At 45.5% G+C, this 288,358-nt stretch overlaps 2 protein-coding genes across 7 annotated transcripts in view; both read right to left on the minus strand.

Moving 5' to 3' along the window:
- Nucleotides 1-325: 325 nt before the first annotated feature.
- Nucleotides 326-163,639, minus strand: ST8SIA6 (ST8 alpha-N-acetyl-neuraminide alpha-2,8-sialyltransferase 6). Of its 2 annotated transcripts, XM_068238576.1 has the most exons (8): nt 163,489-163,639; nt 71,636-71,689; nt 64,675-64,758; nt 41,577-41,663; nt 39,498-39,642; nt 16,126-16,238; nt 3,864-3,956; nt 326-1,932 (listed from the first exon to the last, which is right to left on the minus strand). In XM_068238576.1, exons 1-8 carry the CDS (start codon nt 163,578-163,580, stop codon nt 1,464-1,466), a joined length of 1,137 nt encoding a protein of 378 aa, XP_068094677.1. In that variant the 5' UTR covers nt 163,581-163,639; the 3' UTR covers nt 326-1,463. The 2 variants fall into 2 exon arrangements, with proteins under 2 accessions (XP_068094677.1, XP_068094678.1); XM_068238577.1 differs by lacking the exon at nt 64,675-64,758.
- A 76,486-nt stretch (nt 163,640-240,125) lies between these two features.
- HACD1 (3-hydroxyacyl-CoA dehydratase 1) overlaps nt 240,126-288,358 on the minus strand; it is a 147,931-nt gene continuing 99,698 nt past the window's right edge. For 4 of the 5 annotated variants that reach the window (XM_068235563.1, XM_068235564.1, XM_068235566.1 and 1 more), the window contains 6 exons: nt 281,337-281,454; nt 273,882-273,900; nt 270,394-270,482; nt 255,226-255,347; nt 243,538-243,716; nt 240,126-240,611 (listed from right to left, as the gene is read on the minus strand). In XM_068235563.1, the coding sequence (XP_068091664.1) occupies nt 240,529-240,611; nt 243,538-243,716; nt 255,226-255,347; nt 270,394-270,482; nt 273,882-273,900; nt 281,337-281,454 (610 nt within the window). In that variant the 3' untranslated portion in view covers nt 240,126-240,528. Of the gene's footprint in view, nt 240,612-243,537; nt 243,717-255,225; nt 255,348-270,393; nt 270,483-273,881; nt 273,901-281,336; nt 281,455-287,304; nt 287,389-288,358 lie in introns of those variants that run through there. The other variant, XM_068235565.1, reaches the window with a different exon arrangement.

Here is a 288,358-nt window from a genome sequence, read left to right on the forward strand (position 1 = left end):
TTCCATGAAAGCAGGAAGTAGACACACTGCAGATTTATTGCAGGATTTGTATCAGCTTTAAAGAAATGTTTTTCTTTAAAAGTTATGATGATGTTGCTTATCTTTTAGCGCACAGAGGAAGTTCTGAGTTCAGGTCCACTTTTAAGCGATCCAGTCAGCCATTTTACATCTTAGATTTAGACTGCATAGCACAGCACCCTCTAGTGGTGATACAGCCTGAATAATTAGATTCAGTGAACCCTGACATTACAGACCTGTTAAGTGACTGCATCTTGATGGAGTGTTAAACATTTTGAGCATAAGCAAACAATTTACAGAGAAAACATCACATAATCATAATACATTTAATAGTTATAAAACCAAGAGTTTGTCAACTTTTTCTCATTAGACCCCTCATTAATTTGGCTTTATTGACACAACATCCATTCACTAACAAAAATACCGCTTATTTTTTGTTTTTCTTTGAAAGCTTAAAAAAATGTAAACAATATCAAGTTGAATTTTCATCAACAGAGCTCCTGAGTTTGCTTGGCATGTGGATAAATAAATGTATCTAGAGTTTTTAAAACATAAAAAAGCACAAAAATGCTCTCCGTAAAAGAACGCCACGATGGGATCTTAACAATCACATACGTTGATAATAAAATCTTTTGAAATCTTTGTAAGTCCCCATTTTACTAGCGAGTGCCTCTCCATTTCCAGTCTTCTGTTATTTTCGTAAAATAAAAATAAAGAAAAAATTGCACAGACATTATGTTGCAGTTTATATCTGTACTTTTGGATCAGAGACAACGAGATTTATATTGCACAGTAAATAGCACAGGAGTGCTTATCACAAAATGTTCTTAAGACCGAGAACAAAAAAAAGAAAATGTTCTTAGTGAGGAGAGAAGCACAGCAGCCAAAAGTAGTCATTTCTTGATCAACTTGCAGAAACGTATAGAGTTTCCGTTGTTCAAAGTTTTCCAGGCAAATTTATGGTACCAGTCTGGTTATTTGGCGTGTCATGTCCAAGAAGGTTCTACAAGTGAAGTTATGGCAGCCTGTATGTGGCCAAAAATCTTGTAGAGGTCCCTCAGAGGTTCCTTGATGGCTTGATGAAGTCTACTGGCATGTAAAGTATTTCAAAAAGAAATCTATGGAAGCCTGTAAGGTCAAAATGATCCCCAAGTGATTAAAAAAATAGGCAGTTTTATATCTTCTGCTCATACGTCCCGTTATGGAACCTATGAAGGCCTGTCGAGTCAAAGCACTCTTGGGTAAGGCTCATCATAGGCAGCTTTGTTCCTTGCTTGTTCGTTTTCAGGATAATCCACGAAGGAACCGTGATAGTCATCCATATAGGAACTACGGTAGTCTGTGAGGTCCAAACTCATCCAGACAAAGTTCCTGATTGGCAAAAGCAGTTTAGTATTCTAGTTTAGTATTCTAGTAAGTCCAAAGAAAAGCTGACCCTTGGTCCCTCATCTCTTCACACACTCTCCAATTTGAAGTTTTAATACTCCTTTATGATGAAGCTGAAGGACTTGATAGAACTCTTTGGGCATGGCATGGAAGCCAGGCTTTGGTAGTTGGTTGTCATAGTAGTGATGGCTGATTGGTTTCCCATTAAGGTTTTTGGAGAAAGGCCAGAAACCGTAGAGGGTGACGTCCTGGCAGAGTTCAATGGCCGCACTGGTAATCATGAACCCGGTGGAGAGGCGGTAGGCCCGAACCCCCCTCCCTCTCCAAAACTGAGCAAGACTTTTAAGGTAATTAGGATGGAAAAATATAGCTCTCTGTTTCGCTTGGGACTTCTTCAGTAGGCGGTGGACCTCGAAAGAGATGGCCGTGTTACTGCTGTAGGAGAACGCCGGCAACAGCAGGAAGGAGTAACCATAATTAGTCAGGTTCCTCAAGAAGGCAGTTTTCATGTCATTAAGCTTTCCATATCTGTAATAAACAAGGAATGGCAACAAAAGCTGTATTACACATATTCTACTAATATAATACATTTTCACATCAGTTATTAGTAAATAACATTTGTACATAGTGATTTATTAAAGCATTCATTAAAGACACCTGAAGTAAAAAAACAAAACAAAAAAAAAAGAGAGCCTGTCACAGGCTCAACAGGCTCTGCCTAAAAGCTGCAGGATTGAAAGGGTCTTTGGTTTTAACTCAAGATTGAACTTCAACCCAATCAGTAGCTGATACTCCCTTTCCTATGAGAAATCTTAACCTTTTCTTGTATAGATCATCAGGGGGGTCTGTGTTGCTGGTATTGTAGTGAAACCCCTCCCAGAGTGTGATGTCATGACCAAGGTCCTGACAGTTTGCTGTCTGTGAACCTTGTTGCATCGTGGGAAATAACAGCTTTTTCAAACTGCCAAGCAAGCAATAACTCCCTCTACGCATAAAACTCTCAGTAAGGAACATTCCGTACAGATCATCAGGCAGAACAAAAGTGGTCACCACCTGTGCAGGGCCGGATTTAGGCCAAGGCCACCAAGGCCATGGCCTAGGGCACCACAGGAGCAAGGGCACCAAAGCAGCAGGCTAAATTGGTGCAGCATTTGCAAGCTTGCAGGCATCTCCCTGCTGCCAGCCACCTGTGCAGCGGCCACTTTGCTCTCTGTGCACATTGGCGTTGTGGAGCATTGGAGACAGAGGGGAAGAGGAAGCTTCTACACTGGAGATGAGCAGAGAAGTGAGTGACACTGATGGCTGCAGCAGTGTGGAGGCGAGCTGTACTGAAAGAGGGGAAATGGGAATAGGAGGGATTAAGGGAGTCATCAGGCTACCTATAGGGGAGGAAACTGGATAGGGGTCATCTTGCTAGCTATACTGAGGGAGGGGGGGGGGGGGCAACTGGTGACATTGGCCTTGGGCGGTAAAGAGTACAAATCCGGCCCTGCACCTGTGATAAATTTCAGAATGTAAATCAGGGAGAGGAAAAATGTTATGGGTAAACACTGACTATATAACCTATAAATGAAGATTGTAAAAAAAATTAAGCAATTGTATTAATTAGGTTATTTTCACCACCGTTCTTCTTTACCCGCCATGGCGGTATGATTATGTCCAGATGTTAGTGTCTAAAAACATTGCAATTTTTTCATCATCGTAGATACATCTGTGGCAGCCCTGCACATTACACACCTCCCATGGATCCCGCTCGGGGTTACCGCTCTGAGCAGCGGATTTCTGTCCCCAACCTGACGTGGGGTTACCGCTAAGGAGGTTAAATACTTACCTGATCTGGGTCACAGGTGATGCTCCGCCCCCTCTTTGGAAACCTCCTCTTGCATTGCCATGGCCCGCCTCCAGCTCGGCGGCCAGCAGTTAGGCGCTCAGGACTCCCGACACAGCCAACTCCTTTAAGGCACTTGAATTTGACCTGAAGAAGAGTTTTTTATCCGCGAAACGCGTTGTCTGATGTGCATAATAAAATCCGTCTATTTTAAAGAAAAATTCACACTTTTTGAAGTTTGACCTCAATAAGGTAAGAATGTCTTACCTATATATAGCTAGATTACCTATACCTTGGGTGCCTCCTTCCTTCCCCTAGTACTAACAGTGGTCTCCCATAGAGGAGCCTACTTAGTCTTGAACCTCACTTGAGCTAAAGACTGTTTTTTATTTTGGAGCTGCGACCGCCACACCAACTTCGAGAAAAGGCCGAGTGAGGACGGCACTTCCTCACATGCGCATAACAGTGGTTGCTTGACTCGCAACCCACACTTGTGAGTATACCTACTCTGCTTTATGTAATTTCCTAACTTAACCAGACGATACTGCACGATATTGGGCTCCCGGTGTCCCTGTGCCTTTTTTTTCTCGCACCCAAAGATTGACACAATGTTCGCGAAGAGGAAACTTACTTCAAAGCAATGATGCTGGGATTCACGGTGACCAGATCTGTCTTGTTTCCAACGTCAACACTGACGTTACCGGAGATAGGAGGGAGGTTACACCTGGCAAAGGCAAGACAAGAGTGTTATGACTTCTCACACTTAGCCACATTTTTTTAAAAAAAATAGGACTTGTAGTTTTTGAGAAAACCGATTTTAAAAAATTCAAAGAAAAATGGCTTGTATAAGCAGGCACAGAGGGCAGAGGTGACACAGAGGGGACACTGAAGGCACAGGGGGACACAGAGGCGGTACAGAAGACAGAGATTGCACATTGTTCCGACTTAAGAACATATTCAGGTTAAGGACGAACCTACAGTCCCTATCTCGTTCGTTAACCGGGGACTACCTGTATAGCTTTTTATTTATTTATTTATTTTATTTTTTTTATGACATTGCATCATTCTATTATATTTTCAGTTTACAAACCACACTTGGTATTTTAAACTAATGACCCTTTAACTTTCCTACAGTAAAACCTTATCTTAAAGGACATCCGAGTGGAAAATAAACTGTTGAGAAAAACAACTGTATCTATCCTCAGTCTCCTAAAAATCACTTTTTTTAGATTTAAATCTAGTTTTTAAGTTTTTACTGTTTCATTGTCTCTGCTCAATGATACCTTCATTGAAGAATGTCAGAACTCAAATAATTGAATTATTGACCCTTTTTATCTCTTTCCTGCTCTCAGAAGCCATTTACGGACAGGAAAGTGTTTTATGGCGGTAATTACTTATCAGTGAGGGTTATGCTATAGTCTGACACAGTCTGACCCGGTCCGAGCCCGGACAGAAACTGTCACTTGCATACCAGGTGTTTAACTTTTTCAGGCAGAGTAATGAAAAAAAGGAACACAGCCTAGTTATTTGGGTGCTAGGCACTGTACATACACATGTCTATCTCATCATGTCACCTCGTGTGTCCTTTAAGTTGTCTCTCATTGTTTCTTGGCTGTTTAATGCTGGTAATACACCATGAGATTTTTTGGCAGATAGATGGTTCGATCGGAAATCAGATCGGACCTGTCAGAAATTTTCTATCATTTTTCTGATCGATTTCTCATAGAAGTGAATGGAAATTGATCAGAAAACCGATCGGAAAATCGATCAGAAAAACGATCGGACAGTAAATCTGCTGAAAAATCTCATTGTGTATTCCCAGCATAAGTGCTTCAGAAAACAGTACTTTATTTGACTCCAGTGGGTGAATAGCTCAGAGAAGCTCTTTTGCATAGAGAACAACTGAAGTTTCTTAACTCTTCCTGCACTGGAAACAACATGAGACTCATATCTGTGCTACTAATCTTGTATTTCTTGCTGTACTACACATACAATTCATTATCTCAAAAGTTTATTTTGCAGGTTTGCTTTTAAGGAGTTCTGTGTTCATTTTTAAAAACAAAAACTGACACTTACCTGGGGTATCTACCGACCCCCTGTCATGTCCCGCGCCGTCCTCCTACGATCCTCGGTTCCCCGCCGCCGGTCACCGTGTAATTATTTGTCTAACTAGATGAATGCAACTGCGCGGCCAAATTCGTCCGAGTTCCCGCCACCAACTCCGGGAGCTTACTGCGCCGGCGCAGTACGGGAAAACTTCGTACTGCGTCTGTGCAGGAAGCTCCCAGAGACACGAGCGGGAGCTAGGACGCATTCGGCCACGCAGGCGCAGATGCATTCATCTAGCCCCAGGTAAGTGTCTGTTTTTGTTTTTAAAAAGGAACACAGAACCCCATTAAATATTTATTGGATTGCTTTTTTTTTCAGACAATAAGATAAAAATGTAGGGCGTTAAAAGGGAAAAAAGCAAAATAAAAATACTAATTTGCAAACAAAGATTCTCTATTCACCCCATGTAGAGCCATGACAGCTGAAAACAGTTCTTGTTCCCATATAGCAGCCAGCACGATAAAAGCACTGAAATCCAGCAAAAGGCGTCTTATTTACACATTGTCCTGACGATTTCCTTTAAAGTAACTGTCAGGCATAAAATAAAAAATCAATTCTTTATTTTTATCCGGTAAACAAGTAATGAGGATGCTAACCAGGCAATCCAAACATTAACATCTCTATTACTTTTCTTGCTCATAAATGATCATTCCCCAGTTTACCTGATTTTTATTTGGTACGTTGCCGCAAAAAGGAAGTTGCAGGGCATGCTGGGTTGTCCTTTTCTGCTTCTGTACATTAGCTTAGTCTGAGGGGAAATAAAGAAGCAAAAAAACCCAGCATGCCCTTCAACTTCCTTTTTGTGGCAACGTACCAAGTAAGAGTCAGGTAAACTGGGTAATGATCATTTATAAACAAGAAAAGTAATAGTGATTTTAACTTTTGGATTGCATGGTTAGCATCCTTATTACTTGTTCACCAGATAAAAATAAAGAATTGATTTTATGCCCGACAGTTACACTTTAAAGCGGACCTGAACTCACAACTTCCTATCTGTTCTAAAAGATATGCAACAGCTTAATAAGCTTTAAAGAAAAACAAACATATCTTTGTTACAGCTGATCAGCTTTTATGGAAGCAGACGAAGGTTTAACATCCTTTATAAACAAATTAGCTGCTGTGCTGAGGCAGCCAGCTGACACCACTGAGGGATCAAATGAAACTTGTGATTGGTCACAGATGAGGGGGAATTAGCCAGGCTAAATTCTCTAAATACATACAGGGTGCATGTCTCTGTTTTCCTTCTGTCCTGTGCAAGAGTTCAGCTCCACTTTAAATATTTACTTTATTGTTTGTTTGTTTTTTGAATAAGAGATAAAAATGTAGGGAGTTGAAAAGGAAAAAGCAAAAAAAAAAAAAAAAATTAATTTACAATTATTAACTATTTACCCCCATGTAGAGCCATGACAACTGAAAACAAGTTTTTGGTCCCCGTTTAGCAGCCAGCAAGATAAAAGTGCCTTATTTACCCCTTGTCCTGACAATTTCCTTTCAGTGTGAGCAGAGTCCTTCTCATCATGAGAATTATCTCTGGGGAAAAGTCAGCCTCATCTTCAGCTAATATGTCATAAAGCGCTTGAGTCATGGAGATAGATGGAGTCGTCGTTGGAGAACAAAGCAGAGGACAATGGCTTAATGTACTCTGGATCCCTCGCGTTCTTTCATCTAACAGATCATTACAATTTTCACAATTTACAGCCGCAGAATTGCCTTCCATCAGAAACTAATCATATTATTTCATTCGGCTAAACTGTCTCCTAACGACTCGGGTTACGGAGAGATGAGGCCGTTAAGAAAAATTAATATCGCTCATAAATAGCCCTGCTTACACAGCAGCTTATTGAAAAATAACGAAGGGACTTTAACGGTGTTCATTTATTACAGATCATAAAGAGATCAGGATAATGCATCTCCTTTTATTTAAAGGAGAAGAAAGTATTCCAACAATCTAACATCACGAATAATAGACACCCCTTCATTCCTCCAGCGTGAAGACACAACTATATTGATATTTTACTGGCAGTATAAGATAGGCAGTGCAACATTTGTCCATTTTGGCTTATTTCACAAAACTTATCTCCTTATCTGTTGTAACTTAAAGTCTACCAAAGACGAGACGCATCTAAGGTTCCATGATTACCTGGGGCCTCCTTAAGGATACGTCCAGGCACAAAAAAAATTAAAATGCACTTACCTGGGGCTTCCTCCAGCCTCTGGCAGCCATCCTGTGCCCTCGCCGCAGCTCCGGTGGCTCCCTGTCTTCACCGCTGCAGAAGCGACCTCGCCAGGTCTGCTTCCTCTGCGTTCCACCGCTACACCGCTGACGTCATCAGTGCTGCACTGCGCATGCGCAGAACTACTGTGCCTGTGCAGTGCAGCGCTGATGACGTCAGCGGTGTAGCGGTGGAACGCAGAAGAAGCCGACCCTATGAGGCTGGCTATTGCAGCGAAGAAGACCGGGAGCCACTGGAGGATGGAGCTTCGTCGAGGGCACAGGATGGCTGCCAGGGGCTGGAGGAAGCCCCAGTTAAGTGGATTTTACATTTTTTTGTGTGTGTCTGGACGTATCCTTTAAGCCCCCTTAGGGCCGCTCGTCCCTTGCCGTCTCCCCAGGTGGCTCTGGTCCCCGGCAATTAAGCAAAAAAGCCTGGCCGAGTTGTGCTTTGTCGTGCATGCGCAGCCCGGGCCAGGCATGCTCCCCCCTTGCGCTCCCATCCCTGGGAGCTATCTGCACCTGTGCTTCTCGTCTCAGGTTCCCTTTAACTATTTATCTCTCCATGGGTTCTATGGAATTCCTGGTGATAAGAAGCTCACTGCCTGGGAGTTATCACTCTTCTGACGTCCAACTCTACAGTGCTGGGCACCCCAACATTTCCCTGTCTACCTCTGCAGTGCTGGGCACCCCAACACTCCCCTGATGTCTACCTCTGCAGTGCCGGGCAACCCAACACTCCCCTGATGTCTACCTCTGCAGTGCCGGGCACCCCAACATTTTCCTGAAGTCTACCTCTGCAGCGTCGGGCACCCCAACACTCCCCTGATGTCCACCTCTACAGTGTCGGGCACCCCAACACTCCCCTGATGTCCACCTCTGCAGTGCCAGGCACCCCAACACTCCCCTGACATCCACCTCTACAGTGCCAGGCACCCCAACACTCTCCTGATGTCTACCTCTGCAGTGCCGGGCACCCCAACACTCCCCTGATGTCTACCTCTGCAGTGCCGGGCACCCCAACACTCCCCTGACATCCACCTCTACAGTGCCAGGCACCCCAACACTCTCACTACGTCTTTTGCTCTGCTGCTACAGTGCCAGGCACCCCAACACTCTCCTGACGTCATATTTTTATTTTCAGTTATATAGCTTTTTTTTTTTCTCATAACATTGCATAATTTCTGTGTGTTGCATGAGCTCACTGGCTCCTGCCTGCTGATCACCTGACATCTAACTGCTAAACAGTAACCAGCACAACTGCCATCTACGTGTTTACTATTTACCTGCATCAGTGTTTTACTTCAGCTTACATCTGGAAATATGCCTGAAGAAGGGGACTAGATCCCAGAAAGCTTGCATTATTTAACTTTATCAGTTAGCCATTAAAAGGTATTACTTTTACAAGACTTTGTTTTTTTTCTACCTACATTATTCTGTCAAATTTGAAGTTCAGAAACCACACGCTGGCCCATATGCAATTCACTTTCTCTCCTGAGTTTTCTCCAAGGTGATATTTTTAAACTTGGCAATAAAATGCCTTTTGAGCCACCAGCAATCAAGAAAATACTCAATATAATTTTGTTAGAACTTTTTCAACTACTTTTTGGTACTTTTTTAGTTGAAAAGTGCTGGAAAGATATTTAACATAAAAGATGAAAAATTATCTCCTGGGAGAAAACGCAAGTGAAAAAGAGAATTGCATATGGCCCACTGTCTTTTAAAACAAAACAGAAATAATGACCCTTTCCTGCAGTAAGACCTTATCTCAAACTGTCTCTCACTGTTTCTCGGCTTTTCTCGATTTCTCATAGAAGTGAATGGAAATTGATCAGAAAAACGATCGGACAGTAAATCTGCTGAAAAATCTCATTGTGTATTCCCAGCATAAGTGCTTCAAAAAACAGGACTGTATTCCACCCAGTGCGTGGAAGAGCTCAGAGAAGCTCTTTTTCATACATAACAACCGAAATTTTTTTTAACTCTTCCTGTACTGGAAAACAATATGAGACTCTTTACTTTGCTATTAATGTTCTTTTTCTTAGCTGTGCTACACAAACAATTAATTATCTCATAAGTTTATTTCCATTTCAGATTTGCTTGAAGGGAAAAAGTCTTGGTTCAAGTCAGGCTCTGGGGCCCCAGGCAACTGCCCAGTTTGTCCATATGGAAGTGCTGACCCTGGCCTGATAGCCTTTTCAAAAATGTCCCTTCCATCATCACAAAGATGTGGGCTCGTACCAAAGCCAATTAAACAGACAGACACAGAACATTTATATCACGCTTTTCTCCTAGCGGACTCAAAGCGCCAGAGCTGCAGCCACTAGGATGCGCTCTATAGCAGTGTTAGGGAGACTTGCCCAAGGTCTCCTACTGAATAGGTGCTGGCTTACTGAACAGGCAGAGCCGAGATTCAAACCCAGATCGCTTGTGTCAGAGGCAGAGCCCTTAACCATTACACTATCCAGCCACCTACTTGTGCTCTACTTCCCTCAATTAGAAGTAGAGCACAAGATAATAAACTTAACACAGAGTAGGGACACCAAGAGCCAAATATAGTGTAGTATGTACTGGTAGTTGACATGAAGTATGATGGAGTAATAAGCTATACTCACAAAGCAGGGTTACCTCAAAGGCAACCACTGTATAGGCAGGTGGGGAGATTAGACCTGTCCCTACTCAGGATTAAGAAGTCACTCTCCGTAGATGAGGAAAAAGGGGGTAACACCCCTCCATCCGGGGTGAACTTAATATAGCATAGTATGGATACAGAGGCGCCAAAAAGATAAAAGAATCGAAAAAATTTAAAACATGAGGAGGCAGTGGTGGACTTACCTCCTCCAAGCAGACACAAAATTTGCCAATGTGTTTGCCAAATACAACAAGTTTATTTACATACTCCGGGGGACAATGCATCGCCTTTCGCAGGTTTGATCCCGCTTCATCAGGCAATAACAATGGAGCAATAGCATATGTGGTCAGTAGAAGAGCTAGGCACCACTTTTATCCCTTTGGCGCCTCTGTATCTATACTAAGCGAATAAACTTGTTTACTTGAAAACAAACGTACTGACAGCCTAGCGTAGGCAGCAGAGCATCCAGCCCGCCACTTGCAGATGATAACAGTTTACTGCAGGTCAGGCGGGACAGAACGCAGAAGAATGGGCAATAGCGGCTGTTCTCTTTACTACCATGCTTGACCTGCAGTAAACCACGCTTGTTCACAACAACAGGCGGCATGCTGGGAATTCTGCTGCTGTCAGCTGGGAGGTTTCCAGCCACGAGCTGTGCATTCCATAACAAGAAGTGTGTGTGGGTTGGTTTCTGGACTTCTGCCCTTAATGTTGCTAATTTTTTGGCGTGAGTACAGCATATGGGGGTTCCGTAGTAATATTTTTCCCTAGGAACATTTCAACAATAACATTCTCTCTCCTTTCTCTGCGAATATGGGTGGGCGTGGCACTGCACAGTGCACAGAGAGACGTATTACCCAGAGCACCCCACAGGCCCTCTTTTGGAGGGACAGCCCCTCTTTGAGGTCCCAGTTCCTCTGTCCCTCTTTCTCCCTCATTTGTCCCTCTCAGGACTCATGTACAGATTTGCATTTTTCTACTGGAAAATGTGTTTAATTGGCTCCAAGCATTATTTCCATCCTATAAATTGATATATTTCTTAATTTCAAATGTTAATACAGCAGAAACCCCAACTAACCCGCATGCCTGATGGACAATGGGGACCTTTTTGTGGGGGTGTTCTGGGGGGTTTGCCCGGCTACAAAATACTCACCGATCCTCCAGCGATGCCCTGCATTACCTCACAGGCTTCTAGTCAGTGGCGGCTCCAGGGATTTTTTTTTAGGGGGTGCTATGCAAGTGCTGGACCAATTTCCGGGGGGAGCTGACGACCGCTTTGCGCGGCGCGGCAAAAACTGTGTGTGGCTACGACCTGCGGCATGCTTAGCGCCGCGGTGAAAAAGCAGGCGTGGTCATGACCGGATGAGGGCGGGGCTAACTGTAATTTAAAGTGAACCCAGGGTGAGAGTGATATGGTGGCTGCCATATTTATTTCCTTTTAAACAATTCTAGTTGCCTGGCAGCCCTGCTGATCTATTGGCTGCAGTAGTGAACTGAATTACACCGGAAACAAGCATGCAGCTAATCTTGTCAGTTCTGACAATATTGTCAGAAACCCCTGACCTGCTGCATGCTTGTTCAGGGTCTATGGTTGAAAGAATTAGAGGCAGAGGACCAACACGGCAGCCAGGCAGCTGGTATTACTTAAAAGGAGATAAATATGGCAGCCTTAATATTATTCTCACCTCGGGTTCCCTTTAAAAGTGCAACGCAAAGACAGAGGGCCCAAGTTTTGGTGACCCTTTCCCCAGAAAATTCACATAATTGTGCAGGTTTTCTCAAGAAAATACACGTAATGTGAGCAGATTTGAACAAAAAACACGTTCAATGACCCCAATATGCACAATCGTTATCAGATATGACCCCAATATGCACAATCGTTATCAGATATGACCCCAATATGCACAATCATTATCAGATATGACCCCAATATGCACAATCGTTATCAGATATGACCCCAATATGCACAATCGTTATCAGATATGACCCCAATATGCACAATCGTTATCAGATATGACCCCAATATGCACAATCGTTATCAGATATGACCCCAATATGCACATTCGTTATCAGATATGACTCCAATATGCACAATCGTTATCAGATATGACCCCAATATGCACAACCGTTATCAGATATGACCCCAATATGCACAACCGTTATCAGATATGACCCCAATATGCACAATCGTTATCAGATATGACCCCAATATGCACAACCGTTATCAAATATGACCCCAATATGCACAATGCTCAGCAGTTCTGACCACAATCAGCAGCACCACCTGAAAAAGAAAAGAAAAACCCATTTACTCACCTAGTCAGAAGACCTCCTGTTCCGACCTCCTCCTCTTCCGACCTCCTTGTGGCGCGCAGCTCAGCTCCCACGATCCTCTTCCTTCCTGAAGCAGCCTGCATTACCCAGCGAGCAGGGCTACGGGAAAATGGCCGCCCGAAGCCCTGCACTGCAGACTCCAAGTCTGCAGAGCAGGGCTTCGGGCGGCCATCTTACCGTAGCTCTGCCTGCTGCTTCGAGCTGCCGCTGTGAACTGACTCGGCGTCTCTTAGTGGGAAGCCGGTAAGCTGCTAGGAGCCCGTGAGGTGATGCAGGATGTCGCTGGAGGATGGGTGGAGGCTTGTGAGTGTTTTGCCTGCACCTGGGGGGAGATTTGTGCTTTTTTGGGCAGTTGCAAAAGCAACCAGCAAGCATAGGTACCCGGCATTAGGGCTATAGAAACTGCCATATTTATTTTCTTTTAACCACTTTAGGACCCACCCTTTACCCCCCCTTAAGGACCAGCGCTGTTATTTGTGATCTGTGCTGGGTGGGCTCTACAGCCCCCAGCACAGATCAGGGTGCATCCAGAGCGATCAGATCGCCCCCCTTTTTCCCCCACTATGGGGATGATGTGCTGGGGGGGTCTGATCGCTCCTGCCTGCCGGTGTTGCGGGGGGGGGCACCTCAAAGCCCCCCTCCGCGGCGAAATCCCCCCCCCCCTCCCTCTCCTACCTGGCCCCCCTGGTGTTCCGGGCTGCACAGGACGCTATCCGTCCTGTGCAGCCAGTGACAGGACGTCCCTTGTCACATGGCGGCGATCCCCGGCCGCTGATTGGCCGGGGATCGCCGATCTGCCTTACGGCGCTGCTGCGCAGCAGCGCCGTACAATGTAAACAAAGCGGATTATTTCCGCTTGTGTTTACATTTAGCCTGCGAGCCGCCATCGGCGGCCCGCAGGCTATTCACGGAGCCCCCCGCCGTGAATTGACAGGAAGCAGCCTCTCGCGCGAGCGGCTGCTTCCTGATTAATCAGCCTGCAGCTGGCGACGCAATACTGCGTCGCTGGTCCTGCAGCTGCCACTTTGCCGACGCGCGGTATGAGTGCGCGGTCGGCAAGTGGTTAAACAATACTAGCTGCCTGGCAGCCCTGCTGATCTTTCATGAATCAGTAGTGTGTGAATTGCACACCTAAAACAAGCATGCAGCAAATCCAGTCAGACTTCAGTCAATAGCATCTACAGTGGGTTGCAAAAGTATTCGGCCCCTTTGAAGTTTTCCACATTTTGGGCTTGATTCACAAAGCGGTGCTAACCTAGTTAACACGTCTAAAGTCTTTAGACGCGCTAACCAGGGTGCTAAGTAGGTTAGCACCGGATTTCTCAATCAGATCGCGCGCTAACTTTGCGCGCGCAAAGTTTTACACGCGCTAAGTCCCATAGGCTTTAATGGGCACTTCGCGCGGAGCGCCCTGTGCAGTACGCGCGTAAAGTTTTATGCGCGAAAAACTTGTTTAGACGTGCTAAGGGGGTTTTCACAGGCGTGCTAACAGTTAGCACCGCTTTGTGAATCAAGCCCTTTGTCATATTACTGCCACAAACATGAATCAATTTTATTTGAATTCCACGTGAAAGACCAACACAAGGTGGTGTACACATGAGAAGTGGAACGAAAATCATACATGATTCCAAACATTTTTTACAAATCAATAACTGCAAAGTGGTGTGTGCATAATTATTCAGCCCCCTTTGATGTGAGTGCAGTCAGTTGCCTATAGACATTGCCTGATGAGTGCTAATGACTAAATAGAGTGCACCTGTGTGTAATCTAATGTCAGTACAAATACAGCTGCTCTGTGAGGGCCTCAGAGGTTGTCTAAGAGAATATTGGGAGCAACAACACCGTGAAGTCCAAAGAACACACAAGACAGGTCAGGGATAAAGTTATTGAGAAATTTAAAGCAGGCTTAGGCTACAAAAAGATTTCCAAAGCCTTGAACATCCCACTGAGCACTGTTCAAGCGATCATTTAAAAATGGAAGGAGTATGGCACAACTGTAAACCTACCAAGACAAGGCCATCCACCTAAACTCACAGGCCGAACAAGGAGAGCACTTAGCAGAAATGCAGTCAAGAGGCCCATGGTGACTCTGGACGAGCTGCAGAGATCTACAGCTCAGGTGGGAGACTCTGTCCATAGGACAACTATTAGTCACGCACTGTACAAAGTTGGCCTTTATGGAAGAGTGGCAAGAAGAAAGTCATTGTTAACAGAAAGCATAAGAAGTCCCGTTTGCAGTTTGCCACAAGCCATGTTGGGGACACAGCAACCATGTGGAAGAAGGTGCTCTAGTCAGATGAGATCAAAATGGAACGTTTTGGCCAAAATGCAAAACGCTATGTGTGGCGGAAAACTAACATTGCACATCACTCTGAACACACCATCCCCACTGTCAAATATGGTGGTGGCAGCATCATGCTCGGGGGGTGCATCTCTTCAGCAGGGACAGGGAAGCTGGTCAGAGTTGATGGGAAGATGGATGGAGCCAAATACAGGGCAATCTTGGAAGAAAACCTCTTGGAGACTGCAAAAGACTTGAGACTGGGGCGGAGGTTCACCTTACAGCAGGACAATGACCCTAAACATAAAGCCAGGGCAACAATGGAATGGTTTAAAACAAAACATATCTATGTGTTAGAATGGCCCAGTCAAAGTCCAGATCTAAATCCAATCGAGAATCTGTGGCAAGATCTGAAAACTGCTGTTCACAAACGCTGTCCATCTAATCTGACTGAGCTGGAGCTGTTTTGCAAAGAAGAATGGGCAAGGATTTCAGTCTCCAGATGTGCAAAGCTGGTAGAGACATACCCTAAAAGACTGGCAGCTGTAATTGCAGCAAAAGGTGGTTCTACAAAGTATTGACTCTGGGGGCTGAATAATTACGTACACCCCACTTTGCAGTTATTTATTTGAAAAAAATGTTTGGAAATCATGTATGATTTTCATTCCACTTCTCATGTGTACACCACTTTGTATTGGTCTTTCACGTGGAATGCCAATAAAATTGATTCATGTTTGTGGCAGTAATGTGACAAAATGTGTAAAACTTCAAGAGGGGCGAATACTTTTGCAACCCACTGTACATCCTTGTTCAGAGTCTATGGGCTAAAAGTATAATGCTGAATACACATGATGTAATTTCCCGTCCGATCAACGGGTAATCTGACAGGAAGTTGCATCGTGTCTGCATGTCCAAACTGCTTCTAATCGATAACGGGGTTAATTTTCCTGTGATAATTTCCGAAAATCGATCCCATTAATGAACGGGAGCAGAGTGGACATGTTGAAAATGATCATCCGATTCCCGTCAATCAGATGGGAAATAGCATCATGTGTACCTAGCATTAGAGGCAAAGGATCAGCAGGATAGCCAGGCAACTGGCATTGTTTAAAAGGAAACTAATATGGCAGCCTCCGCATATCTCTCACTTCAGTTGTATTTTAAATGCTTCTCAATGTGCATAAAAAGGACACCTAAAGGGAGAGAGATATGGAGGCTGCCATATTGGTTTTCTTTTAAACAATGCTGTATTCTTATTGGAAAACTGCAGCCTGAGTTGTTTCTAGAGGTGAAATCCCTTCTATATGCAGACAGAAATCACTCACCTAAAGACAAAATCTGACTGGTCGATTTCAGATCCACAGCTGCTGTTCTTCAATATCCCACCATTTCCAACGACGGCACATTGCTTGAAGGGAATTCCATCAAAGGGTTGGGACTGAAACATAAAAACATGGATTATGAAAAGATCTCGTTAAAGAGGAACTGTAACATAAAAAGATCCCCTGGGGGGTACTCACCTCGGGTGGGGGAAGCCTCCGGATCCTAATGAGGCTTCCCACGCCGTCCTCCATCCGTCAGGGGTCTCGCTGCAGCCCTCCGTGGAGTCCGGGCAGCGGTGACGTCAATATTTACCTTCCTGGCTCCTGCGCAGGCGCTCTGACGGCTGTCGGCTCCGAACTACACGGAAATACCCGATCGCCGTCGGGTCCGCTCTACTGCGCAGGCGCAAGTTTCCTGCGCCTGCGCAGTAGAGCGGACCCGAATGAGATCGGGTATTTCCGTGTAGTTCGGAATGGAAAGCCGCCACAGCGCCCCCGCTGGAGCCAGCAAAGGTAAATATTGAAATGACAGTCGGCACAGTCGCCGGCTGTTCGGAGGGCTGCGGAGAGACCCCCGTGGGACAGAGGACGGCGTGGGAAGCCTCATTAGGATCCGGAGGCTTCCCCCACCCGAGGTGAGTACCCCCCAGGGGATCTTTTGAATGTTACAGAGTCTCTTTAATGACTTAATTCTGTACGTGACAATTCCACAAGTTACTTTGAGTTATTTTATTGATTCAGGCTCAAAATGGAAAACAAAGCCAGTTTTCAAGACCTCACAAGGTCTCTTCATCAAGGCACAAAGGTAAAGAAACTAAATAGAGTGGGTTCTCTCAGTCCAGGGAGGTAGAGTTCCAGCAGCTACGGCACAATGAGGAAACCCTGTGAGCAGGTCTTGGTTTCTGCAAAGGCCACAAAGGCCCGGGTCTTGGGCGGCAGTCAGCTGAGGGGCGGCTGGACATGGAGGAGGGATTGCTGCAAATGTAATACAGAGGTTGCAAATAAGGAGCAACAGATAGAAATAGGGAGTTGCAGCCCAAGGGATCTGTATATAGTAAATGGAGGCTGCTGTGCATCTGCACAAGGAATAGGAGGGGGGCGTACATCAAAAAAGGGCGTCGGGAAAAAAGGGTGCGTGGTGTAAACGATAAGCAGTATTATCGTTTATAAAAATATTGTGTAGAATTTTGTTTACAAATAGTGTTTTAAGAATTTATAAATCATTAAATAATGTGTATGAGATCTGCAATTCTTAAAACGTTTATCTTCCCTGTTTCTAAACTGAAACTTATATTTACGTTTGTTAAAAACCCTCCCTGTACCTATCCCTAACCCCTAGACCCCCTGGTGGTGCCTAAACCTAAGACCCCCCTGGTTGTGCCTAAACCTAAGACCCCCCTGGTGGTGCCTAAACCTAAGACCCCCCTGGTGGTGCATAAAACTAACCACCCCAAAGCCCTCCCTGTACCTATCCCTAACCCCTAGACCCCCTGGTGGTGCCTAACCCTAAGACCCCCCTGTTGGTGCCTAACCCTAAGACCCCCCTGGTGGTGCCTAAACCTAAGACCCCCCTGTTGATGCCTAAACCTAAGACCCCCCTGGTGGTGCCTAAACCTAAGACCCCCTATGGATAATAATGTTTTACAAACATTAATAAATAAAACATTTAAATAAAAAAATGTAAATAATTTTTTTGGGTGGATAATAATGTTTTAGAAATGTTTTAGAAATAGTGATTTAGTATCTTTATAAACGTTATTCGTCACGGGCTCATTTTGTAAAGTTAAATCACCACAAGCACAGTTATAAAACCTTAAAAATCTCCGGGCGCCGTTTGTAAAACGTTAATAATCTCCGGCGCCTTTTTTTCCCTGTTCGGCGCCCATTAAACGATATTTATAATGGGAGTGAATGGGGCGCCCTTTTTGTCCACTTGGCTCATGCGCCCAAATCTCCTGCTTCCAGGAGGGGGTGCTGTACATGGAAGTGGAGCTGCCAGAAAGTATAAATCCAGCCTTGCCTGTGAGGACTTAACATGTTTGCTTTTTTAACGGCTGAGTTTAAATTGATAAAACAATTTCCTCTGTTATGCTGATTACTGACTGCTTGCATTGTACTATCATCATTCGTGTTACATGCAGAGTTGACTTTGAGCAATGGTTATCCATGTATTGGCTCTATACCATACAGTGTGCAGGGTATGTTTTTTCAAATCACTACCTTTAGTGGTGAACTCACATCATGACCCTGTGGCCCTATCAGCTTCATGCATTAATCAGCGGTAAATGTACCGCTGACACATAGGGTTACTATAAGCACGCGCACACAGTCCGGTGTGTGTAGCGCGTGCTCCTAAACGCCGCACGATGCACTCGTAGCGCAATTGCTGTATTCCACTAGCGCGGCCGCTACTATGGTAATTGGGTGCTGTTGAAGTGAGGATTATAAAATTACTCCATACAGATGTCCACCCATCGCATTATTTGTGAGGCTCCAGAACTTCTCAAGAGCAGCCCCCTACACTATGGAACTCCCCCACCAAGTTTTCCACCACCTTTAACTCATACAAGCAGGCCTTAAAGTGAACCTGAAGCCTAATTAAAATAAAAAAAACAAATAACTAAGGAGGGGAAAGCTCTGGGTTCTATAGAGACTTCCCGTTCCTCCTACAGTCCCCTCATTCTAGCTTTTCCTCCCTGTTAGCAGTCTCCGACTGGGTCATAGACTGCTCACTTCTGCCGCGGAAGGCTTCGTAAGCCAAGTGCTCCCGAAGATGGGCGGCTCTGTAGTGTGCATACCTGGGTGCGCTCTCTCGCGCATGCACAGTTCAAAGCCCCCTGTTTTTTACATTTTAATTGGGCTTCAGTTTCCCTTTAACCACTTAAGTACCAGCGGTCTCTGCCCCCTTAAGGACCAGAGATTGCTGGTACCAGAAACGGCGGAACAATGACGAATTGCCGCACATACCTGCTGCACCGCCACACTTTGGGAATCTGGCCGCCCACTCTGCCGTCTCTATGATGACAGAGTTCCCCTGTGAGCCGATCAGGAGCCACTTTCATTGGCTCCTGTCCCTGCCTATCAATGTAAGCTAATGGGAGCTGCTTACGTTGATAGACAGGGCCAGGAACTAATGAAATCGGCTCCTGACCCGCTCACAGGGCTCTGCTGTCATAGAGACGGCAGAGCGAGTGAGCTGCGGCGAGATCGTCGGGAGCGTAGACAACAGGCGGCGGCGGTGGATTGAAATCTACGCCCTGGCAGCCAGGCAGCCATCAAAACAGGGCATAGATTTCAATCATTAAGGTCCTAAAGTAGTTAAAGACCCATATATTCACTATTGCTTACCCACCATCTTCCTAGCTCCATCATCTTCCCCCGCTTGGACTTCCATCCCCCCCCCCCCCATGCGTCTATCTACCCCTCCCCTTAGATTGTAAGACTATTTGGCAGGGCCCTACTCCCAGTTTGCTCTTCTCCACCACCATATGGACTCAGTGATTTGTCTGCTGTATTTATCTGTACATCGTTGCATCATTATTTTGTATACCGCTGTTGAACGCTGTAATGTGCCTGTGTGACATTGTGAATGCTGTAATGCCTCCCCTCTCTATTGTACAACGCTGTGTAATATGTTATCTCTTTCTAAATAAAGTTTCAGAAAACAAACCCTCACTTGAGCGATAATGAGATTTATTTTGCCGTGTAGTGATTACCAATGTGTGCAGCCACAGACAAGCTAGAGGAGTAATCCAGAACATCTTCTACAGATTAAATACATCATAAATAATGAAAACACCAGGAGCTCCCCCTGTCATCCTAATGAGACTCCATAACAAATCCAATTACCTATTCGCTAATAGACCTGCATGCAAGTGAATATTAACAGATGAATAGCTGTGACGGTTCCTGTTCTCACTCTGCTTACAAAACAGACCGGACACCTGGGATGTGGTTCCCCCTCGATATTGTACAGAATGTATAACCACTTAACCACACGGTAGCCTCCTAAATTAATACTCTAAATTCAAGAAGCTCTAGAATAGATCATACATGTCAAACTCCGGCCAAATCTGTCCATCAGAGCCATAAAATGTGGCGCCCTAGTGGTTTCCCCACTTTGCATTATGTCTGGCCCACTTTAGATCATGAGGGATGCTATATTGGAGGTGAAGCCCTAGATAACCAGGGAAACCATATGGGGGAGGGAGGGGAAAAGCACTAAACACTAGGGAACTGTATAGGGGAGGGTGGGGGACACTAGGCACCAGGGAACTGTATAGGGGAAGGCGGGGGACACTAGGCACCAGGGAACTGTATAGGGGAGGGCGGGGTCCTCTAGGCACCAGGGAACTATATAGGGAAGGATGGGTGGTCACTAGTGTTCAATTTCCGTCCACTTTGCATTTCAGTTTGACACCCCTGCTCTAGATGGAATAAGTAGACAATACCCTTACTTAAAGCGGATCCAAGATGAAAAACTAACTATAACAAGTAACTTGTCTATATATCTTATATAAATTTTAGATTTACACAGCAAATCTAGCTGCAAACAGCTTTAATATAATATGATTATTTCTTCCTGTGATACAATGACAGCAGCCATGTTGTTTGTAAACATTACACAGAGGCAGGCTTATCTGTATCTTGATCACTATGCCTGTGAAAAAAACCTAATCCCCCCTCCTCCCCTCTGCCTTTGAAATCAATGGCTAGTAACACCTCCTCCTCCTCCTGCCCAGACTGAGCTCCCATGAGCCCTTGCTACTGCCAAGGCTCTCTGAAAACCTGTGGGTGTGATTTATTTAGTTTATAGGGAATTAGAGTAGTAAAACAAAAACAAAAAAGTATTTGGCTTGAGGAATGCCTTATAAACTATAGGAAAGGAACACAATTATGCAATGAGTAAAGGTTCACCTCGGGTCCACTTTAACCACTTAACATCTCAGTCGTTTTCAGCTTATGCATCCGAGCAATGTTCACCTCCCATTCATTAGCCTATAACTTTATCACTACTTATCACAATGAACTGATCTATATCTTGTTTTTTCCGCCACCAATTAGGCTTTCTTTGGGGGGTACATTTTGCTAAGAGCCACTTTACTGTAAATGCATTTTAACAGGAAGAATAAGAAAAAAAATGAAAAAATTCATTATATGTCAGTTTTCGGCCATTATAGTTTTAAAATAATACATGCCTCCATAATTTAAACCCACGTATTGTTATTGCCCATTTGTCACGGTTATTTCACCATTTAAATTATGTCCCTATCACAATGTATCGCGACAATATTTTATTTGGAAATAAAAGAGCATTTTTTCCGTTTTGCATACATCACTATTTACAAGCTTATAAAAAAAAAATAGAGAGAAATATTTCATCTTTACATAGATATTTAAAAAGTTTAGACCCTTAGGTAAATATTTATGTTTGGTTTTTTTTATAGTAATGTTTTTTTTGTTTTTTTTTATTAAACATTTTATGTGGGCATTTTTGGGAGGGTGGGATATAAAAGTGTTTTATTTGGGGAAATATTGGTGTATTGTAATGTTTTTTGGCATTTACTTGTAGTTTTACTTTTTGGCCACAAGATGGCAATCTCGAGTTTGTTTACATGACATCACTCTAAGCGTACAATGTACGCTTAGAGGGACACAGCTTCAGAAAGAGCGAAGCTTCCGAGAGAAGCTGTCGCTTTTTCAGCGAGGGAGAGGAATCAGTGATCGGGCTCCATAGCCCGATACATTGATTCCGTGGCTACCGACTCCGCGGCCGGGAGTGCGCGTGCACGCGCGCGATCGGCCGCGGGAGCGCGCCTGTCCTCCTTGACGTTTTTATACGTCAAGGAGGACAAAGTGGTTAAAGAGGAACTGTAGTGAAAATAACATAATGAATACAATTGCCTATTTTTTACAATATTCATTCATAGACTACTTAGTCGGTGTTTGCCCATTGTAAAATCTTTTCTCTCCCGGATTTACATTCTGAAATGTATCATTGGTGGTGACATCTTTAGTTCTGTTAGGTGATCTGATGTTTGTTACTGACAGTGCTATGCAAGAAGGAGATGATGTTTGCTTGGCAGTTGGAAAAAGACTTTATTTCCCACAATGCAACGAGGTTCACTGTCAGGACCATGGTCATGACTTCACACTGTGGCAGTGGCGTAGCTAAATATGGGGCCCCATAGCAAAACTTTCATATGTAGGCACACTAAAGCAATACAACTTGCCCTTACCCTATGGATAGGAGTTAATGGGGCAATTTACAGTCTCATGCACTTAACACTGCCCATTATTTATTTAATGATTGTATTTATAAAGCACCAACATATTACGCAGCGCTGGACATTAGTTACGGTGACAGACAATATTTAGGGGTGACATACAGCAATATGACAATACAGGAATACAAGAAAGACCAGATCATGCAGCACAGTATGAGTACCAGGTAATGCTGAGTCAGTCACTGGATGGAGCATGGAGTTAGGCAAGTTAGGTTCACTCAGATGCCTAGAATGGGTTCACAGTAATGGAGGTGCATGATCAGGTAGGACACAAAAGGAGGAGGACCCTGCCCAAAGGCTTACAATCTAGAGGGAGAGGTAGGGACACGAAAGGTAGGGGACCAGAGTTCAGCTGCGGGTTTAGAGCACTAGTGAGGGGTGGTAGGCCAGAGTGAAAAGGTGAGTTTTGAGGGCCTTCTTGAAGATGTTGAAGGAGGGGGCTGGCCTAATGGGTGGAGGTAGGGAGTTCCATAGTGTTGGAGCAGCTTTAGAGAAGTCCTGGAGGCGTGCATGGGACTGGGTGATGCGGGGGGGGGGGGGGGGCATAATTCAAGGGCAATGAGACAAAGTCAGGGGGTGGAGAAACACAAGAAAGTTAATGATGAATAGTACTTTAAAGGAGTACTGTAAACCCTTAAAAAAAAAAAAGAGTTGAACTTGCCTGGAGCTTCTACCGCCACCCTGTAGATGTCCGGTGCTTTCGCCGTTACAAATCGATGCTCCGGTCCCCCGCCGCAGCTCACTTCCGGTATTTGAGACTTTAATGTTGCAAGCCATCCCGCCTGCGCAGTAGAAGCCCCAGGTAGGTTCAACTCTTTTTTTAAGGGGTTACGGTACTCCTTTAAGTACCACCTGGGCCCCCTATGCACCAGGGCCTCATGGCTATTGCTACGCCCCTGGGTGGGGTTTCACCAAAATATCAGCCATACAGACGTCCCTGATGATCCGTTATAGACAATTAAGTTCAATCCTTGGTTAAAGTTCCTCTCTAAATTATTTTTTTTTTACATCTGTGAAGCCAGGTATGTTTGAATAAATGTACAACTAGAGATATAAGCTAAAGCCTGCTACACCTCCAACTTTGACAGGTCAATGACTGCCCAATTTTACCACCTCCAAGTAGTATGAGGGCCAACAGGTATTGCATACTATCAACAGACTTTTGTATGTAAGCTCTCATACTATGGGAAAGTGGCAAAATTGGCCAATCAAAATTGGATGTGTACACCAGGCTTTAGTGATTACTCCACGCAGTAAAGCCTGGTATGCGCCAAAATTAGTTCCGGGTACAACCCCCATTGTACTGGTGATTAAATTAGATACTGATTCTAATTGTGATTGGCCAATGACTGGCCAAATTTACCACTTCCATCTAGCATGAGGGCCAACAAGTTTTGAATACTATAAACAGACAGTGGGCTTGATTCACAAAAGCGCGCTAAGCGTTAGCATGCCAGTGAAAAGCCGCTTAGCACGTGCAAACTGGCTCTTCAAGCGTTAATATGCATGTAAGAGTTTACGCGCGTAAAGTTTTGCCTGCAGCTCTTCACGTGCAAAATCAGCCGCTTCATATGCTAAGTATCGTGATAAGCAATGACTTCACGTGCTAAGGAGACTTAGCATGCGAAGTCCAGGCTTATCACGAGAACAGAGCGTAGCGCACAGAGCCGTACGCACGCTAAAATAGCGCACAAACAGCAACAGCTTTGTCCGTGCAAACTACTTAGCACCCTAGTTTGCAAGTGCAAAGCCTTAACATGTGCTGAGTTAGCACTGGTTAGTGAATCAAGCGCAATGTAGGTAAGCTTTCATTTCACATCCCATTAAAGCTATAGGCTGATGCTTGCTTGGCTTACCAAGGGCGAAAAGGGATAATTTGCATATTCAGTAGTGGTGCATTGTGGGTAACCACAAATGTTCACTTATAGCTGAATTATTGCAGATTTCCTTCTGTTTTAAGAAGGCAAATACACCAAGCTTTGCTGTTTTTAGTAGGAGGGCTTTTTGGTCTCTTTTATCCCACTATACATTCCTAGTAGTTTGGGTCACCCTGAGCTGCTTGGTCACTCTGTTGGACTGGTCCAAGCCCTATCTCATACAGCCTTATCAATCCCTGCCATGTACTGGTGAGGACCAAAAGTCCAAAACAGGCTGTCTACATGTGGGTTTGATATGGCTGTGTAAAATGTAAAGCTACAGGCTTGTTATACACCAGCGATTCTGGATGCTCGCTTGGCTTACCAAGCGCGTAAAGGGATAATTTGCATATTCAGTGGTGGTGCATTGTGTTCTGTTTTAAGTAGGCAAATACACCAAACATCCCAAAAGGATACTGAAAAGGTAATTGGTTTCCCTCTAAATTGGCCCTAGACTATGATACATACATTACACATTAATACATACACAAATGACTGTAGCAGGGATTAGATTGTGAGCCCCTCTGAGGGACAGCTAAGTGACAAGACAATACACTCTGTACAGCGCTGTAGAAGATGTCAGCAATATATAAATTAGGGTGACCATATTTTGATTTCCAAAAAAAGAGGGCGATCACAACAGCATGTGGGCGTGGTCATGGGTGGGGCCAAATATACAAGACCTTAGCAGTGTGCTGTCCAACTTCGCGGGCATGGAGGGCCGTTTTTTTTTCCAGACCACATGGTGGTGGAGGGCCGGCCGACCACAAAATGTAATCAGATTCGCAGAAGATTTCCCCACAAAATGCAATAAAATCACACAGGCAGGTGACAAATGACAATCATGGTGAGAACTTCAGAGAAGACTGTAAAAACCATGCGAGTTAAGCACAATGATTTAGTATTCTGGCTGAACTGGATGGCTGTATGTCTTCTGTTCAACCTAAAACCTTAACTGCTGAGAAAAGTTAAACATGCTGTACTGAACGTTTTGCCATTCATTTGCCCATACTGACAGCTGGATATCTCAGTGATTTAACTGAACACTTGGGGGTTAATTTAAGCTAACAAAGGTCAGTTTGTGATGAAGTGCAGGAAAACAGGAGGCCCTGCCAGTCTCTCACACAAGTCAGAAAGCAGCCCTCCTGGAGTCTAGGGACTGTCAAAAACTTTTCAACTTTTTTAACCAGCCCTAAATCACTGAATGAAAGGACGGCCTGGGGGGAGATTGCCCACCTTCCCCCTTGGCCAGTCCTGAAGCTGCAGTTCCTGTTTCTTCCAGACATCCACTGTGAACTGAAATGTTCATTGTAATGATCCGGATGATTCGACTCACAAAAAAGATCCGGATCAAAGATCCGAATCGTTCATGATCCGGATCAAAGATCCGAATCGTTCATGATTCGGACAACACGGCTGTGTTCGGCTCTCAAGCGGCTCTTCTGCAGCTCGGCTCGCTCTGTATTCGGCTCTTTTCACCCGGACATTTCAAAAACCCGGGAGGACGGCCCAGACAGGTCGGAAAAAGTGGACCTGTCCGGGCAAAAGAGGACGCCTGGTCAGCCTAATATAAATACTAAATAATAATTTCAAATGGAAGCAGGAAAATCATCCAATTACCCTCACAATGTATTGTTTCAGGCGGCAAAAAGTCTAGAACCAGCCCTGATTGTAATACTACTTGCATTGGGGACCAGGCAACAGTTTTAAAGCTTTTTGTGAAAAAACAAATGACAGTTTTTCTTTTATAACTGCAGAGGCAGTTGTATCAGCGGTTGTGGTCAGTATCCTCAGTAGTGTAACTTTTCAGTGTAATGTTATCAGCAGTTGTGCTGTCTTCCCCTGCAGACACTCCTGGGAGCTTTGTCTACCTGACATACAGCTGTGCAGGGAGCTGTAGGAGTGAATTGCTGAACCAGTACATGAGCTCTTATTTCTTCCTAAAAAGCCTTATCTCTCCCTTTCCTCCCCCTACCTGTGTAATGTGACTGGTTTATGGCACTCTTATCTCCTGCAAAGCCAGAACTGGCCATCAAAATCACTGTTCTGAGATCTGTAATACTATGTACACACTGCAAGATAAGTGACCTATGAACAACCACTCCACTATCAAATTCTGATGGCATATGCTAGGTACACAACATACAATTTCAATGATTCCAACAAGTCGGATCTGAATTTCGATCGATTTTTCGATCGTTTTTTCGATTCTATGAAAAAATCGTTCGAAATTCAGATCGGACATGTGGAAAAGAATCGATTTTGCAGGTAAATCTGTAATTGTATGGTGTGTACCTAGCATTAACCCTTAAGGTGCCCATACACCTACCGATCTGGCGGCCAATCGACCATAAGCTAAAATAATAATTATTGAATCGGATGAAAATCGATGCCGCCAAAAGCATGCCCGATCGGCGATGCAACATCTATCGATTGGAGAAATCTTTGATATAAAATGCAGCTACGATGATCACGCCAAAAACCGGCTATTAACTTTAAGAATTGCCGCTACAACAATCTCACTGAATGCCATGTTTAAGGTTAGGCCCCTGGGGGAGGGGAGGTTTAAAGGTTAGGCACCACCATGGGGGGTTAAGGTTAGGCATCACCATGGGGGTTAGGGTTAGGCATCACCATGGGGGTTAGGCATCACCATGGGGGTTAGGGTTAGGCATCACCATGGGAGTTAGGGTTAGGCATCACCATGGGGGGTTAAGGTTAGGCATCCGCATGGGGGGTTAAGGTTAAGCATCAGCATGGGGGGGGGGGTTAAGGTTAGGAGCCTCCATGGGGGGGTTAAGGTTAGGAGCCTCCATGGGGGGGTTAAGGTTAGGAACCTCCATGGGAGGTTAGGGTTAGGAACCTCCATGGAGGGTTAGGAACCTCCATGGAGGGTTAAGATTAGGAACCTCCATGGGGGGTTAAGGTTAGGAACCTCCATGGGGGGTTAAGGTTAGGAACCTCCATGGGGGGTTAGGTTTAGGAACCTCCATGGGGGGTTAGGAATCTCCATGGAGGGTTAGGAACCTCCATGGAGGGTTAAGGTTAGGAACCTCCATGGAGGGTTAAGGTTAGAAACCTCCATGGGGGTTAGGGTTAGGAACCTCCATGGAGGGTTAGGAACCTCCATAGAGGGTTAAGGTTCGGAACCTGCATGGGGGGTTAAGGTTAGGAACCTCCATGGGGGGTTAAGGTTAGGAACCTCCATGGGGGGTTAGGGTTAGGAACCTCAATGGGGGGTTAGGAACCTTCATGGGGGGTTAGGGTTAGGAACCTCCATGGAGGGTTAGGAACCTCCATGGGGGGGGGGGGGGTTAAGGTTAGGAACCTCCATGCGGGGGGGCCGGGGTTAAGGTTAGGAACCTCCATGGGGGGGGGGGGTTAAGGTTAGGCAACACCATGGAGGGTTAAGGGTAAGGCACCACCATGGGAGGTTAAGGTTAGGCGCCAGGGCTAACGTTAGGGTTGTATTCTAATAGAGGCTACATCCAGTGTAGTTTTAAACAGAATCATCCTCATTGGCTACATTAGCTTCTAAGGGTACAATGGTTAATTTGCATATATTCAGCAGTGTTGCCCTGGGAGACATCAAGCTCACTCCAACCTGAATTATCGCAAATTCTTTCTGTTTTAAGAAAGCAAACTTTTGTTTTTCTTGGCTACAAACAGGTGCCCTATTATAACCGAAATCATGTTTATTGGCTACTTCTAATGCCCTTTTTCCCAGAAGCCCTTATAACATGTACGCTCTGTAGTAGTACACGATTTCTGTTGCCAGTCAGGGAGGTTTCTGCCCCTGCAGCTTTTATGTCCTCTGGATTGATGTTCAGAGAGCCTCAAGAAGTTGAGCTTGTTAAACACAATTTTTTTTTAACCTAGATAACTGTGACTATCTAATAAACGTGGGCAGTCTAGTCATTCGATGTATTTTACCAGATCTTACCAGACTGCAGTAGACAGTTACCGTTATTGTCTTATTATGTTCTGTTTTCAAGATTTGCAGAAGGAAACAGATGGCAGCGGTAGGCTTTTGATAAGGAATGGTTATTATTCTGCCTGCCGAGTGTCATTAAATCTGAAGCCAATCTAAAAAAACCCAAAACAGATACTCACCTATGGAAAGGAAGGCTCTGGATCCTATAGAGCCTTCCTGTTCCTCTCATGGTCCCCGTGTTCCAACGCTGGCTCATCCATTCAAATCTCCTGCAGTGGGAGGCTTCAGAACTCTTCAGAAGCCCAAGTGCTCCTAAAGACAGGCTGCTCTGTACTGAGCATGCGTGTGCGCGAGAGTTTGGATAAGCCTGTCTTTGGGAGTACTCGGACTCCCGAAGACTCTCTAGGACCCAGAGCCTTACTTCTCCTTAGGTAAGTATCTGTTCTTTTTTTTTCTAGATTTGCTTCAGACTCTTAATAGACTGAGCCTTGCAGTGCAGATGGAGGGGATGGCGGGCTGGAGGCTACGGAAGTCAGGCTGCTGTGCAGCCAGCTGATACAGCTCTGTGTTGTTATTAGCTGATACATGAGATGTGCCAACCCTCTTCCATCTCAGGTGAGGTGAGGAAAGAATTCTGACAGCTGTGGACAGTTTACAGCCTTAAAGGGATATCCCTCACCCACACAATCAGGGCTGTGCGTATTTACCAAATAGGCATCTGCCTTGAGGCACCCACCCTAAGGGGGCAGCCCAAACATTACTGCAGGATTTAGCCAATATTCTTTTTCTTGAGATTTTCTTTCGTCTTTTGGTGACTCATTTCATGTCCGCCCGTTAGTGATCATCGTAATCTGCTAATTACGAGTACGCAAGAAATTTTGTGTAAGATTTCCGCAAGTGTGGTCACATGTAATTACGATTTCTAAATGCAACTTAATTTTGCGTAATCTATTTGTAGTTTTATGTTATCACCTGTCAATTTGCACCAACTTTAGCGGTTAATAGCAAAGGGAAAAGATAGCAAAGACAGAGAGGGACCCGGACAACTACAGATGGCTGGAAAAAGCCCCGGGTAAGTTAAAGAGGAACTCAAGTGAAAATAATGCAATAAAAAAAGTGCTTCATTTTTACAATAATGATGTATAAATGATTTAGTCAGTGTTTGCTCATTGTAAAATCTTTCCTCTCCCCGATTTACATTCTGACATTTATTACATGGTGACATTTTTACTGTGGGCAGGTTATGTAGCTGCTGCTAGCTGTTTTGGCTGTTAGAGACAGCTGTAAACAGCTAATTCCTGTCTGTGAACCTTGTTACATTGTAACAAACTGCCTAAAGTACTGCGGTCCCAGAGCTTCTTGTGGGAGGGGTTTCAGCACAAAATCAGTCATACAGCGCCCCCTGATGGTCTGTTTGTGAAAAGCATTATATTTCTCATGTAAAAGGGGGTATCAGCTACTGATTGGGATAAAGTTCAATTCTTTGCTGGAGTTTCTCTTTAAATTGGTGTCCTTAATGTCCCTTTAAAGTGTACCACAGCAATATGACATTTTAACGAGTTTAAAAAACGTTTTCCTTTTAACTATTAACCTCCTGAGCGATAATCCCGAGCTGAGCTCGGGGTATATCGCGCAGGAGGATTTCTCAGGCCCTGGTGGGCCGATTTGCATAATTTTTTTTTGTTACACGCAGCTAGCACTTTGCTAGCTGCGTGTAACTTCCGATCGCCGCCGCTCGCCGCTGATCCGCCGCCGCTCGCCGTGCCGTGCAGCCCCCCCCCCCGACCCCTTGCGCAGCCTGGCCAATCAGTGCCAGGCAGCGCTGAGGGGTGGATCGGGACTCCCTCTGACGTCACGACGTCGGTGACGTCATCCCGCCCCGTCGCCATGGCGACCGGGGAAGCCCAGAAGGAAATCCCGTTCTGAACGGGATTTCCTGCTTACTCTGATCGCCGAAGGATTTAAAAAATTTAAAAAATTTAAAAAATTTAAAAAAATAGTGCTGCGCCACCTCCTGGGCGATATAACTGTATCGCCCAGAGGGTTAAAAACTGATTTTCTTAAAAAACTACAGGGTCGTTTTAATTTTTTTTTGCCTTGTCTCACTATTCCCCTTCACATATGTAGCAATTTTGGTGATGATAGCATGTATGCAGCGGCGTAGCAATAGGGAGTGCAGAGGTTGCGACCGCATCGCATCGGGGCCCCTCAACCACAGTATTAGCTCTCTATTGGTCCTGTGCTGGTAATATTTACTTTTATAGATACTTTAAATAATTCTAATCATTAACAAACTGTTCCCCATTCCCTTCTTACACTTCTGACACTGTGATTGTCCTTAGCAGGCTTTGGTGCATCGTATCAATTGTTATGTATTGAGTGCTTGAGGGGGGCCCCATGTAAAACTTGCACCGGGGACCATAGCTCCTTAGCTACGCCACCGTATGTATGGGGCTTCGTAATTGATACAGGGATACGAGCGCTGATGCAAACAAGAGTCAGCTGCCAAAGGATTCCAATCCACAATGGAAAATCGTCCTGCAAGTAAATTCCTTACTGCTGTCAAGCCAATTCCCACACTGTTCAACCTGCAGACACCCAGTGCCCAGAATGGGGACAAGGGAGCATGGTACTGCGTCTGCGCTAGATCCTTAAAGGACACCCGAAGCGAAAATAAACAAATGAAATAAACGATTGTATCTATCTTCCTTCTCCTAAAAATGACTTATTAACCTATTTTGGTTCCTGGACGTAGAAACTACGTCCAGGAACCATGCGCGCTACCGCGCGCTCCCGCAGCCGATCGCGCGCGTGCACGCGCACTCCCGGCCACGGATCCGGTAGCCACGGAATCAATGTATCGGGCTATGGTGCCCGATCACTGATTCCTCTCCCCCGCTGAAAAAGCGACAGCTTCTCTCGGAAGCTGTGCTTTTTCTGGCCGTTGCCTCCCCTCTGCGTCACTCTAAGCGTGTGTTACGCTTAGAGTGACGTCATGTAAACAAACTCATGGCCGCCATCTTGTGGCCAAAAAGTAAAACTACAACTAAAAGTAAAAAAAATTTAAAACAACACACAATTACATTATAAAACTATAGTTTACATCCCACCCTCCCAAAAATACCCAAATAAAATGTTTAATATAAAAAAAAACAAAAACATTACAATAAAAAAACAACAACATGTAAATATTTACCTAAGGGTCTAAACTTTTTAAATATCAATGTAAAGATGAAATATTTCTATATATTTTTTTATTTTAAACTTGTAAATAGTGATAGATGCAAAACGGAAAAAATGCACCTTTATTTCCAAATAAAATATTGTCGCCATACATTGTGATAGGGACATAATTTTAATGGTGTAATAACCGGGACATATGGGCAAATACAAAACGTGAGTTTTAATTATGGAGGCATGTATTATTTTAAAACTATAATGGCTGAAAACTGAGAAATAATGATTTTTTCTGTTTTTTTCTTATTCTTCCTGTTAAAATGCATTTACAGTAAAGTGGCTCTTAGCAAAATGTACCCCCCAAAGAAAGCCTAATTGGTGGCGGAAAAAACAAGATATAGATCAGTTCATTGTGATAAGTAGTGATAAAGTTATAGGCTAATGAATGGGAGGTGAACATTTCTCAAGTGAAAACGACGGAACGCGAATGTGTTAAGATATTCCACGCTTTTATTTGATGTTTGAATCTACTTTTTAGGTTTTAACTGTTTTATTGTTTTTGCTCAATGACACATTCAATGAAGTATGCCAGAGCTAAAAATCTATGAACTATTGACCCTTTTTATCTCTTTCCTGCTCACAGAATCCATTTTCTGCTAGGAAAGTGTTTTATAGTTGGAATTTCTTATCAGTGAGGGTCACACTGTAGTCACTTCCTGTCTGAGTCAGGACTGAGTCAGCCACTTACATACCTGATATTTAACTCTTTCAGGCAGATAAAGAAAAAAAGGAACACAGCATAGTTATTAGTGTGCTTGGTACTGTACATACACATATCTATCTCATCATGTCACATGTCACTTTGGGTATCCTTGGAGGTAAAAATCGCCGCCGCAAGAGGGTAATAGTTCTACACTGAGGGCTGCACATAGAAAATTACATGGAGATCAGCAACAGGAAAGGGTAATTACTCTATATAGAGGGCATATGGGGGTTGGAGGGAGAAAGCTCCAAGACAGATGCTTAGGGAAGAAAAAAGTAAAAGCCGTGACTGTATGTAAACTGCATGTATTTGTTATTATTGTTTAACTGTGCAGCATCAGGGAAGATGATTTCTCTGCAGAAATCAATACAAATAGTAATAAAAAAATTCCCCCCCATATCTCCTTCTGGATGCAAAAATCAATAATGCAAATGATTTTTTTTTTTTTTAGTTTTAAAGCCTTTCATTCTGAATTCACAGCTTTAACCTCCTCATACTTCAGTGTGCATAACATTTCTTACATGGGTTCCCTGATCAATAATGCAATATACTTGCATTGCTGATTTTATCTCCGTTTTACAATACTGCCATGTCACATCCAGTATTCCCAGTTTTGGCTATCACTTCCTGTTTGCATAAAATGATCTGCAGTGTGTGCTGATCACCTGATCGGTCATCTTCCCCACTGCTTCTACAGTGTTTCGTCCCTTCCCTCTTTCTGAGCTGCACCCCATTGGTGAATCATCTGGCTGCAAAGAAATTGCCAACTGCGCAAAAAAAATGCTGCGATTGCAATTTCACAAACCGAAATCGCTCCTGTGGAATCACCGCCATAAGCTTACATTGGCAAAGCAGTTTTGTAAATCTTCGACGAATCAGAGAAAGCACAAATCCCTCCTGTATTTGATCTAGTTGGCCATAGGCCTAAGGTACATAAAAGAGCATTTGAAAGCATTCCTTATGTGTAAAAACTTTTACTTTTAATGCAGAGCAGGTAAAATTTATGCTAATCGACAAATGTAATCATTGCCGGCCAGGTATGCTCTCTGCTTGTTCCCCTCACTCTGCTCCTCCTCCTTCCTCAGCTAAACAGACACATCGCCCTGACTACGGCTAAGTCACTTCAGCAGAAAAGGAGGGAGGAGCAGAATGAAGAGACCAGGCAGAGAGCTGCTAGCTGGCAATGATTACATTTGCCAATTAGCAGAGCATTACAAACTTGTACTGCTCTCTGCATTGAAAGTAAGTCATTTTTATACACAGGGAATGCTTTCAAATGTTTTTTCCACTGCAGCCATTGGCTATGATGGAACATCTTCAGCTGATAGCTGTTCATTTTCCGCAGATCTTTGTCTCTTTTTCCCCCATCCTTTCTCTATAAAAGTCAATTGACCCTCTGCACACTCACATGCAAATGCTCATGCAAATTCTTTCATAAATCAATCACGCAGCCAATACTATCCTTACAGCTAACTAAAAGCCAGTGAATCTTATATAGTAAATAAAGAGAAAACTGTTCTAGGCACTTTCCATCTTTACTGTCTCTGACTGACTGAAGCTGATCCTCATGTCATTTGCTCCTTTAGGGCTCAGACACACTACCTATAAGCGCTTTTCTGAGCACTTTTTGGCCTCCAGAGATTCCTGAGAGCTTTTAAAATCGTGGTAGAATTGAGCGATTCTACCATGATCACGATTTTACTGCAATTTTAATGTAAGTCAATGTGAGTTTTTTTTAAAAAGCTCTCAGAAAGCTCTGGATGCAAAAAAGCACTCAGAAGCCTATGCTCTTTTTCTCCTAGAAACTGCACTGTCATATCTTGCTTGCTTTGTAAACACATGTGAGCACAGCAGCTTCTGCAGAGGGGTGAGGTGTATTTCTCTTCTCAGCCTCAGCCTGTCACACTAAAACTGCCCTCAGCCAATCAGTGAGGAGCAGGAATCTGGAATATTGGAATGCCTGCATAATAAACACAGAGCATTGGGTAAATGGGTTTTAGACAATTTCGCTTTAATCTGCGCTTCCGTGTTTTCAGCTATGCCAGAGAATCTGACCACCTGGTAAAAATACATGAAGAGAGCCCTCAAACTGCATGGTGGGCTGTGAGCCCAGGACAGCAGAGCTGCGTAATCACACACCACTATCTCTACTGAGCCTCTTGGCAAAACAGAAGGGAGAGAGGCTCTTTCTAATTCTTCCTCATCTTAATTTAAGCTGTTCTTTAAGCCAGCCAAAAAGTGGCTAAGTGCAGCAATAATCAGGTAAGATGTAATTTCACACCAGAGGATAACAAGATTTAAGGATAACATATATTTGTTCATTTCCTTCGCAGATAACGGCTCTTTTTTGTTAACTGTCCTTGAAATCTAGTGAGTAAATTAGATCAGTAGAGAAAGCAGACTGTAAAATGCTTTTCTTCCTTTTGCCTGTGTGTCTTTTTTAGGCTTGTTTATTGGTAAAGAACACATTTCTGGCCTGTACACAACTAATACATAAAGAGGCCCTGTAGTGACACAAAGTAGAATGCGGTAAATTATTCAGGATACCCACTTTTATGGTCATTGGCCTGGTTTCCGCATCAGAATCACTTTCTGCATCTATATAGATTGCTGTATATTGCTATGTAGCCCCGCCCTGCTTAGTCTAGGCTGTTTAGAATTCTGAATCATTCTGGGAGATCAGGTATGTTTTGTACTGGGTTTGGAACTCTCAGTAAACGAACATTCCACAGAGCTGCACCTGACAGGACTAAAAATGTTGCCGCCTGAAATAAATTTCATAATGTAAGTGAGGGTAAGGAAAGATTTTACAATGGGCAAACACTGACTAAATAAAGTTCAGTGGCACCTGATTCAACCACAATCGAGTTAAGAAATGAATCTAAACAGTTTCTAAAAGTGGTAAATATATATATATAATGGATAAAATGAGTTTCAACATGCAGTAAATTTAGCTTCCTCTCTTCTCTGGATTCAGCTACTGGGAAGGTAAATCAGATGTGTCTGTGTGGCACCCAAAGCAGGAATTGCAATAGGTGGATATTTATTTCCTTTTGAGCAATACCAGTTGACTGTCCCACGGCTGTGGAGTCGGTACAAAAATCATCCGACTCCAACTCCGACTCCTCAGTTTATGAAACCACCAACTCCAGGTTTCCAAAATGGCTCCGACTCCTCGACTCCTTAGTCTAAAACTTACCAGGGCTATGTATTTGATACAAAAATCAGAGTGCGCCGGCAGCGTCATATGCATAGTGCCGCAGTCCTGCTTGCCTCTTGCACGTTCCCGACACTCCCTCCACCGCCCCCACGCACGGTGATGTACTTCCTGCTGGACAGGATGTAAGTCACTGGGATTACCGTCTTGCCTTGTTCCGCGCGTATGCTGCTGCCACCAACAATTTTAGAATGACGGAGATCCGCATTGACCTCAATGCATTCTGCCACTGCTGCATTGCAGTGGAAGTCGCACAGTAACGACCTGTTGACATTGCGGCAAGTCGGAGGCAAATCAGATACTTCAGTCGAGAAGCAATGTGAAAAGTGTGCTGGACCCCATACAATTTCTTTGCTGTTGCTTAACCCTGTGTGCAGAAACAAGAACATAATGCAAAAAAGTGTATAGGTGTAAAAGGGGCCTCAGCCAAATAGACCAGCAGGGCTGCCAGGTAACTGGTATTGCTTAAATGGAAATACATATGGCAGCCTCCATATTCGACTCAGGGCTGGAGCCCACTAAGGCAATTATTTGAGCGTTTAGGGAGGTTTTCAAAATGCTAGCGATTTCCCTAAACGCTCAGCTAATGTTAATGAATGAGCCAAATTCCACTGGAGCGGTTGCAATTACCAAAATCACAAACGCAAGACATGCAGCATTTTTGAACGTTAGTGCTTTGCGTTACCGTTTCTGCAGTGTACAGTACACTGTCATAATCGCTCGTCAAAACCTTCACAGAGCGATTTGCTAGCGTTTTTTTTTAATTACAGCACTGTAAAAAATAAAAATTAATTGAAAGGACCAATCAAAATTTAAAAACGCGACAAAATTGCGGCAAAAAGCGTACACTTTTTAAAATCGTTACCAAAATCACCAGAAAACGCTCATGAAATTGCTTACAGAACGCTCATTAAGAACGCTAGCGATTCGTAGTGAGTTCCAGGCTTCACTTCAGTTGTCCTTTACTCCACAGACCCTGAACAAGCATATGCAGATCAGATGTTTCTAAAGATGGCCATACACTGGTCGATTTGCCATCAGATCGACCAACAGATAGATCCCTCTCTGATCGAATCTGATCAGAGAGGGATCGTATGGCTGCCTTTACTGCAAACAGATTGTGATTCGATTTCAGCATGAAACCGATTCACCATCTGTGAAGCTGCCGCCCCCCCCGCATACATTACCTGATCCAGCCTGCGCGAGTCCCCCGGTCTCCGCTGTCTTCTTCTCCGCACTCGGCTCCAGCTTCACTTCCTGTCCGGGGAAGTTTTAACAGTAGAGGGCGCTCTACTGTTTAAACTTCCTGTCAGGACAGGAAGAAGTGAAGCCTGCTGGAACCCAGCAGAGAAGGAGCAGCGGTGACAGCGGGGAAACGTGCCGGCAGAGTAAGTAATGTATTGCTGCTAGCGTCAGTCGTCGGACATTCGAACGCCGCTATCGACACATTCCCGACCTGCCGGCGATCAAGCGAAATCTTCCGCACGGAAGGATCGACGGGAACAATCGATTTCAGATGAAATCGATTGTTCGGTCAGCATTTGCGCAATGATTTCACAGCAGATTCGATCACAGTGATGGAATCTGCTGTATATCGGCGGGAAAATCGTTAGGTGTATGGGCCCCTTAACATCTTTGTCAAATCTGACAAGAGAGCCACGTGCTTGTACCAGTTGTGTGATTTAGACCCTACTGACCAGAAAGATCAACAGGACCGCCAGGCAGGGGAGGACTGGCCCAGGGGGACGGGGGGCAATTGCCCCCCGTGCCGCCCGAATCTTGAGTAATTAGGGCCGGCCGCTGCTATACGCAGCGGCCGCAGACATACCACAGGTGACAGGTTCGCAGTGGGGATCGCAACCTCGCGCGATATTTCCCGGCAAGTTGAAGTATCCAATCAGAGAAGGGGCTGAGGCGGCCGGCCGGGGTGTGCCCTTGTGCGTGGCTGCGCCTGCGGTGGATGTGAGCGGCACAAGGACACAAATAGCTTAGGTCCTCTCCGGCCCGGTGGGTTGACCCTGCTTGATTCCGCCCCCCGCCTGGAGCCATTGCCGCCAGCGCAACGTGCTGCGGTGTCATCGGAGTGAGCTGTCTAACTCTTCAGCTTTCTGGGCTGGGGGGGCTGGGGGCCTGGAGCTGCGGCTACGTGTGGCTACGAGTGCCTGGCTGGAGGAGCCTGACACAGTCCTCCCCTGTGCTGCTGTGCCTGAGGTGTCGTGGGAGTGAGCTGTCTCACTCTTCAGCTTTCTGTGCTGGGGGGGCTGGGGGCCTGGAGCTGCGGCTGGCTGGCTGTCCTGGCTGGAGGAGTCGGACACTCTGGGGGCTGGGAGTCGGAGATGCCACCTATAGCTGCTTGCTGCTGTGGGGGAGGAGGTGTAGGACTGAGGAGACAGGAGGATAGAGGAGGTCGGGTCCAGGTCGCCAAAGGAGAAGGTGGTTTTTATAAATTTTGTTTCTGTACTTCTTCTCCCTTCTTGTCACTGAGTTACTCACACTTTGCTGCCTGCCTGCCTGCTACTGCTGTCAAATTCAATTCTCTGCCCAGGCCAGTGCCCTCTGAGTTTTTTTTTGTGTGATAATCATCCCCATTCTGACCCTGGCCTGAGGGGGAACATTTTTTCTTCTTGTGGTTCAGTGTTCTCCCCAGGCTCTTTTAGCCGGGTGCTCCACCCGGCTAGTTTTGGTGAGCACCCGGCTGTCATCTCTTCTGAGTTGTGCAGAGAAGCGCCGGCCCAGTATTCCCTCATCTTGCCCCACCCGGCTACTTTTCCATGCCACCCGGCTGGAAAACATTTCTGGGGAGAACACTGTGGTGTGATTGGTGGCAGGGGAGGGGGGAGGTAGGCAGTTTGGCACTGTCAAAAAGGTAGTTGGAGGGGGGGGGGGGGGGGGTAGGTGTCAGACAAGTAGTTTGTATGGTGGGTAGGCAGGAGTGGGGTTAGGCATCACCAGGTAGGTAGGTTTGTGTGTGTGTGTGTGTGTGTGTGGGGGGTTGTTTAAAGGAGTTATCAGGCATTTTTAATGAAATAAGTGCTACTTACCCGGGGCTTCCTCCAGCCCCACGCTCCCAGCATGTCCCTCGCCGCAGCTCTGCAGTCAGCCATTCGCTGCCGCTGCCTCCCAGTCCCCGGCGATGGCACCAGACCTGGATGTCGGCCTGCACTGCGCCTGTGCGAGCAGCACTGTCAATCACCGCCACGTGGACCGGAGTGTACTGCGCAGGCGCAGTAGTTCTGCATCTGCACAGTACGCTCTGGTCCATGTGGCGGTGATTGACAGCGCGCTCGCACAGGCGCAGTCGGCCTGACGTCATCGCCGGGGGCTGGGAGGCAGTGGCAGCAAACAGCTGGCTGCAGAGCTGCAGCAAGGGACATGCTGGGAGCTTGGTGCTGGACGAGCCCTGGGTAAGTAGCACTTATTTTCATTAAAAAAAAAAAGCCTGATAACTCCTTTAAGGTTAGGCATCAGACACAGACAGGTAGATTGTGCAGAGAAATGGGGTTAGGCATCAGGTACATAGTGTGTGTGTGTGTGTGTGTGGCTGGGGATGTTAGTCATCACAATTTGAAGATTTGCACACAAGAAAGATATGGCTTTGGGCTGGGGATGCCGTGAAACGGGCCTCTAGTTTGTGTTGTCCCCCCAGGCCAAAAGGTCCCAGTCCTCCCCTGCCGCCAGGCAACTATTATTATTTTAACAGGAAATAAATAATGACAGCTTCCATAGGTCTCACACCTCTGGTTCCCTTTAAGCCAGAAGATACAGTTTATAGCATGGCAACTGCCATTTTATAAACACGAATAAAAAAAAGACATCCTGAAAATATTCCCTTCCGTTCAGCTACTGCTGAGCGTCTGCTGAGCAACAGGTGGGGGTGCAGAGAATAATCAGGTCTCATTTGCCCAGAGCCCGCTTTCAGCGAATAAATGGAATGTAACCAAAACAGGCACTATCAATGGGACTTCTTCAGCGAAAACGCCAGCGCTGCCTCTCAGCGGCGCCCGACTTAATTTATAGTGCCGGCGATAAGCCTCTAATTAATTTCCTGCCACCAGCGCTAATCGCATTCCGGAAGCCTTACCTTCGGCAGCATTCTGTAGATGTCGTCTGCAATTAAAATGTTTTTTTTACTTTCCACTTCATACGTGATGTTGCTTCCCAGAGAGGTATTGTTCTGCGAGACGATGAAGTTATTAACTGCATTGCAGCACGAAGACAGGTACAGCCTGCAAACAACAAAAAATATAAAAATACAATAAAAACACCGGCGTTAATTTGGGCTGATCCAGCGCCTCTTCTTACGCTGTAATAATACAGAGCTGTTAAGATTCACAATTGGGATCTGCGTGTGTGTGGGGGGGAGCAGCTTGCTGGAGAATGGCAGGAGAAAGCCACTTGTCTTTAGCATATGGCAGGAGGGGGCGGCTGTCTTTGCAAGTAAATTGGGGGGTTTATTTATAAAGCTTTGAATCATTAGGAAGCTTTTATCCCAATTTATCCAGAGACACGAGAAGTATTTTATAAGAGCGCAGAGAGTGCCCGGCACACACAAAGGCGAATCTGCGGCTTTAGGGGTGGTTCAGACGGACGTCTCAAGCAACCGCCTGCGACAGCCCGACGTCTCGTTTCAAATATTTAGAGAAAAAATCGCACACCTTTAAAGAGACACTGAAGCGAAAAAAAATTATAATATAAATGATTGGTATGTGTAGTACAGCTAAGAAATAAAACATTAGCAGAAGATATATGAGGCTCATATTGTTTCCAGTACAGGAAGAGTTAAGAAACTCCAGTTGTTATTTATGCAAAAGAGCCATTGAGATACGTGACTTTCAGAGTCACAGAGAGCTCTGTCGTCTGAAGCTTGTTATCTCAACTGTCAGGAATTGTATTGTTTTATTCTTCCCCAGAGGACAGGTCAAAAGTTAACTAGCCTGCTCTGTAAAATCATTTAGAATGTTGAGTAGTGTGTAAACTGCAAATATTAGAGAATGATGCAATGTTATAAAAAAAACACTATATAACTGCAAATAAAAATTTGAGAATATTTTCTTTGCTTCTAATGTTCTACCAATTATCCGTACAACACAATCAATTCATTATATCAGAAATTTTTTTTCGCTTCAGTGTCTCTTTAAGAGTGGTAGTTGGTGCTGCGACCCTATGGCTCTGATAATCCACAATATAAAAGGAGGCATCCGCACACAGACTTCAACTTGAGCACTGCAAATTTATTGGCCCATCATACATGAACAAGACCGTACACCGACAATTGTTTTGGGGACAATCTGGTCCCCTTTGTATGTCCTGGCCTAATAAACATGGTCCCATTCTTACACAGATCTAGCCTGTATTCCTTTTTTCACACTGGAAGGGTTAAAAATTCAGGGATGCAAATGAAACTTTCTCAATAGTGAAAGGTCAGTAGTTCAATCCTATAGCTGTAGTGCATTAAAAGACTGTCGGGCCTAGTGCAAACCGGAGCGTTTCCGCTGCGGTTTGCAATCTGCTTGCGGGTGCGGATCCGCTAGTGTAATGTATTTCAATGGGCTGGTGCACACCAGAGCGGGAGGCGTTTTGCAGAAACGCATACTCCCGGGCTGCTGCAGATTTGGGAGTATGCCATTGGATTGCGGAGGCGTTTCTGCCTCAATGTTAAGTATAGCATATATTTTTGTTACAGTAGCTGTTCAGTAACAGCTTTACTGTAACAATACATGAAATCTACTACACCAAAACCGCTACACAAAACCGCAAAACGCTAGCTGAAACGCTGCAGAAAAAGAAGAAAAAGCGTTTCAAAATCTGCTAGCATTTTGCGGATCTGCTAGCGGTTTTTGGTGTGCACCAGGCCTCATTCAGCTTCCACAGCCATAAAAACATTAAATTCACATTTTTAGCTTTTCATTACAAAATAAAACTGTGGCATTCTAGGAAAGTCATATTTAGAAGTAGGACTATACAGTATATAAAATTGTTTACAGTGTCAGTTTATTTTCAGTTTAGTGTGCTTTAAGGAACTTTATCGGCTTTACTAACAACAAAAATAATATTTGCTGACATCACGATCGCTCGGTACCAAGACAGACTGGCCTATAGCATGGGACTGGTCTCTGTGTCAGGGCTGCTACTGTTCTGATATCAAGCCTCCCTCCGTTACCTGAATCGGCTGTATTCCTGTGGCTTCTTTTTCCAAGTGCAGTTCTGGACGTCAATCACAGCCTGGATATAATAATCTTCTGAGTAGCTGCAAAACATGGCGGAGGTTCAAATGTTAGAATTTAAAGAAATCCCTGTGTCTGAGATTATTCTTAAAGGACAACTATAGCGAGAGGTATGTGGAGGCTGCCATATTTATTTGATTCTAAACAATGCCAGTTGCCTAGCAGCCCTGCTGGTGTATTTGGCTGCAGTAGTGTCTGACTAACACCAGAAACACGGCCAGCATCTTTGTGTAGATCCTTTTCAGCGAGTGCCTTTGTAAAGAATAAATGAAATACTGAGAATCCCCCATGAGAAGATGGACTGCAGTTCCCATTCATTGATCTAAGTCCCTGTATGAAAGCCCGACACCGTCAGCGAGACGGCTCTGTCTTTCATAAATCTCCTTCTGCCCCATCTACGCTTTACTTCCGCTTGCGTAGTAATACTACGCGTGCAGAAGTAAGCTCCGAGGGCATCTTGTGGCCAAATAGTAAAATTACATATGGAAACAAAAATTTCCAGATAATGACATTTTTTTTTACTATTAAAATTAGTCCCATACCTCCCACACTCCCCAATAGCTAGTTTTTTATTGTAAAAAAAAAAAAAAAAAAAACAATACAAAAAAAAAACAAAAAAACAAATAGTTACCTCAGGGACTAAACTTATCTAATATGTATGTAGTAAATTATATTACTGTTATTTTTTAAACTTTTAAATTATGGGCTTGTAATAAGTGATGGACGCAAAACTGAAAAAATGCACCTTTATTTCCAAATAAAATATCGGCGCCACACATTGTGATAGGGACATAATTTAAACGGTGTAATAACTGTGACAAATGGGCACATATAATACATGGGTTTTAATTACGTTAGCATGTATTAATTTCAAACTATAATGACCAAAATCTGAGAAATAATGATTTTTTCCATTTGTTTCTTAGTCTTCCTGTTAAAATGGATTTAGAATAAAATAATTCTTAGCAAAATGTACCACACAAAGAAAGCTTAAATGGGGGCGGAAAAAAACAAGATATATATCATTTCAGTGTGATAAGTAGTGATAAAGTTATTGGCGAATGAATGGGAGGTGAAAGTTGCTTGGATGCATAAGGTGAAAAAACACTGTAGGCTGAAGTGGTTAAGTAGAGATTACCTTTAGCATGTATCAGCAATAACTGAATGTCATCAGTACACAAGGCACGCAAGTCTATGGAAAATAACTTCCAAGCACTGCGTTCTTCCATTGCAGGGTCCGGTGGGGAATTAGAGGGAATGTGTATGAAGATTAATCGCACATTGCATTATGAATGTCACTAATGAACCTGACTAATCAATCTGGCATGGAACTGGGCTAATCAATAACAATATATAGAAGCGGACAAGTGAAAGGCTTGATATAAGATTAGCGGCAATGCGATGCCATAAGGAAATTCCCATGTGTGGCTCAATGAGATCACAGCAGGCAATGTCATCGCTGCAATGCTAATTGTGTCTTTTCTCTTCCATTTATTTATTATATCACTGGGAATTTCTACAGTTTCTTTTCCCAGCTGGAATTTAAAACTGATTATAAGTAAAAATTGTATGAGCTAACAGTATACATGCCTGTCCACAATCACCTGCTCCAGTTACACAAAACACAGGGAGTTTTCTCTTCAAGGACCACTATCGTGAAAATCGTAAAATATAAAATGCCTGTAAAGGCATTGAAATAAGAAGTGCATTTATTCCAGAGTAAAATGAGCCATAAATTACTTTACTCCTATGTTGCTGTCACTTACAGTAGGAAGTAGAAATCTGACAGAACCGATAGGTTTTGGACTAGCCCATTTCCTCACGGGGGATTCTCAGGAGTTTCTTTATCTTTAAAAGCAGTTAGCAAATAGCAGTTGCTCTGTCCAACTGCCAGAAAAGTGTGAAGCGAGCAGAGAGGCTACCCTGCATCTCTGTATAAATCCATTTCAGGTAGAGTCTTTATGCTGAGAATCCCCTATGGAGAGATGGACTTGCCCAAAACCTGTAGGTTCTGACAGATTTCTACTACCTACTACAAGTGACAGCGACATAGGAGAAAAATAATTTATGGCTCATTTTACTGTGGAAGAAATGTACTTTTTATTTGTATGTTATCACGTGTTTTAAATTTTAAATTTTTTCGCAATAGTGGTCCTTTAGGGAGCCCGAGGTGACACATGGAGGCCAACATATTTATTTATTTTTAATAATATTTTGCAGATAAGAAAAAAAAAAATCATCTTTCGTGGGAAGACTCCAGGAGAGACTTCACTGAATCACAGACCCAGAGATTTATTACCCTAAAATATTTATGGACCTAAAGTATATTACCTTATTTCAAGTGTTCCTGTGGGGGGTGCCATGAATATATACTTACCTTAGTAAGAGAAAGCCTCTGGATAAGCTTCTCTATCCCCCACTCCCCCTCACGGTTCCAGCCCTGGGACCCTACGAAACTATCTGATAAGCGCTTGTCAAAAAGATTTCTGCGCGTGCGCTCCTGTCTGTTTACAAGTGCGGCTGCACTGCACAGACACAAGAGAACTTGTGCCTACCAAATAGCACAAATCCGCTTGTGCATGTCGTTTTCCGCCATGCACGAGTGGCTCGATGCTGCTGCGCTGTCCGTCCGTGCCTTTGCACAGTGTGGCCCTGCTTGCTGACAGACGGGCATAGCCACAAACTTTCAGGGGGCTCCCGGGAAGCAGCAGTTGTCTGGTGAAGGACGTGGGAGGCTTCTTGATGTTCAGAAGGCTTCCCTCTACTGAGGTAAGTATCTAACTTTTGTATTTCCTGTTCTCACAGGTTTGCTTAAAGGAACACTATCAAACCAAGTGTTCTAAAATGACAATGTACAAATAATGTCTAAGTAGCTGTAAAAGCATTTTCCTACTTTTCATGTTAAATATCAGAGGCAAAAGCTGTAATTCATTGTGTGTAGGATTTAGCTCTATTGGAAAAAATCATTCTCAATAAGTGTGTCTGCTTCAATGCACAGTCAGTGTTGTTTTTTTGCATCAGACTACAGAGTATTTTTCTCTGAAAGCAAAAAAAAAAAAGGATGAAAAACTGTGGTGTCACAGACAATTACAAATGTTTATAACAAGTTACATTTCATCTGCTCTCTTCAGACACTTCAGTCAGAAGCACAGGACACAGGCAGCTGCAGCAAGCTTTCTCTCACACACGGGGTTAACAGATGCACTGCGAGGGAATTGCCCTCCCCTTATGGTTCACTTTGCTGTCAGATTTGAGCAGACTTGCCGTCAGTTAAGGGCCCGTTGCCATTTGCGAATGGGAGCCGATGTGGCTACGCATCACTTCCACAGCGCTCCCATTCGCATCACTTCCGCATTGGAGGAGACGGCAGGTGATTGCGGCCATGGGAGAATCTGCAGTATGCTGCAGATACTCTGATCGCTCCGCCCTGCTCCGCAAAGCCAGCATGCAATGGAAACTGTTCCATTGCCATGCATTGGTTACAGTGCAGAGCAGCTATGTAGCCGCATTGCACCGCATACAGTGGAACAGGCCCTAGGAGTGAATGGAATTTGATACAGTATATAACAGAGATAAGCAAGTGAATTGTATACATCATTATTTACCAGCACTTCAGGATCTCTCTTAATCCCAGGTTAAAAAAAAACATGTTAATCAACAGTGTTCCGTTAAAGAGGAGCTGTCAGCCATACTATCTCAGAAAAAAAACAAACACATATATAAGTAGATACATAGTTGCTCTACTTACATAACAGATGTATTGCAATGTCCATGTTTTGAATTTAGTGATTTTTCCACAGTAAAAAAAAAAGAGAAAATCCTGTGCACCAAATTGCAAGTATAAGAGTCAACCAAAATAAACTGCCGATGAGTAACTAAACTTTCATATTACTTTTTCATCCCTTCTACAGTCATTTTATACATACTAGGTATTAAAAAAAAGTTATGAAACAGATGGTGAGAAAATATCACGGAGAGAGAGAGCTCGGAAGAAAAGCAAAGTGTCCCGAGCTTCTGCCAGCAGCTGTGCTCAGAAAAAGAGTCACTAAGTATAGCGTCACTAAAATATTTTAGTAACGTAGTTACATTTCTTATCCTGGATTTTACAGCTCTTTTAGTAGAAGGCTTTTAGGTTCCTTTCAGTATTTTACAGTACATAAAATCCCGTTATGGATCGCCATAACATAAGGTCGGGGCCAGGCCGAGGCAAAAGAGGCTTCAGCCTCAGGGCGCAGTGTAGGAGGGGGAGCACAACTCACTTAGCTACATTCCCAATTGTGTTTGAAGCAGAAAGAAATAAGAAAAAGGGATACATGGCAGAGACTGCAAGCCAGATAAGTAGTGATTAAAGGGATACTTAAGCCAGGAATGAAAAAATCATTTTTACTTGCCTGGGGCTTCTACCAGCCCCCTGCAGCCGTCCCGTGCCCTCGCAGAGGCACAGGTTTCCCACTGGAGAGGTGGGGGTGTTCTATAAAAACCTGATTACGCTATGAGCCCTCCTTTGTTGTATTCTGTTTTACATGATTCATGTGATAATCTGAAGTGGACAAGTGATATGTACTGTCTGGAGTATCATCTGTATGACCCATGATCGCCGCCTCAGGAGTTTGCAGCGGAGCAGCTGGTGACAATTAATTCATACTACTTCACTTTTTAGACATTTGAGCACGGTCAAAACAAACATCAACAGCAAGTCTACTACCTTGCCTAGGGCCCTATTACATTTCAATCCATCTCTGGGTGTATGGGAGGCAGCGTGGAGAAGGAGTCCGCGGCGGACACTGACAGGTAAAGTATAACAGGTAAAGTATAATTGCACGGGGAATCGGGAGGGGGGAAACGTTTTACATTAAGGGGGACAGCGCCAGGTGGTGAATGCGGTGTCACAAGGCCGATTCCTGACAGATTTCATGCTAAAATCGATTGGAATATTGGCCTGTGGTGTATGGGCAACCGATAGATCTCTATCCGATCAGATTCCATAAGAGAGGGATCTGTCTTTACATTGTCTAATGTATGGACTCTTTAAAGGTACCAATACATCTAGCGACTTGGCGGGCAATACGATTTGATAATTATTATTGAATTAGATGAAAATCTGTGCCGCCAATTGCATGTCCCATCAGAGAGGCAACCAATTTTACATACCTGATATTTAACTCTTTCAGGCAGAGAAAGAAAAAAAGGAACACAGCAGTTATTTGTGTGCTAGGCACTGTACATGCACATGTCTATCTAACCATGCCACATGTCACTTCGGGTATCCTTTAACTGTGCATGTGTACGGACCTTGCATCTTTCCAACAGACAAAGATAAGAGATGGTGGAGTGGATTTAATAAAACTAGCACAAACAAAATTGTATGAAGGGCGGAGCAGCTGCTCAGACAGACCAATCAGAATTCTAGATCTGTGCATCTATTTCACTTCCCCACCAGTTGTTCTCTACTTTTCCTTGCACTTGTTGTTTTGCTTTCCATAGTTTACCGACATCCTTACCATGTAAATAATTACTCAGGAACAAAATGTGTTTGCTTTTTTTTTTGTTTTTTACCCACAATTCAGTTAAGGTTTCACTTTCTATTTTGACTATACTGTACCTTAAAAACAAACCTGGGTTCCGGTTCCGGCGCCTTGATGGTAGGAGGCGAGTGAGAGAGCTCCGCCAGACCGCCCGATGAACAGCGGCGAAAAAGCAGCCAAAGTGCCCCCAGGTTGCGGAGATATCTAAGGGGAAGCCTCCCCGACGTCATACCTCACCAGAGGGACCCGGATGGATCGCTATTTAACGCGCTCCGAGAGGAAGAAGACCACCACCGGAGCGCGGACAAAGATGGCGCCGAAGGAGAAGCCTCGTAAGGCAGACTCACAGCACACTCTCACACAGCAAGAGGAGACAGCTTTTCCGGAAGGGGAAGCATTTGACAGCCAGAATCGCGATTGGGACAGCGAGTCTGAGGATCCGGGTGAAGGAGAAGAACTGACAGCACGCAGCTCCAGAATAGCCAGGGAGGTAGTGGCGCAGCTGAAACCCGACCTCGAGGCCATGATCCAAGCGGCAGTGACGCAGTCACTAAAGAAAGTACAGAGGGATATCCAGGCACACACCAAAAGGATCCAACAGGTGGAAAATCGCGTATCTAAAATGGAAGACGAGCACAGCATCTCAAAAGGTACTGTAGATAAGATACTAAAGGAAAACAAAGATATGCGCAGTAAACTGGAGGACTTAGAGAACCGCTCAAGGAGAAGCAATTTAAGGCTGGTAGGCCTGCCTGAGAGCTATTTACCTAATACTCTCCAAGAGCTATGCGCAGAAACAATACCCCAACTGCTAGGGCTCCCAAACATATGTAAAGTAGAAAGGGCACACAGAGTGGGACCCCCGCTATCAGAGTCTGGCAAAACGAGACCAAGAATCATAATGATCAAGTATCTGGACTTTTCTGACAAAGTAGCTATCATGCGGGCATATAGGAAGCTGAACCAGAAGCTTGAACATGAAGGACACCAGCTGAGACTCTTCAATGACTTCTCGATTGAAGTATCTAAGCAAAGGCAGAAATTCAATAAAGCATGTGCGGAATGCATCAAAAGAAAATGGAAATTCGCGCTATTCTATCCGGCCATCCTGCGAGTCACGGACACAGAGAACGAAACACATGTGTTTACGACGGCGGAGAAAGCAGAGGGTTTTCTAGCGGAGCAAAAGAGGGCGAATTCAAGCAGACCATCAACTTCAAATGAAGCTGAAGGAGAGGACTGAACGTTCGCAGTAAATAAACCTAACTGCATATGGGGGCACTGCCATACAGTTGATTACATGCACTCAGCATATAAGGACTTTGTAATCTGAATCACTTAGCGTGAGTAAAACATAGTCGGGTGAGATGAAAACGACGGGGTTAAAACCTCACCACTCCTACGTTGAAAGGGAAGAGGTGAAGTCATGTTGCAGAATGTAAGATGGGGAGATCAACCTCAGGTTGAAAAGGATAACATGTTTGCCAATTATATGTTTACTCAAAATTTGTGGGGAAATAGGGGGGAGGGACGTCGTCAGCACCTACATAGGGGATTACAGCATAGCATAAAGATGAGAAGCAAAACTCGAGTGCTCAACAAATTTCCGACCAAACGATACAATAAATGGTGATAAGGGTGGGCACCTGGAATGTGAAAGGCCTCAGATCCCAAGGGAAAAGATCTATGGTTTTGAGACATCTTAAAAAACTCAAAATAGACATTGCGCTCCTACAGGAGACGCATTTAACAACTAATCAATTCCCATTTATGAAAAAAAATTGGGTGGGACATGTATTGGGCTCCCCAGCCATAGGAAACAAAGCAGGGGTTTTGGTAATAATTGGAAGACAATTGGGCTGCAAAATTCTATTAACACAACATGATGACGCAGGAAGATGGCTGAGGACTCGAGTAGAGCTTGCTGGGGATGTACTAGAGATTTTGTGTGTGTATGCTCCAAATGAAGATAATTTGACCTTCCTCAGGGAGGTCAGCAAGATTATTCTGTCAAGTGGGACTTCAAATTGGGTGGTGGGCGGGGATTTCAACTCAGTGATAGACATAACAGAGGATAAAACAGGACGCCCGACCCCTATATATCAAAAAAAAGCGGCACAATTAAAAAGTTTCACGGAAGACCTGGGGCTCCAGGACGTCTGGAGAGGGTTGCACCCATACGACAAGACCTATACATTTTACTCACACCCCCATGATCTATGGACTCGTATAGACCTCTTCTTAGTACCCCCCCCAAATGGTACAACGAACGGTTAATGCGGAAATTATGGACATGGTCATATCGGATCATAGCCCAGTCACCCTAGATATTACAGAGGTCAAACCCAGAGGGTCGGATATAATCTGGCGCTTCCCCACTCAACTTTATGGGGATGAGGGCTTCGCTGAGTTGCTCAAGACATGGTGGTGTGAATATCAGGAAGATAACAGAGAGCACAAAAATGACCCTATATTATTTTGGGAAGCTGCAAAGCCGGTACTGAGGGGCAGGATTATCTCCTATATGTCAGGGGAAAAAAAGGAGGCCCGGATTAGATATGATCAAGCAGTTAGGGAAGTAAGAGAAGCCAATAAAAAATACATCATAGACCCTAACGGGGAGAATAGGATATGCTGGATAAAGAAAAAGCAGGAAACTGACAAATGGCTAAAATGTAAAGAGAATCTAAATAAATCATACCAAGACCTTAAATACCGCAGATATGGCAACAAAATGGGACGTATGCTCAGCAACTTGCTTAGAGAGGAAAGAACCAACACAAACATATTATCATTGAGATCGTCATCAGGCCAAACTTTGACAGATCCGAAACAAATAAATGAAGCCTTAGCTTTGTATTATGAGAAACTGTACTCCTGCAACACAGGGGCAGTAAATAGAGAAGCTAGGGACCACATTCTTGATGCAGCGAAACTCCCAACCTTGGGGGAAGAGGGTCTCAGCCTTTTAAACGCAGAAATAACAACAGGGGAGGTGACAGAAGTCATAAAATCCCTGGCGAACCACAAGGCACCAGGACCTGATGGTCTATCATCAGAATTTTTTAAACTATTAAAAGGGGAGATATCAGAGCCCCTGAGTCAAGTATATAACCATATACTGCAAAAAAATATTATGCCTCAATCATCAAACAACGCCTATATTAAACTATTACTGAAAATAGGTAGAGATCCTCTCCTCCCGGAGGCATATAGACCGGTTTCACTGATGAACCTAGATATTAAAATAATGAGCAAGATATTGTCAGATAGACTGGCCACAGTCATGCACAAATTAGTCAGCCCGTGCCAGGCAGGCTTTATACGCCAACGCTCAGCCACGATGAATCTGAGGAAGGTCCTAACAGTATTAGACTGGGCAAAGGCTTACCCCACAACGTGTCGGGGGGCGGCATTGCTGCTCCTCGATGCGGAAAAAGCTTTCGACAACGTTAGTTGGGATTGGCTAAAAGCAGTGCTCCAAAGAATGAACATAACGGGCCCTTTTGCAAATTATGTAGAAACAACACAGATAAATCCAACAGCTCAAATACACACTCCAGGGTTTCTCTCATGCAAATTTAAACTACAAAAGGGAACACGTCAAGGGTGCCCCTTGTCGCCCTTGCTCTTCAATCTGGCATTAGAGCCTATGCTGAGAATTCTACAGGAACAAATCACGGGGTTGGAGGTAGGTAAGGAAACAGTCACATTAGCAGCATTCGCAGACGATGTAATGGTATTTTTAGCACAGCCAAAAAGCGACCTGTCTAAGGTGTTTCACATAGTACAAGAATTGGGGATATATAGTGGCTTCAAAATAAATCAAGAAAAAAGCGATTTATTATACCTAACACCACGTCCACAAAGCACAGGGAAGGGACAAGAGCCTAAAGTTCAGATAAAAACAGTAGGTAAATATCTAGGCATCAAAATCAGCAAGGATCCGTGCTCATTGTATAGCTTGAACTACAACCCCCTGATCAAAGAAATAGAACAGAAACTAAATAGATGGGAAAAGCTACCTATTAACATAATGGGAAGGGCAGCGGTGATCAAGGCCGTGTGTTTTGGCAAACTGCTATATCCTTTGTAAACGATACCGTTACTACTTAAATATGCAGACATAAAGGTGCTGGAAAGGGCATTTTCAAAATTTCTATGGGCAGGACGCAAAATCAGAATAGCCTTGAACAAACTAAAACTACCAAAACAGTGGGGAGGACTAGGTATACCTGATATAAGATTATATAACTTGGCGTGCTTATTTAGACATATAAGAGACTGGGTATGTGAGACTAATAAATTCTCTAACCTGGGGCAGGAAAAATCATTTAGTGAACCATGGCTACCCCTGGCACTATTACATACCAAATGGAAAGACCTACCGGTGAGGATGAAGAATAGCAGAATGATAAAGGATACATGGGCCACATGGAAGGAAGTGAGGAAGAAATATGGGCTACCATCACACATATCAAAATACATGCCACTATGGGGACACCCGGGATTTCCACCGAGTATCTCTCACAAGGGGTTTTTACAATGGGAGGCACAAGGAATAACCAAATTGGGTAATGTCTGGTCCCTGCAACAGGGGAGATGGCTTACGTTTAATGAAATTCGCAACACTTACGGCCTAAATAAAAATCACTTCTTATACTATGCACAACTTTGTGACCTCATCAGTCAAGAATCAATCTCCAATGATGACGGTTACGGAATTTGATAAATTTTTACAACCGCACAATACAAAAAAGTCATTATCTGAAATCCAAGCCTCTCTGTTGAGCCGAGAAGTGGAAAAAAGGGCCAGACATAACCTAAATGGATGGATCAAGGAAATTGGTATAGAAAACGTGGGAGAACATATATTAGAGGGGAACGAGAGGATCAGAAAGCTGGTTATAAGCGAGGTGGGCAGGGAATCACATTTTAAGATGATCCATAAGGCCAAATATGGTTTTAACATAAAATATAAATCCCCCCCACTCCACTACAAGCCAGAATGTCCCAAATGCAAACATCTCAATGCGACAATGTTCCACTGTCTATGGGAATGTCCTATAATTAGGCGATTCTGGAAACAGGTGCAGGACTATGTGAAGCAAGTGTGCAAGTGTAACTTGCCTAATGAGGTTCAATTACTACTCTTCAACTATCATAAAGCAGCAGAAAATGAAGAACCCCAAGAAAGAGAGATTTCCTCAACTCCCCCCATGCTAGCACATCTTATGTTGATAGCGGCCAGGAAGACCATATATAATAGGTGGATATACCCAACCCCTCCTTCGGTGGCCGATGTCCAGGAGGAATTACTCCATATGTTTTACCTAGATAAAATAGAGACCCTTATGCATAAAGATAAAATGACTAAGAAATTATTCAAAATATGGGAAAAATTCATCTTACATACATTTTCTCCACAGGAAATTATTGGCATTATGGAACCTTTTAAGTACACAGAGTGGTATGCCATTAGAGATTTGGAGGGCAATTTGGGGAAACTTAAAGTATGAGAAAAGGAGAGATATGATTATATTCAGGACCCAAGAAGAACAGTCGAAACCTATATTGTCAATTTTTAGACACTTTAGAGAGCTTCTCAGAAGTGGGGGCTGACGACGGGGGAGGAAATCTTTAGGGAGGGGGGTGGGAAGGGGTACAAGGGTAGACAAGCTGTTTACAGCAAAAGTCATGCTTTTCAAAAAATATATGTGGATTGTCATACGCTTAGTAACAGGACGAATACGCTGCATGACAGAAAAATGTAACAAATGTTATAACATGTCTCCCTTGAGGAGGGTTGTATTTTCTTTAAAAACTCAATAAAATATATTTAAAAAACAAAAAAAACAAACCTGAACGGAAAATTTAAAGTCAAAATAACCATACACAGGTCATACTTACCTCCAGTGTAGTCTACTCATCAATCTCTTTCTCCTCTACCGCGTCCTGTTTGTCCACTGTGACCAATGGAATTCTCTGTCCTCCATTTTGAAAATGGCGATTTTGTAACAGCTTCCTGGTCAGCATACTAGTAACCTGTAATATCGCCCATTTGAGCCATAGGGAAACATGGGCATTACCTTACTCATCAGTTGTCCTTTCAGTTATAACTGACAGCAACTGACATATTTCAGTTCTGACAAAAATATTGTCAGAACTGAAAGGAATCGTTGTTAGAAGAAATTGGTGAGCTTCTGAGAGGAATTGATGGCAAGGTAAGTAGGTAATATTCATTTGCAGGTACATGATGTGTTTACTTATTTAAATTATTTTACTCGGTGCAGGTTCCCTTTAAGGCCAGTTAGCGTTAGCGTCACCATATCCGGAGTATTAATCTAAGCTGAGCGGATGACATTTGATACATTACAGATATCGCTTAAGTGGATTATAAGCCGCCTACATCAGCTAGCGTGAAAGGTGGTTTCTAGGCAATATGGATCCCTGGTGTGCAGCTTGCGGCTTCATATTTTTAGTAATGGCATATCTATTAATCACGACATAACGACAACTGCGTAAGGATGCGGGGATGTGACAGGCCGCCCATAACGCCAAGTCTTACCAGAGACGGCAGGGGCAGCATCCGAGGAAGCCTCACAGGTCCTCAGGGATGCTTTACAACAAACTAGACCCCAATTAAGGCTCTTTATAGAGGAAATGAGGCCTGCTAAACGATCCTGGAAGTGAAAAGAGCTATTGTGCCAGAGGACAGGCAATAAAGTGATTCTGTGGAATATCTTCCTGTCCTGCTTACACATCTGTTCTCCAAGTCATTACATGCAGCTGACAAGTACAGGGATGTCCTACCTGCTTCTCACAGCTGTACATAAAATGCATGGAGATCCTTCTCTGGGTTGCTCCTCTATACAAAGAAAGACATTTACTACATACAGCAGAGTCTCGGTTATCCAGTACTGACAGGGATCAGTTGATAAATGTGCTTTGCAGTTGCTTGAAACTCAATGTTAAAGAGACACTGAAGCAAAAAAAAAAAATTATGATATAATGAATCGTATGTGTAGTACAGCTAAGAGATAAAACATTAGGCGCAGAGACATAAGTCTAATTTTGTTTCCAGTACAGGAAGAGTTAAGAAACTCCAGTTGCTATCTATGCAAAAGAGCCACTGAGCTCCACAACTTTCAAGCTTTCTGAAGCTTGTTGTCTCAAGTGTAGTTTTTTTTTCTCTGCAAAGGACAGTTCAAAAGTTCACTACCGTGCTCTGTAAAATCATTTAGAATTCTGAGTAATGTGTAAACTGAAAATATTAGAGAATGATGCAATGTTAAAAAAAAACACCATATAACTGAAAATAAAAATATGGCCTGAAACACACCAGAGGAGTTTTTCTGAGCGTTTTGAGTTTTTAAATCTGCTGCTAATGTTATCCTATGTGTCTGTGCACACTGGAGCAATGAGGTTTTGTAAAAACCCCATAGCATTACAGGCCCAGTGCACACCAAAACCGCTAGCAGATCCGCAATATGCTAGCGGTTTTGGGAGCTGATTTCAGAGCGATTCTAGGTATGTTTAGAGAGGTTTTCTAAACATTCCTAGCGGTTTTGCGTGCGTTTTGGTGTAGCAGATTACACATATTGTTACAGTAAAAGCTGTTACAGAACAGCTACTGTAACAAAAATGCCTGGCAAACCGCTCTGAACTAGCGTTTTTCAGAGCGGTTTGCGGTTTTCCTATACTTTACATTGAGGACGAAACCCTTTCCTAAAACCGCAAACGCGCAGCAGGAGGCGCGTTTGCGGCTTGGCAAAAAACGCAAACCGCCGGTGTGCACCATCCCATTGCAATACATTAGACAAGCGTTTTTAGAGGCGGATGCGGCCGGCGGATCGCTCCAAAAACCGCTCGGTGTGCACTGGGCCACATTGGGAAGAGCTTTTAGAGGTTTTAAAACCTCTTCCCAATGTAATGCTATGGTTTTTTTTTACAAAACCTCATTGCTCCAGTGTGCACAGACACATAGGATAACATTAGCAGCAGATTTAAAAACTCAAAACGCTCAGAAAAAACTCTTCTGGTGTGTTTCAGGCCTATAAGAGTATTTTCTTTGCTACTAATGTTCTAGTACTTATCCGTACTACACAACCAATTCATTATATCATAATTTTTTTTCGCTTCAGTGTCTCTTTAAAAATAAGCTCAGCTAATAAAGCAGTATACCGCACCCTATATACATGAAGCAGGCAATTTGGGTGCCACCATAGGCACTTATTGAAATATCGGCATTGAGTCGTAACTTCGACACTGCAGTGTCTGATAAATGGGGGGTGATTGGCGGCTGGAAGTTAAGGTTAGGCGTGGTGGGGTGGTCAGGCGTCAGGTATGAAGTTTTTGTGTGTGTGTGTGTGGGTTGGGGTGTGGGGGGGAAGTGGGAGGTGAGCAGCAAATTTGGGTGCATGCGGAAAAATGGAACGGAAATTTGGGTGCCTGGTAAATAGCGGACGCTATCGGGCACTGTGGGCGCCCAAATGCTGATATTTTTAGGGGCTTGTAGCAACGCACTAGAATTAGCAAGTTTTCTTTTTTTTTGCAGGTGCGTGCGATGCGATGACTGCATTGCACTGCGGCTAGTGGAAACGGGCCCCTTAGCTAGCTAGTGTGTGGAAGGGGGGGGGGGGGACGTGTTTAGACAGTAGGAAGGTAACGTGTGTGTGTGTGTGTGGGGGGGGGGGGGCGGTTAAGAGTCAGATGTTAGGTAGGTATTTTGTGCAGGGTGGGTTTTAGGGTCAGCTGAGAAGGCCGATAATGATTGCCTCAGCCTATAATCCTGTGTGTGTACAGTGGCCCCCGACCCTCCATTGCCGCCCTGCATACGATCCACCAGGTGGATCAACTTGGCCGAGTGATGGATGATTCTTTTGTTTACGCCGCTCTCCCACCCGCCGTGTGATGTCACGTAATCTCCATTGCCCCTCCACCTTCCTGCATAGCCACAGAGCGCATCGTCAGCATTACAGCTGACTTTGTAGGTTCTGGTGTATCCCCTCTTTATGTACTGCAGCCCCTCCATGCAGACACTGCACCAGCATCATTGTACCTCCTCCCTTTGACAGCCAGCCAGTAGCGGCCTTCATAGCTTCCAGTGTCTGGTGCGTGAGACTGCAGACAGTTGAGTCAGTCTGGTGAGTTGCTAGTAATTAGGCTGGAGCTTTTATGAGCATCTCAGAAGCCACAGAGACCTGTACTGGCTGCAGGAGGAGGTCACTGTCATTATGCAGACAGTGTGGTCATTGGGATGCACAAATAATAAAGAAAAAAAAATTCACAAACCGAAAAAAAACACAAAAATAGCATAAGAACTGCAAAAAAAAAAAAAAAAAAAAGCAACAGAAAGTTCATTGAAAAAAATCCTCGAAAGATCGGAAACGCAAATTCATGCGTGCGGGAATAGCCCCTTACAGTCTGTAAGTAAAAAGGAAAATAACAATAGTAATAGCAGAAATACACGTGAACTGGTACTGGTCTCAAAAGACCCCTTTACCAGGTCACCGAACAGATGGGATTTGGAGAGAACCAGTATCCATAGCAGACAAAGCAAGCCATACTCACACGATTTCACATTCGATTCCTGGCAAATTCGCTCTCTCTGATTGAATCTGGCCGGAATCTGTTGCACTATTATGTCCTAAATTCGATCAGAAGTATCGATCAGACAGGATGGAATTTATTTCGAATGGAGGCGGGGATGGAGCGGTGGTCGATCGCAAGGCCATATGGTTGCACTCAGGCCCAGATTTACATCACAGGTGCCTATAGGCACTTCATCCTCCATTGATCTACAAACCCCCCCAAATTGCATGTGTGTTATCTGGTCCAGCTGCCACTTCTACCCTACATCCCCTGCTCGGTGTAGGTAGGCACAGGTGTCCCTTAGTATTAGGTAGTCAGAGTTGCCCTCAGTATTAAGTAGCAAAAAGGGCCCCCCCACTGAATGGACCTCTCATCAGCGGAATCCTGAGAACTGGGTGAGTAACCTCTCAGTTACACTCTCATCTGGACTCTGCACAGGGAAGGAGGCACTAGGGGAGAGGAGTGAGCCACCTTTCTACCATCAGGCGCCTGTAGGCAGGTGCCTACAGTGCTTTACTGCAAATCTGGCCCTGGTTGCACTGCCTTCCATAGTGCACTGCACTGCAATTCAACCATTTTTCAATAGATTTCCTTTTCAAAGATTGATGCGCTGTATGTGGTAGAAAACATTCACAATCCAATCAGATTCTGATTAGAGGGTGATCGATCGAACTACCACATCAGGGAAAGGGGATGCAGGGTAACTGATGTGTGTATGAGCCAGAGCTGGATAATCCACATGGTCAACCTAAATTGCTTTATATCAGATGACTAGGAGGACTCACTCAGGGACAGGGAGGGAGTGATATGTTTAGCTTGAGGGGAGTAGCTGAGACACACTAGATAGGGTTGAAGAGTTAAGTGGCCCATACACTCAGCCGAATTTTGGCCGATCGATCGATCAAAATCAATCGATAGGTCGATTGAAAATCGATTGACCAATTGACCGATTGGCGGCCGATTTCGATCGATCTGGCAGGCTGGAAAATCTAGGTCGATCTGTTGAGATTGCATATCATTTTAAATTGGCCCTAATGGAAATCTGATGGCAAAAAAAATACCATCAGATCGATTTTCAATAGATTTCAAACTGAATCTATTGGAAATCTGTTCCTAGTAAAAAATGTTCGTAAACACATCAGATAGCTCAGAAATCTATCTGATGATCTATCTGCTGCTAATCTAACGAGTGTATGGCCACCTTAAAGAGAAACTCAGACCAAAAATTTAACTTCATCCCAATCAGTAGCCGATACCCCCTTTTACATGAGACATCTATTCCTTTTCACAAACAGACCATCAGGGGGCGCTGTATGACTGCTATTGTGGTGAAACCCCTCCCACAAGATACTCTGAGGACCGTGGTACTCCTGGCAGTTTCCTGTCTGTGAACCCTGCTGCATTGTGGGTAATAGCTGTTTACAGCTGTTTCCAACTGCCAAAAACCATGCAGCAGCTACATCACCTGCCAACAGTAAAATGTTCACTGGAGTTCCTCTTTAAGTGGGTATGAGGATTAGTTAGACACATTGGAGAGGCATGACAATGTTATAGGGATTTGATATTGTAAAATAGCACTTTATGTAAGGACATGTAACATATGTCTATGCCTGTAATTTCGATTGGCGTCACTATAAGGTGGGAGGTATATGTAATAGGATTAGCACATAATGTTATGACACATTGGGCAATACTTTTGCACAAATTGATGGCACTGACATATGACACATGCTCAATGACAGTAATTGTATTGACTGTGGTAAGAAATGATGCAACACGGACCACCGATTTGCCTACTTCATGGGTAATTCAAGTGGTGACATATATGGGGGGATAAGCACTTTGGGGGCTGATATTAATCTGTGGGATGCAATTCACCTATTATTATGGTACGGTGTCGCATTATCTGCACAGACAGATATATGGGAAATGACAAGATGAAATGTGAGGGGACACAGATGCGCGAAGCACCACCTTTATTATTATTATTTCAAATTAATTTTTTATTTTATATTATGTATATTATTATCTATTTAATTGTACTATTTGGAATAGTTCTATTACTGTATAAGTGGATGTGGGATGCTGCGTTCGGTTGGAGACTGGCAATGTAGAGTTCTCCCTTAAGTTTTGATATGAGTATAGGGCAGTACTCATTGCAACCAATGTTGTATATTTCTCAACACAATATCTAGTATGTAGTGCTGCGCTTACCCTTAACTAAGACCACCACCACATGCATAAAAAAGCACAACAAAGTCCTTCTATGGTGGATCGCTCTACTTTCAGATAACCAATCTGTGCAAAGTCCACACGTTTCTACAGTAGTGCGATCACTCCCTCCAGAATCACAGTACCGTCCCCGGTCTGTGCTGCAAGAAAACACCTTAAAGAGAATCTGTATTGTTAAAATCACACAAAAGTAAACATACCAGTGCACTAGGGGACATCTCCTATTACCCTCTGTAACAATTTCGCCGCTCCTCGCCGCATTAAAAGTGGTTAAATACAGTTTTAAAAAGTTTGTTTATAAACAAACAAAATGGCCACCAAAACAGGAAGTAGGTTGATGTACAGTATGTCCACACATAGAAAATACATCCATACACAAGCAGGCTGTATACACCCTTCCTTTTGAATCTAAAGAGATCATTTGTGTGCTTCTTTTCCCTTGCAGTTCTCATGCACTGAAGTTCCAGGCTGCTCGTTTCTTCCTGCAAACAGCTTTGCCTTTGTCTGTAATTCCTCAGTATGTGAAAGCCCAGCCAGCTCAGAGGACAATTTATCCAGCTTGTAAAAGATAAGAGAGAAGAGAGAAGCTGCCCTAATCTAAATAATACACAGGCAGTGTGCATAGAGGGGCCTGGAAGGGGGAGTTCATAGCAGAACCACAACACTGAAGAACTTGGCAGCCTTCCAGACACAGGCCGACAAGTCTGACAGGGGAAAGATACATTGATTTATTACAGAGACTGTGATAGTAGAAAGTGCTGCAGTAAGCCAGAACACATTAGAATAGCTTTTGGAACTTGTAGAATGATAAAAAACAGGATGCAATTTTTGTTACGGAGTCTCTTTAAAAGACAAAGAAATAGCATATGGTGTAGCCTGTTTAAACACTATTATATCACCCTGAAGTGACAGCTTCCGTGTCCTGTAGCGTGTGTCCTGTAGCTCCGCCCTACTGGTTTCGTCATATCACGAGTCATGTGATATGACGAAACCGGTAGGGCGGAGCTACAGGACACAGAAGCTGAGTCTATGAGGCGGTCTAGAGGTGTAGGAGACGTGAGACGCTGGAATCCTGCCTGACCAGAGGGATGGTGATATACAATGCTGTGTTTTATTTTTTTAACATGTACGGGCATTATTTGTCTTTAATCTAAGTATTAAAGTTGGTTTTACACATAGTCCGCTTCTCTAAGTTTGTTTACAGATATATCCATGTGGAAGTGCCCTGGTGGCAGACTTTAATCGCTGGTTCAAAGTGTGGATTTGGTGAGCAGGGACATAAAGGGGGGGAGGGGAGCGCCTGAGCCCGCAGGTGGTGGACCCCTTCTGTGTTGTCACACCTTGTCCGTTGATGAATGCCTGTCACTTCAGGGTGATATAATAGTGTTTAAACAGGCTACACCATATGCTATTTCTTTGTCTTTTAAGGTGTTTTCTTGCAGCACAGACTGGGGATGGTACTGTGATTCTGGAGAGAGTGATCGCACTACTGTAGAAACGTGTGTAACCAATGTTGTATGCTACGTCAGAACAGACAGCATACACGGGAAGCAGGAAATTTGGGCGCATGAGGCAGGTGGACAAAAAGGGCGCCGCCATTCACTCCCATAATAAATATCGTTTAAATCGGCGCCCAACAGGAAAAAAGGGCGCCGGAGAAAAATAACGTTTTAAAAGCGGCGCCCGGAGACTTTTAATGTTTTATAACTGTTTCTCATGATTACACATTATTTAATGATTTATAATTTTTAAAACATTATTTTTAAACGAAAAACAGTACAATATTTTTTAAAACATTACTTTTAAACGAAAAACCGTACAAATTTTTTTTTATTTTTTTTTTGCATTTTTTAACGAAAAACCGCACCATATTTTTTTAAAACGTTATTAATGCTTATCACAGGGGGGTCTTAGGTTTAGGCACCAACAGGGGGGTCTTAGGTTTAGGCACCAACAGGGGGGTCTTAGGTTTAGGCACCAACAGGGGGGTCTTAGGGTTAGGCACCAACAGGGGGGTCTTAGGGTTAGGCACCAACAGGGGGGTCTTAGGGTTAGGCACCAACAGGGGGGTCTTAGGGTTAGGCACCAACAGGGGGGTCTTAGGGTTAGGCACCAACAGGGGGGTCTTAGGTTTAGGCACCACCAGGGGGGTCTTAGGGTTAGGCACCAACAGGGGGGTCTTAGGGTTAGGCACCAACAGGGGGGTCTAGGGGTTAGGGATAGGTACAGGGAGGGTTCTGTGTGAGAGTAGGGTTAGGTATAGCTTTAGTAAAATTCTTATTAATGTTTTATAAAACGTTATTATAAATTTCAATTTTTAAACAGGGAAGATTAACGTTTTTTAAATTGCCGATTTTATACACATTATTTAATGATTTATACCTTTATAAAACATTATTTTTAAACGAAATATAACACAATTTTTTTTAAACGTTATTCATGATTATCTTTTAAAACCCTGCGCCCTTTTTTCCCGGCGCCCTTTTTTAACGTACGCGCATACACGCCCTTATTACCTTTTCATTCCAGGAAGGCCTGTTGCTAATTCTATCCTTTTATTATTGTTTTTATTATTTTAAATATGTACATGAATGTATATCTTATATTAGGTAAACACTAGAGGATATAGAGTAAGTAAAGATCATGGAATTTTAGAGCCGCTAGTCCAGTTCGCCACAACTATGAAGAGATTTGCATAATCCAGTAGCTATACCGTCCCTCTGCCAGCGCTGCAGGCAAGCCCCTGATGAGTCATTCGTGACGAAACCGGTAGGGCGTGGCCTCGGGTGCGGCAGCAGCAGAGACGCACAATCCAGCGGCGAGTGAGGAAGTCCTATGATTTTATATGCACATATTAACTTTTTACACGTGAGTGCAATGTTATGAACTTTTTTTTATGAGCAATAAACGGAGTTACGCTGTGGAAGCCCTGTTTAAAGTTCTTTTAAAGAAAATCTGTAACGAAAAAAACTCCCCTGGGGGGTACTCACCTCGGGTGGGGGAAGCCTCCGGATCCTATTGAGGCTTCCCCCGTCCTCCACAGTCCCACGGTGGCGGCGAAAATCCTCTCGGAGCGGCGGCGATGTAAATATTTACCTTTTGGCTCCAACGCAGGCGCAGTATCCACTCCTTCCCACGGAGATAGGCGGTAATAGCCGATTTCTGTCAGGCCGCTCTACTCCTGCGCCTGCGCAGTAGAGCGGACCTGACGGAGATCGGCTATTTTCGCCTATCTCCGTCAGAAGAGCCGCAACAGCTCCCCCGCTGGAGCCTGGAAAGGTAAATATTGAACAGGCTGTCGGATCTGTCGGGCCGGATTTCAAGGGCTGCAGCGAGACCCCCGTGGGACACAGGAGGAAGGGGGATGCCTTGATAGGGTCCAGAGGCTTCCCCCTCCCGAGGTGAGTACCCCCCAGGGGACGTTTTTCTTGTTACAGTGTCTCTTTAAGGTGGAGTGTATATGTGAAGAGGGACTCTATCAGTCAGTGCTACCAAGCGAGGTCAGCTGGACTGTACTGGCTCAGTCCGGCTATCTGGTGAGCGCCCATTTGAACCATTTACATCTGGGTGTACTGACACTGTGTGGGAGATCACAGTATGGTGGTGAATACGTTTGGTGAAGGAATTGTGACGCCTGCGTCAAAACTAGATTACCCTATGTGTGCTTCAATCTTCCTCTGAGTAACATACAGGGAGACAGTATGGAATACTGGAGCCAGCCTGTTGATCTGAACGAGCTCTGCTGATATATAAAGCTATCAGCCACTAAACGCTGGTGGGAGTATAATTTACTTTTCTGAGAGCCTGTTACTGTTATTCAGTGTAGATATGAGGACCGCTGAGGAACGTGGAATTGGACTTTCCTTCATGTTGATCTAGGCATGGGCAAACTCGGCTCCTCCAGCTGTGACGGAACTACAAGCCCCACAATGCATTTGCCTTTATGAGTCATGACTGTGGCTGTCAGACTCCTGCAATGCATTGTGGGACTTGTAGTTCAGTAACAGCTGGAGGGCCAAGTTTGCCCATGCCTGATCTAGAGACTGTATTACTGTGCTAGAACTGTATTATTTATTACTGTGCTATATGGTGTGAGCGCTGTACAGATAACCATTTCCACTAATATAGGGAGGTGATACCCCCCATTCTTGTATAGCGATCCACTGGGATCAGTGAGTAGCAGACACCTTTATCACATAACCCATTAGGGTAGTGGGAACTAGGTGGTTATATTTTTATATTTTTTGAGGAGCGCCCATACCACTATTGTGCAAAACTAGGCAGCTACCTAGGGTCTGGAGAGTCTACAGGCCTGGTGGATGCTACCCTCCACCAAATCTTATTTAAAAAAAGCCAGGTGACCATCAGCGATGGGCAAAAACAGGTATCATGCCTGGGGCCCGATTTCATCTTAATCCTTCTATGAGCGCCTGCGAATAAACAATGTAAAGATTTTGGCGCAGCCATAATGGAAATTACGGCTAAAGTGGAGCTTGGACAGTGCCGGAATTTGGGCGCCGTTAAGAGATGGAGCACGAATTACTATAAAAACAGCATAATTCAGAAGCCAGCAATAGCTGACAGCCAAATTACATCTTTCCCCGGTGTCCACGTCAGCCTGGAGGGGGAATAGTAATTAACACCGCCAGGACTTGTGCAGACGCAGGGTGAGATGTTGTTCGGCTTCACCCTGTGCCCAAATTCCCTGTTGGTTTAATTATAGGTACGCCCTGTGAAATGGTCTGTTCCAGGCTCAAAGCTTGTGATAAAGGAAACGCCAGAAAGATACAAGTCCTGGCCACAACAATTAACATGGTAAGGGGCAGGGGGAGATACTGGGCTGCAAGAGGGGAGTGAATAATTGCTGCACTTGGGATCCAAGAGGAGTTATTGGCTGCACTTAAAGTGGATCCGAGACGAAAAGCGAACTATAACCAGTAACTTGTCTATATATCTTATCTAAAGTTTAGAGCAGCCATATTCTGCTTGTCATCCTTGTACATAGGCAAGCTGCTCTGCATCTCCACCCCTCAGCCTGTGAAAACTCCACTCCCCTCTCCACCCCCCTGTCTCTGAAATCTCTGGCTGGTAACGCTGCCTCCTCCTACGGGAAAAAAACTCCTCCTCCTCCCCTAGACTGAGCTCCCATGAGCCTTTGCTACATAGGACTCAGAATGCCTAGGCGCTGGAAGAGCTGTGGGTGAGGCTTGTTTAGTTTATAGGGAATTAGGGTATTAAAAAAAAAAGTATTTGGCTTGAGGAATGCCCTATAAACTATATGTAAGGAACACGATTATGCAATGAGTAAAAGTTTATCTCGGTTCTACTTTAAGGGGCAAGAGGCATATGGCTGAAATACTATATGCAGTGCAGTCATTAACCCCTCCTGGTCCCCAAGTACAGCTGCTAATCCCTCCTGGTCCCCATGTTCAGCCATTACCTTGCTGGGTAGACTTATACTGGAGTCAATAAAACATTCCAGCTTAAAAGGGTCAAATATTGGAGTCAACTTATATTCGAGGATATACGGTAATATCGCCTGGCTCCTACTACCTAATGGATACTAATGTATATTTATAAAGATGTAAAGCAAAATTGCTACACATATAGGCAATAGGCCAATTTTATCTTTAATGGTCCTGTAAATAAGGACAGTAATGTATGCAGTGCAGAGTGTACATACCGTTTCCTAAGGGACACCGACAGCAGGCGATCCTGAACGTCTCTGCAGAATAAGTCTCCTGTATAGTTGCTCTGTGCAAGTATTCTAAATATAAACAATAAACCAGAAAGATGAACAGTTTAATAAGCTCTGGCGTTTAATGTAATCTTGCAGACTCATTACAGGGCTGCTTTGCTGCTCCTCATACCATTAGCTGTAGCTTACTGTACTTAAATAACCATTTCTGTGATCCCACACTTTCCTGGAAACATCAGTGCTGCTGGCTGTACAGCGGGCTGGGGGAGGTAGGAGGCGGTTAGACTCTATTCCCTTCTTGTGTGAACCTGAAAATTCCTTTACATTCTATTTGTTAACATCTTAACCACTTCACTACTGAGTGGTTTTTCCCCTTATGGACAAAAGCAATTTTTACCTTTCAGCGCTCCTCCCTTTCATTCGCCAATAACTTTATCACTGCTTATCACAACAAAATGATCTAGATCTTGTTTTTTTTCGCCAATAGTTAGGCCTTATTTGGGTGGTATATTTTGCTAAGAATTATTCATTCGAAGTGCATTTTTACAGGAATAACAAGAAAAAAATGGCAAACATTCATTATTTCTCAGTTTTTAGCCATTATAGTTTTAAAATAAAATGTGCTGCTGTGGATAAAACCCACACATTTTATTTGCCCATTTGTCCCGGTTATTACAACCTTTAAATTATGTCACTATGTATGGCGACAATATTTTAAGACATTTTGTGTCTATCACTAATTACAAGCCCTTAAAGAGAACCCGAGGTGGTTTCTAATAATCCTAATAGCACACAGAGGCTGGGTCTGCATATAATGCCCAGCCTCTGTGGCTATACTGATCCCCCCTAGGCCCCCCCTGCGCTCTGCTGTACCCCCATAAATCAAACACCGAGCTAGCGACATGCAGCGTGTCGCAGTCGGCTGTTTATCTTTGACAGTGTCAGTCTCTGCCGCTCCCCTGCTTCCTCCATAGTGCCGCTCCCCGCTGATTGGAGGGAAGGGACACAGGCGGGGACCGGAGCTATGGAGGAGGCGGGGGACCGACGAGACTGACACTGAAGAAGGTAAACAGACGGCTGTGACACACTGCGTGTCGCTAGCTCGGCGTTTGATTTATAGGGGTCATAGCAGAGCGCAGGGGGGCCTAGGGGGGGATCAGTATAGCAACAGAGGCTGGGCATTATATGCAGACCCAGCCTCTGTGTGCTATTAGGATTATTATAAACCACCTCGGGTTCTCTTTAATTGCAAAAATAACAGTAATATGCCTTAATGACAGGCATATTAAAAAAGTTGAGCCATTAAGGTAACTATGTATTTTTTTTAATGTCACTTTTTTATACAAGTGTTTTACTTTGGTAACCATGGGATGGGAGGTAAGGGGTTAATTTTTAGGGTATCTTATGTATTTTCATTAAATGAAATGTCTGTAGGGTGTATTTTTACTATTTGGCCACTAGATGTCCCCCCACTTAGTACTCTAACAGGAAGTAATGTGTGTATGTTTTTATTTTCAGTTTGCCAATGACCATCCGCATTTCATTGATGCCGGTGATCACTGATCACACACACTTAGATCGGTGAATAGGAACTATGTACTGTATACTAAAGGGCAGCGGGGCAATCGTAGCAGCGACCGTATATCTACGTTAGAGTTGAGCCGAAATTTTCGTAATTTCGCATTACTATAATTACGCATGCGAAATTTGCGATTACGATGCGAAATTACGGTAGCGTAATTGCCATTAAAATCGTAATTGAAAATACCGTAAGCGTAATTTTCAACGCGTAATTTCGCGTTTCGTTCATGCCGTAATTTCGCATTAAACGCTACCGTAATTTCGCGTTAAACCGTAACGCTCCGTATAATATAAAAAAGCCGCCGACTTTAAGGGTTAATAGCAAAGCCCCCTTAAATGCTAAGAGCCTCAAATTTGGAGAATATATTAAGGAGATCAGGAGGAATAAGAGGAAAACATTTTTTTTTCAAAAAGACCTTATAGTTTTTGAGAAAATCGATGTTAAGTTTCAATGGAAAAATGCATACATTTAAAAACCCGCCGACTTTAACGGTTAATAGCAAAGCCTGCTTAAAGTTTAGGAACACCAAATTCCTAGGGTATATTAAGGGGATCAGTGGGAATAAGAGGAAAAAAAATTTTTTCAAAAAGACCTTATAGTTTTTGAGAAAATCGATTTTTAAGTTTCAAGGGCAAAAATGTCTTTTAAATGCGGATGGATGGGCGGTGGAGGTGGAGGCCGCGATTTCCTGGGGGGGGGGGGGGGGGTTCATGGTGGAATCTGGGAGTCCCCTTTAAAAAGGGGTCCCCCAGATGCCCACCCCCCCTCCCAGGAGAAATGAGTATAGAGGTACTTGTACCCCTTACCCATTTCCTTTAAGAGTTAAAAGTAAATAAACACACAAACACTTAGAAAAAGTATTTTAATTGAACAAAAAACATAACCACGAAAAAAGTCCTTTAATATTCTTAATTAACCAATAATACTTACCTGTCCCTTTAAATAAATGATCCCTCGCAATATCCTCGGAAATGTTCTATCAGTTACAATGTAACAAAGTTATTACAATGTAACAACTTTGTTACATTGTAACTACGCCGCACCCGACGTCACTCGCCGCTCAGCCGCCGCATACGCGTCCGTGCAGGACGCTAAGTCCCCGCTGGCCCCCGCTGTCCACCCCGCAGTCTGGTAAAGGTTATAAAGCCATATCTAAAGCTTTGGGACTCCAGCGAACCACAGTGAGAGCCATTATCCACAAATGGCAAAAACATGGAACAGTGATGAACCTTCCCAGGAGTGGCTGGCCGACCAAAATTACCCCAAGAGCGCAGAGAAAACTCATCGGAGAGGCCACAAAAGACCCCAGGACAACATCTAAAGAACTGCAGGCCTCACTTGCCTCAATCAAGGTCATTGTTCACGACTCCACCATAAGAAAGAGACTGGGCAAAAACGGTCTGCATGGCAGATATCCAAGGCGCAAACCACTTTTAAGCAAAAAGAACATTAAGGCTCGTCTCAATTTTGCTAAAAAGACATCTCAATGATTGCCAAGATTTTTGGGAAAATACCTTGTGGACCGACGAGACAAAAGTTGAACTTTTTGGAAGGTGCGTGTCCCGTTACATCTGGTGTAGAAGTAACCCAGCATTTCAGCAAAAGAACATCATGCCAACAGTAAAATATGGTGGTGGTAGTGTGATGGTCTGGGGTTGTTTTGCTGCTTCAGGACCTGGAAGGCTTGCTGTGATAGATGGAACCATGAATTCTACTGTCTACCAAAAAATCCTGAAGGAGAATGTCCGGCCATCTGTTCGTCAACTCAAGCTGAAGTGATATTGGGTGCTGCAGCAGGACAATGACCCAAAACACACCAGCAAATCCACCTCTGAATGGCTGAAGAAAAACAAAATGAAGACTTTGGAGTGGCCTAGTCAAAGTCCTGACCTGAATCCTATTGAGATGTTGTGGCATGACCTTAAAAAGGCGGTTCATGCTAGAAAACCCTCAAATAAAGCTGAATTACAACAATTCTGCAAAGATGAGTGGGCCAAAATTCCTCCAGAGCGCTGTAAAAGACTCGTTGCAAGTTATCGCAAACGCTTGATTGCAGTTATTGCTGCTAAGGGTGGCCCAACCAGTTATTAGGTTCAGGGGGCAATTTCTTTTTCACACAGGGCCATGTAGGTTTTGAGTTTTTTTTCTCACTAAATAATAAAAACCATCATTTAAAACTGCATTTTGTGTTCAATTATGTTATCTTTGACTAATAGTTAAAGGTTTTTGATGAGCAGAAACATTTAAGTGTGACAAACATGCAAAAGAATAAGAAATCAGGAAGGGGGCAAATAGTTTTTCACACCACTGTAAAACTTCAGCTATAGTCTAATAAGCACAGATGTCAAACTCCAGGCCCACGGGCCGAATGTGGCCCTCCTCGCCATTTTATGTAGCCCTCAAGAGCTTCAAATGTGCATCATTGTAGCAGTAAAAGAACAGCAGCACACTGCCTTCCCCTTCAAAGAAGTTCACCAGTGACAGTGTTTTTGGTTGAAACAGTCAGTTTATGGGTCACATGACAAGCGGGACCCCGTACGCGGACCTTGGAGTTGCAGGAAGTCTAGATGATGGTGCCAGGAGGATTAGTAAGTCACTTCTGATGCGGAAAACTCTGCAAATTATAGAAGTACTGCCCCCATTATCCCCTCAGGCATGCCGATTAGTTGAGGCTTCCATATAAAGGGGACTTTGCTGTATGAAAGGGGAGCCTCAAAAAAGTTGGCCTAGGGGAGCCATGCCTTTATTTAAAACTCCCTGGAGTTCCCCTTTAAAAAAGACGCGTTGTTTCGCAACAATAAAAAAAAAAAAAAAAAAAAAGTAAAAACCAACTCTAGGCTTAAAATGTTTCATTTCTTTAAAAAAAATCTGTACAGGAAGAAATGTACAAAACTATAAGCACAGCACACTAATGACTTACTCCTGAGGAACCGTCTGCCTCTCGCAGAACAAAAGCATTATTTTACCGTTCCATTGTGCGTCTCATAAAGCTGCTTTACAAGAGTGTAGCACCCGCTAGGACTGGCAGGCACCCGTATAAATATGTTACATTGTAGCTGTTATTGGGAAGCACATTCCTCGGTATTGAGCTGTGAGTGCAGCTAAACAGAGGCAGCCACAGCTCACTATTCCCAATACAGAGCTACAGGAACTCAGTGTGTAAAAAAATAACACGATCGGAGGACGCCTTCAGTGAGATTCATGTCAAAACTATAGCGTATAACTATGATAGCCATGGTTAAATTATAGCAAGTGTAGGGTCTCTGGGGGACATTTATCAAAGACATTACTAATCCTACTTAATAGCAGAAGTTTAGCATGAATTTCTAGAACTGCCCTACAGTTAAGAAAAGTGCAAATCCATTCCTAAATTACTGCAGATTAAGAAGTACTCAATAGCAGTTCCACAGAAGCAGCAGTGCAGGCTAGACATGATTTGAGAAGGGCTCCCCTCCCCCCCCCTCCCCCTCCCCCCGCTGCCAGGTGTCCTGTGGAGCTGTTCTGTGTTTAACCCTTCCAGTGCTGGGTATTGATGCAATACAGCAGATGTATTGGTTACCTCAGCAACAGCTATTTCCTTCACACATTGCACTGACTGAGAAACCTTCCCAACTCCTATTTAAGAACAGTTTCAGAAGATATCTGCAATATATAGGGACTTCTTAATATGTCTGAGACAGTTCTGCTCAGATTTCTAAAAATCTACCAATATTTTGTCTCAGACACTCTTGATAAATGTCCCCCTCTGCTCCATCCCATTCTGCAGAGTAGTGCAGAGGAGCAGTTTTTTACTTGCTTCAGCATCGGGTCTCCACTGTTCTTCCTGACAACCACACAATCTATGCTACATACCTCAGGCTCCTAAGGCATGTCACGTGATCAGAAAGCTAGAGGGAAGTGTGTGCAGCTGCTAGGAAGAACAGAAGAGACATGACACGTCGCTGGAGCTGTTAAATTTTACACTCTTCTGCTGTACTGCTCTGCAATGTGGGGAGATCCTGCTGGGACTGGGAGGCAAAATTATCATACATTGAAATAATGTTAATAGATACTCTGGGTTGATTTATCCTATAATCTTTACACTATAAATATCCCATCCATGCCTCTGGGCAGAGATGGCCAGGAATATACTAGTACAGTAATTCCAATGAACATGAACATTTTGTACCAATTATGTGCAGCTTGGAAGCAGACCAATCAATATTTTATTGGCCCAGTTCCAAGGAATTTTTAGCAGAGCAGAACAATTTTCACCAATCAGCGCTCCTCCCTTTTATTTGGCAATAACTTTATTACTACTTATCACAACAAAATGATCTATAGCTTGTTTTCTGTGGGTAGTACAGTTTGCTAGGAATTATTTTATTCTAAATGCATTTTAAAGAGAACCCGAGGTGTGTTTAAAGAATGTTATCTGCATACAGAGACTGGATCTGCCTTTACAGCCCAGCCTCTGTTGCTATCCCAAACCCCACTAAGGTCCCCCTGCACTCTGCAATCCCTCATAAATCACAGCCGTGCTGTGAGGCTGTGTTTACATCTGTAGTGTCAGTCTCAGCTGCTCCCCCGCCTCCTGCATAGCTCCAGTCCCGGCCCCGTCCCTTCCCTCCAATCAGCAGGGAGGGGAGGGATGCAGGCGGGGACTGGGGTTCTGCGGGGAGAGCAGCAGACTGACACTATAGAGATAAACACAGCCAGCTCTGACAAGCTGTTTGTCAGCAGCGTGGCTGTGATTTATGAGGGATTGCAGAGTGCAGGGGGACCTTAGGGGGGTTTGGGATAGCAACAGAGGCTGGGCTGTAAAGGCAGATCCAGTCTCTGTAAAATAACAGTAAAAAAAAACTAGTCTGAGTCCCTAAGGCAAATATTTATGTTTTTTTTTTTTTTTTTTAACAAGTATTTTTTTTTTTTTTGGGGGGGGGGATCTTTGGAAGGGATTCATTTTATTAATTTTTAATTATAAACTTACTGTGTGTGTAATTTAACTTTTCGCCACAAGTGCTAGAAACACTATCCCGATTTCCAGAAAGTGTTCACTTATTTTAATTTTTTCTTTTTACTCTAACTCATGCTTTTACTACTTCCTGTCATTATGAGTGGACATGGCCCCTGATCGGGGTCATGTCCATTCATTCCAGGCTTTGCGATTGGTTAGGGGAATGTTTGTTCCCCTTCCCCAATTGTGGACCTCGGCGGGAAAGAGCAGTAGGCAAGCGCTTGTGCATGGCGGCAGCGGCAAGCGACACATTAAAACTTCCTGGAACCATTAACAGGATTCAGCATGACATTTGCCGCTAAGTGGTTAAGTTCAGCTCCGGTATACTTTAAATAGGTTTATAGCAATAAGGAGAGGCGGAGACTTACATGTGGCTCATATCAGGCTTGACCAATCCCACTCTGGTGGTGATGTTTCCTGGCCTGAGAATGAAGAAAGAGGAACAAGTGAGTCATATGTGATCATCACCACACATTTAAAGGGAACCTGAAGTTAGAGGGATTTGGAGGCTATGGAGGCTACCATATGTTTTTCATTTGAAACAATGCCAGTTGCCTGGCATCCTGCTGATCCTCTGCCCTTTAATATTTTTAGCTATAGACCCTGGAAAAGCATGCAGATCAGGTGTTTCTGACTGAAACTGCTTCTTTCAGGTGTTTGAGTCAGACACTGCTGCAGCCAAATAGATCAGCAGGACGCCAGGCAACTGTTATTGTTTGAAAGCGAATGAATATTGCAGCCTCCACATCCCTCTCATTTCAGGTTCCCTTTAACTGCATAGTTAAGCAATAGTATTGTATAAACTGACACTAGTTGTTTAAAGTACATTTAAAAGAACTAAAAAACATTGCTTATGCTTCATATTCAAATCCACAGTTGCTCAAAAGTAAAAAATGTATCCCCCCCTCCATCCATCATTCAGACAGTGCCTGTCAGTGTCAGTTTTGCTTTAGGTACTTATTATCACCATTTAGTTTATATGATGCTTTGACATTGGTACGTCTAAGTTGCATAACCTTATATTTATCAACATTGAATTTCATCTCCCATGTGTCTGCCCATATGGCCATACTGTCAACATTCTGCTGCAATATGTCACTGTTGATAATTCTACATAACTTTGTACCATCTGTAAAGATGGCACCATGATTTTGTGTGCCACCCACTAAATCATTAAAGAGAAACTCCAACCAAGAATTTAACTTTATCCTAATCAGTAGCTGATACCCCCTTTTACATGAGAAATCTATTGCTTTTCACAAATAGACCATCAGAGGGCGCTGTATGACTGATATTGTGGTGAAACCCCTCCCACAAGAAGCTCTGAGGAATGCGGTACTTTTGACAGTTTGCCACAATGGAACAAGGTTCACAGACAGGAAATAGCTGTTTACAGCTGTCTCCAACAGCCAAAACAGCTAGGAGCAGCTACATAACCTGCCCACAGTAAAAATGTCACCATGTAATAAATGTCAGAATGTAAATCGGGGAGAGTAAAGATTGTACATTGAGCAAACTGACTAATTCATTTATACATAATCAGTGTAAAAATGAAGCACTTTTTGTATTACATTATTTTCACTGGAGTTGCTCTTTAACCTCCCTGGCGGCGCAGGGGGATTTCTCAGGCCCTGCTGGGCCGATTTTGATAATTTTTTTTTGCAGCACGCAGCTAGCACTTTGCTAGCTGCGTGTGCCCTCTGATCGCCGCCGCTCCGCACCGATTACGCGGCGCTCGCGGCGCCGTGAGCCCCCTCCCCCCAGACCCCGTGCTCTGCCTGGCCAATCAGTGCCAGGCTGCGCTGAGGGGTAGATCGGGTCTCCCAATGACGTCGGTGACGTCATGCCGCCCGTCGCCATGGCGACGGGGGGAAGCCCTCCAGGAGATCCCCCTACATGAAAAAATAAAAAAAATAAATAAAAAAAAAGACTTTGCTGCCCCCTGGCGGATTTTTTATAAACCGCCAGGAGGGTTAATAAATAAGTTGAAGAGAACTGGACCCAGCACTGACCCTTGTGGGACACCACTACTAACAATTACCTTTTTTAAGTATGATCTGTTTACCACTACCCTTTGCTTTCTGTCCCTTAGCTACTTCTGCATGAATTTATTACCTTACAAAAGGTTGCTGCGGCATGACAAACTAATTGTCTTTTTTTTTTGCCGTTATTGACTGTATAACCCGGCGATGACAGCTTCTAAGCCGAATCCAACGTGGCCAGCCTGTGTGTGCCGTGTGGGATGTCAGGCCCTAATCTTCTTCACAGCATATTTACTACTAAAGTACATCTTTTCCTTCCAATGTTGTCTGTTTAGGAAATCAATGTCAAAATGGCAGAAGCGGAATCCAGAAGTGTAATGGAAAAGGCGGCTGTGAAATTATTTCGCAGTTAGCCATCGTGTTATGATTCCAGGCTAAACCAGCAAAGCGAAAAATAAGCTCGGCGACTCCGGGGAGGAGGCGCGCCATAAAGCCATCCATGCTTAGAGACAAATCTTACATTCCAGCGACATTACGCCGCACCCGCTCGTTGCGCTGCAAACAGCCCCCACAAATCCTGCCCGCTCTCCACTTAGCTGCCACATCCGACTCTCAGCCTTGTCATTTCGTATACGTGTTTATTCTGCAGAGTAATGAAAGGGGAAGAATAAAAAGGTCTTTTCGCCTTAATGCTGAATAGTAATGAGCGTCACAGGCTGCAAATTTTGTGTCGCAACGAGTTTCCCATTTTCAAAAGTCATTTGGCAACAAGTGACTACTAAAGAGGTCTTTTAAAGTAAACCTGTCGCTTCCTTCTGCGAAATAACGAAGGTGATGCACTGCATAGAGGGTACCCGCTAAATTCTGCGGAAGCTACACTTCTTTAAAGCGGATCCGACATGAAAAAATAACTATAACAAGTAACAAGTAACTTGTCTATATATTTTAGCTAAAGTTTAGATAGTTTACACAGAAAATCTAGCTGCAAACAGCTTCAACAGTATTTGATTAGAGCGGCCATGTTCGGTTTGTCACATTACACACAGGCAAGCTGCTCTGCATCTCCAGCCCTCAGCCTGTGAAAACTTCACTACCCTCTACTCCTCTGCCTCTGAAATCTCTGGCTAGTAACACCTCCTCCTCCTCAAACCCAGACTGAGCTCCCATAAGCCCTTGCTACTAAAGGCTCATACACACATCAGCCCAGTCTTTGGAAAATGAAAGATCACAGACCAATCTTACCCCCTTCCATGTAGTATGAGAGCCATACCTTCATAGTCTATTCTATGGAGCTGAACTCCCCATCAGACAGAAATCTTTGCAAGATGCTGCACACAAAGATGCTGTAGACATTCAAAAGATCAGTATCTGCAAAAGATCTGTTCTTGCAAAAGATCCGTTCCTGCAAATTGCATTCATAGTCTATGATATCTGCAGATCATCATACACACCTTATTTAACAGACATTCATCTGCAGATCAGATCCACCAGGATGGATTTTCAGATCTGCAGATGATTGTCTGATCTGCAGATGAATGTCAGTTAAACAAGGTGTGTATGATGATCTGCAGATCTCATAGACTATAAATGCAATTTGCAGGAACGGATCTTGCAGGAACAGATCTTTTGTGTCTGTACAGCATCTTTGTGTGCAGCATCTTGCAAAGATTTCTGTCTGATGGGGAGTTCAGCTCCATAGAATAGACTGTGTAGGTATGGATCTCATACTATATGGAAGGGGGTAAGATTGGTCTGTGATCTTTCATTTTCCAAAGACTATAGTCTGATGTGTGTATGAGCCTTAAGTCTCATAGTGCCAAGGCACTCTGGAGGAGCTGTGGGCGAGGCTTCTTAAGTTTATAGGGAATTAGAGTATTAAAATAAAAACAAAAAAGTATTTGGCTTGAGGAATGTCCTATAAACGATATGAAAGGAACACAATTATGCAATGTGTAAACGTTTATCTCGGGTCCACTTTAAGTTACTTTAAAGTTTATGGGCAACTTGGGGGATTATATATCTGCACCAATTCTCTTGTTGACAGTTAAATAGTACATCTTTTTCAACTTTCTTAAAGTGACACTGAAGCGGAAAAGAAACTTATGATATAATGAATTATTTGTGTAATACAGATAATTAATAGAACATTAGTAGCAAAGAAAAGTGTCTCATATTTTTATTAGTTTTCATTTTTTTTATAACATTTCATCATTCTGTCACAGTTGCAGTTTTAAAACCACACTCTGTCTTTTAGGCTATAAAACGAAGCAGAAATAATGATCCTTTGAACCTTCCTGCAGTAAAACCTTATCCCAAGCTGTCTCTCACTGTTTCTTGGGTGTTTAAAGGACAACTGAAGTGAGAAATATATGGAGGCTGTCATATTTATTTCCTTTTAAGCAATACCAGTTACCTTGCTATTTTGCTAATCCTCTGCCTCTAATACTTTTAGCCATAGACCCTGAACAAGCATGCAGCAGATCAGAGGCTTGATTTGCAAAACGCTGTAAAAAGTGCTTTGCGCGGAATTTTACGTGATAACGGGTATCACGTGCAAAAATTCGCATTCACATCAATTTTTCATGCGTTAAATTCACAGTATCGAGTGATGTTAATGGGCAAAAAATTTGATTCAACGCGCAAACGCGAATTTTTCCGTGATAATTGTTTTTTCTGGAAAAAAAAGTTTTTCACGCTACAACGCTCGAAAATCCATGCTAACAGTTAGCATCGTTTTGTGAATCAAGCCCCAGGTGTTTCAGACATTATTGGCAGATCTAACAAGATTAGCTGCATGCTTTTTTCTGGTGTTATTTAGACATTACTGCAGCCAATAGATCAGCATTGCTGCCAGGCAACTGGTATTGTTTAAAAGGAAATACATATGGCAGCCTCTGTATTCTACTCACTATAGTTGTCCTTTAAGTGCTTCAGAAAACAGGACTGTATTCGCCCAAGTTGGTCTAAAGGTTCATACGCACACACCTACCAACTATCTGTCCAACTATCTACCGAACTTGTCTGTTAAGCCCCATACGACTTTTGTAGTGAAACAAGTTGAAACAACTAAAAAAAGTATTTTGCTATTGTTCAAACAGCTGTTAAAGGCCCATACACACGTCTGATTTTTCGGAACGACAGGTCGTTTGAACGTCCCGTCGTTCAGACGTCCGCCCGCTAAATCGGGCGTGTGTACAGACTATTGTTCCCGTGATAAGACTGAGTTTGAGCGATCCGTCCGCCTTAAAGGTCCGTACACACGCCGGACTTTAGGCAACGACGGGTCCGTCTTTGCTTCCCGCTGGGTGGGCGTGCCAGCGACAGTCCGGCGTGTGTACGCTCTGTCGTCAGACTGATACGGCTGTTTCTGAGCGATCCGCCGGGCGGATCGCTCAGAAACAGCCGTATCAGTCTGACGACAGAGCGTACACACGCCGGACTGTCGCTGGCACGCCCACCCAGCGGGAGGCAACGACGGACCCGTCGTTGCCAAAAGTCCGGCGTGTGTACGGACCTTAAGACTGATAAGTCAATTCAACTGTTGGATTGACTTCTTATCAGTCTTATCAGCTTTTTGAACAATAGCAAACGACTTTTGTGCTGCATAAAAGACCGCTGTTGAGCGTGTGTATGGGCTTAACAGACAAGTTTGGCAGATAGTTGGACAGATAGTTGGTAGGTGTGTATGAACCATTGTTAGACTTTGCAACTGCTGTTCAGAAAATGCTGTTGAAAACAAAGAAAACCGTGAGAATCCCCCATGAGGAAATGGACTTGCCCAAAACCTGTCGGTTCTATCGATTTTAACTGCCTACTTTTTTCGGGATAGTGGTCCTTTAAGGATTTGCACAGTTTGGGGAAAGAAGGAGTTTCTGTATCTGGCGGTGTTGTTGTTCTGTATCTGGCGGTGTTGTTGTTCTGTATCTGGCGGTGTTGTTGTTCTGTATCTGGCGGTGTTGTTGTTCTGTATCTGGCGGTGTTGTGTTCTGTATCTGGCGGTGTTGTTGTTCTGTATCTGGCGGTGTTGTTGTTCTGTATCTGGCGGTGTTGTTGTTCTGTATCTGGCGGTGTTGTTGTTGGGTAAGGACCTGTAGTGACGTCCTAAGGGGAAAAGTTTGAGGTAGTGGTTGCCGGAGTGAGAGGGGTCTTTTGCTATCCTGGTGGGAGGGGGGTACCAATGATCCTTTTGCGGCATTTATGATTCTCTGTAGCTTGTACCTGTCGCTCAAGGAGGCCCTTGCAATGATGATACGATGCAATGATACAATGGTGGAAGAGTATATTATTGATTCGGTGATCGCAGAGTAGAAGCAGGTCATAAGATTTTGCGACATTCCAATTTTTTTCTGCCACAGGAAGAACAGTCGTTGTTGTGCTTTCTTGTGGTTTTTGGTGGCATTTTCGTTCCACCTTGGGTCATTGGAGATGGTGCTGCCCAGGAAGCGGGCATGTGGGACTCTGGCGACCTCCATACCTTCGATGATGACCAGGAGGAGTTCAAGGGGGCTTATCCTGAAGTCAATGATCAGTTCCGCGGTTTTGGCCGTGTTTAGGACAAGCTTGTTTGCCTTGCACCAGTTGCAGGTGTTCTCAATATCTTGGCCGAGGGTGGGGGTGTCATCAGCAAACTTGACAACTTTGACAATGCTGTTCACTGAAGTGCAGTATTCTTGTACAGCGAAAACAGGATTGGAGACAGGACACACCCTTGGGGAGCGGCTGTGTTGGTGACTCGCACCTGCCTGGAGACGTTGCCAAGGTTGACGACTTAGATCCTGTTTGTTAGAAAGTCAATCGCTGCAGTAAGAGTAATCTCATAGGATCACTCGTACTGGAGTGCTTTTCTGATCGCTGGCGATCAGTTTGATCATACGGGAAATCGTACCATTAGTGGGCACCTTTACGTTGGTGCCCAACAGCACTGGCCAGTAGGGGGTTCACACTCTGCCGAGAGTGGATGACATGACCAGGCAGAGCCTATAGGCACATATGTCCCGGTACCTTAGACTTTACCCTCCATGATCCTCTAATCCCCCCCACCCAAGTGCACCGCAAGTGTGCTGGCTGTCCCAGCTGTCACTTCTCTATTACTTCCATTCTCGTAGGTAAACAGGCGCCAGCAGGATAAAAACAATCACTAAAACGTCTAAAATATGCTGGGAGGAAGCGGTGGACTCACGTCCGAAAGCAGACTAAACAACTGTCTGATATATATAAATAAAGACTTTAATGGTACCCCAATTGGATGCAATGCGTTTCGCAGGACACAGCCCGCTTCATCAGGCAATGATCAGGGGACAAACAGTAGCAGTTTAACAGCACGTATAGCGCCTCTCTCTTATTTCCCTTGCCCATCACTGGTAGCTACAGGTGTCTCTTAGCATTAGGTAGCCAGAAGTACCCTCAGTATTATGTTGCTAGTGGTGCCCCTTAGTATTAGGTAGCTAGAGGAACCTCAATAATAAGTAGCTAGAGGTGGCCCCAAGTATTAGGTAGCTAGAGGAACCTCAGTATTAAGCGGAATATAACCCTGCATTTCAACTTTGCTCTAAAACATTATTTACAGTATATTATATGCAACCAGCATTGGAAGGGTTACACAGTGCTTTAAACTTCCTGGAGATTTCTGCAGACGCATGGGAAGCTGACATAGATACATTTTGTTTACATAAATGTATCTAAGTGTTGAATGTGACTCATCTCTCTGACTGAGAAGGAGTTGGAGGACAGCCAAAGAGTGTGTAACATTTATCAATAGATACATGTAACTAAATAGAATGTATCTTTTTGAACTTCTGCATATCTCTCTACGGAACTTGAAACCTCTGTGTTTAACCCTTCCAATGCTGGTCTAGTAAAAAAAATGCTTTTTGCATATCATATGCTGTAAATAATGTTTTAGAGCAAAGTTGAAATGCAGGGTTATATTCCGCTTTTTTAAGTAGCTAGAGGTGCCCCTGTCTGAAGGGGGATCTGGTCAGTGGAATGCTGAGAGCTGGGTGAGTAACCTCTCAGTTACACTCTCATCAGGACTCTGCACGGGTAAGGCAGGAGGGAGGCACTTGTGAAGGGGAGTGAGCCGCCTTTCCATTATCAGCTGCCTGTATAGTGCCTCCTGGTAAATCCGGCCCTGGACATGACAGCTCCTCTTTAACACTAGCCAGATATCTTATTCCTAGATGAATAGCGTCACGTATTCGCAGATCGTGATTTGATTCTGCCTCTGATTAAAGTCGGCTTGGTTTTACATCTACAGTACGCTTTCCGCAGAGGGGAAAATGAGACTGATGAAATAACAATAATGCAGCCAGCGTGAAAAGAAGGCATTATGCTGCTCCTCGTATATCAGCGCGCCTGTCGCTCCGCCGCCGGGTGATCTACGCGGGGAAAACGCTGTGCGGGATTAGCTTTGTGTCTTCCAGGCATTAAGTCAGGAAAATTAACCGAAGTACAAACATCGACTTGCTCGGCTGCGCTGTGGCTCGCTGCGGAGACGCCCGCGCTGACAGGGAGGAGAATGATGTCTGCGCAATCACAGAAGCAATCTGCTGCACGCCGATTGTAACGAGCACGCTGAATAATAACAAAGGTGAAACTTCCTGTAAACACCAAAAAGCGTTAATCATCTGTAATAGTGACCCAATTTGTGGGTGGGTCTCCACAGGGCAATCTTTGAAGAAAACCTGTGTTAAATAGGAACTCTAGTGAAAATAATGTAATAAAAAGTGCTTCATTTTTACCATAATTATGTATAAATGATTTAGTCAGTGTTTGCTCATTGTAAAATCTTTCCTCTCCCAGATTCACATTCTGACATTTATTACATGGTGACATTGTTACTGTGGGCAGGTTATGTAGCTGCTCCTAGCTGTTCTGGCTGATACAGACAGCTGTAAACAGCCATTTCCTGTCTGTGAACATTGTTACATTGTGGCAGTTTGCCCAGAGTACCGCGGTACTCAGAGCTTCTTGTGAGAGGGGTTTCAGCACAAAATCAGTCACACAGCGCCCCCTGATGGTCTGTTTGTGAAAAGCATTCTATTTCTCATGTAAAAGGGGGTATCAGCTACTGATTGGGATAAAGTTCAATTTTTGGTCGGAGTTTCTCTTAAAGAGGAACTGTGACCCAGGATTGAACTTCTTTCCAATCAGTAGCAGACACCCCCATTCCCAGGAGAAATCTTTATCTTTTCTCAAACAGATCATCAAGGGGGTCTGTATGGCTGATATTGGGGTGAAACCCCTCCCACGGTGTGATGTCATGACCAAGGTCCTGACAGTTTGCTGTCTGTGAACCTTGTTGCATTGTGGGAAATAACGGCTGTTTCCAACTGCCAAGGAAACAGTATCTCCCTCAGTGCATAGAACTCTCAGTAACGAACATTCCGTATTGATCACCTGCCCGCTGTTAAATTGTAATATCGCTCACATAAGCCATAGGGTAACATGGACATTACCTTGCACATCAGTTGTCCTTTCAGTATTAACTCTCAGAAACTGATATATAACTAACGGCAACTTATATATGTCAGTTCTGACAAAATCTTGTCACAACTGGAAGGAATTGTTGTAAGAAGAAAATGGTGAGCTTCTGCGATGTAAGAATGTAATATTCATTTGCAGGTACATCATGTGTTTATTTTAAATACCTGTACTCAGTTCAGGTTCACTTTAAGATCCCCAATGACTCCCAAGCAAAGTGCCGTGATCGTTCGCGCCCATTGTGTGCTGTCCGCTTCAGCAGGTAGGAAGATGGATTGGGGGATGCTCGTTCGTCGGGAGGCGTCACTGTGAGGTTCCCCCATCCCAGGCCCGGATTTACACCACTTAGGCCTATAGGCACAGATATCCTGGCACCTTAGACTTCATGAACCTACAAACCTCCATTGAACCGCACCACAAATGTGCTGGCTGGCCCAGCTGTCACCTCTCCCTTACTTCCCTTGCCCTTCATAGGTAGCTGCAGGTGCCCCTTAGTATTATGTAGCCAGATCTACCCTCAGTATTAAGTAGCCAGAGGTGCCCCCAACTGAACGGACATCTCATCAATGGAATGCAGAGAGCTGGATGAGTAACACTCCTTACACTCCGCTCGGGACTCTGCATAGGGAAGGAGGGAGGGAGGTGCTTGAGGAGGGGAGTGTGCCGCCTTTCCATCATCAGGCGCCTGTAGGCACTTGCCTACAATGCCTTATGGTAAATCCGGCCCTGCCCCATCCATCTTCCGGCTTCTTCGGGTGAGTATTCAGCTTGTGGTATCCAGAGGCTTCCCTTTCCATAGGTGAGTATCTTACTTTATTTTCTTTAGCTGGCTTTAGTTATACTTTAAAGGGAGCCCGAGGTGGGCTCAAAAAATGAACAAAAACAGTAGGCTAGCTGATCCGCGGGGCTGAGCGAATCAGGTAGCCGCAAAAAAAACGCTGCTCCCGTGGGCTGCAATGGCCCACTTTCACTTTTGTGACCTCTGAGTCACGATGCTGCACTGAGTGTCTCTCACAGCGTGCAGGGAGGCGGGCGAGCTGCAGGGGGCGTGGCCAGGGAGAGAGAGCTGCCCAATAGCAGCTCAGGAAACGTACTGCGCAGGCGCAGTAGTTCTGCCCCTGCACAGTAGGTTCCGGACCACGTGAAGGTAATTGACAGCAGCGCTCGCGCAGGCGCAGTAGAGGACGACCTGGAGGTCATTTTGCGCACCATCGGGGAAAGGGGGCCAGTGGAGCTGCAGTGAGGGACATAGTGGCTGCCAGGGGCTAAATGAAGCCCCCGGGTGAGTAGTACTATGGGTAGCAGGAGTTGCTTGACGCCTCCTGTAAAGCAAACCTGGACTGAAAATTAACAGACAAACTAAAAATACACGTCATACTTACCTCCAGTGTAGTCTACTCATCAATATTTCCCCTCTCCCACATACTGTTTGTCCACTATGATCAATGTCTTCCATTTTAAAAATGGCCATTATCCCATAACAGCTTCCTGGTCTGCACACTATTAAACGGTAATATCGCCCACTTGGGTTATAGGGACACATGGACATTAGCTTGCACATCACTTGTCCTTTTTGTTATAACTGATATATAACTGACAACAACTGATAGATCTCAGTTCTGACAAAATTTTGTGAGAACTGGAAGGGATCACTGTAAGAAGAAAATGGTGAGCTTCTGAGAGGAACGGACTGTGAGCTAAGTATGTATTATTCATTTGCAGCTACATCATGTGTAAATTTTAAATAATAATAATAATGACATTTGTATAGCGCTTTTCTCCTGTTATACTCATAGTGCTTAAAGAAAACCTAAACTGAAAATAAAAGTCTAAATAAACATTCACACATCATACTTACCTCCTGTGTAGTCTACTCATCAATCTCTTTCTCCTCTCCTGCATCCTGTTTGTCCACTGTGATCAAGGGAATTCTCCGTCCTCCATTTTGAAAATAGCCATTACCCCATAACAGCTTTCTGGTCAGCACACTGTTAAACTGTAACATCGCTCACTTGAGTCATAGGGAAACATGGACACATCAGTTCTCCTCTCAGCTGTAACTGACAGCAACTGATATATAACTGAGAACAACTGATATATTTCAGTTCTGACAAAATGTTGTCAGAACTGGAAGGGATTATTGTCAGAAGAAAATGGTGAGCTTCTGAGAGGAACTGATAACAAGGTAACTATGTAATGTTCATTTGAAGTTACCTCGAGTGTTTATTTTAAATAATTTTACTCAGTACAGGTTCTCTTTAAGAGCTGCAGCCACTAAGGACACGCTAAATGGGCCATTTCACAGCCTTAAGGGGCCCATACACCTAACGATTTTCCCGCCGATATACAGACGATTTGATCACTTTGATCGAATCGGCTGTGAAATCGTCGCGTACACGCTGACCAAACGATCGATTTCCATCCAAAATCGATCATTCCCAACGATTCCCATCGATCGTGCAGAAGATCCGTCCGTGCTGGGCGAAGGCAGCTCCACAGATTGTGATCGTTTTCTTGCTGAAATCGATTCACAATCTGTTTGCAGGTAAGGCAGCCATACGATCCCTCTCTGATCAGATTCAGAGAGGGATCTATCTGTTAGTCGATCTGATGGCAAATCGACCAGTGTATGGCTACCTTTAGGAAGTCTTGCCCAGAGTCTTCTTACTGAATAGGTACTGACCCTAGCAGGGGCATAACTAGACATCACTGGGCCCCCCTGAAAAAATCTGGGTGGGGCCCCCCTGCACACTGAATAGGGAATGTCTACAAGACTTTGTATGATTCCTTATCAGAGGCTGAGCAGATGCAGTCATTAGAGCAATAATGCAGAGAGCAGAAAGTTTTTTCACTCCTTGCGCTGAGTTGTCGGCCTCTCAGGATGGGGCCCCCTGTGGCTTCTGGGACCCCCTGCGGCTTCATCCCTTGTTACGCCCCTGGACCCTAGCCAGGATTCAAACCCTGGTCTCCCATGTCAAAAGCAGAGCCCTTACCCAGTACACTATCCAGCCACTACTATATAATTTTACTTGTGTACAGGCAGTACATTTTCTACACTTTGCTCAGAGTCCCCCTTAAAATGCCTTCAGTGAGACTCCTGCCACCCCCCATGCCAGGACATGAGACAAGTGGCAAGCTGGTTGGCTGGCTGAGAGATTTCTGACATATTGCATATTAATATCCAGACGCAGCTCTACTTGTGAACATTGTGTAAACGAGGCATCTGTTGATAGCATGTAAACTGACAAACAAGTAACACACAGTGACTTCCATCTGCTCTCTGAGCGCAGCGCTGCAATCTGCCACCCCGGGAATATGCTAACGCTGAGGGGGTGATTAGCTGAAGACAAGTGCAGAGAAGTGAAACTCCACATACTTCAAACCGCCAATCCTCAACACGGAAAAACTTTCCATTTCTTTTTCTTAAAGAGGAACTTTGCTGAATGTAGCTTAATGCATAAAATGGCTTAATTTTAATACATTATTTAGTCAGTGTTTGCCCACTGTTAAATCTTAGCTATCCCTGATGTACCTGCTGGCCATGCGCTGACAATGTAGGCAAAAGACAGATTCTTCTCAGATCATTATCCGATCAGCGAGGCAGGGGCATAACTAGAAATCACCGGCCCCCCAGCAAAACTTTGGATGCCCCCCCCCCCAAAAAAAAAAAACAAAGCAGGATATTAAAAAAAAACACCTTACAGTATAAGTAGCCAGGGATAGGTGCCCCCAGTATAGCTAGTTATAGGTGCCCTCAGTATAGGTAGCCAGCTATAGGTGTCCCCAGTATAGGTAGCCAGTTATAGGTGCCCCCAGTATAGGTAGCCAGCTATAGGTGCCCCCCGTTAGCCAGCTATAGGTATCCCTAGTATAGGTAGCAAGCTATAGGTGTCCCCAGTATAGGTAGCCAGTTAAAGGTGCCCCCAGTAAAGGTAGCCAGTTATAGGTGCCCCCAGTATAGGTAGCCAGTTATAGGTGCCCCCAGTAAAGGTAGCCAGTTATAGGTGTCCCCAGTATAGGTAGCCAGCTATAGGTGTCCCCAGTATAGGTAGCCACCTATAGGTGTCCCCAGTATAGGTAGCCAGTTATAGGTGCCCCCAGTAAAGGTAGCCAGTTATAGGTGCCCCCAGTATAGGTAGCCAGCTATAGGTGTCCCCAGTATAGGTAGCCAGTTATAGGTGCCCCCAGTAAAGGTAGCCAGTTATAGGTGCCCCCAGTATAGGAAGCCAGGCATAGGTGCCCCCAGTATAGGTAGCCAGCTATAGGTGTCCCTAGTATAGGTAGCAAGCTATAGGTGTCCCCAGTATAGGTAGCCAGTTATAGGTGTCCCCAGTATAGGTAGCAAGCTATAGGTGTCCCCAGTATAGGTAGCCAGTTATAGGTGTCCCCAGTATAGGTAGCAAGCTATAGGTGTCCCCAGTATAGGTAGCCAGATATAGGTGTCCCCAGTATAGGTAGCCAGTTATAGGTGTCCCCAGTAAAGGTAGCCAGTTATAGGTGCCCCCAGTATAGGTAGCCAGCTATAGGTGCCCCCAGTATAGGTAGCCAGTTATAGGTGCCCCCAGTAAAGGTAGCCAGTTATAGGTGCTCTCAGTAAAGGTAGCCAGTTATAGGTGCCCCCAGTAAAGGTAGCCAGTTATAGGTGCCCCGTATAGGTAGCCGGTTACAGGTGCCCCTAGTATAGGTAGCCAGTTATAGGTGCCCCCAGTAAAGGTAGCCAGTTATAGGTGCCCCCAGTATAGGTAGCCGGTTACAGGTGCCCCTAGTATAGGTAGCCAGTTATAGGTGCCCCCAGTAAAGGTAGCCAGTTATAGGTGTCCCCAGTATAGGTAGCCAGTTATAGGTGCCCCCAGTAAAGGTAGCCAGCTAGGTGCCCCCAGTATAGGTAGCCAGTTATAGGTGTCCCCAGTATAGGTAGCCAGTTATAGGTGCCCCCAGTATAGGTAGCCAGTTATAGGTGCCCCCAGTAAAGGTAGCCAGTTATAGGTGCCCCCAGTATAGGTAGCCGGTTACAGGTGCCCCTAGTATAGGTAGCCAGTTATAAGTGCCCCCAGTAAAGGTAGCCAGTTATAGGTGCCCCCAGTAAAGGTAGCCAGTTATAGGTGCCCCCAGTATAGGTAGCCGGTTACAGGTGCCCCTAGTATAGGTAGCCAGTTATAGGTGCCCCTAGTAAAGGTAGCCAGTTATAGGTGTCCCCAGTATAGGTAGCCAGTTATAGGTGCCCCCAGTAAAGGTAGCCAGCTAGGTGCCCCCAGTATAGGTAGCCAGTTATAGGTGTCCCCAGTATAGGTAGCCAGTTATAGGTGCCCTCAGTAAAGGTAGCCAGTTATAGGTGCCCCCAGTATAGGTAGCCAATTATAGGTGCCCCCAGTAAAGGTAGCCAGTTATAGGTGCCCCCAGTATAGGTAGCCAGTTATAGGGGCCCCCAGTATAGGTAGCCAGTTATAGGTGCCCCCAGTATAGGTAGCCAATTATAGGTGCCCCCAGTAAAGGTAGCCAGTTATAGGTGCCCCCAGTATAGGTAGCCAGTTATAGGGGCCCCCAGTATAGGTAGCCAGTTATAGGTGCCCCCAGTATAAATAGCAGTATAGGTGCTCCCAGCATAGGTTAGATCAAGTATAGGTGCCCCCAGTATAGGTATCCAATTATAGTTACCCCCAGTATAGGTAGCCAGTTATAGGTGCCCCCAGTATAGGTAGCCAGTTATAGGGGCCCCCAGTATAGGTAGCCAGTTATAGGTGCCCCCAGTATAAATAGCAGTATAGGTGCTCCCAGCATAGGTTAGATCAAGTATAGGTGCCCCCAGTATAGGTATCCAATTATAGTTGCCCCCAGTATAGGTAGCCAGTTATAGGTGCCCCCAGTACAGGTAGTCAGTGATAGTGGAATGGTGGTGGTGAGGAGGCTCTGTGACCCCTCCGGAGGATCCAGAGGCTTTCCTATACTAAGGTAAGTATCTAACTTTTTCCCCTCTGGTCCTCACAGGATTTTTTCTTAACTGTTAACCGTCAGAGCAATAGTTTTAAAGATCATCCTGATCAGCTATAGCCGAGCTGGAAGTGCTGTGCTATGCATAAGAGAAGAGGGACAACAGGCAACATACAAGCAAGACACTGACGAAAGAGGACAATACACTAATTTACCCATAATGGTGATCTGGTGAATCGCCTTGGTGGATCGCTAAACACTGTAAGGTGATTTTTATTTTTCTGTAAAAAATTTAATTCTGAGTAGTCCACCTGCTCACACCTCGCAAATTAGCCGGCGAAACCATCAAGAAAATGCACGGAAAGTGCGCAAGATGGCAGCCGTGACACCGAGGTGGGAAGGTACACTACGAAAGGTCACCCGAGCCCTCGTAATTTGACATAAAGCACATGTAGCAGGTGTCAGGTTTGTTTCCACCACGTTAGTTTAATGAAGTCGTATTCGAGGAGACGTTAATCTATGGAAAAAACACAGAGCGCGAGTTCTGGGAAGACTTAGCGGCGCGGGGTCCTCGGAGACCTCATTTCATGTCTGTGCAGGCTGCGGAGTGCTGTGTTTCGCATGCTGGGCTTATGAAGTCGGGGAGAGGGAGGCTGCTGCTTCTCCGTGTCAGTTCAGATCAGAGAACTCCTTGCCCGGGAAGAGGGGCAGCGTAACGTCTCGCGGAGCGTCGCAAACATCACTGGCAGGCAAACAGCAGGTGTGAGCGGATAGGTCAGCCGACGCGACCAGCAGAGCTTGTCATTGTCTGAATCCTCTATTTCATGCAGGGAGGAAACTGAATATTAATGGGAATTTTTTTTTTTGCTTGTCTGAATAAGATATTTGGGGATGGGATTCATTTTACATAAAAGCAGTAAAGGAATCCGGTACACACTGGAATATAATAATGAAAACTGGTGCAATTTTACTGATCCATTCAGGCGACACTGTCTAAAAATGGCCACTAACGGTCCAATTTCAAGCAAAAAATTATTCGAGCAATCAGATAATTCTGATTCGATGTGATTAGACTTTAGTTTAGGCTAAACTCTCTAAATACACACAAGGTGCATTTCTTTAGGTTTTCCTTTTATCCTGAGCAAGAAGAGTTCACCTAGCAAAGCAGGAAGATGGGTCCCAGCGACGTCCCACAAGGACAATCGTTCTCCGGTCCATCTATCTGCCAGCTGGTACACGTGACGGGAGGGGATGAGAGTGCGGGACTCGTCGCGAGTCTAAAAGATCCGATCCACTGTGACGGTCGTTGTCACTGTGCGTAGCCAAACGCAGTCCTGCTCAGCAAGATTTCGGATATCCGGGTTACGCAGATAATCCAAACTTTTTCAGCTATCCGACCGGATTCCGGATACCTGGGCCCAAATCCGGATAGCTATTTGCGGATAGTTGGCAGGCAATCTGGATATCTGCAGATATCCACAGAAATCCGACTATTGAGATACTGTAACTAAGGAGATGACGTCATTGAGCCAATCAGAGGGGCTCCCAGCTGAAGCCCTAGCAACCAATCACAGAAGGGAACCCTGGCCAGCCCCACCTGACCTCATTGAGCCAATCAGAGGGCTCCCAGACTAAGCCCTGGCACCCAATCACAGAAGGGAACCCTGGCCAGGCCCCCCGTAGAATAAGGAGGGCTGCCATGATGAGAGATTTCGTCCTTGCTTGTGAATGCTCACTGAGAGACATGCTCCAGTGCTGCTGGCCTAGCAAGTGCTGTATACAGTGATAAACCTAAAGCTGTTCAGTAATTAACCCCTTCACTATCACTACACTATTGTTATATTGTTAATTAGACTAGCTAGCTTGATTTCATTCAGTGAGTGACAGTCAGTGTGTGCTGCAGGCCTGCTGTAGCTGCTATGTGTCTATGTGTGTGCTGTGCACAGACCAGGCCAGCTGCTGCCTGCTGGCCAGCTAGCCTTAGCTACAGTATAGGTTAGGTTAGGGAATAGGATTACAGTGTTATTGTGTAGTTAGTACTGTAGTACTGCAGTCAGTGCTAGTAGTTGTTAGAGTAGTAGTACTACTGTGTTAGCTTACTACAGAACAGCTGTGCTGCTGAGCAGTGCCAGTGTGACAGTTAGTGTGCACTAGTGTCTTCTCCTCTGCTGTCTGACTGTCACTCAGCAGCACTTTGCACGTGGCACTTTGAACATGGCACTTTGCACGTGCAAAGTGTCACGTGCAAAGTGCCACCTGCCAAGTGCAAAGTTTCACGTGCAAAGTGCCACCTGCCAAGTGCAAAGTGCCACGTGCCAAGTGCAAAGTGCCACGTGCCAAGTGCAAAGTGCAAAGTGCCAAGTGCAAAGTGCCACTTCCGGCCTGCTCCTGGCAGACAATACACCTGCTGCTGCTGCAATGCCCTGCTCCTGCTGCCTTTGCTGCTCCCACCGCCAGGGTGCCACAGGCCACTGCTGCTGTGCTGATACCACCTATATTTAACCCAAAACACAATTGCTACGTAATTTTTTGGAGGTGTCTGGACTGAAAACTGCCATGTCCCAGTTGTGCGGTTGAACTTTGGTCACAATGGGCTTGATTCACAAAAGAGTGCTAACTGTTAGCACGGCCGTTTTCGCGCAAAATTTCGCGTTTGCGCACGATCTCGAATTTTCACCCGCAAACTTTCACGCTAAATCGTTTTCGCGCGAAAATGGCCGTGCTAACAGTTAGCACTCTTTTGTGAATCAAGCCCAATGTGGGCTGTACGACCGCTGTCTGGAACCTAGGCCTAATGTTGATTGACAGCCATTTTTTTTTTTTTGGGGGGGGGATTTTAAGTCCCCACATCATCAATTAGTGTTTCCCTTTACAAAAATGATGCTACATGCCCCATTTATCCTTAAAAAAATGTTTTAAAAGCAATTTAAACGCCACTTCTGTTTTTTCTATCCAGATATCCGAATTTGCCCGGATACCCCGGATACTAAGGTCGGATATCCGATTCGGATTGAAAAAGTTTGAACTCGGATACCTGACCCGGATCGGATATCTGGGTATCCGGATCCGAATCCAATCCGGATTTTGAAAAGGGGTATCCGGGCAGCACTGGCCAAACGTTTTTCACTTAATCGCACTACACCCTTGTGCTGCCCATCACTACGCCCCCGTGCTGCCCATCACTACACCGTTGCGCTGCCTAGCACTTCACCACCATGCTGCCCATCACTTAGCCACCGTGCTGCCCATCACTTCGCTACTGTGTTGCCCATCACTTCGCCACCGTGCTGCCCATCACTACACCCGTGTGCTGCCTATCACTGCGCAACCGTACTGCCCATCACTACACATTTGTGCTGCCCATCACTACGCCACCGTGCTGCCCATCACTACGCCACCGTGCTGCCCATCACTACACCCGTGTGCTGCCTATCACTGCGCAACTGTACTGCCCATCACTACACATTTGTGCTGCCCATCACTTCGCCACCGTGCTGCCCATCACTACGCCACCGTGCTGCCCATCACTACGCCACCGTGCTGCCCATCACTACACCCGTGTGCTGCCTATCACTGCGCAACCGTACTGCCCATCACTACACATTTGTGCTGCCCATCACTTCGCCACCGTGCTGCCCATCACTACGCCACCGTGCTGCCCATCACTACGCCACCGTGCTGCCCATCACTACACCCGTGTGCTGCCTATCACTGCGCAACCGTACTGCCCATCACTACACATTTGTGCTGCCCATCACTTCGCCACCGTGCTGCCCATCACTATGCCACCGTGCTGCCCATCACTACACCCGTGTGCTGCCTATCACTGCGCAACCGTACTGCCCATCACTACACATTTGTGCAGCCCATCACTACGCCACCGTGCTGCCCATCACTACGCCACCATGCTGCCCATCACTACGCCACCGTGCTGCCCATCACTATGCCACCGTGCTGCCCATCACTATGCCACCGTGCTGCCCATCACTACACCCTTGTGCTGCCCATCACTACGCCCCTGTGCTGCCCATCACTTCGCCACCGTGCTGCCCATCACTTCACCCCCCTGCTGCCCATTGAAATGAGTTGTTTCACATCATCAAGCTCTCGGCCACAGCATGCCTACATCGGACTAGGTAAACAAGTGCGCCAGTGTCAGCCCGTCCAGCACACGCCGCGTCAGACAAAATGTTCCAGAAAGAGAGGTGGGCATTGTTCTCGGAATACCTAACTTAATAACATCCTTTCAGCGACGTGATCAGCTGGCTACGCCGGCTCCGGTGTCAGTGAATGGGATAATAACTGCCGTAGTGCGGTCTATGACTACAGACGTGTCAGTGAGATTATACAGCGCGGCGCACAGAGGTTAGGGAGGAACAGAAGGGAATAAAGAGATCACACGCAGATAAGTGCCCTCTGCTGTAATGCAGCTAATGAGGCTGTCATTAACTTTGTAGAGGTGCGTAAGATTGGCTGCGTGTCAGCCTCATTACTCACTGACGAATCAATGCCAGGCACTCCGCGCACGCACCGCGCTCTCTCTGCAAGCCAGGTTATCCTTCCACCTAATCATACTCATCCATCAGCCAGTAACCAGGCCATAGAGACGGCCAATGAGATGCAAAGAATCCCGGCTAGCATGCAAATTTTATACAAACTGTACAGTATGCGGATTGGACGTGGGCCAATGAAAATCAACAGGAAGTGCATTTGATTGGTTTGTTTCCAAGCTGCATACCATTTGCATGTGATTTTGCATTTAAAGCGGAACCTGAACTTAGGACTTCCTCTCTGCTCTAATGGTCCCCATACATGGAACAATTTTTTCCTTTTTATTTCGATTAGATAATTTAGTTTAATTATTCTGTTAGATTGAATATAAAGATTTTTCCAACATGTTCGATTGGATTTTTATTGAAAAAAACGGGATAATCGTTTGTTTTTCTTGATCGAAAAAAAAAAAGGATTTTCTTCGATTTGGTCGAATAAACGGGAAAATCGAATGTTTTTATTGTACCATGTATGGGCACCATTAGAGATACACAACAGCATAATAACCTTTAACCTCCAAGCCACGCAGGAGGTTTTCTCAGGCCCTGCTGGGCCGATTTGTTTAATTTTTTTTTTGCTAGCTGCGTCAGCACACCAATCGCCACTACCCCGCGCACGATCGCCGCTATCCGTCGCGCCGCCCCCCCCCCCAGACCCCGTGCGCTGCCTGGCCAATCAGTGCCAGGCAGCGCTGAGGGGTGGTTTGGGACTCCCAATGACGTCCCGACGTCGGTGACGTCATCCCGCCCCGTCGCCATGGCGACGGGGGAAGCCCTCCAGGAAATTCCGTTCTTTGAACGGGATTTCCTGATCGGAGATCGCCGAAGGCGATCGAAGCGGGCAGGGGGATGCCGCTGAGCAGGGGCTATCATGTAGCGAGCCCTGGGCTCGCTACATGGTATAAAAAAAACAAAAAACTGCTGCGCTCCCTCCTGTCGGAATTTTTTATACCGCCAGGAGGGTTAAAGAAAAACATTTCTTTGTTACAGCTGATACAAATCCTGCAATAAATCTGCAGTTTGTCTACTTCCTGCTTTCATGGAAGCAGGCATATTGTTAACATCCTGTACTTTCAAATGAGTTTATCTGCCTTATCTGCCATGGCAGTCAGGTGACACGGGGAGATATCAAATTACAACTTGTGATTAGACACAAATTCAGAGGAATTAGACAGGGTAAACTCTTTAAATACAGTACATCCGGGGTGTATTTTTATACGTGTTCCTTCTGTCCTGTGCAAGAGTTCAGTTCACTTTAACCTCCCTAGCGGTAACCCCGAACATAGCTCGGGGTAAGAATTAGATGCTGGGAGCAGTAACCCCGAACATAGCTCGGGGTAAGAATTAGATGCTGGGAGCAGTAACCCCGAACATAGCTCGGGGTAAGAATTAGATGCTGGGAGCGGTAACCCCGCAGCTAATAACACAGCCCTAGCGGCTTACCTGGATCGGAAACGAGCCGCTCAGATGTGAACTTTTTCATAGAGAATCATTAACAAGCGCTGTCAGGGTGATTTTAAAAATCCCCAGCGCTTAAAAAATGTCAAAAACGCCCCTAGTGTGAACGAGCCCTGAAAAGGATTTATACAGGAGCAATAGCAGCATAGGGGGCGATATACAGGCTGGGAACGCGAAGAATTACTCGCGTTCCCATGCCTGTCGGCCGGTGACGGCAAAACCGGAAGTGTTCGCCGGCGGGTGCAGGAGCATCTGAGCGGGGCTGCGAGGGCACCGATCGGCTGCAGGGGGCTGAGGGAAGCCCCAGGTCAGTAAATCTCGTTTTTTTCATTTGACTTTAGGTTCACTTTAAGAACATCTAGTAGTGTATGTAGATAGATAGATAGATACAGTAGATCAGGGGGTGTCAAACTCAAATACAAAGTGGGCTGAAACTGTACACTGAGACCTAGCTGCGGGCCAACCTCACTGTCTACTGACCACCTTCCTCCCTTATAATGTTCTCTGGTGTCTAGTGGTCCTCCCTCCCCTATACAATTCCCTGGTGTCTAGAGGCCCCCACCCTCCCCTATACAGTTCCCTGGTGTCTAGAGGCCCCCACCCTCCCCTATAAAGTTCCCTGGTGTCTAGTGGCCCTCGCCCTCCCCTATACAGTTCCCTGGTGTCTAGTGGCCCCCGCCCTCCCCTATACAGTTCCCTGGTGTCTAGAGGCCCCCACCCTCCCCTATACAGTTCCCTGGTGTCTAGTGGCCCTCGCCCCCCCCCCTATACAGTTCCCTGGTGTCTAGTGGCCCCCGCCCTCCCCTATACAGTTCCCTGTTGTCTAGTGGCCCCCGCCCTCCCATATACAGTTTCCTGGTGTCTAGTGGCCCCCGCCCTCCCCTATACAGTTCCATGGTGTCTATTGGTCCTCGCCCTCCCCTATACAGTTCCCTGGTGTCTAGTGGCCCCCGCCCTCCCCTATACAGTTCCCTGGTGTCTAGTGGCCCCTGCCCTCCCCTATACAGTTCCCTGGTGTATAGTAGCCCCCACCCTCCCCTATACAGTACCCAGGTGTATAGTGGCCCCCGCCCTCCCCTATACAGTTCCCTAGTGTTTAGTACTTCCCCCCTACCTCCCCCATATGACTTCCCTGATGCTCTAGCAGGGCTTCACCTTCAATATAGCTTCCCTGGTGGTCTAGAGTAGTGATGGGCGAACACCTGGATGTTCGGGTTCGGGAAAGTTCGCCGAACATGACCGAGATGTTCGGCATGTTCGGGCCGAACCCCGAACTTTCCGAACATCCAGCTTTTGGGGGCCATATGGGGTCGCAGGCATAAGGGGGGAGCATGCCCCGATCGCGGGGGGGGGGTCGGAAATTCCCCCCACCCCCTCCGCTAGCGCTCCCCCCTCTGCCTGCTTCCCCATTCAAAAGTTTAAGCAAAGTACCTGTAGTGGATGGCCTGGCAGTGGGCGGCACTGTGGAGTGAGGAGGAGGAGTCCGGAGAGTGACGAGTTGAGGGAGGCCGGGCAGCGGGCGGTTCAGCGGAAGTACCCTTGTGGTACTTCCGCCCTTTCTCTGACCTCACGCCCGCTGCCCGGCCTCCCTCAACTCGTCACTCTCCGGACTCCTCCTCCTCACTCCACAGTGCCGCCCACTGCCAGGCCATCCACTACAGGTACTTTGCTTAAACTTTTGAATGGGGAAGCAGGCAGAGGGGGGAGCGCTAGCGGAGGGGGTGGGGGGAATTTCCGACCCCCCCCCGCGATCGGGGCATGCTCCCCCCTTATGCCTGCGACCCCATAGGGGGGCAGTATTCGGCCGAACAGGGCCCTGTTCGGCCGAACAGGGGCCCTGTTCGGCCCTGTTCGGCGGCCATTAGAAGTTCGGGGCGAACCCGAACTTAAAAGGCCGAACACCATCAGGTGTTCGGCCGAACGCGAACATCACCCGAACAGGGTGATGTTCTGCAGAACCCGAACAGTGGCGAACACTGTTCGCCCAACACTAGTCTAGAGTGGGCCAAACATAATCATGCAAAGTGGGGAAACCACTTGAGGGCCAAATTTAATGGCTCTGAGGGCCAAATTGGGCCTGTGGGCCGGAGTTTGACATGTATACTGTAGATAGATAGATAGATAGATAGATAGATAGATAGATAGATAGATAGGCCTGGCTTTTGCTGTTTTTAGCTGCAGACATCTCAGAAGTGTTAAATCCACAGTGACACAAGGCAGTGAGATCCTGACATATGTGACGAGGGGACTGAAGACAGTACGGATTTCGGCGGACAAACAAGGAGTAATGACTCTATTAACATCTCCTGCTCCATCTGGCATTTTGTAGCGGCCTCTAATGTGTTATTTATCTCTAGATGAGATGAGGCACCGGCGTGTATCTGGGGTCACTGGGCGTCATTTATCAGTGTCTGTCTGCGGGAGAATCATCTCACACGGCGCTCTCGGGCCGCAGCCAGCCGTAACACGCTTCCTCCGATTCTCCCGAATAGCGCCGAGGAAGACGAGAGTCTCATTGGCCGCTGCCAGCAACAAAGACTCTAAAATTGTCTGTATACGGCACATTACCTAGAGGTGATCAGAATGCAGATCAGGAAGTATTGATTAAACTGCTACACTGCAGCCTTGGATCACAATCAGATTTCAGCTGGAATCTAATTGAAAACTGACCCGGTACTGCTATGCAGATGGCTTGGGGCTGTACTGTAGGAATCCATCATTAAAGTGACCCTATATTATGCAGGAGAACAGAGGCACCAAAAGGATAAAAGGAAGCTAAATGAGCTTAAAAAACCAAATTCTTGGTAAATAGAGGAGGTAGTGGTGGACTTACCTCCTCCAAGTAGACACACAACGACTGTAGTAAAGACAGTCAATAAATTTTATTTATGAACTCCAAATATGCATTAAAGTGACCCTGTCAGGGAGGGATCTGTGCCTATGAGCCAAAGTTATATCCGGAAACAGAAGAGTTTAACTTTAACCAAGGATTTCAATCAGTAGCTGATACCCCCTTGCCCCTGAGAAATCTTTACCTTTTCTCTAATAGATTATCAGGGAGGGTCTGTATGGCTGATATTGTGGTGAAACTCCTCCCACAGTGTGATGTCATGACCATGGTCCTAACAAATTCCTGTCTGTGAACCTCATTGCATTGTGGGAAATAAGGGCTTTTTCCAAATGTCAAGCAAGCAGAACTTTCAGTAACGAACATTTCATACAGATCACCTGGCAGAACTAAAGATAAATTACTGGGATAAATTACAGAATGTAAATTAGGGATAAAAAAGATTTTACAATGGGCTAACCCTGACTACATAATCTATAAATAAATATTGTAAGCCATAATCAATGTCGTTCATAATGTTATCTCTACTACAGTTTCTCTGTAATAAAATCCCAGATTTACAGATCTTATGTCTTATCCTGACGATATTTCCTTCTGTCTTATCCAGCCATACGGAAAAAAAAATCCTGCATCTCACTCAAGCTGCTTGCTGATTGTCATGTGATCACTACTCACCCCTCTCTTTGGATAACTCATGCTTCCAGTTAGACAACATGAGTTGTCAGAAGGGAGAAGGTATGGAGGAGAAATCACATGGCAGTCAGCAAGTTCAGTGGTCAATTGACTACTAATATAATAATAAATTGGCCATTGAAAAGCAGATAGCTACTGGGATGCAGCTCAATAAAACATATACATGTTATTACCACAAGTTAAAGGACCACTATAGCAAAAAAAAAAAATAGGCAATTAAAATCTGACAGAACCGACAGGTTTTGGACCAGTCCATCTCCTCATGGGGGATTCTCAGGGTTTTCTTTGTTTTTAACAGCATTTCCTGAACAGCAGTTGCAAAGTCTAACTGACAAAATAGTGTGCAAGTGAGTAGGGAGGCTGGCTGGTATCTTACCATTTTGGCAGTTAAACTGCTGTTCAGGAAATTCTGTTGAAATCAAAGAAAACCCTGAGAATCCCCCATGAGGAGATGGACTGGCCCAAAAACCTGATAGTTATGTTAGATTTTAACTGCCTACTTTTTTTTTTCGCAATAGTGGTCCTTTAAAATAATGCCTAAAATTGAGCTTTATTGGGGTAATCAAGCAACCTCCCCATTGTGCACAAATAGTAGTAAGCGCGAGTATAAAGACACAGTATACACTGTGCTGGTATAACAATCCCTGTCTGAGTGAGGCCTGCAGAAGACAATAAAATGGATAAAAAAAAAATCAAAAAGGAATCCAAAAAGAATTGCCTTTCCTGTGTATGCCACGAGTCAAGTGCTCAGCGCTTTATATTTTCATTAAGAACACTGAGATCCAAAGTTCACCACTGTATAGCCCACATGACTCTGTGATGATGTACACACCGTGCTCAAAGTGTGACAATCCCAAAACCATAATGGCCACCATTATAGTATAGCACTCCTCAGGGATGAAAATAATTGCTCAGCCAGATGCTTAAAACAGATCCAAGGTACGCTACAAGAGTGTATATACAGTAGTTCATCTAGATGATGGCCGCTCTAAATAAAGAAACAGGAAGTGATCTCACCAAGTTCAATGGCACTTGCAGCCCTGTCTGTATAGACTCTGGATCTTACGTGTATCTCAGAGATATAGGGGTTTTAGGCATTATTTTAAATTGTGGCAATACAATTCATATGATTCCTTCTTGAAAGAGTGTCATTGGATGGTTTGTCCTGGTTTCTGCATCCCAGTAGCTTTTTGCTTTTCATTTATGTTTGGGTCTTCAAGAAGGGTCTTCATAACCATAATCTAATAAATTGGCTAAGACAGAAGGAAGAACATTCAGGGTAAGACGCAGCGTCTGTTCTGTTAGTAAATATTTCTGCTTCCAGATATAACAGTGGATCCGACAGAGGGCCACTCATAAGGGTCTTATCTATTTGCCATAAATACATCACGATCCTTGCAAGATCCCTTGTAATTAATCTATCTGGATTTACAGATTTACCTGTTGGCAAGCATGCTTTAATCCTTACTTGCTAGCAAGCTGGTCCTTTGTGGACAGATCACAGACAAATCATTCCAGCCCAGCCCCCAGCCTGTGTCTGGCAACTCTACAAGCAAGGTGAGAGGGAAGAGGCAGGAGGGAGAGAAACACTGTGTGTGTTATTCCCACGTTGCACAATCATAATCCTCTACACTGATGTACACTGATGTACAATCGCTTCCTCCGATTCTCCCGAATAGCGCCGAGGAAGACGAGAGTCTCATTGGCCGCTGCCAGCAACAAAGACTCTAAAATTGTCTGTATACGGCACATTACCTAGAGGTGATCAGAATGCAGATCAGGAAGTATTGATTAAACTGCTACACTGCAGCCTTGGATCACAATCAGATTTCAGCTGGAATCTAATTGAAAACTGACCCGGTACTGCTATGCAGACGGCTTGGGGCTGTACTGTAGGAATCCACCGTTAAAGTGACCCTGTCAGGGAGGGATCTGTGCCTATGAGCCAAAGTTATATCCGGAAAAAGAAAAGTTTAACTTTAACCAAGGATTTCAAACAGTAGCTGATACCCCCTTTCCCCTGAGAAATCTTTACCTTTTCTCTAATAGATTATCAGGGAGGGTCTGTATGGCTGATATTGTGGTGAAACCTCTCCCACGGTGTGATGTCATGACCATGGTCCTAACAGATTCCTGTCTGTGAACCTCATTGCATTGTGGGAAATAAGGGCTTTTTCCAAATGTCAAGCAAGCAGAACTCTCAGTAACGAACATTTCATACAGATCACCTGGCAGAACTAAAGATGTCACCACCTGGGATAAATTACAGAATGTAAATCAGGGAGAAAAAAGATTTTACAATGGGCTAACCCTGACTACATAATCTATAAATAAATATTGTAAGCCATAATCAATGTCGTTCATAATGTTATCTCTACTACAGTTTCTCTGTAATAAAATCCCGGATCTACAGATCTTATGTCTTATCCTGACGATATTTCCTTCTGTCTTATCCAGCCATACGGAAAAAAAAATCCTGCATCTCACTCAAGCTGCTTGCTGATTGTCATGTGATCACTACTCACCCCTCTCTTTGGATAACTCATGCTTCCAGTTAGACAACATGAGTTGTCAGAAGGGAGAAGGTGTGGAGGAGAAATCACATGGCAGTCAGCAAGTTCAGTGGTCAATTGACTACTTATATAATAATAAATTGGCCATTGAAAAGCAGATAGCTACTGGGATGCAGCTCAAGAGAAACCAGAACAAACCATCCAATGACACTGTTTCAAAAATAAAACATATACATGTTATTACCACAAGTTAAAGGGCCACTATCGTGAAAAAAAGTATGCAGTTAAAATTTGACAGAACCGACAGGTTTTGGACCAGTCCATCTCCTCATGGGGGGACTCTCAGGGTTTTCTTTGTTTTTAACAGCATTTCCTGAACAGCCGTTGCAAAGTCTAACTGACAAAATAGTGTGCAAGTGAGTAGGGAGGCTGGCTGGCATCTTACTATTTTGGCAGTTAAACTGCTGTTCATGAAATTCTGTTGAAATCAAAGAAAACCCTGAGAATCCCCCATGAGGAGATGGACTGGCCCAAAAACCTGATAGTTCTGTTAGATTTTAACTGTCTACTTTTTCCGCAATAGTGGTCCTTTAAAATAATGCCTAAAATTGAGCTGTATTGGGGTAATCAAGCAACCTCCCCATTGTGCACAAATCGGATCAGTAAATAAGTCCTCCTACTAAAAAAGCAATGCTTAGTGTAGTTTGCCCTCTTAAAATAAAAGGTACTGTATTTGCGATAATTCAGACTAAAGTTTGTAACTGTAGTTACCCACAATGCACCACTGCTGATTATGCAAATTATCTCTTTATGCCCCTGAAGCCAGGCTTGCATCCAGAACTGCTGGTGTATAGCCAGCTAATAGCTTTACATTTTACACAGCCACATCATCCCAAGTCAAAGAGAACAGAGTAGCACATGTACGTCACTCAGGTGGGCGGTCTGGGATCTCCCTGATGGGCACTCCTGCACTAGAGTGCCAGTCGTGACTCCTCACAGACCTTCACACAGAGGGATAATTGTAAAAAAGGTTCAGTACAGTATCCCCAGAAGAAAAAAAAGCTTCAGATGTGGCAACAAAAGGTATGAATAGAATCAACTTTGGCTTTTGTTTGCAAAATAGTTCCGCTAAAAAGAGCCAAATCTCAGCTTTGATAAGAAGCATCGGAACGCACGCACACCGCCGTGAAACTTGTCCTGCACCAGAAGGCGGCATTGTGCTGAAAAGAAGAAAAAAAAATGCCTCTTACATAACGGCACCGGAATACACTTCCAGCCTTCTGCTGCTGAAAAATGCAAATATAATGAATAATATGGCCATCTGTTGCCGTGCAGCCTCCTGTGCCGCACGTAGCATCGCCGCGCACGCGGCCGGCCGCCGCTAAGCCGCACCAGCAGCATATGTAAATATTTTAGCAACTCCGAAATAGAGGTTAACAAGTTCAAGAGGCAATTTTTAGCGGAAAAGTCACACATAGAGACGGCTACACACGGGGTTCCGGAATAGAACATGAGCTCGTTATAGTTTAATCACACACGGTCTGACGAAACCGTGGCGGGTTGCAGTATGGACGCAAATTCAGTTTTGGGAATTTCCTATATGAAGGGAATTCGTAGAATATAGGGAGATGAGTTGGATTATGTTACTGAACTGAAATTTCAGCTAAAATTACTTTTTTTTTATAATTATAATGCAGTGGGGAAGCATTAGAACCTCTGTTTTTTATGCTTATCTGTGCCTCCAGTAGAGTGGGAACTGTAAAGTTAAAGTTAATGGGAAATGAAAAAAACAAAAACAGTCAGATACTTAGCTAAGGAGAGGGAAGGCTCAGGGTTGTATAGAACCTTCCCTCTCACAATCCCCTCATTTAACCTCCCTGGTGGTAATCCTGAGTCTACTCGGGCTAGCTGCCAGGAGCAGGGATGGGCTTTTGAGTGTTGAACTACTTCAAGCCAGAAGGAGGAAGTGTGTTAGTGAATCATGGAATGCGTTCAATAGGTCGCGTGCGAGTGGAGTGAGACGCATAGAAGCCCACAGACTTCTGCGTAAGTAACCCCCATCACCCGTGGACACAGTCGGGCTTCTGAAGACTTCCAAAGACTCCCTTTGGTGGCAGAGAGCAGTATTTGACCAAACTGGTTGAATACTGCTAACAGGTGACAGCGCTGGAACTGGTTGATTTTCTTTTTTTTTTCAGTTCCCATTGACTTTAAAAGGAACCTGAAGTGAGAGACCTATGGAGGCTGCCATATTTATTTCCTTTTAAACAATACTAGTTTATTTATTGTATTTATAAAGCACCAACATATTATGCAGCGCTTGAGTTGCCTGGCAGGAAGAAAGCCATCTTTCTGTCGCAGCTAGTCTGACGCGAGTGAAGTGAGCTATTTACGCATCTCTCAAGCAGCCGCTGGGGAGATATGTAAAGAGCGCACTTCCTCTTGCGCAGACTGCCCGCGACTGGAGAAAGTTATGGGACCCGGTACCGGAGCTGCAGGCAGCGGAGGACGGCGCCGTGCGAGCGATCTGTGCCCATGAGGTTGGAGGAAGCCCCAGGTATGTATAAAAATGTAAGTATCTGTCGTCTCTGGTTTCCTTTAAAGGGTTACTTAAAGGACTTCCGATGCGAACTTAAACATCTATTTTTTACTCTTTGGTTTCTTCCAGCCTTTTCTGCACCTGCGCTGGTGCTCATGCCCATGCGTCCACGTCATCTGGCTTGTACTGCGCCTGCACTGGCACTCGTGGCCCATCCACGTCATCCGGCTCGTACTGCGCACTAGTTGTGCACAGGTGCAGTTTGCTTCAGATGACGTGGACACAGAAGAGCCGACCCCGCCGGTGGGTCGCCATCATCATGCCAACGGGGACACCGAGGAGGAGAGGGACTGAGTCTGCTGGAAGAAGCCCCAGGTGAGTACAAAATAGATTTTTAAGTTCACATTGGAAGCCAGTTTTACTTATCTGGGGCTTGTACTGGCCCCCTGCAGACGTCTGTGCCCGCAATGTCTGTTATCTACCCAGAAGTCCTTTGTGATCTCTCTCATGGGCACCCCTGCCCTAGAGTGTCAGTCGTGACTCCTCACAGACCTTTACTGAGAGATAATTGTAAAAAAAGGTTCAGCATCCCCAGAAGTAAAAAGCTTCAGTAGTGGCAACAGAGGGTGTGAATAGAATCATCTTTGTCTTTTGATTGCAAAATAGTTCCTCTGAGAACAGCGAAATCTCAGATTTGCTAAGAAGCACCGGAACATTGGTATGAATCATCTTTGCCTTTTGTTTCTGCAATGTCTCTTTTTGCTTTTCTCAGTGCATTTTTGTATACGTTTGCAATTGAGTTTTTGGAGCATTTGCGTTGTGTTTTTTCAATATTTTTTTCTTTTTCAATGGAGTAAAATACAGCATTATTATTTAGTATTTATATAGCGCCAACATCATCCGCAGCGCTGTACAGAGTATATTGTCTTGTCACTTAACTGTCCCTGAGAGGGGCTCACAATATAATCCCTACTATAGTCCTATGTTGATGAGTGTATTGTGTAGTGTATGTATCGTAGTCTAGGGCCAATTTAGGGGAAAGCCAATTTTTTTAGGATGTGGCAGGGAAACTCGAGTGCCCGGGGGAAACCCACGCAGACACTGGGAGAACATACAAACTCCTTGTACGCATATGTTGACTTGGCTGGAACTCGATCCAGGGAATCAGCGCTGCAAGGCAAGAGTGCTAACCACTAAGCCACCGTACATTTATTAAATGTATAAATTAAGTCATTAGCATCTCCATTAAAATACATCATGTACGTTTTGCATGTGTTTTTGAGAAATATGCAGGAAGTAGTGCATTTGGAAAAACGAACACTGTGGTGTAGAGAGGTGTGGAGGTTGGCACTGCAGATGAAGTGTTCTTGAGTATGGAGCTGGCAGTACCCATGCAACTCTTCATTCAATATGGTGGTGAATGCGTGCTCTGGTAATAGACGTAGTTACTGTATACAGGGAGGGAGAGAGAGGAGAGGAGACCGGCACTGCATTCACTATTTATTCCATATTGTAGCAAAGAGGTAAAAACACGTGACAGTGTAAATGAATGAACATACCAGTTGCTGAAGTGTTGAGGGTAGCGGTGGGTGCTGGGCACTGGGGGCCTTACGGCCGTTTCGCGCAGGTATGCGCTTCCACGGAGGCTCTAGTGAGCGATTCCGCGTAGTGTGCTCCTAAACTGCAGGTCAACAGATATGAGCAGATTGTGCAGCTAGACCCTCATATTACATGGAGGTGGTAATATTTGTCAGTGATTACCCAATCATAAGTGAAAGGGTGTGGCAGGCTTTACCGTCACCTACCTACCTACAGGTAAAAGCTGCGGTCCGTGTGTAATTACTTACCTGATCTCTCACTCCATCGCTTACTTCATGCGGTGTCCCTGCCGGCAGCTGTCTCCTCTCTACTTCCTGTATGACGCGTGATTACTATGCGTCATACAGAGATCAGGTGAGGAGGGAGGAGCCTGGTCCCGGAGGGGACACTGCATCATTGCGTGGAGCCAGCGATCGGGTGAGTTAATTACACACTGACCGCTGTGCTTCAGCTCTACAGGGGGCCATGTGGAGGGAAGGAGGATTTTGTCTCGTCTCCCCACAGTGGCACCTGTACTTGCTACCTATACTGGGGGCACCTATACCTACTACTTATGCTGGGGCACCTATTCCTGGCTACCTATATTGGCGGCACCTATACCTGGCTACTTATACTGGCTTCACCTACACCTGGCTACCTGTACTGGCGGCACCTACACTTACCCAAAGAATTATTAGGAACACCATACTAATACGGTTTTTGACCCCCTTTCGTTTCCAGACCTGCCTTAAATCTATGTGGCATTGATTCAGCAAGGTGCTGAAAGCATTCTTTAGAAATGTTGGCCCATATTGATAGGATAGCATCTTGCAGTTGATGAAGATTTGTGCGATGCACATCCAGGGCACGAAGCTCGCGTTCCATCACATCCCAAATTGGGTTGAGATCTGGTGACTGTGGGGGCCATTTTAGTACACTGAACTCATTGTCATGTTCAAGAAACCAATTTGAAATGATTCGAGCTTTGTGACGTGGTGCATTATCCTGCTGGAAGTAGCCATCAGATGAAGGGATGGACATGGTCAGAAACAATGCTCAGGTAGTCCGTGGCATTTAAAAAATGCCCAATTGGCACTAAGGGGCCTAACGTGTGCCAAGAAAACATACCCCACACCATTACACCACCACGAGCAGCCTGCACAGTGGTAACAAGGCATAATGGATCCATGTTCTCATTCTGTTTACGCCAAATTCTGACTCTATCGAGACTCATCTGACCAGGCAACATTTTTCCAGTCTTCAACTGTCCAATTTTGGTGAGCTTGTGTAAATTGTAGCCTCTTTTTCCTATTTCCTATTTAAGGTTGTGCATGTTGTGGCTTCACAAATGCTGTGCTGCATACCTTGGTTGTAACGAGTGGTTATTTCAGTCAACGTTGCTCTTCTATCAGTTTGGATCAGTCGGCCCATTCTCCTCTAACCTCTAGCATCAACAAGGCCCACATGACTGCCGCATACTGGAGGTTTTTCCCTTTTCACACCATTCTTTGTAAACCCGAGAAATGTTTGTTCGTGAAAATCCCAGTAACTGAGCAGATTGTAAAATACTCAGCAGGGATGCTCGGATGTGCCTCATCCACGAATTCGGAAATCCGCGTGGTTGCAAAAAAAAATCCGCATTCGGCCCCGCCGCATGCGGATTTTCGTCCGCGTCCACGCAACCACGCGGATTTTTTCCCGTGAATGGCGTAATCACGCGCGGATTCACGCCCGGAGGCGGATTTTCTTTTAACGTTAATAACAAAGCCCCCATACATGCTACAGTCCCCCAAATAGCATGGATTATCGAGGTGATAAGGGGCAACATAACTTCAACATAAAAAATTCCCCCCAAAAAATTTTTTCTAGAGAAAATGGATTTTAAAGTGAAATCAACACTTTAAATGGGGCTATTAATTGGTAATAAGTGGTTTTAAAAAGGGATATACGCGTTAAGCAGTCAAAGAGGTGAAGGCGAGTTCCAATGGCACTTGGCGGCGAAGGTACCGCTGGAGGAGGATGAGTGGCTGACGGCAAAAAGGCTCCAGAGAGGTTTTTGTAATTTTTTTTTTTTTGCAGCAATTAGCAATGACATCGCAGCAGAGTTGTCAGTGGACACGGGCAGTGTGAACGCAGAGTGCAGTGGTGGTAGCGACTGAGTCAGGAGAAGGACTATGCGGGCGGTCAGTTCTGCAGCACAGAAGGACCACGGCAACATACTGGTGGTAGTAGTAGCAGCACAGCGTCATAGTGCTGGCCAAAAAATTAAATGCACCCGGTGACCCGGGCAGTGTGAACGCAGAGTGTAGTAGCGACTGAGTCAGGAGGACAAAGCGGGCGGTCAGTTCAGCAGCAGCAGCACAGTAGTAGTAGCACAGCGTCATAGTGCTGGCCAAAAAATTAAATGCACCCGGCGACCCGGGCAGTGTGAACGCAGAGTGTAGTAGCGACTGAGTCAGGAGGACAAAGCGGGCGGTCAGTTCAGCAGCAGCAGCACAGTAGTAGTAGCACAGCGTCATAGTGCTGGCCAAAAAATTAAATGCACCCGGCGACCCGGGCAGTGTGAACGCAGAGTGTAGTAGCGACTGAGTCAGGAGGACAAAGCGGGCGGTCAGTTCAGCAGCTCAGAAGGAGGACCATGGCAACTTACTGGTAGTAGTACCATAACACCAAAAAATTAACCAAGGCAGGCACTAGGCAGGTAGTAAATGTCTTTATAAAGGCAGGCATAGTTAACAACAGCACATGCAGCAGCCACTTCATGTCCCCCTGTGTCCGACAATAGGGGCCAGGAACTCACCTTCCACCCAAGCCTGGTTGATTTTCAGGAAGGTGAGTTTGTCCACAGAGGCGTGGGAGAGCCGAGAGCGCTTCTCTGTGACCACGCCACCGGCCGCACTAAAGCATCTCTCTGAGAGGACACTGGAAGGAGGGCAGGATAGGAGTTCCAGGGCGTACTGGGAAAGCTCGCTCCAGATGTCCAGTCTCTTGACCCAGTACTCCAAGGGGTCCACGGGGCTGTCGGTGTCATTGAGCCCGCTGGATGACCCCATATAGTCAGACACCATGGTGGTCAGTCGTTGCTTGTGCTGGTTGGTGGTGGATGCTGTGGCGGGCACCTCTGTTCTGGGCTGCTGCACTGCATACAGGCTCTTGCTTAGGCTCTTCAGGTCTCCGGGGCGCCAGTTGCTGCTGCTGCTGCTGGTGGTTGTTGTTGTGCTGCTAGTGGCAATGGCAGGCACCTCTTGCTGGCTTGGCAGAGCAGTTACAGTGGGGGTGGAATGCTGGGGGAATGCTTCCAGTAGTCTGCGCACAAGGGCCTCCTTCAACTCCCTTGTGCGTTGCTCGGTGGTGGATGGCGTCATTAAGTCTCCCAGCTTCCCCTTCAGACGGGGATCAAGCATCAAGGTAATCCAGATGTCCTCCCTTGAACGCATCTGGATCACCCGGGGGTCCCTGCGAAGGCAGCGCAACATGTGCACAGCCATGGGAAACAAGTGGGCCCTGCCAGCAAGATCTTCCTCGTCCTCGCCATTGTCCCATAACGCATGCCTGTCCTCTTCTTGTGCCATGTCGTTGTCCTCCTCAAACCGCCATCCACGTACAACGCCTGCTGCACTCTGCTCCTCCTCCTCATTCAGGTTAGGGACCTCCAACTCTTCCACTACCTGCTGTGAGCCCTCCTCTGAGCTGGACTGTGCTGCCATCTGCTCCTGTTCTTCCAACTGCCTCAGGGCTTCATCCCCACGCTCAATTAAATTGTCCATTGCCTGCTCCAGTAGACAAACCAAGGGCACCCACTGGCACACAGAGGCCCGCTCCTCACTGACCATCTTGGTTGCCTCCAGGAAGGGACTCAGCACCAGGCATACTTGCTGCATCAGTGTCCACTGAGTGGCAGTAATCATGGGGACTTGCTGGTTGCTGGGGACACTTGGGTCTAGCATGTAGGCCCTAAGAGCCAGCCTGTGCTGACACAGCCGCTCCAACATGGCCAGAGTCGAATTCCAGCGAACTGGCATGTCGATGATCATCCGGTGTTGTGGCCTTCCATACTGCTGCTGTAAGGTGGACAAGAGTGCAGAGGCAGTGGCTGACAGGCGGAAAAAGCGTACCACCGCCCGGGCATCCTGCAGCAGCTCGCTCATCCCCTGGTAGGTGCGCAAGAAGCGCTGCACCACAAGATTGAGCACGTGGGCCAAGCAGGGGATGTGCTGGAGGTTTCCCTGCTGCACTGCTGCCACCAGGTTGGCCCCGTTATCGGCTGCCACATACCCCACTTCCAGGCCTCTGGGGGTCAGCCACCTCCGCTCCTGCTTCCTGAGGGCGGCCAGGACGTTGGTGGCCGTAAGCCTCTCCTTCCCCAGGGTCACCAATTTTAAAAGGGCTTGGCAGTGCCGAGGCTTGGCGCTGCTGCTGCCGAGGCGGGCTTGCTTTCCGGGTGCTGAGGGAGTGTCGTGACAGGACCCTTCTGCATCCCCCCTGATCCCGCGTGGTGGCACCACTAGCTGGGCTGATGCGCTCTTGTCCTCCCTCCCTTCCATCAGTGTCACCCAGTGGGCCGTAAAGGACAGGTAGCGACCTGTCCCAAATCTGCTACTCCACGAGTCCATGGTCACGTGGACCCGCTTGCCCACAGAGTAGTCCAGGGAACGGGCCACGTTTTCCACCGCAAACTTGTGGAGTGCTGGGATCGCGCTCCTGCTGAAATAGTGGCGACTGGGGACTTGCCACTCGGGGATGCCAAATTGGAGCAGCGTCCGCATGGCGCTCCCCTCCTGCACCAGGGAGTAGGGAAGCAGCTGTGATGCCATGGCCCGGGCCAGCAAGCCATTTAGTTTGCGGATCCGCCTGTGGCTTGGAGGCAGAGGCTTGGTCAGACCCTGAAAGGTGTCGCTCAGCAGGGTCTGACGACGCTGGGATGCAGGGGAGGCAGAGGAGAGAGATGAACACTGGCTGCCAGCCTCAATGTCTGTGTCCTGAGCAGCCGAGGTGGAAGAGCGCTTGCGTGCTACTACTGCTGCTGCTGTGGGGGATTCACGACCCTGAGGGAGGGAGGATGCTGCTGCGCTGGTGGGCCTTCTGCTCTCAGGAACCCCTGCCAGCAGTGCCTGCTTCCTCTTAAAGTCCGCATACTCGCGGCAGTGGCGGCTTCTCAGGTGGCCCTGGAGGGATGAGGTACCCATCTTGCTCAGACTTTTCCCACGGCTCAATCTTTTGCTGCATAACCTGCACACCGCATACCTTTTGTCATCAGTACATTCCTCAAAGCAATCCCACACTGGTGACTTTAATTTACTGCGGCCCCCACTAGCAGAGGGTGCAGCGGAGCAATGTGTGGTAGTAGTTGCCGGGGGTTGCATGGTGGTGGTGCCGGCTGAAGCAGTGTCCTGTCTACTTCCTCCACGCCCACTGCTGCCGATGCCCCTGCCCCTGCCTGACATATGGCGATATCCTTGCCTAGGCCGAGGTGACTCGTCATCCTGCTCTGACCATTCTTCCACGGACTCAGCAGGCTGCACATAGTTAGGGTCCACAACGTCATCATCAGCAGCATCATCATAATCCAGCTCTTCCTCTGACTCCCCCGCCTCCTCTTCTGTCCCTACATCCCCAGACACAGACCCCTCTTCTTCATCACCAGAACTCAACAACGCTTGTGATTGTGGCCCGATCTCAATCTCTGCCACATCAGTCCCCAGTAAGTCCTGTGCTTCTTGCATCAGCAGGTTCCCAGATGCCGGACTGAGGGACAGAACGCTGTCATCCTGGGAGGGCTGCTGACCAGTGGGTGCTGGGGTGGATGTCACAACAAGCGTGGGATGTTGGCTGCTGCTGCTACTGCTTGGAGTGGTGCTCACAGTAGAGGTCTGGGAGGAAGTCATGATGTCCATGAGTACGTCAGGTTCCATTTGCTCAACCACCACACGGGGACCAGAAACTTTAAAATATTTGGACAATGGCGTCCGCTGACTCGGCCCAGGCTTTGCTGCCCCCTTTTCTGCTGCATCACGACCACGTACAGCTGGGCGTCCTCTCCCTGGACGTGGAGCAGTCCCAGAAGTGGCTGAGGCAATTGAACTCCCTTTCCTCTCACCCCGCGAAACCCTGCCAGACATGTTGCTAGTAATGAATCACTGGATGCAGTGGGCACAGTACAAGGTCACTGAAGGATGCAGTGGGCACAGCACAAGGTCACTGAAGGATGCAGTGGCCACAGTACAAGGTCACTGAAGGATGCAGTGGGCACAGCAGTGGGCACTGGATATACAACTAGGTCACTGAAGGATGCAGTGGCCACAGTACAAGGTCACTGAAGGATGCAGTGGGCACAGCAGTGGGCACTGGATATACAACTAGGTCACTGAAGGATGCAGTGGGCACAGTACAAGGTCACTGAAGGATGCAGTGGGCACAGTACAAGGTCACTGAAGGATGCAGTGGGCACAGTACAAGGTCACTGAAGGATGCAGTGGGCACAGCAGTGGGCACTGGATATACAACTAGGTCACTGAAGGATGCAGTGGCCACAGTACAAGGTTACTGAAGGATGCAGTGGGCACAGCAGTGGGCACTGGATATACAACTAGGTCACTGAAGGATGCAGTGGGCACAGTACAAGGTCACTGAAGGATGCAGTGGGCACAGTACAAGGTCACTGAAGGATGCAGTGGCCACAGTACAAGGTCACTGAAGGATGCAGTGGGCACAGCAGTGGGCACTGGATATACAACTAGGTCACTGAAGGATGCAGTGGCCACAGTACAAGGTCACTGAAGGATGCAGTGGGCACAGCAGTGGGCACTGGATATACAACTAGGTCACTGAAGGATGCAATGGCCACAGTACAAGGTCACTGAAGGATGCAGTGGGCACAGCAGTGGGCACTGGGTATACAACTAGGTCACTGAAGGATGCAGTGGGCACACAAGGATGTCACACTGTGTAATGAGATGCTCATATGCCAGCGAGCGAGCGAGCAGTGGGCACTGGGCACGGCACAAGGTCACTGACAGAATGAATGAACAGCGCTGGCAGAGAGTGGCGGCGCCGGCGGTGTGACTGGCTGCCTGCAAATAGTACAAGTGTATAACTGTCACTGGAATATACAAGTGAACACTGCAGCTGCACTAACCTGCCTGCCTGCACTCTACACACAGATAATCCCCACTCCCACTACACTGCAGCACTGAACCTGCCTGCACAGCACTACACACAGTTAAATAATCACTAGACTCCCACACTCCCACTACACTACACTACACTGACTACAACTAACTACAGCAATCACTCACTGACTAGCTAACTGTGTACAGTATAAGAGCAGTGTTAGCAAAAAAAACGCTTTGTTTTTAACACAATAAATGCACTTGCTCAAACAACAATGGCCTGGAGATAATCCTCTCAGCACCACAGTCTAGTAGCAAGGACAGAGCTTTTCCATCATGGCCGCCGCTTTATATTCAGGAGGGGAGGGCATAGCTCCCCTCCTGTGATTGGTTGCTAGGGCCTGGCTGGGGCACTCTGATTGGCCTGCAATGTGTCACTTCCGCATAGTTTGACGCATTTCCGCAAACCACGACTTCAGCCCCGGGTTTCACGAGCGTGAATGCGGATTTCTGTCCGCATTCACGCGAAGCCGAAGTAGATTTTCGTGGTTGAAAATCTATTCACGGATTTTCGTGTCCGAGGCGGAATGCGTCAAAATGGTCGTGAATCCACGCGTAAGCGTGATCACGACCTGGCGGTGAGCACCACTGATACTCAGACTGACCCATCTGGCAACAACAATGCATGCCACGCTCAAAATTACTTAAATCACCTTTCTTTCCCATTCTGACATTCAGTTTGGAATTCAGGAGATTGTCTTGACCAGGACCACACCCCTAAATGCAATGAAGCAACTGCCATGTGATTGGTCGATTAGATAATTGCATTAATGAGAAATTGAACAGGTGTTCCTAATAATCCTTTAGGTGAGTGTACATCTGGCTATCTGTACTGGCGTACCTATTTCAGGACAGGAAAAACGGGATACCAATACATATCTGGTATCATTGGATTCAGCAGAATCAGGGCTTTAACATAAACATTAACATTTTTAACAGTAAATGTAATTCTTCTTTGAAAAAAAACACAACAGGAAAACTTTTTTTTTTTACATATTTTACTTAAAACTTTTGTTATATCTCCAAAAAAAGTACACCATTTTGTTTCGATGTTCAATCCCAATTCATTACGGAAAAAACAATACATAATATGTCCTATTTCATGTAGGTTTTCTTGTCAAAAATCCTATGTAAACCCAATGAGTGCAAAATGTCTAAACACTGCTTGGCAGTAGATGTTTGCGTCTGGGGCAAGTCGTCTGGCAGGGAAAGGGTTAAAAGTGTTTTTATCAGCTAATCGGAGAAATGCGTGCCCAGAGTTATGCCTAGTACACACGATTTTTCTGTTAGATTTTCTTTAAAGGTGGCCATACACTGGTCGATTTGCCATCAGATTGACCAACAGATAGATCCCTCTCTGATCAGAAAGAGATCGTATGGCTGTCTTTACTGCAAACAGATTGTGAATCGATTTCAGCATGAAATCGATTCATCATCTGTGAAGCTGCCGCTGCCGCCGCCCCCTCTGCATACATTACCTGCTCTGCCGACGCGTGTCCCTGCTGTCACAGCTGCTCCTTTTCCACTGGGTTCCGGCAGGCTTCATTTCTTCCTGTCCGGGGAAGTTTAAACAGTAGAGGGCACTCTACTGTTTAAACTTCCTGTCAGGACAGGAAGAAGTGAAGCCTGTCGGAACCCAGCAGAGAAGGAGCAGCGGTGACAGTGGGGACACGAGCCGGTGGAGCTGATAATGTATTGCCGCTAGTGTTGGTCGTTGGACATTAGAACACCGCTATCGACGCACTCCCGACCCACCGGCTATCGAGGGTAATGTTCCGCACGGACGAATCGACGGGAACGTCGATTTCGGACGGAAACCGATCGTTCGGTCAGCGTTTGCGCAATGATTTCACAGCAGATTCTATTACAGTGATCGAATCTGCTGTATATCTGCGGGAAAATCGCTAGGAGTATGGGCCCCTTTAAGGCCCATACACACGTCGGATTTTTCCGAACGACGGGTCGTTTGAACGTCCCGTCGTTCAGTCATCCGCACGTCAAATCGGGCGTGTGTACAGTCCGTCGTTCGGGTGATAAGATCACCCGAACGACGGACTGTACACATGCCCGATTTGACGTGCGGATGACTGAACGACGGGACATTCAAACGACCCGTCGTTCGGAAAAATCCGACGTGTGTATGGGCCTTTAGAGGTTTTCTGTTAGATTATCTTCTGTAGATAGTGGTCATTATCTCTGGTGCATTGTCTTCTGGTTATCTCCTGCTGAGTAGAACAATGCCTAATTGCTAGGCAGATAGATGGTTAGGTAGATAATTTCCAACATGTTGGAAATTATCTATGTGGCAGGTAAATCTAACAGAAAATTGTATGGTGTGTCCCTAGCATAAAGGGGCCCATACACTCAGACTATTTTATGGCCGACCGATCAATCAAAATCGATCGATCGATTGCAAATCGGTTGGCCAATCGACCGATCAACGGCCAATTTCGATGGATTTCCATCGAACTGGCAGGGTGGAAAATCTAGGTCGATCTGATGAGATTGCTTATCATTTCGCATTGGCCCTAATGGAAATCTGATGGCAAAAAAATGCCATCAGATCGAATTTCAATAGATTTCAAACTGAAATCTATTGGAATTCTATCCTAGTAAAAAATGTTCTAAAAACACATCAGATAGCTAAGAAATCCATCTGGTGATCTATCTGCTGCTAATCTGACGAGTGTATGGGTACCTTTAAGCTTTAAATGTGCAGATCTAGTCTATGCATGGCCGACTCTTTAATTGTCTTTAGTTCTTTTTTATCAATTCACCAGTGCTTTATTATATCCAGTGCATATGCCGTCTACCTCGTCCTCCAAGCTATTCTAAACGAAACGAGACGGGTCCCCCTTCACTTCAGTCAAATGCTATTGTATCCTGTCAACCTTCAAGTCTCTCTCGTATTGTTTCTTTTTTTGTCTTTTTCCCCCCATTTTTAGGCCTCCATCATACAGAAGAAGCCACAAAAAATTCTATTATACCCTCCCTGTCCTGCGGGGTCTTTTGTAACGTCAAGATGAAGGATATAACCTAGTTCTGAATGCCGCCCTGTGATCTGCACTTGACACTGATGGGCTGATATTCCCAGAACCGGCTGTTAATTCTGATGAGCCTGTGAGAGGCAGGAAGCCTTCTTCCCATTACAGCGTGTCTGGGTTCCTATCATGTTCTGGAACATTGTCAGACTTGAGTAGATTGTGCTGTCAGGGAGAATCCATTAAGACGGAACAGAGTGGCATCTGACCCACTTCTTGCCTCAGACATTCCTGCCTTTGTGATGTTCAACAGGCCTTCCGAGTATACCCAACATCTGCTGAGCTCTGTTCCAACTTCATCATTAAAAGGAATATGCAGTTGTCTTTCTTCATTATGTTCCGCAACAAAAAAAGGTGTTTTTTTCTCTCTTTTACTTCTTATCACTTTTGTATTCACGGAATAGTGACAGACAGAAATTCTCTGTTTTACTGGAGGAAGTTGTGTGTATCTGCTGGCTTTGTGTGGGTTTGAGACAAGATCCTTTTAACCACTTAAACCTTTAGGGCCCATTTCCACTAGAGCGAATCTGCATGCAGATTAGCATAACCAATACAAGTGGATGGGGCTGTTTCCACTTGTCAGGAATTCTGTGCGGTTTGCTGTGCAGAAAAAATCTGCACAGCAGACCCGTCAGAATTCGCATGCCGCACAACCGCACACGCGAATCGCCGGTAATGTTGGATAATAGGAAAACCGCAAGTGTTTTTGTCTTGCAGTTTTCCATGCGTTTTCGCGTGCGTTGTCGCTTAAAAACCCATGTCAATGCTTTCCCGGCATTGACATGGTTAAAATCGCATAGATCAAACCGCAAGCGAAATCGCGTGAAAATCCGCATGCAGATTCATTAACGCGTTTTCCGCAACGGAATCGCAACGCACAAGTGTTTTTTCACCTTATGCATCATTTCAGCACTCCTCCCATTCATTTGCCAATAACTTTATCACTACTTATCACAACAAAATGATTTATATCCTGTTTTTTTACGCCACCAGTTAGGCTTTCTTTGGGTGGTACATTTTGCTAAGAATCTTTTTTTTTCTAAATACAGGAATATTAAGAGAAAAATTGAAAAAATTCCTTATTTCTCAGTTTTAAGCCATTATAGTTTAAAAATAATAGTTTAAAATAATAGTTTAAAAATAATAATAGTTTAAAAATAATACATGCTTCCATAATTAAAACCCATGTATTTTATTTGCCCATTTATTTGGTTATTACACCATTTAAATTATGTCCCTATCACAATGTATGGCGCCAATATATTATTTGGAAATAAATGTGCATTTTTTTGCTTCCATCACTATTTACAAGCCTATAATTTAAAAAATAATAGTAATATACCCTCTTGACATGCATATTAAAAAAGTTCAGACCCTAAGGTAACTATTTATTTTTAATTATATTAATTATTATTTTTTTCATCAAAAGTTTTATTTGGGTATTTTTGGGAGAGTGTGGGAATTAAGGAGTTCATTTCAAAAATATGTGTAGGTCTGTTTTGTAAAATAAATGTATGTATGTGTAGTTTTACTATTTGGCCACAAGTTTCCCTCGCGCATTACTTTCTGTTGCATACCATTAGTACGCTAAACAGGAAGTAATGCGTGGATGTGTTACTTCCGACATCGCAATGACGCAGGCATCTCATTGATACCGGCGATCACTGACACATTGATCATTGACGAACTGCGATCCCATTCATTGATCTCGGGGCTAACAGGCGGCGACGCGTACCCCTGCGGGTGAATGCGCAATCAGCCGCGGCAACGTTTTTTTTTATGGACGTAGCTCCTATGTCCAGCATGCATATTTGGACGTGGGAGCTACGTCCTAAATGCTAAAGTGGTTAAAATTAACGGGAATCGTTTAAAAAAAATAAAAAAAATATGCTCAAATACGGCTGTCTCCGCCACTGAAGGGAGGCTTCGGAAGTCTTCGGGAACACCAGTGCTCCCAAAGACGGGCCACTCCATATTGCACATGCACTCTCGCGCACTTGCACATATGCAGTATGGAGCTCCCTGTCTTTGGGAGGACTCGGCTCCCAAAGACTTTCGAAGTCCCCCGTGGTGGGGAAAGCTAGCGCTGCAACGTGAGCTCCCGGGAGAGGAGCGGGAAGGCACTATGGGACCTAGAGCCTTCCCTCTTCTTAGGTAAGTATCTGGCTTTAAAAATAAAAAAAAAATTGATTCCCAATGATTTTTTACAACTGGCCTGTGAGTTTGCAATATGATGCCCTGCCCCCAACGCATAGCACCTCAGAAAATGTCAGCCATGATCCTGCGGCAGAGTGCGCCGACAGGGTCATTTGCATAGCCCCTCCCCCACGCAGTGACGTACTTCCTACTGGGCAGGAAGTATGTCACTGGGATTCCTAGGTTTCCCCGTCGTATTCCTGCCGTTCCGTACACTCGCACCGCTGCCGCCAACCTCTTTAGAAATTCCTACGTCGCCCACTGACTTACATTTCTTCCGCCAGTAACACGTTGCTGACTTTGTGGTTGCTTGGCGATGGATCTGGCACTTCCAGAGCAATGCAATGCTGTAAGTGTGCTAGGCCCCATTGCCTTGCATTGCCACTGTATTACCCTGCGGTAAAACAGGGAAACGCAACACAGGTTTTCAAGGCAAGTGAAAAAGGGATCTAAATGTTGATGTGTGCATTATTGCAACCACCCCTGCCAATGAAATATTCACATGCAGCAGTAAAGCACTGAAACAGCCAAAGGGAGAATTTCTTTTCTCCATCTTCGCCTTTCGATATGTGAGGGGCTAACTGTGGCATTTTGTAGAAATCCTATTTTTAAACGCTCAGTATGAACACCTGCAAAGTACACTAAATTGAAGCCTTGTGCAGTGAAGCAGCTTACTACAGGTCTGGCCTTCAGTCAGAAATCACTTAACCGATGTTGGCGGCCAGAGGATTTAGCAGCGGTCGGTGTAATTTTGGCCGCTGGGGGTCAGTTTGGACGCTAGTTTCTAAATAGCTGTAATGTCAGCTGTGAGGATTTCAGTTTCCTGTTATTTGGATCTAGCAGTGAAGATGACAGATGGTGAGCATACGTAGGTTAGGGATAGGTGGCATTTAGGAAGGTTAGTGTTTACAGGGTACCTGAAATTACAGAATAAAACAATCATAGGTACATATAGTACTATGGTAGTCCTAATAAGAAATTGTATGAGGTCCCTTTTTGCTTTCCTGCACAGCAAGTGTTAAAAAACTAGTCCTGTTATCTATGCAAATGAGGAAGTCAAACAGAAAGCTGAATTTTGCCTGAAGACACTTTTATCTGGATGAAGAAACACTGCTGATAATGTATTATTATTAGAATTGATTTTTTTTATAGAGCACCAACATCTTAGAACTTTTACATAGTGTTGGTCATCTTTAGTTGTTACTGTCTGTTTTACAGCAGTATGAAGCAGATTTTGCATCAGACTGTCATGGCAAATGTTTGGAATTCAGTCTTAAAAATTCAGCTGAGGCTAGAAAAAAAAAAGTCAGATACTTACCTATAGATAGAGAAGCCTCCGGATCCTATAGAGCCTTACCTGTCCCCACATTCCAAAGCTGTCCTTGAAGGTATTTGACCAACTGGTCCAATACACCTCTGGTGAAGGTGAAGTGCTCCTGAAGAAGTGGGCGGAAGTGAAATCGTTCACTACACCATCAATGAACCAGTCTTTGCTTTCTATCTATCACACACTCACGCACTCGGAGCCGCCCATCTTAACTTGGGGATACAAGTGCTACTGAAGCCTTCCGAGGCCTTCCAGAGACATATAGAATGGGTGACAGCGCTGGATCCAGAGCCTCCCGTCTCCATAGGTGAGTAGCTGTATTTTTTTTTTTGTAGCTTGAGTTTTGCTTTAAGAGCTATTGTTAATGCCCCATTTTTGCTGACTTTACTTTATCTCTGCATTCTCTAACAGTAAGCACCCACATAAAAGTTCTGTGCTAATTCTGTGCCTAATTATGCAAATTAAGGAGCGCCTCTGCATGGATTCGCACATAAATTATCTTATTTGGTATTACCGAATGATTCATGACAGTTATTCAGCCGCGGCATCTTGCCTGAATTAAGACCTGCAGCGAGTGATTGTTATGTTAAATAAGCATTAGTTCAGCTTGGATTTGCTTCTGTGCTTGCGATTGTTAAATCATAAGAATAAAAAAAAAAAACCATTGTGGGGGCTCCACACTGAAGCCCAACTGAACCCCACTCCTGGCTAGTCAATCACAGGAGAAAGACCCATGGCGATTGTGGATACCTCTCTTATGCTCTTATCCCCAACCTGCGATACCTTCCTGCAGTTATGGGATCCTTGCAAGGATCACCCAATGTTGGTGGGCACACATCAGATGAGGTGCCTGGTTATAAAAGGGCGGGGCCAGGGCCGGATTTACCATAAGGCACTGTAGGCATGTGCCTATAGGCGCCTGAAGATGGAAAGGCGGCACACTCCTCCTTTCCTAGGCAAAGTCCTGATGAGAGTGTAAATGAGAGGTTACTCATCCTGCTATAGAAATTTCATGAGTCAGGTCTCCCTTCAGTCAGGGGCACCTCTAGCTACTTAATACCAAGGTTCCTCAAGCTACCTAATACTCGGGGGCACCTCTAGATACTTAAGGTTCCTCTAGCTACTAATACTAGGGGCACCTGTAGCTACCTATGATGGGCTAGGGAAATAAGGGAGAAGCAACATCTGGGACAGCCAGCACACTTGTGGTGCAGATTGGTGGGGTTTGTAGGTTCATGGAGGGCGGAGTCTAGGGTGCCAGGACGTCTGTGCCTATAGGCTCCTGTAAGGTAAATCCGGGCCTGGGTGGGGCTTTATGATGCTTTCCAACAGCCATAATAATGGAGCAATCCGGCTAATGAGTATTGGGGTCTTCAATAAGACCCCTTCCCCAATTGTGTAAAATGGGAATCGCTAGGGCCGTTGCTAGGATCCTAAAGGTGGCCACTAATAATCCAAATTCTAGAGAAAAATCGTTCGAGCGATCAGAAATTCTGATTGGAAGTGAAATATTGTAATACATCGTTCACTACACCATCAACAAACCAATCTTCGCCTCCTATCTATCACAACCAACAAGAAAATCCAAATTCTGGTTCGACGAAAATTAATTTGGCCGACATTTTTTTCACTCGTTCATAATCGATTGTGTCCACCAACTGAGATCATTTACAACCAATCCGATCCAAATTTCTGATCGCTCAAACGATTTTTCACTAGAAATTGGACCGTTAGTGGCCACCTTAAGAGATTCGGGGGAACTTTTGGGCACTGCAGTCAAGAAATGGGTCCATGCACCAGAATGTGGGTGTGGTTATGGGTGGAGCAACATTTACATGAACCTAACAGCGGTCTCTATGGCAATATTCTGGGAGCTGTGGTGCATCAATGGAGGCATGCTGGGAGATCCGGTGCATCAATGGAGGGTATGCTGGGTGCTGTGGTGCTTCAATGGGGAGGGTGCTGGGTGGAGTTGAGTACTGCCGCTGCCTGACTCTGCCTGGGGAACATTAGGGGCACCCCAGAATAGATCCGGGGCAGGTGCCACTGATCTTTGGGGCTAGCAACACCCCTGGGAATCGCTAAACAAATGATGTGTTGTAATAATTCATTCCATTGTAATGCGGTGGTGCGGGTGTGGTTGGGTCACATAGGTGACCAGGAAAATGAAATGAACTACTGGCTTATTAGGATAATCAAATAGCACCATAAACCCTCGCTCCTCATTACCAAAGACTTAAAGAGACTGCAAAATTAAAATCTACTTTTTTAAAGTTTTTAAACAAACTGTAGGATATCTAAAGGTCATTTTTAGGAGTAGGAGGATGGACACAATTGCTTATCTTATCAGTTTAGTCTCACTTAAGAGACTCTGTAACAAAATTTTGAGCCTTATTTCTTCTATCCTATAAGTTCCTATACCTGTTCTAATGTGGTGTGTCTTACTGCAGCCTTTCCTACTTGCACAGTGGCTGTATTATCTCGGGCTCAGGCACTCAGGCAGGAATGTGCTGTGCTGCTTGTGATTGGATAGAAGCTATACACACCCTCTCCAGGCCCCCTGCACACTCTGTATGACTCACACACTGAGCTACTCTCAGCCTATCATTTGCTATGTCTTTTGTTTGTAAACACTGCCTAAAAATGGCAATTACAAGCCCGGATTGCAGCAGGGAGTGGCAGAAACAGCACAGAGGTGCCCAGGAGAACATAATGAATAGAATGGTATGCTTTTTATTGTAAAAATTTTAGAGTACAGATTATCTTTAAAGAAAATTTTTAATTAAGGATTGAACTTCATCCCAATCAGTAGCTGATACCCCCTTTCCTGCAAGAAATCTTTACCATTGCTTGAATAGATCATTTGGGGGGACTGTATGGCTGATATTGTGGTGAAACCCCTACCACAGTGTGATGTCATGACCATGGTCCTGACAGTTTGCTGTCTGTGAACCTTGTTGCCTTGTGGGAAATAACTGATTTTTCTAACTGCCATACAGCCGTATCTCCCTCTGTGTGTAAAACTCCCAGTAACAAACATTCTGTACAGATCACCTGGCAAAACGAAAAATGTCACCACCGGTGAAACATTTCAGAATGTAAATCAGGGAGAGGAAAGATTTTACAATGGACAAACACTGACTTAAAGAGACACTGAAGCGAAAAAAAAATTATGATATTATGATTTGTATGTGTAGTACAGATAAGAAATAAAACATTAAGATCAGATACATCAGTCTAATTGTTTCCAGTAGAGGAAGAGATAAGAAACTCCAGTTGTTATCTCTATGCAAACAAGCCATTAAGCTCTACGACTTTGAAAGTCGTGGAGAGGGCTGTTATCTGACTTTTATTATCTCAACTGTTCTTGAACTATATACTTTTTCGCTGCTAGAGGAGAGGTCATTACTTCACAGACTGCTCTGAAAGAATCATTTTGAATGCCGAGTGTTGTGTAATCTGCACATATTATAGAATGATGCAATGTTCGAAAAACACTATATACCTAAAAATAAAAATATGAGAATATTTTCTTTGCTGCTAATCTTCTAGTAATTATTCATAGTACACAACCAATTCATTATATCATATTTTTTTTCACTTCAGTGTCTCTTTAATGATCTATACATAAATATTGTAAGAAAAAAATAGTCAATTTTATTCCTTATGTTATTTTCACTACATTAGGGGAGACAGCATTGTGGGTTTTGCGGCTCGTCCCGATATCGCTCCCTGTTACTCACCTGAGCGACCACAATGGCCCGACATCTTGCAGCATGTCCGATCTACATGACAAAATGGTCACATCGTCGATTGGGCATGCATTTGGTAGCATTTGGCAGCACAGGTTTTCATCCGTTTCGATAATTATCAAATCGGATGGTCGATTGGTCGCCAAGTAACTAGATACCTTAAGTCAGCTTAAATAATCTTTGACGCTTATGGCAGGTATGCGCAGAGCTGAACTGAAGTCACCGCTTCTTTCCCTCACCAACCCGGAGTCTCTCCTTCAAAGATTTTCAAGTCAAAACAGATTTTGAAAATGTCAACAGCTGATCTCCATTGGCCGTCATTATGCCTAAGAAACCTCTCTCTGCTTTGGACAATGAAGCAAAAATGTAACATTTCAAAAATTAAATAAATAAAAATGTCCCCCCCACCCCCCAAAAAAAATAAAAAGTAGAAACTTTTGTGAAAACATCTCAGACCGCAATCAGCCATGGAGATGATTAGAGACATTCTGCATTGTTGACAAATGAATTCTCACGGTACAGCCTGGGCTTTTGTGGGTTTACCAGCAGGCTTGTTTATTTCTGTACTGATGGAAGATGGCGCAATAAAATGAATGAATGTAAGAGCCATAAAGACAACAGTAGGTCCGCGCACTGTGTAAAAAGTGAAGTCCTTTTTATTGAAGAAAATGCAGTGTGCACAGAGTGCTGTACAGATGATCGTTCAGAGGACACACAGTTCCTCTTCTTCAGTGTATAAACAGAGTCACCTGTAGAACACTGTAAATGTTTTGCAGTTCCGCAGGCCCTCTCATGCCTGGTACAATACAATAATACAATAACATTTGTAAAGCGCTTTTCTCCCATAGGACTCAAAGCGCATAGTTGTGTCTCGGATCAATACAGGGTTGCAGGCTGGGTTGTGTTACAGAGCAGATAGTCAGATGTTCATCAATGCAAGACTGAAGAGGTGGGTTTTCAGTTTAGACTTAAAGAGAGTCTGAAGCGAGAATAGATCTCGCTTCAGACCTCATAGCTAGCAGGGGCATGCGTGCCCCTGCTAAAACGCCGCTATAGCGCGGCTTAACGGGGGTCCCTGTCCCCCCAAACCCCCTCCGTGCAGCGGGGGAGCGCTTCCTGGTTGGGGCAGGGCTAACCGCCGCAGCCCTGCCCCATGCGCGTCTGTCAGACGCGTATCTCCGCCTCTCCCCCGCCCCTCTCAGTCTTCCTTCACTGAGAGGGGCGGGGGAGAGGCGGCGATGCGCGTCTGATAGACGCGCTGGGAGGCAGGGCTGCAGCCGTTAGCCCTGCCTCCAGGAAGAAGAATACGAGCGACCATTTTACGACCAACTTTTGCGGGGGGTGGGTTGGGGGTGAAGGGACCCCCGTTAAGCCGCGGGATAGCGGCGTTTTAGCAGGGGCACACATGCCCCTGCTATATATAAGACCTGAAGCGAGATTTAGTCTCGCTTCAGTGTCTCTTTAAATGCTTCCAGGGATGGAGCTGTCCTGATTGGGTGTGGCAGGGAGTTCCAAAGTGTAGGGGCAGCATGACAAAAGGCTCTGTCTCCAAAGGTTTTGAGGCGGACTCTGGGGGTGACCAAGGTGTTGCGTCCTTTTGATCTAAGATTGTACACGTGCTATCACGACCATCAGGTGATATCTTAGTCGAAAATGTTGTGGGTGTACAGCTGTCCCCCTGAGGCACTGTAGTGAGATATAGTAGAATGCAGTAAATTATTAAAGAGGAACTGTCGCAAAAATCTTAAAATTTAAAACACATACAAATAAGAAGTACATTTCTCCCGGAGTAAAATGAGCCATAAATGACCTTTCTCCTATGTTGCTGTCACTTACAGTAGGTAGGTGTAATTTGCCTTCTTAACCACTTGAGGACCCACCCTTTACCCCTCCTTAAGGACCAGCGCTGGTTTAGGTGATCTGTGCTGGGTGGGCTGTGCAGCCCCCAGCACAGATCAAAGGGCACTCAGAGCGATCAGATCGCCCCCCTTTTTTCCCCACTAGGGGGATGATGTGCAGGGGGGGTCTGATCGCTCCTGCATGCTGGCATTTTGCGGGGGGGGCACCTCAAAGCCCCCCTCCGCGGCGAAATCCTCCCCCTCCCTCTCCTACCTGCTCCCCCGGGAGATCTGGGCTGCACAGGACGCTATCCGTCCTGTGCAGCCAGTGACAGGACGTCCCCTGTCACATGGAGGCGATCCCCGGCCGCTGATTGGCCGGGGATTGCCGATCTGCCTTACGGCGCTGCTGCGCAGCAGCGCCGTACAAATGTAAACAAAGCGGATTATTTCCGCTTGTGTTTACATCTAGCCTGCGAGCCGCCATCGGCGGCCCGCAGGCTATTCACGGAGCCCCCCGCCGTGAATTGACAGGAAGCAGCCGCTCGTACGAGCGGCTGCTTCCTGATTAATTAGGCTGCAGCTGGCGACGCAGTACTGCGTCGCTGGTCCTGCAGCTGCCACTTTGCCGACGCACGTTATGAGTGTGCGGTCGGCAAGTGGTTAAAGAGACACTGAAGCGAGACTAAACGGGGGTCCCTTCACCCCCAACCCACCCCCCGCAAAAGTTGGTCGGAAAATGGTCGCTGGTAATATTCTTCCTGGAGGCAGGGCTAACCGCCGCAGCCCTGCCTCCAGTCGCGTCTATCAGACGCGCATCGCCGCCTCTCCCCCGCCCCTCTCAGTGAAGGAAGACTGAGAGGGGCGGGGGAGAGGCGGAGATACGCGTCTGACAGACGCGCGTGGGGCAGGGCTGCGGCGGTTAGCCCTGCCCCAACCAGGAAGCGCTCCCCCGCATTACAGAGGGGGTTTGGGGGGACAGGGACCCCCGTTAAGCCGCGGGATAGCGGCGTTTTAGCAGGGGCACGCATGCCCCTGCTAGCTATGAGGTCTGAAGCGAGATCTATTCTCGCTTCAGACTCTCTTTAAAACAGAAGGAAATTTGCAATGATTCAGTTATAAGTGAACATGTGGTTACCCACAATGCTCTACTGAATATGCAAATTATCCCTTTTCGCCCTTGTAAGCCAAGCAAGAATCCAGAACCGCTGGTGTATAGCAAGCTTATAGCTTTAAGTTTTACACAGCCTTATCAAACCCACATGTAGACAGCCTGTTTTGGAATTTTGGTCCTCATCAGTACATGGCAGGGATTGATAAGGCTGTATGAAATAGGGCTTGGTCGAGTACAACAGGGTAACCAAGCAGCTCAGGGTGACCCAAACTACTAGGAATGTATAGGGGGATGAAAGGGACCAAAAAGTAATTTATGGTTCCTTTTACTCTGAATGAAACGTACTTCATATTTGTATATGTACGTGTAAGTTTAAGATTTTCACGAGAGAGGTGCTTTAAGGATACTCACTTTCACAGTAATTCTCTTGGTTTCAGCATCAGAAACACTTCCTATATTGCTCTATATTGCTGTATATTATTTTTAGCCCCGCCCTCACAGTGATGTCACAGCCTAGGCTGATTAGCTATGCAGAATTCTCCTCCAGAGCATTCTGGAAGACCAGGTATATTTTACACTGGCTTCGGAATGCTCAGAAAGAAATATTCTGCAGAGATCACCTGGCAGGACGTAAAGTGGTCTCACACGACACAATAAAATGATCCGATTTTATGGCAACTCGATCAAAAAGATCGAATTTCCAGAAAAATCGAAAGCTTTTTTTTTTTTTTATTGGAGCAAGAAATCCGATCGGATTTCCTATGTTTTTTTTTTTTTTAAAGTTGATCGGGAATGGTGGATTTTTCTGATCAATGTTTTTATGAAAACTGCAGGGTGTAGGGTAGATTGTCAATTTATTAATATATACACACCCAAGCAATTTCTCAGTTTAGAATTTTATTTTTTTTATAATTGAGGAAAAAATGTAACATATGTGTGAGGTTAAAGGACCAATCTAGCAAAAAAAAGTTAGAAGTTAAATTCTGACAGAACAGACAGGTTTTGGACTAGTCCATCTCCTCATGGGGGGTTCTCAGGGTTTTCTTTGTTTTCAAAAGCATTCCCTGAACGGCAGCTTAGCTGACAAAATATTAAAGTGGAACTTCAGCCTAAACAAACATACTGTCATTAAGTTACATTAGTTATGTTAATTAGAATAGATAGGTAATATAATCTCTTACCCACCCTGTTTTAAAAGAACAGGCAAAGGTTTGTGATTCATGGGGGCTGCCATCTTTGTCATGGGGGCAGCCATCTTTTTGGTTGAAAGGAAATGACAGGGAGCAGGAGACACAGTTCCAACTGTCCTGTGTCCCGATTACCCCTCCCAGCTGCACATGCTAGGCTTCAAATGTCAAATTCAAAATGTAAAAAAAAAAAAAAATTGCACCAAAACAGCAGAACGAGAACAACAAAATCAGAAATCCCATCATGCTTTGCACAGCACCAGAGGAAAAATGCCCGGGCAGTTTTCTTCTGTGCAGCTAAAAATGAGGCTTGTATAAGAGAAACAAAATTCTGATGCTGTGAAATTGTTAAAGAAACACCAAGCTTTTTCAGTGCTGCTGAGTAGATTTTTAGTCTGGAGGTTCACTTTAAGATGCCAGCCAGCCTCCTTATTCCCTTGCACACTACTTTGGCAGTTAGATTTAACAACTGCCATTGAAAACAAAGAAAAACCTAGAGAATCCCCATGATGAGATAGACTAATCCAAAACCTGTGGGTTCTGTCAGACTTTAAAGAGACTGTGACAAAAAAAGGTTGTGCCCCTGGGGGGTACTTACCTTGGGAGGGGAAAGCCTCTGGATCTGATTGAGGCTTACCCGTTCTCGCTGGGCCCTTCCGAAGAAGCCACAGCCGACAATTTGTCAGGCTGTGACGCAGGCACAGAAGCGCCTGCAATATTTACCTCCCCCCGACTCCAGCGCAGGCGCAGTAGCGGCTACCCATGGGCCAAAGCAGTAATAGCCGATTCCAATCGAGTCCGCTCTACTCTGCAGGCGACTTGCTCCTGCACAGTAGAGCGGACCCGACTTGGATGGGCCATTTCTGCCTGATCACCGAGCTGAGAGCTGCTACTCCGCCTGTGCTGGAGCCGGGAAGGTAAATATTTACATGACCGCCATTCGGAGGGGAGCGGCAAGACCACCATGGGATGGAGGAGGATGGGGAAGCCTTGATAGGATCCGGAGGCTTCCCCCCTCAGGAGGTAAGCAGGGCCGGGCCGAGGCAGAGGCTGGAGAGGCTCCAGCCTCAGGGCGCAGTGTAGGAGGGGGCGCACAATTCATTCAGCTGTCATTCACAATTGTGTTTGAAGCAGAAATAAATAAGAAAAGGGGATACATGACAGTGACTACAAGCCAGATAACTAGAGATTAAGGTGTTGGGGGCCTTGGAGCACCTATTAGTGTAATAGCAATCAGTGTGTGACGGCGGGGGTGGGAGGGATGGAGGGGCGCACTTTGGTGTCTCAGCCTTGGGTGCTGGAGGACCTTGTCCCGCCTCTGGAGGTAAGTACCACCCAGGGGCACTTTCTTCTGTTACAGGTTTTCTTTAACTGCTTACTATTTTTTGCTGGAGTGGTCCTTTAACCCTGGCTCCCCGCAGGTCTACTTTAGTGCATTCGGTAGAAATTACCCCAAGCTGAGAGCTGGTTGTTATCTTGTGCCACGCTTCTCCAGTGTAATTAAACTTCTTGCCTCGCTTGTACTCTTCTGGATGATTCAGCAGATGTTTTCTTATCTGTGTTCTATGAGTATTAATTGAATATAGCGGCCTGTCTGTTATCACTCATCAGCCCATCGCATACGGAGATCCCAGCTGTTCTGATATGGCTGCTATTAGCAGCACATTATAAAGGCAGGCAGGTCTATTATCCGTGTAACTGTATCCCCCCCCCCCCCCCCCCCCCAGCATGTTGTGGCTGGCATAATGCATAGCCTGTGTGCTACGGCAAAGTGAATAGATTTTCCTTTCAAAATCCAGCATTCATAGAGTCTTTCATACAAGCTGAATACACCGGGGGGGTGCTAATAGTGGGCGGTATGTGCTACAGGGAGTGTGGAAGCTTTTTACACTGTTTTAATGGACATAGCTTTTCAGGAGAAAAGAACTACTCCAATGTCCAATAATTCTAGTATTCCCCCCACGTATGTCTAAAACAGGCGTCTGGACATCATTCTGGCGCCAGGTAATGTTAATAGTAGAATATCAATAATGTCGCTGATATCCTACTATCACCTTCCCTAACCTATCTATATCCCTAAACCTACGCTACCTACCTCCCACCCACCTACCTACTCCGAACGCTAACCTACCCCCAACCTTGGACTTAAGCTGGCCACTAATGGTCCAATTTCTAGCGAAAAATCGTTCGAGCGATCAGAAATTCTGATCGGATTGGTTGTAAATAATCTCCATTGGTGGACACAATCAATTATGAACGAGTGAAAAAAATGTCGCCCGAATGAATTTCGTCAAACGAAAAAATTGGATTTTCTTGGTGGTCATGATAGATAGGAAGCAAAGATTGGTTAGTTGATGGTGTAGTGAACGATTTTTCGTCCGATCAGAATTTCTGATCGCTCGAACGATTTTTCCCTAGAAATTGGACAGTTAGTGGCCACCTTAACACTAATTTCTCCTACTTACTCCTAACACTAACAACACATGACATTTGTAAAGCGCTTTTCTCCCATAGGACTCAAAGCGCATAAGCATGGCTCAGACCAGTAATTGGTTGAAGAACTCTCTAAGTCCAGAAATGCCAGGCTAAACAGGTGGCTTTTCAGTCTGGATTTGAATGAGTGATTTTATGAGCGTTTAGGGAGCGACTCAAAACGCTACCGATTTCCCTAAACGCTCAGCTAATGTTAAAGGATGGGCCAAATTCCACTGGAGTGATTGCGATTACCAAAATCGCAAACGCAGGACATGCAGCATTTTTAGCGTTTAGCCTTAGCGGTTAGAGTTTCTGCAATGTAAAGACTATAAACGCTGACGTAATCGCTCGTCAAAACCTACGCTAGCGATTTTGCTAGCGTTTTGAAATGATTGCACATTGTAAAAAATGTAAATTAATTGAAAGGAGCAATCAGAATTAAAAACGCTAATCGCTACACAATCGCTGGCAAAACGCTTACACGTTTGAAAATGGATATCCAAATGGCCAGAAAATGCTCATGAAATCGCGTACAAAACACTCGGATCCGTTTTCGTAAACTATTTTTTTTTTCTCTCCGTTTTGAGAGAAATGGCTTTTTTTCTTGCAGGGACATTTCCAGTCCATGGAAACGGACCCAGCCCTGGCCGTGGGTGGGGGGACCGCCATGCTGGAGGGGAGAGCAGGTAGGAAGGAGGGCAGCGGTGGGGAGGGAAGGTCGGTCCCCCCCCCCCTCACCTGCGTCCCCCCTTCCCTGCTCTCCACTTCAGCTAGTTTCAATAATTCAAAAATCATTAAAAATCAATATAATGTACGAACTGACCCAATTCTGTGTCCAAACTGCCTATGTAGAGGGGGATCTGTTTTCCCATTCATTTTCACTACCCCTCCATGTATCTGGGGTCCGTGAAAATGTTGCAAATCCGGATCGTCCGTTCAGGTTTTGAAAACGGGTCCCCCGGAATGAAGACGGATCTGTTTTTTTTATGAGTGACGAGGGCCGCTATTTTTAACACTGGTATCTGTGGCTCCGTTTTTAATCCTGGCCAAAAAACTGAGCCACAGATACGTTTCTGGACCAAGTGTGAACCTAGCCTAGCTCCAGGGAAGAGGCTGTCTTTATTGGGTGTGGTAGAGAATTCCAAAGGGTAGGGGCAGCATGACAGAAAGCTCTGGCTCCAAAGATTTTGAGGTGCACTCTGGGAGAGACCAAGTTTATGGAACCTGCTGATCTGAGGTTGTGAGAGGTATGGTGCAGTTTCAGCAAGTCCTTCATGTATCCAGGGCCCAAACTGTGCAGGGATTTGAATGTCAACAGTCCAATCTTTCAGAGTATTCTCCATTCTACTGGTAGCCAGTGCAGTGAGCGAAGGATCGCTGTAATTTGGCAGTGGCGAGGCTGGTTTGTTAGCAATCTGGCAGCAGCATTCTCTACTAGCTGCAGGCAGTACAGGTCCTTGTTTGGGAGGCCTGCATGAAGGGAATTGCAGTAGTCCAGCCGTGATGTGATGAAGAGGCGCTAAGCTTGGTATTAGACCTGCATGAGTTACATGTTCCCTTTTATAGCCTGATGAAGTGGGATATGCCCACGAAACGCATTGCACTTGTCTGGAGTATGTAAATAAATAATTTTAGTTGAAAAAATCAACAGCATCTCGTGTCTACCTCGAGGGGGGTAAGTCCACCACTGCCTCCTTCATTTTAAATGTTTTAGCTATTTTTTACTCTTCTGGCGCCTCTGTACAACTGTAATAAGTGATGTGATGAAGGCGTGAACTAGGGTTGGAAGAGCCTCGGGGGGGGCGGATCAGATGTTTAATTTTTGCCATCAGACATTACTTTTGCCATCAGACAGGCTTTTGAGTGGAAGACGCTTAAACCCACAAAAGCCTCAGACATTTGCCAGGCTCTGTATAATTGCACCGAGATGCTCTTCTGATGCTAAATGAAATTAAAATAAATGTAAAACACAGCAAGCCTGCTGATGTTCCTGCTAAATGAAACCTCTGTAATCAAAGCCGTCCCATCTGGTTGCTATTCATCCCCCCCAGGCCGGGATTCCCCCACAATACGTTCCAGCAGTCCCCAAACTGGGGTAATGGATAAAGCGGCCTGTTCCAGAGGATCGTGCGGGGAGACGGATTGTGATGTATACATTTAGCAGATTAAATGTCATGAGTACGCTTCTTTCCAGACACCAACTACCAAAAATCATCTATTATTATTTTTTTGCATTCAATTTCATGTAGACATACGAAGTTGCAAAAAGCTCTGCCCATTATTAGTTACCTGTGGTTGCATAAAGTTGTAGTATACAGTTCGGGAGTCCTTGGAAGGGATCGGAAACACTTCCCTGAGGCGTACGTGAATTTTGGGCGCCATGGAAAATGGGCGCAGGAACACTGGTGATAGTAGAATATCTGTAAATTTACCAATACTGTACTATTTACTGTGTTCATTTTTGTTAGTGAAATATCGCTAATTGTTACTGATTGTTTTACTATAGCTAAACCTTACCATACTCTCACAAAGAACCCTCCACTACAGATGCCTAACTCTAACCACCTGTGGTGGTGCCTAACCCTAATGCCCCCCTAGTGGTGCCTAAGCCTAAGAGCCCCTCTGGTGGTGCCTATCCCTAACCCCCCCCCCCCCGCCTGATGCCTAACCCTAACCGCCCCCTGCGCAAACTCCCTTCCCAACACCTAACCCTAACCCCCCCTTCCTCACACAAACACTCTTCCTGACACCTAACCCTAACCGCCCCCCCCTTCCTCACACAAACACTCTTCCTGACACCTAACACTAACGCCCCCCCCCTTCCTCACGCAAACACTCTTCCTGACACCTAACCCTAACCTCCGCCCCCCCCCCCCCTCCTCACACAAACACTCTTCCTGACACCTAACCCTAACCGCCCCCCCTTCCTCACACAAACACTCTTCCTGACACCTAACCCTAACGCCCCCCCCCCTTCCTCACACAAACACTCTTCCTGACACCTAACCCTAACCTCCGCCCCCCTCTTCCTCACACAAACACTCTTCCTGAAACCTAACCCTAACCGCCTCCCCCCCCCTCCGCACACAAACACTCTTCCTGACACCTAACCCTAAACGCCCCCCCCCCCTTTCCGCACACAAACACTCTACCTGACACCTAAACCTACCCCCCTCCCCTCCCCTCACACAAACACACTCTTTCTGACACCTAAACCTAACCTAACTGTCCCCCTGCACAAAAAAAATAAGGAAAAAAAACTATAATTGCCCGGCGCCCGAATTGCCGAATTTCAGAATCAGAATTTTCCTCTGTAACCATCTTCGCTAGCTTAAAAACAGAGAAAAACCCAGCAAAAACAATACTCATCAGGTGTCGCGGTCAATATTTTCAATTAAAGTCTATGGGGCAGCCAAACTTGTCCAGAAGCCGCATGTACCCGATTTGCCTGATACTGTCCCTGAGTGCATCTGAAGATGCTTGCACCCATACTGCGTGCATGCGAGCATGGAGTCACGTGTGTGCGGTACGGATCCGCTCGTCTCTGGAAGTACTCAGGGACGAGAGTAGCTCGAAGCTTCACCAGGACTCCTGAAGGGGTATTTCGACCAGTTTGTTGAATACCGAGGAAACAGCATTGGCATGAGGGGACACAGAGAAGACCGTTAAGGGCCCTTTTACAATTCATGAGTTCCATTGCATCTTTGGATCCGCAAAAAAGCATGGTGCATACTTTTTCAGCGGATGCCAAAAGCTTTTTCACAATGCACTGCTATAGAGATTTAAAAACGCATTCGAATGGAACGCAATGGAATGGAATGCAGTGGAACACATAAAAACGCATTAAAGGGGTTCTGTGGCCTGTTAAAAAAACAAAAAGTGTCACTTACCTGGGGCTTCTACCGGCCCCCTGCAGCTGTCCTGTCCCGCGTCATCACTGAAGCCCCCTCCGTTCCTCGCCGCGGGTCACCTGCCAATTATCCGTCCGACTAGACAAATAGCACTGCGCCGCGCGCCCTTGGCTGCGAGCATCCTCGCTCTTGCTCGCCTCTCCGGGAGCTTACTGCGCATGCACAAGTTTTCTTGTACTGCGTCTGAGCAGTAAGCTCCCGATGACGCGCGCAAGGAATGGAGGGGGCTTCAGTGACCGGCGTGGGACATGATAGCTGCAGGGGGCCGGTAGAAGCACCAGGTAAGTGACACTTTTTGTTTTTTAAATGGCCACAGAACCCCTTTGAAGGGACCCTGAAAAGTAAAAATAAACAAAATCGGTACTTACCTGGGCCATTCTCCAGCCCACCATAGGTCAGGAGGTCCCCCGACGCCTTCCTGGCTCCTCTCCCAGACCCGCTGCAGAATACACCACTGGCAACACCCGGGCCGACTGACACTTCCTTTTCGGTGATGCTACGCGTCATCATGCCGCCGCTACACGTCATCACACCGGCCGGCGTGACAGTACTACGCATGTGCGGTTTAGAGTTACTGTCACGCAACTGCCGTGATGAGGAAGTGTCAGCCCGACACTCGGCCCGGGTGCCGCCGGTGGTGTATTCTTCAGCGGGAACGGGAGAGGAGCCATGCGGACGCCGAAGGACCTCCCAACCTTCGGTGGGCTAGAGAAAGCCCAAGGTAAGTACCGATTTTGTTTATTTTTACTGCTCAGGGTCCCTTTAAGGGCCCTAAGGCTCTATGGGACTCAGAACCTTCCCTTTAGATAGGTGAGATAGGTGAGTATCTAATATCAGACGATGTATGAGAAAATCGACCAAGACACAGATCGCTCTCTGATTGCACCTGTGCCAGGTGCAGTATACATTATCTGTCTGTGTCCGCCTCTGGCTCTATCCGCATACATGTGACGTCACCCCGGCAATCACGGGAGGCTTGTGTATGCGAATTGCAGACAGTGCCCGGAGCCAGCGGCGGACAGACAGGTAATATATACTGCACCGGGCCCCAGGGGGAACATATTACATAAAGGGGGTACAGCGCTGGGGGTTCCGTCACATTCTTGGCTTGGCTCTCAATCGACCACGACGGCCCAACATCTTGTAGCATGTCCAATTGATACATGCAATACATTTTCACCAGAAATTGGTCGCATCGCCGATCCGGCATGCTCTTGGCAGCACCATTTTTAGTCCGACTCTATAATAATTATCGAATCGGATGGTTGATTGGCGCCAAGTCGATAGATATATGGCCACCTTAAAGAGGAACTCCAGTAATGATAATGTAGTATAAAAAATTGCTTTATTTTTTCAATAATTATGTATAAATGATTTAGTCTGTGTTTGCCGATTGTAAAAGCTTTCCTCTCCCTGATTTACATTCTGACATTTATCACATGGTGATATTTTAACTGCTGACAGGTGATGTTGCTGCTTGCTTTTTTGGCAGTTGGAAACAGCTGTAAACAGCTATTTCCCACAATGCTCACAGACAGGAAACTGCCAGGACCATGGTCCTCACAGTTTCCTGTGGGAGGAGTTTCACTACAATATCAGTCATACAGAGATCCCTGATGATCTGTTTGTGAAAAGGAAAAGATCTATCATGGGAAAGGGGGTATCAGCCACTGATACCCCCTGGGATAAAGTTCAATTCTTGGTTACGGTTTCTATTTAAAGGACATCCGAGGTAAAAATAAACTTATGAGAAAAGCAATTGTATCTATCCTCAGTCTCCTAAAAATGACTTTTTTAGCTATCCCACAGATTAATTTTATATTTAAAACTAGTTTTTAAGTTTTTACTGTTTCATTGTCTCTGCTCAATGACACCTTCACTGAAGTATGTCAGAGGTCAAATCTATGAATTATTGGCCCCTTTCATCTCTTTCCTGCTCTCAGAAGCCATTTACTGACAGGAAAGTGTTTTATGGTTGTAATTACTTATCAGTGAGGGTTATGCTATAGTCCGACCCGGTCCCGACCCAGACAGAAACTGTTACTTGCATACCTGATGTTTAACTCTTTCAGGCAGAGAAAGAAAAAAAGGAACACAGCCTAGTTATCTGTGTGCTAGGCACTGTACATACCCATGTCTATCTCATCATGTCACACATCACCTCGGTTGTCCTTTAACACTGAAAAAGAAACCGCTGTGGCCAGAGGTGAGTGTTAGCGTGAGCCCAACATAATTTCCATATACATCCAGGCTCTCTCCTCTGAACTGGCTGTGAGTCTTTAGCATACAGTTGAAAGCCCACCCTCCCACTTAGAATTCAGCATAACCTCCAGCCAGCGAGTACAGATCTCTCCTCTACAAAGCTGAGGATTTCAGCAGAACAGAATATACCACTTTCTTCTGCTCTTAGAAGCAAATCTTTTCTCTCCGCAACTCTTCTGAGTGGCCAAATATGATCCCTATCTATAAAAAAAAGTCAGTTATATGTAAAATAATATTGAAAGAGGAATTGTGCTGAAGAGGGGAGTATTGTGGTAACAGAGCCGGGACAAGGTCCTCCAGCACCCAAGGCTGAGACACCAAAGTGCCCCCCTCCATCCCTCCCACCCCAGCTGTCACTCACTGATTGCTATTACAGTATGAGGCTCCTAACCCCCCCCCCCCCCCCCCCAACACCTTAATCTCTAGTTATCTGGCTTGCAGCCACTGCCATGTATCCTCTTTTCTTATTTCTCTCAGCTTCAAACACCATAGGGGAATGATAGCTGAGTGAGTTCTGCACCATCTCCTACACTGCGTCCTGTTTTCCAAAGAGCTGAAATAGCCAAATAGTAACGGCTCATTCACACTATGTGCTGCGCTGTCAGTTCTGACGCAACGCACATAGTGTACGATCTACATGGCAACATGAAAGTCCATAGACTTTCATGTTACTATTCACATTACAGGTGTGCGTTCCCATGCGTTACGATGTAATACGATGTAACGCTTCTGGGAACATCTAATCGCACAACGCACAAATTCTCCTGATTAGTTGGCTGCCAACGCCTGCGCTCCTAGTGCATCACAACGTGTATTCTGTGCGTTGGTCGTACAATGGCAATGCATACACAAAATCGCTTTCGCGTATGCGCTCTGTAGTGTGAATGAGCCCAAAGGCCTTGTTCACATTGTGTTCCGATCGCGTTAGCGTTGGGCGTTTTTTTAAGCAATTTTTTTTTGCCATTCCCGGCGTTTGGGTGGGCAGTGCGTTTTTGTTGAAAGCACTTTTCTAAGCGCTTTTCTAGAGTGTTTTTTTAATTCACTCCCTGACACAAGTCAGGAAGTGAACTCTTTGACTCAGAAAATAATGAATACAATGTATGCACAAAGCTTTTCCTATACCTCCCATTATCGCAAAATTGCCCCGCAAATGGTCCATGCAGTGCTTTTCTGATCGGACAGTGAACGGAACGCCCCAATCTGAACTAGCGCATAGGAAAGCCTGGTGTAAGCGCTTTCAAGGTGATTTTGAAAAATCGCCCGCGCTTAAAAAAATTAAAAAGTGCCTCTAGTGTGAGTGAGCCCTCAGGGACAGCTTGAGATAAGGTTTTACTACAGGAAAGTTCAAAGGGTCATTACCTCTGCTTTTTTACAACTTAAAGAGCAGAGTGCAGATTCTGAACTGCAACTTTGACAGACTGCTGCAATGTTATCAATAAAGCCAAATAACTGAAAATTAAAATATAAGACTCTTTTCTTTGCTGCTAATGTTCTATTAACTATCTGTACTACATATACAATTCATTATAATTTTTTTTTTCCTTCAGGCTAAGTTCACAGTTGACGTTGCGTTTTTGGTGCGACGTTAAGGTCGCACTGCAGGTAGTAACGCAACGCAAAAGCATAATGTGTTAGTACACATTGTGCTATATTGCGTTGCGTTTAGCTGTCATTTCAATGTGACCTTAACGTCGCATCAAATGCGCCGTTATCGTTAGTATGCGTTAGTTTTTTTTTAATTAAAAACTAAATCCACTGAGCATGTGCAAACACAGTAACACAGCCTATAACGTGTCAAACGCACTGCAAGCACTACTTTCGCAGAATGTGCTGCGTTACACTATAACCCAACGCATGCACTGTGAATGTAGCATTGACTTTGCATTGCAGTGCGTTTGTACGCGTTAGAAAGGGCTATAACGCACGACTTTAACGTCGCACTGCGAACCTACCCTCAGGTTTACTTTGGCCTCGATTCATAAAGCATTTCCGCATGAGGAAATGCTGAAAACGGCTCACTTTACCGACCACACAGCCAAATCTGTATTCATAAAGGCTTTTTCCGCATGAAAAGCCGACATTCACAAGCAGAGTGATAAATCACCGCCTTGCGCGGTGATTATCACAGCAAAAGTAACAAGTAGTCAATTCATAAAAATTAGAGGTAGCGGTATGCGGACGGGTATTACCGCTACCTCTGATGTGGCGAGAAGCGTGCGGAATACAGTGCAGTGAATGGGACAGACCTCCCAAGCAGCTGCAGAGAACACCGCACGGAGGGATTCCGCCTGCTTCTCCGGCTTCCGCATGTCTCCCGACAGCCTAACGCCTGCCTACAGCGGAGTATCTCCGCACGCCTGTCACAACTAGCAACATTTTTATGAATTACCACCCTGAAGGCGGAAATACCGACAGCGGTGTTTCCCCGCTCGACTTTCCCCGCTCGCAGGCACTTTTATGAATCGAGGCCTAAGTAGTAGTTATTATCGACAAGCCGGCGGAAGGATATCAGGCAAACTGAGCTCAAGTGCTGGTGCACATGCCCAGATCGGATTTCAGCATGTCTCGATAGGAAGCATAAATCGGCATTACAGCGGCTGAAGTGTTTCCGCATGCCTTCCGACAGCTTACCGCCAGCTTTCAGCGGGAGATCTCCGCACTTGCATCGCAGCTGGCAAGATTTTTATGAATTACCACCCAGAAGTCTAAAATACCGCTGCGGTATTTTCCCTCCAGGAGTTTTTTCGCCACGACTTTTTTATGAATAGAGCCCCTTAAGAATGTAAATCGGGGTGAGGAAAGATCTTACATTGGGCAAACACTGACTATTGTAAATCATTTATGAATGCATATTGTAAAATAAAAGCAATTTTAATCATTTAGTTACATTCAGTAAAGTTTCTCTTTGAAGTGGACCTGAACTCTTGCACAGGACAGAAAGAAAACATAGAGAAATGCATCCTGGATGTATTTAGAGAGATTAGCCTGTCTAATTCTGCCTCATCTGTGATTAATCACCAGTGTAATTTGATCTCTCACCTGTGTCAGCTGGCTGCCTCGGCAGAGCAACTCATTTGGAAACGCAGGATGTTAACCCTATGTCTGCTTCCATGAAAGCAGGAAGTAGACATGCAGCAGATTTATTGCAGGATTTTTATCAGCTCTAACAAAGAAATGTTTGCCTTTAAAGGTTATTATGCTGTTGCTTCTCTTTTAGAGGAAGTTCTGAGTTCAGGTCCGCTTTAAAGTGAACCCGAGGTAAAAATGAACTGATGAGATAAACAATTATATTTATCCTCCTACTCCTAAAAATGTATTTTGTAAGTATCCCAGGGTCTTCTTTTATATCATATACAAAGTAGGTTGAGGCTGCTTTCACAGTAAGACGTTACAGGTGCACGTTAGAGCAGGCAGTAACGCAGCCCAACTCACAGTAATGAAAAATCAATGGGCTGTTCACAGTGCCTACGTTGCGTTACATTGTAACACTACACGTTCTGGGAAAGTGCAGCATGCTGTGCGTTATACGCGGTTTTAGCCATGTTAGACTGCTTGCATATGCTCAGTGACTAGCCACATGGCTAATTAATATTCACTGCACTGCTGACGTAATGTACAGTATTTCTTCCTGGAGCGGCCGCTTTGTACGCCGATTGGCTGGCGGGACCACGTGATGCGGAGTGTTCCGATCACGTGGTCTCCGCAGTCTACAGAACAAAGAATATGCACCAAGAGCCGCATAACGCGGCTCAATCTGGCGTCCTCCTTCAACACCACCAGGCGTTGCGTTAGGGGCACGTTATGCGACCTTAACGTCCCCTAAAACGCAACGTCCTGATGTGAAAAAGGCCTGAATGTTCTACTGTCTGTTATCAATGGCAGCCTATTAAGTGTCCCAGAGATAGAAAAAGGTCAATAGTTCATGCATTTTATCTTTCCCTGCCCCCTCAAAAGTTGTATTCTGCCAGGAAAACTTTTATGGCTTTTAATTGGCATATCAGTGATGTTTACTATATTCCTGACAAGGTACCGACAAGACAGGAGCTGTCACTTGCATGCCTAGAAATTAACTCTTTGAGGCAGCAAAATAAAACAAGTGAAACAGCCTGGTTATTAATACTGTATGTTTTGCACAGTACATACACATGTTTATCTGACTGTGTCACATATCGCCTCAAGTACACTTGAAGTGGTCCAGTGCTCTCCCGCTGTAGTTAATCAGTTCTTTGAAAAATGAAATAAAGATCATTTTCTTGGACTTGGTTTTAGTGCTGATCCAATGCTGTTTTTGCACTACCACTGCTGTATACATGTCCATTCATTCTTCCTCATCCAACCACCACCGATTGTCTAAAACGTGCATATAGTTGAGCTCAACACTCAGCAGCCTAATCACCGGACAGGACACAACAGCATGCTGAGAGTGGATTGTCACTCATGTAGGTGTATAACAGCGACTGGAGCAACTAGCATGCAATATGTCAGGCAGTCTCATCCTATCACTGGCAGGATTACTGGACAAAGCTACGAGCTGTTTATCGATCTTCCCCAAGTGCTATAAATAGCAACACAAGACACTGTGACACATGACTGCGGGCATTGCTCATACAAGCCCATCTACCGCCCTGCTTATTTTTAGACCACCTAACTGACACAGTTTACAGGAACGTCATTTATAAATAAAAAAGGTAAGAACACGTAACTAGGGAGCAAAAATAATGACAGGAACATGGTACTTCCTGTCGGCAACATCTAAAGAATGGCAGCAACATTCTGCTGCTGAAGGAACACATTGAACAAATGAATGCTATTCTGTAAGAAAAAATAAGCGTAAAAGAAAACTAAAGCGGATCTGAACTCATAACTTTCTCTCTGCTCTCAAAGATAAGCAACAGCATAATAACCTTTAGGGCTCTTTCACACTAAGACGTTGCGTTTCATGTTAAAGAGAACCTGAACTGAAAATAAAAAGTCAAAATAAACATACACAGGTCATACTTACCTCCTGTGTAGTCTGCTACTCAATCTCTTTCTCCTCTCCTGCGTCCTGTTTGTCCACGGTGATCAATGGAATTCTCCGTTCTCCATTTTAAAAATGGCCATTACCCCATAACAGCTTCCTGCCGACACTCAGGTATGCAATAATTTTTTTTTGGGGGGGGGGGGGGGGGAAGAGGGTGGTGGTGTTAAAATTACATATTTGAGGTCTTTCCCGCTGAACATCTTATTTAAAAAATGTTGGTCACGTGACCTGAAGACAGCAAGCGCTGTGGATGTCAGTATGCCTTTGTACTTTGCAGGTTTGCCACATAATCCCTTTACATACTGAAACGTATAAGTAATGCAGGTTTTGGGGCTACTTATATAGATGAGCACCACGGAATATGTTGGCTCTTTATAAATCAATTATTAATAATAATAATAATTATAATATAGGCACTATGGAACTCCCTACCTCCCCCATTAGGGTTTCCCCCTCCTTCAACATCTTCAAGAAGACCCTCAAAACGCACCTTTTCACTTTGGCCTACGCCACCCTCACTAGTGCTCTAAATCCACGGCTGAAAAGTGGCACTATTGTCCTGACTGAGGAGGAATGGAGTGGCTGAGGGTGAGCAGTTTGTTTGTCACAGACTCACAGCCAGCTAGTGTGCTATTGTGTTGAGCTGCAGCATGTCATGTGAGAACATTAAATGAAGCAGAGTAAATTGTCGGGTGCAGTGCAATCATTCCAAACTGGGGGGGGGGGGGGGGTAGTTTTCTCACAAGTCTGCCTCATGCAGCAAAAAGTCTAGAGCCCACCCGCCCTGAGAACATGTAACCAGCATCAGGCGATCCCCACCGGTGCCGGATACTAGGGACTTGGCAGTGTACAGATGTACGCAACCATGTCCATGGGGGAGGGGAGACAAAAGATGACATTGCAAAAGTGTGCCTAGGCCTGGGGGGGGGGGGGGGTCCATCAGTTTTGCTATGAGGCCCAAAGATTTATAATAATGCCACAGTCTAAAAGTCTGTGATTCAGGAAGTGGCTGGTGCAGAGGTTCCTGACCAAGTTACGTAATAAACTCACAAGGAGACCCCACACAGGTATGAAGCCCCCTCAGCCGCTGGGGGCAGGACAGGAAGCATCTGTGCTGGAGGCAGGGCTGTGAAGTCAGTACAAAAATCTTCAGACTCCTCAGTTTATGAAACCAGCGACTCCAGGTACCCAAACTTGCTCCGACTCCTCAACTCTGACTCCTTAATCTAATTTTTGCAAAAGCTATGGATTTGGTTCAAAAACATCCGAATCCGACTCCTCACTTTATTGAAACCAGCGACTCTGACTCCAGGTACCCAAACTTACTCCGACTCCGACTGCACAGCCCTGGCTAGAGGTCAGACTTTAAAATTGAGTTTTACTTGATTCGTTAAAAAACAATGATTTCCCAGAACTGAGGTTTCAGTTATTGCGAAAGGAACAATGAATCAGCTGCAATTTTTGTTAAGTCTCTGAAGGTCTCTGAAGCCGGAGCTAATTGCACAAGACAGGGATTCCTCCCTCTGCAGACTGGCACATTAGTGCTGTGCAGAATTCATCACTGACTTGTGAGATTCCAGGTTCAGGTGGAGGGGGGGTTGCCAACCCTCTCCCAGATTCCAAGCCAGCGCTTGGAAAGTGGACCTGAACTCTTGCACAGGACAGAAAGAAAACACAGAGAAATGCACCTTTTGTGTAATTAGAGAGTTTAGCTTGTCTAATGCCCCCTTATCTGTGACTAATCACAAGTTGCAATTTGATCTCTCAACTGTGTCAGCTGACTACCACAGCAAATAAGCTCATTTGAACGCACAGGATGTTAACAATATGTCTTCTTCTGTGAAAGCAGGAAGTAGAAGAACTGCAGATTTATTGCAGGGTTTGTATCAGCTGTAACAAAGAAATGATTTTCTTTAAAGGTTACTATGCTGGTAAGCACCAGCATAGTAACCTTTTAGGAAAATCATTTCTTTGTTACAGCTGATACAAATCCTGCAATCTTATCTTTTAAAGCAGAGAGAATGTTCTGAATTCAGGTCCACTTTAAAGGGAGAACTCCGTGAATTGTCCGAGGATCAGGCTTAAGGTGGCCACACACAATACAATAAAATTATCTGATTTTACAGCAACTCGATAAATAAGATCGGATTTCCTGAAAAATCGAAAGCTTTTTTTCATTCGAGCAAGAAATCTGATCGGATTTCCTGTTTTTATTCGATAAAAGTTGATCGGGAGTGCTGGATTTTTCTGATCAATTTTTATGAACATTGAACGGTGTGTGGTAGATTGTCAGTTTATTACTATACACACCCTAGCAATTTTCTCAGAGTTTCCAATCATTTTTATCATAATTGAGGAAAAATTGAAAATAGGTGTGCGGTACATTGGTCAGATTTTTGAAATGTTACAATCAGTCAGAGAAATTGATTGCAATTCTTGAATTGAAGATATTAAAAAAAAAAATGTATGGTGTGTGGCCACCTCTATGTTGGAAATGATGAAGTTGTAATTTATACCATTCTAAAGATGTTTATATCCTTCAGTTTCAAGAACAAGCTTTGAAGTCAATGGGAATCGATAACAAACAAAAAAAATAATAATACGGTAAGCCAGATATTTACCTACGGAGAGGGAAGGCTCTCCTTCCCAAAATATTGGTAGGTTTTTAGAAATCCATGCAGAACTGTCTCAGGCATCTTAAGAAATAATTAGAATAATGCAGATTCCTTCTCAAACTGTTGTAAAATGGGAGGAGCTAGGAAGGTCTCTCAGACAGTGCAGTGTGTGAGGGGAAATGCTGTTGCTGAGGTAACCAACACACCTGCTGTATTGATAGCAGCAGGCTCTGAGGAGGAATTCAGCAGAGGGGAGGAGCTCATCACAAATCATGTCTAGCCTGCACTCTGCAATCATGTCTAGCCTGCAGTTCTATACCTGTAGAACTGCTATCAAGCACTTCTTAATCGGCGCCAGTATAGGGATGGATTTGCACTTTTCTTAACTGTAGTGCAGCTCTAGAAATTCATGCTAAACTGTCACTTTCTCCCCCTTATCTCAAGCTCTCCCGGTTTCTTGCCTGTTTAAGGGCTGGTCCACACGGACGTTTTTGTGGCGTTTAACGCAGCATTTGTGATCTACCACTGTCCCATTCAAGTGAATGGGAGCGTTTAGAGGTGGCTTTTGCAAGCTTTAATGAAAGCCTGGCGGTAGATCCCGTTGCGTCTTGTCTCAAAAGCAACATGTTGCTTTCAGAGGCGGTAAACGCCGAAAAACAATTACAGAGCCCTGAACTGCTAGCCTTGAAGGCTTCCCAAAAGCTTTCAAAAGCTAGCGTCTAAACGTCAGCGTTTGAACATAAGGCCGAGCGAAAGCGTGGCAGAAGCCCGTGTTACCCAGCCCTAAGTGCTTCAGAAAACAGGACTGTAATCAACCCAGTGTGAGAAAGAGCTCAGTGAAGCTCTTTTGTATGGATAACAACTAACGTTTTTTTAATTCTTCCTGTACTGGAATACAACATAGGACTTTTTTTCTGGGCTACTAATGTTCTATTTCTTAGCTGTACTACACATACAACTCATTCTCTCATAAGTTTATTTTCGCGTCAGGTTTGCTTTAACATCGGCTCCTTCTCCACAAGCAATGCAAATCATTCTGTCCTGACTTTGGGTAAACAGGCTAAAATTGTCACTGAAATCCCAAGAAAAAACTGGCTGGATAATTGCGGCCACAGTTTGTCCCCACAGCAAGCGCTGCTCTTCCCTGCTAATAGCCGGCTTTATTCAGCACATTATTCAGCAGGTCCTCTGCGTGTTGTGCTGGGCTACAAATAGCTGCCCATTCTACATGAGATTTCACACTATAACGTGCATTCCTTAGCAGTAATAATGACCATTGTGATGCCAATAATTCCAAGTAGATGCAAATTTTATGGAAAGTCACCCAACTTGGAAAATGACCAATACAACATAACAGCGATGTTTATTTAGTCTATTTACAAGCAGCATAAAATGACAGTAAAATTTGCCTCACCTCTGAGGCCTCTTTCACAGTGGGACATGGGCCTGATTCACAAAGCGGTGCTAACTGTTAGCACGCCTGTGAAAACCCCCTTAGCACGTCTAAACAAGCTTTTCGCGCATAAAACTTTACGCGCGCGTACTGCACAGAGCGCAGGGCTTTCCACGCGAAGTGCCCATTAAAGCCTATGGGACTTAGCGCGCGTAAAACTTTGCGCGCGTAAAACTTTGCGTGCGCAAAGTTAGCGCGCGATCTGAGTGAGAAATCTGGTGCTAACCTACTTAGCACCCTGGTTAGCGCGTCAAAAGACTTTAGACGTGCTAAGTAGGTTAGCACCTCTTTGTGAATCAAGCCCATTGTGTTTTGGTGCGACGTAAAAGTCGCACCGCAAACCTACAAAGCAACGCGGCCAAAAAGTTGCAACGTATCGTTACCAACGCATACAGCATATACGTTAGAAAATACAGGTTATGAAAAGTATGTCTCAAAGTCATTACTGAGCACGTGCAAACAGTCTAACGCAGCTGATAACGTGTATAACGCACTGTATGCAGTACTTTCACTTAGGCCTCTTTCACAGTGGGACGTTAAAGTCTCACGTTATAAAAAATTATAACGCAGACTAACGCACAGCAATACAAAGTCTGTGCAACATTCACAGTGCACACGTTGCGTTGTGTGTAACGTGTAGCAATATTTAGTAAGTGCTGCATGCTGTGCGTTTAGCAATACATTTGCTGCGTTATGTGTGTTGCACATGCTCAGTAAGGTTTTTTAAAAAATAAAAAAAAAATGTAACGCATGCGCCGTTTTCGTTCCATCAGTATGTGACAAAAACGGAGCACCAAGAGACACATAATGCAATGCAAAATAACGTCCAGTTTCATAACCTACATGCGCTGTGTTAGGGGCACGTTGTGCGACTTTAACGTCGCATCAAACGCAACGTCCCAATGTGACAGAGGCCTTAACGTGTGCACTGTGAATGGGGCATTGATTTTTCATTGCAATATTTCTGCGTTAAATATTGTTTTAACGTGCGACTTTAACGTTGCACTGTGAAAGAGGCCTAAATCATTCGAATTTTAATTGACCATCTTTAGGCTGGGTGCACACATGGCTGTGCATGAAAGTGCGAGTTTTCTGTCATGTGCAGGGTTTTTTTGTGTGCGTTTTTAGTGCATTCACATTTTTTCCTGCATAAGCGTGCATTTAATTTGCGGTACACATATACAAAATGCATATGCGTTTTGTATGCATTTTCCATGCGTTTTTATCAGGGCTGTGGAGTCGAAATCATGGAGTCGGAGCAATTTTGCCTGGAGTCGGAGTCGGGAAAAAATGCACCGACTCCGACTCCTAATGAATTTAAACTGTAATTAAAATAGAAAATATGATAAAATGTTCTATTTCTCAGATAATAGTCATCATAAATAATTTATATATATACAGTAATAGCCGTGCTTAGTCCACAAAAATGAAATAAACCAATAAAAAAATAGTTACTTGTGCTGCTTCAATAAACAGTCCCCGTATTTTTAAAGTCAGATATACACATCTGATTGTGACTGTATATATCAGTAATGGCGAAACTTTCAGAGGCCGAGTGCCCAAACTGCGACCCAAAATCGACTTATTTATCACTGAGTGCCAATGGGGGGGGGGGGGTGCCAAAAATGGGCGTGGCCATGACATTGTATGGGCGGAACTAACGCAATGATGTAACAGCGAGGCATACGAAAGCAGTGTTTCCGCCATGATGTGGTGAAACGAGGATTCGTATCATGGGCGTGCAGAAACTGTGCTGCCAGCAGTGTAGCGCAGACGTTTTTCAAGTACTTCTCTGAAAGGTAAGAGGGGGTGCCTGGCCCTTTAATGTGTCAATTGCTTCATCTATATTACATTACTTTTCTGAATAAAAAGATGAATGCACTATAAAGTGCTCCTTTTTCCTATCTATTTTTCTAGATCATCTCGCCTACCGTCCCAGCAGGCTTGTGGAGTAGCAACTTAGTGTCATTTAAAGGGCACCTACCCGTGGAGGCTCAAATTGCCAGAGCACAAATGCTTTTTTGACTTTGTTTTATATTACACCAGACTCCGGGGTCACCTGTACCGTCAGCCTCTTAGCAGCTTCAAAGGAATTATCTCATTTGAGATAAGTGCACAGCTTTTCACCTCAGTCTGCAGAACTTGTTGTGCTGTAAATTCTTGGAATGCTTTGATGTCTCTCTGCTAGCAGAGGATATAGACACTGAAAGCCTCTGTTATTGTCTCACACTGCCCCCTAGTGACAAGTAGTCATAAATACACATTACAGCAGTACTAATTAGTATCGAGGACATGTAACAAATAAAACAATTTGCTAAAATAAATTGGCCTGGAGCACTTGCAAGCCTCTAAATAAATTGGCTGCTAACAGGTTAACAAACGTTTTTCTAGTCTGAAATCTTTATCTTTTTGGGCACCTCTGTGCTGCACTCAGTCGATCAATACTGCACTTGGCTTTGCTCCCATTCATTTCTCTTCCACCTTTTTCATTATACCTCTCCTGAGGAACTTAACATCTGCATAATGAGTTTCAATTAGTTAAGCCAGTTTTTGCACTGCTGTTTCTTCGGAGTGAGCAGACAGACACCTCAGTGAACATCAGAACTGCATTGTGCACCTTCCCCCACCTCACAGACAGCAGCTCACTGCCGTTGCAACTAGCATTGCATAGGTCAAACTCGAAGTGTTACCGGTGCCACTCTTAGTACAGCACAACTGCCACTACTGCTTTGACCAGGGCCAGTCTTTGTCCTGAGTGACCTAAGCCCTCAGGGCGCCACAATATTCCTCTTCAAAAGGGGTGTCACCAAACTGTTATGGAGCTCCACTCCCAAACTGTCTGTCAAAACTCGGCCTCAGACCCCACAAAGTTCCACCCCCACATGCATGTGCTACTGTGTAGTCTATGATTCTCTCCCCAGCACAGTAGGAAAATCAAGGTGGGACCTGAGAGATAAGTTACTCTATCCTCACCGCCCTCCAACTTTCTGCCCTCTCTCTCTGCTCAATAGCCTCCATTTTTCTTCCAGCCCCCTCCCAACTCTCAGCAAGCCCATCTCTCTTCATCCACGCCCCAGCACCCTCACTAAGCCCCTCTCCCCCATTGCCCCCTTAGTAAGCCCCTCTCTACCCAGCATCCTCACTAAGCCCCGCTCTCCAAGCACCCTCAGTAAGCCTCCCTCTCCCCAGCATCCTCACTAAGCCCCTCGCTCCCACCATCCACGCCCCAGCACCCTCACTAAGCCCCTCTCTCCCCATCCACCCATCACTAAGCCCCTCTGCCCTCATCCACGCCCCAGCACCCTCACTAAGCCCCTCTCTCCCCATCCACCCATCACTAAGCCCCTCTCCCCCCATCCACGCCTCAGCACCCTCACTAAGCCCCTCCCCCCCAGCACCCTTAGTAAGCCCCTCTCTCCCCAGCATCCTTAGTAAGCCCCTCTCTACCCAGCACCCTCAGTATGCCTCCCTCTCCCCAGCATCCTCACTAAGCCCCTCGCTCCCACCATCCACCCCGACAGCACCCTCACTAAGCCCCTCTCTTCTCCAGCACCGTTAGTAAGCCACTCTCTCCCTCAGCACCCTCAGTAAGCCCCTCTCTTCCCCAGCACCCTCAGTAAGCCCCTCTCTCCCTCAGCACCCTCAGTAAGCCCCTCTCTCCCCCAGCAGGGCCAGCACCCTCAGTAAGCCCCTCTCTCCCCCAGCACCCTTAGTAAGCCCCTCTCTCCCCCAGCACCCTCAGTAAGCCCCTCTCTCCCCCAGCACCCTCAGTAAGCCCCTCTCTCCCCCAGCACCCTCACTAAGCCCCTCTCTTCTCCAGCACCGTTAGTAAGCCACTCTCTCCCTCAGCACCCTCAGTAAGCCCCTCTCTCCCCCAGCACCCTCAGTAAGCCCCTCTCTCCCTCAGCACCCTCAGTAAGCCCCTCTCTCCCCCAGCAGGGCCAGCACCCTCAGTAAGCCCCTCTCTCCCCCAGCACCCTCACTAAGCCCCTCTCTCCCCCAGCACCCTCAGTAATCCCCTCTCTTCCCTCATCCACACTCTCTAAGCTCCTTTCTCTCCCCAGCACCTGATATCGGCCATTCAATTGCACTTTTAATTCAGTAAAATGAATAAGTTGGACAACTTATGAACATAATTGTTTTCAATCAAAATACGATAGTTTTATTGAAAGTGAGAGCCACACATTGGAGATTTAATTGAATCGAACAGATCATTTTATAACAATTATTTTAGATTTTCCTACCATTGATTTAAAATCAATAGTTTATGAAAAAATTGAATGAAAATCTTGACATGTGTGGCCAGCATTACTATCTAGTATAAAAACTATAAACATAAAAAGGAAAATATGCCTTTAAAGCGGACCTGAACTCAGAACTTCCTCTTTAATCTAAAAGATAAGCAATAGCAATAATAACGAGCATTATAACCTTTAAAAAGAAACATTTCTTTGTTACAGCTGATACCAATCCTGCAATAAATCTGCAGCGTGTTTACTTCCTGCTTTCATGGAAGCAGACATCGGGTAATCATCCTGTGTTTACAAATTAGCTGCTCTGCCGAGACAGCCAGCTGACACAGCTGAGAGACCAAATTGCAGTTGTGATTAGTCACAGATGAGGGGGGATTAGACAGGTTAAACTCTCTAAATACATACAGGTTGCATCTCTCTATGTTTTTCTTCTGTCCAGTGCAAGAGTTCAGGTCAGGTCCACTGTAATAAAGAACGATTGAAACACATTTAGGGCACTTTTCCAAAGCAGTGCGATTCAGCAAAATCGCAAACCGCTAGCGATTTTTAAATCGCTAGGGTTACTACTTTAACATAGGAAAACCGCAATTGAATTTTTTACAAAGCGCCGTCGCTTTCTGGAGCGATTCTGAGTGGCTGGGTGCACACATAGCAGAAATTCTAGCGTAGAGGAAACCGCAGCGTTTTATGCAGCAATGTTAGTCTATGGCAGAGGTCTTCAAACTAATGGTGGCCATACATGGTACAATTTTTTCATCCAATCTTACCATTTCTATTTAGTATAAGGGTAAATTAAGTGAATTTATCGAAAAGATAATTTAGGCAGTTCCCTTATATTACATAGAAATGGTAAGATTGGATGAAAACATTGTACCGTGTATGGCCACCATAGGGCCCGCAGGCCGAATGTGGCCCCCTGAGGCTTTTTTACCGGCACCACCACATACAAAATGTATTACTTATAGATGCGGTCAGCCACATCTTTAAATATTATTGTTATGGATATACCCATCCATCCACATGGAAGCCAGAAAGCAGTAATTTGCTGGTTTCCAATCAAATTCCACATCAGGTGACACTGCTGTCCATTGCAGGTTGTCACCTGGGTATGCTTCACTGTCTGGCCCACAAAGGGCTTGATTCACTAACCGGCGCTAAGTGTTAGAGCCGGAGTAAAAAAGAGTTTTCCGGCGCTAAGCCGGTTAGTTTGCCTTATCTGAGGTTAGTGTGCCTTATCTGAGGTTAGTGTGCCTTATCTGAGGTTAGTGTGCCTTATCTGAGGTTAGTGTGCCTTATCTGAGGTTAGTTTGCCTTATCTGAGGTTAGTGTGCCTTATCTGAGGTTAGTGTGCCTTATCTGAGGTTAGTGTGCCTTATCTGAGGTTAGTTTGCCTTATCTGAGGTTAGTGTGCCTTATCTGAGGTTAGTGTGCCTTATCTGAGGTTAGTGTGCCTTATCTGAGGTTAGTTTGCCTTATCTGAGGTTAGTGTGCCTTATCTGAGGTTAGTGTGCCTTATCTGAGGTTAGTGTGCCTTATCTGAGGTTAGTTTTCCTTATCTGAGGTTAGTGTGCCTTATCTGAGGTTAGTGTGCCTTATCTGAGGTTAGTGTGCCTTATCTGAGGTTAGTGTGCCTTATCTGAGGTTAGTGTGCCTTATCTGAGGTTAGTGTGCCTTATCTGAGGTTAGTGCCCCTTAAGTAGCTTTGTGCACACTAAATAGCTTTTGCACACTAAAAGATGCACAAAGCTACATCACACACTGATAAGACACACTAACCTCAGATAAGGCACACTAACCTCAGATAAGCTTAGCGCTGTAGTTTGTGCCCACTTAGTGATAAGGCACACTAACTAGCTTAGCGCCAGTTAGTGAATCAAGCCCAAAGACTTCGACATCATTTTATGTATACTCCGGCCCCCCAGAAGTCTGAAGTATGTTGACCCGGCCATCGGCCCAAAACGTTTGGGGACCCCTGGTCTATGGGATGCAGAAGAAGCTGCGGTGCACTGTGTTTGTACAGTAAGCGTTCTGCAAGCGCTGGCAGTGTTGCCTATTATGCAGGCTGGCTGCCAAAATGCACACAATGAAAGTCAATCGTAACGCATATGCATTGCGTTTTTCATGCGTTTCAATAAAAAAAATAAAGATATCTGATGCGTTTTCGCTTCCTGTTATCTTCCTAGTGATTTGCATATATGTAGATTTAAAAACGCATAGAAAACGCTTATGCGTTTTGTATTAGTGAACCGCAAATGCAATTGCACGCATGCAAAATGCATGAAAAAACTGTGCAAAAAAAAAAAAAAAAAACCACAAAACGCTCCAAAAACATAAACCCACCTTCCAAAAACGCTACTTTTTGGCGCTATGTTATATGTGAACCCAGCCAGAGCGATTTTTCAAAATCGCAATCGCTTCACTAAATTGATGTAAAATTGCAAAATTGCTGGCGTTTAGCGATTGTGATTGCGATTGCTAGTGGAAAAGGGCCCTAACTCCTATATTCGCTATGAGAAGCGCTTCTCCCAAATCATCCCTTTATGTTCATATTTAAAGAGCCTCTTTATGTTCATATTTAAAGAGCCTACAGCGATGATCCAGACACACATCTGTACAGTAAGAAGGGGGCCTTATCAGAGGCAACCAATCACAGCCGGCCTATTCCGCAGTTTAGTGCAGTCAGGAAAATGAAGGATTGTTATTACGGAATACTGCACTCTGCCTCAATCCACAAGCCTGTCTGTGCCAGTGACAGAAGCCAGACAACAATCTATGGGGAAATAATATTTCAGCTTCTGTAATAAAGTGCAGCACAGAACAACCATCAAAACCAGCAACCAACAGCTACCAATGTTTACAATCTGTAGACCGATCTACCAATGACAGGGTACACTGCTGAAAAATGCTTATTTACTCTATAATGATATACATTACAATTCAGTCTATAAATACAAGATTCAAACACATTAGCATTAGTGTACTTATAATTAAAGTGTAGAGCTGCACAAATCCGGAACCGGGAGACATCCGGATAGTTCTATCCGGATATCTCCCAGTAATGCTGTGCGGGTGGGAGGGGGTATCAATCTTACCTGTCTGACGTCTTCTTCGGTCCGTCCCTCAGCGCCTCCCATGATGCGGTCCAAGCGGCGGTCATGTGAGTACAAACACTTCCTCCTTCCAGGTTGAAGGAGGAAGTGTTTGTAAGCACGTGACGCGCGTGGACCGCATCGTGGGAGGCGCCAAGGGAATAACAAAGACAACGTCAGACAGGTAAGATTGACCCCCTCGCCCACCCCGCACAGGTTTACTGGGAGATATCCGGATAGCAACTATCCGGGTATCTCCCAGTTCTGGATTTGAGCAGCTCTGTTAAAGTGTACCCAAGGTGACATGTGACATAATGTGTGTATGTACAGTGCCAAGCATACATATAACTAGGCTGTGTTCCTTTTCTGCTTTTTCCCCCTGAAAGAGTTAATCTTTCAGGTTTGCAAGTGACAGTTTCTGTCCAGTCAGTCAGACTATGTGGCATAATCCTCACTGCTAAAGTGGTCCTGAACTCTTGCACAGGACAGAAGTAAAACATAGAGAAATGCACCCTGTATGTATTTAGAGAGTTTAGTCTGACTTAACCCCCCCCCCCCAATCTATGTCTAATCACAAGTTGTAATTTGATCTCTCCCCTGTGTCAGCTGACTGCTACGGCAGATAAGCTCATTTCAAAGCACAGGATGTTAACAATATGTCTGCTTCCATGCAAGCAGGAAGTAGATACACTGCAGATTTACTGCAGAATTTGTATCAGGTGTAACAAAGAAATGTTTGCTGTTGCGTATCTTTTAGAGCAGAGAGGAAGTTCTGAATTCAGGTCCGCTTTAGAGAATTACAGCCACAAAACTCTTGTCTGGAAGAGAACAGCTTCTGAGTGCAGGGGATAGATTTTTTGGTTTTTTTTAAAAAAGGTCAATAGGTCAAATATTTTAGCTCTGAGACTGAAAGACTGGGTGAAAGACTGTAGCGTTCATTCAAGACGGTACAACATTAAACTTACATTTAAAAATGCAGGATAGAGAAAAAGTGCAGGCATCCTAGTCAGGTGTATTGCAGTACAATCTAAGCAGGCTGCCAGTGTAGATGTGTAGTCAAAGTTCAAGCATGCTCAAAGCAATAGAAAAGAAACAAAACGCATTAAAGCTGATCCGAGATGAAAAACTAACTATAACAATTAACTTGTCTATATATCTTATCTAAAGTTTAGATAGTTTACACAGCAAATCTAGCTGCTAATAGCTTCAACAGAATATGATTATTTCTTCCTGTGATACAATGAGGGCAGATGTTGACTTGGCTGGGATTCGAACCAGGGACCCAGAGTTGCAAGGCAAGAGGGCTAACCACTATGCCACTGTGCTGCCCATTTTATGGCAATAAATGCTCAACCAGGTGGCAAGCTTGCGTCTCCTCTGTTATCCGCAAGAGAAACGGGGTTAACTTACATGTGCGACCGTCTGATCCGATGCCCTCCATTCCCGTCCCACGTCATTCCAACCATTCCTCCTCCACCAACCCGATCGGGGGGGAATAGATGGGGGACAACAATGCCTTTGAACATGCGGGACTGTGGAGTCGGTATAAAAATCATCTGACTCTAACTCCTCCATTTATGAAACCATCGACTCTGAATCAGGTACCCGAAATTGCTCCGACTCCACAGTCCTGCATCCATCGCTTAGCCGTGTTGATCCGCTGGGAACCAGGGGGGCGCTGTACACACGCTAGATCAGTGATGGCTAACTTTTGCACTTCAGCTGTGCCAAAACTACAAATCCCATCATGCCTCTGCCTCCCCGAGTTATGCTTAGAGCTGTCAGAGTATTGCAATGCCTCATGGGACTTGTAGTTCCACCACAGCTGGAGTGCCAAGGTTAGCCATCACTGCACTAGATTCTCAGCAAAGCTGGTCTTTATAGGACACCTCAGACAGGTTTATATTAGCATGTGTATGTAGTTTTAGGTATCACTTTAATGGGCTAAATATGCTTGGAACTGAGGTAAAACTTGCTTTCTCTGCTCTCTGGATGCAGTCAGCAGGCAGTTCATCTACATGAGAAGGCAGGACATGCAGTTCACAGGAAGCAAGTGGTGACCAACTGCGTGTGCCAACCCACGAGCAATCCACCCGGCAGGTCAACTCACCCCCCGCAACGGACAATCGCATTGCCTGCACCTCTCCCCTGCCCGCCACAAGATGTGACAGACGCACTGCTTCGTCACGCCCACACACCCAACACCCCCCCCCCCCCCCCGCATAGCAACAGTACACGTCATCAGCTACATAGCTGACACGCCTCTGTACAGGCCGGCCAGCAATGTTGCCCTCGGGTCACAATCCCTGAAGGGCAACATAAAATCAAGGAGTGTGTACGCCCTTTAAGACCTCAGTCTGTAAAAAGGAAATGATCTGGCAGATATGGTCAGTGAGTTAATAACTCTGGTGTGGGGTCTGACGGTGCCCCCTTGCCACTAGGGTCTATGCCTCATCACACACATGCCCAGCATGAGTTTTGCACTCTCCAAAACGACTGATGAACAGCTGGGTCGGAGCCGTGCACATCAGGGACTTTTTTTTATCAACTTGTGCGTCTCCAGTAGAGAGAAGCACCCCAATTGCATGAAAAGTCATGATCTGGCAGATATGGTCAGTGAGTTAATAACTCTGGTGTGGGGTCTGACGGTGCCCCCTTGCCACTAGGGTCTATGCCTCATCACACACATGCCCAGCATGAGTTTTGCACTCTCCAAAACGACTGATGAACAGCTGGGTCGGAGACGTGCACATCAGGGACTTTTTTTTATCAACTTGTGCGTCTCCAGTAGAGAGAAGCACCCCAATTGCATGAAAAGTCAAAGAACTCCAGAACTGTCCCCCTACAGACCCTGTGCCAAATTACAGACCGCCATCTCTGCTGGCTCCCGAGATATGATATACTGATCTTTCTTGGGAGCCAGCAGGCCTGGGGGTAGCAACTCAGTACTGAAGCCGCTCAGGGGGGTCCCACCCTAGAAACAGGAAATGTGGGCACTGGAGGCACCATGGAAGTCTGGCCATACTAATTTCGGCTACAGGGGGAAGATGTCATGTGACAGACGGCGATCTCACCCAGGAGATTGAGACCCTCGAAAGACACAGAGTAGACTGCCCAGAAACCGGGGAGATGAGTATTAAATTCCGCTCCGCTGGTGGTAACTCCGACCAAGGAGGGACCCAACCAAGCAGCATCCCCCCCTTCCCCGAGCCTTGGTCAGGAATACCGCTAGGGAGGTTAAAGTGTACCAGAGCTGAACAAATCTAAAGAATCTATACTTACCCGGGGCTTCCTCCAGCAGCATAAGCACGTGTGAGTCCCTCGCCGTCCTTCCGCGGTCTGCCGATCAGCCCTGTCAGTCGTGGCCTTCTGCGCATGCGCGACTGAGCATGTTCCCGGGGCTGATTGCAGGTGAACGGCAGGCCGGGGGAGGTTGGCGAGGGACTCACACTTGCTTATGTGCTTATGGGGCTGAAGGAAGCCCCGGGTAAGTATTGATTGTTTAGACTTGTTCATCTCTGGTTTACTTTAAAGGGAACCCAACGTCATAGAGATATGGAGGCTGCCCTATTTATTTCCTTTTAAACAACGCACGCTGCCTGGCCATCCTGCTGATCCACTGCTTCTAATACTTCTAGCCATAGACCCTGAACAAGTATGCAGCAGATCTGGTATTTCTGACTCAAGTCTGTCTAGACTAGTTGCATGCTTGTTTCAGGTGTGTGACTCCAACATTTGTATATATCCTTTTTCTAGTGCCGGACTCAAAGTGCTTGAAAACTGCAGCCACAAGGGGGTGCTCAGTAGGCATTAACAGCGTTAGGGAGTCTTGCCTAAGGACTCCCTACTGAATAATTACAGGCTTACTAAATAGGAATAGCCAAGGTTCGACCCTGCCAGGCAACTGCAATAATATAAGTGCACTGTATTATTGATCAAGACCTTATATTCATTTATTGTACACACATGAATATAATTGAATAGCCAATTTCAAAGTTGCATTATTTCCATAAAATTTGCATCAATGCAACTATTAGCACGTCATTGGCCATTGACAGTCTGTTGTGCGCCCAGAGGCTGGTGCCTCCCCTGCCTCTGCCTCGCCCTGGCCTTGTGTGCAAGACAAGGAACACACTTCCAGAATCGCCCACAGTTTCCCAGCATACAAAATTGCACAGCAATGTAAATCAATGGGATGACTCACACTTGCAATACATGAAAAAAAAACGAGTTGACTGTAGCATAATATCACATACGCGCGTGGTTCACGTGGTCGTAGATCTGTTGCCGTCAGCCGAATGTGGATGTCGTGAGTGTTGAAACAAGCATTATAAACAAGAAATCATTCATGTTCGTAAGTGTGATCGCTGCTTAAAGGTGTCCTTCAACCATACAATCCTGCGGTGAATTGATCGCTTTTGATTACTGCGGTAATTAATCGGAAACGATCGGTTGTGCCAATTATTGTCTGAATTCCCACTAATTTGATCGGATCGATGGAATGCATCCGTTTTTTTGTATCGATCCCGTAGATCTGATTGGTTTCATTTCTGATTGTTTACCGTGGCAATTTGAACTCATCGATTGGCTGCAGGATTGTATTGTTAAAGTGTACCAGAGTTTGTATAAATCAAAAAATGTATACATACCTGGGGCTTCCTCCAGCCCCATACACTCCGAACGTTCCCACGATGCCGTCCTCAGTCTTCTGCAGCTCCGCTTCCCTGCACTTCCGTCAGTCGGAGTCAGAGATACGCAAAGAGCGCACTTCTCCTGCGTAGACTGGAGGCGACTAATGGGAGTGACAGGACCCGGTACCGGAGCTGCAGGTATCGGAGGACGGCGGCGTGGGAGCGATCCATGCATATGGGGCTGGCGGAAGCCCCAGGTATGTATACATTTTTTGATCTACTGTATACGAGCTCTGAGTCCCTGGCCAACCTGGAACAAGCATACAGCTAGTGAAGTAAAGAAGGGAGCGCATTTATTAGAATCGCAATTGTTTTGCCGCATCATGGTAAATGCTGTGGCAGCAAATGCAACTAAAGTCAATGGGCTGCTTTGCGTTCATCCATGTATAATGTAAAGTACAGCTTTCTGCTTTTTTTCCCCACATACTGCGCATGTTTACAGTTACGTTTTGTTCCAAAGAAAAAAAAATGTAAAATGCAAATTAAAAAAGTCAAACACGTTAAACAAAACACAATCACAGCACAGGCGGCACAATAGCGTAGTGGCTAGCACTCTCACCTTGCAGTGCTGGTCCCTGATTTGCATCCAAGCCAGGGCACTCACTATCTGCATGGAGATTGTATGTTCTCCCAGTGTCTGCATGGGTTTCCTCCGGGCACTTTGGCTTCCTCCCGCATCCCAAAAACATGCAGATAGGTTAATTGGCTTCCTCCTAAAATTGGCCCTAGACTACGATACAAACACTACACGATATATACATAGAAAAATGACTGGTAGGGATTAGATTGTGAGGGACAGATAGGAGACAAGACAAGTCTGTGGAAAATGTCAGTGCTATATAAATAATAATAGATATCAGAGGGACACAAGTGTGCTCCCTGCCTGAGGGCTGGTTCTCTTTGCGATGGTGTTTCAGGTCGCGGTGCTGGACGGGCGTCTGACAAGCCTGACAAGCGCTGATGGAGCGCTCGCCGCTCGCTCTCTGATTTGAGGGACGCAGTTTGGAAGCTGATTGGCAGGGCAGCTGGAAAGGCATTAGTCGGCTGCTGCGGTGAATCCAGCAGTAACAGATGCCGTCTGCAATGTCTGACAATCGTTTATCACGTCAAATGCCTCAGCAGAGCACAAGGCAGCCGCTCAATGAACACCGTGTAAGGCAGCTGCAGAGCAGTTACTAAGCATCTGAGGCATCCCTGGGGACTGGTGCCTCACGGGAACAGACCAGGAATGCTTTTGGATCTCTATGTAGGAATCTGAAAGGACCCACCAGAGGCTTCATGTGCTCCCCTCGCCCCCACCATTGCCAGGTGTGGACCCCGGGGGAAATACCTGACAAGAGCTTGTTGGACATCATGGTCTGCCTTCACACCCAGACCACCGCTTCTCCAGTCAGCTCTTATCTGGATCGAGGTTTTGGGCCATTTCCACCAGGACCACAAGGCATAGGAATTATTTATTTCCCTCTGCTGTCAACCTCTTGAACTCTATCCAGCGGCCCCCCATCTTATCTTAAAGGGAACCCTAGGTAAGAGGGATATGGAGGCTGCCATATTTATTTCCTTGTAAACAATGCCAATTGCCTGGCAGTCCTGTTGGTCTTCTGGTATACGTAGTATCTGAGTCAAAACCCTAAACATGCATATGGCTAAACCAGTAAAACCTGAGTCAGCTGAGTCAGAGTACCTGATCTGCTGCATGCTTGTTCAGGGTCTATGGCTAAAAGTATTAGCAACACAGGATCAAGAGGACAGCCAGGCAACTGGTATGGTTTAAAAGTAAATAAATAAGGCAGCCTCCATCTCACTCTCACCTCGGGTTCCCTTTAACCACTTCAGCTTATCTGGACGGATATACTCATCCAGATAGGCTGCACTAACTGCCGCTTGCCCCGCGCGCTCTCGCCACCTTCCGTTACCCCGGAGATCAATGAATGGGAACACAGTTCCCATTCATTGATCTAAGACCCCATATGAAAGACCGACTGCTTCTCTGAAAAGCCGCGATCTTTCTAAGTGTCATATCCTCCCTTCACTTCCTGTAAGCAAGAGAGCTTACAGGATGAAAAACAAAAAAATGACTAAGGCCATCTTGTGGCCAAATAGTAAAACTACATCTACATACATTTTTTTTTTTTTAAATATACACAATGAATTACATTTAAAATTATCTGTTTACCTCGCCACTCCAAAAAAAAAACGCCAAATAAATGTTTTAATTAAAACAAAAAAAAAATTACAAAACAACAACATAAATAGTTACCTAAGGGTCTGAACTTTTTTAATATGCATCTCAAGAGAGTATATTACTATTATTTTTTTTTTTTTAATTATAAGCTTGTAAATAGTGATGGATGCAAATTGAAAAAATGCACCTTTATTTCCAAATAAAATATTGGCGCCATACATTGTGATAGGGACATCATTTAAATGGTGTAATAACCGGGACAAATCGGCAAATAAATTACTTTGGATTTAATTATGGTAGCATGTATTATTTTAAAGCTATAATGGCCAAAACCTGAGAAAGAATTAATTTTTTCCATTTTTTTCTTAATATTCCCGTTAAAATGCAATTAGAAAAAAATTATTCTTAGCAAAATGTACCACCCAAAGAAAGCCTAATTGGTGGCGGAAAAAACAAGATATAGATCAATTCATTGTGATAAGTAGTGATAAAGTTATTGGCGAATGAATGGGAGGTGGAAGTTGATCGGATTCATAAGGTGAAAAATGACTGAAGTGGTTAAGGTTTGCAGCCGCAGGTGGATGCTCCCAATAGACTGACTATTAAAACGCTGTTTTTAACATATCTTGTTAGAGCTGCAGCTATTGTGTTTCTGTGTTATCATACTCGTTAAAACTGGTTTACTATTTATATTTTTTATTTCCATTCTGAGCAGTGTTTGTGCCAAACGCAATTCTGGGCATGACCCAGTCGCGCTTGGCCAATAAATGTTTCTGATATTTTATTGTCATCTACATTTGGAGGGACGTGGCTGAGGACAGCGAGGAGACGTCACTAGGCTGTTTCCCGAAATATTTAATGCGCAAGGGCGGAATGCTCCCGGTGATGTGGGGCGGGGCGCATGCAGAAAAGATGCCGACCCATTGGGGGTCAATGATACTTCACAGGCTGCCAGCAGGACCCAGGAGAAGACCAGAACTGCGGCGAGGGACACATGTGACCTCTAGGGCGCTGGAAGAACTCCCAGGTAAGTAAAGCTAGATTTTATTAATTGCCTCGGATATCCTTTGAAGCAAGATTAAACTCTATACATGATGAATTAAAAAAAAACATATTTTGGCACTGTATGTACTGTACTTGTAACAGCTTTTCCTGTGTCTGAAGCCATGCACCACGGCAAATACTTTTCCTTATATTCATCCTGGGTGAGCGTCCATCTTGAGCTCAGTTCTGCATGGAAAATGCAATCGCTCTAAAATTCCTCCAAAAATCACAATTGCTCCAATATGAAAACGTTTAAAAATCGTCTAAAAGAGGTTTTAAGACGGTTTTTAAACGTTTTTATTCTACTCTGGCGCCTCTGTACACCAGGCCTTGCTGAAATCTTGATTCCACCCTCGGGGGAGGGGTGCTACCCCGTTTCCTATCTACAGAGAGCGACATCTTAAAAACCTGAGTGGGGTCAGGTTCTAATACTCCCCACCTGCACTTGAAGTGGTTGCCTATGGGTAACCCATGTTTGTGAGTATATCTAAATATTTTGCTTTAAACCACAACCAACTTAACAATACTACACCATATTGGGCTCTCGATTTCTCTTTGTTCTGCCAAGCTCCGATATGAAAACACTACTTCCTCTTCCTCGGCTTCATCAATAATAAGGGCCCGTTTCCACTAGTGCGGTGCGAATCGCTGGGATTCCACCGCTGACAAAATTGCATGCGGATGCGATTCCGCATGCGATTTTTGCCGCGATTTCGCATGCGATTTCGCATAGGCAGGCTATCAGCGATTTTAACCATGTCACTCCCTGGCTCAATGTACATTAGTTTTACTGCGATTTCGCACGCGAAATCGCGGCAAAAAACGCATGTGCGTTTTCCCCTATTAAATACATTGCCTGCGAATCGCCTGCATTCCACACGCAGGCGAATTCTGCAGGCCCTACCGTGCAGAAAAATCCTGCACAGAAAAACGCACCAAAAAACTGACAAGTGGAAACAGTCTCATCCACTTGTATTAGTTATGCGAATCCGCATGCAGACAACGCATGCGGATTTGCTCTAGTGGAAACGGGCCCTAAGGGACTGCAGGTTCACACAGGTGCATTCTCCTGACTGTGTAATAATTATTTATTGAGGGGGAAATTATTTATATACCTTTTAATCAATGTAGAATTCATTTTTTTATTATTTGAAAAAAGAGTGTAATCCCACTTTCAGCTATATACGGTACACACACCTTAGATTTTCCTGATCTGAAACATTACTGTGGATTACAGTAGCATCATTAGGTCAACATTCTACAACCTAATGGCAGCACATGCCCCTGTATGAAGGGTGGTGTTTGCCAATCAGCCACTATTGTACACCATTGCAGCTATCCTATACAATAAAACCTAACTGTCCCTGCGTCATCAGCATCTTTCCGTCCGAAGATTTTTTGTACTGCGCATGTGCGCAGTACAGAAAGCCGTTGGGATGGGAGGTGAGGCCAGGGAGCAGGGCGGTGGGAGGCGGGCGGCGATAATTTCCCTACCTAGAGCCCGTTTTTATATGGGCTTAGGTAGACTAGTATACAGTATATTCATTAGGAATTCTCAATATTTGTGTAGAAATGCTTTACAAACATTCCTGCAGGCTTTGAATTAAACTTCAAGGATACCCGATATGACATGATGAGATAGACATGGGTATGTACCGTGCCTAGCACACAAATAACTATGCTGTGTTCCTTTTTTCTTTCTCTGCCTGAAAAAGTTAAATATCAGGTATGTAAGTGGCTGACTCAGTCCTGACTCAGACAGGAAGTGACTACAGTGTGACCCTCACTGATAAGAAATTCCAACTATAAAACACTTTCCTAGCAGAAAATGGCATCTGAGAGAAGAAAAGAGATAAAAGGGATCAACAGTTCATAGATTTTAGCTCTGGCATACTTCAATGAATGTGTCATTGAGCAAAAACAATAAAACAGTTAAAACTTAAAAAGTAGATTTAAACATAAAATAAAACTGTGGAATATCTTAAAAAGTAATTTTTAGGAGAAGGAAGATAGCTACAATTGTTTATTTAATTTGTTGATTTGGTGTCCTTTAAGGATTCAATTCATTTCAGCTGTTGTGAAGCTTTCATTTTTCACCTCAGGAATACATTATTGCAAAAATCATGCACCTCATTCCTTCAGAGGATCTGCCAACCCTAGTTCACATTTTCCTCACATAACTAGGGATGATCGGAACCAGCAAATTCCGTTCCGCCGGAAATCACGGATTCCGTCAGTGTTCAATTCCGTCGCTATGAAAATTCCGCCGGATTTGTACTTAATTCCGCGGAATTCCGGATTCTCTCTCTCTCCCTCCTCCTCCGAGGGTATCATCTTCCGGGGAATTGTAGTTTTTTAAAAGCCAGCTTATATACCCTGGCTGGGAATTGAACCCAGGTCTCAGTGTGTGGTAGGTAACTGACTTAACCGCTATACCACCAACAACACTACATGCTGAAGCCAGCCTAGCATGTACCATTATGATCAAAACAAGAGAAAAATTAGCTTGCTTAAGGATTTGTAGCATGTCAAAAGCCAACTCACCATGGCTGGGAATTGAACGCAGGTCTCAGTGTGTGGTAGGTAACTGACTTAACCGCTATACCACCAACAACACTACATGCTAAATCCAGCCTAGCATGTACCATTATGATCAATCCAAGAGAAAAAGTAGTGTTCTTAAGGATTTGTAGCCAGGCATGGCCTTGCCTTTTTGGTGGTATAGCGGTTAAGTCAGTTACCTACTACACACTGAGACCTGGGTTCAATGACCAGCCTGGGTTCAATTCCCAGCCATGGTATGTAAGCTGGCTTTTGAAAAACTGCAATTCCCTGGAAGATGATACCCTCGGAGGAGGAGGAGGAGGAAAATTCCACGGAAATAAAAAAAATTTCCGTGGAATTCCGTTTTAGAGGCTTAGCAATTCCGTTCCGACTGCCGGAATCGGGATTGACCTAATTCCGGCCGGAATCGCGGAATTAAGAATTCCGCGGAATCCAGCGAGCATCCCTAATCATAACTGGGCTATTGCAATGCCCTCTATGCAGGCTTTCCAAATAAAGACCTACATTGCCTGCAGCTAGTACAGAATGCTGCCGCAAGACTGTTAAGCCAACCCCCCCATTGCCACAGAACACCAATCCTTTGCTCCCTACACTGGCTACCCATAAAATCGAAAATCCTCTGCAAAATTGGCATGCTAACATTCAAATCCTTATATGACCTAGGCCCCGGATACCTGAAGGATTTGTTCCAACTACATCACACCTCCCACCACCTCAGATCAAAAGGATCCAATAACTTGACCACCCCCAGATTCCAATTAAAAACCTTCAGAGCCAGAGCCTTCTGTCATGCTGCCCCTACTCTGTTGAGTGCCTTGCCAAATGTAATCAAGACAGCTCCAACCCTGGATACATTTAAATCAAAACTGAAAAGTCACCTGTTTAGTCTGGTATTTATGATCACATATCGTTTTCCCCTGTACACATCCCTATGTACTGATCTGAGACAAGTTTATGCACTTTAGGTCCTACGGGAGCAAAGCGCTTTACAAATCTTTCCTTGTTGTTGTAGTTGTATCATACATGGTTTATGGTGATTTTTTTCAAACCCAAACTTGTGATTGGGGGCCCTGTGTTTGAGCTGTACAAAGGGTGCCGTATCTCTTTAGGGTCTACCAAGCACAGATGGCGCAGGTCACTAAAAAACGTTAAGATCAGTACAGAATTAAAATGTAATGGTCCCACATTTAAAGTGGTATGAAACTCCATATTAACTCAGTGTTCTCCCCAGACTCTTTTAGCTGGGTGCTCCACAAGGCTAGTTTTGGTGACCACCCGGCTGTCACCGGCTCACCTCCTCCTATACTGTAAGCAGAGTTGCTCACAGAAGTACCGGCCCTGCATTCTCTCATCTCTCCCCACCCAGCTACTTTTTCATGTCACCCGGCTGGAAAAAAATTTCTGGGTAGAACATTGTTAACTGTTTTTTTAGTGTTCTCTGTCACATGTAAGAGAAGTGTGTTATGAAAAAAGAAAAAAATATTTCTGCTGGTTTCCATTTTTACTGTTTTTCCGTGATTCCAAAAGTGACATCACTTCTGACCTTTTTTGTTTTTAACTCAGCTCAGTGTTAATTTACTGTTTTTGTTACAGATTACTGTCCCTCCCACAGCAAACATCACCTAGATAACAGGCTAACATCACTGTGTAGACTCTTCAAAGGGAGGAGGGGGTTTTGGTTACCTTCCGGTTGGTGTCCTTAGTTTATCTGAAATGGGAGGTTTCTGTAATGCCTTCTACACACGCCTGGCTTACGTCGGCTGAGGTGGCCAATATTAACCTAAATTAATGTCCAGTGCTGCTTAATATGTTGGCGCTTTATAAATACAATAAATAATAATAATAATAATCCCACAAGCGATCCACTTAACCTCAGTAACTCCGATCCCATTGTTTGCGCTGCTCCCCCGCCCACTGTGTGATGTCACATATACACTGCTCATTGTCCCTCCGTTGTCGTCCCCGCCCCCTGCATAGCAACACAGCGCGTCATCAGCTGCACAGTTGGCACGCAGCCCAGCACTATTGCCCAAGGGGATCAGGTCCAGGATTGGGCGACATGCCTTAGAAATGTGTACGCGACCTTATTTGCATTCTGAGATAAGCTTGTTACTGTGGCTAAAAAATAACAACAAAAAAACAACTTCCCACAATCCTGTTGGCACTGCACAGTTCAGCAAAGGCACACAGACCAGGTTAAAAAAAATGAAAAATTAGGGGACATATAAGGACCTATTTTAGAAAATGAGCTTACAGATATATATTTGGGGCACTAACACTTTTTAGCCATTTTTTTAATTTTATTTTTTAATGTTAGAAACCACAACTGCCCTTCACCAAGCTGGGATCTAATAGCTGAGGAAAAGAAAAGAAGGGGGCTTATTGCGATTCACTGAAGTAAGTCAGCCACAAATCTTAAATTCAACTCACCAGTTGCGAGGGTATTTTTTTTATTTGCAATTTCTGAACTGGAGGACTTATCAGATGTATGAGAGAATGGCCGACTTAATGCTCAGTACACACAATGAGATTTTCTGTCAGATCTACTGTCAGATCGATTACTTCTAACAGGTCCGATCTGATATCTGATCGATTTTCCATAGAGGTGATCAGAAAATTGATCAGAAATCAGATTGGACTTGTTGGAAATAATCGATCGGACATAAAAATCTCATTGTGTGTACCTAGGAGTCTCCTTGGATAAAACAGGCATACAAGATAATTTCTGCCAGAAATCATTGTACAGGTGCCCCCTGACATCACTGCCCTCCCTAGCAATGACCCATCCAGCCAATGCCTATTGTTCTCACTAGCACACCTCCTCGCCCTGCCTCCACACAGCAATACACACAACGATGCTCCAGGATCCGAAAAGCACGTCTGTACAACAATCGTTCCAAAACCGCCGCTACAACCATCTCCAAAGCTCATTTCGTCCGAAGGGCTCATTATGGCTTCAGTTAACGAACTATCAGCTCCCAAATCCAATAAGCCACTTCATTATAATCATTGACTCTTGGAGTCTGAATAAACTTGCGCAAAGTCTCGGTTCACCCCCCACCAATCGTATAGATTCAAAAGTCAATGGGAAGGTCTCATCAAAAAACTCATCTCTCATTTAAGAATGATCATTTCAGGCGATAAAAACTTTCCAGACTGTACCCAGCCTTATGCAAAGTAACTTCACATGGCACTTTTGCTCAGTTAGCTGAGCTACAGTTGTAATAATATTTATAATTTTGATAATATTAATAATAAAAATGGCAATATTGATAATAACAGTGCAGCATGTTCCTGCTATGAGCTGACAGCAGCCCTGACTGATGACTGCAGGTGACATGCTGGCTCTCTATGCCCACATTGCCCGCCTGGGTCAGCCCGGTGCCCAGTGATCCCAGCCCAGCCCTGGGCAATGCCAGCAGGCAGGATGGACGCAGCTTCCCCCATATATGGACGGTACCTGTATCGGGGGGCATCTCCCATGGCCAGCCACACAGTAATGAAGACGAGCAGCAGGCTGGTGCCCAGCAGGATGACTCCGGTCCTCCTCATGGTGGTGAGTGCAGAGCTGCTGCTGTTGCTGCCTGGCAGTGATAGAGCCCTGTGCCACCCACTGCCCACCTGTCTCCGAGCCCCAGAGCTTGTGTCTGCCGTCCATCCCCGCCCAGCCGTCCTCCTCCTTCACCGCCCCCCACCTCCTCCTCCGCCTCCCTCCCAGTCCCCCTCCCCGCCTGCTCCTGAGCATTGCAGCGCCGTTTGCCCGTACAGGCGGCAGAGGCGATGGGCGAGGAGCGGGGGAGACGCTGCAGCGGTTTATCAGCTGGGAGATTGTCGTGACTTGTGGGACTGGCTATCAAACTGGTGCTCGGGGAGGCTGACTGAGGGGATAACTTCAGGGAAAATGCGATAGGTTTACATTCCTGTATGCCTGCCATGCACTACTAGCTGATTAGTGTGCCCACTAACGATCCAATCTTTTTCTTCAAGAATCTTACCAAATCTATGTAGTAGTCGGATTGTTAGTGGCCACCCTAAAGCCCCATCAACACGATACGATTCTTTGTGCGATTCGATTACGATTCTATTTACGTTCCGATTGAATCCGACATGTCCGATCAGGATTCGATTCAATTCGATTTGCCATTGTTTTGCAATGGCAAATTGAATAGAATCGAATCCTGATCGGACATGTCGGATTTAATCGCATTGTAAATAGAATCGTAATCGAATCGCACAAAGAATCGTATCGTGTAGATTGGGCTTAAAGAGATTCCGTAACAAAAATTGCATCCTGTTTTTTATCATCCTACAAGTTCCAAAAGCTATTCTAAGGTGTTCTGGCTAACTGCAGCACGTTCTACTATCACCATCTCTGTAATAAATCAACTTATCTCTCTCTTGTCAGACTTGTCAGCCTGTGTCTGGAAGGCTGCCAAGTTCTTCAGTGTTGTGGTTCTGCTATGAACTCCCCCTTCCAGGCCCCTCTCTGCACACTGCTTGTGTATTATTTAGATTAGAGCAGCTTCTCTCTTCTCTCTTATCTTTTACAAGCTGGATAAATCCTCCTCTGAGCTGGCTGGGCTTTCACATACTGAGGAATTACATACAGGCAGAGCTGTCTGCACTCTGCAGGAAGAAACAGTCTGACACTTCAGTGGAAGATAGCTGCAGGGGGAAAGAAACACACAAATGATCTCTTGAGATTCAAAAGGAAGGCTGTATACAGCCTGCTTGTGTATGGATGTATTTTCTATGTGTGTACATACTGTACATCAACCTACTTCCTGTTTTGGTGGCCATTTTGTTTGTTTATAAACAAACTTTTTAAAACTGTTTTTAACCACTTTTAATGCGGCGAGGAGCGGCGAAATTGTGACAGAGGGTAATAGGAGATGTCCCCTAACGCATTGGTATGTTTACTTTTGTGCGATTTTAACAATACAGATTCTCTTTAAGCCTGCAGAGGCACGCTGTAAAAAAAAAAGCTCTGTACGCAAGCTAGACTGCTGTTAGTGGGCAAACGATCGCTGATGACATCACAACGAAAACAACGTCAGAAAAGGAATAAGATTAAATGGGGCATTAGGCAATATAGAGTTTGTTTTTTTCCCACCGCTGATGGTCACCTGTTTTTTTTTTTAGTACGATTTAGTGGGGGCTACATCCACCAGGCCCCTAGACCCTCTCCGGGCCCTAGCCAGCTGCCTAGAATTCATTGTCTACTCTAAAGAAAAGATTTTGTCTCGCACTCACTAAAGTATTCAACTTGAGTCGGTCTAGTGGTAAAGCTGAAAAAGGGGATGACACCCCTCGCTGAACATCAAAGTATGAACAAGCTAGAACATCCATAAACAGCCATAAACTGTCTTTATTGTTTCTCGCAATGTAACAGCATACGTTTCGGAGCCTACATCCCCCCCCCCCCCTCTGTATAGGTTACCAGCTATAGGTGCTCCCAGTATAGGTAGCCAGGCATAGGTTCTCCCAGCAGTGGCGTAGCTAGTGATCATGTGGCCCCATAGCAACATTTTCATGGGGCCCTCAGATGGAGACACTCTTAAAGAGACTCTGTAGCCTCCAAAAATGCCCCTTTTTATTAGCCAGCCGTGTTAAGCACTAATGTATTACCTGAGCCGCCGCTGTCCCGCGGAAAAACGAGGCTTTAATCACCCCGAAATGCCCGGGGCAAATTGCGGGGCTCCTTCCTGTTGGAGGCAGAGCTTTCAGCTGCAGCTCTGCCTCCATTCACGTCTATCTCCTGCGGATCTCCGCCTCTTCCCGCCCCTCTCAGTCTTCCTTCACTGAGAGGGGCGGGGAGGAGGCGCAGATCCACGAAAGATAGACGTGAATGGAGGCAGAGCTGCAGCTGAAAGCTCTGCCTTGCCGGGCAGCAAAATCCACGACCAAGAAAGTCGTGGATTTTTGCCCCAGTGTTTGAGGGTGATTAGGGCTCGTTTTGCCGCGGGATAGCGGCGGTTCAGCTAATGCATTAGTGCTTAACACGGCTGGCTAATAAAAAGTTGCATTTTAGAGGCTCCAGTGTCTCTTTAAAGTGAACCTTAAGTCAGGGGAAAAAAATGAGTGTAACTCATCTAGGGCTTCCCTGCAGCTGATTGGTGCCCTCGCAGCTCCTGTTCCGATGCTCCTGTCCCCGCCGACGGCTACTTCCGGTTTCGCCGTCACTGGCCGTCAGGCTGTGGACGCGAGTTATTCTTGCCACAAAAGCAGCATAGGGGGTGCTATTGTGGCTGGGAACGCGAAGAATCACTCGCGTTCCCAGCCTGACGGCCGGTGACGGCGAAACCAGAAGTAGCCGCCGGTGGGTCCAGGAGCATCGAAGCGGGGCTGCGAGGGCAATAGCAGCTGCTATGATTGCTATGGCTTTTGATACAACCCTGGCTCCCGGTATAGGTAGACAGGCATAGGTGCTCTTAGTGTAGGTAGCCAGGAATAGGTGCATGCAGTATAGGTAGCCAGGCATAGCTGTCCCTGTATAGGTATCCAGGAAAAGGTGGCCGCAGTATAGGTAGCTAGGCATAGGTGCCCCCAGTATAGGTACCCAGGCATAGGTGGCCACAGTATAGGTAGCCAGGCAAAGGTGGCCACAGTATAGGTAGCTAGGCAAAGGTGCCTCCAGTATAGGTATCCAGGCAAAGGTGCCTCCAGTATAGGTAGCTAGGCATAGGTGCCTCCACCAGTATAGGTAGCCAGGTATAGTCGCAACGGCGAGGGAAAGCGGGCATAGAGCTTGATTACACACTGCCTCTATCTTTATCCTCCCAGGCGTCCATGGCATTGGTAACAGCGCCCCCGTGATGATATGCTGTTACACCATCACGGGGCGCTTTTACCAACACGATGGATGACTGGGAGGAAGAAGATAGAGGCTGGAGTGGATACAGGAAGGTGAATTGTTAAGTTCTATCTCCCTCGCCACTGGTCTGCCGATGCACCCCAGGCAGTCACCTGGTCTGCCGATGCACCCCAGGCAGTCACCTGGTCTGCCCTATCCTAAAAACGGGGCTGGCAACAATCTACAAAAACAACATAAAAAATAGTCTCAGGCTAGATTCACAGTGGGACGTTGCGTTTTGATGCGACGTTAAAGTCGCACCGCAAGCTTACAACGCAACGCGCCCAAAAAGTGGCAACGCAGCGTTACCGTCGCATACAGCAGATACAGTAAAAAATACAGGCAATGAAAAGTATGCATCCAAGTCATTACTGAGCATGTGCAAACAGTCCAACGCAGCTAATAACGTGTATAACGCACTGCATGCAGTACTTTTACTTAACGTGCAGCGTTAGTCACTAACGTAACGTGTGCACTGTGAATGGGGCATTGATTTTACATTGCAGTGAGTTATTCTGCGTTAAATGCTGTTTTAACGTGCGACTTTAACGTCCCACTGTGAACTTAGCCTCAAACAACTGTCCCCAACAAACTCTGAAAAAGTGCTGTGCTGCAGAGTACACTGAGCAATACACACACACCCAGAAATATTACAAAAGTAGACAAAGGAGCTAAAAACAAGCAACATGCATGTGGGTGCATGCTAAAGTACCAACAACATGCACTAAGGTGCATAATACAGTAATATGTGTAACAAAGGTCGATCCTGGGAAAAAGTAAATGTTCTGCAATGCTTTTGCACAGAAACTGTGCAGTCACAGTGGGGGCACCCAGATTGTGCAGCAAGCCTTCAGCACTATGTGGTCGCACGCGTTCTTTCTGTCATTTTACATGTGACATTTTAGTCATTATTCTACATGTTTTGCTGTCATATAGACACATGTATGAGGCCTAGTGCACACCGGAGCGTTTCCGCTGCGGTTTGCGATCTGCTTGCGGGTGCGGATCTGCTAGGGTAATGCATTTCAATGGGGTGGTGCACACCAGAGCGGGAGGCGTTTTGCAGAAACGCATACTCCCGGGCTGCAGCAGATTTTGGATTGCGGATGCGTTTCTGCCTCAATGTTAAGTATAGGAAAAACGCAAACCGCTCTGAAAAACGGCACTTCAGAGCGGTTTGCCAGGCGTTTTTTGTTACAGTAGCTGTTCAGTAACAGCTTTACTGTAACAATACATGAAATCTACTACACCAAAAACGCTACACAAAACCGCAAAACGCTAGCTGAAACGCTGCAGAAAAATAAGAAAAAGCGTTTCAAAATCTGCTAGCATTTTGCGGATCTGCTAGCGGTTTTTGGTGTGCACCAGGCCTTAGTGTTTTATCTTTTCCCAACTTGCTTTCACTACAGTTACTATTGTTTCTGTACAAAAGCATTGAATAACATTTACTTTTTCCTAGTATCGACCTTTGTTACACGTATTATTATGCACCTTAGTGCATGTTGTTGGTACTTTAGCATGCGCCTTCATGCATGTTGCTTGTTTTTAGCACCTTTGCCTTCTTTTGTAATATTTCTGGGTGTATGTGTGCATTGCTCAGTGCACTCTGCAGCACAAACCTTTTTTTGGAGTTTGTTGAGGGCAGTCTCATTGTTTGAGAGTATTCTGATCTCTTTTTATGGTGTTTTTGTAGATTGTTGCCTTGAGCAACGTGTGCCTTGATAAAGGGGCTCTATGTGGCTCTGAAACGTCGGCATTTACATTGCAAGAAACAATAAGGCCCGGTTCACACTTGCATTGAAGTGTCAAATGGATCTGTGAAAACAATTGGATACGTTTTCACTCCGTTGCCACTCTGTTTCCATTCCGCTGATTCCGTTTCGGCTATGGCTAGCTAACCTGTACTGGGGCACCTATCATTGGCTAACCTATACATGACAACCTATGGATGGCTAACCTATACTGGGGCATCTATAAGTGGCTAACCTATACTGGGGCATCTATAAGTGGCTAACCTATCCTGTAGCACCTATAGGTGGCTAACCTATACTAGGGCACCTATACCTGGCTAACCTATACTAGGTCACCTATGGCTGGCGAATCTATACTGGGGCACTTATACCTGGATAACCTATACTGGGGCACCTATACCTGGCTATCCTATACTAGGGCACTTATACCTGGGGAACCTATACTGGCACATCTATGGCTGGCTAACTTATACTGGGGCACCTATACCTGGCTAACCTATACTGGGGAACCTATGGTTAGCTAACCTATACTAGGACACCTATGGCTGGCTAACCTAAACCTAACAAAATTGTGCTGAAAAGTTACCAACTTGGCTTATATGCGAGTCAGTGGAGCAGAACGGATAGTGGAGCAGGTTTTGTTACTGGTATTGGAGCGTAAGGAAAGTGCACTAGTGATCCTGCTCTTACCAACTGGCTCCCTGCTGTATCCGTGTCCTCCATCCCCTGCAATATAGTGTGCAGAGCACACTGCTCGAAACTACCTGTGTTCCCTGGCTTGTGGAGCAGAGCGTGCTTGTGTCAGCGGTGCAGTGGTTGGAGATTCTTCCTGTGTGGCAAGTACTGTGTCTCATATCTATAGTGCCATCTAGTGGCGTCTTGAGACACAGCTGTATCATCCTTGGGGCACATCTGGCTATGGAAAGGGGGCTTACTTGTACTGGGGGCACATCTGGCTTCTGTGGAGGGAGCTATACTGGGAAGGGGGCTTATACGCGAGTCAATCACTTTTTTTTCCCGTTTCCCTGTAGGGAAAACTGGGCACCTCGGCTTATATACATGCGAGTATATACGGTATAATGGGGAACCTCAGGCTTGCTAACCTATACTGGGGGGCTAAATATTGCATTGTAAAATAACATTCTCTCAAGCCCACGGGGCTTAACAGCATAAGGAAAGGAGTAGACTGCTTATGCTGCTAAGGCATTTTTTTGACTTTGGAGGTAATAGTTTTAGTTTTCTGGAAACTATAGGAGAGCGACCGTCCAGTGCCCAGCTAGACCTGGAGCACTGAGTGGGGACGGGGAATTCCCTGCAGGCTTATACTCCCCCCCCCCCCCCACCTAACAAAACTGCACCATTAGGCTCCTGGTCGCTCTTTCTAATTCTTGTTGCTCTTGGTCCCTACAAGAACCATCGAACCCCTTCTACAGGCCCATAGGAAAGCATGGGCCCATTCAGCATGTCCATCTGCACATTGCGGCCTGCCCTGGGAAACGGAGCTACTGCAGACCTGGCGTGACCGGTCGGTAAGCGTCAGAGTGGGCATATTGATTGTTTGATCAGATAAATACACGTGACCGGTTCTCTTCTGACACAACACAAATCATCTCTCTTGCTAATATTTGTTCTGCCAGATGCCACCTGTGGCTGTGTGGAGGCTCCACGTATAAAACATAACAGTAAGAATGAGATCCTCCTGACTGCGGGAGAGAACGTGGCTCCGGCTTATTAGGATGCGGATTATTATGCTGCCTCCCGGCGCTGGTAATAAAAGACTGCACACTGGAGAGCGGAGAGAGGAATTGATTCCACCGGGGAATCCTCTGTGGCTGCAGCTGTCTCATCCTCACGCCGACCGGCAGTGATCAAAGTGCAGGACGGCTTCATCTGCTACTTAACATGAGCCCAGGCTGCTGGCCACACTCACAGCTCAACAATAGGATTGAAGTCATCATCACCCCCGATAAAGGCAGAGTCTGTATCTAATCTAAAGCACTAGTCTGGCTAATGTGCGTATTATCCGCTTCTTCATCTGTTTGCTTTTTGTTAAAGCGCTCCATCAGCCTTACCCGAGCCGAGCCAAAGGTTGGGTCAGAAGAGGGAAGCTTCTGGATCCTGCAAACCAGGGGTCAGGAAACTTTTTGGCTGAGAGAGCCATAAACGGCACATATTTTAAAATGTATTTCCGTGAGAGCCATACAATATGTTTCAAACTGGGACAGTGCGCATGCGCAGCAGAGGGCTCATGTTCCTGTTGCCATGGTGTTGTGTATACAGTTTCAGACACGTCTTCAGCTTCTCTTGGGTTTCAGCAACATCAGCAATTTCCCCAAGAGCAAGACAGGAGAAATACCGACTAACAGCTTGTACAATTAGCTAGCTGACTTGGGGGTTGATTCACTTTGTGGGACGAGATCCCCGCACTTTGTCCCAGTAGTCTGCCTGTCAAGTGACAGGCAGCCTATTGGGCCAATCAAAGTGTGGGGATCTCGTTCTACAAAGTCACTGGACCTGACGGGGTCCAGGGTGGGACAGTTGGAGCGGCCGTTAGTTTTGGGGAAGCTCGAGTAAGTTAGTGGTGCACTACCCTGAAAATGTTACTAGTGCTGCCACACTAAGCTGTGCTGCTTGAGCAGTGTACCGTAGTGAATTAACCCCTACTGATTTGTCTGCGAGCCAGATGTAGCCATCAAAAGAGCCACATCTGGCTCCCGAGCCATAGGTTCCCTACCCCTGCTGAAGAGGCTTTCCACGGCATCACCTCAGGGCTGTGGTCCTTATCAAGTATGAGGGCAACCATAATGCCCAGATTTACATCACAGGAGCCTATAGGCACAGATGTCCTGGCATCTTAGATTTTGCCTTCCATGAACCTACAAACCCCAACCGAACTGCACTGCAAATGTGCTGGATGTCTGTAACTCCTCCCTTACTTCTCTTGCCCGTCATAGGTACCTACAGGTATCCCTTAGTCAGGGCCGAATTTGCCATAAGGCACTGTAGGAAAATGCGGCTCCCTTCCCTCCCACCTCCCTCCCTCCTTCCCTATGCAGAGCCCTGATGAGAGTATAAATGAGAGGTTACTCGCCCTGCTCTCTGCATTCCACTAACGAGACCTCCCTTCAGTTAGGTGAACCTCTAGCTACTTAAAGGACATCCAAGGTGAAAATAAACTACTTAAATAAACAATTGTATCTATCTGCCTTCTCCTAAAAATAACTTTTTAAGATATTTCACAGTTTTATTTTATGTTTAAATCTACTTTTTAAGTTTTAACTGTTTTATTGTTTTTGCTCAATGACACATTCATTGAAGTATGCCAGAGCTAAAATCTATGAACTATTGACCCTTTTTATCTCTTTCCTGCTCTCAGAAGCCATTTTATGCTAGGGAAGTGTTTTATAGTTAGAATTTCTTATCTTGGAGGGTCACACTGTAGTCACTTTCTGTCTGAGTCAGGACTGAGTCAGCCACTTACATACCTGATATTTAACTCTTTCAGGCAGAGAAAGAAAAAATGAAACACAGCATAGCTATTTGTGTCAAATCAAAAAGTGATGGGTTGCCGGCACTACAGAGTCTCTAGCCGTGTGACTGGGAGAGAGGATGGACGGATGTTCTAAAAACCACCTTGATATTGTACCAGATACTGCGTGCTCATGGCTTAAATACCAAAACATACACATAGGATCAGCATCAGAAAAGAAAAAACAGTTGAATCAGGCACTGCAGTAATATCTGTTTTAATGGTGTTTCTGATTGTGAATAAAATCACCATTACTGTATCAAAAATTGTGACATTCAAAAAGGTAGGTACAAAACATCATCATCTGTAGAAAAATCGTCATGTGCAAACATCTTGTGCATTCAAACAGTTGCAAGAGGAGGATGTCCTACCATATCAGAGGGTGGCGGTGGTGGGTGCAGGGCAAGAACGATAGCCTAACGGCCGTTTCGCACGGCGGTGCTTCTTCCGAGGTGGATCAGCCTCGGAAGAAGCACCGCCGTGCGAAACAGCCATTAGGCTACCGTATTTGACCTGCACCCACCACCGCCACCCTCTGATATGGTAGGACATCCTCCTCTTGCAACTGTTTGAATGCACAAGATGTTTGCACATGACGATTTTTCTACAGATGATGATGTTTTGTACCTACCTTTTTGAATGTCACAATTTTTGATACAGTAATGGTGATTTTATTCACAATCAGAAACACCATTAAAACAGATATTACTGCAGTGCCTGATTCAACAGTTTTTTCTTTTCTGATGCTGATAGCTATTTGTGTGATAGGCACTGTATATACCCATGTCTATCTCATCATGTCACATAAGAAAAAAAGGGGAACACCGAGAGCCCAATATAGTGTAGTATGTAAAATAATTGGGTAAATGAGGAGTATATATAATTGATATACTCACAAGTCAGGGTTACCATATAAGCAACCACTGTACAGGCAGGTGAGGAGATTAGACCGGACCCCACTCAGGATTAAGATGTCGCTCTCTGAAGGTCAGGAGAAGAAAGGGGGATTCGACCCCTCCACCACAGGGGCAAACCCAGGCTTTTCAAGGGGAGGATTCTTGAAAGGTCTCCCTCAGCCACGCACCATACAGTATAAAAATATGGTAGGACATCATGCTGAGTACACATAATGCAATTTCACATTCAACTGACAGGATCTGACAATTATTTCCTAAATGTCCGATCTGCTCCCGATCGACAATGGGATGGATCAGGAGCAGTTTGGAGACAGATAATAATGAGGACAGCCGACATTGGTGATGAAGGGGAAAGTGAAGCTCTCACACAGCAGGGCACGGGGCTGGGCTCATACCTGACTCTGTTGAGTTCCCCAGAGCTGCCGCATGCTATGTACACACGCTGCTGCTCCATCCACGGTTGCCATCTCATCCCTTTAAATACTGGCACATATGAATTATACATGCCTTGTGGCTAGTAGATGCAGTTTAAGCACTGATTATGTGTGAGTAGCCCAGAACCTGTATAACTTGGTTGTGAACCTGTATAACTTAGATGTGTCTGTATTTAAATCGATGAGGTGGCAACCCTAGCTCCATCCAAAGTCAACTGTAGCAGAGAAAGAAAGGGGGCAGTGCTGTGAGCTGCAGGATGCCTGCAGATATTCTGGTGTCTCAACTTGTGCCTGTCCTCAGACACTACACCAGGATTGGTATGAGGGGGGATTCTGGGCAGCTGTAATCCCCCCCTGCGTTTGCCTATGCACCGGGGTGGATACTGGTATTGTAAAAGAGAACAGAGGCGCCAAAAGGATAAAATGTACTTAAAAACTTTAAAATTCTTTGGGAGGTAGTGGTGGACTAACTTCCCCGAAGTAGACAAGAAACTGTCGATTTTCACACAGAAAAATTGATTTATATACTCCAACATACAATGCAATGCGTTTCGCAGGTATATTCCCCCTTCCTCAGGCAATAACAGAGAGGAGTACACCACAGTAAAGTCTTAAGGTCACGATAAGCGCCTCAGAGGCGCTTATCAAGGCGCTTATCAATAATCTATAATTTAATGCTGAGGTTCTTCTAGCTACCTAATACTTGGGGGCACCTCTAGCTACTTATTATTCAGGGTACTCGCGCAGGCGCAATAAACGAGGTCGGCTTCTGAAACGGAGGCGATCCTGGGACACCGGAGCTGCGGCAAGGGACATAGTGGCTGCCAGAGGCTGGAGGAAGCCCCGGGTAAGTAGAGCTCTTTTTTTTTTTAAGCTGCTTGGATTTTTCCTTTAAAGAGAATCTGTATTCACAAAATGAAGTATAAACAAACAACCCTGCCTGTTTGGGGTCATCTCCTAGCCCCCTCTGTAATATTTTCGCTGCCCTCAGCTTAATAAAGAGGGTAAAAAAAACAGTTTTATACACTGTTTTGTAAACAGAAAAGATGGCCACCAAAACAGGAAGTACATCAGCAGAGCAGTGAACTCAGTTAATACACAGTGAGTACACAGAGAATTCAGTGAGTTACACATTGAATTCAGTCTCCAGAGGTTATGTGCAAGTTTTGAAAGAGCTGTGTGTCAATGAAGCATGACAAGCTGTGTCTGTTCTGCACTCCTATAAGCCTGACAGGCAGCTTCCTCCTCAGCTAGCTATTCTTTGTTCAGTTTATCAGTCTGTGTTTATCAGCCTCACAGATAGCAGACAAGCTGACAGTGAGAGCAGGGAGGTTGTTTGCAAGGCATAAAACATCACATGAGTACTGGAGGGGCGTGGAAGGGGTTAACTTGTTCACAGTACTGAAGAGTTGGCAGCCTTCCAGGCACAGGCGACAAGTCCGACAGGGGAAAGATAAGCTGATTTATTACAGAGATGGTGCAAGTAGAAAGTGCTGCAGTAAGCCAGAGCACAATGGAGCAGCCTGAGGAACTTGTAGGATAGGAGAAATAATGCTAAAATTTTTGTTACGGAGTCTCTTTAAGATTTACTTCTAAAGAGACACTGAAGCGAAAAAAAAAATATGATATAGTGAATTGGTTGTATACTATGAATAATTACTAGAAGATTAGCAGCAAAGAAAATATTCTCATACTTTTATTTTCAGGTATATAGTGTTTTTTCTAACATTGCATCATTCTATATTATGTGCAGATTACACAACACTCAGCATTCAAAATGAGTCTTTCAGAGCAGTCTGTGAAGTAATGACCTCTCCTCTAGCAGAGAAAAAGTAAACAGTTCACTTACAGTTAAGATAATAAAAGTCAGATAACAGCCCTCTCCATGACAGAGGGCTGGTGCACACCTAGCGGCTTTTTCAGCGTTTCTGCAGCCGCTTGCGGCTGCGGATCCGCTTGGTCAATGTATCTCAATGGGGTGGTGCACACCAGAGCGGGAGGCGTTTTGCAGAAACGAAAAATGCCGGGGTGATGCATTTTTTGGATTTCGGATGCGTTTCTGCCTCAATGTTAAGTATAGGAAAAACGCAAACCGCTCTGAAAAACGCCTGTTCAGAGCGGTTTTGCCGGCGTTTTTGTTACAGAAGCTGTTCAGTAACAGCTTTACTGTAACAATATATGAAATGTACTATACTGAAATCCGCTGCAGCAATCCGCAAAACGCCATAGAAAAAGAAGAAAAAGCGTTTCAAAATCTGCTAGCATTTTGCGGATCTGCTAGCGGTTTTTGGTGTGCACCAGGCCTGAGACTTAGTCGGAGAGTAAATGACTTGTTTGCATAGCGATAACAACTGGAGTTTCTTAACTCTTCCTGTACTGGAAACAATTAGACTGATGTATCTGATCTTAATGTTTTATTTCTTAGCTGTACTACACATACAAATCATAATATAATAATTTTTTTTTCGCTTCAGTGTCTCTTTAAGTACTTGTCATATGCTTTCGAGGGTCCCAGTGATGGATTGGTGGGGTCGAGGATGATGGGGGAAGCCTCTGCACTGTCTAGAAGCTTTCTTCTCCACTTGTAAGTATCTAATTTTATAGTCATTCCAAATCTCGCTTTAGGTTCACATGCAAAACACCCTTTGCCCAAAACAATCTTTTGTGGCTGTTTCTGGTCACAGTTTGCTGATGATCATGGTACAGTTCAGGAAGTTGCCCAGAAATAGAGGAAAACAGGATGCGCAAAACTTGAGATCACAAAAGTTTACTTCCTCATATTATGACTGTTTATTGCCTGTGAAAAAAGGAGTCAAGCTTACATTTACTCAGAGGGAAGTGTGATTCTTTCAACTTTATACCTATCCACTGGTGCACACACCTCCTGCCATAAAACTCGCTGCCTGGGTGGTATCTGCTGTTAAGCTGTGCGCCCCCTGAGGGGAGTCAGGCATGACTCAGTGTGATCATCAAACACATCTCTTGTTGTAATATACAGTATTGTTTTCTTAAAGTGAACTTGGGACCCAAGAAGTCTCAGTAATTATACTTACCTGGGGCTTCCTCCAGCCCCCTCTGTCCCTCACTGTCCTCTCGACGCTCCTGTCCCCTGCTGGATGCCCAGTACTCTGGCCAGGTCGCGCTTTGTTGCGCATGCAGGGCCCAGCCATGCACGCTCTCCTGTCTTGCTCCCGCGGCCAAGAGCGTTCTGTGCCTGCACAATAACTTCCGTGCAGACCTAAAATGCTCTTGGCCGCGGGAGTATGAAACAAGCATGCAACCAGTGAATTCACACCTGGAACAAGCATGCAACCAGTGAATTCACACCTGGAACAAGCATGCAGCCAGTGGATGCACACCTGGAACAAGCATGCAGCCAGCGGATTCACCTGACTAGAACAAGCATGCAGCCAGTGAATTTACACCTGAAACTGCACACAGCCAGTGGACGCACACCTGAAACAAGCATGAAACCAATGGATACACACCCAGAACAAGCATGCAGCCATTGGACGCACACCTGGAACAAGCATGCAATCAGTGGATTCACACCTGGGGCAAGCACGCAGACAGTGGATGTGCACCCAAACAAGCATGCAGCCAGCGGACTCACACCTGGGACAAGCATGCAACCAGTGGAAGCACACCTGGGACAAGCATGCAGCTAGTGGATGCACACCAGAAACAAGCGCGCAGCCACTGGATGCACACCTGGAACAAGCATGTAGCCAGCGGACTCACACCTGGAACAAGCATGCAGCCAGTGGCTGCACACCTGGGACAAGCATGCAGCTAGTGGATGCACACTTGGAGCAAGCACATAGCCAGTGGATGCACCACCAGGAACAAGCACGCAGCCAGTGAAAGCACACCTGGAACAAACATACAGCTAGTGGATGCACACTTGGAACAAGCATGCAGTCAGTGGACTCACTACTGGAACAAGCATGCAGCCATTGGACGCACACCTGGAACAGGCACGCAGCCAGTGGAAGCACACCTAGAACACGCACGCAGCCACTGGATGCACATCAGGAACAAGCACGCAGCCAGTGGATGCACACCAGGAACAAGCATGCAGCCAGTGGATGCACACCAGGAACAAGCATGCAGCCAGTGGATGCACACCTGGAACAAGCACGCAGCCAGTGGATGCACACCTGGAATGAGCATACAGCCAGTGGAAGCACACCTGGAACGAGCATACAGCCAGTGGAAGCACACCTGGAACGAGCATGCAGCCAGTGGAAGCACACCTGGAACAAGCATGCAGCCAGTGGATGCACACCTGGAACAAGTGTGCAGCCAGTGGACGCACACCTGGAACAAGCATGCAGCCAGTGGATGCATCCTTGGAACAAGCACGCAGCCAGTGGATGCACACCTAGAACAAGCACGCAGGAAAGCAAATTTTTGTTTTTCTTAACATCTTAGTAAGGGGGCTTTTAGGACCATTGTAGTCCCTTACACACTCCAATGAGTTCTGGGTCACCATGAGCTTGCTGGTTAGTCTGTACCTCTCGGTTTACAAGCCCTACTCCATAGAGCCAAATTAATCCATGCCATGCACTGATGAGGATCAAACAATCCGAAACAGTCTGTATGCATGTTGGATTATTATGACTCTGTACAATTTAACAAGCTGACACATCATTGCATTCCAGCGGTTCTGGAGGTGTGTTTAGCTTCTAAGGGTACAATGGTTAATTTGCATATATTCAGCAGTGGTGCTCTGGGAGACATCTCGAGCTCACTCCAACCTGAATTATCGCAAATTCTTTCTGTTTTAGGAAAGCAAATTTTTGTTTTTCTTAGCAGCCAGTGGACGCACACCTGGAACAAGCACGCAGCCAGTGGACGCACACCTAGAACAAGCACGCAACCAGTGGAAGCACACCTCGAACAAGCACGCAGCCAGTGGATGCACACCTGGGACAAGCATGCAGGCAGCGGACTCACACCTGGAACAAGCATGCAGCTAGTGGACTCATACCTGGAACAAGCATGCAGCCAATGGATGCACACCTGGAACTAGCATGCAGCCAGTGGATGCACACCTGGAACAAGCATGCAGCCAGTGGACTCACACCTGGAACAAGCATGCAGCCAGTGGATGCACACCTGGGACAAGCATGCAGCTAGCGGATGCACATCAGGAACAAGCACGCAGACAGTGGATGCACACCTGGAACCAGCATGCAGCTAGCGGACGCACACCTGGAACAAGCACGCAGCCAGTAGAAGCACACCTGGAACAAGCACGCAGCCAGTGGATGCACACCTGGAACAAGCATGCAGCCAGTGGATGCACACCAGGAACAAGCATGCAGCCAGTGGATGCACACCTAGAACAAGCACGCAGTCAGTGGCTGCACCCCTGGAACAAGCATGCACTGCACACCTGGAACAAGAATGCAGCCAGTGGCTGCACACCTGGAACAAGCACGCAGCCAGTGGCTGCACACCTGGAACAAGAACACAGCCAGTGGACACACACCTGGAACAAGCATGCAGCCAGTGGCTGCACACCTGGTACAAGAACGCAGCCATCGGACTCACACCTGGAACAAGCACGCAGCCAGTGGATGCACACCAGGAACAAGCACTCAGCCACTGGATGCACAGCTGGAACCAGCATGCAGATAGCGGACGCACACCTGGAACAAGCATGCAGCCAGTGGATGCACACCTGGAACAAGAACACAGCCAGTGGACACACACCTGGAACAAGCACGCAGTCAGTGGCTGCATCCCTGGAACAAGCACGCACACAGCCAGTGGCTGCACACCTGGAACAAGCACGCAGCCAGTGGCTGCACACCTGGAACAAGCACGCAGCCAGTGGATGCACACCAGGAACAGGCATGCAACCAGCGGATTCACAGCTGAAATTAGCAAAAAAGTATCTGAAATGATAAAAATCGCTGCTTTCCCTCTTATAGAATCCTTATCACATGAATGCACTGACAGGAAGTGTGGGGGCACACAGCTATTGTATATTAAGGAGATACCATTTTAATGCACTAAAGGTGGCCATACATCTGTCAACCATCCAATTCAGTAATTATTATCGAATTGGATGAAAATTGGTGCTGCCAAGAGCATGCCGAGGAGTCAACTCATTTCAGACCTCAGTACAGCCATCTTACCTTTCTGCGTGTCTGACGCAGCTACTCACAGCTGCACCGCTAATTTCCTCAGGTGCTGAGCCGCAGGGAAAGGAATAAAAGTAACTGAGTACAAAACAAAAAAGTTTCACTTACCTGGGACTTCCAACAGCCCCCTGCAGACGTCCTGTTATTTTGTAGATCTGTGCTGCGTGGGCTCTCCAGCCCGCAGCACAGATCATGATTGTGGCAGGGCGATCAGACTTCCCCCCCTTTTTTCCCCACTAGGGGGATGACCTGCTGGGGGGGGGTCTGATCGCCGCCGCTCCGTGTGGCCGAGCGGGGGGGCTCCTCAAAGCCCCCCTCCGCAGCGCGATTCCTCCCTCCCTCTCCTTCCCTCCCTACCTCTCCCTCCATGGGCGGCGCAGGACGGAGATTCGTCCTGCACTGCCTCTGCTAGGCTTCAGCCTATCACACGCCGGCGATCCCCGGCCAATCAGAGGCCGGGGATCGCCGATCTCCTTTACGGCGCTGCTGCGCTGCAGCGCCGTATTGATGTAAACACCAGGGATTTCTTCCCCGCGTGTTTACAATTAGCCTGCGAGCCGCGATCGGAGGCTTGCAGGCAGTTCACTCGCAGGCAGTTCAGCAGTCGTTTCCATGTAAAACCACAAACGATCAGCCGCCGCCTATCGGCGTTAGCTGGTCGTTAAGTGGTTAAATGGGCAACTGAAGCGAGAGGGATATGCAGGCTGCCATATGTATTTCCTTTTAAGCAATACCAGTTGCCTGGCTGTCCTGCTGATCCTCTGCCCATAATACTTTTAGCCATAGACCCTGAACAAGCATGCAGCAGATCAGGGGCTCGATTCACAAAGCAGTGCTAACCTAGTTAGCACGCCTAAAGGCTTTGGGCGTGCTAACTAGGGTGCTAAGTAGTTAGCACGCACAAAGCTTTAAGAAATCGCGCGCAAAGTTATGCGCGCAAAACTGTACGCGCGTTAACCTTTATGCACGCATAAAGTTTTACTGTGCGCATAAAGGTTTACGTGCCTAAATTAGTGCGCGAAAAGCTCTTTTAGGCGTGCTAAGGGGCTTTTCACAGGCGTGCTAACAGTTAGCACCGCTTTGTGAATCAAGCCCCCGGTGTTCCTGACATTATTGTCAGATCTGACAAGATTAGCTGCATTCTTGTTTCAGGTGTGTGATTCAGACACTACTGGAGCCAAATAGATCAGCAGGACAGCTAGGCAACTGATATTGTAAAAAAGGAAATAAATATGGCAGCCTCCTTATTCTTTTCACTTCAGTTGTCCTTTAAGCTTTTAAACAAGAAAATTCACATCTAAAGATCCAATTGGATGTGGCAATCTCAAACCATATACATTATTATTATTTTTTAATTATCCTTTAGTATTTACTGTATATAGCACCAACATCTTCCACAGCGCTGTACCTGTACAGAATATATTACCTTGTCACTTAACTGCCCCTCAGAGGGGCTCACAATACATGCAAGTGCCCCTCCTTACCAACTGGTTTCAGGAGGTGGTTTCTTGTAAGTTGAATTTGTTTATAAATTAAATTAGTCCTATGTTATACATGGTGAAATGTGTATAAATGATTTGCTTTCGGACCAGCCTGGATTTGGGCATATAGTATAAACTGTTTTTTTTGCTGTTTTTAGGGCTGGTTCAGACGGACACTTGCGGAGCGTTTACCGCAAGCGTTCGGAACATCGCGTTAAACGCTCCCATTCAAGTGAATGGGAGTGTTTGCACCGAGCTTTTGCACACGTTTACACGAATGCGGCGTTCGGGTCCCGATTTTCGCTTGCGTTCGAGGTGCCCCTGGAAGCTACATGTAGCTTCCAGGGCCGGCCAACAGCGACAGGTAATGTCCCCCTAGGGCAGGGGTCTCAAACTCGCGGCCCGCGGGCCATTTGCGGCCCTCGATACAATATTTTGTGGCCCTCGCTGGCAAAAGCTTCCTTATAGTTTGCTTCAGTGCTCCCAAGTATTCCGCCGCATCCCCACCGCTAAACGAGGGCTGCAGAGCCCCCAAATCGCCCGGGGGGGCAATCCGCCGGCATTTCCTGGAAGGGGCAGAGCTTTCAGCTTCAGCTCTGCCACTCCTGACGTCAATCGCCGCACGGATCGCCGCCTCTTCCCGCCCTCTCTGTGAAGGAAGAGTGAGAGGGGCGGGCAGAGGCGGCGATGCGCCGCGATTGTGAAATTCCTTATGCAGCCCAGCCTCATCCTGACTTTGCCTCCTGCGGCCCCCAGGTAAATTGAGTTTGAGACCCCTGCCCTAGGGGAAGAAAAAACGCGACGCGAAGGCTGCTTAAAGCCTGACCGCGCAGCCGCCGCACGTCATCAAACGTGACGCCGCACAGACGTCCGTGTGAACCAGCCCGTAATATGCTTTTAATTTGTTTTTAAGTACTTACAACATTTTATACAATACTGCAACATGTAAGGACAAAAATATGTAATAACAAAAACAGTACGGTACATTTCATACATGAAGACAACTTTGTAAGTAAGGAACAGTCTGTAAATTAAACACAACAAAGAATATCATATCAAGGTACATTATACAGTTTACATTTGTTTATTTATTTCTTTTTGTTGTTTCATTTAATTTTAAATATATACATTTTTTTTGTACATTTTTACTTCCAGCACTTTTGTTGTTGATGAATGGGTAAAGAATCAGGAAAAGACCCTTTCATTCACTAACATGTAGAGGGGGTAATGATCAGCGCCCCCCCCCCCCCTTCCCCCCCAGGGAATGGGCAGCAAGTACATATCCACTAAATCTAACCAGAGCCTGCTCCTCTTGGGTCACCCCCTGTAGGCGGGGCTCCAATGCTTTACTAAAATTTTCGGTTCCATATTACAAAGGCAAACCCTGGAATGATCCTGTAAAAGTTCTTTCATTGACAAACTTGCCATATTTTGGCAATTTTTTCCACTCAACACTGGTTGCTGGTGCAGGGCCGGATTTACTTTAAGGCACTGTAGGCACATGCCTATAGCCACCTGGTGATAGAATGGCGGCTCACTCTGCTCCTTGAATACCTCCCTCCCTCCTTCCCTATGCAGAGTCCTGAGCAGAGTGTAAATGAGAGGTTACTCACCCTGCTCTCTGCATTCCACTGATGTGATCTCCCTTCAGGCTACTTACACACTAAGACGTTGCTCTAGGTGCTACATTAAGGTTGCATAACGTGCACCTAACGCAACGCATGGTGGTGGTGGCAGAGGACGTTAGCAAAGAGCCGCGTTAAGCGGCTCTTTGATGCGTCCGTGATGCGTACTATAGTACGCATGCGCTGGTGGAGACCACGTGAGCGGAACACTCCGCATCACGTGGTCCCGCCAGTGACGTCAGCACAGTGCAGTGAATATTAATTAGCCATGTGGCTAATCACTGCGCCTGTGCAAGCAGGCTAACGCGGCAAAGCCGCTCTAACGCTATAGCATGCTGCACTCTAAGATTGACGTGCAGCGTTACAATGTAACGCAACGTGGGCACCGTGAACAGCCCATTGCAGTTACATTGCTGTGCGTTGGGGAGCGTTACAGGCTGCACTAACGTGCGCCTGTAACGTCTTACTGTGAAAGCAGCCTCAATCGGGGGCAACTTAATACTGAGAGTATCTTTGGCTACCTAATACTAAGGTGCACCTTTAGCTACCTATCACAGGCAAAAGAAGTAAGGGAGAAGTGACCGCTGGACCAGCCAGCACACTTGTGGTGCGGTTCAGAAGGGGTTTGTAGGTTTGTGGAGGGTGAAGTCTAGGGTGCCAAGACTTTGGTGCCTATAGGCTCCTGTGATGTTAATCCGTGCCTGTACTGGTGTAAGGGATGAGGATGACCGAACAATCTAAAAAAGAAAAACCACAAAGAAATCGGGAGTTCCAATAGTGCAGTATGTCACAAAACAGAAAGTGATATAAATCGAATAAGGATGGTACTCACAAAGGGATGTTGCAAATGGGGCAACCAACCACTACAGGCAGGTGGAGATGCATAAACCCGACTCAGTGCCCAGGAGAAGCTGGATATGGTCGTGCTCTTAGTGTAAAACAACCATTGGTCCTAATAGCAGCTGGGCCCCAAGAAGCCAAGGTACATCCTGTAACGATTGGGGAACTTTCTCCGTGATCAGCGCACAACGCGTGCGCTGATACGGCGAAAATCCTCCACAAGCGTATAATTGCAGGCACCCAGCAAAAGGTGCTACGCACCCGTAGAGGGAAATTCCTGTCGGCAGATGGCGCTGGGGAGTGCAGAGGAACCAATCCTCTGTACCTCCACAAATGCCAGACAAGAATTGTACGAAGCGCAGAATGCAATCGCAAGAGAGGCGATTGCGAATGAGACGAGCAAAGGGACAGGTTGTATGTGTGTGCGCCAACCTAGTCGCCACCTCGCGACCGCGCACACACAACAGCAGATATGAAACAGGAACGCGATCGCGAGAAGTGCGATCACCAGACGTGACACGAGGCAGATCAGAACAGAATACGAGGTAGCAAAGGCACAGCAAATAATACAATGAGGAGATACGGAAAATAACCAACGCTAGCTAACCGCGGACACCGCACTCATTCGCAACAGTGCACGCGGTTATGCGTGGTCTCCACGTGATAAGCACAATAGAGACAAGCATGCCTAACTAACCATCGACAGACAAACATGAAACAGAGGACGCGAACGCTTGCTTAACGGTTACCTCACCGAGCCTCCAGCAAGCGTCCGTAGCAGACAAGACAGACACACGAAAACAGGGACAAGCGAGAGATAGGATCCACAGCACTAGCAAAAGTGGCTAGCGCGATCCAGGTACAGAGTAGCAGAACAGAAGGATCCACAGCACTAGCGGAAAGTGGCTAGCGCGATCCCAGGAGACAGAACAGAAGGATCCACAGCGCTAGCGAAAAGTGGCTAGTGCGATCCAAGGAGACAGAACAGAAGGATCCACAGCGCTAGCGAAAAGTGGCTAGCGCGATCCCAGGAGACAGAACAGAAGGATCCACAGCGCTAGCGAAAAGTGGCTAGCGCGATCCAAAGAGACAGATCAGAAGAAATAGCTGATAGCAACCGCTGCACCAGCTATACTCCAAGAACAGAGATCAGAACCATTTGCTGTTGACCACCATTGGGACAGGACAATGGCAACAGAACAAACAAACAGATAAACAATCCTAACTGCACTAGGGAAAACCTGCCTAGCGCAGATTCAGGAATTACTCTAAGCTGATCTTCAAACAGAGAGTAAGGCTGACACCCCACCAGGAGTGTTACATAGGACGAAATCCTTATGAACAGCAAAGCATTGTGGGACACACATAGTACTTATAGTACACACCTCCAATGAATGTGGCCAGGCAATTTGCATGACAACGTATGCAAATTCCTCAGCAAGCACAAGCTGCAAAACTGACAGAAGCTCTTCTTTCCAGAGTCCTGCAGCATGCAAACCTACACAATGGTCAAAAAGCTGCCTGCCTGCACAGGCAGCTGAGCAAATCATCACACATCTCTCCAAAGGAAGGTAACAAGCTCAAAGGGGGGAAAGAGGCACCTAGGGGTTTGATAAAAGTACATTCAAATAAAAGAATGAGGAGGCTTACCTCAATGAAGACAAATTCATGTTATAAATTCATTTTATCTTGCACTGGCAATGCATTTTGTGGGTCTATGCCCACGTCCTTAGGCTGATTATAGTGCCAAAGGGTGCTGTGAGCCAAGCTAGGAGCCAAGGGTGCTTAGCCCATAGCACCCTATGGCACTATAATCGGCCTGAGGCCGACTGCCTCGGCAGAGCAGCAGGGCCGAGCCGAGGCATAGGCTGGAGAGGCTCCAGCCTCAGGGCGCAGTGTAGGAGGAGGCGCACAATTCATTCAACTGTCATTCCTAATTGTTTATGAAGCAGTAAGAAATAAGAAAAGGGGCTACATGGCAGTGACTGCAAGCCAGATAACTAGATATTAAGGTGTTGGGGAGGTTGTGGGCCCTGTGGCCCTCTTAGTCTAATAGCAATCAGTGTTTGATGGCTCGGGTGGGAGAGATGGAGGGGCGCACTTTGGTGTCTCAGCCTTGGGTGCTGGAGGACCTTGTCCCGCCTCTGCAGAGCAGCTAACTTGTGAACACAGGATGTTAACCCTATGTCTGCTTCCATGAAAGCAGGAAGTAGACACACTGCAGATTTATTGCATTATTTGTATCAGCTGTAACAATTTTTTTTTCTTTAAAGGTTATTATGCTGTCGTTTATCTTTTAGAGCAGAGAGGAAGTTCTGAGTTCAGGTCCACTTTCAGTCAACCAAACAAAGTTCTCAATGGGCCACTTTTCAACTACACCAGCATCTTCTGCTTGTATAAATACTGTATATTGCCTCTGCATAGTGTAATACAGCCGTATCACGTCATAAATCTCATATACTGGTTAGCCTAAGCTTGGTTGCCCCTTTGGCTTTCACATGTGCTCTGCACCTGTATTATAACTCCGCAGGACTGAAAGCTTAAAATAGTCAAGCCTGTTTACTAAATTAAAACCATACTGTAACTGCACTTACAGAATGTAAAAAGCTGAATGCATAAACATAGTCACACATGTTTTAAGCTAGAGGACCTGCTAAAAGTTGCACTGTCGCGCTCATCAGTTACCCAGGTCCATACCGACTCCCCATCCCTCCCGATTAGCATGCTCAGATTACATTGGGTACCGCCCACCACTAGATTCCACCCAGCCCACAAATCAAGGTTGGGTAGTAGTGGTGCTGCCACAAAGCAACATGTGACCCCCTCAGCCTGGAGCTAAGATTTAAGGTAGCCGTACACTAATAGATGGCCACCCAATGTGGCTAGAAGAACAATCCCTCTTAGATCAGAATCTGATCAAAGAGGGGTTGAATCCTTCCACACAAATAGATAATTAATACATTTCAGCTTGAAATCTATTGAATATCTATGGAACTGCAGCATTGCACTGCCAATCCCGCCGACCTTTGTTCGAGATCTGTCCAGCACAATCAATAGTTTTGATTAATTTTGGCTGAGATTCTATCTAAATGATGCATGTTGAGGCATCTATCGATAAGAGGTATATGGAGGCTGCCATACTTACTTACTTTTAAACAATACCAGTTGCCTGGCAGTCTTGCTGATCTCTATGGCTGTAGCAGTGTCTGAAGAACATGCACCTGATCTGCACGCTTGTTCAAAGTCTATGGCTTAGAGTTTTAGAAACAGAGGATCGTCAGGACAACCAGGCAACTGGTATTGTTTAAAAGGAAATAAATATGGCAGTCTGCATATCCCTTTCACTTTAGGTGTGCTTTAAAAACCTTCCTAACGTTCTGGACGAGCTGAGCTCGTCCAGAGACGCTAGAGGGCACCGCTCAGGCCTTTATGGGCTGATTTTGATTAAAAAAAATTTCAAACACGCAGCTAGCACTTTGCTAGCTGTGTGTTTGCTCCGATTGCTGCCGCTCGCCGCCGATCCGCCGCTAGCCAACGTGAAAGAGGGCCCCCACGCAGACCCCATGCGCAGCCTGGCCAATCGTCGTCAGTCTGCGCTTTGGGGTGGATCGGGAGTCCCTGTGACGTCACGACGTCGATGACGTCGATTACGTCACTCCGTTAGTCGCCATGGTGACGGGGGAAGCCCTAAAGGAAATCCCTTTCAGAACGGGATTTCCTTATGGGCGTGATCACCAGCGGCGATCGGAAAGGCGGGAGGGAGGGAGCAGGAAGGGGATTATCATGTAGCTAGCGCTAGGCTAGCTACATGATAAAAAAAAATATCGGGCGAAAAAAGCCCTCCCGCGGCCGCACGGCCGTGGGAATCAGAACGCCCAGCAGGTTAAAGCCCGAGGTGGGCTCAAAAAATGAAAGAAAATGTATACCTGATCCAGGGGGCTGAGCGGATCAGGTAGCCGCAAAAATCGCTGCACCCCGCTGCTCCTGTGGGCCGCAATGGCCCACTTTCACTTTCGTAACCTATAGGTCACAAAGCTGCAAGGAGAGACAGTGTGTCTTTCCCAGCGTGCAGGGAGGCGGGAGATTGGCAGGGGGCGTGGCCAGTGAGAAACCCTGCAGGAACGCCCCTGGCGGGCATTTTGAACAGGGAATCCCTCTCCCTGTGTTTACCCTGTGTTGGCGACAAATATTGTTGCTAATCTGGGGGGGCTATAGCACGGGGGGAGCAGCGGTGTGGGAACACAGAGGCATGTACTGAGGCAGAGAACATGCCTTTGTGTCCCATATGCCCCCCATCTTCCCACCTTGGGTTATCTTTTTGGTACTGGGTGTTTCCAAAAGGTATTAAAAGTAGAGTTTTGGTTATCAGGCACTGACAGTTATCATCTGATGCCAGATAAGTGTGCTCCCTGGTTGCTTGAGACTCATTGTTAAAAATAGGCCTAGCTTATACGGTATAATACCCCACTATTTATACATACCATGAACTCTGTATTAAATATTGAAAAAAAAACAGTAACTGAAAGCATATTAACCTTGAGGGAGCCATGGAACCCAGTATTCAAGCACAGCAGAGCCTACAAAAAAGCCTAAGAAGTTGGCCTTCACCACTGTGAGTACTGCTGGTGATTTGTTCCGGGTGGTTGAGACTTCTGGTTAGTTGAATCTTGAATAATTGGGACTCTACTGTATTGTGGTTGGATGGGGGTGTCTTGACACCCTGCAGGAAAAAGGACACAAAAGCACAAACACAGGAGCCCAAATAGCATAGTATGTTCAATAGAAGAAGTTGAAAACAGAAAACGGAAAAAAGCTACTAACAAAGGTAGGTTGCAGAGGGGCAACCGACCACTTAAAGCAGGTGAAGACAATGAATCTGACTCCACTCGGGGTGTCCAGGTAGGACCAAGGGTGGTCTGATCTCTCTCCTTGTAGTAAAAAGTTAGCTTGCACAATAGTGAAAACCCTGTGAAGCCAGGTAAACCCCTTCTCACAGCAGCGTGTATGTGTGTGGGTGGGAGGGGGGTGGAGCTAAGCACAATGGGGGCAAAGAGGTACCAAGTTGTGTATAAAATTAGGTTAAAAAAATGATAAAATCCAAAAAGAAAGAGGTGAGGTGGCTTACCTCAAACACGACAGTCTAGTTTTGACAATAAATATTTATTAAAGCACAGGCAACGCGGTTCATGGTCCAAGCCCGCTTCCTCGGGCCAGTAGTAGTGCCAGAACAAATGAGCCAGAAAGACATGAGGCGCCTGATGTCTTTCTGGCTTATTTGTTTTGGCACTGCTACTGGCCTGAGGAAGCGGGCTTTGACCTGTGAAACGCGTTGCCTGCCTGTGCTTTAATAAATATATATTGTCATATTAGACTGTTGTCTTTAAGGTAAGGCACCTCAACTCTTCCTTTTTGGATTTTATAATTGTTTTTAACCTAGTTTTATCCACAGCTGGGCGCCTTTTTACCCCCATTGTGCTTAACGCTACTGTATTGTTCTTTCCTAGTAGATAGGATAATTTTAGGAATACGTGGTTAGGCTGACTGGTGTTTAGTTAGCACGACACATTGAAATTCTGAAAAGGAATTTTCTGTGTAGTGACAGCTAGAAGCAGCTGCTGGCCTATAAAGATGAAGGAAATTCCACATTAATCCACAATTTGTTTGTCCAGAGTTGGTTTATTGGGTTTGTTACCCAGTTTTAGATTTCTGGCCAAACGCAGCAAAATTGTTTCACTGTCGTCTCCACTCAATGGGCACCCTATAACTGACGGTCCCTTTACCCTAAACAGGCATTTTTTCACAAACACATCAATTCAGTGGTTCACATCATCACAAGGGTTAAGCATTAATACTGAGACACACCATATTTCACTGATTCCGTATTACCGTCTGTGGACATTTCCTCATCCAACAGATCTTTTCTCCTCCGTCAGATCATTGCTTTTGGGAAGAAGAATTTGAAGACCACATTAGTCTTCGGGGTCATCAAGACAGTAGATACCCAACAGCTGTCTCAGTTTGTCATTTCTTGGAATGAACTGATATATTGTGGCTTACACAGAATATGAACAATGAAACGCTAAATGTTTTGCACCAGACAAGGAATTATAACTGGAATTTTTAACTGTGAGTTCGAAAAAACTGTAACTTGCAATTACTTATTATTATTATTTATTATTATTATTTTATATAGTTCCGACATTTTCATGTTTCTTTTCCATTACTTATTCTACTGTAAAATACAAATTAAAGAGCATCTCCAATTACATATACGGTATATTTTTTATTTAAATACATTATCTTAAAAAACCCAAAACACTGAGATGAGAGGTCGTGCATGGCTACCAAGAGCCAGAATACTGCAACTGAAGTCGCTGTTAATTTATGTGCAATGTCAGGGTGTGCCTTACTGGAGGAGTGATGAATGCATGGCTGGAGGAGTGATAAAGGTGTGACTGACGGTTTGATGAAGGCATGATTGAAGGTGTGATGAAGGCATGGCTGGAGGTGTGATGAAGACATGACTGGAGGTCTGATGAAGGCTTGGCTGAGGGTGTGAAGAAGGCATGGCTGGAGGTCTGATGAAGGCTTGGCTGAGGGTGTGAAGAAGGCATGGCTGGAGGTCTGATGAAGACACGACTGGACATGGGATGAAGACAAGACTGGAGCTGTGATGAAGGCATGGCTGGAGATGTGATGATGGCAAGGCTGGAGATGTAATGAAGGCAAGGCTGGAGATGTGATGAAGGCAAGGCTGGAGATGTGATGAAGGCAAGGCTGGAGATGTGATGAAGGCAAGGCTGGAGATGTGATGAAGGTATGGCTGGAGATGTGATGAAGGCAAGGCTGGAGATGTGATGAAGGCAAGGCTGGATATGTGGTGATGGCATGGCTGGAGAGGTGATAAAGGCATGGCTGGAGATGTGATGAAGGTGTAACTGGACATTTGATGAAGGTGTTGCTGGAGGTTTGATGTAGGCATAACTGAAGGTGTGGAACATACGTAGCTAGAGGTTTGATGAAGGTGTAACTGGACATGTGATGAGGGCATGACAGGGACATGATGAAAGCATGGCTGGAGGTGTGTTGAAGTGGTTTCTGGAGGTGTGATGGGATATTTCACTTCCCTAAAGAAGTTTGTGGTAAAAGGTGTCTCTCTGTCTTTGTCCTTGGAAACTGTAAGGCCACAAATGTTAACACTTTGACCCTTTGCTTACTAAACTATTAGAAGGAATATTAAATTAACATCTGAGCCTACAGTTGGGCATTAATGGAAGCTTTTGTTCAGGGCCGTACGACTAGCTGTGCCTGTCTGTGGTGACTGAAAACGTCAGAGTTATTTGTGTCCGCTGCTCCATATCAAGCACAGCGCTAAACAGGAAGCAGCTCCCTCACAAAACCACTGGTAGGGAAGTCCCCATGTGTCATAAAATTCTGACACCTTTTTATAAGCAATTTAAGCAGGGTCTTTTTCCTTCGTTTTTCCGACCTGGGCTTGCTCATTAGCCTTTTATTGCAATTTGTTCCTCAGACTTTGTTCCAGTTTTGCCTTTATGATGTTTTTCCAGCTTTGAAAAAATAGCTGTTGTTGTGTTTTCCAGCCAGAGAGAAGGACGTTATGTAAAGTTACCGCGGTTTAAAGCAGAGTTTCGATATTGGAGCCATAACTGAACCCAGATACTGAAGAATGATTACTCACATAAAACCTCGGCCACGCCAGGAACACAACATGCATGTCTGTGCTTTTACAGGCAGTTCAAGTCAGGGCCAGGTTTCTAGCCCCCCCGACTGGTGCTAGCCCTCCCCCTTTCATGTACAGCCCATCTCCCATGTACATTAGCTCCCTTCTCCGATATGTACCAGGCCAGCACCTACTCATGTGCATAAATTAGGGGCGCAAGGAAAAATGGGTTGGAGGTTTTCATTAATAAAAATATTATTAATATCTACCTATATTCTTAGTTTTTAATGTGTAAATTATTGCAATAAAATATCGGTATATATTAACAATATTTTACCACACCTTAACCTAACCCTACTCTCACACAGAACCTTCCCTTCCTGACACCTAACCCTAAAACCCCCCTTCTTGATGCTTAATGCCCCATACTCACGGGAAACATTTGTGGCCTGTCGCTAGCAGACGAGAGCGTGTGCGCGACAGGCTGGCGAAAGCTCGTCGCCAGGTCCCTCCGCATACACACGGCGGAGGGACCTGGCAACTGATGCGGCGGAAGCTGTCGCTGTTGATCCTCCCCCTGCCGGAAGTGCAAGGTATTCCCTGCTTGTTGCTGTCGCTAGTCCGCATACCCACGTGGACTAGCGACAGTTGCGGCGGAGTTGCGGCGGCAACTGTCGCCAGGCGATTGACCGCGCCAGGCGATTGACCACGCTGCACGGGGTGCGCGCCCGTGCAATGCCTTATACTCACGGGCGACCTGTCGCCGCAACACACGCGCGACGCGTGTTGCGGTGACAATTGTAGCCCGTGAGTATGGGCCATAAACCCAAAACCCCCCTTCTTGATGCCTAAGCCTAAACACCCCCCCCCCCTTCCCTTCCTGACGCCTAACGCTAAAACCCCTTTCCAAATGCCTAAAAAAACCCTTCTTGACGACTAACCCTAAAACCCCCCCTTCCTGACGCGTAACTCTAAAACTACCCCTTATTGACGTAACACGTAATCCTAAGAAAAACTTTCCTGACGCCTAACCCTAAAGCTTACTTTCTGATGCCTAACCTTTCAACCCCCCTTCCTAACATTATAATATTGAAAATGATAGATTTAAAAATGGTAACTTTCGAAAGTGAATAATTTCTATATATTAAACATTAAATATGACAATAACTATAACATTCTAATTTTTAAAACAATAAAAAAATCTCAAAAAAATATAATGTAATTTTCAAAACGATAATTATCACGCATCCAAATTTCTGCTTTGGGTGCGTTGTAGCCGATATTTGCATTAGTGCCTATGGGGTGCCCAAATTGTCCATTAGCTACGGGCGCCCAAATTTCATGCTCCGCCCTACTCCTTGTACACATGCAGCCTTCATTATCCATGGACAACATCTGCAGCTCCTCTATTTACAACAACCTAAATGTGTCATCCACACTCACCCCCCTAGTTTATGTGCAGCCTCCAGAGCCGGATCATCCACAAGGCAAATCTAGGCAGCTGCCTAGGGCCTGGAGAGAGTCTAGGGGCCTGGTGGACGCTAGCCTTCACCAAATCTAAAAAAAACCTCAAAAAGACAAAAAGTGTTATCTTGCCTTGTCTTGTCTTTCATCTTAATCCTTTTCTGGCAGCCCCTGTACACCAACCTTCCTCTTATATTTGCCATTCCCCTCATCCATGGAAATGGCCTCCTATCCATGAGGGTTGGACAGTGCATGCACCCCATTCCAACTAAGATACTAACGCAGCAGTACGGAGGGAAGGCAAGGCTGGATTTATGCTTGTTGTGCCCCTAGGCCAGCTATGTTATGGCTTCATTGTATTGTGCAGCAATGCACACATAAGAAGGGGGATGCCATGTCCTCCCCCTTCTTACATGTGTATCATCCATGTAAAGCAGCTTCCGTGGGTATCAGTTTCCCTCTATCATACAGTATGTTGCCTCCCATTTTCAGCTTCCTCTTTCATATGCAGCAACCCATCTTTCATGTCCAGGTGCCCATTGGGCAGCAGCCGCCCAAGGCCAGGGCCTTTGTGGCCTTTCCAGAAATCCAGCCCTGAGGGAAGGTCCGCCACAAGTGTCCTATAACATAAAGAACAAGCAGGTAGCTATAGCTTTTACATTTATTTTTGCCTCAGGTACAGGAACTGTAATCAAAGTAACATAATTAATAATTAATTAACATAATTAATAAAATTGCTTTTTTTCTTTTTTTACAATATTCATGTAGGGCTTCTTCACACCTAGGGAGTGTTTGCCATGTTTTAGTGTCGGCAATTTTGAAAATTGCCCTAAAAGCGCTTGTGCAATGATTCCCTATGAGAGTGTTCATATATGAGCGGTTCGATTCCGATCCGCTCACCAAAGCGCTGCCTGTACGATTTTGGGGCGATTTTCCTATAATGGCAGGTATAGGGAAATCGCAAAACGCTTGAAAAGGCTCTTGGTATGGTGAATTCCCCAGCGCTTTTAAGAATAAATACATTGGGCCTGATTCACAAAGCGGTGCTAACAGTTAGCACGCTGGTGAAAAGCCCTTTATCACGCCTAAACTCAGTTTAGGCATGATAAGTTTAGGTGTGATACGTTTAGGCATGATAAGTTTAGGCGTGATAAGTTTAGGTGTGATACGTTTAGGCATGATAAGTTTAGGCATGATAAGTTTAGGTGTGATACGTTTAGGCATGATAAGTTTAGGCGTGATAAGTTTAGGTGTGATACGGTTAGGCGTGATAAGTTTAGGTGTGATAAGTGTAGGTGTGATAAGTTTAGGCATGATAAGTTTGAGCACCAACTGGGTTAACACCGCAGTGCCAGCTCATCAAAAGTTTTGCGCTAGCAAAGTCTGGTGCACTTCGCATAGAGTTTAATGGCGCTGCTTTGCGTGCGGGACTTTGCGCGCGATCTAAACTTATCTAAACTTATCACGCCTAAACTTATCACACCTAAACTTATCACACCTAAACTTATCACGCCTAAACTGGCTTTTCACCAGCGTGGTGCAATGGTTATCACGCCTAAAATCTCGAACTGGGTTAGCACCGCTTTGTGAATTGAGCCCATTGTATTTATTATTTTCCGGATCAAAGAGTTCACTTCCTGACTTACATCAGGAAGTGAACAAATAAATCGCTCTGCAAAAGCGTTTAGAAAAGCAACAATCGAAGCACACAGGTAAGCGCCGGGAGAGGAAAAAAAAATCACTCACAAAATGGAAAATCGCTGGCGTCAGCGATTTCTATTTTAGATGTGAACAAAGCCTTGTAAATTATTTGGTCAGTGTTTGCCCATTGCAAAATCTTTCTTTTCCTGAATTGACTTTCTGAAATTTTTTACTGGTAGTGACATCTTTAGTAATGGCAGGTGATTTTTACAGAATGTTCATTTACTTAGAGTTTTAAAGAGACACTGAAGCGAAAAAAAGATGATGATATAATGAATTGGTTGTGTAGTACGGATAAATACTAGAAGATTAGTAGCAAAGAAAATATTCTCATATATTTATTTTCAGTTATATAGTGTTTTTTCTAACATTGCATCATTCTCTAATATGTGCAGTTTACACACTACTCCGCATTCTAAATCTTTTTTACAGAGCAGGCTGTGAAATATTGACGTGTCCTCTGGCAGAGAAAAAGAAAATCCTTGCCAGACAACAACCTTCGGAACTCAGAGCTCTCTGCGACTTTGAAAGTCGTGGAGCTCAATGGCTTTTCTGCATAGATAACAACTGGAGTCTCTTAACTCTTCTTGTTCTGGAAACAATATTAGACTCATGTCTCTGCTCCTAATGTTTTATTTCTGAGCTGTACTACACATACAAATCATTCCATCATCATTTTGTTTTCACTTCAGTGTCAGCGGAAAATATAGCTGGTCCCCCAGAATGCTCAGGGGAGATTCTGCATATTAAACAGCTTATACTAAGGCAAAAGCAGGGCTATGTACCAATATACACCAATATATGGCTATAGGAAGTGTTCCTGATGCTGAAACCAGGATATTTAACGGAAAAGTGGGTATCCTGAATAACTTATTGCATTCCACTATATTTCATTCTACTTTAAAGTTTTTAGCTACTCCAAACCCACCCATCAAGTAGACAAGACAAAAAAATAACATTTATATTGCACTTTTCTCCTGATGAACTCAGAGCTGCAGCCACATGGGCCAACTCAGTAGGCAGTGTTTGGGAGTCTTGCCCAAGAACACCTTATTGGATAGGTGCTGGCTTACTGAACAGGAAGAGTCGAGATTTGAACCCCGGTCTCTTGTGTCAGAGGCAGAGCCCTTAACCATTACACTTTCCAGCCGCAAGTATTTTAGATAATTCTGTCCAGGTGACTGCTCCAGGAAAACTGGTTGCTAGAGCAGAGCAGAGACGTCTTGCCAGTAGATCTCCTATCAGTTGTGTATCTTCACATCGTAGCCGCCCGGTACTGCCTGTGTGTTTAGATTGCTCCCTTGCCGTTTCCTACCTTGCAGTTATTCCTCATGCATAGTCATCGCTCCTGTGCATTTAAATGAGGCTGAAAACCTTCCCTCGGTGAGAGGCCAAATAAATGAGTGGCGCAGTATCCAGCAATATGTGTCCTACTGAGCCGGCAGCGGGGATGGCGATCCTGGGGGCGGTAATTTCTCCAATCTGCAGACGTGATGAAGTGCGGATGTCTATCCGACAAGCTCCTCATCTTAAGTGACTTTGAGAAGAGAGGCAGCGCAAACAACGGAGGTACGGGGTCCATGTACTGCTGTACAGAGGCAGAGCTCAGCTTTATCCAGTAAGCACTACGGCATAAGACCAGATTTGACGCAAGGCCACAGAGGCCATGGCCACGGGCAACTGGAAGCAAGGGGCGGGCAGCCGGATGGCACACTAAGGCAGTTAAACTGCCAAATATGTAAACCACGGCAGTTACAAACCCAGACTGTGGCTGCCCTGCTTCCACAGAGGCAAGCAGTGGAGCACTGGTCCTGTGCCCCCCCCCCCCCCCCCCCCTCATCCTGTGCGGTGCTCCCTCCAAGCAGGGCCGGGCCGAGGCATAGGCTGGAGAGGCTCCAGCCTCAGGGCGCAGTGTAGGAGGGGGCACAGAATTCATTCAGCTGTCATTCCTAATTGTGTTTGAAGCAGAAAGAAATAAGAAAAGGGGATACATGGCAGTGACTGCAAGCCATAAAACTAGATATTATAGGTGTTGGGGAGGTTGTGGGCCCTGTGGCGCCTCTTAGTCTAATAGCAATCAGTGTGTGATGGCTGAGGTGGGAGGGATGGAGGGGCGCACTTTGGTGTCTCAGCCTTGGGTGCTGGAGGACCTTGTCCCAGCTCTGCCTCCAAGCACAGCACAGAATGGGTGAAGGACCAGGGGAGTACACAGAATGGGGGGGGGGCTCAAGACGTGAGCATAGGACCAAGGGAACAAACAGGACAGGAAGGGTGCGCAGGGCGGGCGGGTTGCTGAGAGTTGGGCAGTGAAATGGCCAAATCCAGCCCTGCATAAGACAGTATGTGGGAGTATGACCCTGAATGTTAACCTCCTTAGGGGTATGCCCGACACTGTGGCGGGCGTACCGCTCACTCGCCTCAGGAGTCCCCCAGGATTAATTTAACCCTCTGGGCGATACAATTATATCGCCCAGGAGGTGGCGCAGCACTATTTTTTTAAATTTTTTTATTTTTTAAATCATGTAGCGAGCCCAGGGCTCGCTACATGATAGCCGCAGCGCAGCGGCATCCCCCCACCCACTCCGATCGCCTTCGGCGATCAGAGTAAGCAGGAAATCCCGTTCAGAACAGGATTTCCTGCTGGGCTTCCCCGGTCGCCATGGCGACGGGGCGGGATGACGTCACGACGTCAGAGGGAGTCCCGATCCACCCCTCAGCGCTGCCTGGCACTGATTGGCCAGGCTGCGCAAGGGGTCGGGGAGGGGGGGGGGCTGTGCGGCACGGCGGGTAGCGGCGGATCGGCGGCGAGCGGCGGCGATCGGAAGTTACACGCAGCTAGCAAAGTGCTAGCTGTGTGTAACAAAAAAAAATTATGCAAATCGGCCCACCAGGGCCTGAGAAATCCTCCTGCGCGATATACCCCGAGCTCAGCTCGGGATTATCGCTCAGGAGGTTAAAAGATTGCATGGCTGCAAAACCTTTAGCTAGCACTAGGCTATCTAGTATAGGCCCCTGATCCAGCCACTTAGTACATTACCCAGCCTGGCTCCAGCGATCGGTGGAGCATCCCCTGGGCCGGATTTAAGCCAAGGCCGCATAGGCCATGGCCTAGGGCGCCACAGGATCAAGGGCGGGTGAACAGCAGGGTATACTGGGGTGGAAGGAAGGGTCACCTGGCTACCTATACTGGAGGGAGGGGGGTCATCAGGTTATCTATACGGAAGAGGGGAGGGTCATCTGCGTTCTTATACTAAAGGGAAGGGGGAGGAGTCATTAGACTACCTATACTGGAGGGAAGGGGGTGTCATCAGGCTATCTAGACTGGAGGAGGGGGGTAGGGTTATCTGGCTACCTATACTTCTGGTTGTGGTGGTGGTTGGGTGGGTCATCTGGCTGCCTGTACTGGAGGGGGGGGGGAGGTAAGGGTCATCTGGCTACCTATACTTGAGGTGGGGGGGGGTTGGATGGGTCATCTGGCTGCCTATATTGGAGAGGGGGGGGGGGGCGCGGCTGCTGACGGTGGCCTTGTGTGGTAAAGAGTACAAATCCGGCCCTGAGCCTCCCCGCACAGCTCCGGTCTCCACTATGGGGAGGATCGGGTCTGCGCATGACGTCATGTACGATCCTTCCCATAGAGAACACCGGAGCTGTGTGGGGAGGCTGCGCCGATCGCTAGAGGCAGGCTGGGTATTAAGTGGCTGGGTCGGGCGATCGGGGGTGCCGGCTACCTATACTAGCTAGCCTAGTGTTAGCTAAAGGTCTTGCAGCCATGCAATTTTTTACATTAATGCTGGGGACTCAAAAGCTGCAAAACCTCCTGAGAGGCGTAACGCTCAGGAGGCTAATCTTATGCATTTCCCCACCTCGTCTCTTCCCAGGTGCGTAATAAATGGGGAGCAGTCCCTGCAACTGCAGAGATGTGGGGGGCCAGGGCCATGTTTAGGCATAGACAAACCAGGCAGATGCCTGGGGAGACAGCTGCTTGAAGGGGCACCATGGGCCTCTATTCTTAGCAGCATCTTCTCCGCATCACCTCCCGGCTCCCAGCTGGCATCTTCTCCGCATCACCTTTCGCATCACGGCATCCGGCATCAGCGTATAACTTCCTGTGTCACTGCAGTGACAGCGGAAGTACAAATAGAGGGCGCTCTATTTGAACTTCTGCTGTCACTGGAGTGACAGAAAGGTATACGCGGATGCCGTGATGCGGAGAAGATGCCCGGGACCAGGCTTCAGGTAATGTATGCGGGGGGGGGACAGGCGACAGGCGACAGCGGCAGCTCAGCAGATGGTGAATCGGTTTCAGGCTGAAATCGATTCACAATCTGTTTGCAGTAAAGGCAGCCATACGATCCCTCTCTGATCTGATTCGATCAGAGAGGGATCTATCTGTTGGTCGAATCTGATGGCAAATCGACCAGTGTATGGATACCTTTAGTTTTTCTTCTTTGATCTGCTTTAATGTAGCTAGCAGTTGGCTATACAAATTCCATAAAGTACAGTGTGCTAAGGCTAGCTCTGTGGTGCTCCCACCTACAGCTGTCCCTCCCGGCAACTGCCTAGTTTGCCCATGCCTAAAAACGGCCCTCGTGGGACCCGTTACATATTCGTTCTGTGCTGACAGTACACTTACGACCTCTACACTAGCTGTTTTGTACTGACTCGAATAACCTTGAGGGCATGGGCCATCGTCCAGTCTCACCATACGGAAGCTCCGGCCCTGAGAGGCAGTAAACTGGGGACCACTTGTGGGATCCTATAACATGTGTACCAGCGCAGCTTCCGGAGAGATTCCTTTTCACAGGAATTAATTAAACACAATTTCCCTAAACAATTGATTAATTTCCATTGCCAGCTATAATTTCCCCTCCCCATCAATTAGCGTATTAATTTCCCTGGCTGGGTGCAGCACGACCGGCTGTCTCCTGCTGGGAGACATTATTGCTTTCTAGTGCCTCATTCATAATGATGGCGCTAATAGCCACGCAGGCGTGAGATATCTCATGCCCATTTCACAGGCTTATCAGACTATCCGACTAATCACCAGCACGCATTAAAAATACACATAATAATGAGCTCATGCAGGAAACAAGGCTACAGAAACGCAATCAGCATGAGTTGTGTGTTCTTGTGGAATGTTTATATCTGGTATATCCAAATATATAAACAGGCCCGGATTTACATCACAGGAGCCTATAGGCACAGATGTCCTGGCATCCTAGACTCCGCCCTCCATGAATCCAAACCCCCCACGAAACTGCACCACAAGTGTGCTGGCTGTCCCAGCTGTCACTTCTCACTTACTTCCCTTGCCCGTCATAGGTAGCTACAGGTGTCCCTTCGTATTAGGTAGCCAGAGTTACCCTCAGTATAATTCCTCCTGATTTTAAAAGCTAAAAGCAGTACAGTTTTTTTCATGTGCTTTCAGACCCTAAAAGCATGAAAAAAATCATACCACCAGCGCTGCAGTTTTCCCTCCGTCCTCTGGGTGGCGCTGTAACCCTATAGTGAGATTGCGGGCTGTCATCATGACTTCAGACGGCGATCTCACCAGGGGGAAGCAGAGCCTCGGAGAAGAGGAAGAAGAATGGCGGCCGATGTCGGGATCCCCCGGGAGGTGAGTTGAAACCCCCGCTGCGCGCATTGCTCTGCATACAACCTCCGGTGGCTACCCCGAGTGTAGGTCGGGGTTACCGCTTTGAGCTGCGGTTTTCCGCCCCGACTATAGCTCGGGTTTACCGCCAAGGAGGTTAAGTACGGTAGCTCAAGCTGCCCCTGACTGAAGAGAGATCTTGTCAGTAGAATGCAGAGAGCTGGATGAGTAACCTCTCATTTACACTCTCATCAGAACTCTGCATAGGGAAGGAGGGAGGAAGGCGCTCGGGGAGGGCAGTGAGCCACCGTTCCATCATCAGGCGCCTGTAGGCATGTGCCTACAGTGCCTTATGGTAAATCCCGCCCTGTATATAAATATATGTGTTGTGTGTGTGATCTGGTCCTGCGTGTTTTCTGAACCCACAAAACATATTCAATACTGTCTATAAACCATCTTTCTCTATTTCTTCAGTCGCTGTTCAGTCGTGTCTGACTCTTTGCGGCAACATGGACCACAGCTTGCCAGCTGAGCAGGATTAGTGCCCAGGCAACCTAAGCAGGTGCTTGGAGCCTAGTGGGTGTCAAGAGGCCCATCTGCCACCATCTTTGACCTTCCCTTCGATCTTCCCTTCAACTTACCAAAAGGGCCACAAGGGGGCTCCACATCTATTACCTTGCCTTGGGCCCTATTACATCTTAATCCATCTCTGCACACCGGGCCCCTCTATCCTCTACTGTCTCTGTAAGCTTGTCCACACTCATGTTTGTTTCTTCCATCCAGCCATCTCATTCTCTGCCAGCCCTTCCCTCCTTTTCCCTCGATCTTTCCCAGCATCGTGGTCATCTCCAAAGAGTCCAGTCTTCTCATTATGGGTCTGATGCACAAAATTGCAGTAATATTGCCGTGCATAGACATTGTACGACAAAATTACCCTTACTATTAGAACTGCTTACCTCAAGCTACACTATAAGCACAACCTGCAGTACTTGACTAGCACAGCGTTGCTATGGAAATGCACGCTACTAACGGTAACGTATGCGAGCATACGCGTATTACCATAGCAATGGTTGTGCTGGTCGGGCATCATAGGTCGCGTTCATAGCGGTACACAGTACTGACTGATTGACTGACTGGATCTTCTTGTTCTCCAAGGGACTCTTGACATTCTTGACATGTCATTGACTGTCCTCAGAGGAGCTCACAATCTGATCCCTACCATAGCCTTAGTCTAATGTTCTACCATATTATTATTATTATCTATTTATATAGCACTGACATCTTCTGCAGCACTTTACAGAGTACATAGTCATGTCACAGACTCCCCTGAGGAGCTCCAATCAAATCTTACCATAGTCATAGTGTACTGTCCTACTATATTATTATTATACTAGTAGACCTAAGCCCGTTTAAAAACGGGCTCTAGGTCTGTGTTTCTGCGCGCACGTGCCCGCCAACCCGTCGCAAGCGCGCCCGCTCGGCTCCCTGGCCCCATCCCCGTCCTCCTGTCTCTGTGAGGCTGGGTCCGTGTTACGCACATGCGCAGTAGCAAAAAGCACGGACAACGCTACACAGAGACAGGTGTACGCAGGGACACAGGGGTTTTATTATATAGGATTTACTAGCTGATTGCCCGGCGTTGCCCAGGTATGTATTTGGCTGGTGTTGGCTCTTCCCGCTTTTTCTAACCATAATACTCAATTACTCAATGACCTAGTTTTTGAGCTTTGCGGTCTTTGGCATCAATAATTTGCATTGAAATGAAACGAATCTGATTGGCTGTGGCTCCACCCCCTTTTTGAAATTGAACCCCAGTCACCCAATGATCAACTGTACCAGGTTTGAGGCTTGTGCCATTAACAGTGTAAGAATGGTAGCAATTAAGTATTCCCCTTAAAAAGCAATAGGTGAATTTTGATTGGCTTTTGTAGGCTCCACGCACTTTTCGGAATATTAATTCCAGTCACCTAGTGACCAACTGTGCAAAGTTTGGGAACCCTGCCATTAACAGTGTAAGAATGGCTGCAGTTTACATTTTCCCAGTGAAATTTGTATTTGTCTCCGGGCACTTTTTGGTTATGGGGATAAAAAGCACCCTATACTTTATTTCAGGTAATGTACTAAGGGCCTGATTTACAAAGCGGTGCTAACAGTTAGCACCCTGGTGAAAAGCCCTTTATCATGCCTAAACTCAGTTTAGGCATGATAAGTTTAGGTGTGATAAGTTTAGGTGTGATAAGTTTAGGCATGATAAGTTTAGGTGTGATAAGTTTAGGCATGATAAGTTTAAGCGCCAACTGCATTAGCACCGCAGTGCACAGCTGATCAAAAGTTTTACGCTAGCAAAGTCTGGTGCACTTCGTATAAAGTTTAATGGTACTGCTTTGCGTGCGGGACTTTGCAAGCGATCTAAACTTATCTAAACTTAGCATGCCTAAACTTATCACACCTAAACTTATCATGCCTAAACTTATCACACCTAAACTGGCTTTTCACCAGAGTGGTGCAATGGTTATCATGCCTAAAGTCTCTAACTGGGTTAGCACCGCTTTGTGAATCGAGCCCTATGTGTGTGCCAAATTTCATTCAAACAGTCACACATATATTTTTTATATTTTTAACGTACATGTATTTTGTTACTTATAGCATGCATTTATGTATGTAAAAAAAGAATGTGCAAATATTAAATACAGTTGTAATTTTGACTCGTAATTTCAAATACGCCGCATCATTTCAATTTGTAATCCGAATTTGAAATGGAAATACAATTCCATTTGTAATTTCGATTGCAGTCGAACTGACATTGCATGAGGCTGTAATCGAAACCACTTGAATTTGAAAACGGCAATAATGAGCATCACTGTTTAGCACAAAATACTGCAGTTTTCTGTAAACTAAAACTCTCTATTTTATCAACATTAGTGTTTTGTTTGGTAATTACTGTCTCCATTACAGGCTGCTGGGCAGGCACGTGCAGAGGGGGGTGCTCTGGGTGCCCAGGCACCCCCCCTTTTTAAAATCAGCAAAAAAGGCCCCTCTGATCGCGCAAAATAAGCCCCGCCCCCAACCGCGGTAAGCCCCACCCACCCGCGAGAAGCCCCGCCTCCGTCTGGGGCACTTTCAGGTGAAGAGGCCTGGATAGGAATCCTAGTGTGGCATACTGACCTCACCCTCCACCTAGGACCCATACTGACCTCTACCTCCCCAAGCACCCATAGTGACTTCTCCCTCACCCACAGGGACCTCTCCATCCACCTAGCACCCACAGTGACCTCTCCCTCCACCTAGCACCCACAGTGACCTCTCCCTCCACCTAGCACCCACAGTGACCTCTCCCTCCACCTAGCACCCACAGTGACCTCTCCCTCCCTCAGCACCCACAGTGACCTCTCCCTCCCACAGTGACCTCTCCCTCCACCTAGCACCCACAGTGACCTCTCCCTCCACCTAGCACCCACAGTGACCTCTCCCTCCCTCAGCACCCACAGTGACCTCTCCCTCCACCTAGCACCCACAGTAACCTCTCCCTCTACCTAGCACCCACAGTGACCTCTCCCTCCCACAGTGACCTCTCCCTCCACCTAGCACCCACAGTGACCTCTCCCTCCCTCAGCACCTACAGTGACCTCTCCCTCCACCTAGCACCCACAGTGACCTCTCCCTCCCTCAGCACCCACAGTGACCTCTCCCTCCCACAGTGACCTCTCCCTCCACCTAGCACCCACAGTGACCTCTCCCTGCACCTAGCACCCACAGTGACCTCTCCCTCCACCAGCACCCACAGTGACCTCTCCCTCCCACAGTGACCTATCCCTCCACCTAGCACCCACAGTGACATCTCCTTCCCCAGCACCCACATTGACCTCTCCCTCCACCTAGCACCCACAGTGACCTCTCCCTCCACCAGCACCCACAGTGACCTCTCCCTCCCACAGTGACCTCTCCCTTCACCTACCACCCACAATCACCTCTCCTTCCCCAAATCTAGCAGTGATCCTGCCTACTCCAGCACCCACACTGACCTATCCTTCCCCCAGCACCCACAGTGATCTTTCCCTCCCCCAGAGGCTACCCTCCTGTCCCCTGCAGCACTTACAGGGACCTCCCATCCCAAAAGCAGCGCCCACACTGATCTCTCCCAACACACAGCATCCACAACTACTCCCTCCTCCAATAACTACAATGACCTCTCCCAGCACCCACAGTGACCTCCCCTTCCTCCAGCAGTCATACTGACCTCTTCCTTCCACAGAACCCACAGTGACCTACCCTTCCACCAGCACCCACACTGACCTCTACCTCCCCCAGCAACCACACTGACCTCTACCTCCCCTAGCAACAACTATGCCATTCATAGCAGTACCCACAGTGACCTCCCACTCCCTGCACCCACCGCAGTCCCACCGATATTCAGCACCCACATTACACTCAACCAGTAACCCCCACTATAGCAAGTACCCAGTACTTGCACCAAGCACCCTGCACCCAATACTTATATCCGACCTCCATATGGCACTTAGTACTTGCATCATTCACCCTATAGCTGGCACCCAGTACTCACACCCACTTGGCACAGTACTTGCACATTTTCTGAACTCACATAAACCAGTAATAGCACCCAAAGTACCTGCACTCAGAATCCACATGACACACAATGCCCACCCATAGCTAGCACCTAGTGCAGGCAATGCACCAAGTATTCGCACCAATGTACCTGCACCCAACACCCACATGTTTCAGCTGCAGTAGTTCCAGTTGCACTAAGCCTCCACTTGGTGCCCAGCACAAGCACCAAACACTCACATATGACATCCAGTACTTGCACCCAGAACTCACAAGGGCTTCAGTAACTGCAATCAACACCTACATGATGCTTGACACCAACCCATACAGCCAGAATGCACATGACACCCTGTGTCAGCACCCAGAACCCACATGGCACCCAGCATCTGCCTTTAGCACTCACATGACAACAAATACCCCACTAGCCATCACCTATTACCCAGATGTTACCATGTACTCGCTCCCAGTACCCACTTGGCACTCAGTATTAGCACCTAAGACCCACATGACACCCTATAACCCCCATAATCAACACCCACATGGCATAGTACTCACACAGCACAAAGTTCCAAAGCCATTATATGCACCCAGTACCCGTCCATGGCCAGCACCCAAATAGCACCCAGTACCCATCCTTGGTCTGAACCCATATGAGACTCAGTACTCTCCCATGGCACACATCCAGACCACACATGGCACTCCCTACTCACTCATGTCCAACACTCACATGACTCCCTGTACCAATTAGCACTCACATGGCACCCACTATTGTTTATTGCCTTCTGCTACTCATTCAGCACCCAATACAGCATAGCATCCACTGCAAATAAACACCCAATACAAACTGAACCTTGGTACCCACAGCAGCTTGACACGGACTGTACTTTGGCACATCGGCATCCACTGCAACTTAGCACAAGCTGGACCTTTGCGTTTTACCATCTACTGCATCTGGGCACCCACTGCACCTTGGCACTTACTGCAGTTTTGCATCTACTAATGCTTAGCAACCACTGCATATTGGCAACCACTGCTTCTTTGCCTGAAAAGAAGCTTGGGTGCTGATCTAGAGGGACAGAGGTCCCAGTAATGAAAGGTGAATCCATGCCTACATTAGGCTCCACTGTGCCCACTCTAATAGTGCGCACCTATGACTGCTGATTTGAGGGTGGTGGCACCAAAGAAGTTGGTTGGAAGAAGACACAAAGTCTGCCTGATACTTCTATAAAGGTGTGTGTGTGTGTGTGTGTGTGTGTGTGTGTGTGTGTGTGTGTGTGTGTGTGTGTGTGTGTGTGTGTGTGTGTGTGTGTGTGTGTGTGTGTGTGTATGTGTGTGGTGGGGGGGGGGGGGGTTAAGACTGCCTAGTGCTTTCTGGAGAAGGGGTATTACATACACAATTTAGCACGATTTATTGATTAGGGCCCCTTTTTTTAAATTTGAGCACCCCCCCTTGAGAATCCTCTGCACGGCCCTGCTGCTGGGTGCATATATTTTGGGTCCTGTGTGATTTTGTTTTTATCACTGGTGTAACAATAGGGCCTGCAGCCTCGGCCCCCGCGGGGTGGTCCAGGCCTCCCTCGGGGCCCGCTTGGGGCCGTTTTGGGGGGCTGGAGGGGACGCAACATGAGGGGAAAGCCATGGCCACACATCGGCGGGGAGGGGGGACAGTCCCCCACCTCCCTCACCTCGGGCTCCGCCCTCTGCGCTCCCCTCCAGCGTTGAATAGTTTGTGTGTGCAGGCGGCGGGCAGCGGCAGATACATACCTTCCGTGCGTTCCAGCGTGGACATTTCTCCCTGTATAAACAGGAAGTCGCGTCAGAGGCTAGAGAGAGGAACATCCACGCTGGAGCGCACGGAAGGTATGTATCTGCCACTGCCCTCTGCCTGCATACACAAACTATTCAACGCTGGAGGGGAGCGCAGAGGGGAGAGCCTGAGGTGAGGGAGGGGGGGGACCGTCCCCCCTACCCACCGACGTGCCACCAAGCTCTCTCCTCATGCTGCAACCCTGCCAGCCCACCAAAACGGCCCCAAACAGGCCCCGAGGGGGAAGGGGCCTGCTTAGTATTTCTGCAGGGGGACCTGGTGGGACCTTGTTACGCCCCTGGTTTTTATGTTAGGGTTTAGTAGTACTCAGTGCCGGCCCTAGACTTTTTGCCGCCCGAGGCAAATTTAGGAGAAAATTGCTGAAGCCGCCCCCCCCCCCCCCCCCCGCCCATCCGTGGGTGCGGGGGGGCGGCCGCCGAGCCGGAGGGGTTGCGGGCAGGTCGGGGGTATTGGGCCTAGCCTCCCTCGCCTGGGTCCGACGATCTGTGCTCCCCTCCAGCTGTAATTAGGAAGCAGCCGCTTGCAGATCGTAAGAGGCACGGGCGGGGAGGACTCACCTTATCCGCGTTCCATCGTGTGCTCCACTGATGTCACTTCCTGCATCGCCGTCCACTTATAATACAGTGGGCGGCGATGCAGGAAGTGACGTCAGTGGAGCGCTCGCTGGAACGCGGAAAAGGTGAGTCCTCCCCGCCCGTTGCCTCTTACAATCTGCAAGCGGCTGCTTCCTAATTACAGCTGGAGGGGAGCGCAGATCGAGGGACCCAGGCAAGGGAGGGGGGGTCCGACCCCCCTCCCCACCTCTAGGCCCAATACCCCCGACCTGCCCGCTACCCCTCCGGCTCGGCGGCCGGCCCCCCGGGCGGGTGCCGCCCCTAGAAGTTTGCCGCCTGAGGCAAATGTTTCACCCCGCCTCATGAGTGGGCCGGCCCTGGTAGTACTTTAACATCATCATGTTTCGTCTCGTCTTTCCTTGATTGTGTTTCAGTGTGTTATTATCGACAGCGAGCCTTGCAGGATGTTAGCGCGGTGATTGATGAGTGTGAAGGGCTGGATGTACAGAGCAAAAAAATGAGTATCGTAAGAACATAATGCCCAGCACGATGCTTGGCGAATACCTGAGAGAGCGTCTTTGTCTGTCCTCCGTGGGCTCTGAGTTCCGGCAGAAGTTGCAGCGAGCCTGGAATAAAACATTCATGATAGCTGCTTGTCATTGTTCATCTCTCTGTTATTTACAGGCAACATCTGGCTCCAGAAAACAGAAAGGCAGGCTGCAGCCCTGGGCTAGGAAATCAGCACAACACAGCTGCTTTTTGAATTGTTATCTTGTATTTAAGATTTTGCTTTGCAGAACCAGCTTGTAGACCATCGGAAAACAGCAGAGCAGAAACAAAAAATGTAATCCTTACTTCTAAAACTAGATAACTGAAAATTAATCTACTCAAAAAATGTGTGTACACTCCTTCTGCTTGCCCTTCCTTACATTACCCCACCCAGGCTCCTTCACCTACTATACTCATTGGGATGCCTGAAGTTACAGCCAGTGGTGCCCTTCGCTTGCCTACCCTTGGTTCCCTTCACCGCCTTAGGGCCCATCTCACAAGGGTCATAAAACAAGTGGGGCCATCACGATCTTCACCCCAATGTGCAGTTCCCATTCATTGATCTAAGTCCTGTTAGAATGATCGCTGGCTTCTAGAGAGAAAAAAAAAGTCACTGAGGCCATCTTGTGGCCAAACAGTAAAACTACATCTGCATACATTTTTTTTAAATGAATACACACTTTTCCATTTAAAATTAACTGTTTACCTCCCACACACCCACAAATTAAAATAAATTACAATTTAAAAAAAAACATAAATAGGAGTGTGAACTCTTTTAATATGCATGTCAAGAGGGTATGTTACAAATAATTTTTAAATTATAAGCTTGTAAATAGTGACGGACGCAAAACTGAAAAAAATGCACCTTTATTTCCAAATAAAATATTTGCGCCACACATTGTGATAGGGACATAATTTAAATGGTGTAATAACCAGGACTAATGGGCAAATAAAATTTGTGGGTTTTAATTATGGTAGCACGTATTATTTTAAAGCTATAATGGCTGAGAACTGACAAATAATTAATTTTTTCAATTTTTTTTCTTAATATTCCCATTAAAATGCATTTAGAATAAAATAGTTCTTAGCAAACTGTATCACCCAAAGAAAGCCTAATCGGTGGCAGAAAAAACAAGATGTAGATCATTTCATTGTGATTAGTAGTGATAAAGTTATTGGCGAATGAATGGGAGGTGATAATTGCTCGGATGCATAAGGTGAAAAAACACTAAAGGCTGAAGTGGTTAATGACGGATGCAAAACTAAAAAAACACACCTTGATTTCCAAATAAAATATTGTCTCCATACATTGTACTAGGGACATACATTAATGTAACGATCGGTGAAGCACAGAGAGGATCTGATTACCGGTGATCTGCAGGATCACTGGGAATACAGATGTATACCAGATTATAAGTGATCTCCAGTATCACTGATAATCCGATATACCAGCTAACCTCTGTTCACATGAGTAGAGTGTAGTGTTTGGTGTAACAGTAACACTTAAGAGGACTAGGCCTCAGAGCAGTGAGGAGTACTGCACAGATTCCTCCCGAAGACCTGAACTCTCCAAGGCGGGGGGAGTCGGGCTAAGAGTAGGAAGGATTATCTTAGAGTGACACTCTGGAGGAAGTGTCACTAACAAGACAGGGAACCGCCTCTAATAGTAAGGTCGGTTCTCGAGGTCGGACAAGCCAGGTTGTAAACACACAGACAGATAAAGTACAGATTCAGAAGGCGGAGGCGGAGTCAAGGTACAGGCGGGGTTCGGCAACAGGGTATCAGATATATCGAGGTACAAAATCAGGAGGCAGAAGCAGAGTCTAAGGATGCGCCGGAGTTCGGCAACAGAGTATCAGAATGGCAAGGTACAAGATCAGAGTTCAGGAGGATAGTCAGGCAGGCAAAGGGTCATAACAGAGAATCACAATCAAACTAGTACTTTAAGCTATCAACAGAATCTAGCTAAGTGTAGGATTACAGCTCCAGCTGGTCCCGGCACACTTAAGGATCTGACTAAGGGTCTGAGTGCTCCCACGTTTGTGATCGCAACGCCAGACAACCAGCAACTAAACAGCCATCAGTATATATACACAGGTATCTCTCCAGCACCTCCCTAAGTGCTGGACCAATGAGGAGTGGAGCCAGAGTCAGCTGACCAGCCTGGTCAGCTGACTCACTTCTGGCCATCATATTTTCTGCCTCAGTGCGCGCGCGCGTCACTACCAACGCTGGTGGACTATGAGTCCCAGCCACACCAGCACTGTCCCTGGCATCCGCCGCGGGAGCCGTCACACTGCACGCGGCGGCCTTTCCGCGTTCACCACTGCTCACGCGGCGTGCGGCGGCTCCTCCATGCGGCGCTGCCATGCTGGATGCGGAAGCAGCCGCCCCGCTCTGAGAGCGAGCGGCTGTGCTTCTGCGCTTCCTTACAAATAAATGTTGTAATAACAGGGACAAATGGGCAAATAGAATGTGTGGGTTTTATCTACAATAGCACAATAGCACAACAGGTGATCGGAGGAGAACGGTGCGGGACATGACAGCTACAGGGGACTGAAAGAAGCCCCAGGTAAGTGTCAGTTTTTGTTTATTTTAGCACTCCACAGAACCCCTTTAAACTAAAATGCCTTCAATTTTTTTCATCTACTTCTTCCCCGTAAAATGCATATAAAATAAAGTAATTCTTGGCAAAAAGTACTGCCAAAAGAAAGCCAAGTTTGTACTGCAAAAAAATAATATATAGATAATTTCAGTGTGATAAGTGGTGACAAAGTTATTGGCAAATGACTGGGAAGAGCATAATGTGAACAATGCTGTGGTTTTTAAGAGGATATAGCCTGTGGAAAAGAAGTGGTTAAAGGGCACATCACCAGAAAAAGATACAGTACGATTTGGCCTTTAAAATACCTGTCCGTGGGTTTACCACCATGCCAGGTTAATTAGTATTTAAGCACATGGGTAGCGCCATATAGCTGGACAGGTAAGCCGCTCGATGTATCTCAGTTCAGCGACCCTCCACAATTACCATCTCAGTTGGAACGTGAAAATGGAATGTAGCCGTGAGCGGCCATCACTCCAGAGGAAGCCTTAATAAGATACCACTTGCTAGAAGCTGCTGTTCCAATAGTCTATTTACACACAGCTCCCCCTTATAGCACATTTCCTGCTGCTTTATTCGCTTTCCAATAGAAACTATTTGCTGAAATAGCTCTAGCGAGTCATTCATTATCCTGCTTCTGCATAATTGCTTTCTCTTAGTTAGAGAAAACTTAGAGATGAACTCTGGGGAAACAACTTTATTAAAGGCTAGTATGGTATGCTAGTAGGCTAGTAAAAAGTATGGTATGCTACAAACCCGCAGCCTCATGGGATTGCTGGATCTATATCGATGGAGCCAGATAATAAAATGTTTCATCTCATATTCATTAAAGGGAGACTTATAGGACATCCGAGGTGAAAGTAAGCTGATGAGATAAAAAATTGTTTCTATCCTCAGTCTCCTAAAAATGACTTTTTAGATATCCCGCAGTTTTATTTTATATTTAAATCTAGTTTTTACTGTTTCATTGTCTCTGCTCAATGACACCTTTATTGAAGTGCTAGAGCTCAAATCTATGAAATATTGATCCTTTTTATCTCGTTCCTGCTCTCAGAAACCATTTACTGACAGGAAAGTGTTTTATGGCTGTAATTACTTATCATTGAGGGTTATGCTATAGTCTGACCCAGTCTGACCATTTGCATACCTGCAAATCAGTCTGTCATTTGCATACCTAATGTTTAACTCTTTCAGGCAAAGAAAGAAAAAAAGGAACACAGCCTAGTTATTTGTGTGCTTGGCACTGTACATACACGTCTATCTCATCATGTCGCATGTCATCTCGGTTGTCCTTTAACTACTTACTGCTCCAGGTGCAGCATAATCATGCCCTGGGAAACTTCATTTGAAGTCCCAGGGACGCGAAAATTAGTCAATGACTGCGCGTGCTACTATTACCGCCGGTTAGCAGGGACATGAATGAATGGGAACGCAGTTCCTGTTAATTAATCTAAGTCCCAGATTCAATGAATGCCGGCGTCTATGAGACACCTGCATTCATTGTATCTTCCTGTTGTTACTGTGCATGCATTACTTCTGAGTCACGTCCTTGCCTACGTGAATCGGAAATAATGACTGAGGACATCTTGTGGTCAAATAGTAAAACTACATTGAAAAGCATTTTATTCAATTAAAATACCTACATTTACATCTAAAATTAACAATTTCCCTCCCACACTCCCCCATAGTACCCAAACACACACACACACATATATATATATATATATATATATATATATACATATATGTATATATATATATATATTTACATAAAAAAATACATAAATAGTTGCCTTAGGGACTAAACTTTTTTAATAGATAAGTGAAGAGGGTATATAACTGTGATTTTTTTTAATTTGCGTCTTAAAATTAGTGATGGACGAAAAAATGCACCTTTATTCCCAAATAAAATATTGGCGCCATACACTGTACTAGGGAAATATTGTAAACGTTGCAATAACCGGGACAAATGGGCAAATAAAAATGTGTGGGTTTTATCCACAGTAGAAAGTTTTATTTTAACACAATTATGGCCGAAAACTGAGAAATAATGAATTTTTTCCTTTTTTTCTTATTATTCCAATCAAAATGTGTTTAGAATAATATAATTCTTAGCATAATATACCTTCCAAAGAAAGCCTAATTGGTGGCAAAAAAGCAAGATATAGATCAACTCATTGTGATTAGTTGTGATTAAGTTATTGGCGAAAGAATGGAAGGAGCACTGACAGGTGAAAATTGCTCTGGTCCTAAAGGGGTAAAAATGCTCAGTGTTCAAGTGGTTAAGTCAAATATAAAAATGAGTTAACCATAGCTGGCGCTTCTTGCAGCTTCCTAGAGTCATCCTGTGCCCACGATGTCGGTCTGACTCCCTCCAGCAAGCAGCGGCAACCCCCGCACAGCTGTCCCCAGTCGACGGCTGCTGCACATATGGGGCCCTGAGCCGCATGCACCCTGATCACGCTCAGTAGTTATTTTTGCGTACGGCGCATGAGCAGAGTGCTCCCAGCTGTGGGAGCATGGTGAGGTGGCGAGTGGTTGGCCAGCATTGAGCGGGTCGCCGCCGCTTGCCAGAGGGACCACATGCTCACAACAAGATGGAACTCCAATAGTAATAAATGCAACTGGTTTGTCAAAATGGAGGATCATAGTTTTTCCGGCCTCTCTCCCCGCCCATTCACTGCCTCTCCCCCATACCTCCCAACATTTTGAAATCAGAAAGCTGGACACTTTAGGCTACACCTCTGCCACACCCCTAACGACACCCACGACACACCCTTAGTCACGAATACCATAAAGATTTTATACAAAAAAATGTGTTGTTTTTTTTATTAAAACCGCACTGGTCTTTTCTATCCTGGTTAAAAAATGATCGAGGCGCCAGCCGCGCCAATGCGGGATGCCGGCATCACATTCCTACCTCCCTCCAAATGTGCCCCCTGTGTGCCCCCTGCTTGCTGAGTAAAGTGTACACAGCGGAACGGGCTGTCATCATACCATTCATCTACGCCGCGTACCGGCAGCCGGCTCTTCTCTGCTTCCTGTTTCCTGTGACGTCACAGAGTGAAGCCGGCTGCCGGTACGCGTGGATGAAGGGTAAGATGACAGCCCGCTGCGCACACTTTACTCTGCAAGCAGGGGGGACACAGGGGGGCACATTCGGAGGGATGGAGGAATTTGATGCCGGCCCCGCATCCCGTATCCTACATTGGCACGGCTGGCGCCTCGATCATTTTTTCCCCCTCTCTGCCCAGCTGGCCGGAACACAAAGGTGGTAGCGCGGGTTAGCGAGACAGTCCCGCAGGATCTGGGACACTTGGGGGGCTTGCTCTCCCCGCCTCTCACCTGCCCCGGCCCTCCTCTCTGCTTCCCCTCCTCTTCATGCTCTGTGAGAGAAGCACAGAAGAGCGGAGATGTAGGGTTGTTTTTTAAAATGAAACTGAAACCATCTGATTAAAGGGGGGAGGAGCAGTGGGGAGCGGCGATAAGAAGCACTTCCTATTTCGTCTGCCTCCCAGATCAGGAAATGTGTGTTTTCAGCTTTTCCACCGGCTCGGGTTATCTTTAAGTCAATGGGCCAGAATAAGCATGCAGAATTTGCATAATGCTATAAGAGCTTGGAATTATTTGCACCTCATTGACCATCCCTAGGACTGAAGAGCAGTCTGTGTTTTGTCCAAACTGCTTATTTATAAATATTAATAATAAATAATAATAACTGCTCCGCTCATTGCATAACAGGAGATGGTTGGGGAGGAGCTATGGCACCAGTCAGTGGGGGGCATTTATCAAGAGTGAGGCAAAATATTAGTCGGTTTTTAGAAATCCGTGCAGAACTGTCTCAGGCATCCTAAGAAATCACTAAATAGTGCAGATTCCTTCTTAAACTGTTAGGAATAGGAGGAGCTAGAAAGGTCTCTCAGGCAGTGCAGTGTGTGAGGGGGAATGGCTGTTGCTGAGGTTGTTGCTGAGGTAACCAACACATCTGTTGTCAGCAGGCTCTGAGTGAGGGGGGTGGAGCTCTTCACAAATCATGTCTAGCCTGCACTGTCTGTAGAACTGCTATTGAGTACTTCTTAATCTGCAACAGTTTAGGGATGGATTTGCACTTTTCTTAGCTGTAGTGCAGAAAAATCTGGCCCAGTGTTTTTCTGTGAACACAGAACAAACCCTGCCCACCTGCTGTTTGTGTATCACAAAAGGGAGCAGAGAGAGGGGTGGGAGGAGTCAGGTGATGACTCTGTGCTGAGGTAGGAACTAGGAAAGCCCACTTTGCTGGCATCTCTATTGGATAATGCCCAGTTCCTTGGGTCATGTGATTGAATTTTACAAAGGGAATTTCTTTTGAACGACTGCATCAAACATGAGAATTGTGCTAGCGATGGTAGAGTCACTTATTAATCTTTACCAACAATAAAAACTCCAGAAGCGTTAACTAGGGCTTTAAAGAGGAACTGTATTGAAAATAACATTGAATAAAATTGTTTGTTTACAATATTTATTTATAGATTATTTAGTCAGTGTTTGCCCAGTGTAAAATCTTTCCTCTCCCTGATTTACATTCTGAAATGTATCACTGGTGGTGACATCTTTAGTTCTGCCAGGTGATCTGTACGGAATGTTTGATACTGAGAGTTCTTGGCATTTGGAAAAAGCCATTATTCCCCACAATGCAATGAGGTTCACAGACCGCAAACTGTCAGGACCATGGTCATGACATCACACTGTGGGAGGGGTTTAACCACAATATCAGCCATACAGACCTCCCTGGTGATGTATTCGATACAAGGTAAAGATTTCTCATGGGAAAGAGAGTATCAGCTACTGATTGGAATAAAGTTCAATCCTGTGTTAAAGGAGTACTGTAGGGGGGTCGGGGGAAAAGAGTTGAACTTACCCGGGGCTTATAATGGTCCCCCGCAGATGTCCTGTGCCCGCGCAGCCACTCACCGATGCTCTGGCCTCGCCTCTGGTTCACTTCTGGAATTTCCGACTTTAGTCGGAAAACCACTGAGCCTGGGCGGCTGCACCCTTGCTCGCGCTGACGTCACCAGGAATGTATTGTGCAGGCCCAGTACAGTCTACGGCTGCACAGTATGGTCCTGGTGACGCCAGCGGGAGCGAGTACACGACCACGCAGGAGCAGTGGTTTTCCGACTTTAAAGTTGGAATATCCAGAAGTGAACCAATGGAGCGGACCAGAGCATCGGTGAGTGGCTGCGCGGGCACAGGACGTCTGCGGGGACCATTAGAAGCCCCAGGTAAGTTCAACTCATTTTCCCCCTACCCTCCTACAGTAGTCCTTTAAAGTGCCTTTTTAAAAAATTGCAGTTATTTTTATTCAATGTCCAATTCACTGAAACATACCAGAGTACAATACTATTATAGATTAGATTACTATAATGGCTTTTGAAAATCACTCGTTTGTGTGCTGCTCTCCCAGACCAGAGCGCTGCCGCGCAAATCACATTTCACGTTATGTAATATCCCTACTTTAATAAATCTTTAGCTCGTGGCACCGAACGATCCCTCGATACTGTAAAAATTACAGCGGTGAGCGTTTAGAGTGATGCACAATAAAAAGCAATATAAACACAAGCGATGATTGTACCCTTTGGAAATATTGCATGAAGAGGTTTGTTTGCCAAACGTTTTTCAGGAATACGGGAGGAGATTAGCGCCGGGCTGTAAGAGCGCAGCCATGGAGCGGGACGGCAGAAGCTTTCTCCAAAGACAAGGTAAGGGCGCTGCGTCACTTCGGATTCGCTGACATAATGACACGGCATGCCACAGAAATTGCAGGTTTAACGTGACAATTATAATAGAGGCCTTTTATTGCTAAATAAAGAGGTCCGGGCAAGGTCTATGGAAGATTATGAAAGGAAAGCTGTTGGGTATTTGTTGTAAGTACTCATTTTATGTCATTACGGGAACACTAGAAATTTGTACAGGCTGTGTCATTTTTTTTTTTTCCTGACCCAAGCTTTGCGGTGGATCTGTAGGTGCGCCCTCTAGTGAAATCTGGAGCAAAATACAAACATCCCTGATTAACAAAGTTAAAGGACAACTGAAGTGAGTGATATGAAGGCTGCCATTTTTTTTTCCTTTTAAAGCGGATCCGAGATGAAAAACCTACTATAACAAGTAACTTGTCTATATATGTTATTTAAAGTTTAGATAGTTTACACAGCATATCTAGCTGCAAACAGCTTCAAAATTTTATGATGATTTATTCATGTGATACAATGAGGGCAGCCATGTTCTGTTTGTCACATTGTCACAGGCTGAGGGCTGGAGATGCTATCAGCTTGCCTGTGTGTAAATTCAGTCCCCTCTCCTCCTCCCCTCTGCCTCTGAAATCAATGGTTAGTAACCTCCTCCTCCTCCTGCCCAGACTGAGCTCCCATAAGCCCTTGCTACAATGCCAAGGCACTGTCAGAAGCTGTGGGTGAGGCTTGTTTAGTTTATAGGGAATTAGAGTATTAAAAGAAAAAAAAAAATATTTGGCTTGAGGAATGCCCTATAAAATGTATGAAAGGAACACAATTATGCAATGAGTAAAAGTTTATCTCGGATCCACTTTAACCACTTCACCACTGAGGGTTTTTACCCCCTGACTACCAGAGCAATTTTCACCTTTCAGCGCTCCTTCCATTCATTCGTCTATAACTTTATCATTACTTATCGCAATGACATGAACTATATCTTGTTTTTTCCGCCACCAATTAGGCTTTCTTTAGGTGGGACATTATGCCAAGAATTATTTTATTCTAAATGTGTTTTAATGGGAAAATAGGAAAAAATGTATTATTTTTCAGTTTTCGGCCATTATAGTTTTTAAATAATGCATGCTACTGTAATTAAAACACATGAAATGTATTTGCCCTTTTGTCCCGGTTATAAAACTGTTTAAATTATGTCCCTATCACAATGTTTGGCGCCAATATTTTATTTGGAAATAAAGGTGCATTTTTTTCAGTTTTGTGTCCATCCCTAATTACAAGCCCATAGTTTATAAAGTAACAGTGTTGTACCCTCCTGACATAAATATTTAAAAAGTTCAGTCCCTAAGGTAACTATTTATGTATTTTTTTAATTGTACATTTTTTAATTTTTTTTTAATTACAAAAAAAAAATTGGGAGTGTGGGAGGTAATGAGTTAATTTTTTATGTAAAAGTAATTTATTTGTATGTGAAAAATGTTTAGGGTGTAGTTTTACTATTTGGCCACAAGATGGCCACAGTAACTTTTTGTTTAATGCGACCTCCAAGAGTCCTTCCGGACTCTTGGAGGAAGTACTAGGAGGCTGGGTAAGTGTTGTTTTTTTTTCACAATGATCGCGCTGCTCATCGGAGAGCAGCGGATCATTGCGGGGCTTAGATCAACGAACGGGAATGGATTTTCCCGTTCATTGATCTCCGGGCGAGCGGCGGGCGGCGTGTTTATGAGCGGGAGCGCGGGCAGCGGCGGGAGTGCGCAAAGTACGGATTTCTCCGTCCCTGGGGGTTAAAGGATGGAAAAAGGGACGGAGAAATTCGTACGGGCGGGGGTAAAGTGGTTAAGCAATACCAGTTGCCTGGCTATCCTGCTGATCCTCTGCCTCTAATACTTTCAGCCATAGCCCCTGAACAAGCATGCAGCAGATCAGGTGTTTCTGACATTGTCAGATCTGACAAGATTAGCTTCATGCTTGTTTCTGATGTGATTCAGACACTACTGCAGCCAAATAGATCAGCAGGGCTGCAAGGCAGCTGGTATTGTTTAAAAGTAAATAAATATGGCAGCCTCCATATCTCTCTCACTGCAGTTGTCCTTTAAGACTTTCTCCCAATGTGTCAAACAGATAGACCCCTCTCTGAGTGACAGCTAATCAGAGAGGGATGGGATCTATTACCAAAAGAAGCAAAGGCAGCCAATAGTGTCACACAGGAGAAAAGGTCACTCTGCCTTTCAAGGTACCCCCAAAGTTACAGACTGCCCAGAGCCAGAACTCATAGGAGTGTGTAAGGGGCAAAAAAGGACCAAAACTAAAATGCTATGCAAAACAGAAATTGGCCTTTTTAAAACAGAAGAAGTTTGTGATGATCAAAAACAAAAGAAGGGCAAATGGTTGGCACTACAGCGGTATGACATGCACAGCTCAGCTTGAAAGACATGCAGACTGCACAGGAGGATTTGTACTAACACACTCCTATAGAACCTCGTCAGCGTGCTCAAGCAAAAGCATCAAGTTGCAAGCAGACAGAAGAAAGCAGGAAGGCTGGCACTGCTGCAAGTGTGCCTCCGTAGAAGCGCTACTTAGCGCGAAACGGCCGTCAGGCATCCTGTGCCCAGCACCCACCACCATCCACGCCTCCTCTCACAAGGGTATGTGTTTTATCCATGTCATTTTTGCAAGATGTTGCTCATTTGCACTTTATCCACGCTACAATAAATTGAACACTTGCAGCAGTGCCAGCCTTCCTGCTTTCTTCTGTCTGCTTGCGTTTGTGATTATTCAGGTTGGCGTGAGAATATGATCTCTCCCACAATGCATCACTGCTGTACAATTAACAAGCTGGCACATCATGGCATTCCAGCGGTTCTGGAGGTGTGGTTAGCTCACAGGGAAAACAAAGGATGATTTGCATATTCAGCAGTGATGCATTGTGGGAGACATATGCTCCCTCCAACCTGAATACTTGCAAATACCTTCTGTTTTAACAGGGCAAAAGTCTGTTTTGTGAAGTATCCCCAAGTGTACCCATAGCTCCCAACTCTCCCTCATTTGGAGGGACAGTCCCTCTTTGGGAGCCCCTCTGTCCCTCTACCCTAATCATTTGTCCCTCTTTCAGGACTTTGTCCCTCTTTCTAAGTAAATATATGTATTTCTGTACTGAAAATGTGTTTAATTGACTCTAAACGTTATTCCTATGTTTTAAATTGATATATTTCTTATTTTCAAATGTTAACATGAAGGGAAATGAATCGGGATAGTAAGGACCAGTGTGGTTTGTTTTATAAACCAACATATTTTTCTTATGAAATCTTTATGGTATGTGTATCTAGGGGTGTGCTGGGGGCATGATCAGGGGTGTGGCAGTGGCGTGGCTTAAGTGTATCTCTCACCTCAAAAAGTTGGGAGGTGTGGTGTACCTATGGGTTGGTATGGCTTGGGGGAGGAGCCTCATGCTCATTGAACAAAAAAAAGGCAATCGCTTATTGCAACCCTCAGGCCGGTTTCACACTGAGAATTGGCGCCAGCTCTGCGGTGTGCCCAGGGTACTCAACCGCCCCATCAAAAACAGGCCTTTGGGAATTACCTCATTAGTACACGGTAATCCCCTTGTAGCTGACAGCCAAACAGGAAGTGACGCTCGCTTGCGCTCACTTCCTCTTTAGCAAATACGGACGTGCACAGGACCGCATTGTAAAAAATACCTTTCCACACATGCACGCCACAACGCCACTGAGTACGTTTTTTTAAAATCCCTGCTTCGTCATAGACTTACATGACTTCTGGTCTGCCGCAGAATCGTGCAGTAACGTATGTTTGTTGTGGCGATGGGGATGCTGTGAAAATGTCACTCCCATCCAGGGCCGGATTTGTACTCTTCACTGCCCAAGGCCACTGTCAGCAGCCACCCCCCTTCAGTATAGGTAGCCCCCCCCCCCCCCCCCCCCCGGTATAGGTATCCAGATGACCCTTCCCTCTAGTATAGGCAGCCAAATGACCCTTCCCCCCAAAATCAAGTTAGGTAGCCACATAACCCTCCCTACCCCTCCAGTTTAGATAGCCTGATGACTCCTCATGTCCCCCCCCTTCCCTTCAGTATTAGCAGCCTGATGACCCTCTCCCCACCCTTCCCTCTAGTATAAGAATCTAGATGACTCTCTCCACTTCTGTATAGATAGCCTGATGATCCCCCCCTCTTCAGTATAGGCAGTCAGGTGATCCTTCCCCCCAGTATAGCCTGCTGCCCACCCGCCCTTCATCCTGTGGTGCCCTAGGCCATGGCCTATGTGGCCTTGGCTTAAATCCAGCCCTGCTCCCATCGCATCGTGCCGCATTGATATGAACGACCCCATTGACTTTCATTGGGCTGCGGTGGGTTGCGCTAAAATTACCGCACCGCATAGCCCAAGTGTGAAAGGCCCTAATACTTAGAAAATCAGGTTCAGGAAGTATGACAAACGGTTAGCTTTACAGTCAGACAACTGGCATTATTAGACGGGAAAAAAGAGAACATTCTGAGCTAGAAAACAAATAACATAATAATTGATGAAAGTTGAGAGATTGAAGTTCTTTAATTGTCCAAGTTTCCAGCCTCAAAAAATAAAGTGATTTTCAGTCCTCATTTTTATTCTGTGTTGCAGTTTATATTTTGATTGTCACAATTGCCTGAATGGAGATGAAAGAGTAGAGCACTGATTAGCCAGAAATAGCGACATAGGAGCAGCCAACAGGAAGTTTCTGACTTGTATAATATGCTATATTTGGCGTTGGCCAGTAAAAAGGCGGTCTGTACTCCGGGAAAGCCAACTTCCCTGCTGTCCTTCTATCTAAAGTCTAATCGGCTTGTGCAAAAAATACCTCAAATAATGGCATATACTGTACATAAATCTAAGCTCCATCCTTGTAAGGGATTCACACAAAAAGGATGCAATCCCCAATGACCTGTCCCTGGCACTCTCTGTGTTTGTGTAGCGTTTCTAGGCATAGGCAAATGAGGCAAATGCCTTGGTTGACATTTTCAGAAAGGGGCAACGCAGAGTTAATCTTAGTACAATCTGCATTGTGCAATCCTTATACACAACTGCTCCTTCCTTTAAAGTGAACCTGAACTGAGTAAAATAAACACAAGACGTACTTGCAAATGCATATTACATACTTGCCTCGCCGTCAGAAACTCGCCACTTTCTCCTTTCAGTTATGACAAGATTTTGTCAGAACTGAAATACTTTCAGTTTTATATCAGTTGCTGTCAGTTATAACTGAAAGTACAACTGAGGTATTGTCCATGTTTTCCTATGGCTTAAAGAAAACCTGAACTGAAAATTAAAAGTCAAAATAAGCATACACAAGTCATGCTTACCTTCCATGTAGTCCACTCCTCAGTGTCTTTCTCCTGTCCCGCGTCCTGTTTCTTCACTGTGATCAAGGGAATTTTCCGTCCTCCATTTTGAAAATGGCCATTACCCATAACAGCTTTCTGGTCAGCACACAGTTAAACTGTAACATCGCCCACTTGAGCCGTAGGGAAACATGGACATTTACCTGGTACATCAGTTTTCCTCTCAGCTATAACTGACAGCAACTGATATTTTACTGACAGCAACGGATATATTTCAGATCTGACAAAATATTGTCAGAACTGGAAGGGATTATTGTCAGAAGAAAATGGTGAGCTTCTGAGAGGAACTGATGGCAAGGTAACTATGTAATGTTCATTTGAAGTTACCTCAAGTGTTTATTTTAAATATTTTTACTCAGTACAGGTTCTCTTTAAGTGGATGATATTATAGTTTAACAATGTGCTGAGCAGGCTGTTATGGGGTAGGTAATGGCCATTTTCAAAGTGGAGGGGGGCACATCTGATTACTATACTAGAGGGGTGGGGGGGTAAGTGTCAGGGGAACCCCCGGGTTACTTTTGCTCCATTGCATTTAAAATCAATTTATCAGCGAGCGGTGAGAGGGTAACTCACTCACTTCCTTGTTCCTCCGCTTGCTGCTTCACTTCAATGAAGTACAGAGGGCGGCATTGCAGGAAGTGACGCGGCGAGTGGTGGAACGCAAGGAAGTGAGTAAGTTTCCCGCTTGCCACTAAATTGATTTTAAAGTGATTTTTAAAAGAGACTAGCTGGAGGGGGAGTGGGGAAGGGGGGACCCAGGTGAGGGAGGGGGCGATCCCTCTCCCCACCACTGTGCTCGCTGCCCTCCTTCCTGCCTGCTACCCCCTACAGCATGGCGGCCCCCTCTCCACCCACAGACAGGGCAGGGACACTGGAAACGGATCCGTTTCTATGTCCAAAGATGCCTGTGTAAAGGGAGGTCCGTTTTTGCATTGCTTTTCACTACCCTGAAAAACCTGCAAATCCGGACAGTCCGTTCAGTTTTTATAGCACGGATTCCCCGGAACGCACACGGATCCATTTTTAAATTAAGCGAAGAGGGCCGCTATTTTTAACATTGGTATCCGTGATTCGGGCCAAAAAACTGAGCCACGGATACGTTTTTAAGACAAATGTGAACCTACTCTACTGTACAGAGCCGGGACAAGGTCCTCCAGCACCCAAGGCTGAGACACCAAAGTGCGCCCCTCCATCCCTCCCACCTCAGCTGTCACACACTGATTGCTATTAGACTAAGAGGCGCCACAGGGCCCACAACCTCCCCAACACCCTAATCTCTAGTTATATGGCTTGCAGTCACTGCCATGTATCCCCTTTTCTTATTTCTTTCTGCTTCAAACACAATTAGGAATGACAGCTGAATGAATTCTGCACCCCCTCCTACACTGCGCCCTGAGGCTGGAGCCTCTCCAGCCTATGCCTCGGCCCGGCCCTGCTACTGTAAATAAAAAAGACAGAGAGTTCTTATCTTCCTTCTGGCTTTTGCTATTCCTTGAGATGCTGGTGGAGAGATTCACTCACTTCCTTCCTGTAGCGTGACTCGGCAGGAAGTGCTGTATGCGAAACTTTATTAAAAAAAAAAAAAATTAGGCCGGAGTTTGGTTTTAAACAGTTTCTGAAGGGACAGTCCTGCTTGGCAAAAAAAATAATGAGATTATGTAAACCATCAATCAAGAGAGAATAGCAGGGTAATTGAATATAATATAATGAAGTAGCTAAGGACATTAGGAACAAGAATGTGCCATTATCAGTAACATAAAAATAATTATAAAACTGTCAGAACAAAAGCCGCGGATAATAGAATTTAATACTCTGCGTAATCCAAATACAACTGGAAAACAGAGCGCAGAAAATGAGTTGATTGTGGCACAATGGGGTTGATTTATAAAGGCTGGAAACCATAAGAGACCCCCTAACCGACCCCAACCCCCAAAGTAAATTAAAATTGGATTGAATTTATTAAAATGGCCCGCTATTAGTTGGAAAATGCTTGCAGAATATATTGGGTGTTACAGAGCGGTTACTGTAGGAAGTTTTGAACCATGATGGTATTTATTGGCTAACTTAAAAGAAAAAGCTGAATCACTAGAAGTAGAGAAACAAAGACTGGCACTAGATGCCTGCCTACTGGGATCGGTATAGGCAGGGCAGTTTCTAGGCTAAATTGCACCCAGGGCGAGGGTGTAAAAATTGCACCCCCTTCCCCCCGCCCCTGTGGACTCACTAACCCTTACTCTTTAGGGCAGTCTCACAGCCACAGGTCACAAGTAGATCTGCCTACATACTAGTAGTAGTGACCAGCCGCTCATCCGGGAGGATTGGAGGAAGCACTGCCAGTGAGCAGGAAAACACACAGGTGAAGAGAGCCCGGAAAGCCAATGCTGGGTGTTTATTTTATCCCACTAGTGGGGCTTGCACTCTCAAGCAGGTAGTCATAAGGATGCAATGTGTTTTTAAAGAGAATCTGTACTCTAATATTCTTACATTAAAAAGCATACCATTCTATTCCTTATTTTCTCCTGGGCCCCTCTGTGCTGTTTCTGCCACTCCCTGCTGCAATCCTGGTTTGTAATGAACAGTTTTAGACAGTGTTTACAAACAAAAGACTGGCTTCTAACCACAGTATCATAGGCTGAGAACTAGCTTACTGTGTGACTCATGCAGAGCTTGGAGGGGGTGTGTATAGCTTCTGCCAATGACAAGCAGTGCTAGACATTCCACACTTTCCAGCCTCAGCCCGACAGAAGAAAGAGATAAGAATTATTACAGAGACAGTGCAAGTAGGAAAGGCTGCAGTAAGACAGGCCACATTAGAACAGGTATAGGAACTTATAGAATAGAAGAAATAAGGCTTAACATTTTGTTACAGAGTCTCTTTAAGTAGTGCTCTTCCTTTCCTTGCCATGTACAAATGTAAGTAACTTTGGTCAGCTGCTCCCATGTAATAGCATTGTTTATTGATGTTTATGCAGAGCTTCTGTTTGGTTTCAAGGTGCATTTGTAGTTTCTTGGGGGGGCTCAGCGCACCTCTGATTGGTGGCCATTCGGAGGCGGCCTGGTGATGCGCTGATCCACCTTTGCGCAGTTTAAAATTTTTACTTGGTAGTGCACCCAGGCTATGCATATGCATAATTTAGGATTAGTTAGTGTTAGGGCCCCTCCCATGGGGGATGACTTCTTTGCAGTGGGAGGGACGAGTACCTAATAAGTTGCATTCAAGCTATTACGGAAACTAACTTCCTCCATGGACAGTCTGCAGTACCGCTACAGAACATCAGGTGTCATTATGCGGTGGTGACGTGATGATGACTTGACGTCTGACGCAGGCAGCCCGGGAGGAGTCAAGGAAGGTGATCACGCTGGTAATCTTATTTCTTCTTCCATTTGGCTGCACCAAACGTCACCAGCACCCTAGTAGTTATGTCCTTCTGTCTGCGCCTCCCTTTATTCTACTTGCCGGTCTGCGCCCAGGCCCTGCCCGCACAGCCCTGTGTATAGGCTGCTCTGGGATCAGATACCTCCAGTAACGTGCACTCATGAAACTACACCAGGTACTTTTTTCATAGCAAAGAGAAAGTTGAGGCACAGTTGCTGCTATGGTTGCTCTTTAATCACCAGTACATACAAATTGCAATCGATTACTGTACTTCTAATGGAAAACAAATGACAGTCAGGGGATTGCATCAATGAAAGGGTCACTCCACCCTGAGCTATAAAGTAGCAAACAAACTGCTGTGCTTTGTGTGTCCACTCACAATCCAAGAAAGGAGTGGATAACCCTGTAAAACACAATTTAAAGTTCCACACTTCCTGAGGGTAGTGCCACCAGCAGGGGAATGATAAAACAAGCGTCTCCCCTTTGTGCATCCACTCACCAGAAGCGTCTCTTGTATCACTGCCTATAAAAGGTTTGTCAACCAAGGAAAACCCTCCACTCCAGCGGTGCAGGCTAAAAGTTTATTGTAAAATCGCAGGGGCCTACTAGGACAAGCATGCGCTCTGGCCGCGGAGCAGAGAGCAGCACGCCACGTTCACCCTGATTCCTCATCTGATGTCAGTGCGCACCTCCAACTCCGTCCTACACATTTTGTCACGTGACTTATTCAGGGGCTCACAGAGAACCGAAGGTGGCGTGCTGCTCTCTGCTCCGCGGCCAGAGTGCATGCTTGTCCTAGTAGTCCCCTGTGATTTTACAATAAACTTTTAGCCTGCACCGCTGAAGTGGAGGGTTTTCCTTGGTTGGCAAACCTTTTATACGAACTGATACAAGAGACGCTTCTGGTGAGTGGATGCACAAATCCTTCCTGTGGTGGTGCCCTCAGGAGTGCAGCACTGGCTGCTGTGTGTGGAGTTACTCCAGCAATAATTAGCACCATGTGCGAACCATCAGTTTTCTGCTATGGTTTTTTTTTTTGCATTTTTCCATGTGCATTTATCTTGTGTTTCCGCTTGTGTTTTTTCAGTAATATTCATATTTATCAAGTAAAATAAATAATTTTCAAATAGTTTTTTACCTTTTTTGGGCAAAAACGCATTAAAAACACATGCTTTTTTAACCATAGGAAAGCATTGCATGCAGGACGCATGCATTCTGCCTACAGTATGCAGAAATAATGAACTTGTTGAGCGTTTTAAAAGCGCATCTAAAACCACATTGAAAAAACGGATACCAATTTGTTTTTGTGCGGCCCATAGACTATCACTATGTGCGTTTTTACATGCGTATCTAAAACGCATGCGATTCAAATAAGTGTGACCCTGGCTTAAGGCCCATACACACGGGTACGGCCGTCGCCGCAGCCACGTGGCACGCGCGTGTTGCGGCGACAGGTCGCCCATGTGTATAACGCGCGCGCCCTGAACCGTCGCCCGTCGGAGCTGTCGCCAGGCGATTGACATGTTCAATTGCCGGCTACAGCTGTCGCCGCGACTTCGCCGTAACTGTCGCTAGTCCCGCGTGAGTACGCGGGCTAGCGACAGGAGACCTACGCGAGTTAATGGAGCATCCGGCCGGGGGATGCTCCATTCACAAACAGCTTCCGCCGCGTCTCTGCCTTTCTGGCGAGACGTGTGGACAGCTGTCGCCGGCAGGGAGCTGTCGCTCCCTGTTCGCGTGCGCGCATGCTACGTATGTAGCTTTAAAAACATTTTGGAGTGAAGGGGGGTAGATTAGATTTACTTACCTGGGGCTTCTTTCAGCCCACAGCAGTCTATGTTGTCCCTCGCTGCAGTTCCAATGCCCTCCAGTGTGACGCTGTGTCATCCGAAAGATCCCCGATTGCACTCCCCCCTTTCAGCTTGGATGTCCTTTAAAAAATTAGCTATAACAGTGCTAAGGAGTTTTTTTTTTTTTCACTCAAACACACTTTTTAGCATGTGGTGTGTCAGGGTGGAGTGTGCCCACTAACTAGACTCATTTACACTTTTATGGTGGGGGTTATCCTGTTTGTGACTGGCACCAGAAGTGTTCATTACGTTGCTAAAAAAGTTGATGCAGATGATATGCAAATTTGTGCAACTTGGAAATGGACCAGATTCAGCAGCAGGGGCGTATAACCCATACAGGAGCATAGGGCCCAAGCAGTGACTGGTGACTCCTTGCTGAGTGACATACATTTAACTTATTCCAGGCTCCAGCAGTGTGCACTGAACAGGAAAATCAACCTGTCTCAGCTTTGGAGCAGGGGCGTAGCAATAGGGGTTGCAGAGGTTGCAACCACATCGGGGCCCTTGAGCTAGAGGGGCCCCGAAGGGCCCTCCCTCAACTGCATTATTAGCTCTCTTTTGGTGCTGTGCTTATAATAATGACTTCTATAGATACTTTGAATAGTGGTAATCATTAACAAACTGCTCCCCATCCCCTTCTTCCACCTCTGACACTGTAGTTGCCATTGGCAGGTTTTGGTGCGCCGTATCAATTGTTATGTATAGAGTGCTTGTGGGGGCCCCATTGTAAAACTTGCATCGGGGCCCCCAGCTCCTTAGCTACGCCACTGCTTTGGAGATTAGGAATTCCACACTCAAGCACACCAATGGAGCTAGCAATCTAATCTTACCATAGTCATAGTTACATTTCCTACCATGTTATTATTATGTATTTATAAAGCACCGACACATCATGTTGCTTTTATGGGGAAACACTGCAGAGGGAGTGAGCAGTAAGTTTTCAGGTATGGGGCCACAAATTTCTGGATGTTGCCCTGGCTGGGGCCCAAGGGCGTAACTCAAGGGGAGCAGCCCCTGCAATCGCAGGTGGGCCCAGAGCTGTGGGGGCCCAACTACTTCCCTTCCTCCATTACAGAGTACAGATCAGGTGTGTATTTGTGGCTACACTTGTTATGGATGGGAAGAGCATGATGGCCACACTTGTTTTATGACCCTTGTGAGATGGGCCTCCAGGCTGTGAAGGGCACTAAGGGAGGTAAGGGGAGGAGTCAGGGGCGTAATTAGACTTAATAGGGCCTCCCTGCAAAAATAATAGCATGGGCCCTCTTGGTCCTCGATCCCGTTGAGGGTCACGTGATCGGAAGCCGGCGAATGGCAGCAGAGAGTGTTCTGCTGTGAAGCAGTAAAAAATCCCAGATGCTCCCGCTACTCTGCATGCGGGAGGAGGTGGCAGGGAAGGTTTATGTGAGCGAATGGGGAGGTTTTTTTCCTAATTGTCTGCACTTGCGGTTGGGGAGTGGGAGGAGGAGGGGCCCCCAAAGCCTCTGCCCCCCCCCCCCCCTGCAATGTCAGGGGTCACAGGGGTGATTGTTACACCCATACATTCTGTCCATCTCTGATGAAGCAGAACTGGCTCTGCAGACTTCTCCAGCATCACTACAGTACAGGGGGGAGGGGTAAAGAGGTTGAGGGCAGGGCCCTGTACACAAGAGCCTGCTGCACACTGAATAGGGACTGTCAACAAATCTTTGTCTGCAAAACTTTTTATGACTCCTTATCAGTGGCTGAGTAGATGCAGTCATTAGAACAATTGTGCAGAGAGCAGAAAGCTTTTTTTCTCTCCGTTTCCTTAGTTGTCAGTCTCACAGGACAGCGAAAAGAAGCTTCTCTGTGGCTTCTGGGCCCTCCTGCAGCTGCATCCCTTGCAGGGTCTATTGTTACGCCACTGGAAGGGGGGTGAACATTGGGTGGGCCACATCAAAGTTTTTTTGGGGGCCCCCTGTATTGTAGTTTAGCCACTGCTGGGGCCACAAAGATTTGTAAAAAAAAAAAAAAAGAAGTAGAATAAAATTTGCAGATTTGCTCTTGTCTCATTGATCACCCCTAATTGGCATCTGATGATATATATATATATATATATATATATGTGTGTGTGTGTGTGTGTGTGTATATATATATATATATCCTATAGAAGAGGAATGTGTGCACAAATCCAGATGTAAGCAGGCAAACAAGGCCGAGCTCAGAACATGACGCATGCTGGGCTATATATAGAGATGCCAGGTATTTCTCTTTACAGGCATATAATCCCTTACAGTCCCTGCAAATAAAACTTCTAAGGATGACTGCCTAAGTGGCCGGTTCCTGTGAAATGTGAGGATAATTAGCGCTGCCTGTGACATGCTTCACTGATGTGGTCGGCCTGCGCTGACATGATCCAGTCTGCAGCATTATCTTATAAAAGCTGGGGATGGAATATGGAATGGTCTCTGGGTAAAGCTGACAGATCCGCCGATGCTGTAATATACTAATGAACTGCAGTCTGGCTGATGGCGTGGGGGGGGGGAGGAGTCGAAGAAAAGTTAGGAGAGCTGTGACGTTCGTGTTACTGCAGAATTACAGGTCCCAGGCTGTTACCTGGATCAGGGCTGGACTGGTGTTAAAGTCAATGACAGCCAGATACTTACCTAAGGAGAGGGAAGCCTCTGGGTCCTATAGAGCCTTCCCGCTCCTCTCTCGGTCCCTGCGTTCCGGCGCCGGCTCCCCGGTAGCAGTATTCAATCAATTTGCCAATTACTGTACTCTTTGCTGCCGAAGGAGGCTTCAGAAGTCTTCGGGGACCTGAATGCTCCCGAAGACGGGTCGCTCCATACTGCGCATGAACGAGGACCCTCTCTGGCGCGTGGGCCGTACGGAGCCGCCTGTCTTTGGGAGTACTCGGCTCCTGAAGACTTCTGAACTCTCCCACTGCTGGGGATTCAAAAGGGAGGCAGCGCTAAACATAGGGGACCGGGAAAGGAGAGGGAAGCTCGTTAGGACCCAGAGGCTTCCCTCTCCTTAGGTAAGTATCTGGCTGATTATTTTTTTTTAATCGATTCCCAATGACTGTAAGAGACATTTTCTGCAGTTCAGCTGCCATTTTAATATTAGCTTTTGTGTAGGTAGACTGCAGTTTGAAGTTATTTTCTTACTTTTCCCAGTTGTTAATAAGGGGTTTTTCTTTGGTTTAAGCCCAGACTGAAGGTAGAAAATGACCTGAACTCAAAACCCTGTCTATAAAAACCCTAACGTGACTAACGTCCCATTTCCAATCAGGACACTTCTGCTACAAACACAGTGTACCTTTTCACAATATTTGCACAGTTTTGCAGAAAGATCACGTCGACAGCACAATAGTTGCACGAAGACAAGACGCTGTGCGGGGGGCAGGGGGGGGGGGGGGGGCGGGTATGTACGCCGTGTGTGACGTCATGTGGCAGGTGGGGAAGTGGCATGGCACAATCAACGGGTTTGGTGGGGTTTCGTGTCACTGGGGATGAGTAGATCCACCGTGCGGATCGCTCGCAGATTTGGGGTTGCCGTACACACTCCTGATTATTGGATGAGATGGTCGTTATCAGCCTCCTCAACTGACTTAAGTCATGACATTTATATGGGCCTTTAAGGATCCTGTGGATTCTCTCTTTTCTGTACATAGTGCTGACATCACTTGCTCATACCTCCCAACTTTTTGAGATGAGAAAAAGAGGCACTTAAGCCACGCCCATGCCCCACCCCTGGCCACTCACCACCACACCCCTAGTCACGCATGCCATAAAGATTAAATAAGAAAAATATGTTGTTTTATAATTCAAACTAAACTGGTCCTTTCTATCCTGGTTAATTTTCCTTCATATTAACATTTTAAAATTAGTAATATATCAATGTAAAGGATGGGAATAAAGTTTAGAGTCAATCAAACACATTTTTAGTATAGAAATATATATATTTATATAGAAAGAGGGACAAAGTCCTGAAAGAGGGACAAATGAGGAGGAAAGAAGGACAGAGGGACAGGGCTCCCAGAAAGGGACTGTCCCTCCAAAAGAGGGACAGTTGTTGGGAGCTATGCTTGCTAGATATCACATCCTATACAAAGAAAAAGACAGAAGTCAGCAAAAGGAAAAAGGTAAGAATGGAAACATACTGTTGTCATTGTCAGCAGCATGTCAGTTACTCCGAGATTCAGATAATGTCACATTTATTTGCAATACATATAAATATGTATACTTTAAAGGGGACCTGAACTCAAAACTTCCTCTCTGCTCTAAAAGATAAGCAACTGCATGATATCCTTTACAGAAAACCATTTCTTTGTTACAGCTGATACAAAGCGTGCAATAAATCTGCAGTCTGTCTACTTCCTGCTTTCATGAAAGCAGACATATTATTAACATCCTGTATTATTTACAAATGAGCTCTCTGCTCTGGCAGTCTGGTGACAGTGCTAAGGGATCAAATTACAACTTGTGATCAGTCACAGATGAGGGGGAATTAGACAGGCTAAACTCTCTAAATACATACAGGGTGCATTTCTCTGTTTTCCGTCTGTCCAGTGCAAGTTCAGGTCCACTTTAAGAGGGTAATTATATTGAGAAAGTCATAAAAATCCACCCAAGATATTTCATCATTTTATTGATATGGAAAAATTCCAAACCTAATATCTAATTGTACAGTACAATGAGGGTAAGTGAAAATCGTGCCTAGTTTGCAGAAATCTTATTCGTGTGACAAAGGTAGGTATAATGGAATATACAGTATTATATTCAATAATGAGATAATACTATATCAATAAATGAGACTTTTCTGCAGTCAGCTGTAATGCCTGCCGGTGTCACTGTGCTTTATAAGTCTGAGCTCAGAAGTGGGACCATTTGTTTCTGAAACGGCAGTCATTTCATTGTGCAATGTCTGCTGAATTGTCTGATACCGCCGCAACGCTCTGGGCTTGATTCACTAAGGCTGGCCAACCAAATGATTCATCAAAAGATGGACTGGAGTTTTTGAAGTAATTTCCCACCAACCGTGGAAGATGTCTTGCCAGAGCTAGTGCACTGTCCAATTGTGCTGCCTTAGAGCTGCCTTCCGGTCTGAGTAATACGCATGCTCAGTGGCAAATTTAAACGAATTACATCAAATATCTCCATAGCCACGCCTCCTAAACTCCCCAACTTTTGAGGGTATGGGGGGGGGGGGGGGGCAAACCCGAACTACTTCTGTGCCAAATTGAAGCCCCCAAACCCTGTGGGTACCCAAGATCGGATCAATGAATAATGGCGCACAGCGCCTATGCATAAAAATGGCGCTGCATTAAAAAGATACACTTATCGCTATTTACCGTTAGTACTGCATAATAATGGCGCACAGGGAAAAAAGAAGAAAAACGGCACACAGGAACGTTATTTACCAATAGTGCCGTTCATATACCAAACAGCAGACGTTATTGTGCACAGTAACGTTATTTATCAATAGCGCCCTACATAAGCTAAACTGCAGACGTTATTTAACTGCAAAACAGTGAATGGATTTAATGTAACACTGTCAAGGTTAGGGTTAGGCACCACCAGGGAGGTCTTAGGGTTAGGCACCACCAGGGGGGTGCTTAGGGTTAGGCACCATCAGGGAGGTGGTTAGGGTTAGGCACCACCAGGGGGGTGGTTAGGGTTAGGCACCACCAGGGGGGTCTTAGGAATAGGTACAGAGAGAGTTCTGTGTGTTAACGTTAAATAGCGATAAGGCTTTAACGTTAAATAGCGATAAGCGTCAAACGGATTAGCATCAACACCGTGCGCCATTATTCGCAGGCGCCATTTTCAGATGGACCCCCCAAGATACATCAAACAAACCTATCTTGGGATCCAGCGGGTTTTAGGGGCTGCAATTTGGCATACATGTAGTTTGGGGGGTCCCCGACATACACTCAAAATTTGGGTAGTGTAAGAGGCGTGGCTGTGGAAATATCGCACGTAACTTAAAAAAAAGGAAATCTTCAGTACAGTATGGTACTGCGCATGTGGGGCAGCAAAAATTTCCCGGTCAGCACATGCGGACACAGCATGGACATGGGCTTCCATAGAAAAATTTCGCCTCGCCGAAAAATGGATTTTAGTATGTCTCTGGTTTCCTTTAAGCCCTGTACATGCCAAGCCCAATTACGGGCATGACCCAGTCGTGCTTGGCGAAGTAAAATGATTCTGTTATTATACATTGTTATGCATTCAGCCCCTGCTCTGCATGCTTTTACACGGTGTTCCTACATTTTAGCATACCCGACAGAATAGCATACATTTAAAGTGATATAGTCCTTTTAAGTAGAATCAGTGTCCCCTTGCCCGCTCGCTTCGCTCGCTGGGCTGCGGGCTCGGTCTTTTTATTCTAACTCTATGTCCAATTGGATAGTGGAGATTGCAAATCGGCACCCAGGCAGCTAACTCGGGTTGCAAGGTTAATGCTGCTGATGGGCATTATGGGGTTAATGTATGACCTGCATGACTTTGCACATGCTCAGTACCATTTGTATGCTATTCTGTCAGGTATGCTAAAATGTTGGAACAGCGGCACAACAGCAGCCAATGCCAAGTCGTTCAGCAGCCAAGCCAATATGAAGAGTACAGGAAAGATGGCGACCTCCCTAATCCTCTCACAACAGTTTCCCGAGTGTTGAAGCAAAATATGAATGATGTGCAGAGCACTGGGACGGGCCTGTGGTGAGGAATGTAACATTGTTATGCGCTCTGCACGCAATTAGAGTGTGTTTAGGGATTACATTTCCCTGCTGGTTTGTTCCAGGGACACAGCATGGATGTTTAGAGAACAGAAAGTCTTTCTAATAATCGGTAATGAGCGTGAGATTTACTTCCAGGATCCCCTTCTCCAGGAAAGAGAGTCTCAGTGACAGACGTCAGAGGAAGAACCACGATTCTCACATCTAATCATTATCTGCCAATTTGTTGAGCCCCCGGCGTCTGACTGATCTGCTATCTGACTCATTACTGGGCCATTACCGGCTGCCTCGTCCAGCTGTGATGAATATTTCATGGAGGTCCAGGAAGGAGTTAATGGAGTGCAAGACAGGAATTCTCCTCATGAGTGGCTGAGGTAAACTAACCTGAGGTAATCGCTCCTTCACAACATGATCTATTCCCTTTCATGGTTGTTGCTGATATACGAAATAACATTGTTTTACTAGTGTACAATGTCATCTGGTCTCGCAGACCTGCAGAAGATGCTCTCTCTGTTTCATGGGGTCTGAGCTAGAGGTGACAGGTGCTCTGGACATTAAAGGGGAATACAGAAAGAGACAGCGGAAGCCCAAGATAGTGTAGTATGTACTGGTAATATGGGTGTGACAAAGTAAGTATATGATATTAATACTCACAAACCAGGGTTACCTGCCAGGCAACCACTTTATATGCAGGTGAGGAGATTAGACCTGTCTTCACTCGGGATGAAGAAGTCGCTCTCTGTAGATCAGAAAAAAGGGAGCAACACCCCTCCACCAAGGGTGGACTTAGAACATGGACAGGTAAACAGAGGCACCAAAAGGATAAAAGTCGATATAAAGTTTAAAACTCGAGGGAGGCAGAGATGGATTTCCCTCCTCCAAGTAGACACAACAAACTGTTGATAGAGTTCAACCAAATATTTATTCACATACTCCAGAACGTGCAACGCATTTCGCAGGTATATCCCACCTCCTCAGGCTATGAGCGGACCATAAAAGTCATGTAGGTCTAGTACAAAGCAAAGCGCTTTGCATTGTACTAGACCTAAATGAGTTTTATGCTCTGTTCATAGCCTGAGGAAGCGGGATATGCCCATGAAACGCGTTGCACTTTCTGGAGTATGTGAATAAATATTTGGTTGAACTCTATCGACAGTTTGTTGTGTCTACTTGGAGGAGGGAAATTCATCTCGTCCTGCCCTGAGTTTTAAACTTTTTAATCCACTTTTATCCTTTTGGTGCCTCTGTTTGCATGTACATGTTCTGGACATTAAAGGGTTATTTTGTGGGCGTCGCCATAGGCACTAGTGATGGGTCGTTCGCGAACCAGCCGGCTCTTTGCTGCGAACGTCAAGAGCCGGTTCTCGGTTTTGAAAGAGCCGATGCCTCAGCCACCCCACACAGCTCTGATTTGCTGTGTAATAAAGGGTGCTGAGGCATGCTGGGAGATGTAGTCCTCCTCTTGCAGCTTGTAGGAGTGTATGGGGCGGAGCAGAGCAGTAGCAGGAGGGATTGCCCCAGTCAGAGAAGCAGTCTGGAGTTGTCATGGAGACGGGGGCGGGGCTTTTACTCCGATTCTGAGTGGTGTCTAGTGATTTAATGAAGAGCCGATTCAGAGCCGTAAGAGCCGGCTCTTTAATGGGAGCCGATTCAGAAGAGCCGATTCTCCGAGAAGAGCCGGAATTCCCATCACTAATAGGCACCCATACAAATTGCAGCCTCAAGGGGAAATTTGGGCGGCGGAGGCGCCTGATAAAATAGGGGGTGCTTTGGTTACCTGCTATGCACACTTCGGCTACAAATAGTGACAAATGTGGCGCTTATATCGGCAGGTTTGCATGCGGGGTGTGGCTAAGATTAGGCATCCCGGGGGTAGGCTCGATCAGGGTTAGGCATGGGGGGGTTTCAGTTATTGTTAAGCATCTGTAGGGGTTGGTTAGGGTTAGGCATCAGCAGGGGGGGATGGCTAGGATTAAGCATGGGCCGGGAGGGGGGGGGGGTTAGTTAGGGTTAGCCATCAGCAGGAGTATTTGTTAGGGTATCAGTGAGGTGGTTGGTTAGGGTTAGGCATTGAAGGGGGGAAGTAAACAGGGCCGGATTTCTGGAAAGGCCACAATGGCCTGGGCCTTGGCCGGCTTCAACACAAAGGGGCACCTGAACATGAAATAGGGGTACTACATATAAAAGAGGAGGCTGAAAATGGGGAGCAACCCATAAAGAGAGAAACTGATGCTCGCATAGAACAAAACGGCTGCTGTACATGGAAAAAGGGGCTGCATATGGAATGGGGTTGGGGGGAGGAAGGAGCACTGCTGATCAAGAAAGGGGAGGCACAACATACTTGGCCTAGGGGCACAAAAAGTGTAGATCCGGCCTTGGAAGTAAAATATCGGAATTAGCACTGCACAGTAGTCCAATATCGGTAATTTTACTGATATCTTACTAGTTTCTTTTTGCGGCGCTCACATTTCCCTGAAGCCCTTTTTGCTGCTCCTCAACCAGAAGTTTGTGTACGCTAGAGAGCAGAGCAGGATACAGGAAAATCAATACTTACCTATCGGAAATGTTCCTTTCCTGGTGCATTTCCATGGCAGCATACTATGGGTTGTGGCCCCGCCCCTGAACCCTATTGGACACCATAACTATACATTTGTTGAGAGTATCACCCACCTGTATTCTAGTAACTATAGTCCTCCCCGTTTTGAGGGTGGGTTCGTATGCTGCCATGGAAATGCACCAGGAAAGGAAAATTTCCGATAGGTAAGTATTAATTTTCCGGTTTCCCTGGTGCTTCCATGGCAGCACACTATGGGATTTAAAGAGACACTAAAGCGAAAAAAAAAAATGATGATATTATGATTTGTATGTGTAGCACAGCTAAGAAATAAAACATTAAGATCAGATACATCAGTCTAATTGTTTCCAGTACAGGAAGAGTTGAGAAACTCCAGTTGTTATCTCTATGCAAACAAGCCATTAAGCTCTCCGACTAAGTTAGTCATGGAGAGGGCTGTTATCTGACTTTTATTATCTCAACTGTAAGATAACTGTTTACTTTTTCTCTGCCAGAGGAGAGGTCATTAGTTCACAGACTGCTCTGAAAGACTCATTTTGAATGCTGAGTGTTGTGTAATCTGCACATATTATAGAATGATGCAATGTTAGAAAAAACACTATATACCTGAAAATAAAAGTATGAGAATATTTTCTTTGCTGCTAATCTTCTAGTAATTATTCATAGTACACAACCAATTCATTATATCATATATTTTTTTTCCGCCTCAGTGTCTCTTTAACTAGCAAGAACAAACAGGGAGGGTAAAGTAACACTATTTTTTAACATTAGTAGGATCAGAAATTAATTGATTTTCCCACATTTGAAGAGCTAAGGACTGAAGGGTCAACTCTAATATTCAACAAAAGTATATGTCGAGGACCACGCAGCTTTAAAGATTGTGGCTGTAGACACACCGGCAAGAAATGCCCACGATGAAGTTATACTTCTGGTTGAGTGAGCTAATGTCTGGCCAGGTAGACCTTAGCCTTACACACACAGCAGATGCATTCCCGAATCCAAGCCGCTAACATCCTGTAAGGTGTTTCTTAACCTTTTCTGTAACCAGAAGAAACTAACAGGAGAGGAGTTGACTGTCTGAAAGATTCTGTGATCTGCAGATAACTTTTAAAAGAGCATGACACGTCCAGAGGATGTATTAGAGGCATATTGTATTTTACCCTTTTTTCTTTGATAAAGACAATCATTATCTAGCTGCTCACAACTAAGATGGTTGCAGCATCACCCAAGTATGGGCAAAGAGGAAAAAGCTACTGGCCTATATAAGGAAGTGCACACTCGCGCGCGTGTGCTATACACGCCTGCATACTCGTGAACACTCCCCACCAATCCACACTGTCCTGCCACTGCAGAAAGCAGAGAACTGGCATTTACAAAACCATGAGACTACTCCAGCCAGGAGATGAGGAAGAAAGGATGGAAGGAGATAGAACCAGATAGAAAGCAGGGAAGAAAAGGACAGACAGGCAGGTAACTAATGCAGCCATTGCACACCTGTATGCATTTAGCACAGGAACTAATGCAGCTATAGTTCAAGTAATGCAGCCATAGTTCATTTGTATGCATCTTGCACATGAAAGTAATGCAGCCATAGTTCATTTGTATGCATCTTGCACATGAAAGTAATGCAGCCATAGTTCATTTGTATGCATTTAGTACATGCAAGTACTGCAGCCATAGTTCATTTGTAAGCGTTTTGCATGTGAAGGTAATGCAGCCAAAGTTCATTAGTATGCATGTAGCACACGAAAGTAACTAATGCAGCCAAAGTTCATTAGTATGCATCTAGCACATGAAAGTAATGCAGTCATAGTTCCTTAGTATGCATGTTGCACGTGAAGATAATGCAGCCAAAGTTCATTAGTATGCATGTTGCACATGAAGATAATGCAGCCAAAGTTCATTAGTATGCATGTTGCACATGAAGGTAATGCAGCCAAAGCTCATTAGTATGCATCGAGCATATGAAGGTAATGCAGCCAGTGTTCATGTCTATGCATCTAGCACATGATAGTAATACAGCCATTGCTCACCTGTATGCCTCTAGCACATGAAGGTAATGCAGCCAGTGTTCATGTCTATGCATCTAGCACATGAAGGTAATGCAGCCAGCGTTCATGTCTATGCATCTAGCACATGATAGTAATACAGCCATTGCTCACCTGTATGCATTTAGCACAGGATACTGATGCAGGCATTGCTCACCTGTATGCATTTAGCACAGGATACTGATGCAGGCATTGCTCACCTGTATGCATTTAGCACAGGATACTGATGCAGGCATTGCTCACCTGTATGCATTTAGCACAGGATACTGATGCAGGCATTGCTCACCTGTATGCATTTAGCACAGGATACTGATGCAGGCATTGCTCATTCGTATGCATTTAGCACACATGTATATCTCCGGGACCAGAAGACCGGGCTCTCTGTGTAAAGGCTGCCACACACGATACAATAAAATAATCCGATTTTACGGTAATTTGATAAAAATGATCAGATCTCCCGAAAAAATCGAAAGCTTTTTTTTCATTCGACTGAAAAATCCTATCGGATTTCCCGTCTTCTTCGATTTTAATGGATACAGAATACCAGATATTTTTCTTCAATCTTTTTAAAGAGTGTATGGTGTGTGTTGGATTGTCAATTTATTAATATACACACCCTAGCAATTTTGTCAGCGCTTTCAATCATTTTTATCATAATTGGGGGAAAAATTTAACATATGTGTGTGGTACATTAGTTATATTTTTGAAATGTTACAATCAGTTAGAAAAAATGATTGCAATTCTTAAAGGGAAGGTTCAGGGACAGTTGAAAAAAAATAAAAATCCGAATCCACTTACCTGGGGCTTCCTCCAGCCTGTGGCAGGCAGGAGGTGCCCTCTGCGCCGCTCCGCAGGCTCCCGGTGTTCTCCGGTGGCCGACCCGACCTGGCCAGGCCGGCGGCCAGGTCGGGCTTCTTCTGCGCTCCATTGTGCGTTCCACGCCGGCACGCTGACGTCATCGGACGTCCTCCGGGCTGTACTGCGCAGGCTCAGTAGTTCTGCCAACTGGGGGGTCCGGCAGTGCGGGGGCCACGGGGAGCAGTCTGGGGAGGCCCACTGGGGGGTCCGACAGTGCGGGGGCCACGGGGAGCAGTCTAGGGAGGCCCACTGGGGGTCCGGCAGTGCGGGGGCCACGGGGGACTGACTTTGATGGGAGGGTAGGGGGATCTCAAGTTACTTTTTCCCTGGGGCTCCCGTGTGGCATAAACTAGCCTTGAAGGAGATAACAGCTGCATTTATATGTGTAAGTACAGTTATGCTTAAATATCCCTAACAATCTAGGATGGATGCACTAATGTCCAATAATCTGAGCGTGCATTTTTCACGCCGCCGTTCAGCTCGCTGCATCTGTGAGGACACAACGCATTTGTCAGGCAAGTGATTTTACAGTAAATTTAACACGTCAGCAGTCATAAATGATGCAATGCCTCATTCTGTCTCCTAGTTGTGAGCAGTGCTAGCTGATACTTAGGCTATCTATCAAAATGCCCTGTAAAGGACAACTGCAGAGCATTATATGCAACAAAACATTTGCCTCTGAATACTTCCATTTTTTTCTCCACAGCAAACTGAAACATTTTGGCTTAACTTAAATGAGCAATAGGAGTGGGTAACTTACAGGCAAGCCACGCCCTGTGATGGAGCTATTCAAGAAAGGTCATTGCAAGGGCGGAGTTACCTGTCCTGAATATCTCCCAGCAATCCAATTATTTTTTTTTTTACAATATTCATTTATAGATTATTTAGTCAGTGTTTGCCCATTGTAAAATCTTTCCTCTCCCTGATTTACATTCTGAAATGTATCACTGGTGGTGACATCTGTAGTCCTGCCAGGTGATCTGTACGGAATGTTTATTACTGAGCGTTCTATGCACAGAGGGAGATATTGCTTGCTTGGCAGTTGGAAAAAGCCATCATTACCTACAATGCAATGAGGTTCACAGACAGTAAACTGTCAGAACCATGGTCATGACATCACACTGTTCACTGCAATATCAGCCACACGGACCCCCTGATAATCTATTTGAGAAAAGGTAAAGATTTCTCGTGGAAAAGGGGGTATCAGCTACTAGCGGGTGGCAACATCTTGAGTCCTGCCAGGTGCAGCCCTGTGGAATGTTTAATGACAGAGAGTTCTAAAGCCAGTATAAAAGATACCTGGTCTCCCAGAATGCTCTGGGAGGAGAATTCCTCCTAGTAGGTAACCTGAATGATTGACTGCATTCCACTATACAGTATGTCACTACAGTGCCTCTTTGATTGCAGTGTTTTCTCATTATCATCCTTTACCAATAAAATTTGGCTCATATAAACGATTGGTGTCAATCTCTTTTATTCTGTGTGCTGCGATATGTTCGCATTCTTAGATACAAAAATAAACAAGGAGTTATCGTGGATGACCGATTCACAATTTGTCTTCATTCAGTTTATAAAAAGATCACAAGAGCACCATCAAACCCAATGAAAACATGAGTCACAAGTGGTGTTGATTGAATTCTATAAAAAAAACAACAACTGCGAGTTCCAGGTGGTATGATTGAGGACCAGGTAATGGCAATATCGAATCCCAGGTCATGTGGCTTTTTGTTCAGAATGAGTCAGTTGTACGTCAGACAAGGTTATCCAGGGCAGGAAACCGAGAGGCCTTGCAGCAAGCGGACTCCGGAGATCAGAGAAGCTCCGAGCTGAAACACTCAGATGGGAGGCTGTCGGGCTAATCGTCCTTTTCAACAAAGACTTCTCCATGCAGGACTCTCCTCCTCTGACGGAGCATGTGGAAATACAGCTGAGGGAACACTGGAAGGAGAGACAGGAGGGGATGAATCCTTTATAAATGTTATTGTAGGGTCATCATTTAGATACATTAAAGCTGGTCATACATCTCGACTTGGTGGCCGAACTACCATCCGATTTGTTAATTATTATTAAAGAGGGAAGAGAAACTCCAGTGAAAATAATGTAATAAAAAAGTGCTTCATTTTACAATAATTATGTATACATGATTTAGTCTGTGTTTGCCCATTGTAAAATCTTTTATCATTTATCACATGGTGACATTTTTACTGCTGGCAGGTGATATTACTGGAAGGAGATGCTGCTTGCTTTTTTGGCAGTTGGAAACAGCTGTAAACAGCTATTTCCCACAATGCAATGAGGTTCACGGACAGGACTGTGGGAGGGGTTTCATCACAATATCAGCCATATAGAGCCCCCTGATGATCTGTTTGTGAAAAGGAATAGATTTATCATGGGAAAGGGGGTATCAGCTACTGATTGGGATGAAGTTCAATTCTTGGCTACGCTTTCTCTTTAAAGCTGCTATCAAATAAGTGATCCTTTGTTACATGTAACTTGACCTGATAATATATTTTTGATTGGAATAGCTTTTGACTTCAGTAAGGCCGCGTTCACATCATTTAGCGCAGATGGATGTGCGATCGGAACACAACGCGTACGATCGGACACCATCTGCGCTACTATGCGCTGCAGATCCCATTCATTACAATGAATGGGATCTGTGCTACGATTCCCCAAAATGCATGCAGCATGCGATAGTGCATATGATGGGAACAGTAGAAGGGCTGTCTATGCCCTTCTACCGTTCTTGCGTGTCGCACATTATAGGCGCTGCCAAAATGCGCTCGGCAGCGAGCATAGTCTGAACGAGGCCTGATTGGAACAGTGCAATTTACATTTTTATTTCTGATAAACATACTGTTACCATTAAGAGGTTTATTCAGTAACATTCAAAGTACTTTATATACTTGCGTATAAGCCTAATTTTTCAGCACAAAAAATGTGCTGAAAAGTTACCCCCTCGGCTTATATGCGAGTCTGTGGAGCAGAATGAATGGGGGAGCAGTTTTTGTTACTGGCAGCGTAAGGATTGTGCACTAGTGATCCTGCTCTTGCCAGCTGGCTCCCTGCTGTGTCCATGCCCCACATCCCCTGCAACATGGTATGCAGAGTGCGCTGCTCAGACTACCTGTGTCCCCGGCTTGTGGAGCAGAGTGTGCAAGCAACGTGTCAACAATGCAACGGGTGTTCTTCCTCTGTGGCAATCGCTTTCTCTCATATCTATGGCATCTTAAAGAGAAACCGAGGTGGGATTTAATTATGTTAGTGGGGCACAGAGGCTGGTTGTGCACACTAACACCAGCCTCTGTTGCCCCATGGTGTGCCTCCAAGACCCCCCTGCGTGCCGCTATACCCCCGTAGTGCTGGCGACACGCAGCATGTCGCCAGCACAATGTTTACCTATGCCTGTCTGTTAGCACCGCTCCCCCGCCTCCTCCGTATCGGTGCTACCCGCCCGAGTCCCTTCCCTCCAATCAGCGGAAGGGAAGGGCGGGTAGCGCGAATACAGAGGAGGCGGGGGAGCGGCGCTAACAGACACGGCATAGGTAAACATTGTGCTGGCGACACGCTGTGTGTCGCTAGCACTGCGGAGGGTATAGCAGCGGGCAGGGGGGTCCTGGAGGCACACCATGGGGCAACAGAGGCTGGTGTTAGTGTGCACAACCAGCCTCTGTGCCCCACTAACATAATTAAATCCCACCTCGGGTTCTCTTTAAGACACAGCTGTATCATCCTTGTGGCACATCTGGCTACGGGGAGAGTGGCTGACTTTCACTGGGTGCACATCTAGCTACAGTGGTGGGGGCTATATTTGGGAGGGGGATATACGCGAGTCAATCACTTTTTCCTGGTTTCTGAGGGAAAAGTGGCTACCTCAGCTTATACGTGGGTCGGCGTATATGCATGTATATACAGTACCATAATATTGGTTGATTAGTCATATATTTTGCTGACTGCCACTTGTATCGACTATTTAGGAAAATCAGAGAAAACTATAATAATTTGCATAAAAATGTATAACGGTTTGTAGAGGCACTACAGGTGGGCAATGCAGGGCTTTACAAAGGGGCAATGGAGAAGAATACAAAGGTTCTATGGTTGGCACTAAAAGTAGGAATGGCAGGGCACTTCAAGGGGGTTAGTGGAGGCGCTACAGGGTGCTGGAATGGATTAGGATGAAATGGGGTCCTAGGCAAGATAGCAGTATTTGCCCACCGCTGCTGGTACCTAGCTTTTTTGGGGTAAGATTTGGTGGGGTCTAGCATCCACCAGGCCCCTAGACTCTCTCCAGGCCCTAGGCAACTGCCGAGAATTGCCTTGTGGATGATCCAGCTCTGACAGGGTGGCAGTGGAGGAGACTACAAGGTGGTAATGAAGGGCACGCAAAGTGGCCATACTACAGGGAGCTATAAAGGGCACTAGAGGGAGGGGATTTCAGGGCACTACTATAATGGGACAATGCAGCGCACTATTATAATGTGCAAGCAGCAAGGTCATGGCATTCATATGGTGCATTTCACAGAGAACATGTTGGGAATGCTAATACTGCAGACAGGTCACTATCTGCAAGGTGTTTGTATGTTCTCCCTGTGTCTGTGTGGGTTTCCCCCTGGCACTTGGGTATCCTCCCACATTCCAAAACAACATAGATAAGTTAATTGGCTTCCCCCTAAATTGGGTCTAGACTACAAAGGACGTATGACTATGGTAGGGATTAGATTGTGAGCCCCTGATGGACAGTTAATGACAAGACATATTATATACTCTGTACAGCGCTATCGAAGCTGTTGGCGCTATATAATACGAAATATTAATAATACTGTAACGATACAAGCAGAATTCATTTTCAAAAAGCCCGACTTACATGGTATATAAGAGCACATGACAGCGATCAGGCAGTAGTAGTAATCGAAGGAAACATTGTACTTGTTCGGAAGTCGCAGGGAGTACATCGCCGTCTTCCGGACAAACGGTAAAGCTGCATAGATGGTTAAGAGTTCACCAGCTACACCAACAGGATACAAGACAATAAATAAATTATACCTGCAGAGGAAAAGAGAAAACTGTGTTATTATCTTTCCATCTACAATACAGAAATAAAGCAGTGATTGTATAATAGAGGATGAGCAGCATAAATGATGATCTGTACACCGGCTGAAGAGGTGGAGCTAGCAGAGCAAACCTGTCATCAACAACGGCCAACAGACATTGAGCATATAATAATATGTCTAATCAGAGGACATTCTGTATGAAACCTGCATGTCAAATTGAGCGGCACTTCTAGACAGGGCCGGTGCTAGCTACAATGGGGTCCTGGGTTCAAAGTAACTTTGGGGGCCCGCCTGACTCCCACCTTCCAAACAAATCACCCCCAATGCCCCTGAGCCAGCTGCCAGGCCCAATCCAACCCCCCCCCCCAGCAGAGTAAACACCCAGCATCCCAGTTGTCATGGATCACCATAGCTGGAGGGGAGCAGGGGCCCTGGGGCGATTACCCCCTTCTAAATACAAACTCTAAAAGTAGTATTCTGATTTTGATTTTCTGTGAAGCCAGTCTCTGCCCCATCCACTTTACCTCAAGCCTTCCTTCCTTCCTATTGGTCTGTTAATACCACAACAAGTGGCTTCATAGGTCAGTAGGACTGAAGTGAGAGGGCTATGGAGGCTGCCATATTTATTTCCTTTTAAACAATAACCAGTTGCCTGGTCTGAAAGCAGACCAGATGTTTCTGACTGAAGCCTGACTAGATTAGTTACGGAAGCAGGAAAAAAGGGCGCGGGCAGCTAGTGGACAAAAAGGGCGCTGCCATACACTCCCATAATAAATATAGTTTAACCACTTAACATCTCAGTCGTTTTCAGCTTATGCATCCGAGCAATGTTCACCTTCCATTCATTAGCCTATAACTTTATCACTACTTATCACAATGAACTGATCTATATCTTGTTTTTTCCGCCACCAATTAGGCTTTCTTTGGGGGGTACATTTTGCTAAGAGCCACTTTACTGTAAATGCATTTTAACAGGAAGAATATGAAAAAAAATGAAAAAAATCATTGTCAGTTTTCGGCCATTATAGTTTTAAAATAATACATGCCTCCATAATTAAAACCCACGTATTGTTATTGCCCATTTGTCACGGTTATTTCACCATTTAAATTATGTCCCTATCACAATGTATCGCGACAATATTTTATTTGGAAATAAAAGAGCATTTTTTCCGTTTTGCATACATCACTATTTACAAGCTTATAAAAAAAAAATAGAGAGAAATATTTCATCTTTACATAGATATTTAAAAAGTTTAGACCCTTAGGTAAATATTTATGTTTTTTTTTTTTATAGTAATGTTTTTTTTGTTTTTTTTTATTAAACATTTTATGTGCGCATTTTTGGGAGGGTGGGATATAAAAGTGTTTTATTTGGGGAAATATTGGTGTATTGTAATGTTTTGGGGAATTTACTTGTAGTTTTACTTTTTGGCCACAAGATGGCAATCTCGATTTTTTTTACATGACGTCACTCTAAGCGTACAATGTACGCTTAGAGAGACACAGCTTCAGAAAGAGCGAAGCTTCCGAGAGAAGCTGTCGCTTTTTCAGCGGGGGAGAGGAATCAATGATCGGGCTCCATAGCCCGATAAATTGATTCCGTGGCTACCGACTCCGCGGCCGGGAGTGTGCGTGCACGCGCGCGATCGGACGCGGGAGCGCGCGGGAGCGCGCCTGTCCTCCTTGACGTTTTTATACGTCAAGGAGGACAAAGTGGTTAATGGGCACCGAACAGGAACAAAGGGCGCCAGAGATTATTAACGTTTTATAACTGCGCCCGTGACAAATCCCATTTACAAATATATTAAACATATTTATCGTATGTAACTAAAACGTTGTTTAAAATGTTATGACTTACTGTTTGTAAAACATTATTATTCAATAAAGCGATCAGTAAGTAAATCGTAATATTTTTTTACAGTCACTATTTGTAAAACATTGTTATCCACACAATAAAGCGATCACTAAGGGGGGTCTTAGGGTTAGGCACCACCAGGGGGTGGTTAGGGTTAGGCACCACCAGGGGAGATTTAGGGTTAGGCACCACCAGGGGGGTCTTATGCTGGCTACACACGGTGCGTTCCCGCACTCGATTTCCCGCTCGATTCTCATCGATTAGTTTATTTCCAACATGTCCGATTTGCATTTCGATGGATCGTTAGGTCGATTCGCATGTAAAGTATGCCAAATCGACCTAACGATCCATCGAAACGTGAATCAGACATGTCGGAAATAATCGAGTCGACGCGATTCGATGGGCGCATCGAGTGCGGAAACGCACCGTGTGTATCCAGCATTAGGGTTAGGCCCCACCAGGGGGGTGGTTAGGGTTAGGCACCACCAGGGGGTGGTTAGGGTTAGGCACCACCAGGGGAGATTTAGGGTTAGGCACCACCAGGGGGGGTCTTAGGGTTAGGCACCACCAGGGAATAGTTAGGGTTAGGCATCACCAGGGGGTGGTTAGGGTTAGGCACCACCAGGGGAGATTTAGGTTTAGGCACCACCGGGGGGGTCTTACGGTTAGGCACCGCCAGGGGGGGTGGTTAAGGTTAGGCACCACCAGGGGGGTCTAGGGGTTAGGGACAGGTACAGGGAGGGTTCTGTGTGAGAGTAGGGTTAGGTTTAGTTGTAGTAAAATGTTAGTAATATTTAGTAATGTTTTACTACAGTTATTTTTCGGCGTTACAAACAATATTTTCAGATTTTATTACATGAAGAAACAATGAATGAAGGTTATACTCAATATTATACAATTATAATTATTATACATATATTATCGTTTTTTAACAAACGTTATTATCAGTTTCACTTTCAAAATAGGGAAGATTATCGTTTTTACAATTTGCGAACTCATACACATTATTTAATGTTTTTTAATTTGTAAAACATTATTGTAAACGAAATACAACACATTATTTTTTATATACGTTATTTCCACTTATAGTTTACACCCCAAGTCCTTTTTTCCCCCGACGCCCTTTTTGCATGTACACATTAGTTGCATGCTTGTTTCAGGTGTGCGATCCAGATACTACTGCAGCCAAAGATCAGCAGCATGGCAGATAACTGGCACCGTTTAAAAGAAAACAAATATGACAGCCTCTATATCCTTCTCGGTTTAGGTGACCTTTAACTCATTTTAAATGCAACCTTTTAATCATGCATTCGGTTACTTTTGCTCGGGTTTTGTGACAGACCAGCCCCATGATGGTTCCTGCTTAAAAAACAAAACTTTGAATAAACACTTTTTTTAAAAGCTAATTAGCACCAGTTGCGTTATCTTCTCCTCTCTGCTGTCACTATAAATTATCTGTCTCCCGAAACTGCGTATTGTGCACATTTTCACATTATTCTGCATCATCACTGTAATACTGTGCATGTTTGTATATAATTGTGCATTACTGTTATTGTAACGTTACCATAGATATTGTGTGCATTTCCTCTCGGGCAACCTTTAGACCCTCCTGGCGGTATAAAAATTCCGCCAGGAGGGAGCGCAGCAGTTTTTTTTTTTTATATCATGTAGCGAGCCCAGGGCTCGCTACATGATAGCCGCTGCTCAGCGGCATCCCCCCGCCCGCTTCGATCGCCTTCGGCGATCTCCGATCAGGAAATCCCGTTCAAAGAACGGGATTTCCTGGAGGGCTTCCCCCGTCGCCATGGCGATGGGGCGGGATGACGTCACCAACGTCACCGACGTCGGGACGTCATTGGGAGTCCCGAACCACCCCTCACCGCTGCCTGGCACTGATTGGCCAGGCAGCGCACGGGGTCTGGGGGGGGGCACGCGGCGCGACGGATAGCGGCGATCGTGCGCAGGGCGGCGGCGATCGGTGTGCTGACGCAGCTAGCAAAGTGCTAGCTGCGTGCAGCAAAAAAAAAAAAATTAAACAAATCGGCCCAGTAAGGCCGGAGAAAACCTCCTGCGCGGCTTACCCCGAACTACGTTCAGGGTTACCGCCAAGGAGGTTAAGGCCCCTTGGGCAACCTTTAGGCTAGAAACCCACTAGGAGAGCTTTTCTGAGCGCTTTGTGATTTGAAAAGCTCTAGCTAATGTAATGCTATGGGTGTGATCCCACTTGAGTGATGTGATTTTATAAAAATCCCCCATAGCATTGCATTACCAAGAGCTTTTTCAAATCACTCACGCTTACAAAGCGCTCCCAATGGGTTTCTGGCCTTAAGGCCCCTTACACAGTAGACGGGTTGCGTTGCATCGCGGTAGCGCTTTCCACCGCAGCTCGTCACAAGGGTCATGCAAGTCTATCGAGACGCAAAGGTTGCACCACCTAACGCATGGAGTATGCAGCAATGCAGGTCAATGGGTGATGCAGTAAGTGTGCACAATGAGTGAGGTGCGATGTGGTGTGCATGCGCGGTCCAACAGGAATCCCAGTGACATACTTCCTGCTTAGCAGGGAGTACGTCACTAGCTGGGGGGTGGGCCTATGCATAAGACCCTGTTGGTGCACCGCACCGCTAACATTAGGTGTGCAGACAGCCTAAAGTAAACTTGAGGTGAGTGTGATATGTTGGAGGCTGCCATATTTATTTTCTTGTAAACAATAACAGTTGCCTAGCAGTGCTGTTGATGTTATGGCATCAAATGTATCTGAGTCACAACCCTGAAACAAGCATGCAGCTAATCCAGTCAGACCTGAGTCAGAGCACCTGATCTGCATGCTTTCTCAGGGTCTATGGATAAATGTAGTAGAAACACTGGATCAGAGGACAGCCAGGCAATGTGCATGGCTTAAAGCAGTGTTTCTCAACATTTTATTGGTATGTACCCCTTTTAAAACCCTGTACTCACCAAGTACCCCCTAGCATAGTAAACATTATCACAAGTACCCCTTGACAAATATATATTTAATTGTAGTACATGATAATTGGTTCTAAACATTTTCTAAGTATTTACGATTGCTTTTAATTAGCTAAAATACTAATTTGGTGTTGTTTAAAGAAGATTTATCATGTTCTAAAACTCTAAATTTGTTGTTCTTGGTCAAGTATATCAAGCCCGAGTACCCCCTGGAACTATCAGAAGTACCCCCTGGGGTACGCGTACCACACGTTGAGAACCTATGGCTTAAAGGACCACTCCAGCGAAAAGAAGTAAGCAGTTAAAATCTGACAAATCGGACAGGTTTTGGACTAGTCCATCTCCTCATGGGGGATTCTCAGGGTTTTCTTTGTTTTCAAAGGCATCTCTTGAACATTAGTTTAACTGTCAAAATAGGAAAATAACAGCCAGCCTCCCTAATCACTTGCACACTACACTACACACTACAGTATATTGTCAGTAAGACTTAGCAACTGCTGTTCAAGAAAATGCTTTAAGAATCTCCCATGAGGAGATGGACTAGTCCAAAACCAATCGGCTCTGAGTGATCCTATAAAAGGAAAGAAATATGGCAGCCTCCATACCACTCTCACATTGGGTTCCAGGATATTGGGGTTTACTTTCAAAGACAAAATGCCACAAAATTGCGCAGGACTCAATATAGGACATCCTGTCAGTGATCCAATGATACCGTCTGCCGGGAATTAATGCTTAGCTCTACACTCACGAGCAAGCTTTAAGGTGGACCTGACCTGAACTCTTGCACAGGACAGAAGGAAAACAGAGAGAAATGCACCCTGTGTGTATTTAGAGAGTTTAGCCTGCCTAATTCCCCCTCATCTTTGGCTAAGCACAAGTTGTAATATGATCCCTCAGCTGTGTCAGCTGGCTACCACGGCAGAGCAGCTAATTTGTAAACACAGGATGTTAACAATATGTCTGCTTCCCTGAAAGCAGAAAGTAGACAAACTGCAGATTTATTGCAGGATTTGTATCAGCTGTAATTTTTCTTTAAAGGGTATTATGCTGTTGATTATCTTTTGGTGTAGAGAAGAAGTTCTGAGTTCGGGTTCGCTTTAAAACTGACATGCAGGTGCGGTAAAGTGAAATCTGTGCTATTTATATCTGATGCACTTTAATTATCAGGACAACAATGCACTTTTAAGAACGTGGAAATTCCTGCAGCATCTCGCACAGGATGCGATGCGCGGCCCCTCTAACCTCCTGCCAGAAAGCGCTGCCTCAGATGCCTCATTAAAATCACAGGGCCCCAACTACAAAGCACCCCGCGGCATTGTGGGACAAATCCAGCGACAGCCAGAGACTGGCTTCTCATATAAATTTTATAGCCACATCAAGGGAAAATGTCCCCATTGTGGCTGGAATGGTGTCGGGCTTTGTATGATATTTCTCAGGCCTCCTGGTGGACTGTCTTCCACCTCACAATGGATGTTCGATCCGATATAGAATATAGGTCAGCATCTCTCTGTGTGATGCCTCCAGCGGGCAGGAAGTGATGGCGGCACTATTCCCCTGACACACGGCCATCGCTGCTATTCTATTTCATTATCTAGCACGCCGTTCCTCTATTCTGGCATATTTAGGAAGCAGAGCAAAGGGTGGTGACCTGCAGCAAGAAAATCTGATTTCAGGTTACTAAAGATCATCGGGGCTAATTTACGAAGAACGAGATGTCAGACAGGAATAGAGAATAAGTTGTAAGTGCATGGAGAGTTTCCAAGACTGTATGCGCATCTACTCTGTTGTTTGCCACACAAGTTAAAGGTGAACAGATGTAAGAGGAATACGGAGGCTGCCATATTTATTTCCTTTTAATCAATACCAGTTGCCTGGCAGCCCTGCTGGTCTATTTCTCTGCAGTAGTATCTGAATAACACCAGAAACAAGCATGCAGCTAGTCTTGTCAGATCTGACTTTAAAGTCTGGAACACCTGATCTGCTGCATGCTTGTTCAGGGGCTATGGCTAATAGTATTAGAGGCAGAGGATCAGCAGGGCTGCCAGGCAACTGGTATTGCTTAAAAGGAAATAAACATGGCAGCCTTCATATACTTCTCTCTTCAGTTCCCCTTTAAAGAGAGTCTGAAGCGAGAATAAATCTCGCTTCAGACCTCACAGATAGCAGGGGCTATCCCGCGGCCTAACAGGGGTCCCTGATCCCCCAAATCCCCTCCGTGCAGCGGGGAAGCACTTCCGCATTGGGGCAGGGCTAAACGCCGCAGCCCTGCCTCCCGCGCGTCTATCAGACGTGTATCTCCGCCTCTCCCCCGCCCCTCTCAGTCTTCCTTCACTGAGAGGGGCGGGGGAGAAGCGTTGATGCGCGTCTGATAGACGCGCTGTGAGGCAGGGCTGCAGCCGTTAGCCCTGCCTCCAGGAAGAGCAAAATTTACGACCAAGTTGGTCGTTGATTTTGCAGGGGAGGGGGGGTTTGGGGGTGAAGGGACCCCCGTTTAGCCACGGGATAGCTCTCTTTAAAGTGGACCTGAACTCTTGCACAGGACACAAGTAAATGCACCCTGTAAAGCTACGTACACACATACGACAACGATCGTTGTGAACGACGAACGATCATTTAATTGACGAAAGAACGACCTAAGTAAAGTTAGCTTTTAAAGGTGTGTAACGATCTGATCGTTTGTTAACGAACGATCCGGAACAACGGCACATACTGTTCCTGGAAGTGACATCATAACATCATAACATAACGTATGTAACGAACGGTTCAAAATGTACGTTACACTATAAGACTAACGTTACGTATAATACATTACAGTACAAGATTTCATACTGTAGGTATGTAGGTAGAGCATTTACATAATATAGCACTGACATAACATACAAACATACACTCTGTCCTGTTAAAATGACAATTATGGTAATCATGTAGCAATTAACGTGCCACAAGACACATTCATAGAATGAACGTTACATCATGAAAAGCAACTGTTGCGCTTGCGCATAAAAATGAAAGGCTCTATGGAGATATAATGAAATGTGCATGTCAAGCCTAGTACGAACGACCGTTTTCTAACGATGTACTACTTTTGCAAACGATCGTCGTTTAAAAAAATCCGCCAAGGCAGATCTTTCGTTTTTAATGATCTAGCTCGTCCATCGTTTGATTTCATGATCGTTGGATGTTTTTTTTAAACGATCGTTGTTTGAAATGATCGGGGAACAATCGTTTCAAACGACTATAGTCGCATGTGTGTACGCACCTTATGTATTTAAAGAGTTTAGCCTGTGTTATTTCCCCTCATGTGTGTCTAATCACTAGTTGTAAGTTGATCTCCCCATGTCACATGACTGCCTATGGCAGATAAGCAGATAGGCCCATTTGAAAGTACAGACTGTAAACCATATGTCTGCTTCCAGGAAGATTTATTTTAGGATTTGTATCAGCTGTAACACATAAATGTTTTTCATTTCAAGGTTACTGTTGTGTATCTTTTAGAACAGAGAGGAGCTCTGAGTTCAGGTCAACTTTAAACTGACTGCTCTGCAAGATCTGGGGGTTGGAAGATAAATTCAAGACCTGCGCACATGGGGGAGTGTGAAGGGCAGCACACACAAGACACCACGTACAGTATATCTATGCGCCTTGAGATTTCATCTTAGCTCCAGGGACGTAGACATACGTACCTCGTCTTGCTCGCACACACTCTCGTCACTCGTGGTTAGTACACTGATCGTTGAATGAGAACATAGTTCGCATTCGCTGATCAAAAGCCTGTGATCAATGATCACCGGTATCAGTGAGATGCTGGTGGTCATTGAAAAAGTGAAACTAAAACATACACACAAGACTTTGTTCACAGTACACAGGAATAAAGTGTGGGGGGACATCTAGTGGCCAAATAGTAAAATTACACCTACATACATCAAATTGAATAAAAATAAATAAAGTCCCCCATTAATTAACCCCTTACCCCCCTTTTTCTCCCATAGTTATCGGGAAAAAAATGACATTTAAAAAAAAAAATAGTCATCTTAGGGACTACACTTTTTTAATGTATGTCATGAAGATAAATTACTGTTATTTTTGCAAATAAGGGTGTCTAATTAGTGTTATAGTGTAAACGAACAAAATGCAGAAAAAATGAACCTTCATTTAATAAAATATTGTCGCCACACAGTGTACTAGGGACACAATTAAAAGGTTGTAATAACTGGGACAAATGGGCAAATAAAATGTGTGGGTTTTATCCACAGTAGCATGTTTTATTTTAAAAACATAATGGCTGAGAACTGAGAAATAAGGATTTTTTACAATTATTTTCCTATTATTCCTGTTAAAATGCATTTAGAATAAAATAATTCTTAGTAAAAAGTACCACTTAAAGAAAGCCTAATTGATGGCAAAAACAAACAAGATATAGATCATTTTGGTGTGATAAGTAGTGATTAAGTTATTGGCGAATGAATGACGGGAGCGCTGAAATGTAAAAATTGATCTGGTCCATAAGGGGAACACAACCCATAGTGGTTAAGTGGTTAATGGGCACCTTTAGATTTGTATACATGAATGGATTAAACTAACACCTAAGTTTTCACGCAATAGATAGAGCTAAACTGAATGGAAGTGTTTTTTCTCAACAGCAGTGGGAATTCCCTTTAAAAGGAGATGGTGCCTTTTGTTAAAACTGCCAAAAATACAGATTGGTGGTGTAGTACAAATATTTAATATAATTAAAAATGTCTTTCACTCTTCAATCTGTTTCCAGTTAACAATTTCCCTCCAAAATGGCAGTAGCTATTGTTCTTTGCCAGGTTAGGATTACAGAGTAGGAAGATACTGCATAAACACAACTTACATACTTAGACTGTGTGTATGCTAAATAGCCACAAGATGGCACTGTGCATTTTGTTAATGTAACTTTTCAGTGTTATGTGTTGTTCTGACACTTTACTACAACACCCGACTAATCTGCTGACTGGCACCTATGGAGGATTCCATGTCTTCCTCGAGATCTTCCTTATGTGGCAACCCTGTGCTTGCACAGTAGCTCAGAGCTGCTCGTGCTAGCTGGAAAAAGCTGAAGTCCCCAGGAACACCAAGGTGGCGGGGACAAGAGAAGCCGCTGCGCCTTCAGAGGCTTTACTCTGCTGATGTGAGTATCTTACTTTTACGTTTTTTGGAGTCCCCAAAGGTACCCTTTAAATTATATACCGCCAACTTGAAAACACTTGAGTTTTACTTAACCTTCCTGGCGGTAAGCCCGAGCTGAGCACGGGCTATGCCGGCGGAAGGCACCGCTTAGGCCCCGCTGGGCCGATTTGCATAATTTTTTTTGCTACACGCAGCTAGCACTTTGCTAGCTGCGTGTGCAATCCGATCGCCGCCGCTCCCCCGCTGTCCGTCGCGCCCCCCAGACCCCGTGCGCTGCCTGGCCAATCAGTGCCAGGCAGCGCTGAGGGGTGGATCGGAGTCCCCTTTGACGTCACGACGTCGGTGAACGCATCCCGCCCATCGCCTTGGCGATGGGGGAAGCCCTCCAGGAGATCCCGTTCTTTGAACGGGATCTCCTGATCTCTGATCGCCTCCGCTGGGGGGGTGCCGCTGAGCAGCGGCTATCATGTAGCGAGACCTTGTCTCGCTACATGATATTAAAAAAAAACAACAACAAAAAAACGGCTGTGCTGCCCCCTGGCGAATTTTAATAAACCGCCAGGAGGGTTAAAGTGGTCTTGGACTCAGAACTCCCTCTCTGCTCTAAAAAGATAATCAACTACATACTAACCTTTACAGAAAAAAAAAAATTTCCTTGTTACAGCTATAGAGCTCCTTCAGAGATGCTACAGCGTAGTTACTTCCTGGTTTGCTGGGAGCACAGAAAGGGTTAACCTCCTGTATTTACATATTAGCTCTCAACTCGGCAGACAGCTGGGAGCTCAAATTACACTAGCTTCTTACTTGCTGAGAAGGGAGAATTAGACAGGCAGTTCTCTATAAACACATGCAGGGTGGACACAGGGTGAATTTCTAGGTGTTCTTCTTTCCTGTGCAAGAGTTCAGGTCCGCTTTAACAAAAAATAGAACTATCCTTGAATGACAGGCCTGGATTTACCTCTCAGGAGCCTATAGGCACAGACGTCTTGGCACCCCAGACCTCGCCTTCCATGAACCTGCAAACCCCTGCCAAACCGCACCACACCGTAAGTATGATGGTTGGCACAGCTGTCACTTCTTCCTTACTTCCCTTGCCCGCCATCATAGGTACAGGTGCCCCTTAGTATTAGATAGCCAGAAATACCCTCAATATTAAGTAACTAGAGGTGGTCCCAAGTATTAGGTAGTTAGAGGTGCTCCTGACTGAAGGGAGATCTTGTCAGTGGACTGCCAAGAGCAGGTTGAGTATTTGTTTCCCTTCATTTAAACTCTCATCAGGATTCTGCATAGAGAAGGAGGGAGGGAGGCACTCGGGGAGTGGAGTGAGCCGCCTTTCCATCATCAGGCGCCTGTAGGCACAAGTCTGCAGTGCCTTATGGTAAATCCGGCCCTGGTGAATGTTTTTCTCATTCGTATGCCTCTGACTGCGAAATGCTGGTTATTTTCTCAGACCTTTCATTGCCACACTGAGGTGTCCTGTGGACTCTGGCAAGCACAGACACGCCAATAAACGAGCACATCGCCTCACCTGGCCCATTTAATAAAGTACGGCAAGTGGTTTAGAAGTTTAAATGTGTAATAGGAATATCGAGTGATCTCCGTCACAGTCCATACCACTAGGAAGAGAAGGACGCTCTCCTCATTCTGGATCTGAGAAAAAACAAAATACAAGAAATATTTTATATTACACATTATAAAGAAACAAAAAAGACTCCAACTACCTGGCAAATACATCTTTTTTTTCAATGCTGTTAGAGTCTGAAAACTTCTAAAAATCATCTTTTTATTAGACATTTATCTGTAGCAATATCAGCAGTGCTAAAACGCCGCATTCCTGCGGCAGAACGATGTCATTAAACCCCCTAAATACCACAAATTTCCAACTCGTGGATTTTACTGCCCGGGGAGGCAGAGCTTAGCGCTGTAGCTTTGCCTCCATTAGCGTCAATCCCTGCTGATTGCCACCTCTCCCCGCCCCTCTCAGTGAAAGAAAACTAAGAGGGGCGGGGAGAGGCAGAGATCAGCGGGGAATGACGCGAGTAGAGGCAGAGCTACTGCACAAAGCTCTGCCTCTACCAGGAAGCGCTCCTTGCATTTTGCCCCGGGGATGAGATAGGTTTAATGACATCCTTCTGCCGCAGGAATGCAGTGTTTTAACACTGCTGATATTGCTGAAGATAAATGTTAAATAAAAACAGGGATTTTAGAAGGCTTCAGGCTCTCTTTAAGTGCTACGGACTTCTAAATAAACAGCAGCTCCTTTCATGCCACCTGTGGGTGCGGCACATGTCAGAATAGCCGTGTGAAGGCTTCCCCAGTCTCCCTCTGTCCAGCTCTGGGACCACCAAAGATTTACAGAGCTTGCCCACACTGTGCAGGCAGATTGCGCCTGCGCAGTAGTACAGAGCCGCCCCTCAGGCTCAGCAGAAAAAGCCGAGCTATCCGAACAATAGTATAGAGCTTTTCTCCTGTTGGACTCAAAGTGCTCAAGAGCTGCAGCCACTAAGGACACGCTGCAGTGTTAGGGAGTCTTGCCTTGAACTCCTTACTGAAAAGGTACTGACCAGGAAGGGTGGTTTTAGGGTTAGGTGTCAGGAAGGGTGGTTTTACGGTTAGGCGTCAGGAAGGGGGGGGGGTTTAGGGTTAGGCATCAGGAAGGGGGGGTTAGGTTTAGGCGTCAGGAAGGGAGGGTTTAGGGTTAGGCGGTAGGGGGGGAGGGTTCTGTGTGAGAGTAGAGTTATGTTTAGTTGTAATAAAATATCGGTAAAATTTACCAAATGTTTTACTATCGACATTACCACTGTAAATATTTTTTCCGTTTACATCTGGTCCCCAATTCACAACGGTTTTTATCATTTAGTCTTATATTGGTGTCACACGACACCCATTTTTCCTCGCTGTTCTATTTCATGCAGCAATAAAAGGGTGTTCCTAATGATACCTGTTAGCTTTATACAATGCTTCAGATTTACAAAAACAAACAAACAAAAAAGCAAATAACTAATAGAAGATACATAACTCTCTTGTGTAACAAGATCGCCACCTGCTGGCAATTGTGTAACAGCACAACGTTTGCAGTCATTACTGAAATAGCAGATTTTGATAGCAGACGCCGCCTTTGTTGAAAATTGCTCTGAACAGGGTCATTGCTGCACAAACCATTTAGCAATTTCATATTATTATAGATTATTTTTCCATTTCAATTTTCAGGCAGCTATGAGTTTATTAAAATTGAAAAGAAAGCCAAATTGTACTTTACAGCTTTGGGAACAGTACGCTGTTTACAGTACTGATCTTTTCCATACAGAACAACCCCAGACAAACGCTTTATTTGTGCAAATTAAAGATTTCTTCCCTGTTCTGCCCAACTGGAACTTATCAAGGGAATAATCAGACAAGGCCGGCACTCCCAGTGTAATGTTTAACAGTTGGAAGCCAAAGTTTCGGAACTCACTTGTCCCTTCATCAGGGCATAACAGGTCTTTCTCAAGAAGAATGTAACGATTGTGGGATTCTCTCCGTGATCAGCGCACAAGACGTGCGCTGACACTGCGGAAATCCTCCACAAGCGTGTAATTTAAGAAAACCCAGCAGAAGGTGCAATGCACCTGTAGAGGGAAATTCCTGTCGGCAGGTGGAGCTGTGGAGTGCAGAGGAACAGCTCCTCTGCCCTACCACACACGCCAGACAGGAATTGTACGAAGAGAAGAAACGCAATCGCAAGAGAGGCGATTGAGAATGAGCACAGAGACAGATTGTAAGCGTGTGCACCAAACTAGTCGCCAACCCGCGACGGTGCACACACCACAGCAGAAACGAAGCAGGAACGCGATCGCGAGAGGTGCGATCGCCAGACGTGACACAAGGCTACAGCAAGACAGAGCACGAGAGTAGCAAAGGCACAGCAAATCATACAATGAGGAGATACGGAAAATAACAAACGCTAGCTAAACGCGAACACCGCACTCATTCGCAACAGTGCACGCGTTTATGCGTGGTCTCCACGTGATAAGCACAATAGAGACAAACACGCCTAACTAACCACCGACAGACAAACATAAAACAGAGGACGCGAGCGCTTGCTTAACGGTTACCTCACCGAGCCTCCAGCAAGCGTTCGTAGCAGACAAGACAGACACACGAAAACAGGAACAGGCGAGAGACAGGATCCACAGCACTAGCGAAAAGAGACCAGTGCGATCCAGGGAGACAGAGAGATGGAGATCAGACGGATCCACAGCACTAGCGAAAAGAGGCCAGTGCGATCCAGGGAGACAGAGATGGAGATCAGACGGATCCACAGCACTAGCGAAAAGAGGCCAGTGCGATGCAGGGAGACAGAGAGATGGAGATCAGATGGATCCACAGCACTAGCGCTAGGCGAGTGCGATCCAGGCAAGACAGATAGAGGAGATAGCTGGTAGCAACCGCTGCTCCAACTATACTCCAAGAACAAAGATCAGAACGACTTCCTGTCGACCACCGCAGGGACAGGACAATCGCAACAGACAGACAAAACAGATATGCAATCCTAACTGCACTAGGGAAACCTAGAGATGAGCGTAATGACGTAATTACGATTTCGCGAAATTTCGCGTAATTAGTGTAATTACGATTATGGCCGTAAGTACATAATCGTAATGAAGAAGGATTTCGCGAAATTTCGCGTAAGCATAATTTTCGCATTACAGTGGGTATTACGAAATTAATGCGTATGGCCATGCACCCAAGCGGAAAAGTTGACGCATGGATCAATGTTAGGTAGACGCCGACTTTAAGGGTTAATAGCAAAGCCCCCTTAAATGCTAAGAGCCTCTAATTTGGAGAATATATTAAGGAGATCAGGAGGAATAAGAGGAAAACATTTTTTTTCAAAAAGACCTTATAGTTTTTGAGAAAATCGATTTTTAATTTTCAAGGGCAAAAATGTCTTTTAAATGCGGAAAATGTCAGTTTTTTTTGCACAGGTAACAATAGTGTATTATTTTTATAGATTCCCCCAAGTGGGAAGAGTTTTACTTACTTCGTTCTGAGTGTGGGAAATATAAAAAAAAAAATGACGTGGGGTCCCCCCTCCCAGACCTCTTTAACCCCTTGTCCCCCATGCAGGCTGGGATAGCCAGAATGCGGAGCACCGGCCGCGTGGGGCTCCGCACCCTGACTATACCAGCCCGCATGGTCCATGGATTGGGGGGTCTCGGAAGGGGAGGGGCAGCCAAGCTTTCCCCTCCCCCTCCGAGCCCTTGTCCAATCCAAGGACAAGGGGCTCTTCTCCACCTCCGATGGGCGGTGGAGGTGGAGGCCGCGATTTCCTGGGGGGGGGGGGGGGGGTTCATGGTGGAATCTGGGAGTCCCCTTTAAAAAGGGGTCCCCCAGATGCCCACCCCCCCTCCCAGGAGAAGTGAGTATAGAGGTACTTGTACCCCGTACCCATTTCCTTTAAGAGTTAAAAGTAAATAAACACACAAACACTTAGAAAAAGTATTTTAATTGAACAAAAAACATAACCACGAAAAAAGTCCTTTAATATTCTTAATTAACCATTAATACTTACCTGTCCCTTTAAATAAATGATCCCTCGCAATAGCCTCAGAAATGTTCTATCAGTTACAATGTAACAAAGTTATTACAATGTAACAACTTTGTTACATTGTAACTACGCTGCAGCAATTATGCGTCCGTGCAGGACGCTAAGTCCCCGCAGCTCCTGCTGTCCACCCCGCCCACATCTGTCACCCACATGTCACCCACATGTGGGTGACATGCGGGTGACATGTGGGAGAGGCGGGGAGGGCAGCGGAGCCGGCGGGGACTTAGCGTCCTGCACGGAGTCCGGACCCGACAGAGCTCTGAGCTATATAGCTCAGAGCTCTCTAAGCATCTTTGAATTTGGGCTCCAAGGAGCCCCATTGGTCCTTAGCAGACCAATGGGTTTCCTTCAAATCAGAAGGAACCCCATTGGTCTGCTAAGGACCAATGGGGCTCCTTGGAGCCCAAATTCAAAGATGCTTAGAGAGCTCTGAGCTATATAGCTCAGAGCTCTGTCGGGTCCGGACTCTGTGCAGGACGCTAAGTCCCCGCCGGCTCCGCTGCCCTCCCCGCCTCTCCCACATGTCACCCACATGTGGGTGACATGTGGGTGACAGATGTGGTTGGGGTGGACAGCTGAAGCTGCAGGGACTTAGCGTCCTGCACGGACGCGTAATTGCTGCGGCGGCTGAGCGGCGAGTGACGTCGGGTGCGGCGTAGTTACAATGTAACAAAGTTGTTACATTGTAATAACTTTGTTACATTGTAACTGATAGAACATTTCCGAGGCTATTGCGAGGGATCATTTATTTAAAGGGACAGGTAAGTATTAATGGTTAATTAAGAATTTTAAAGGACTTTTTTCGTGGTTATGTTTTTTGTTCAATTAAAATACTTTTTCTAAGTGTTTGTGTGTTTATTTACTTTTAACTCTTAAAGGAAATGGGTAAGGGGTACAAGTACCTCTATACTCATTTCTCCTGGGAGGGGGGGTGGGCATCTGGGGGACCCCTTTTTAAAGGGGATTCCCAGATTCCACCATGAACCCCCCCCCCCCCCCCAGGAAATCGCGGCCTCCACCTCCACCGCCCATCGGAGGTGGAGAAGAGCCCCTTGTCCTTGGATTGGACAAGGGCTCGGAGAACGAAGGGGAAAGCTTGGCTGCCCCTCCCCTTCCGAGACCCCCAATCCATGGACCATGCGGGCTGGTATAGTCAGGGTGCGGAGCCCCACGCGGCCGGTGCTCCGCATTCTGGCTATCCCAGCCTGCATGGGGGACAAGGGGTTAAAGAGGTCTGGGAGGGGGGACCCCACGTCGTTTTTTTTTTAATATTTCCCACACTTAGAACGAAGTAAGTAAAACTCTTCCCACTTGGGGGAATCTATGAAAATAATACACTATTGTTACCTGTGCAATAAAAACTGACATTTTCCGCATTTAAAAGACATTTTTGCCCTTGAAACTTAAAAATCGATTTTCTCAAAAACTATAAGGTCTTTTTGAAAAAAAATGTTTCCTCTTATTCCCACTGATCCCCTTAATATACCCTAGGAATTTGGTGTTCCTAAACTTTAAGCAGGCTTTGCTATTAACCGTTAAAGTCGGCAGGTTTTTAAATGTATACATTTTTACTTTGAAACTTTAACATCGATTTTCTCAAAAACTATAAGGTCTTTTTGAAAAAAAAATTCCTCTTATTCCTCCTGATCTCCTTAATATATTCTCCAAATTTGAGGCTCTTAGCATTTAAGGGGGCTTTGCTATTAACCCTTAAAGTCGGCGGCTTTTTTATATTATACGGAGCGTTACGGTTTAACGCCAAATTACGGTAGCGTTTAATGCGAAATTACGGCATGAACGAAACGCGAAATTACGCGTTGAAAATTACGCTTACGGTATTTTCAATTACGATTTTAATGGCAATTACGCTACCGTAATTTCGCATCGTAATCGCAAATTTCGCATGCGTAATTATAGTAATGCGAAATTACGAAAATTTTGGCTTAACTCTAGGGAAACCTGCCGAGTGCAGTCCCAGGAATTACTCTAAACTAATATCCAAACAATGAGCAAGGCTGACACTTTCCAGAGTGTTTCACAGGATGAATCCTTATGACTAGCCACTTACTGTGGGAAACACAGCTCTTTATAGAGCAAGCCCACAAGGGATGTGGCTAGGCAATCTGCATGACAAACGTATGCAAATTCCTCAGCAGCAGCAAGCTGAAAAACTGACAAAAGGTCGCTCTTCCAGAGACCTGCAGAATGCAGACCTGAACAATGGTCAAAAAGCTGCCTGCCGCCTGCACAGGCAGCTGAGCAGATCATTACAAAGAAGAAGCAAGTGAGTTTCTGCCACTGTCAACCAGAAGTAAAGTTGTGAAAGAATTTTCCATGTAAGTTTTTATTTTTATTTTTATTTTATTTTACAATCTTGGTCATATTTAAGAGTTGCTGACATCTCCACAGTGATGATAAAGATAAGAAGTGGCGGGGAATAATTCCCAACCAGTGATGCAGAACTTAAAGGGGAACTGAAGTAAGAGGTATACAGAGGCTGCCATATTTATTTCCTTTTAATCAATATCAGTTGCCTGGCAGCCCTGCTGATCCTCTGCCTCTAATACTATTAGTCATAGCCCCTGAACAAGCATGCAGCAGATCAGGTGTTTCAGACTTTAAAGTCAGATCTGACAAGACTAGCTGCATGCTTGTTTCTGGAGTTATTCAGATACTACTACAGAGAAATAGACCAGCAGGGCTGCCAGGCAACTGGTATTGATTAAAAGGAAATAAATATGGCAGCCTCCGTATACCTCTTACTTCAGTTCCCCTTTACAACCTGAACTGAAACCTGAACTGGAAATAAACTGATGAGATAAAGAATTATTTCTATCCATCTACTCCCAAATATGAGCTGTTTTTAGAATCTCAGTTTTATTTTATGTTTAAAAGCTAAAAAGGTAGGTTTGATGTTTTATTGTCTCAGCTGAAGTACACAGTCTTTTAGTGTTCCAGAGCCACACTCTATGAACTATCGACTTTCTCTTAAATGTATTTCCTGAGCCCAAAAGTTGTTCTCTGCCAGGTAAGAGTTTTATTGATGTAATTAGTTACTTAGTCCCACTAGATCCAGACTGAAGAGAACCTGTCATTTGCATACCCAAATTCTTAACCATTACAGCAGATCACATAATTATTGAAGAATTCAAGAAAATATATTACATTGAATTTTTCTATACAATCAATCATTTTATTGAATCATGAAAATTGAACAATTTGGTTGTATTGTGTATGGACATATATGAGTTGGTGACTACTGCATGGCCTACTCCAACCCAGTCAGATGCTGTGCAGTATAATATTGGCACCAGGGCCGGGCTAAGGCAGAGGCAAGAGAGGCGCCAGCCTCAGGGCGCAGTGTAGGAGGGGGCGCTATCATCCCCCTATTGTGTTTGAAGCAAAGAGAAATAAGAAAAGGGGATACATGGCAGTGACTGCAAACCAGATAACTAGAGATTAAGGTGTTGGGGGCCCTGAGGTACCTCTCAGTCTAATAACAATCAGTGTGTGACGGCTGGGGTGGGAGGGATGGAGGGGCGCACTTTGGTGTCTCGGTGCTGGAGGGCCTTGTCCCGGCTCTGACTAGCACACAGCACAAGATGGCCACATAGCCATCATCCCATATGGTTTATACATCTACCTGCTATGCTGTTATCTTTGAATGGGACTGCAATCAATAATGCAATTATGCTGCACTGAAAAGAGCCTCATTCTAAGGCTGATTACTTCCAGTGTAATTATCTTTACAATGACACTTTAAGGAGAATGTCTTTTGATGGACATCACCATGCCATGCATATTTGATGTTCTTTCCAACTCAGTGTAATATATTACAAGGGAAATGAGGCTGTCAGTGCAGTTAGGCACACTTAAAATACAATTCCTAATTGACTCTAAAAGAAAATCAAAGCAATAATGATGCATCTGTAGCAGCTTTGGGTATTATAGGTCTGAACTTTTCTCCAATGCAGTTTTGTATATCAGTTGTAGCTGAAGGGAACTGGTGTCCAAATCCTGCCTAGCATACCAGTGTAAGTATTACACGATACTTTCATATAACTATTCTATGCGAGGCTTCAATTATACAGGGGCGTAACAATAGACCCTGCAAGGGATGCAGCCACAGGGGGGGCCAGAAGGGGCCTGCAGGGGCCCTGTGGGGGGAGAAGTTTCTTTTCCCTGTCCTGCGAGACTGACAACTAAGGGCACAGAGAGAAAAAGCATTCTGCTCTCTGCACAATTATTCTAAGGACAACATCTGCTTAGCCACTGATAAAGAATCATACAAAGTTTTGTAGACAAAGATTTGTAGACAGTCCCTATTCAGTGTGCAGCAGGGTCTTGTGTACAGTGCCCAGCCCCCAACCTCCTGTCCTGTAGTGATGCTGGAGCAGTCCGGCAGAGCCAGCTCTTCCAGAGGAGTAGTTAAGGGTGGGCGAGGAGAGACATATGTCCTCGGGCGCAGCACTATGAGGGATCTCAGCATTGCCATTGCACCCACACATGCATGAGAGGTGGCTCGCTGGCTGCCCCTGCTTCTCTTCTTCCCTCTGCAGAAGCGTTAACAGCAGCAGAATAAGGCTATTTAAAGGGGGCACATCTGGCTATCCGAATGGGGTGAGGGGGCACATATAGCTATCTAAATAACTTGTGACTCCACCCATGACAATGACCACATTTTGATGTGTGGCCACGCCCATTTTGTCCAGAGGGGGCGCAAAAACTGTCTTTGTCCCTGGGTGCTGAAAACCCCAGCTATGCCTCTATGTTCTTCTCCATCAGAGATGGACAAAGTGAGTGTAAGAAGCTGAGGCTCGTCTGTTGGTTTTCTGTATGCGGTTTCTACACACCATGGGCTTGACAAATAGCTGTAATGATCTGCGGGCGATTTCCAGTCAGTGCACACCACGTGCGCTGAAGCAGAAGGAAATCGCCACAGTCACAGAAGCAAAGTACCCAGTATAGATTAGTAAAGGAGAATTCCAACCAGCAGATGGAGCTGTGGAGTACAGAGGGATAAGCCCTCTGTACAGCCACAGATGCCAGATTGAAATTGTATGATTTAGCAAGACTGGGCAACAAAGTAGCAACTCAGAAGAAAACAAAAACAGAGACAGACTATGTGAATGTCCACTAATCTAGTCGCCACCCAGCAATGGCAGACATATCACATCAGAACAAACCAGAGTAAGAAAGCTAATCCCAAGAGGGGCGATTGCTATCAGCAACACAAGACTGAGCAAAGACAGAGTGTGAACTGAGTAAGGAAGACACAGCAAATATCACAATCTGAACACCAAGGAAAATAACAAATGAAGTAGCTAAACACGGTCCCCGCACGATATGCGCAACAGAGACAAGCGCGTTAACGGCACGGCCACCGCACGTTAAGCGCAACAGTGGCAAAACGTACCAACCCTGACTAACAAATAAACATGGAGAATGAAAACAAACAAATAACGCGAACGCTTGCTAATCGGTTGCCTCACACCAGACAACAGCAAGCGTTGGTTTCAGACAAGACAGACAGAAGGAGTAACCAGTAGCAACCGCATCTAAGGTTATACTCCAAGAGTCAGACAAGGGAGATCCACCGCCTCTAACGCTAGGGCGAATGCGATCTAGGAGTAATACCGAACGATTCACTGTCAGCCACCGCAGGTGACAGTACAATCGCAAGGACAGGACAAGACAAAAACAGGAATAAACAGTACAAATAATACAGAACCTAACTGCACTATAGGAAGTGCACTCCCCAAGAATTAACTACACTAGAATATTCGCAACAAGATACAAAATAGGCTGAGGCTCTAAGGTTAATCTCACCAAACAGAAAGCATGTCGAGCAAGGAATTCTGGGAGGAAGTGACATTTATACTGGAAACCTTCAAAGGAAGCAGACAAGCAGCTTGCAAGATAAGTAGATGCAAATCAGTCAGCCTTGCAAACTGACAGAAAGGCCTATTTTCCCTGGACTGCACTATGCAACCTGCATAGAAAACAAAACTGTCCAGGGAATCAAGGCCAGCAGAGCGGATTCTGACAATAGCGTGCCTTATCAGAGTTAAAGAGAAACTCCAACCAAGAATTGAACTTTTTCCCAATCAGTAGCTGATACCCCATTTTACATGAGAAAGACAATGATTTTCACAAACAGACCATCAGGGGGCGCTGTGTGACTGATTTTGTGCTGAAACCCCTCCCACAAGAGGCTCTGAATACCGCGGTACTGCTGGCAAACTGCCACAATGTAACAATGTTCAGAGACAGGAAATAGCTGTTATTAGCTGTCTAACAGACAGAGCAGCTAGAAACAGCTAAATAACCTGCCCACAGTAACAATGTCACCATGTAATACATGTCAGAATGTGAATCTGGGAGAGGAAAGATTTTACAATGAGCAAACACTGACTAAATCATTTATACATAATTATGGTAAAAAATGAAGCACTTTTTTTACTACATTATTTTCACTGGAGTTCCTCTTTAAGGGGCCTTATCAGAGTAGCATAGTGAGCGCTCCAAACCTATGCCTGCTAATTGGCAATGACGAGAGCTCCACTCATCCTGCTCTGAGCCCCTGCAGGTCCAATCACTATAAAGGACATTATCCCCGCACTTTGATTGGCCCAATAGGCTGCCTGTCACTTGACATGCACAAACAACCTCAAGAATCAGAATTCCCACTCTGAAGTCATAATTGACTAAATCAAAATTAATCTCTGCTTCACTGTTCAGAAATTCTTTATTGTATCAAATGTGCAGGATTAAAAACAATGCTAAAAACATTGTATGCAGTTTTTGCAATTTGTTCTTGAGAGATTGCACATTTTATAGTTATATTATATGTATACTGTTAATGCCATTAGTATTACTAGACATTTGCATATTTTATTATTATGTTGTATATTAATTTTCATAATAGGAACTATAGAGCCTTGCCTATTTATTATTAGTCTGTATACAGACTTATGGATGTCATGCGACCATGCCTTGTTTTTAACATTATCAGCCTGCCGACAGACTGAACACACACCAAACTGTTAGCAGACCAGCCGCACCGCGGGAATCAGGCGTGTGTACGCGCCGTAACACATATTAGTAGTAGGATAAGTTGTTCAGTTAGCACAGTATAATTAACACAACTGATCAAGTATTAATACAAAGTACTTTGTAGCATTTGAATTTGTAAAATGACAGTTGGATGCAATACAAAAACTTTGGAGGAAGTAATATGTTTTGTCATGGAAAATGTAAATGGAGGAGAGGAGTGAACAGGGAAGCAGGGGAGCCACTGCTGATAGAAAATGCAGCAGCGCCCCTGAGAGCAAATGGCGCTCCATGCAGCAGCTTGGAATGTACTTGGTCAAAAACAGCCCTGCTCACATATACTGAGGAAGGCAATTGCAAAGGGACAGACTTCCTGTGCCTATGTTCTCTAGAGACAGGGGCGTAGCAATAAGGGGTGCAGAGGTAGCGACCGCATCGGGGCCCTCCCTCAACTGCAGTATTAGCTCTCTGTTGGTCCTGTGCTCATAATAGTCACTTCTATAGATACTTTGAATAGTGGTAATCATTAACAAACTGTTCCCCATCCCCTTCTTGCACCTCTGACACTGTAGTTGCCACTTGCCATTGGCAGGTTTATGTGCGCCGTATCAATTATTATGTATAGAGTGGTTGGGGGGCCCTATTGTAAAACTTGCATCGGGGCCCACAGCTCCTTAGCTACGCCACTGTCTAGAGATTTAAAAGAGGAGAGAACTTTAATCAGATTGTAAGCTCGCAAGTGTTCCTCATACTGCTGTCATTTTAACATATGCACATGTACCAACTACACATCAACTATGTATGTATCTGTATTTATTCTATTCAATGTCATGACTGTACAGTGTCTTGTATTTCTTATGTATATTTGTTCCCCATTATTGGTTTGTACTATGTACAGCGCTACAGAAGATGTTGGCGCTATATAAATAAAAAATAATAATAATAATAATAAAAAGGGGCAAAAAATGAATCAATACATAGCAAAGTGAGAAGGTAAGAAATAGAAGAGAGATCAGGAAATCATTGATATTCACCATAGTGAAGCAAGTGAAGTGCGGTCCGGTGTTAGTCGGGGAGCAGAAATGCAGACATCAAACCAACAAGCGTTTATTCCGGTGATACCTTCAATGATAACGTCATTATCACCGGAATCAACGTTTGTTGGTTTGATGACTGCATATTCGCCCTGTAATTTGTTCATGTTGTTTGATCCACAATGAGCCTGCAGGTCATCATCTTCACTACTAGCAGACAAGTAAAAGACTACACAGCACCAACTGCCATTATCTATAACCACACCCACTAACATTGCGATAGGCTAAAAGGTGTTTTTTTTTTATCTATATATATTCACAGAGGGAGATACTAGTTGCTTGGCAGCTGGAAACAGCTGGTATTTCCCACAATGCAACAAGGTTCACATACAGGAAACTGTCAGGACCTAGGTCCTGACATCACACTGTAGGAGGGGTTTCACCACAATATCAGCCATACACACAGCCCGATGATCTATTTGAGAAAAGGTAAAGATTTCTCACGGGAAAGGGGGTATCAGCTGCTGATTGGTATGAAGTTCAAGCCTGGGTTACAGTTGTTCTTTGAAGAGACACTGAAGTGAAAAAAAAAATGATGATACAATGATTTGTATGTGTAGTACAGCTAAGAAATAAAACATTAGGAGCAGAGACATACTGTAAGTCTAATGTTGTTTCCAGTACAGGAAGAGTTAAGAAACTCCACTTGTTATCTATGCAAATAAGCCATTGAGCTCCACGATTTTGGTCGCAGACAGCTCTGTGTTCTGAAGGTTGCTATCTCAACTGTCAGTCAGTCACTATATTGTTTTTTCTTCTACACAGGACAGGTCAAAAGTTCACAGCCTGCTCTGTAAATCCTTCAGAATGCTGAGTAGTGTGTAAACTGCAAATATAGAGAATGATGCATTGTTATAAAAAACACTATGTAACTGAAAATAAAAATACGGGAATATTTTCTTTGCTTCTAATATTCTAGCAATTATCCGTACTACACAATCAATTCATTCTAGCATATATATATATATATATATTATGCTTCAGTGTCTCTTTTTAAGCACAAATTAGAAAAACTGCTGGCCAGTCCTTAATTCCACTCATTTAAATATCTGCACATGCGTGTCATTTTAGCACATTCAGGACACAGGTCTGCTTCAGGCTGAAGAGCTGCTTTGTACAGATGAATGGTGGGCACACCACCAGCACATCTCTTCCAGTCCATTTGCTGTGTGCAGTAAGTGCAGAGATGTGGAAGGGAGCCCAGGCACTGAGGGAATGAACCGTTCCTCTTCTCCTACTCTCCAGCCTGCCCTCGTCATTCCGAGAGGAGCTCCAAGAACCACAGGCTTCAAATAAAAATGTAACCTGAACCCAGAGGTACCCTCCCCACCGCAACCCAAAGAGCAGCGTTGATTAAAGATGAGTCTATTTCTAAACACTGAATTATACATGTACAAGTGTATTACTAATGCCAGTTACCATTAAAAAGCAAAAGAGGAAAGACAGGCCTCGAAAAGAACCAGGATAATGTGAATCTCCCCTTAAAGGATATCCGAGGTGAAAATAAACTGATGAGATAAACAATTGTATCTATCCTCCTTCTCCTAAAAATGACTTTTCTAGATATGCTGCAGTTTTATTTTAAATTTAAATCTAGTTTTTACGTTTTTACTGTTTCATTGTCTCTGCTCAATGACACATGCATTGAAGGATACCAGAGCTCAAATCTTTGAACTATTCACCCCCTTTATCTCTTTCCTCCTCTCAGAAGTCATTTACTGACAGGAAAGAGTTTTATGGCTGTAATTCCTTATCAGTGAGGTTTATGCTATAGCCCGACTCAGACTCGACCTGGACAGAAACTGTCACTTGCTTACCTGATGTTTAACTCTCTCAAACAGAGAAAGAAAAAAAGGAACACAGCATAGTCATTTGTGTGCTTGGCATTGTACATAAACATATCTATCTCATCATGTCACATAGTAGTAGCAGTAGGGTACATGTCACCTCGGTTGTCCGTTAAAGTAAATCTGAAGCCAGGAAAAGAAAAGTCAGATACTTACCACATGGAGAGAGGAAAGGCAGGGCATGAGCCTTCCATGCCCTCCCCCCCCCCCCCCCCCCCCCGTTGCATGTATTCAACTGGTCAACTGGTGGAAAACACTTTCAAGTGCGCGTTCATGATGAAGTGAACACACTATGGCACTGGCCCTCTCAAAAATCATTGTCTCCCCCCCCCCCCCCCCCCAGTGCCCCCTGCTCAGTAACATACCGTTTTCCAGGCTCCAGCAGCATACACTGAACAGGATAAGGTCAGTAAAAAACTCTCCATGTCACCCTAAGCCTATGTAGGTAATAAGTAAAGCAAGGGTCTTATCTATTTGCTATAAATACCTCACAATCCTTGCAAGATCTCTTGTAAGTAATGTATGTGGGTGGCACTTATATTTGCACAAAAAAAAAAATATCTCTACCTCCCCCCAGTCAGCCGTCTTGCCCACTTTGTGCCAATCCAAAAATGTTAAGCTAGAGTAGTCACTGACTGAGCAGCCCGTCTTCCTCAAGTGCTCTTGAAGCCTTCTGAGGCCTCCCGGAGGTTACGTGTTCACATTACAGTCTATGGCGGCACTCAGCTCCGAAATATCCACCGCATTTTTCATCTGTCTTTTCATCTCTCCAGCTATCCAATGTCTTCTTCTGCATGGTATGAAGATAGCCTCCCCAAATGTTGTGGCTCACACCTATATAGATGTTATTGTAAGGATCATGGTTGGGTACAAGGATATCCAGTGACACCGCAGAACCAATGCATAAAAATTATGACCTATTGAATTTTTCATCCCTATCCCTCCATCATGCATGTTTGCACAGCCACACAGAAGCTTTATAATCTCTAGTCAGTTTTACAGGGGAGCTGTAAGTGCCATTCAATTTCTTGGATTTCCATTCAACTGCTTCAATAAGAATTCACTCTAGACACTGTATACAGGAGATAATATGAAGGTATTGCTGCACCTACCGATTTGATGCTATTGGTGATAAACCAAACCATGAAGATTCTTGAGCTGACTTGGACCCCTGTTACTAGCACCGATGTACGCACTATACCTTGAAGAAGAAAGACGACACAGCCATTAGTAGAATCATTTGTGAGACACGATCTGTACACAGACTGTATCAAAAGACTGGACAACTCAGAACTGACGCGTACATGTAAAAAGGGCTCCCAGTACTGACTGATGGAATTACAGTCACATTCTTGACAAAGTAGGTATAGGATGTACACATACATTGACAGGTTTCCTTCTCTGCCTTTTGATCACATGATAGATTTTTAAAGATTCTGATTTGCTGGTCATGATCACAATAGTGATTTACTAAGGCAACTTGCATCTAAAGAAGATAATGGCCCTTAAAGGACCACTATCGCTAAAAAAAATATAAAATGTAAAATATATTTGTACAAAAAGTACATTTCTACTAGAATAAAATGCACTACAAATGACTTTTCTCCCGTGTTCCTGTACCTTAAAGTAAGCAAAAAATGTCTGACAGATTTTAGGTTAGTCCATGTTCTCATGGGGGATCCTCATGGTTTTCTTTCTTTTCAAAGGCAGTTATTGAGTGGCAGTTGCTCAATCCAACTGCTAAAATGGTGTGAAAATGAGTGGGCAGGCTGGCCGACATCTTTCTATAGATTCTTTGCAGAGATTGCTTTTGTAAAGAATAAAGGAAATACTGAGAATCCCCCATGAGGAGTAGGACTTAGATTTTTACTGGCTAATATAAGCAACATAGGGGAAAAGTAATTCATTTTACTCTGGGAGAAATGCACTTTGTATGAGCATGTATAGACATGGATAAAAAATGTTGCATTTTTATGCAATCGTGGTCCTTTGAGTACAACAAACCAAAAAAAATCCCCTTCTTTCTGGGTTTTACCTTCCTACATGAGCAACAAAACAGTAAAGGAGCTTTAGGAAGATGGTGGTTTAAAAAAGAAAAAAAAATACTGTAGTTAAAAAATTAATATCTAAAAAATAAGTGTTTTTTTTAAACAAACAAACAAACAAACAAACAAACAGACATTTATATAGAGCCATCACTGCTACCCTCCACAAAACTGACTAGGTGGTGGTGGTTGGATGGTTGATTTTTCAAATTGGTGCCTGATGTGGATCACCTCTTCTGGCCACTATCATCATTGCCCCCCAGTGCTCACTCCCCCATCGCTATTTTCTGCCATTCAGCAAACACCTACACTAATCTCACATAAGGTGCGCCCAGTGGCGTAGCTAAGGAGCTGTGGGCCCCGATGCAAGTTTTACAATGGGGCCCCCCAAGCACTCTATACATAACAATTTATACGGCGCACCAAAACCTGCCAATGGCAACTACAGTGTCAGAGGTGCAAGAAGGGGATGGGGAACAGTTTGTTAATGATTACCACTATTCAAAGTATCTACAGAAGTCATTATTATGCGCATAGGACCAATAGAGAGCTAATTCTGTAGTTAAGCGAGGGCCTTTCGGGGCCCCTCTGGCCCAAGGGCCCCGATGCGGTCGCTACCTCTGCACCCCCTATTGCTACGCCCCTGGGTGCGCCCCCGCACATATACACTACACAGGTATGATAAAGTCCTTTTTATCACTTACTATAAATAGCACATAATGTCCTATGCATCATTGTTATTAGTATACTACCTCACCATGCCCCCATATTGATGTGACATATTATTTCCATACGCAGCTCCCTGATATACTATGCATTTCTGTCATTTTTAGTGTTGATACTCCGGTTAATCATTGCCTGATGAAGCGGGATGTTGCCCGTGAAACGCGTTGCAGTTCTTGTTTAAGAGTATGTAAATAAATTGTTGTTTCTCCAATCAACAGCATTTTTGTTTGTTTGTGTGTGGCCGGTCCACCACCGCCACTGGAACATTTTTAAACTTTTTATCGAATTTTATCCTATTGGCGCCTCTGTACTTCCATACATCAAGTCGACCACCCTTGGTGGAAGGGTGACAAACCCTCCTTTCTTCTTTCCACAGAGAGCGACATCTTAGTCCTGAGTGGGGTCAGGCCTAATCTCCCCACCTGCTTATACAGTGGTTGCCTAAGAGCAACCCCGGTTTGTAAGTATAATACTTACGATTTAATCTTCTTCCGTTTTTATTAACATACTACACTATATTGGTCTCTCGGTCTCCTTTTTTATATATGATGTGGATCAATAAGAGTTGGTGGAAAATTAAAATACGGTAAGCCACATTCAATTTATTCGAAATAAGCTGATAAAGATTTGCCAGATTCATGCGGCACTCATCAGCATTATGAGGCTGATACTACTGAGCTCATATGCAATTATTTTTTTCTCTTGAGTCATCTTCCATTTAGAATAATTTTCAGCATTTTTTTTGATTAAAAAATACCAAAGAATAGATAGAAAAGTACTATTAAAACTATTTTGCATATATTTATGCTTGCTAGTGATTTAACCACTTGATGACCCACCCTTTACCCCCCCTTAAGGACCAGCGCTGTTTTGAGTGATCTGCGCTGGGTGGGCTCTGCAGCCCCCAGCACAGATCAGGTTTCATGCAGAGTGATCAGATTGCCCCCCTTTTTTCCCCCCTATGGGGATGATGTGCAGGGGGGGTCTGATCTCTCCTGCCTGCCTGGGTGTTGCGGGGGGGGGGCACCTCAAAGCCCCCCTCCGCGGCGAAATCCTCCCCCTCCCTCTCCTACCTGGCCCCCCCGGCGATCGAGGCTGCACAGGACGCTATCCGTCCTGTGCAGCCAGTGACAGGACGTCCTCTGTCACATGGCGGCGATCCCCGGCCGCTGATTGGCCGGGGATCGCCGATCTGCCTTACGGCGCTGCTGCGCAGCAGCTCCGTACAATGTAAACAAAGCAGATTATTTCCGCTTGTGTTTACATTTAGCCTGCGAGCCGCCATCGGCGGCCCGCAGGCTATTCACGGAGCCCCCTGCCGTGAAGTGACAGGAAGCAGCCGCTCGCGCGAGCGGCTGCTTCCTAATTAATCAGCCTGCAGCTGGCGACGCAGTACTGCGTCGCTGGTCCTGCAGCTGCCACTTTGCCGACGCACGGTATAAGCGTGCGGTCGGCAAGGTGTTATTGACAAGTTTGAAACAATCACTTAGTAGAAAACTTGGGAGGAATAGCTAATTATATGGGCTTCGGTATTTACCATGAATGAGATAATAGTAGTCTAATAGAGACAAGCCAATGTGGCCACTGCTCAAGAGATGTTATGTTTTTAAGAAAATGAGAAGTTTTGTTGCGTTTTCAAGAAAATGATACATTTGCAAGTCTTGTATTTTTTGGACATTCAATACATTTTTACAGTTTCTCTGTAAAAACTATGTTGCAGGCTGAATCCTTTTTAGCTAATATGAGTTATGAAGGGGAGGGTGGGTATGTAGGTTTCTATCCTAGACTGTCAATCAATACACCATGACACCAAACATACAGCTACTCACCAAGTGCGCAGTGGACCAACTGAAAAACAAAGATCACATCGTTAGATATTCAAATATTCAGACGCTGTAACAGCCTTGTAGAATCACTTTAAAGTGGACCTGAACTCTTGCACAGGTAAGAAGGAAAACAGAGAGAAATGCACCCTGTATGTATTTAGACTGCAGGGGTCTCAAACTCGTGGCCCGCGGGCCATTTGTGGCCCTCGATACAATATTTTGTGGCCCTCGCGGGCAAAAGCTTCCTTATAGTTCGCTTCAGTGCTCCCAAGTAATCTGCCGCATCCCTGCCGCTAAATGAGGGCTGCAGAGCCCCCAAATCGCCCGGGGGGCAATCTGCCGGCATTTCCTGGAAGGGGCAGAGCTTTCAGCTTCAGCTCTGCCCCTCCTGACGTCAATCGCCGCACGGATCGCCGCCTCTCCCTGCCCCTCTCTGTGAAGGAAGAGTGAGAGGGGCGGGCAGAGGCGGTGATGCGCCGCGATTGTGAAATTCCTTATGCGGCCCAGCCTCATCCTGACTTTGCCTCCTGCGGCCCCCCAGGTGAATTGAGTTTGAGACCCCTGATTTAGAGAGTTTAGCCTGTCTAATTCCCCCTCATCTATGACAATTCTAATTGTAATTTGATATCTCCCCTGTGTCAGCTCCGGAATCTCCTCTGCCATGGCAATGCAGCTAATTTGTAAATACAGGATGCTGACCCTATGTCTGCTTCCATGAAAGCAGGAAGTAGACACCATGGTCGATTCTTGGGCAGTGCAGTCAGGGCAACCGCCTTGGGCACAGACCAGCAAGTAGAGACGGGGGTCACAGGCAGAAGGACATAACCGCTAGGGAGCTGGTGACACGCGGTGCAGCCAAATGGAAGAAGAAAGAAGATTACCAGGGTGATCACCTTCCTTGACTCCTCCCAGGCTGCCTGCGTCAGACGTCAAGTCATCATCACGTCACCACCGCATGATGACACCTGGGCCCATATGCAATTCCCTTTTTGACCTGAGTTTTCTCCTAGGTGATATTTTGACAAGTTGTAAATAAAATGCCTATTAAACCATCAGCAAGAAAACAAATGCTCAAAATAGTTTTGACAGTACTTTTTCACCTACTTGTAATACTTTCTCGCTTGTAAAGTGCTAGAAAGTTATTTTAAATGGAAGATGAAAAATTATCTCCTAGGAGAAAACTCCATTTTCCATGCATATGGCCCCTGCTGTCCTGATACGGCGCACTAAAACCTGCCAAGGACAAGCACAGTGTCAGAGGTGCAAGAAGCAGATGATGAACAGATTGTTAATGATTACTATGTAAAGCGTTTATAAAAGTGATCATTACAAACACAGGACCAATAAAGAGCCGCTACTGCGTTTGAGGGAGGGCACTAAGGGGCCCCTCTGGCTGAAGGGCCCTTGTGTGGGCGAGACCTCTGCAACCCCTATTGCTACGCCACTGCTTACTGGATAAGAAGCATGCTTGTTTCTGATGTGATCAGGTCCAGATTTACATCACAGCAGCCTACAGGCACCGATGTCCTGGCAGCCTAGACTTCGTCCTCCCCGAACCTACAAACTCCCATCAAACAGGTGTGCTGGCTGCCTAGCTGTCACTTCTCCCTTACTTTCCTTGCCCGTCATAGCTACAGATGTCCTGTAGCATTAGGTAAGCAGAGGTACATCTTGTCAGTGGAATGCAGAGAGCAGAGTGAGTAACCTCTCATTTACACTCCGCTCAGGACTCTGCATAGGGAGGAGGGAGGGAGGGACTAGGGGGAAGGGAGTGAGCCGCCTTTTCATCATCAGGCGCCTGTAGGCATGTGCCTACTGTGCCTTATGGTAAATCCAGCCCTGGGTGTGATTCAGAGACACTACTGCAGCCCTAAACCAGCAGGGCTGCCAGGCAACTGGTATTGTTTAAAGGTAAATAAATATGGCAGCCTCCACATACCGCTCCACGCTCAAGCTATCCTTTAAAGGATTATTCTAATTTATCATAAATATTTATATGGTATATATTACCACTAAACAAGCCAGTTTATAGCTGAATGGCATCACATGTAAGTTTTCAACTTTAGCCTACAGCTGTCATGAGTCTTTTTTTAGAAAACTTGCTGGAAACCATGGCAACTATGTATGGTTTTCGTGATAAAGATAATTAATGATTTAAGTAGTGTACAGGGACTTTATCACATCCGGTTGCATAGCAACAACTGAATAGGGGAAAGGAGGAGGAGAGTGGGGCTTAGGGACAGGATCCATGCAGTGCAATGTAAAGTTTTAAACTTGAAACGATGAGTTTCCTTGATGTAAACATGTACAGGACAAATAAAGGCTGGAAAATAACACCTACATACTAAAGCCTGATGTACTCATCCATATTTGACTTGCCAATGATTGACCAGCGTTACCACCTCCATGTAGTATGAGGGCTTACCTATACAATAGGTACCGTATATTCCGACGTATAAAACAACTTTTTAACCCCTGAAAATCTTCTGCAAAGTGGGGGGTTGTCTTATACGCCGGGTGTCAGTAATTGTGACAGGCAGAGCTTTAAATTACGTACCGGGTGCAGCAGCCTTGGCGGAAAGGTCCTCTCTCTGGGTTCCCTCAGAGGCGGGACAAGGTCCTCCAGCACCCAAGGCTGAGACACCAAAGTGCGCCCCTCCATCCCTCCCACCCCAGCCGTCACACACTGATTGCTATTAGACTAAGAGGGCCACAGGGCCCACAACCTCCCCAACACCTTAATATCTAGTTATCTGGCTTGCAGTCACTGCTATGTATCCCCTTTTCTTATTTCTTTCTGCTTCAAACACAATTAGGAATGACAGCTGAATGAATTGTGCGCCCCCTCCTACCCTGCGCCCTGAGGCTGGAGCCTCTCCAGCCTATGCCTCGGCCCGGCCCAGGGGTCCAACCATGTCCTCCGCTGTCCCCCTGCATCATCCATGCCCGTGTCCCCTGTGTTTGAAAAATCCATTTCAAATCAAAGCTGCAATGGCAACTTCCTGGATTCGGGACCCCTGACTGAATTGTGGAGCGCACACGTCACCAGTCAGGTGTCCCGAAATCAGGAAGTTGCCCTGCTACCCACGTGAGCGGCTGCTCGCAAGATGCCATCGGGATTGCAGCTTTGAATTTGAAATGGATTTTTCAAACACAGGGGACATGGGGGCATGGATGATGCAGGGGGACAGCGGAGGACATAGTGGGACCCAGAGGACCTTTCCACAAGGCTGCTGCACCCGGATCGGGATGTAATTTAAAACTCTGCCTGGCACAATTACTGAAAACAAGAAAGCACAGCCCGATCTCTTTTCCCTCCCCTGGATGACTGCAGCACCCAGTAATGCCAGTACTATGTTCTTTTTATCATTTTGATGTGAGGTGCAGAGGATGTATACAGGGGTGGGCCAGGAGGATGGAGGCGGCATGTTTTGAAGAGTACCCCTCTTATACAGCGAATATATCCCAAACTGGAAAAGTTGGGGGGTCGTCTTATACGCCCAGTCGTCTGATACGCCAAGTCGTCTGATACGCCCAGTCGTCTGATACTCCGGAATATATGGTAATCATCTTGAAAATGTTCCTGCTATGCAAAATTTGTTGGCCCTAGAGGTGGCCACACACCATACAATTTTTTAAATATCTGTTCAATTCAAGAATAGCAATCAATTTTTCTGACTGATTGTAACAATTCAAAAATCTGACCACTGTACCACATACCTATGTTCATTTTTTCCCCAATCATGAATAAAATAATTGAAAGCTCAGAAAATATTGATTGGATTTGTACATCAAGTAACTGACAATCCATCACACACCATACAATTATTGATAAAATTGGTCTGAAATTTCTAATCCCCAAAAATCGTAAAGAAAACCAAAAAACGGAAAATTCAATTGGATTTATCGATCGCAAAACAAGGAAAAGCACTCGATTTTTTGGGGACAACCAATCGCAATTATCGAATTGGTGAAAAATTGCATCTTTTATTTGTATGGTGTGTGGCCACCTTTATACTTTATGGAGGTAGTAAAATTGCCCAATCGTCAATCAAAACTGGATGTGAGTACCAAGCTTAAAGAGAAACTCCAACCTAGAATTGAACTTTATCCCAATCAGTAGCTGATACCCCCTTTTACATGAGAAATATAATGCTTTTCACAAACAGACCATCAGGGGGCGCTGTATGACTGATTTTGTGCTGAAACCCCTCCCACAAGAAGCTCTGAGTACCACGGTACTCTGGGCAAACTGCCACAATGTAACAATGTTCACAGACAGGAAATAGCTGTTTACAGCTGTCTCTAGCAGCCAAAACAGCTAGGAGCAGCTACATAACCTGCCCACAGTAAAAATGTCACCATGTAATAAATGTCAGAATGTAAATCGGGGAGAGGAAAGATTTTACAATGAGCAAACACTGACAAAAATCATTTATACATAATTATTGTAAAAAATGAAGCACTTTTTTTACTACATTATTTTCACTGGAGTTCCTCTTTAAGGTGGACCTGAACTCAGAACCTCCACTCTGCTCTAAAAGATACACAACAGCATAATAACCGTTAAAGAAAAACATTTCTTTGTTACAGCTGATACTAATCCTGCAATAAATCTGCAGTGCGTCTACTTCCTGCTTTCATTGAAGCTGACATATTGTTAACATCCTGTGTTTACCAATTAGCTCTGTGCCATGGCAGCCAGCTGACACAGCTGAGGGATCAAATTACAACTTGTGTTTAGTCACAGATGAGGGGGATCAGACAGGTTAAACTCTCAAAATACATACAGGGTGGATATCTATAGGTTTTCTTTCTCTCCTGTGCAGGAGTTCAGGTCCACTGTAAGATCAAAGATACACCTACTATGTATAAGCGATGTGGTGAACACAATAACATCATCTGTATTAGTTGTCTGTCTGTGCGCTTAACCTTACAAAGAGGAAATACAGTATATGGTACACGGTATTAAATATAGTGCAGGCATTAGGCCCTGCTCACACTGCACGCGTTGCGGATTTCGGCAATGTGTGCAGGAGGCCGATACGCACGACATCAGACAGTGCATAGACTGCACTGTTTGATGTTCACACTGCATGCGTTTCGGACCAGTACGGTCCGCAAACGCATGCTGCACGCATTTGTTAACAAAATGCACGGCTGGCCCATTCACTTCACATGGCGTGCATTTATACGCATTGCGTTCCGAACGCACGGCCATCCGCGTTTCATGATGTGAATGTGGCCTTACACACATAAGAAGGACTGAACCGGACTCGATTGCTCAATCCTAGGCAAGGAGAGTAAGCGCCGGTGCACTCCTCCACGCAGGTACACCACCTCTGCTACACAACGTGATACTTATATTCAAGTAGAAGGAGGCACTCCACAGGCTTGAACTTGCGTTCAGTTTATTGCATGTCGTTACACTACATGTTTCGGGCTCCGCCCTTCATCAGGTGTGATGAAGGGCGGAGCCCGAAACATGTAGTGTAACGACATGCAATAAACTGAACGCAAGTTCAAGCCTGTGGAGTGCCTCCTTCTACTTGAATATAAGTAACACATAAGAAGGACCTGGATTTAGTGTATTGTTTGGTACATGCCCCAAAACGTTATCTTGGTTTGCAAAGGGATTTATTATCCTCAAAATATATACCTTCAAACAGTAGCTATGAAAACAGTTTTAACTTTTGTTGCAAAGCTCCCAAATTATAAGAAATACAGTTTTCTAATCTGTACATAACATTCAGCTGACCTACTTCTCATAAATACAATTTCCATCCATAGGCTTTATTGGCATACTGTATATTGTGTGCATTAGAGGCATAACACTATTATTGCCCCTAGGTGGCGATGTCCCGGGATCAGGAAAACATTCCAGACTGTGGAACATCGCCACCTATAGCAGTAATTAAAAATCAACCCCTGCAAGTACGGAACAGTCATTGAATATGAGCTATTTAAACTTAAAGGACTTCTGAGGCCAAAATTAATAAAATCACACTATACCTTTTTTTTGCAGAATCCACGGAGGACGTTCTGCCCGTCCTCCGCTCCGTGCCGCCATCAATGCAGGTCTTTTCATTCCCCTAGGGCTCGGCCCGACCCCACCGAACGGGTCGCATCGATGCCACCTCTAACATGGCCGCCGCCTTGCTCCGCGGCTGCCCAGTACGCTTTGTCGCTAGTGCAACTGCGCAGCCTATTGCCCGCCTCCCGCCGCGTACTAGGTCCCGGCATGCTCCCCAAGCGTACGTCAGCGACAAAGCGTACTGCGCAGCCACGGAGCAAGGCGGCGGCCATGTTAGAGGTGGCATCGATGCGACCCGTTCGGTGGGGTCGGACCGAGCCCTAGGGGAATGAAAAGACCTGCATTGATGGCGGCACGGAGCGGAGGACGGGCAGGACGTCCTCCGTGGATTCTGCAAAAAAAAAGGTATAGTGTGATTTTATTAATTTTGGCCTCGGAAGTCCTTTAAAGCATTCCAGCTTTTGAAAAGTGGAGATGATTTATTGCACATGTAGTAGCAATGCTCTAATATTCTTATTTTCACTTTCAGGTGCTAAATCTCTGAAGTGTGCACAGCAGACATGTCAGTGTGACTGGTTCTTTCAGCTCCCAACACAAAAGAGATAATCACTTTTCAGCTTTTGGTGTTATCAGGAGTGTTTGCATAGCCAGAAAAAAAGTGGTTTGTTTCTATTTACTTTTTAGGAGAGCCATGGCTGCATGTGACTGCATTAGTAATGGTCTATTAACTCTGACAATAAAAAATAAATAAAAAGTGAGCATAGGCAAGTTCTAAATAGGTGTAGTACTATATGTTCCCTGCCTATCGCATCATATGCTATGTCAATTCAGGTATGCTTTAAGACATATTTAATTCACCTGTTGGCATACTTTTAAAAATTGGCATGACGGAGATGAAATTAAGAAGCGTCCGCTAAAGATCTGGTATGCCGGATTGTTAGTGATCACTGACACCCAAGCACTGCCTGATTGTGTTTTTCTCCCGTTCCACTGCCCTCAGGTATCAGACAGCTCCGCCGTGTGCTTCTTGTTACTCCCCCCCCCCCCCCCCCGGTCCCGCCACAGCAACCGGCGCATCGTTAACCTAGTAGCTAGTGACGCATCTGTAGAGTGTCAGCACAGCAGAAATCCCCTGATGTGTACGGTGCTTTAGCTGATACAGTGAAGATATTCCTATTGCACTACCTGCACAAAACACAAGCAGGAGATTAAAGAAACACTAAAGTCAGTTTAAAAACAGCTTTTTACCTTTTATTTATGTGAGGCATGTTTGCCCCTGTTAAAACGCCACTATCCCATGGCAGAACGAGGGGTCTTCAGTGTCCCTTTAAAGTCTAGTGCTGAGCTAGTCAGCACTACCCCAGTGCAGATACTGTTATGTTTAATAGAGCATTAAACTACATGATAAAGAGAAGATGGCTCACCTCAAGTAAAGCAAATGTCTGGAAAAATTTAAGAGTCTTCTGGATACTCTTGTAGAGCCCCCTGTATGTTCCCTTCTCTATGTAGAAGCGAGTCATGGCAATGGCGAGAACCAGCCACCTGCGGAGAGAAAACGTACACAATTATACGATTTATTGTATTCAGCAGGCCGGAATGAAGAATCTACTGCAGTTTCTAACGGTGCCACGGATACCAATGTTTAAAATAGCGACCGTCTTGACACCTTTAAGGCCCCCTGCACACTGCAAATCCGATTTGCGATTCTGATTTGCGACTCCGATTTTCCCTGGATGCTATTAAAACAAAAACGCAGAAAAAACGCAGCATGCAGTACCGATTAAAAATAGGATCGGAATCACATGTGCAAATCGCTTAAAAATCGCAAATCGGAATCGCATGTAGTGTGCAAGAGGCCTCACAAGCGGATCCGCGGGATCCGTTTTGAAAAACAGAACAGAGAGTCCGGATTTGCGGGTTTTTTACGGTCCCCGGGTACACGGAGGGGTAGTGAAAGGTTATACAAAAATGTATCTCCCTCTACACAGAGAACTTTTGCACACAAAACAGAGGCAAAAACAGATTGCTTACTGCCTGCTCCTCCCCTCAACATCATCACTTATCCAATAGAAACACACATGAAGAAAAGACATACGTTTAAATGGACTGGAAACGTATGCTACAAAAGGACAACATTATGGGCTGGTGCACACAAAGAGCGGTTCTGAGGGTTTTTTAAAGAGCTTTCGGGGGGAAAACTGCTTGGCTAATGTTAGTCAATGGGCTGGTGCACACCAGAGCGGCTCGTTTTCCCCCCAAACGCAAACTTGGGTCCTGAAGCATTTTTGAGATTTCTGAGGCATTTCTGCCTCAATGTAAGGTATAGGAAAGTGGAAAACTGCTCTGAAAAGCGTTAGATCAGAGCGGTTTTCCAGGTGTTTTTGTTACAGTAACTGTTCAGTAACAGCTTTACTGTAACAATATATTAAATTTGCTACACAAAAATGCTCCAAAAAACACTAGGCATGTTTAGAAAACCTCTCTAAGCATGCTTAGAATCGCTCCGAAATCTGCTTCAAAAAACGCTAGCGTTTGCGGATCCGCTAGCGGTTTTTGGTATGCACCAGCTCTTTGAAAAACTGATTCGTTTTGCATCAGTTTTTAGAAAAACTGATCCGTTTGAAATGGGATCCGATCTGCAAATGGACAAGTGTGGACCGAGCCAAACATTCATTTCTGTGACAAACTGCATTTTTTTTATAATCTGCATTTTTTCCACTTCAGTATAAACTGAGACTGTCATAAATTGTATATCTTGCCCAAGCAATTACGCCATTTTTCTTCCTATTTAGTGCTAGTGATGTAGCAAACATCACATTTACATAGAATCTTCCGCAAACGTTTGCGAACAGGAGAACCGCCATAGATTTCAATGGCCAGGCAAATTCTAAAACCTATAGGGGGTGTTTCTGGCCAAAAAACAGATGGAAAACTTGTTTAAAAGGCCCTATCACCTGGACAGTGGCATGTCGGAGGGGGAAGCCCTGACTCATCAAGTGAAGCAGCTGTGGTGCTAGTGGTGGTGGTGGAGCAAGTGGTAAGTCGTGACGTGAGGCGCCCATATCAGAGCAGGATGAGGATGGTGCGGCAAGGTTCCGAGCAGAAGCGGTAGAAGATGGGGTGTGCTGTAGAAGCCAGTAAACTACGTCATCAGCATTTTGATGTAACCTGCCTCTGCCTGTCATTTTTTTATCACACAATATTAAAATAGCAAAAATAAATACCGTGCCAGTGAGGAACTGATTGTCACGTCACTCAGGTGACAAATAGATTTACACTGTGTGCAACAATCACTTCAAAATATAGGCCTTGCCAGTGAAGCCTTATACAGGGGACAGTAATGAACACTAGATGATGCCAAAAGTGGTGGTGAAGAATAATTGGGTTATCTAGTCGGTGGACTACTAGGACCGGCAGACCGATCTCCAATGGCTAACGCATGCACTGGACACAGAGAAAAGCAATATAACAATAGCAAGAAAAACAATAAACCAGCCCTTATAAGGGCTGTTATGGAAGGTACTGTAGCACTAGCAGCATTGCGCACACCTGTGTCCAACAGCTGACGTGTGCACTAGCAAGTGGACACACAGAATTGCAACATAACAGCAAGAAAAACAATAAACCAGCCCTTATCAATCAGCAGAAGAAAAAGTCCATGCACAGGAACAAACACAGCTCAAGAGTGCAACTCACCAATCCGCAGGGTAGTGACTTTAGAGAGAAGAAAAAGTAGTGGTGCACATCCGGCACATGCACATTTTAAGCCACATTTTTACCTTCCTGGCGGTAAGCCCGTGCTGAGCATGGGCTATGCCGCGCAGGAGGATTTCTCAGGCCCTGCTGGGCCGATATACTCACTTTTTTTTTTTGCAACACGCAGCTAGCAGTTTGCTAGCTGCGTGTGCATTCCGATCGCCGCTCAACGCTCGATCGCCGCTGTTCGCCGCGCCGCCCCCCCCCCCCCCCCCCCAGACCCCGTGCGCTGCCTGGCCAATCAGTGCCAGGCAGCGCTGAGAGGTGGATCGGGACTCCCTTAGACGTCACGACGTCCATGACGTCAGTGACGGGGGAAGCCCTTCAGGAAATCCCGTTCTTTGAACAGGATTTCCTGATCAAAGATCGCCGGAGGCGATCGAAGCGGGCGGGGGGATGCCGCTGTGCAGCGGCTATCATGTAGCGAGCCCTAGGCTCGCTACATGATTTAAAAAATTTTTTTTTAAATAGTGCTGTGCTGCCCCCTGGCGGTTTCTAATAGACCGCCAGGGAGGTTAAGAGGCACGAAACGGCTGTAGACTATTCACTGCCTGTACCTCTCTCTGTCTTGCTGGTCTGTGTTTATTTTGGATGAACAAAATTTTAAATGGAGAAATAAATTGATGTTTTAGCCGGATGTGCACCACTACTTTTTCTTCTCTCTAAAACCAGCCCTTATAAGGGCTATTATGGAAGTTACTAGAAGCAGTGTGCACACCTGTGTCCAACAGCTAACCTGTGTCCAACAGCTAACATGTGCACTGGCCACAGAGAACAGCAATGTAACAATAGGAAGTGTCCAACAGCTAAAGTACACTAGCAAGTGGACACACAGAATTGCAATATAACAATAGCAAGAAAAACAATAAACCAGCCCTAATAAGGGCTATTATTGAAGGTACTGTAGCCAGGGCCGGATTTACACTTTTGACCACCCTAGGCCCAACTTCGACCAAGTGCCCCTTGCATGTCTAAATATGACTTGCACATACAATAGCAGAGCATATGATTAAATACATCACAGAACATGATGCGGGGGGCTGTGGTAAATATATTTTCAGAGAATCACAATCCAGATAAGTAAACTTATTCATTTTACTTTAAATGGTCCCAAATCAATAATACATTTCTTTTTACAAGTCACAATAGCTTACTAATAGCTCTCCCAAATGACCACACTTTTATTGAATTTACTATTTTGCCATTAGCCCAACGTAAAACTGAACTTCAGGTAGGAAAGATGGGCAGTAAAATCAATGTCTGTGCCTAACAGAAAACTGCACCAGAAAGGATGTTGAGGAGTTATTAGTGAGTATTGGAGGATTCCAAAATCAGGTATCAGAAAATTTTTTCACTGCTGTTACACTGAGGAAGGTTTAATGAATACATTACCGGTATTTCAAATGTCCCCAAAGTTTTTACATTTAAAAAAGTGGGAGGCATTTAAAACACACTTCTGGCCATAACCCCTTGTCACACCATATGAAGATAGCATGGAGAAAATGCATAGGTTGTTAAGTCTAACCATGCTGGGCCTTTTTTACTCACTGTTTCATATTACCATATGGAAATAGGCAACTTCGGTTTAGAGGGAGGGATTAAAGTAAACCTGCAGTGAGAACACGAACGTCAGATTTGATACTTACCTTTGTTGTAGAGGGTAGGCTGTGGATTGCATAGAGCCTCCACCCGGCCTGTCATTCTAACGCTGTCCTCTGGTAAAGCTATTTGTGACGCTCGGTGAAATAGCTTTCCGGAACTACTTGTGCCCCTGATTAGGTCCAAAGATGAGCGCAACCCTCCTGCACATGTGCAAGTCCAGCCCCGCACATGGGCAGTAGTGATGCCCTCATCCTCTGAACTAACCTGGGACATAACTAGTTCCGAAAATCTTTTTGGTGGAATACCTCTAACGGAGAACGTTGCTGGAATGATGGGCAGGACGGAGGAATGGGAAGGCTCTATGTTATTCAGGGCCTTCCCTATACTTAAGTAAGTATAAAGCCTGAAGCACTTTTTCTCACTTCAGGTTTGCTTTAAATGTTGAGGCTCTAAAAAGGTTTTGAGTAGTTAGAGACATATATTTACAGTACAGTACATAGATCTGCACATACATCCTGGAGGAGACACAAAGACAAAGGATTTGGTTCCAATAAAGGGACAGCTGGGACTTGTGTTCACTTACAAAACTTTTAAACGAACTGAGCACCTGAAATATCTATAATAATAATAATTCCAGTATTTTGTATAGCGCTTCTCTCCTGTCGGACTCAAAGTGCTTGTGGGGCAGCCACTAGAGCGCACCCAGCAGGCAGTAGCAGTGTTAGCCTTACCCAAGAACTCCTTAGCGCATAGGTGCTGACTTACTAAATAGGAAAAGCCGAGTTATAAACCCAGGTCTACTATGTCAGAGGCAGAGCTCTTAAAGGACAACTATTGCGAGCGGTATGCGGAGGCTGCCATATTTATTTCCTTTTAAACAATTCCAGTTGCCTGGCTGTCCCGCTGATTCTCTGCCTCTAATACTTTTAGCCATAGACCCTGAACAAGCATGCAGATCAGGTATTTTAGACTGAAGTCTGGATGGATTAGCTGCATGCTTGTTTAAGTTGGGTGATTCAGGCACTACTGCAGTCAAAGAGAACAGGACAGCCAGGCAACTGGTATTGTTTAAAAGGAAATAAACATGGCAGCCTCCACATACCTCTCGCTACATTGTCCTTTGACCATTACACTATGCAGACTAAACACTAACCAACTCTTGTACCTATGAGATCCACCATCTTCTCCACAGACTGACCGCACAGTGCTGCATTTTCTTTTTCCCAGCTAAGTCAATTGTGTGCTGCATAGCATGCTGGGAGATGTAGTCCTTGGATGCAAGAACATCTCTGGACTCACAACCATGGACTACATCTCCCGGCATGCATTGCGGTGCGTGAACACCATTGCTGGGAAAATAAAAATGCATCACTGTGAGGTCAGTCTGTGGAGAAGAATGAAGATCTCATAGGAACAGGCCAGGGGAGCAGCACCCCCTACAAAAGTTATGATGCTTATCCCAACAGAACACTCTTCCGAACTTCCCTTATGGGGAAGTTCATTGTAAATAAAATCATTCCTGGTGCTTTAAACAGATTCTATAACAGCAACAGTTGCCTGCAATAATATACTCAGCATTCAGCAATGAACAAACCTCAAATAAGCCACAGATAGCAAACACTCGTTTTTCAATACAGCACACACAAAATTGTTATATAACATAGTTTCAGGAAAAAACATAATTTTGCAGACTCTCAAGCATGGAATATAACACTGGCAGCAAGTGGTGGACTGAACACTGCATGTCAGACAGACACAGCCAGCTACTTCCCTTCCCCCGTGGCAGCAGTGTGTACTGGATGGTCAGGAATGTGTGCTATGAGGATGCAGAGACACAGGGCAGCTTTCCTCTTAGATGCTATGCGAGAAGAGAAGAGGAGACGGCTCCGGACTTACAAGGAATGTTTGGTGGTAAAAGAAGAAGACTGAGTGACACTTTGTAATACAGGCAGCGCTGCACTCCAGCAATAAAGCCAGAGAACAGCACAGAACTTTCGTCATGTTAAACAGAGCAGCTGTTCTGCAACTACCTACTTTGCCTGTGGTCTTCATCCTCTCCTCGGGTCTCCCGCCCTATCGGCCCCTCCCCTCAGTGTCAGAGTGGAGGAAAGGGGCGGAAGGGACACACTGACTGAATACATGAGAGACCCGAGGAGGAAGAGGACAGCGCTGCACAGATACGCAATAATTGAACAGCTGATTTGCCGACAGCTGTAACATCGCCCCAGCTGAAGCTCCGCCCTAGTCCTGAGCCTCTGTGGCCTGCCCACAAATCCGGCCATGACTGTAGCACTAGCAGCAGTGTGCACTACAATTGTAGCCTGCATGTGTTCTGAGAGTAAATTATCTACTTACAAAATGAGAAGACAGTTTGCACTTGTTTTGCATGAATTTCTAGAAATGGCGTACTGGTAGAACAGTGCAAAACCAGGGCTAATCTATTGTGGAAATAAAAAAAGGTTGATACCACTTCTAAAATGTGTGCACAGCTGCCGCACTGGGGGATGAACTGTCAGCTTGTGCTGTATGTGGTGTTTTATTTCCCACATAACTGAATAAAAGTTCTCGTTCCCAGCTGTCAGTCACATCTCTTCCTTGTAAAGCCCAGACAGGCGCTATACTGTGAGATATTTATTTTATGAAGCAGGAGTACCTGGACTGATTGACATCCTACCATCTATACCATCCATCCATACAAGTCTATCCTACCCTAACGCCTCTTTTACTCAATACGCTGAAAACTGATGCGTTTTAATTTTCCATAGCAGTGTATTGTGAAAAAGCTGTCGTTTAAAACGCATATAATGTGTACTAAGCCATAGGGAAACATGGACATTACCTTGCCATAGGGCTTCCTGTTGGTTTGCAAACGAACCAATGGGAATCCTACTGCAACAAAGAAAATTCTCATGGGTACATGTGGACCAATGGGAATCCTCCTTCCCAGTGGCGTAGCTAAGAGGCCTTGGGCCCCAGTGCAAGTTTAGCATTGGGGCCCCCCCAAGCATGCTATAGATAACCATTGATAAAAAACACCAAATACCAATCAAGGACAACCACAGTGTTTGTGGTGCAAAAAAGGGATGGG

This window comes from Hyperolius riggenbachi, chromosome 5 (genome assembly GCF_040937935.1).
Source record: "Hyperolius riggenbachi isolate aHypRig1 chromosome 5, aHypRig1.pri, whole genome shotgun sequence".
Taxonomy (NCBI): domain Eukaryota; kingdom Metazoa; phylum Chordata; class Amphibia; order Anura; family Hyperoliidae; genus Hyperolius; species Hyperolius riggenbachi.

Coding starts and splice junctions, on each gene's coding strand:
- ST8SIA6 (XM_068238576.1), bottom strand. CDS start 163,580: ATGAGGAGGACCGGAGTCATCCTGCTGGGCACCAGCCTGCTGCTCGTC. Junction 71,690..163,488: donor GGAGATGCCCCCCGATACAG/GTACCGTCCATA, acceptor CTTCATTCTCAG/GCCAGGAAACATCACCACCA. Junction 3,957..16,125: donor CAGTCAGATTTTGTCTTTAG/GTGAGTGATTTC, acceptor TGCCTTTGCCAG/GTGTAACCTCCCTCCTATCT.